This window comes from Phyllostomus hastatus, unplaced genomic scaffold, assembly GCF_019186645.2.
Source record: "Phyllostomus hastatus isolate PE091 unplaced genomic scaffold, TTU_PhHast_1.1 phas_scaffold_93, whole genome shotgun sequence".
Classification (NCBI taxonomy): domain Eukaryota; kingdom Metazoa; phylum Chordata; class Mammalia; order Chiroptera; family Phyllostomidae; genus Phyllostomus; species Phyllostomus hastatus.
Window position 1 is genome coordinate 11,508,374 of NW_025334042.1, and position 288,358 is coordinate 11,796,731.

Below are 288,358 nucleotides of genomic sequence, written 5' to 3' on the forward strand. Positions count from 1 at the left end.
CTAGTGTTCTCTTAAAGAAGTTGTGAGTATGGAATCTCATCTTAGAGAACACATTCCATTAGTTTTTCCAAGGCCTCTATTCTCACACAGTGTCCATTTCTGATCTTATTTGAAAGTACTGTCTCCCTTTTTTGGCTGTAATGTTCAATACCTCTCTTTACAATTGGGATTTGAGCTTTCTAGAGAGGCCTCCTTGAAGGAATCACAGTGCCTATGGATCAAGGTCAGAAGGCTGTATAGCCCTGGGGCTTGCTGATGAATAGATCCCGTGCTTGTAACTCTGACATGTCTTTGTTTTTTTTAATTCATTTTCTTTATTGTAGGAAATGTGGAGATAAATAAAAAGCCTCTGGTCTAAGGCAGCAGACACCTAAATGTGGAACACTCCCATACAGTACAGTAACGGAGGTGTGAAGAGAGCACTGTGGCAGATCGGAGGAGACTGTGTTTAAGAGTCTTCAAGGATCAGGAAATGTTTCCTGAACATACTGATTGTTGCAGTGGGTCTCGGAGGATGAAGAAGAATTGGTCAAGAGGAGAGGACATGCTAGCCAGGCATGTAAAACAAAGCTCAAATGAGAGAAGAACAATTAGGACAGGTGGAGACAGAAGTGAGGAAGGACTCCATAGGGCTGATAGGAAAGAAAGAATAAACAAAGGGGAAATGTAGGCAAGAGCGAAACGGGAAGTAGTAATTGTCTCCACCACTACTGGGCTGCACCCTTGTCTCAAATAACCAGGCTCACTCCTGGGGCAGCCATCATTATGACTACGCCCATCTCACCAGAAGATGCTGACGCTTCAGGAAACAAAGTGACATAGAATATTTACAATATGCCACTAAGAACATAAGGTAAATACAAAAGAAGGAGAAAATGAAAGACACAGGCATTGAAAAAGTTTGGAAGAAAATACATTAAAATAATATTTGCTGTAATTTGTTATCTACGAGTGGTAGGATTATGAATGATTTTAATTTTCTTTTTACTTATCTGGATTTTTCTGCAATGAGCATGAACATTTATGTATAAACTAATGTGCTACTAACTGAGTGATCTTTAATATAAACACATTCTAATAAGAGGGTTTCTACAGTTTAAGTTCATGATCATGGCATCTGGTCTGTATGAAGAGAAGTGAGGGTAAATACTAGGAGTATCTCATTCGTGGGCAGGTTCTGTAGAGATAACATGGATTATGTCCCGTTGTATGTATGTAAATATTGCTGCTACCACCACCGTCCCTCAACCCAAAATGACAGAGGCAAACTGTAGCCATCTTAGTATTTCCTGCCCTGAGCACAAAGCCTGGCCCAAGTAGATACATGTTTAATAAATAATATTTATTTAATGAAGGAATCCTAAGCTTTCTCACCTTAAAATCAGGACTCCTTCTACTATAAGAGTGACACTCATACTTGAACATGCATCAGAGGTATCTGGAAGGATTGTTAAAAACACAGACGTTAGTCGAGTCCAGCCTCCCCCAGAACTTCTAGTTCAGTAGGACTGGGGCAGACTTGAGAACCTGCATTTCTAACAGGTTCCCAGGTAGTACTGATGCTGCTGATCTGAGAACCACCTTACTATAGCATTCTGTTTTCAGAGCTAAAATGACCAAGAATGCTTTTAATTCAGTTCTACAGCTTATTAGTTACATTCCTGTCCAGTACTAGGACTTGTTGAAAGGATTACAAAAGACATACTGCTACTGTTTGGTATCTTTAGAGATCACAGATTAGTCCAGGTTAGCATACAGGAAATGGAAAATAATCTACACAGGCATGTACCGCATAACAACATTTTGGTCAGCAATGGACCACAAATATGACAGTAGTCCCAGAAGATTACAGTGGAGCAGAAAAATTCTTATTTTGCAGCGACATTGTTTGTCATAGTGCAACTAGCTCATCTCACGTGCCTGTGGTGACACTGGTATAAACAAACCGACTGCACTGCCGGTCATATAAATGAACAGCATGTACAATCATGTCCAGTCCATGATACTTGATAATGATCACAAGTGACTGTGTTACTGGTTTATGTATTTACTACACTCTACATTTTATCATTATTTCAGCGCACATTCCTTCTACTTAATCAGTATGCTGTGTTATGCTCGCAGCAGCCTCATACATTTCGGGTTTACTGTTTACCGAGTTTCTTAACTGCATCGTTTTCTCTTGTGCTTGACTTAATCTCATGTTGTTTTACAAATGTAGTGTAGCCTAAGTGTGTAATGTTTACAGAGTCCATAGTGGTGCACAGTAATGCCTGAGGCCTTCACATTCACTCACCATCACTCACGCACCCAGAGGAACTTCCAGTCCTCCAAGCTCCATTCACGGTAAGTGCCATTTTTTATCTTTTATAGTGTATCTTTCATATCTTCTATACTGTGTTTTTACTGTACCTTTTCCATGTTCAAATATACTTAGACACACTAATACTTACCATTGTGCTGTAACTGCCTATAGTGTTGAGCACAGTAACATGCTGTATGAGCTTACAGTCGAGGAGCAACAGGTTCTCCCATGCACCACCTGGGTCTGTGTGAGTGAGTGCACTCTGCAATGTTCACACAGGGACAAAGTCGTCTAATGACTCATTTCGCAGAACGCAGCACTGTCATGAAGGGATACATAGCTGTGGAGTTAAGTAACTGTGTGGTACCGATAAGTTCTATGGGAATTAGAAAGGGACAGAGGGAGATCAATGTCAACTAGACTAGCAAGGAAAAGCTTTATAGAAATTCTAGCTTTGGGACCTGAAAGGATAGCATTAGGATCATTATTGCTATTTAACAGACCAGCCTAAACTTAGCAGCGTAAAAGTACTATTGCTATCTCATGGTTCTATAGGCTGACTCAACTAGGTGGTCCTCTTGGGACCTCTCATGTTGCTTCAGTCAGGTGACAGCTGGGACTGGCATCACCTCAGGCCTCGAAGGGGCTGGTTGTGTAGGATGGCTTCTTCTTTCACCTTCTCTCTGTGGGCTCCCTCTCCAAAAAAGAGTTACCTGCATGCATTACTGAAGTTCAGGGCTTCAAGAGATAGGAAATGGAAAATGCCATTCCTCTTAAAGGCCCCAAATTGGCACAGTGTCACTGTCATCATATTCTGTGGGTGAAATTAGTGACAGGCCAGCTGAGATTCAAAGGCATGGAGGGACAGACCCCATCTCAGTGGGGGGTGGGGGGTGGGGGGGCAGCATGTGCATACAGAGGAGGAGAAACTGATGGCAGCTATCTTTGAAGACGAGCTACCACAGATGAGCAGAGGAAACAATCCACAGAATGACAACACGAGAACCAGGAGAGAACCAAGAAGAGTGCTAAAGGTATATACAAAAAAAAAATCAGAGTACAGCTGACCCTTGAACCATGCGGTTTTGAACTGTGCAGGTCCACTTATACATGGATTTTTCAATTGATCTGCACAGTTCTAACCCGTGTAGTTCAGAGGTCAATTGTATTTGAAACTGAAACAGAGACTAGATCTGATCTGATGAACAAAGGGAATCACTTTAAGTTCTTAGGTAGCAAAGTGGCTTTCACTCACCGAACACAGGCAGATGAATTGTTTGCCTCCCAGGACCTGGGCTAAGGGAGGGCCAACCACCGCAGGTCAGAGCTTAGTGGGAGATGCAGGTTAAGTGAACAGGCAATTACAGTTTGGTGTGATGACTGCTAACAGGTGTAAAGTGGAGGGTGTTATGAGACCATCTAACTCAAATAAGGAGGCAGGAGAGAGAGGGGTGGCTGCCAGTGTTGTTTTAAGAAGATCCCTCTGACAAAAGTCCATGGGCAAGATTAGAGGAGGAAAAGAAAGAAGCCAAGGAGACCAGTTAGAGGGCTGTAGCAATACAGGTGATTGGAGTTAGACATTTTATATCTCCTCCATCTCTAACGAACGAAGATGTAGCTCCGCCAGGGAGTATGCCCAGATCAGGACGGATGTGAAAGTTGTCATACCCTTTAAAGATTTGGTTCTGCCCAATCGATAAAGCCATGTGATAAAACCTATAAAATAACAAGAGGGGGTTGAAATGATGCCAAGACATTATTTCGCACACCCAGGAGATCACATCAAAGGCAGTGGAGTGGAACGTTCCTTCCTTGTGCACCAGAAGCACCTCCTGGACACTAAAGGAAGAACTTACTGTACTCTTCAGAGGCACAGAGGCACTGAGTAACCATTAGCGAGAAACTCTGATTTTGTTGTTCTTGTCCAAATTATATAAGCTCACATCTTTAAGACAAAACCTGCAGTAAGTTGCTTATATGCTGTATACCAAGGGAACAGCAACCGCATACCACATCCCAGAGATCCCTCTCCACCAGAAAGCAGGCTGCACTGGTCCTGCCGCTCGCTTGCTGCCACCACCCTAACAGCATCTGGTGCATTGCCAAGTACACACGAAGACTCACAGAATATATGACTAGCTTGAAGTGTATATGAAATGTTGTACAGATCACAGATGGGGATGGGGCTGAGTATACTCTGAGTACTTAACTTTGCCTCCTGACCTCTGCCGAGGGCTCTAAGTGTACAGTTAGTTAACCGTTTAGAGAAATGGAGGCGCTTCTACCCTACTACCAAGGGCACAAGAATCATTATACCCAGCCCTGGTGTGCAGTACATTGCAATTATTTTTTAAAGGAAAACAGTGACTGTTAAGTCAATCAGATGAGGTGGCAATGTCCTGTTTTCAATCCTTACTGTCTTCAGGTGCCTCTTTTCCTGTCTATTCCTTCCATTCTTTGCTAGTGCTCATTAAAGATCCTTCCCCATGAACAACGTAGGTATGGAGAAGAAGGGAGGGAATTAGGAGGAGTGTTCATTTTCTTCTTACTAGCTGGGCCGTTGCTATCTCCTGTCAGAGTAGAAGAGAAGTGGAGAGAAGACAATTGGGAAAATGGGAAAAGAGAAAAGTGAGGAAGGAGGGGATGACAGCAAGCAAAAGAAGGAGGAGGAGAAGGGGGAGGCAACGCGAGGACCCAGGCACTGAGGGAAGAGCCCTGGCGATCTAAGGCAGGGCACGGGAGAACTAGTAAGAAGGAAGTGAATGGAAACCGTCATAATGGCAGCCAGCCGGGCTGGCCCCAAGGGTTTCCTCTGCTTTCTCTTGCTTTGTCATTTTACAGGTAATACCACCTCTCTGGGAAATAGAATGAAGTTTGGCTTCATCAATTTTAGATATTTAGTTTATGGTTAAATGCTACATCAGTTTTCTATTGCTGCTGTAACAAATCATCATCAACGTCATGGCTTAAAATATCACAAGCTAATTATAGTTCTGGAGGTCGAAAACCCAAAATGGGTCTCACTGGGTTAAAATCAAGGTATCAGAAGGGGTTCCTGAAGGTTCTAGGTGAGAATGTGCTTCTTTGCCTGTTTCAGCTCCCAGAGACCGCCTGCATCCTCTGTCTCATGGCCCCTTTCATTCCTATTCAAAGCCTGTAATGGCAGGATGAGCCCTCACATGGCATCACACTAACTTCGCTTCTGAAGTTCATCTCCTCCTCTGACTCTGGCTCTCTGCCTCCCTATTCCACTGTGATTATATTGGGCCCACTGGATAATCCAGGATAATCTCCCTATCCTAAAGTCGGTTGATTGGCAATCTTATTCCATCTGCAATCTTAATTCCCCTTTGCTTTGTAACCTAATATAAGCATAGGTTCTGGGGATTGGGGTGTGGACATCATGGGAGTGAGAGGTATTCACCACAAACACTGTATAACCTTGCTGAAACTATTTTTCCTAGTATTCTTGAAAACCAAGTACTCTATGTCAGTTACTTGTTTGTTTTTCCTCTTCTGGGTTTGCTGACAACAGAAGTAACAATCCTAACCATCTGTCATTTAAAGAATGGAAGATATGTTGCTTTGACTAAAAAGGTACTTGTAACAATAGCAATACTATGCCCTTCAGCAAAGACAGCCTCTCTTGCAGGGACTACAGCATACTATGAGCACGCAACCTAGCCCTGCCCTCTTCTCACCAATGCTGCAAAGATGCTCTGGGTGGTCATGCATCTTTGCCCTGAAAGACAGCCAAGAGCATCTGACACTCTAATGAAGGGGGAAATACACAGATCCACAGTCCCAGGGAACCCAACTATTTGGGTCCATTTTATAGTTTCCATAGAACTGATGGCTGTCATGCAAAATGACTCCTGGCTATTTATTTGTCAACCCAAGTAATGTAATACAGTTGCTACTGCAATTGCAAACAAGCAAGGAAGAGTTTCCTAGTCTCACACAGGCTAGACTTCAATCAACAAGACTCAGATTGACTATTGTTTTTGACAGTGTTGATAGACAGCACAATTAGGCATGGGCGATAAAGAGTTAAAAATTACCAAAGAATTTTTTTTAAGAAAATAATCCAATTAGTGCTCGCTTTGGCAGCACATACACTAAAATTGGAACAATACAGAGAAGATTAGCATGGCCCCTGCGCGAAGATGACATGCAAATTTGTGAGGTGGTCCATATTTTTTTAAGAACAAGTTGGTATATACAGAATAGACAAAGGGCTGTTAAGAACAGTATAGGAAATAGAGAAGCCAAAGAACTTGTATGCTTGACCCATGGACACAAACTAAGAGAAGGGAGGTTTGCTGGAGGGGATGGGCAGGTACCAGGTGGAGGGGGGCAAAGGGAGAAATATTGGAACAACTGTCATAGTATAATCAATAAAATACATATAAAAAGAAAATAATACATTTATGCTTTTTATCTTTTTCTGAGCCACTTCCTGAACATTCCTTTAAAGTACCAACAGGGCCATTTCTCTGATGACTTTGCTGGGCACTTCAGCTATATTATCTGTGGTCTTCAGAACAACCCCTCATGGTAGTTGTTACAACCAAGGAAATTGAGGATAAATGAGATTAAGAAATTTACCTGAGGTCACACAGCTATTAAATAGCAGAAAAAGGAAATAACCCTCTGGCTACCCGACTCCAAACCTCTTACTTCCTCTTGCACAGAATAACTCACTACTGAATCACCTGCCTATAAGGTAAGTGGTAGCAATGGAAAGACACAGGAGTTCCACTGCCCAAGGACTCAAAGCCAACTCCAGCAACTGACCAGTACTGACTCCCCCAATCTCCTGATTGGTGGCTGGCCTGGAGTACCGTGATGAGTCGGGATAGAACTGTGAGTCCACCCTTGCTTCTGGTGCCTCATCAGTTCTCCACGAAAGATAGCAGGAAGAAATGAAGAAACTAGGCAAACAAGAAGAAACTGAGTAAAGGAGGAAAAAAAAGATAAAAATGAGAGGAATTTGTGTAGGAAGGAGCTGAATTTTGTAGAAGAAAAAGTGCCACATGTTTGCTATGGAAGGACTAGAGCGCTCACTGTGCTGTGAAATTTGGCAATTCCGATTTTCTGTTATTTACTTGCCCTCCTTAGATTTCATCCTCAGGGGAGATACATCTTTGAACTCAAATTCAGTATTTGACCAAACAATTAAAATGTTAATTAAAAACAAACACACCAAACCCTAAATTTTATGGCAATTTTCTTTTGTGAATTAAATTCATTTGTTAGTAAGTTCATTCTTAAAGTTAGATGGTTTCTTTTCTTACCAAGGCTTTACAAGCTTTTATTGGGTTGAAAAAAAAGTTGTTTAGTTTTTTGCATATGCTGGCTCTAGTACCCCACTTAGTTGTCTTCAAGTTCATTCAAAACAATTTTGTTAGATGTATTGTGACAGCTGTCATATCAGCGTGCATTTATAAAAAAACTTATCAAAATTGGTGAATTTTTGTGCAGCCATTTTCAGATTGAAGATAGAAGAAAATATGCAACATTTTTGGCATATTGTGCTTTATTAATTCAAGAAAGGTATTTCAATTGAAATGCAAAAAGATTTGTGCAGTATATGGGGAAGGTGCTGTGGCTGATTGAACGTGTCAAAGTGGCTTGTGAATTTTCTTGGTACTATTGATATTTTGGCCAAATAATTCTTTGCTGTGGGCCTGCCTTATGCATTGGAAGATGTTTAGCAGCACCCGTGGCTTCTACCCACTAGAAGCCAACAGCAGGAGAAAGCCAACATAACTCAAAATATCCAAATCAATAAAGTTATTGGTGAAAATGAAAACTATGTCTTTTATTTTATGGAAAAAACGAAATGGACTTTTTGGCCAACCCAATAGTTTATGGAAAGATGCTATTGTTCATGGAGTTGAATTTTCCTGAGAACTCAGTATTATTTTTTAATCTAAGAATGCATATGCATTGCAATAAGAGACATGCTCTAATATTATGCAAAAGCCTTCCCTAAGGTATGGCAAATCAGAGCGTTTCCCAGGTCTCACACAGTACAGTGCCAACTGTTGCCGGCACCAGTCCTTCTGAGTAAGTATTCTCCCTCATCTAGCTTGTCCCCACAGCAACAAGCATGCTGAGTCACATAGTGATAGTGATGCTGGTTAAATAAACACATGTGCAGTCATGTGCACACATGACCCTTGAACAATGTGGGGGCTAGGGGCACTCATGCCCCATGCAGTCAGAAATCACTTTTGACTCCCCCAAAACTTAAATATTAATAGCTACTACTGACCAGGAGCCCTACCAATAATATAACGATTAACTTATTTTGTATATTTACTATATACTGTATTCTTAACTAAAGCAAGCTAGGAAAAAAAGTTAAAATGATAAGAGAAAACACAATTACAGTATTTTGGGGAAAAAAATCCATGAATATGTGGACACAGTTCAAACCCATGTCATTTAAGGGTCACTGTACATGTACACATTGACTCACAGAACTCCGCAAGCACATTTATTTTCCAAGGCAAAACTACCCTCCTTCTCTAGTCCCCTTTCCTTTAGAAATCCTCCTTTTAGGTTTTCATCTTTAACATTGTTATTAATGTTAATTTTCATTAGATTAGAATCCTGGACAGATGGCCCATAACATGGTGAGGAGCCAGGACAGACTTGAGCACAGTTTTCTACACTATATTTTATCCCTTAAAATGGAACTCTTCATTAGAAAGGAACAAGACTGTCATGACTTGAGTATCAACTTAAGGGTCCTTACCCAAAATAAACTCAAGTAGCCTATAAAAGTGCTTGAAATTTCTACTTACTCCACGGGGTCAACATGAAGGTGGCTAATGCCATCACTCAAGTGAGATTTTTGTGCTAACACATGCATTATTCATACTGACTGTCTAAGCACTCTAAATTGTTTTAAAGTTAGGTAGGTAAGTTCAGAGTTTAGATGATAATAGAGCTCCAGAAGATGTCTGGAGCATATGGAGAGGCCTGGAGGAGGAGGGGGAAGGTGCTGTAGGGGGAGAGAGCCAGAGTGAGCCAGAAGTCCGCATCAGGGCACTGGATGCCGTGGGCAAAAATAATGATAAAGGAAACTAACATTTACAAAAACTACATGCCAGGCAGTGAGCATATACTAACATATGAGATTGAGGAGGAAGGAGAATTTTCCTGTTTATTTACAGTCATTGAAGCTATATTCAAATATATTTTGTCATTTTATTATGTGATTTAAAATGTCCTTTAAAAAGGAAGAAAGAAAAGCAATGGTTCCCTTTCTCTGGGAAAAAGTACTATTCTTCTTGGTTGAAAAACCTGTGGGCTAGAAACAAATTATCTGTGCCTCACATATGCCATACCCACGGAGGGGTAGAACGGGACAACCACTGTGAACTCTCGCTCACAAACGGAGGAAACCAGTCATGCAGCGGTCTCTGGTCCACAGCAAATCCGATGGGCACATGTTGTCAATTCCTTGATTAAGTTTCACTTCTACAGCCTGCAGTGACTCTCATCAACTCTTTGCTCCATCCATGGAGTTATCCTTCCTATTCCATAAAATACTCTGTATTTTAAGGTCAATAGTTTGATGAGCCTGCTTCCTGCCTGCACAGGTTTCGGGGTCTAAAAGCTTTTCATTTTGAAGCCATCTCTGTTCCTTATGGTCCAAGCTAGTAGTATTTTTACAAGTATAATTTTCTTAAAAGCTTTTAAGTTTCTTACCTTATTGATCTTATTAGACTTTACTTCATTAGACAACACAGTCACATCAACAAATCATGTCTACCTGGAGCCCGCTGTAAAGCCCCTGTGGATCAATGCCTTTATCAGCCTGAGACTCCCTTTGTTTAATGGAAAGGATCCTTGAGCTTTTGTTTGTTTGCAAGGATTCAGAAGGCACCACCCTAAATCTTTCTGGGGCCTTAGTCCTTTTATAATTACACGCTTAGCTTCGTCTTTACCCTGAGAAGTTTTTGTGACAGGGTCATGAATTTGACTTTTGTCCTGAGATCTTTTCTTACTTTGGGAATATTTTGCTGGGAGAGACTAATCATCACAAAGAGATTTTATTTTCTAACCCAGCAAGTCCTGACTCCTTTATATTTTCTATAAATTTTGCTTGAAAACAGTAATTTCTTCTAAAGCTCATCATTATTTGTATGTTATGATACATAGCTATGAGAAACCAGATGCAACTTTTACCCTTTAGCCTGAAAAATCTTCAGGCTGATCCAATAGGCATATTTTCCATTTCCACATTATCACAGGCAATAGTTTTATTAACAAGGACTTTTCCTCCAGCTTTAATAATTTCTCCTTCCCTTTACTTAAGCCCTACTGAGAACCTCATGAGCCACTGGACCTCAGCTACTAAACTCTTCAAGGCCCTTCCAACTTATGCCTATAGCTCAGTTCCAAAGACACTATCCTATGTTTTAGGTTTTGTTCTGTTAATATTCCATTTCCAGGTCCCCAAATTGGTTCTGGTTATCTATTGCTATGTAACAAATCACCCAAAGACTTTGGCTTAAAACAACCACCACCATATTATGATCTCTCACAGTTCTGAGGCTTGACTAAACTTAACTAGATGGTTCTTGCTGCGGTGTCTCATGAGTTTGTAGCCAGATGGTAGCTCATGCTGAAATCATCTGAAAGCTTACTCATTAATGCGTATGGCGCCTAGTCTGGGGCAAGGATCCAAATAGATATCTTCCCAAAGAAGACATACAGATGGCCAGGTCCATGAAAAGCTGGTCACCATCACCAATCATAAGAGAGATGCAAATTAAAACCACAGTGAGATATCACCTCATACCTTTTACAATGGCTGTTATCAAAAAGACAAGAAATAAGTTTTGGTGAGGATGTGAAGAAAAGGGAACCCTCATGTACTGTTAGTGGGAATGTAAATTGGTGCAGCCACTATTGAAAATAGTATGAAGGTTCCTCAAAAAATTAAAAATAGAACTATCATATGATTCAGCAATTTCATTTCTAGGTATTTATCTGAAGTAAACAAAAACACTAACTCAAAAAGATATATGCTCCCACCACCTGGTTCACTGTAGCACTATTTACAATAGCCAAGACATGGAAGCAACCTAAGTGTCCATTGATGGATGAATGAATAAAGAATGTGTGATACACACACACACACAGAGGAATATTAATCAGCCATAAAAAAGAATAAACTTGCCACTTACAACAACATGGATGAAACTTAAATGCATTTTGCTAAGTGAAATGTCAGACAGAGAAGGACAAATACTGTATATTCTCACTTACATGTGAAATCTAAAAAGATAAAAACAACAGAAAAACAAATTCACATATACAGAGGACAGATTGATGGCTGCATCACAAGAAAAAATTGTAACAATGTGTGGTGGTGGATGTTAACTGGATTTACTGTGGTTATCATTCTGCAATATATACATACATATATCAAACCATTATGTAGTGTACCTGAAACTAATATGTTATATTCAATTATATCCCAATAACAAAACAGTCAATGCTCCTTACTCTTGTAGGTTACTCATGATCTAGCCCATAACCATACTCCCAGCCTTTGTCTGTACCACCATTCATTCCCTTAACCCCAGATCCTATATAATACCTATGTTAGATAGACTATATGCTCCTGGAAAGTCCATGCCTTTTTGTGTACCTACACCTTCCCCCATGCTATGCTTATATCCAGAAACACCCATCGGTTCATTCGTGTCACAGTGAGAATATGCCTACTCCTCATGTGTTCTGGGCTGACCCCTTGATCATGGGCATGATGGACGCTGACTGCTCAGTAGTTTTTATCCCCATGGGATATTGCTGCACAGACAGATCTATGAAGCACCTGTTTAATTGTTTTCAATGATTTACATACATGCCTATTTCCTCAAATAGAAAAGCTCCCTTTCATCTTGATATCTAATAAATACACAAGTTAACAATTGTTTTTAAAAAATGACTGAGTGAGTGAATGATCCAAGATCTTTCATTTCCTGCCCACATTCCTCTAGGGATGCACCTCTGGCATTCGAGTTGATCTCTCCTTTTTCTACTCTTATGGCTTTTCTATTCCCAGAGCTCCTAAAATTCTGGAAGAAATCAGTCTGTATTCTTTCTAAAACATTTACGGTCCCAGTTTTGTTAAATCATTTTCTTAGCACTTTAAAACTCCATCTATCCCCAAACATGACTTTCCACTTAGCCTAGCCTGACTGCATTCATTTCCTTGTCTCACTCTTTCCAACAGTTTGCACAGTGCACAGGCCACATAAATACCTATAAGGCCACCACCTTAATTTTCTTGCTTATCTTTTCTTACATTAAAAAAATACATAAGACCTGAAATCTCATCACAACCACCTTTATACAGCCAATTGAACATGATTTTTGGAGAAGGGCATTATTTTTACCACACAGAGAAAGACATAAAATTATTCTATTAATTTAAAATAAGAAAAAAAAGACATTATAAAGGAAAAAAGATGGACACCAGATCAAAATGCCAAGAGGTCATTTTGGGACTTGCACGCTAACTTTGGGATGAGGTGTTTTTCTTGGGTGTGTGATTTCCTGGGAGTGATGGAGGACCTTTCTGCTTCTTCAATCCCTGTTTATGGTCTGACTTGCCTATTGGAGAATTCCTAACCTCAGAAATGGTGGCTTTAATTCCTTAAAATAAAATGCTAACAAGAAACTCAATTAACAAGGGAGGGGTCATACTGTAGAATCAAGAAGAGTTTAAGGAAGATTTAGTCAATTCAAGTCTAATGAACTCCATAGGGTTCATGGATAGTCACCAGAGAATACTAAAGGTACTAGTAATTGTAATGTCTACACAACAGTAATTATCTTTAATATTCCTCTAAGACAACTGAAGTCCCAGGATGAAAACAGAAGATGCTCATGTATGTGTCCTGCTAAGCATTGTGTGGTTTTATGTGGGTTGTTACTCTTTCCTTTGGTTCTCTGTCACAGGATCCTTCTTTCTCTTGTTTTGTTTGATTAGTGTTTTTGTGGGGTTTTTTTTTTTTTTTTTTAGTTTTTATCATGGAATATTCCACACAAAGGTAGAATAGTATAAAGAACACCCATATGCCCATCACCCAGGCTCAACAAGTACCAACACTGGGGCACTAGTTCATGTGCACTCCCACCCATGCACATGTCCCCTCCACCCCTATGGATTATTTTGAAGCATTTAGCAAATTCCACACACCATATCCTTTCATTAACAAATTCTTCAGTTTTTTTAAAAAAGATTTATTTATTTTTAGATAGAGGGGCAAGGAGGGAGAAAGAGAGGGAGACAAGCATCAATGTGTGGTCCCCTCTCACATGCCCCCCAACTGTGGACTTGACCTGCAACCCAGGCATGTGCCCTCACCGGGAATCGAACTGGTGACCCCTTGGTTCACAGACACATGCTCAATCCACTGAGCCACACTAGTCAGGGCCTTTAGTTGTTAAAAAAAAAAAACACAACAACAACCATAAGCTCTGATCGACGTGGCTCGGTTGGGCGTTATACTGCAAAAGGAAAGGTCGTTCATTAGGGTGCTTTGAGAGGTAACCAATCAATGTTTTTCTCTCACATCAGTGTTTCTCTCCCTCTTTCTCCCTCCCTTCCCCTTTCTCTGAATAAATAAAATCTCTTTAAAAAACCAATCACAATATCATTATCAAAAATTAACAATTCTTTAACTTCAACTATTCAGGCAGTATTTAAATTACTCCATTGGTCTCATGTATTTTTGCAGTTGGCTTTGATTAAATCAGGATTCAAACAAGTTCTGCACATGGCAATTGACTGCTAAGTTTCTTTAAGTCCATTTTAAGAAAATGAAAACACTAGCTCTAAAAGATATATGCACCCCCATACCCCCACATTCACTGCAGCATTATTTACAATAGCCAAGATACAGAAACAACCTAAGTGTCTACTGATGGATGAATGGAATATGAAATGTGTGTGTATATATATATATAAAATTAAATTTTTAGTCATAAAAATGAATCAACTATCACCATTTGTGACAGCATGGATGAACCTGAGGGCATTTATGCTAAGTGAAATAAGTCAGAGAAAAACAGGTACCCTATGATCTCAGTTATATATGGAATCTTAAACAAACAAAACACCAGAGTTCAAACATACAGACAGCAGGTCAGTGGCTGCCAGGCCGAGTTGGACTGGGGTGGATGGGAGGGAGTCAACAGGTACAAACTTACAGTTATAAATGAGTCATGGAGACTTAAGGTATAGCACAATGACTATAATTAATTAGTTAATAATACATAATACTGTATTACACATTTGAAAGTTGCTAAGAAATTCAATCTCAAAAGCTTCTAGCAAAAAAATGTTTATGCATGTTGATGGATGTTGGCTATAGACTTATTATGGTGACTTCACACTATACACAAATATCAAATCATTACGCTGCACAACTGAAATTAATATAATGGTATATGTCAATTATATCACAATTTGAAAATGAAAAGGCAAAACAGAATGGATTGATTATAGGAGGTGATACCAGAGCTAATAAGATGTAGAGACAGAAATGAGTCATAATGGGTGAGCTATTATTAAGAAAAAAGACGTGGAATAAGGCTGGAAATCTCTAGTGGTCCAATAGGTAATGATTTTAGCCCAGAACATCTCAGTTGTTTCCAAATGTATCAGTTATGGGTACAAAGGAGTCAGATGTTGACAATAGCCATCTCTTCAATATGCCCCTTAATTCACAAAGGTTTTTACTTAAACTATAAAGAAAAAAGTCTGCGTGGATATAGAGGCACTAGAAGAGAACGATTAGAGAATAAAGTACATCCTCTTCATGTTGCCTCTTTAGGCTCTTATGATTTAATGTGACATGATGTTAATAATTATGCATTTCCTCTGTTGTATATACAGTATACCCTTGGACATGGGGGTTAGAGGTGCCGACTCCTACACAGACCAAAATCAGTGTATAACTCTTGACTCGTCTCCTCAAATTTAATTGAAGTTGTTTCTTGGTATCCACAGATACCAAAAATCTGTGGATGCTGAAGTCCTCTATACTAAAATGGCAAAGATCAATGCATACAGCCAACCCTCCCATCTGAGAATTCCCAATGGTGGACAGAAAATACTGTCTTCATCCACAGTTGGTTGAATCCATGGGTGGAAACCTGGGAACAGAAGGCTGATTATATTTTGAAGAACATCATGTATAAATGTACCCCATAGTTCAACCCCATGTTCTTCAAAGGTCAGCTATATATTAGAAAGCCACAGTGAATTATTACTAGAACTATAATTAAAAAACAAAAATGTTTAATCACTATAGGCTCCCCTCTTCTTTTTTCTTGGAATTTTTAAAGATCAGGTCATTTGCCCTGTGGAATTTTCCCATGTGGATTTTGCTAATTGTACCCGGTGGTGATTTAATGTGTTCATCTGTACCCTAAATTTCTTATAAACTGGTATTAGTTCTAGAAGCTTGGAGAGTTCAATGGTTTGAACTTCATGTATGGTGTTCTATACTTCTACTGTATCACCTCAGGAGGAAGAGAATCTCTAGTGGTCCATTTTTGTGACAAATTGATTACTGGGTTCAGGTGTTGTCAGACTGACACATGCACAAAATAGCTCCCCATTGGTATTCCACCTCAGTTTTATCAGCCATTGAGGAAGCTTAGCTTGATTATTTCATTAGCTGTTATAAGATGTCAATATCCTATTTCTATCATGCTGTCTGTATTTTTAAGCTGGAATTTTTCTATGAGAAACTATCCCTCACAACTGTTGTTACCCTGAGATGTAGTTCGTGTAAAGCAGGATGAATGCTTGATCCTCTCTCCCATATTCAGTCCCAGCAAGGCTCCTAGTCAGTTCTCCATGGCTTGTACCAACACAATAATTGGACAATTCTGCTCTAGGGTGGTGCATTCTATGAAGCCAGCTCAACACCATACTTACAGGCCGTCTTCCTCCTTGAAGCTCTTACAATGTTTAGAATGTGCATCATAAAATGTGATGTTTGACTACCTTGTGAAGAAATGTAAAGATTGTGCATAATGCCACTAGTGGTTCTGGAGCAAGGGCTTTAAAGTAGATGCCTCAGTGGAACACAGGTTTGCAAACAACCTAGGTGGCTCACACATGGTGCACGATACATGTTATTATTACAGCAGACAAATTTGTTCTCATTAGAATATTTTTTTAAACTATACATACCCAAACAGCTTACAAATTCTTTTTTTTAAAGATTTTATTTATTCATTTTTAGAGAGGGAAGGGAGGGAGAAAGAGAGAGAGAGAAGTATCAATGTGCGGTTGCTGGGGGCCATGGCCTACAACCCAGGCATGTGCCGACTGGGAATCGAACCTGCGATGCTTTGGTTCGCAGCCCACACTCAATCCACTGAGCTACGCCAGCCAGGGCTAGAATATTTTCCATTAAGGGCAGAGATTTGTTCAGTTTAGTCCACTATGTAGCCCCTGGTTATATAGTAGGTACTCAATATACTTGTTAAATAAAATGGATGGATTTATCTGGAACATGTTTATTCTTTGTTTCATTCACTAAAAAAGAAATTAAAGTCAGATTCTTATTTTCACTGATAACTTACCTAATCTTATTAAATCATGTGTAATTGTTTTTTAAAACAGGAAAATGTATTTCCATTCTTCAATGTTTTTGTTTTTAGTTTAGTCAGCTTTCTGCCATCTATTTGGGTGACATTGAGTTAGTGTTATCACTAGTTAGCCCATGCTGTGTATCTATATAATGCTTTTCTGTTTAATGAGGGCTTTTAAATAGACTGTGTGTAGAATATTAATAGGAACCTTTGAATCTTAATTTTTTCATTAGTTATGTTCTAAGTGCTATGAAACACGCATAATTTAGATCATGCAATTGTGGTTGGTTACTCAACCAGAAAGTAGTTGAGATTCTTCATTCCTAACAGAAAACACAGCATTACAAATATATGACCTAAATTGCCAATGTCTGTGGACAGTTTTTGGTCCCTAATTTACTTCACTTTTCTGTGACATTTGACACTATATGGCCTTTTGAGAAACACTGACCCTCATGATAAACACCCACAATTATAATGGAGCTGATGGAATTTGAAATCTGACTAAAAGCAAATGGTGTTATTTTCAGTGTTGAGTTTGCATAAGGAGAACTAGAAACTCATCCTTTAAAACATCATTGACACATCAACTCATCAACACAGAACATCTTAGGTTTGTTCATAATTTAATACAATTATAAGATAAAATTTGTACTGTTGGGTGTCAGTGGTGCAGCTTAAAAGGATCCTGTTCACTTCAGCAGCCAGAAATCTGTGTAGGAACAATTCCATTACATCTCAGCAAAACAGCTCTTTTAAAGAAAGGTAGCTAAAATGGAAACTTAACCAAATACATATATATGTGTGTATATATATACAACTCTCAACTTAAGATATAAAAGCATACTATCTATATTCCATGTGGAAGTAGTCGTACTTCTGTTGAATTCAGATACCACCCCAGCATATTAGTAGCATATAAAGCAAATTTAAAATGTAAGCTACCCAGAGTATCACTATCAAGTACAATTGTATTGCTCATCTCCAAGATCTCAATTCCACTTTTAGAATGACTCCTGGAGGTTACAAACATCAAGATAGCTCTCCAAGCTCCATGTCTAAGTGCTCCAAACGTCTCTCCCCTCAGCTTTCACCCACTTTTCCTGCCAGGTTTCAAAGGTGAAGTAGGTCACTGCTTTCTTTATCAGCCCACATTATGCTTCTTAAGCACTTCATGTTATACCGTTTGTGTGTTCCTGTGGGGCAGTAACCTAACTATACAATTATTGCTTTTCCCATGGTACCTAACGGTAATAATGCAACAAAAACACCTAATGAACTGCATTAATCGTTTGGATGATTTTAACATTTTTGCCACAATTACCTACATATCAATGGCACCTATGGCTGTTTAGGTTTTATGATAATGGAAACAATTCTTCTCTTGGGTATTACCGATCTGTCCTAACTCACTTTTGAAGACAACTGTCCTATTTTCCTTTTGTTGCAGAAAATTATAGAGAAGTATTCACTGGGGGAAGTAAAGTAACATTACCTCTTGTGTCAGATTTCTGTACTATGGAGGGGTGAGGTGTACTAAACAATAGGTGGAGAGAATGCAGTTATGAAGAAATCTCACAGCTTTCTTGGCTCTGCTGTCATGTTCCTCTGGCAAGAATTCTTTGGGGGCTACTCTGTAAGACACAGTACACATATGTCCTGCATACATCCTTTCTGGTCCGTCTTGCCTACCTGCCAAAAGGTAATTTTATTTTTAAAACAGTGTACATGTATGTACACATATGTAATTAACAATTAGGAACCCTCACTTTGAGGCATGAACAAAACTGTTCCCTAAGAATATTCTACAGGTGGCCCGTACAGAGTAACATCTATATTTCCAATAATTGCGGGTGACATTCATTAAAATGTCATTAGCATAACCCAGTTTCCCTTTGGTCTGGTATTTATTGAGAAGGGGATCCAAAATCCTGCAGTATTCTTTCCCATTAATGGCCTTTTGCTAATATAAATTACTTAAATGCTTGACAACAGTTCTTTAACACAGAAAGTTAACTGTGCCAAATCAATGTCAAAAATACCAAGATTGGAAAGTTGTACTTTTGGGACCAATTCATCTTATAGCAAATTGTCAATGGTAAAAATGTTCAGTAGGTAATTTTCACTAGTGTGTAATGTAAAAGTGAAAGGCTGATACATTTTCAGATTGGAGATTAAAGCAGAAATAGAATTACAGTACCAAAAACAAGCTGGCAGTAGCAGTGATTTTTTATAACTCAGGAAACAGTAACATGGAAGTACCTTACATCTAACAACTCAAAAGTGTTCCTACTACGTGGGCAATACAGTTTTGGGTAATTTTTACTTTAAAAGCCAAGTGTAAAATTATGCATACTTTATCTGTATAGTAGTTTCCTATCTACTGATCCATTAATGTAGGTTTATTGGCATAATCTATAATACTCTGAGGTACAGAATAACAACTGTTGATCCTCTCTAAAATGTTAAACTGTAGTGGGAAAGATGATAATCTCTGTTGGATGAGGATTACCTTAACTGGCCAAATATTTTGGAAGACAAAAGTTATTAGAGTTCAATTAAAATTTGAGGATTATTTCTCCATAAATCTTCTTGCCAAAAAGATCTGAAATACCACCCTGAGATTTTCATCATTTGTAAGAACTGGCACTTAATAAAGTCCTGAATCTACTTTGCTCTTTTATATCCATAAACGCAAGCGCACAGAGCCAACATTCAAGTATTTCCTACATTTTAAGATTCAACATAAGGGTCTTCTTCCCTGTCCTTCCCACAATAAGGCAGCTCCATCCAGATGAGACAGAGTAAGATAATGGCTCAAAGCTCAACTAAACCAAACCAAATCAAGGCACACTTATTAGATCACTTTTGAGTTACAAAAGTGTCAGACTCCTATTGAAGGGGATGGAAAGGATTCAGTTAGTTTTTAAAGTTACTGAGTGATAGCTTTTCTTATAGTTATAGTTGAAAGTTTTTCTTTTTATAATATATGTGCCTTCTTAGTAGAGGACTGCCTTTTTCAATTAGGCATCAAAAATTAAACCATGTAAAGTTATTTGTGAGTACATTACATTTAAAGCTATATAGTCTACCCAAATCAAAACCGGGTCAGTTCCAGTACTAAAATTTACAACCAATGTATCTCAATGAAATTAAAATTTAAGAAATACAATTTTCTTCTTCTCCACCCAGACTCCAGAGTATTTAAAACATCAAGTAATTTAATTAGGTCTCCAAATTAAATTTTCTTTATAAAAATTGTATCTTCCTATTTGGAGTAGTGGTACCCCAGGAATCAAAATGGGCATTAATTGGATTTTAAGCCCCAATATCCAGAAACCATACTTTTTAACTCTTAGCTAGATTCTTTCCGCCCATAAAGTGCAATGCAAAAATAAAATGATATAAAAATTTATTATGTAACATGAGAATCAAAGGTCAAAAAAACCCCCACCCCACACCATGATTTTGTGCCCCCAAAGTTAAACTAAAAAATAAAATACCACTCACAGCACAGTGTAGAAAGAATTTATTTGCTTCATTAAAAAAATCTCAATAGTGCATTTAACTATAAATGCAATCTTCTCATTCAAGGAGTTGCAAAGTTTAAATAGAAACTTTTAATTGCTTCAGGTTTATATTTTTAAAACTCAAATTTTCCGAGGGAACACATCAAAAAGCCAGATTTAAAATGTAATAAGGCATAAACTTTATAATTAATGGGTCTACAATTCTCCCAATGCCAGCTCTGGACGAGGGCAGTTCTCCCTACTCTGACCTATAGCTAAAGCATGAAGTAAATAGGTGCAAACTAAATCCTGCATCAACTGCTAAAAGAAGCGCTGAAATTAGGTTGGAAAAGTTTGTGTCATGATCTTGCACAATTTCACTCCTACTAGAGTAAAAAGCGAACCCCAAGGCTTGGCTCTTACACACGCTTTAAAAAGGTCCCCGTCCACCCCCCTCCCTGCAATTCCTTCCCACCTCCACGAAAACGTACAACTAACGGTGTCCGAGGTGGCCGAGTCGGCCTGGCCTCCGGGGGGCTGTTCCTGAGCCCCGGAAAACAAAGGGGATTCCCAGCCATTGTCCTCCGCCGCGCTGAGCATCACCAGCACTAGCAAGGCAGTAGCTTGCGCAGTTATCTCCACAGCGGGCAATGTCACAACCCGACCAACAGCACAAACTACTACCTCAGCCAGGGCCATGGTGTCGGGGAAGCACCAGACCACGCTGAGGGCGAGCGAAGCGGCTCCAGCGCTGCTCGGTCCTTCCTCCGCTGCCGACGTCGGCTGGCACCCCGGTCCTTCCCCGCCACCCGCCGAAGACTCCGCCCTGCGCCCAGTCACGGGAGCGCCCTGAGAGCTCCGGGGATCACAAGCGGCGCCGGGAACGGACTTCTCTATGTAACCGACCTCTGTCGAAACAGAGAAAGTGTACCCGGGTCGTGGCGGAGGCAGTCGCTCCCTCCGCTGCCGAAGGGAGCTCGTTCCCCGGCCACTCAAAAGCAGGAAATGGGCGGCCAAAGCGCAGCTAGATGCCACCTGGGTCCGACGGTCTCCGTGAGGCGGTGAGCAGCAGCGTTCCCGCGCTCCGTCCTCCCGGAGCTTCGGATTGTCCCCGCCGCGCTCCCGCCACGTCTCCGGGCAGCGCCGCCCGCGTCCCTCCACGCCCCAAGCCCACAGTGGGGGCTGGGCGGCGGCCGGGGCCCCACCGGTGCCACGCTCCCCACATCCGCCGCCAGGCCGGCTCTCCGCACGGGTGAACGCCCAGGGCGCTTCCCGCAGAGGTGGACACCGACTCCGGCGCCGCGACTAGAAACCAAGGCACAGCGTGAAGTCCCCAGCCACACGTTCCCTACGACCCTTAAGGGGTTATCCCGTACACCTGTGCAGGAGGCGAGAAAAAAAAACAAAAACGCCGAAAAACTGAAACCGAGCCAGATGGCGGATGATGGTGTAGGCGGCGGCGCAGCACGCGCGGACACTAGACCGCCTCGCGCTCCGCCGCTCCAGTGCGCTGGGACGAACCATAGAGATCCCTTAAGGAGGCGCGCGCGCTACTCCCCAACACGTGACCACCCCAACACTGCCCCCCTCCCCTCCTGCGCCGCCATCTTACATCCGGGACAGAAGCAGCGTCCCCTTCCCTGCCTTGGCAAGCTTCGACGTGTCACTAGAAATCAGCCCCGAAAGGGGGAACCCCAATTCCACGTCACCAAAGTGCTGAGGCGGCGGGCCATGCACCCCAGTCCCCTTAACTGGGCAAAGGGAGATCCCTAACTTCTCCCAGTCTTTGCCCGCAAAGAAAATGGCGGCACTTACCGCCGTCTAAGTGGACACGTTGTACTCTGACGGGGTTTAAAGTTTCCGGCACCTCCTTTCCGATCCGGCTGGGACACAACCCTCTGCGCTCCACCCCGCGGCGTGGCCACAGTGCTACATTCCGCAGAAAACCGGCGGGAAAGCTGCTGCACAGCTCGCTTTAATGCGCAGGCTCCAGGGACTTGTGAATTGCCTTTTTTCTTAAAGGCCAAGATTGGGAGAAGGCCGACTTCCATGAGCTAGATTTGCTGTAGTCCCAGACAAATTACTATTGCCTCCTAAATAGGGATTTTTGGCGTAAATCATCTAAAAGAAAAAGCAAGCAGGGGTTGTCATATAAAAACAGAACGTCCGATTAAGTTCAAGTTTCAGATAAGCGAATACTTCAGTATATGTGTGTCCCCTATATTTTAAAAATATATATCTTAGCTTCAGATCTAACTGGGCGTCCTGTATTTTTATCTGCTAAATCTGGCAATCCCAGTCGTCATGCTCCAGAAAACCTAGACTACCCTTAACAGGACAGAGGAATTGGAGAGTTCAGATTGGGATTCATTGTGCGCAGAGACTTTGATCTCATGGATGTTGGAGGGCTAAGATCCAGATCACAAAATCTGGCAACAACGCATAAAGGGGCATCCATGTGAAACTCCTCTTTGGAAAAATAAGATTTTTTCCCCCTTCAACCAGCACAACATAATGCTTAATAACAGATCATCTCCGCCAAGAGACTTGACAATTAAAGATTACCTAATACTGTGTTTGCTTTGCCTCTCTATTCTATATGGTATTAGTGATGGAACGGTTTCTTGAAGAACAAGTTTTCAAATTGAAAGCATCCTGCCTAACATGTTTTAAAAAAATGTAATATGCAAATTAAGAAAAAATACGTGCCCACTGACACATCTCAATGTTATGCTTATTGATATTTTAAAGCAACTGCTGAAGGTAGTTTGCTTGGGACGTCCATTATGAACTATTTCCAGTTAACAATATTTATGTATTTATTTTTGTGTGTATATAGGAAACACCTGCAATTAAATGCTTAATTAAATGCATAAACAAGACTGTGCGTCACAACGATGCTTACCACTAAGTCTATAGAAACTTCACCAGTAGTTTCATTATGATTCACACCACCTAGTCCTGATAAGCAATGACTGGACCACCAAAATATCACCTCTCACTGTTTCTCTCACTGCACCGTGGACCACATTATCCTGCACCATAGCAAATGTCATTTAGCATAATGGTACAGATTTTCAAATGGCCCTTAAACAGTTGCTTGGTTGACACTATACAGATATATTACAGCAATGAAGTTTCCAACTAAATGTAGTCATTACCCTACTTTAATTGTATAAGATTCATTTCCACAATTAACCTGTTTTTGACAGTGCTAACACCAATGCACTCATCATCCAGACACAATGAGCTACTAGCAACTCTTTTTCTCCACCCCTAATATCCAGAATCTAAGCATCCTTTCCAAATGTGACTACCTGCAGCTAATCAATCCTTCATCATGGCCTCACAGAAGGAAAATTGCAACAGCCTCTATCTTAGCTTTCCCTACTTATAGTCCCTCCACTCTATCTTGCTCATAACTGCAAGTTTATCTTCCTTAGTTTTATTTATTTCTAAAAATAATCCCTCAAAATTCCTGCCATCTCAAATCTAAACTATTTTGCTTGGATTTCTAGGAATTTTATGAATGGACCTCAATTCTTCACCAGCATCCTTGCTTCACACAACATGAGGACATGTACTATCAGTTTTCTCATAGCTCAGATATGCCTTGCTCACATTATTTGTCTTTACCTGAGATATCCTGCAATATCCTTTGGAACCATCCAAAATCGCCCTTGCCATCAGGACCCATTTTAAGTTATATCTCCACCCCTGAACCTTTTCATTTCTTGATTGATTTTCCTTCTTAATACTAACAATAACCTGAACCACAGAGGACTAGGCAGAGGTTCACTATTTTATGACTCCTTATTAACCTGTACAGTACTTGTTTTCCACAGTACTTTGAATGCTTGTTTAAGGTCTTACATTCCCTGTAAAACTGTAAACTCTATGAGAGCAGAGAGTAAATCAATGAGTAACACATGATAGGAATTAAAGTATTAATGACAGGAGTACTGAATTATATACAATCTTGTATTTAGTATTATTTTATGTATGTGGTTTCCTCAACTAGCTATAAGCGCCTGAGCGAACCTAAGGACTTCCATTGCATAGAGCAAGGACACAGTTATGAGCATATAGTAGATTTTTAACATGCAGTGCTTGTCCCAGTAAAAGGCAAGAAATTGGTCCATTTATGAGAAAGTATAGGTGTTCTGCCCATCTTTAAGTGATATGTACCAAAAGTGTATTTTACTTATGTGACACCCACCTAGCAATTACCATGTGCTAGGGACAGTGCTTCATAACACTCCTTTTAAAATCCTAATAAAGAACTCTGAGTTAAACACTACTATTAACTCCATTTTACATGAATAAACAAAACAGGTTAACTAACTTGCTCTGGGTCACACATCTAGGAAATGCCAGAGCTAGGATTTGAACTTAGGAAGTCTGTCCCCAGACTACAGTCTTAGCCACAATGCTTGTAATATAACAAACAAATCAGTAAGCTATTTAAACCTGTCCTGGACCAATAATAAAAACTCAGTGCAGCTCCGGAGATCACAGTCATTAGATAATTTTTTCTCTTCACAGTATTTGCAGTTCTTTGTTATGTTCAAGTGTGTTTGTTACAACACCCATTCATAGAAATAGTAGATGTATAAAAAAATTTTAGCTTTATTCTAGTAAGACTTAGATTTTAATGGAGTGAGACTAGCATGTAGTGGAGAGAACTGCTTCTGAGGCAAGACATGCTACTCTACACAGACTTTAGCTGTGTGACTCCAGGCAAGTTATCTCAGCCTCGAAACCCTGACTTCCCTCTCACCCTGACTTCCCTCTCTGTAAACTAAGTATAGTAATACCTACTTTGCAGGATTTCTGTGAGGATTATCATTCCTTATAGGACTAATATAGGTAAAGCCCTGGCTCATACATTTCCACCTGACTGCTGGAAATATTTTGTAGAAATTTTTCAGCATCATACATTTATTACACAATTCAGATTCTCAGAAAAAGAAAATTTAAAACAAATGATTTTTTTTTGCAAGGTGGAGGGATGGTCTAGCATTGCTAAACAGGCAATAGTAAAATTAGCTTCTCTAAATTAAAAATAAATAGGAATGCTTGTAAAGCAAAAGAAATAATTATAAGAGTCTAATCCACTAGAGGATTATGTTTTTGACCTGACCTAGAATTTTTTTTAAGTTCAACGTTTTTTGGCCTGGAATGTTAATATAAAACTCTATATCTGCTTTCTTTCCTAACTAATGATAGAGATATTTCATAATGTCCTTCTGTGTATTCTTTTATTTTTTCATTTTATATACTAATAATTTCAACAAAGCTCTCAAAAACACACCTTTCTTATTCTATTTTATAAAACTTCTCTCCAAATTAACAGCATATGTAACCCATCTTAAACATATTTAAATCATTACTTACTAAGTCTTGTTAAGCAGACTCAGTGATGTGGGGTATTACTAATGTGTTGAACTTAGTGAGGATGAGAAAGCAAACACAAAGTATATTAAAGAAAAAGTGAATCATTTATCATATCTGAAAGTAAATTCTCAAAGTGGTTACAATATTGAGTTATACTGAGAAAACTAGCACTGCTAGACCATAATTAAAAATCTAGAGTCATGCTGAGTGGTAACTGTAAAGCAAATTAAGGATCTATACAATCACAGCTATAACTATGAAGTTTTTGTGGAAAAACTATCCTTGGCCAGAAAGAAAATCTGTGTTTGAGGCCAAGAGACTTTCATCATTATAATACATAATGGATACATCTCAACCACATAAAAATTGCAGGGAAAGTGTAACAACAGCAGTATTACTTTCAAGAACTGCGTTAGGAGCTAAAAAAGAAACTCACAAAATTAGATAAATATATCCAGTCTGACATAAACACCATATGGGTAACTGCATTAACAGACAGGAGTTGTATGTTTTATGTTAAAATTATGACACAGAAGTAGTAAAGGGTGGAAAGCAAGTGCAATTTGCACAGTTGGGTCTGAAGTCTAATATTTTATTTTATTTTTCTAGATAAAAAGAATAAGTTTGTAATATTATAGCTTTGGAATTTTTCTCATATGTTGTAAACTTCATAGAAAGCAGAGTTGTTATATTGTAATAGTTTCCCAAGTAATGGCATGATTTTTATCTTTCCTGCTTGTACTATTTATTGAATGTTAGTTTAAAATAAAACAATGTAACTAAATTTACAGCAACTGAAAATGGTATCAAAATTCAAGGGTACAGTAATTTTCTTTTTCTTATCTGAGAGGCTAGAATCAATCAATCCCACAGTGTAATTAGAAATGTTTCAACTGACCATATCTCTATCACTGTAAGCACCAAGTGCATGGACACCAAAGGTATCCTAGAAAAACCTGGAGTGGAGTACTATAACATTCTAGGTCTTCTGTCAGAAGAATACTGCTCTGTAACAGAAAAACTGAGACAGCTGAAAGACATGGGCAATATGCTGCATCAAATCCTCCTATTTACAAAACACAAGTCTAAAATAGCTCATAGCATCTGTCTCCAAAAACAAACAAAAGACAAAAAAAATAACCCGAATGTAAACTGATTTTAAAGGCTCCCCTTTTGAGAAAATTGCTATGATCTATCCACATAACAGACAAGACATGATTATTCCAAGTTTATCTGCTGAATTAATCATATTCAGAGCAATCCCATTCTGTGTGTGTCCTTGGTGCTGAATCCTATGGCTTCGAAAGATAGTAGGAGCTCTAGTCACAAATTTAAGTTGTTCAATTATTTTATGATGTCAGGGAGACCTCACCTTTGGAAAAAAAAAAAAGCAACAGTGGCTAAAGCAGAAGGTATTACCAGAGTCTCATTCAATAGACAGTGGCAGTGGTTCTACCGCTAACACATGGTATCTCTTGAATAAAGTATAGGTGAAATTAGAGGAAGAGCTTGAAGAAAAGAGGCAAAGAATGTGGGAGATGAATGAAAGGAGAAAATGAGAAAAATAGGTAAATGTATAAAAAAGAAGGTAAGATAAACATAAAAATTTTTTTGAAGAAGGGAAAGATCTCATCAGTATGGGATAAAAAGGGAGAAAAATATATAGTCAAAGGTCTTAATTAGGATATAGTATTACAGGGATCAAAAACAACTTGACCCACTACGCTCCTAGAACAGGACTCTTCTTCTCTGGTTGTCCACACGCCTCCTGCACCTACCATGGCCACCATTCAGCTACCGGTAGGAAGATGGCGCTTAGTGGAGAGCAAAGACTTCGATGAGTACATGAAGGAACTAGGTGTGGGAATGGCTCTGTGGAAAATGGGTGCCTTGGCCAAACCACACTATCATTACTTTTGACGGCAAAATCCTCACTGTAAAAAATGAGAGCACATTGAAAATGTCAGTTCTCATGTAACCTGGGAGAGAAATTTGAAGAAACCACAGCTGATGGCAGAAAAACTCAGACCATCTGCAATTTTGTAAATGGTGCACTGGTTCAACATCAGGAGTGGGATGGGAGGGAAAGCCAGAGGCACACTGGGAGGAACTGAAGTGTCTGGCAACAAAGAGAGAGCTGGGGGACAGCTTTCTCACATACAGAAAGGCAGGCAGAGACCATTGTCCCTTTTCCAAACCCTCCCCCAACAGAGCCACAGAGCTGACAGTGGGTGCTATATCTGAGACTCCATCAACCTGGCTAATACTGTTTGCCCACCCTGGAGACCCCCTGAGACTCTGTCCCATCTAATTTACCAGCCCACTCAAGCTGTTAACAGTTATCTTTCCATATGGATGGCTGGTCTCGGCTCATGCTTCACAACTTTCTAATCCTCTCAAAGAAGCAACAGCTGGCCTCAGTGAGTCCCCAGCCCCTGTACCTCTTGCTAAATGGTCCCAGGCCAGGAACTAGGAGCCACTAGATGAGTTTTACAGTTTGACTTCACCTGGGAAACTCCAAGCCCAGAACAAGTAGCAGCCATCTCAGATTGCTTTATAGCCCAGGCAGGATGACCCCGGACAAAACACAGGTGGGGGCTGACCTTGCCCTGCACCACTCGGGAAACCTCAGAGCCTGTGAATCCAGTGGAGAGCTACAGACCACATCAGAGCACCACCACCCTGCTCCTGCACAACTGATTCTCCACAGAATTCGAAGGTTGATGGTCAGAGGTCACAGCCAGTCCTTGCAGCTGACTGGCCTGGGTAAACCCCTCCCAATGATCTGCCAAAAGCAAGCAAGACTCAACTATAAGAGGAGGGTGTACTCAGCCCACACGAAGGATGCACCCTGAATACCCAGCTTGGATGATAGGGGAAGCTGTGCCACTGGACCCTACAGGACACCTACTACATTAGGCCACGCTACCAAGACAGAGATTCATAGCAGCTCTACGTAACTGGTAGAAACAAACACAGGGAGGCTGCCAAAATGAGGAGTCAAAGAAAAAAAAACAGATCAAAACTCCAGAGAAAGAACTAAACAAAATGGAGATAAGCAATCTATCAGATGCATAATTTAAAACAGTTATAAGGATGCTCAAGGAAATTAGTGAGGACCTCAACAGCATAAAACAGATCCAGTCAGAAATGAAGGATTCACTAACTGAAATAAAGAACTTACAGGGAAACAACAGTAGAGTGGATGAAGCTGAGAATCAAATCAATGATTTGGAACATAAGGAAGTAAAAAACAACCAATCAGAACAAGAAGAAGAAAAAAGAATCCAAAAAAACGAGGACAGTGTAAGCAGCCTCTGGGACAACTTCAAGCGTTCCAACATCCACATCATAGGGGTGCCAGAAGGAGAAGAGAAAGAGCAAAAAACTGGAAATCTACATGAAAAAATAATGAAAGAAAACTTCCCTAATTTCGTGAAGGAAATAGACATGTAAGTCTAGGAAGTACAGAGTCTCCCAAACAAGACAGATTTAAGAGGCCCACTCTGAGACACATCATAATTAAAATGCCAAAAGTTAAAGAATTTTAAAAACAGGGTGAGAAATGTGGAGAGTTACCTACAAAGGAGTTCCCATAAGACTTTCAGCTAATTTCTCAAAAGAAACTTTGCAGGCAAGAAGAGATTGGAAAGAAGTATTCGAAGTGATGAAAAGCAAGGACCTACAACCAAGATTACTCTATCCAGCAAAACTATCATTTAGAATGGAAGGGCAGATAAAGTGCTTCCCAGACAAGGTAAAGCTAAAGGAGTTCATCACACCATTATTATACAAAATGCCAAAGGGACTCATTTAAGAAAAAGATCAAAACTATGAACATTAAAATGGCAATAAATACATAACTATCAACAATTGAATCTAAGAAATAAACAAAGCGAACAAGCAGAAGAGAAACAGAATCACAAATATGGAGAACATTGGGATGGTGCCCAGTGGGGAGGGGCAGTCTGGGGCAATGAGGGAAATGGTGAAGAGATTAAAAATACAGATTGACAGTTACAGAATAGCCAGGGGAGTATGCTAAGAGTAAGTATAGAAAATGGAGTTGTCAAACGACTTACATGCATGAACCAGGGACAGGAACCAAGGAAGGGGTATCACTGGAGGGAGTGGGGGCTGCTGGGTGGAGGGGGGCAAAGGGGAAAATTGGGACAAGCAGAATAGCATACTCAATAAAAATAAAAAAATAAAATAAAATACTTGAGAAAAAACAACTTGAACACTTACCTTAAGTATGTCATGAAATCAACTCTAAAATCAAACTGTCTTTTTTTCTCCAAGAATTTTGTGAGAACTCACTGATTATCATGTTTTAAAGATTAGAAAACAAAGCCTCTGAAAAGTTAACATGCCTGAAGTTAAATAAGACGCAGAGCCTCTGCTCCTCACTGTCTCACAATCACTTAAGATTAATAAGAATAATTATATTCACAAAAGGACAGACTTCATGCTCCTTTAAAAAAAGCCAATATTGCCAGTGCATTCAAAATGACTAAATATATAATGAATTGATATTTCACTCCCCTGGAATACTTTTTATATAAATTAAGATACAAAAACATTATAAGCTTTTTTTCCCAATCTATACTTTTCATTCAAATTTAGCACCAGTGTACTTGCCAGAGATACAGAAATTTTAATTCAAGTGCTTCTGAAGTATTAACCATTTTCCCATAATATATAAATTGGTAATACACCATGTGCTATGAACTCCCCTTCATTCATTCTATGAATGGTAACTTTTTTAAAAAAGCAAAAGTCACTATAATAATGTAGATAAATGCAACTCAGAAACACTAAGTATACACAAAAGGTGGCACTTTACACAAGATCAGCATATCTGCTAAAATGTCAAACCTATTTAAACAGAAATCTAAAGAACATACAAGGTAATGCTTTCAGGAGACCATTTTTGTCCACGTCTGCAGTAGTTTTCTATTAAAAAAAACAACACAGAAATTCACAATATTCTTGGTCTGGACATTGATTCATTCCAGGGGCTTCTAAATCTCCACTATTAATTTCTTTAGCAATCACAGGTAGGTAGGTCCCTGAAAGTATTCTGCCTTCGCCAGACTTCACCTACAACAGTCCATTTTTGAGAATCTGGTTGCCCATTTAAATTATTCTACATTTAATAAGAATATATTAGTCATTATATAATAACTATACTGTCTTTCATTAACACGAGTGTAATTAATACTTTTGAGTTGTTTGTTTTCTAACATTATTCAATAATTTACACTGTTTCATTCTTAGTTTCTCAACTAACACTAGCCAAATGTTTACCTGGGACCAGTGGTACCAAATTGTGACCATGAACAAAATACTCTAAATTTATAAGGAAGGACAAATAACTGTTTTGTTACCAGCTTTTTACAGAATTATGTATATGCTATTCCTTCTTTTGAACATTTTATTTATTTATTTTTAGAGAGAGGGGAAAGGAGGGAAAGAGGGAGAGTAACATGATTATTTCTCACACGCCTCCAACCAGGCACATGGCCCACAAGCCAGTCATCTGCCCTGACCAGGTATCGAACCAGTGACCCTTAGCTTTGCCAGATGACGCCCAACCCACTGAGCCAAGCTGGTCAGGGCAAGTACACATATGCTATTCTTCAGAATAAAATATATATGCTTAATTGTTCACCTTTCCCTTCTGTGTAACATATAATTTAAGAAATATAGGAAGAGTTGAATCAATAATCATATAGGGGAAAAACAGGTAAGAAACAATACAGCTGTTAATACAATAAAGTAAAAAATGAAAGCAAGGTAACATTGGTTCTCTCTAAAGCAGACTTTTATGCATTTTCTTTTGCTTTTGGCACCTAAACAGGTTCCTAATAAGTAAATGTTACAAATGTAATACAGTTAAACTAACAAAATGTTAACACTGATTACAAAGAAGTACTAAATAAGACACTACAAAATGACCTATTCTTTTCTTTTTTGGCAGTGGTAGCATTAAAAAAAAAAAAAAACCCTTAAAAGTAAGCTGTTCTTCCCTGGCTGGGTAGCTCACTTGGTGAAAGCATCATCCTGATATGCCAAGGTTGCAGGTTTGATCCCCATGAGGGAACATAAAACAATCAACCAATGAATGCATAAATAAGTGGAACAACAAATTTCTCTCCTCTCCCTTTCCCTCTCTAAATTTAAAACATGTTTTTAAAACAAAGAATAAAAACTAAGCTATTCCAAGTCAAAATTTTTAGTTTGTTTCCTTTGTAATTCAAGAAATAGTCAGAAAAGGAGTTTAATTGTTAGCAGATGTCTGTTGTCTAGCAATCTATATACCAGAAGGGACCCCCAAAACCTATATTTTATAAAAAAATATGCATTTAGTCTTACATGCTTAAACTTCAGTCACCTTCAAAGTACTCTCCATTTGATGCGATATACCTACCAAGATTTTTCCACTGCTCAAAAGTTTTTGAATTCGTTGACTTTGATGCCTTCAGTGCTTCTGCCATTTTTTTTTTTTGTTTCACCTCTTCCACAATGGCAAAACATTTCCCTTTAAGGGGAAACAATAGAAAAGTCACCAGGGTGAGACTGGGTGAGTAGGGAGGGTGGGGCATGGGGGTCATGACATTTTTGGTCAAAAACTGCCCAACACTCAGCACATTGTGGACAGGTGTGCTCATAATAACCCACCATGAATGAGCAAACATGTTGTGTCTTCAAAAAAAAATTCACTGAAGCCGAACACAGCCTCTCATAACAGTGGCAGCTGGTACACTGATACAGAGGGGTTTCTAGAACACTCACCTAGGGGGGGAAGCCTGTACTACAAGGGGCCCAGCTCCAGATTATTCTGTTGTTGTTTTTTTTGTGGGGTGGCCCTCCTTCATATAAGATAGGCACTGTCAGTGACAAAAGGTATTATGTGGAGGTTTAAAAGTTATGCCTAATGGACATTACTACTACTGTTTCGTGAACTAATCAGAGTCTCAATCGTCCTGCAAAATGATCCTAGCTTGGGCAGCTTTGTTTATGAATCTCCTACTATGTGGTAATCTCTCAGAGCCCAGTTCTTCTAGTCACTAAAGAACTCAATTCATATCAACAAGACAAGGGCAACGTGTTAACCTCCCAGGTATCAGGATATTTTAGAAGACATAGCCTAGAGGACTGCTTGACTCAAGGGAATAAATTACCAGTTGTGAGAGAGATTCTAGGAGGAAAAACTTGTCAAATTATACCAAGTGTGTGGTCCACTTTGCTTGTCATTAAGACTGCCACTGATTACTGTATTATATGGTATTTATACATTCATCAAATTTATATATTGAGCTATAGGGTATGGTCCTGGTATTAAAAGCTAATACAATATTAGTAAACCACTCCGTTTATATAAATATATGTACACACCTTTGACTCACACTCAACTTCCACTAGAGTATAATACTAATTGCAATTGATCTGTTATTTCTCAAGAATGGACATATTTTTACTTCATCTAAATTCTTGGCAGTATTTTTAACATGTTACTGAACTGGTATACTGCCCTTGTTATTCTAGTTCAATGCTTTATCAGTGATATGCATATTATTCTAATTTCTAATTTAACATAACCAAATATAGAATATAAACTAAATACACAGTTTGAGCAACTATTCTTTACAACTTTAAGGAAAATGCTGAAGACAGAATCTAGGAAATCACATATTTTACATGAAATTATAAAATAGAAATTCATTAATTCATGTAAAAAAATACTATCCCCTCAAAAAAAAGATCCAACCATGTGTTTACAGATAATAGAGAAAATTATTACACAACTATGATAGCCTCAAAGTTTTACCTCATTCATTATTTAATTCTAATATCTTCTCATAGTTTTATAAATATGCTGGAGAGGACTTATTATTAAAATCAAAGCCCTCCCAGCACACTAAAATGATGAGACCATTATGATTTTTATGAAAAATAATTTAAATGTCCTTGAGTCTTACATAAATGGTTATGAAAATTTAACTCAGAAAAAAATATAATAGCATAATCCATAAAACAGAAAACACAGTAAGCTAGGTCAGTTTTTTATAAGGACCAGTTAAGTCAATGTACTCAGGAGCACTTTTCTTCTCCACTAGGGTAGGAAAGTGAAACGAAATTATCATTTTCTTCCATAACAGAAAGTTTACTGTACTTCTAAATGCTTCTCTATCTCCAAAAATACAGTTCTCGTTATTTTAGAATACATACACATTTTATATTTGTGGGTTAGCATAGTTATTTTTCTTCTTGAGAAAACACTACAAAATGAAGCACTGAAATGAACAAAACCTTACAAGTAAAATTTTAGGAAATCTGAAATCATTTTGCTTGATTCATAATTCAAAGGCAGTGATAAATGTTATTAGTCAGTGGGGAAAATCAGTAGAAATATAAAATATGAAAGTCTTAAAATCCAGACAGTAAATATAAAAACAGACAGACTTATGTAAAAGCTGGGGAAGATATTTAAAGAAATGAGGTATGATGGAATCATAGTGCTACAATATATCTCAGTGTATTAAGTTAACCACCTGTACTTCAAAGTTGCAAAATCAGCAAATCATAAATTATTTGCTGCTATATTCACATGGCCTTTCTGGTCAGATGTAGTCACTAGCAACTACGTTTGAAATACTCATTAAGCTAACTGCATGATCATATGGTGAGCATATGTGCCGCTGAAGAAGGCAAATTATAAGTAAAAATGTAAGCAAACAATTTTATATTAATAATAAATACAGCATTAAGCATTTAACATTATCAGTGTTTTAAAATTTTAAATAATAAATGCAACTATGTTATACAGAACTGTACCATTTATTATACACACATCAGTTCCTCTTGTTTACAAAGGCTGGTTATAGATAATATGGAATGTTACAGTACCATCTTGCATAAAATTTTATTACACTTTTGTATTTGAAAAAGGGCACAAAAACACCAGCCTAATAAATCTGACTGAATGAAATATCTTTTCTTTCTTTTTAAAAAGTACATCATTAACACATACACCACAAACTGTACATAAGCTCACTTTTAAATCACCAGTTGAAGATACAGTAGCAGGTATGTTGTAGTAGTAACTATCCCTCTCATCAGTTCAATTTATTAAAGGCTTACAATGATACTCATTCAGAAACCTTTGTTGATAAGCTTGCAATATGAATTACTGAACTCAGGTAAGTACAGTTTAAAGGAGGCCAACAACAGCTGCCATGAATTATTTGTAGTAAGAAATGTCTTCTCACAGAAGACTCACTGAGGAGCAAACATTCGTTAGGTATCTTCTTTAAATTTATTGTAGCTGGTCAAGATTCTCCATTTTGAACTTTGGATGCTGGTGGCTGCATGAAATCCTTAAAAGGAACTAATGCCTCTTTAAGTGCAGAGCAGACTTCTGAAGATGAGCAGGTGATGCATTCTACTAGAGTTGGGTATAAGGCAATTACTTGTGCCCAAGTATTTCCATCAACTGTAATGCAAAAAGTATAAAAACCTTAAAAAGGTGGATTAAATATCAAAGGTAATCCAATTAACATAAACACAACCCTTTAAATTCAATGTAAAGAAAAAGATTCTAAATTATATGGAGATTCCACAATCTCTTTTAATCTCTGGAAGATTTACTGCAATGTTTGATAAAATATGGTCAGTGGGCAGATACATCAATACCAACAAATTTGTTACATTTTAAATGACACGGCAATTTTTAAAAAAGATTTTATTTATTTATTTTTAGAGAGGGAAGGGAGAGAGAGAGAGAGAGAGAGAGAGAGAGAGAGAGAGAGAGAGAGAGAGAGAAAAACATCAATGTGTGGTTGCTGGGGGTTGTGGCCTGCAACCCAAGCATGTACCCTGACTGGGAATCGAACCTGTGACACTTTGGTTCGAAGCCCATGCTCAATCCACTGAGCTATGCCAGCCAGGGCTGACACTGCAATTTTTGAAGACCTTGGAAGCTAACTCAGGTAACTTAGATAATTCAAACCTTAGTCATTTTCAATATAACTGCCAGAGAATATAGTGTACATTTCAAGAACAATTAGAAAACTGTTAATTTTTATGTAGTTATGTGATAAATATAAGCATATTAAATGATTTTCCCTGTAATGTCCTTGATATTGATTTTAATTTAAATGACCACACAAAGATTCATTCTTGTGCTGTTTGATAATCTTTGATGTATATCATTAGACTTAAACTGTAGTGGGGAGGGACTATCATGAACAACTAGTACAGCTGAATGATATTTAGAGAATGGACAAAATTGTTATATCCCAATTAGTTTGTAATTTCCTAATATTCTGAGATCACATATTACACTTCTATTTTCTTATAAGTATGTGCATACTATTGAGAGTGTAATAATAAAACATGATAATACATTTTTCTTACTTATGTATATGACACTGTGGAACAACTCTAAGTTTGGGACACAATATAGTATGAAAGCAAGAACACTATACTGTGCTTAAGGAGCTTTGATTTTATTTTTCACTCCAGCTTACTGAGTGCCTAAAAACCTTTCTGAAATAAGGCAGTGCTGGATATCCCTAATCAAGCCATATAGTTTCTCTTTATCTCAACTTCTGCTGTAGAATAAAGGAATGTAAACCAAGTGTTCTTAAAGTGACTTCTTAAAAAACTTATGGTCAAGTAAGTTTGGCAAATATCTATATTGGGGATTCATAATTCACATGAATTTATTAAAGGCTTATAGTAAAAGAATAGCTTTAATTTTATCTAATCCAGGATTTCCAAAGTTAATTTGATTATGAAATTTTTTTCATTCAGTACCTACTGACATAATTCATCACCATTAATATTCATTCCTTGGTACATATCCTGGGAAATGCTAACCTGTTAATTTCATCCCTTCTCCACCCAAACAGGAGCTCCCTTGGAGTAGGGGTGGGAAGAAGAAAAGGGGAGTGGGACTGATGGGTATTAATGAGGGAGGGGATATCAGGCAAAAGCTGTTCTGATTTTACCTGTTTTATATGTTGGGAATCCATATCAGATTTCACTTATAAAAACAATTTTGCTGCTTAATAGAAAACAAACAAAACATTTAATAACTACTGGTCAAAAAAATTTTAAACAGTCTGCTCTAGCTGCCTTCTGTGAAACTTTCCATTACTAATATAACAAAAGATTGCATAAAGAGAGATTCTGGGGAAGTAACAGAAATCTGTCACTGGCAGGATCTGTTTGATGCCACTATTATGAATGGAACTCTGAAGTCTACTGAGGGCTTGCAAGTTCCAGAGAAAAGACTTGACCAGTTTACTGCAGTTAATTTTGGTCAGTGTCAGTTCTTAGCTCAGTAGCCGCTACCCAGCCCTCACCCCAGCCATGTGGTAGGCAGCTGTGCACATGTGCCCGAAGCACCTTGCCCACAGTAGCAGAAGCAGGAGGCCAATGTAGATGAAAAGGAATGTCCCTGTACCATCCTCCAAACACCATGATTTCTGTGCTCTGACTGCTGCTTCTGATCACAGAGATACAGACACAGAAACTTCAACAACAAAAAAACAAGTAACTCAATTAAAAAATGGACTTGAACTGACATCTCTCCAAAGGAGATACATAAATGGTCAATAAAGCACAGAAACAGATGCTCAACATTACTAACCATCAAGGAAATCAAAACTACAATGATACACCACCTCATACTCATTAGAATTGCTATAAAAAACAGAAAAGAACAAGTGTTGGTAAGAATATGAAGAATCTGGACCCTTGTTCATTGTTGGTGGAAATATCAAATGGCATAGCCACTGTGGAAAATGGTATCGTGGTTCCTCAAAAAATAAAAAAATAGAATATCATATAATCTAGCAATTCCACTTCTGGATATATATATATATACCCAAAAGCATCAAAAGCAGGGTCTTGAAGAGATATCTGTGCACACATGTTCATAGCAACATTATTCACAATAGCTAAAGCATGGAAGCAACCCAAGTGTCCACCAATGGATGAATGGATAAGGAAAATGCAGGGGGGTGGGTGTGTACATGCACACAATGTAATATTATTTAGCCTTAAAAGGAAGGAAATTCTGCAATATGCTACAATATAGATGAACCTTCATGACATTATACTAAGTGAAGTCAGTCAGTCACAAAAAAAACTAATAATGTATGACTCAACTTATATGAGATACTCAAGAGTAGTTAAAATCTTTGAGACAGAAAGTAAACTGGTCACTGCCAGATGGGAAGAATAGGGAATGGAGAGTTACTGTTTAATAAGTATAGAGTTTCAGTTACAAGATAAAAAGAGTTACAGAGATGGATAGTGCTGATGGTTGCACAACATTATAAATGTATTTAATACCACTAAACACTACACTTAATAATGGTTAAGATGATAAACTTTATGTTTATCTTACACAATAGAAAATTGAAAAGAAAAAAGATTGCACAGATTGAAACCTATCTAGATTGCCCCGACCGTTCATTACAGGAAAATACAGATATACATCATTTAAGATAACATCTTAAACTCTGGAGAAGCTACTCAAAATTTTTAAATTAAAATATTTTTTAAAAACTCACCCTAGATATTGGCGGGCACTTTGGACTTAACTGAAAAATGAAAAAGCGATATGCATTGATATGAAAGCTTCTTTGTGATATTTTATGAAGTGAGAAAAAAGTTCTGAACAGTAGGTATAATATGGGGCACATTCATATGTGTTAAAAACTAGGGGCATATTGAAGTATGTATTTTGTATTTATATAATAAATTTATGGAAAGATCCCAAAACTAATAAAAATGGTTGCCTACAGTGACGTAAGAACTGAACAGGTATAGAACGGAGAAAAGATCTTAAGACTTTAAAAAATTTTTCCTTCTATATCTTTTCATATTTTTGAACCATGTGTATGTTTACTCCCTATATTCAAATTTTTAAATAAAGATCAACTAAAAATAAGTCCAACAAGTGCCTCCTCTTCCAGTAGAAAACCCTAAAATAAATAACCAAAGTGCTAAACAGATGTTGGTTATACACTGGTTCCAAATCTGTAGCCATCCTCCTGAATTCATTTTGAGCTGGTTATGAGCAGTCCAACATATTTTTGCTGAGAAGGCCTGGCTTTGCCTAAGTTATCTTCTTTTTATTCTGTTTCTTAATGAAGCTTATCATACCTTTTTATATGTTATTATATCATCTTCATCATTTATGGTTACATTTAAATTAAAGTTTCACTTCATATGCCTAGAGGCATAATTCAAACTATTTTTTTATATTTTAAGATTTTTAAAAAGATTTTATTTATTTATTTTTAGAGAGGGAAGGGAGGGAGAAAGAGAGAGAGAAAAACATCAATGTGCGGTTGCTGGAAACCGTGGCCTGCAACCCAGGCATGTGCCTTGACTGGGAATCAAACCTGTGATGCTTTGGTTCGCAGCCCGCGCTCAATCCACTGAGCTATGCCAGCCAGGGCTTCAAACTCTCTTAAACAATTTTTAGCATTAATAATTACAGCGCCATATCCATGGCCATTGAATTTGTTAAAAAAAAAATAAAATGGTTGCTGAGTCTTCTTTCCTTCCCTTTTCTTTCTTCTTCTTTTTTACGGTTTTATTTATTTATTTTTAGAGAGGGAAGTGAGGGGGAGAGAGAGAGAGAGAGAAACATCAATGTGCAGTTGTTGGGGGCCATGGCCTGCAACCCAGGCATGTGCCCTGACTGGGAATGGAACCTGCGACACTTTGGTTCGCAGGCTGCGCTCAATCCACTGAGCTACGCCAGCTAGGGCTCCTTTTCTTCCTTTATACAAATTCTCGTTAAATTCTTGACAGCTGTCTAAAGAGCATACAAAACAGTGAAAGTACTATTTACTGAAATATACTGGTTATATTTAATATATATATAGCAATAACATGGGAAATAAAGAATTTCCTGTTTATGGAAATTAAGTATAATATATTTTAAATAATCAAACTGTATCTTATAATCTAATAAAGATTTTACTGACTGATCTCTAGAAAGTCAATGCGACTTCCGGCAAGATGGAGGCATAGGTGGACGCACCGTACCTCCACGCACAACCAAGATTAGATCAACAACAATTTAGAGCTAGAATAACACCCAGAACTGACAGAGAATTTATCTGAATGGAAGTTGGACAGCCAAGAAGTTGAAGTAGACCCGTTCATCCAGACCTGTAGGAGGGGCTGAGAGAAGGAGCGGGTGCAGGTCGTGGCACAAGGAGATCGGGGAGAACTGGGCGCATAAGGCAACCCGGAGTGTGTTAGCCTTCCGGGACGCAGCGGTGGACCCTGAGTACGCAATTGGCGGCTGGCGGACCCAGTGAGGCGGCATTGTGGACCAGGGCAGAGCGCGCAGACCAGGGCAGAGCTCGCAGCCCAGGATCCCAAAGAAAGGAACTGAGATCCCAGGAGAATGGAGCTACCGCCATTGTTCCCTCCCGCCCCCGCACCCGCCCGGCACATACAACGTCACAATCTAGCAACTGGGGTGCCCAGCCCAGGTGAACACCTAAGGCTCCGCCCCTCACCGTAACAAGAGCGACCAGACCCCAAGAAAAAAAAAAAGGGAGAGAGAGAGAGAGACATGTCTCCAACAGAAGAACAGATCAGTCCCCCAGGACTCATACCTTTTGAGTGACCAAGAAATAGCCGATCTATCAGATGCACAGTTCAAAACACTGGTGATCAGGAAGCTCACGGAATTGGTTGATTTTGGGCGCAAATTAGATGAAAAAATGCAGGTTACCATAAAAGAGATGAAGGAAGATGCACAGAGAACCAATAGTGAAGGGGAGGAAACTGGGACTCAAAACAATAGATGGACCAGAAGGAAGAAAAAAACAACCAAGCAGGAAAGAATGAAGAAATAAGAATTAAAAAAAACGAGGAGAAGCTTAGGAACCTCCAGGACATCTTTAAACGTTCCAACATCTGAATTAAAGGGGTACCAGAAGGGGAAGAGGAAAAGCAACAGATTGAGCACATATTTGAACAAATAATAAAGGAGAATTTCCTCACTCTGGCAAAGGAAATAGACTTCCAAGAAATCCAGGAAGCTCAGAGAGCCCCAAAGAAGTTGGACCCAAGAAGAAACACACCGAAGCACATCATAATTACATTAGCCAAGGTAAAAATGAAGGAGAGAATCTTAGAAGCAGCAAGAGATAAGGGGACAGTAACCTACAAAGGAGTTCCCATCAGACTGTCAGCTGATTTCTCAAAAGAGACCTTACAGGCAAGAAGGGGCTGGAAAGAAATATTCCAAGTCATGAAAGACAAGGACCTACATCCCAGATTGCTCTATCCAGCAAAGCTCTCATTTAGAATGGAAGGGCAGATCAAGTGCTTCTCAGATAAGGTCAAGTTAAAGAAGTTTATCATCACCAAGCCCTTATTTTATGAAATGTTAAAGGGACTTATCTAAGAAAAGAAGATAAAGAAAAACCATGTATAGTAAAAGGACAGCAAACTCACAATTATTAACAACCACACCTAAAGCAAAACCAAAAGAAGCTAAGCAAACAGCTAGAACAGGAACAGAACCACAGAAATGGAGATCACATGGAGAGTTAGCAACAGGGGAATGGGAAGAGGAGAGAGGGGGAAAAGGTACAGAGAATAAGTAGCATAGAATGTAGGTTGAAAATAGACAGGGGGAGGGTAAGAATAGTATGGGAAATGTAGAAGCTAAAGAAATTATAAGTATGACACATGGACATGACTAAAGGGGGGGATATGGGTGGGAGAGGGTGTACAGGGTGCAGGGGAGTGAAGGGGGGAAAATGGGACAACTGTAATAGCATAATCAATAAAATATATTAAAAAAAAAAGAAAGTCAATGCATGGTTGGTCTCCTTCTCTGAAAAATCAGCCAGAATATTTTTTTATAAGAATTCAAATTTGAAATTGATGTGATGAATTCAGGACATTGCTCCAGGATTTTTCTTAGAAATTCCACCCTTCCCTTTGTATTGAATAAATATAAGTCTATTGCCTCTTAAGATTTCATATCACACTCACCATTTCTAGGCCAAAGCTACAAATGAGTAGATTTTGAAAATAGAAGTATATTTATTTTAATTATATAAAAACTGACAGAAACAAATATCTTGTGACTCACTTAGTAGGAACTTCCTTTTTTCTTGGGTATTAAAAGTAATGCTGCTTAAAGTACCATTGAACTAAGGTGTCAAAATGTATATCAATACACTTCCTTCTTTAACAAAGTCTGGTCGTATTAAAAAGTCAGCTGAACCAGTGTGTTTAACGACACAACTGGCTTATATTTTGGTGCTAGCTCTTTACCTTGTCCTGGATCAGTACCAAACTCTTAGAATCAGTGGCTGGTCCAACAAACCAGTTGTAGAGGATTTAAAATACTAGAACAATACATGGTCCAAAAAGCCTCTTAAAAACTTTTCAATTTAAGTGTAGTGAATCATGTACAACTATACTACAAATAGGATGCTTTAAGACAAAGGTACATATAAAAGAGCTAGGAATTCAACAAAAAGAGAACTCATTTACCTTTAAGGATTAAAAATAGGCTCAAAAGTGGAGTAATATTTGAATTGGGTGGATGGAGGCAGAAGAATGAAATAAGCAAAGGGTTGGGAATACCTGGGCATTCAGAATTTCCCACTAGTCCTTATGTACCCTATTGGGAGAGTAGGGCACATGAGGTCTGGTGGGAAATCAAGTATTAATTAAGAATGGACTCAGACAGTACTCTTCACACATTTGGTAGGTAATGGTAAGTAAAAACATATATTTTTGTTTTGTTTTACAAGAATGAGAAAATGAATGGTCAGATATACCTTTGGAAAAATCATTTCTGGCAATAATGTAAAGAATAGATTGGATAGGAATGAGTAACAAAAAGGAAAAATAAATGAGAAAGGGCTGTAAAAATGATTCATAGTTAGTTATACAGTTTATCACTATACAGTAAATCAGTACAAATATGAAACCTCCCCCTACCTTAAAAAATAAATTGTCCATGCAACACCCTGAATTCAGACCAATTTATTAAAAAAAAAGAAAAAACATTACAAGTTAATTTTACTTAATTTACTTTTTTTTTTTAGATTTTATTTACTTTTAGAGAAGGGGGAAAGGAGGAAGAAATAGAGGGAGAGAACAGCAATGTGTGAGAGATACATTGATAGGTTGCCTCTCGCAGGCCCCCAGCTGAGGACCTGGCTGGCAACCCAGGCATGTGCCCTGAATAGAAACCGAACCAGCATCTTTTTGGTTTGCAGGCCTGCACTCAATTCACTGAGCCACACCGGCCAGGGCACTTAATTGACATCTTAATGGACTTGATTCTTAGCTGTCATAAAGACTAGAAAAAAAAGAAGCCTAAAAGCTGAGGAGAATTTTATTCTCCTAAGATTCAGTTAACTTAATAATACAAAAGTACCTCACAAATTGAACGTAAATGTTATAAGTTCAGAATAACGGAGTTTCTAAACACTTACCATTCTCAGGCTGAGTTTTCTTAAGCGAGTCAATGAGAGTACTGACTGCTTTTAAAACAAATATGATTTCAGTTACTTGTTGCCTAAAAAAGAAATAGAAAATTATTCCCATTAAGATATTAAGGTATGCCATGTGTGTTCTTTACTGTGTTTGTACAAATAGGAATATACTTTGGGAAAAACAGAGTGTAATGCAAACTTAATGTTAGTTTTAAATTCTTACAAAAGAAAAATAATTTAATATATACTTTAATATACTGTATAAGATATACAGTTATTCTAACCATTAATTATCAATTTTAAAAAGGGGAGAGGCATTCCACCCATGTAAATCTAAATTTATTTGTAAGACATTTCATGTAACTACTTAAAATTAAAGCATTTTTATAGTATATGCTTTTAAAATTTTACCGCAAAAGGTTTTTTTTAATATTTTTAGCTAATTAGTACTAGAAAGGATTTCCCAAAGAGTAAATGGAAATAAAGGCTACTATTACTTCCTAGCACATATTTTCATCTCCCTGTTTAAAAGTATGTTTAAAGTTACAATAGTGTTTTTATTTCACATTCTAATACAAGTAACATACTCAAAATCAGTTCTAAGGTGGCACTATTGGGAGACATTAGCAATAAAGAATGAACTTACACTAAAGTATGAATGAGAGTAGTTTGAGTCCCTTGTTTCTTCCTATAGAAATAAAGTTCTTCTGCTATAGTATAAAGAGAGCCCCAACCCTATTCCTGGTATACATCAGTGTTTTAATTCTACAAATAAGATTTTCCTAATGCTATAAAAGGGTACAATTTCAAGCCACTCTTTGTAAGCACTGAAGTATTTTATCCTGTTGCAATGTAGCTTTTTAGAAAATAATGTAATGGTAACTGCATCATAGTATGATACAATATAACACTTCATAGCACAACTATAAATAAGAGTCAATTAAAAAATGATGGAATACAAAACATTTAAAAATGAAGAAAAAAGTTATTTTTGAAATATAAGCTAATAAATATAAATATTCCAGGCAAAGCAACTTTATTACTGTTTATGCAAGTATACTTCAGATCAATTTTGATAAATCAATTTTCAATCACAACTATAACCAAGTTACTAATCTTCGGAATGCTTTTGTATATAAATCTGAATATGAGGTATAATTTTTATGCCCTAGAAATTCAAAATACAATGAATCCTAAAAAATACAATGACTAATAAACACTGATAATTAAAGAACAAAGTACAGCATGTTACTATTTTTTCATTCGTCAAATTTGAAAATGTAAATAAATGATAAACTGGCAAATAATTTTAAAATGCTAAAAACTGAAGAAAGGGACATTCATACACTCCTTGGAGAATTTAAATTGGTAGAAATCTCTGGCAGCCAATTTGTAATACACATCAAAAGCTTCTATAATATTTATATCTTTTGATAAGTTGATTCCAACCCCAGAAATTTATTGTAAGTAAATAAGAATGTATACCAAAGATTTAGGGATAGTGATTTACCTCTCTAGTACTACTTTAGGAAATCAGACCCACAGTGATTTTCCTCCTTCCTGATTTTAATAACTTTGTCTTCCAATATTATTTTGGTTGTTTCATTTGTTTTCCCTTAAAGTCTAGCTTACAAATTAAAAAGTAGATTAGCAATATAACCCTAATTTATGAATGCATTTTTTTGATGACTCTTATTTTATATCCCAACTTTGATTAGCTTTGGTTTAGAAGAAAGGCCTAAAGCCTCTTCCACCATTATAGTTCAGCTAAATGAGAAGCAGATCAGTTTAGGTGCAAGGACATAGGCAAATTAGATAAAAGACGATCTATGATATGACTAGCTAACTTACAAAGAAACCTCGAAATGAGTGTTAAACAAACTAGGAAGTTCCTAAAGTATAATTTATTAGTTTCTGTCCAGAGATATATACAATCGTGCACTCACACAAATCCATAAGCCCTTATCCAGAAATCCTTGTGAAAATAGTATATTTTAGAATTATAAATAGCCTCAGGTAAAGTTCAGTTCACTTATGAAAACACTTGGTTTTCACAGCGTTTTTTTATTATTAATAACTGTAGTAGTATATTTTATTCTTTACTAAAATAAAATATATACCTTGGAAGGGGGCATTTACCACTTAATCTTTCGTCCTCTATATAGCGATGTAGTACATCTTGTGACCTCTTTAAAAGCACTGAGAGTGCCATTCGTGAAATGTAGCCTTCTTGAGGTGTTGTGACTTTATTACTGAAGGAAAACTGGAGCAATGTTTCAAAACACATTTTAGAAAATTCTTCTCTTAAACGGATATCAATCTCAGCTTCTGTAAAATAATTTTTGACGGTTAATAACAGTTAAATTAATATACCTTAATGATAACTCTTAGAATATGTGTATGTGCATATGTATATGTACACACATACACACTTCCCCCTAGGCAGGATAAAAAACAAGGCAAGACCATCCACTCTCATCTCTTCTACTCAACATTTTTCTTGTCATGGCCTTTTTATACCCTTCTACAGCACAGTAGAATACCTATCAGTAATATTCTACATGGTAAAACTTGCAATGACCTGTTTCTTTCTATCTTATTTTTTCTTCAGCAGCATCATTCCTGGAGCCTGAATTCTGCTCCAGTCTGAACTAGTTGCTCTGGAGACATGCTGCACACCAGCTATATCCTGGAGCTAGTCTTTGCCCTCACCCTGTGAGTTGTTTTTATTCTCTCTTGTGCTATATCCTACTTCCTAGCTCTCATGCCTTCCCATTTCTTGGTTTACCCTTTTGTTTTCATGGAGCATATTCTGTAGTAGTTAAGAAAGAGTAAATGGGAAGTAAAATTTTTGAGACCTTGCATTTCTGAAAATATTATTTTACTGTGATACTCAAAGTGTGGTTTCTAGCAGCATCCACATCACGAGAGAACTTGTTAGAAATGTAGGTTCTTGTGTTCCATACCAGACCTACTGAATCAGAAACTCCAGAGGTATAACCCAGCAACTACTCACCCTCCACTTGATTATAAAGCATTTTGACATTTGAGAATTACTGTTCTACACTCATACTTGGCCAACAGTAGGCCAAAGAATAAAATTCTATATTAAAAATCCTTTCTATTTATAATGGAAACCACTGCCTCAATGTCTTTTAGCATCCAATGTGGCTACTGAGAATTCCAATATTATTTTGATACAACTCGTCTGTGTGGAACTTTTTTCTTTTCTTTCTGAAATCTTTTAGGATCTTTTATTCCTGATGTTTTGATATTTCACGATGACATGCTTTATTCTGGGTCCTTTTTCTTTTCCTGTTCAGGGTCCTGACTGACCATTTTTAATCTGAAGATTTATTTTTTCACCTTGTTTCTTTGAGAATTTCCTCTCTTAGCTTTTTTCTGTTCTCTTTATGGAAGACCTAGTGTCCGATGTTATACCCCCTTTTTCATTTTATTTGTTTCTTCCCCTATTGTCCACATTTTTGTCTTTGCTGTACTTTCTGGGTTATTTCATTAATGTTTTCTTACAACCCTTCATTGAACTTGTTATTTCATCTATTATATTTTTAGTTTCTATGACCTATTTTAATGTTCTAATTATTCCCTTTTAATAACATTTTTCTTGTTTCATGGATGTAAAGTTTTCTTTTTTTCTCTTTGAGCATCCTAATTATACCAATTGTGCTTTTCTTTTTAAAAATGTTTTCTATGACTGCATTATCTCTTCCCTCCCAGCTTCTTTCACCCCGCTTCATTTGTTTTGGTCTTTGGCTTTCATGTTGGAGGAATTCCTCAAATGTCTGTAAGTTTTGGCTGTCAGATCATACTCAAGAGCATGATTCATAAGAAAACAAAACGATCACTGGAACCTCTGTGTTTATAGATTGATCTTATTGGCTCTCTACATATATGTTTAAAGAACACTTAAAGTCAAAGTCACTGGAAGAATGTCCATGTACCTTCCTCATCAGGGTACATTTAATAGTATAAATGGCAAGAGACATCATCAGCATACTACTGAAGAAGTATGCATGGTAACTCAGTAGTCCATATTTAGCCTATAATATTTTTACATGTAGTAATGATAAATATTGTTCTTAATGTGTATTTTATAAAAATGATATCTAAAATTTATCATATACTCAATAATAAAAAGTTGACTATGTTAAGATAAATGGACTTTAAGATCTTTTTCTCTGAGGTTCTCATGTGTGTTAAATCCACAGTTTTAAAAACTGTCTGGGCTAGGAAAAAAAAACTAGTTTGTGAAGTAAGCAATAGGAGAGACATCTAGTGGTCAAGCTGTGCATGTATATGCTCTTTAAAGGGTTGAGCACAGACCTGAGTGGTGTGGCTCAGTGGACTGAGTGTCAAACTGTGAACTGAAAGGCCACCAGTTCAATTCCTAGTCAGGGCACTTGCCTGGGTTGCAGGCCGCTCCCCAGCTGGGGGCGTGCAAAAAGCAACCAATCAATGTATCTCACACATGGATGTTTCTCTCCTTCTTTCTCCCTTGCTTCCTCCTACTAAAAGTAAATAAATATTTTTTTAAAAGGAAAAGTGTTCAGCACAGCTTAGTAGAAGTCAGTCATGGCTCTGATAAATTCTGGAGATTCAAGATAGGTACTGATGGCACATATTAATAATTTTTAATCATCTAACAGAAAAATTGTGTTATGATGTCACAGTTACATTAAACACTTAGGAACGGGTTTAGACAAAGAAATAACAGCAAAAAGTAATTTATATATTATTTCTCAATAAAGCAGCATGATATAATTAGAAGAAGTATGTAGTTCTTTTTAAGGATGAACTTCGGTTTCCAGCCTTAAGATTGTGGGCAGTTTTCTCAAGCTTTTTAAACCCATTTCCCCTTTTGTAATATGGTGAAACCTATCTTCACAGAAGGATTGCAAGCAATGAGATTAATATTCTGGCACAAAACCCTACACATAGTAAGTATTCACTAAGTGTTAAGTTTCTCTAACTAATGTCAAGGTATCTTTTTTGTTTAAAGGAACTAACTCTGTATTTATAGTCCAGAAAGGTTGGTATTAATATCTTCATCTTACAGATGACAAAACTCAGCAAAGTTAAACCAACTACTAAGTGGTAGAATACACACGTATTACCTCCCAATAATCCATGACTTCACAAAACTGGTAACTTGTGTCACCCTGCAAGACTTAACTTGTGTCACCCTGCAAGACTTAAGTGGATTCCTTAAGTGTTTTGCAATTTAATTCACTGCATATAATTCACAGAATATTTACCACATTCTCCTCTTGTAAAGCTTAGTGTTCTAAATCACATTCTTAAACATTACCTCACTGTTCTCCCACATACATTTACCACAATCATAGGAGTAAACATTTTTACATTTAGTGTCTTCAAAAGTATTTCAATACTTAGTAACATCTTAAAAAAGTCATTGAAATAACATACCTGTAAATGAAGACGACTGAGAGTGTATGGAGCCCTTATTAAGCATGGTCATTATCTGACCGACAAATTCCTTAGGAATAAAATTGGCATAAGGTAGTATCTCAGTGCTGATAAGCTGAACTACCTAAAAACAAAAGAGGCAAATTCAAATGCATTTTTTTCTTGAAAAAGACTTACTCAAATGATCATTTCTAAAAATCAGTTAAAGAATCTTCCTTAATAGAACTACACCAACATTTTAATGTTAATATAGAGGATGACTAGTCTGCTTCCCCCACCAGTCTTAGTAAATAACTATCACAAAGTAGTCAATACTATAAACTGTTTACTATGCAAGAATTTTAGTAAATGTTGATCTTCAACATGGTATATGCAAATAGTGTTCTAGAGAAAGAATCAGCATATGGAATTTATCCATGCTAGAATAAAATATCCAAAACAGGATTAAAAATAAGATTTGTATCACCTTTTAAAACCATAAAAATGAGCTTTAAGAAAATGTAGAAGTTATATTCACTTTTGTTCAATAGCTTATTTCTAATATATAATGTACTATTTTTTCCTTTTAAAGAAAAACAAGGAAATTTTGAAAAGTTTACAAGCGTTTTAATATAGTAACTGGATAAAAGGCAGTATTTTGTATTTATAGGAACATGCTTATGCTTCTTATGTACACTTTAAAGTATTTGATTTGATTTACTTAAAAGTTCCCCTATCCCCACTTAAAGGAAAAACAAAACAAAACAATGATTTCCTCAAAAAAAAAAATCCACAATCAAAAACTAACTCTTTAAACTCCATTTATATTCAACAAAATGTATTCTTTAAAACTCATTTGCTTCAAGAATTCTAGCGGTGCTCTGGCTGGTGTGGCTCAGTGGTTGAGTGCCAGCCTATGAACCAAAGGTTGCCAGTTCAATTCCCAGTCAGGGCACATGCCTGGGTTGTCGGCCAGGTCCCCAGTGGAGGGGCATGAGAGGCAACCACACATTGATAAAAATAAATAAATAAAATCTTCTAAAAAAAAAAAAAGAAGAATTCCAGAGGTCATGTTTATGGCTGGTTAAAAACAAGAACAAAAAAAAATCTGCCCTGGCTGGCGTAGCTCAGTGGATTGAGCGTGGGCTGGGAAACAAAGTGTCCCAGATTCGATTCCCAGCCAGGGTACATGCCTGGGTTGCAGGCCATAACCCCCAGCAACCGCACAATGAAGTTTCTCTGTCTCTCTCTATCTCCCTCCCTTCCCTCTCTAAAAATAAATAAATAAAATCTTAAAAAAAAATTAAAAAAAAATCTAAGCAATTCATGGATTAATTTGAACTACAGACATCTGATTTATTAAACTGTAGAGTAAGCTCTTAAATATAGTACATGCTTGCTGACTAATGGATTTATTTTACTGAATCAACTGCTATTTAAAATTATTAAATGGACACAACTAAGTACCTAGAAAACATACACACAGCATAAGCTAACAAATATAAGGAAGTATTTAAAATTTTTCAGTGCTTTACAATTAACCATTAACTTTTATGAGAGTTTTAATACTTTTGGTTCAAGCTTAACCTATTACTTCATTTTATTCTTTTAGCAATTTTATAGTTTCAACATTCCACTATGTGGTTTTCACAAATGGTCAAAGGAAAATGTTTTAAATAGCTTCCTCACCTCAACATCAATACTTTCATTTCTCTGAAATTCTTGAATAGAGAGGTTATCTGGAGGTATGCTAAAAAAAATAATAAAACACTTATTTTTAAAGGTAAAATATTCCCTGGAAATACAAATAGAAAATAAATAAACAGTATTCAAGTGACAAAAAAAAATTGTATTTTCACCAGATTGGAAAATTACCATTTATTTAAAAGAACAGTATTTTTAAAAATTTGTATTGTATTTTTTCCATTACCATTTTAAAAGAACAGTATTTTTAATTAAAGTCATTAGTATAAATTAATTATGGACATGAAATTCCAGCTACAAAAATACTTGATCCAGTCCTGAACTGAATAGAATCTGCAGTACTAAACTTCTTTCAGTACTACAAATGCAAAAACAAGGAAAAATAAAGATATCATCATCTGCAGGTATAGCAAAAAGTACCACTGTGACAATATCTCAATATCTCGATTCCTTCATATTTCCAGTGATTTAAGAGAGTCTTGGTCAGGTTGCTGAATTACTCACGCAGAGACTATCCATAAGTCATTAATTTTAACAGACCCAATATAGTAAAAATCTTTACAATAAAAGACAGAGACATCTTAAAAGAAGAGGACTGATTTGGCTTTCTAAAGCAGAGAATTGTTCCAGCAAGATCAGAAGAAATTGATAGTTCTGAGAGAACCAAGGCGAATTCTAGACCTTGTTGTTCATATTAAGAATGAGCACTTTTACAATCACCGTGATCAGGAAGCAGCCCAAGTATCCATCAGTAGATGAGTGAATAAAACAATTGAGACATTTACACAATGGAATACAACTGGTCCATAAAAAAGAAAATTTTACCCTTCGTGACAGCATAATGGATATGGAGAACATTATGCTAAATGAAATAAGCCAGTCAGAGAAAAGATAAATGCCATATGATTTCACTCATGTGGAATCTAACGAAGAAACTGAACTAACAAGCAAAATAATGACAAACTCATAGTTAGAAAGTAGGATGACAGCTAAGGGATTTGGGGAGATGGTAGAGGAGGGACTGAGCAAAAAGGAAAAAGGACTCACAGACATGGACAACAGTGCTGGGGGGAGGCAGGTATAAGAGGACTAAATGGTAATGGAAAAAATACAATAAAGATTAAATTTAAAAAGCACTGTTCACAACTCACAACTATCAACAACCAAACCTAAAAAAACAAAGATAGAAACAAACCAGGCAAATTCTAGAACAGGGACAGAATCACAGAAATGGAGATCACATGGAGGGGTTATCAGAGGGTAAGGAGGGGAATGGGGGAAAAGGTACAGAGAATAAGAAGCATAAATGGTAGGTACAAAATAGACAGGAGGAGGTTAAGAATAGTATAGGAAATGTAGAAGCCAAAGAACTTATACGTATGACCCATGGACAGGAACTAAGGGGGAGGAATGCAGGTGGGAGGGTGGGTGCAGAGCAGAGAGGAATCAAAGAAAAGAAGAAAATAAAATAAAATATACACACACAAATACCAATTGGCTGACTACCAATTTTTAATAAAAGCTTATTAGGATCATACACTAAAATATTAATATAATTGGGATCATATATCAGAAACACTTCATTGTATTTTTAAAATATCTTGTAATGGGCAAGAGTAGTATACAAAGCTAAAAACTGAACCATCCTCTTCTAATCTTAATGATCAATAAAATCAGGAAATTATTCAATTGTGCATAGGCTGGATTATCTAATATCAGAACCCAAACTAATGGCAATTTATTTTAACTGATAGTTAGTACCCTTACTAGATACTCTGAACATTATCAAAAACATTGGTTAAGCTTTGAAACACACTGATGATTAACAGAATTTACCTAAAAATTATAAAGGGAGGTGGTCAATATTGCAGATGCAAATGAGCCATATAAGATTTTTTATATTCTCTAAGTTTGAAGTGTACAGGAGTGATTTTTTAAAAATTCTTTTAATTAGTCTTTATCTGAAATTTTTAAAAAACCTTGAAATTGATGAAGCATTATTTATATTTTTTGTTAGTTCTTTCTGTATGGTACATTAAATTTTTTTTATTGATATATAATTCCAGCACCATAAATTCACCCCTTTAAAGTGTATAATTCAGTGCTGTTCAGTATATTCATAAAATTGTGCAATGATCATCTCTAATTCTAGTGACTTCTCATAGTAGTCCCTCCTCATTCTTCCCTCCTCCCATTTTTGGCAACCATTAATCTATTTTCTAACTCTATGGATTTGCCTATTTTGGGCATATTATATGAATGAGATTATATAATATATAGCCTTTTGTGTCTGGTTTGCTTCACTTAATGTTTTCAATATTCATCTATGTTGTAGCATGTATTAACATTCCATTGCTTTTTATGGCAGAATAGTCCTTTCACCAGGCAATGACCTTGGGGACTGTTTTCATTTTTTGGCTATCATGATAATGCTGCTCTAGACATTAGTGTACAAGTTTTTGTGTGAACATGTTTCATTTCAATTATTTGGGTTAGTACTTAGTGATCTTTTAACTTAATGGTCCACAGACTATTAATTGTATGAAGTCATACAAGTCCACATACTTTCTAGAGGACAAGTACCAAGTTTTGGTACTCAAGAGTTTGGCTAAATGAATTCCTAATGGACCTCAAATATCTACCAGATTATAGGCCTTATGTTTTACATCTTTGTGTTTCTTTTACTCATTTAAACTATTTACTTATGATAGTCCTCAATGATGTCCAAAGCCTTTCTTCTATTTGATTATGGTTTTATTTGTATTTTCTTCGTAATTGTACCACCTTGCCAAAGCAGCCTGCAGACCAAAATAGTTGGGAAACATCACAGAGAAAGGTATTCAGAGTCTCAGAGTATGTGTTGTTCAGGTTTATAAACTTAAAAATGTTTTGATATAAAAGATCCTCGAAAGTCAATAACATCTGAAAACCTAAGTCTTGCTATTCCAAGCAATATTCTGAAATTCTCTTCCTACTGTTGAAATACTCCCAGTGGACTTCCGTTGTAGAACACAGTATATACGTAGCATAAAATAAAATTTAAAATATTACAGCTTGTGATTTCCAAAGTAATCAGTTATTTGGAAAATAAAGACAAGGCCTCAGAAAACTGAAAATGTACATAGTTTTTAAGTTCTCTTAGCGAGCACTTCATTTTTAGTATCAATTAACTAATAAAAACTTTCAATTTGGGCCTTAAAGTATTTTTGGACTATGAAACAAAAACTAAACTGGCTTTATCCATATCATGTAAGCTTTTCAGTTAAAAACATTGATTAAAACATTAAAGCAAAGTATATACAATTGTGAACTTTTACGATTAGTCTAATCAATTATTTCTTCTTACAATTAAAGAAAATGACGCCTAGTGAGGGAAATGACCAGTTCAAGGTCAACAGAAAGTACGTGGCAGAGTCAAGAGTAGCCCACAGGTTCCTTCTCAATACGGGGTTTGTTTCTGCCACTCCATGTTGTAGAAGGCTTAAATTTGTCATTAGGGTAACCACAACTTACAATATGATTCTGTGTTACAGGAGAGCAGAACTTCAAACCCTTATTTTTTCTAGCCAAATTTAGAGGTAAATTTCCTAATCCAAAATATTTAGAGTTTTGGTCTTTAAATTTTTAGTTTAAAACATGGCTGTTTCATGAAAAAAGACATGGACAATGTCAGTTTGTCTTAAGGAAAAGAAATGATCATAAAGAGGGTAACAGTGGTAGAAAGCACTTAAAAAGCATTTCTGTTCCAGGCACTATTCTGAGCATTCATTTACTTTAAGTGATTTAACTCTCACAATAACCCTATGAGATAGGTAGCATTATTGTTTCTACTTAACAGATGAGGGAAGTGAATCACTGAGAGGTAAAAATAACCTGTCCAAAACATCCCAGTTACAAAGTACGGCTAAGATTTGAGTCCAGGTCGTCTGGTTCCTGAGTCAGTGCTTTTACCCACTATGCTAGCTGCTTCTTAGCCAATGTGATTTTTCAACATATCCAATATACTCAAACCTTTTTTTAATGTAAGTAGGGCCTCAGGCAAAAGATTGTAATAAAATTAAACTACAACTGCATTAATACATATTACAGTAATGTAAATTCTCTATTATGGGGTCTTTGATTTCCACTGTCTACTTTTCTGTACAAAAAGTACTTCAGAAAACTAAATATAATAAAATGAAAACATAGTTTGGAAAATAAAGAATGTTCCACAGGAAACTTGAAAATAAGGAAGATGGTGGAAAGACAGAAAAGAAAGTCTTAAGTAGCTTCTAATTTCAGTCCCTTGTGGTCAGAGAAAATGCTTGGTATGATTTCAGTTGTCTTGAATTTGTTGAGGCTTGTTTTGTGTCTTATCATGTGGTCTATCTTTGGAAATGTTCCATGTGCATTTGAAAAGAATGTGTATTTAGTTTCTTTGGGACAAGGGGAGGGAATTTCAGGGGAATTACAGGGGGAAATGGGAAGGGTCTACAGGAACAAGTATAAAGGACACATGGACAAAAACTGGGGGGGGGCGTGGAAATGGGAGGGAGGTGGGAGGGCTGGGTGGGTGGGCTGGGATGGGAATAAAAGACACACAACAATTAAAATAAAATTTAAAAAATTCTTAAGTTGTACTTTGCAAAAATACAAAAAACAAAACTTATCTAAAAGATTATACAGAGGTGAAATCAGCATTATGAAGAAGTAAAACATTCTCTTTTTCTCTCCCCTTTTATCTACAATTAGAGGGACATCTGTAACCAGCAAAGATTCCTGTGCTCAATGCACTAGGATACGTAAAAGACCCACATGTCTGTACATCTGAAGGTGGTGGATTGGAATGCATAGGACAGGCAAAAAGGAAGGAATGGTAGGGATAGTGCCTGTAACCTGGGTCCCCACCAAGTGGTGGCGGAGACCACAGCCCTATTGAGCGCTGCAGAAGTGGTAGAGATAAGGCTGCAACTCCAGCACCTCTCAGCAGTGAAAGTGCCTCGCAGGCCCACTGTGCATGGAGCTAACAGCAGCAGAGGTAATGCACACAACTCTGACTACCCAGTCCAAGCATGGCCATCCCTGTGACCCTGACAGTGTTACCTGAAACAGCAAGGAAACTTACAACCTCAGCCTCAAGGCACCAGCAAGCCTAGAGTCACAAAAAGCAAGGAAGACTGCACATCTGACACTTCTGGCAGAGAATGTTGAAACTACTTACTCTCAGGTATTACTAGAATCAGCTCGGGTATGAGAAACCAAAAACTTGTGCTGTAGTGCCACCTACTGGTAAACTAAAGAAAGGACTCTAATTATCGACCTGTTGAATTGTTAAATTAAAGCTGTACCTAAATAAGAAAGGTGATTGCTTCCTCAAATGCACCAGCAGAAGAACAATCCATAAGGCACCATGAATAATCATAGTAACACAATACAATAAAAAGAAAATGACAATTCTCCATAAACCAAGTGCAAAGTCACAGAATACTGTGATCTAAATGACAGAAAATTCAAAATAGTTGTCATGGAGAAACTAAACAAGATACAAAAAAACTCAGAAAAGCAGTTCAATGGGCTCAGGAATACAATGAACAGAAGAAGTATTTTACCAAAGAGAATGAAACTCTAAAAAAAGAACCAAACAGAAATTCTGGAGCTAAAGAACTCAATAAATGAGATAAAGAATGCATTGGAATCTTGACGGGTATGGCTCAGTTGATTGGCCATCATCCCTCAAAGTGAAAGGTTGCTGGTTCAATTCCCAGTCGTGGCACATGCCTGGGTCATGGGTTCAGAACCCGGCTGGGGCACATGTGATAGGCAACCAATCAATGTTTCTTTCTGTTTCTTTCTCCCTCCCTTCCTTTCTCTCTAAAAATAAAATTAAAAAGTCTTTTAAAAAGTACATTAGAAAGCACTGAAAATAGAACAGACCATATAGAGAGAATTAGTGAGCTTGAAGGTAGAAACCTATAAATGATTCAGGTGGAAGAGAAGAGAGAACTAAGATTTTTTAAAAATGAAAGAACTCTACAAGAACTACCTGAGTCCATTAGAAAGGGCAACATAGGATTATGGGTACCTCAGGAGGAGAAATGAAGGAGAAGGAAACAGAGAGACATTTAAGGAAATAATAGATGAGAACTTCTCAATCCTGGAAAAATGAACTGGACATACAAGCACGAGAAACTAATATAATACCTAATTATCTCAATGTAAAAGACCTTCTCCAAAACATGTTATATTAAAACTGTCTAAAGCTGATGATTAAAAACAACAAAAAAAGAATTCTTAAAGCAGCCAGGGTAGAAAAGACAGTAACCTACAAATGAACCCCAACAGGCTATCATCAGATTGACCAGCAGAAACACAGCAGGTCAGAGAGAGTGGAAGGACATATTCAAAATAATGAAAGATAAAAACTGCCAGACAAGAATATATTCAGCCAAGTTATCTTTCAGATATGAAGGAGAGATAAGGGCTCTCCTAGATAAAGAAAAGCTGAAGTTCAACTCCTTCTTGCCTTACAAGAAATGTTGAAGGCAGCTGTTCTATTGTAAATGAAAAAAACAAAAAGCATATAAAACTTCAAGTAAGGTGATAGAATCAGAAAATTCCATTAGAAACTAGAGTCTCAGATACTTAATTATAGCATGTAGGTTAAAGGGAAAAACAAGCATTAAAAATAAGAATAGCTACTTCAATTTGGTAGCAAACATATATCATAAAAAAGGGATAATTTGTGACAACAGAAACATAAAAGGGAAGGAGGAAAAGAGCAGAACTTGTACAGGCAAGTGAAAATAACATGCTATCAGAAGAAAAAAGACTCTTTTATCTACAAGATACTTTATACCAATCTCATGGTAACCACAAAACAAAAATCACACCATGATCAAGTACAGTTTATTCCAGAGAAACAAAGACAGTTCAATATCCACAAATCAATCAACATGATAAACCACATTAACAAAATGAAAGATAAAAATCATTATTATCTCAATAGATGCAGAAAAAGCATCTTATAAGATTCAACATCCATTTGTGATAAAAAAAACTTTCAATAAAATGGGTATAGAAGGAAAAGTATAATAGCTCAACATAACAAAGGCTAAATATTACAAAAACCACGGCTAGCATCATGGCAATGATGAAAAACTGAAAGCTTTTCCTTTGAGATCAAGAACAAGACAAAGATGCCCACCCTTGCAGTTTTGTTGAACACAATATATTGAAAGGTCTAGCCAGAGCAATTAGATAATAAAAGAAATAAAAGACATCCAAATTTGAAAGGAAGAAGTGAAACTGTCACTATTTGTGGATGGCATGATTTATATACAGAAAACCCTAAAGACTCTACCAACAACAACCAAAAAAAAAACTATTAGGAATACTAAATGAATATAATAACGATGAAGGGTACAAAATCAATTTGTGAAAATCTGTTGTGTTTCTATACACTAACAACACTCTATCAGAAAGAGAAATCAATAAAATAATCTCATTTACAATCACAACAAAAAGAATAAAATACAAAAGAGTATATTTAATATAGGAGGTAAAGACTTGTAACCTGAAAATGTAAGATATGAATGAAAGAAATTGAAGATGACACAAAGAAATGGATCCATGGTCAGGAACTGGAAGAATTAACATGTTAAAATGTTCATGTTACGCAAAGCAATCTATAGACTCAATAAAATCCCTATCAAAATCCCTGTGGCATTTTTGCAGTTACAGAACAAAAAAATCCTCAAATTTGTATACAACCACAAAAGACCCCAAATAATCCTAGGAGTCCTGAGAAAAAAGAACAAAGCCAGAGGTATCATACTCCCTGCTTTCAAACTATTCTACAAGTGATAGTAATCAAAACAGCACGGCAGTGGCAGAAAAACAGACATACAGACCAAGGGAACAGAAATGAGAGCCCAGAAATAAACCCACATGTACAGATAGCTAAATATAACAAAGGAGCCAAGAACATAGAATGGAGAAAGTCTCTTCATTAAATGGTGTTGGGAAAATTGAACAATCACATGTAAAAGAATGAAACTAGACCGCTGACTATCATACACAAAAATTAACTCAAAATGGATTAAAAACTGATGTAAGATCCAAAACCATACACTACACAGAAGACAACAGAGGTCCTAAGCTCCTAGACATCAGTTAGCAACATTTTTGTGGATCTGACCTCAAAAGCAACAGAAACAAAAACAAAAATAAACAAACAAAACTACATCAAATTAAAAGCTTCTGTATAGCAAAGGAAACCATCAATAAAAAGCAAAGGCAACCAACTGAGTAAGAGAAGATATTTTCAAATGATATTTCTGATAAGGGGTTAATATACAAAAATATGTATGAACTCATATAATGCAACAACAAATAAACAAAAAACAACCTGGTTAAAAAATAGGCAAAGGATTTGAATAGACATTTTTCCAAGAAAGGAAATGGACCCCTTTGGCTTCATGCAGTTAAAACCATGGTTCTTTAATTATGATGCATTTGTGTAGTCTTATATAGAGAGTCTTATCTTACAACCAAAACCACTGTAAACAGCACAGTCTCCACTGCTCACAGATAATGTACCAAATGGTTAAATGCCTAATCCAGTTGTGCCCTGTATACAACCTAGGATTCCCAATATAGCATAACTCTGTTAATGAATAATGAGAAATACTGTTTTTAGAGCAATTACAGGTGCAATGTATACTTCTTGAAAGATCGTCCCAATTGCAAAAATAAATGAGCTGACCTTTTAGTAAAGAGAAAGTCTTCAAAGGTGCTGGCTAGTTCTGGCCACATACTGTCAAATTTTCCTGAAGAAGCATGTTGCCGGGCAACAGGTAGCCCAATAGAAAGAACTTTGAGGAGAGAAGATACTGCTAGTTTCCATGTGCTTTCAGAAGGGCAGGAATACTTCAAACTGAGAGGAACCCTAAGGGTCTGTGAAAATAAAGACAATTTAACATAAGTATTCATTAAAACATGTATACAACTTTAATTATTTTTTAAAATGATAGCAGACAGAAAAAATAATAGCATAGGCATTTTCATTTAAAGAAGGATGCTATTTTCTAGAAAGATTAATTCTCAGTCATGGTCCTCAAATCCTACTGTCTCCACTTTATAACCAATGACCCTAAAAAAGTAACCTTGTTGGACCTCAGTTTCTCATCATAAAAAATACAGACGTTATCTGAAAAGTTAACAGTAGGAGTAGGAAACTTTAAACTTTGCAGCTTCCCTCAGCTTAATATTGTAGAACTAGAATATTCTGCCACAGTTCTCCTATCAAAAAAAATAACCTGACAGTCAGGACTCTCCCGTCAAAGAAAGATCAATACTGCATATGCTTTCCCACTAATACTTAGGGGGGAATAAACATAGCCTAAAGTATCAATAACTTGAAGTCATGTTTTAGCTCTAAAATTCTATGGATTTTATATTATACTTTAACATTTTAATGTACTTTTTTCTTTTCTAAAAATTTTAGTAAAACTGGTCATTTAAGAAGATGGTTTATTTTGTTTAATCCTTGAGGATACAGGAGTAGAGCATCTGTGCTATATATAATGACTAAGATGTTAAGGCTTACTTTTTAATTGATCAACTTTGAGACAGGTTACTGTTAACCATGGAAGAACTAATTTGGTTGATTCAGAATGGACTTCTCTGGTCACAGGTCTATTATGCAACTAGAAGACTAGACTGACCTAACTACTGGAGTGAGTTATCCCAGAGCAGTACCAATTAATAGTGTTAGCATACTGTCAGCTAAATTGCATTAGAGTGAAAATTCTGCTTTTATAAAACAATTCTAGTCAGAGAAAGATAAAGAGCAAAGAGATAAATTTTCATACGTCAATGTTATGGCATGAATATAAAACCCTATTTCATCATCCTCCACAACAAATATTACTGAGTGCACATGTGAACCACTATATATTAGCATGAAATGGGCCTCCTCTACTAACAGATAACTAGCTTGTCCAGGATATATTTATCCCTTGCCTTGCCCCCTGCACTTCAGGGGAAGCACACTCCACTTCCAGTTGGGAATTAGGGTAAGGAGATGATTAGGTTATTAAACTAATCTACTCCACTTCCCTGGCACAAGCACCAGTTTAAGAATAGACATGAGACTAACACTGGCCCACTTAAGGTTAATTTAAGAAACTTACAAATAATAATGTTATGGAAGCACACACACATTCCTCCTACTGGACACATAATACCATTTTTAGCCTACCACCAAGAGGAAGAACACAGTTAATATATAGTCAACCCTTAGTAAGCAGAATAGAGAGAAAAAATTGGTTCTTGGTGATACTGATGAATCCCTGAATCAACCGATTCTAAAGCAACATTGCCCCCATCTCTGAATTTTCCAACTAAGCATGCCAATAAATCTTCTTTATAGTTGAAAGTAGTTACAGCCTATGTATGTCATTTGCAAACAAGAATACTACATTATATAAGGGACACATTCTGAATTAACATTTTATAACTCAAGGTTAGATAAAAGAAAAGTATGGTTTATTACTACAATTACTATTTTACTGAAATCAAAGGAACGTTAAACATTGCAGATCTACTCAATTTATACATTTTTTAAGAAATAAAGCAACTAATACAAGGATTGGAATATAGTGCATACTCAGCAAATGGATGTGGGACTGGGAAATTCAGTGCCTGCTGCCATAAAGCTCATACTTTTTGGGAAAGACAGAGCCTTGTGCAATTAACCACAATACAATGTAGTAAGTGGCATCAACAAAGTGAGTACAGAAAGGAATTATTTAAATCTTTTAAATATGTCAAGCTGATTCATGTCACTCTGAAAAGTTCAACACTTCAATGGTTAAGGAATAAAATCTGATTCCTTATGATGGGTTATAAAACCCCAAAGCAGCTTTTCAGACTTATTCCAGGCCTTGTCATCTCCCAAAACTGAATTTCTCAACATTTCTTTAAAATATATCATGATCTTTTACACTGTTTAGTTTACCTACAAAACCTACCTTTCCCTTTTTATCTACCAAACTCTACTACTCCTTCTTCAAGAGTCCCTTCCATTAATCCTCGGCAAAATCCCCTAGCCTGTTTAGTTACTTCTTTGTCTATGGTGGGAACTAACTTTTTATTCTATACCGACTACCTGGCAAATACCATTAAATGCTGTATCTCAACTGATTCCCTTTTTATTTAAGACATATAAGTAGTATTGGTATTATCTTTCTTTTACAGATGAGAAGCACCCTTGGGCTGGTCCATTTGTCCAAAATCATAGAGCAGCAAGTGCGCTAATCTAAACCAGGTCTATCTGAATGCAGAACTGCCCCCACTTAGCACTTAACACATGACATTGTTATTTGTTACCTTTCTATATTCCTTATATTAAATTATTAAATGTAAGAACTATATTATTCATTTTTAATCTTTACTAATTAATTAGTACCTGGCAACAAAGGTGCTTAAAAAATATTCTCAACAAATGAGGAGAGAGGGACAGTTGTGATGAGGTAAGTGGTGAAGGACAAAAAGAAGTACAACAAAAATAAAGGCAAGAAAGAATTTTTTACGAGATAAGGGCAGTACCATGTTACAGGGAAGATAAAGAATTAGAAAAGGATTTAGGATGTGAAGAAATGATGTTCTGTAACTTTGAATAAGTAGTTTCTGCAGCACAATATGGAAGTAAGCCAGCATGCAATAGGTTGAAAGTGACTGGTGGCTAGGTGAAGGCCACAAGCTGTTTAATAGAGTTTAGAAGTAAAGGAGAGCTGAAAGAGGATGGCAATTTGAATAGGAAGTAAATTGAAAGTTCTTATTAGGCTTCATCATCTTTCCAGGATAAAGTATAAAAGGCCAAAAGGAAAATGAAAGAAAGAATTACCAACAACAAAAAAAAAGGATGGCAAAAGGACTGAACACAAAGAGAGGGAGGAACCCTGAAACTGAGAAAGGCCTTCTTCTTTGAGGGAGGACTGTTTATACTGGCCTGTATTTGTTCAGTCAATAGATGACACATCCTTGCTCTAGGGAAAGAGCAAGTTTAAGTCTGTCCTTCAAAACAGAGGAAAAAAACAAAAAATACACTTTTGGAGGAATGTAACACAGTCAACAAGAGCTGAATTTTAAAATAATTGTCAATACTGGAAACTAACGTAATAGTGTATGTCTACTGTATTTGAAGAATAAAATTAATTGTTAAAAGCATGCATGATCAGTTGAACCAACGTGCTGCACTTTGAATTTCTCACTGAATGCTCATCACCTTCAAAGTATGAGAAGTACTATCCCAAGAAACAGGATCATTAACTCATTGTCTTATGTGGCAAAATTTAAGGATTGTAAAAAATCTAATGCATACTGACTTTAAAATATTTCTCATTAAAAAAACTTTCTCATACTTTACAAAAAACAGATTCCTAAGTACTACTCATGAACACTGAAGAAAAGCCACTATAAATAATAATATAAATTATATTTTCAATTTATCTCAGTATATGATAAAATATTATCTAAAGAGTAATTTCAACAATACTGTCATCATCAAATAAAAGTATAAATTTTTTTTTAAAAAGAAATACCTTAATAATATTCTGGAGTACTTTCTCATTCACCACTGCTTTGTGACAGGCTGTTTTTTGGTATAAATCCACAACTACTTCTAAAGATCTTTCAGCAAATGGTACATAATTCAAGGCTACCCATTCCGCCTAAAAAGTAATATTTTCACAAAGAGTTAAAAGTAAATAAGATTAAATGAAATTGTATTGTTTTCAAAGAAAAAGATTCTTTGTCTTAAAGTTCAGGCCTTGGTATTAGGTAAGACTATATTACATGCAAAGTTTTCAAAGATATATGTACTTCATGAAATAATAATTTTCAGCCAGGCAAAAATTAAAACTATCAGAAAAAGCACATAGAGCATTCTATCAAGAACTGGAAAAGATATACTTTGCTGCTATAAGTTAGGACAATTTTAGGAAATTTAACTCACCGGTGCAAATAGTTGGATCTATTGTGATTCCATTGTGTTGCAAGACAAATAGAATGAAAAACGTTAATACACATTAAAACTACTTTTCGGACCATGTAAAATTATAATTTTATGTTGTTTGAACAAAATCGGCATGTGCATGCATTCAGAAATTTACTTTTTTTGTAAGCCAAAACAAAGTTAAAATTTGCCAATTATGGCTATAAGAATCTTTTATGTAAAATCCAACTAAATTTCACACCAGTAGTAGACTTCTAATTTAATACACACAGATATCTTCATTTTGCATTTCAGGAATCTACTTTATGTAAGATTAGGGTTAGGGACTGAGAATCCATTCTGTAGTGCGATGGGCAGTCAAGAATGGAACTTCGAAGAAAGTGTACTACAGAGTAACACGAAGGCCAAACTTCCTGGACAACCACTTGGGAAATGGAAATCATAAACAAGAAAAAAAGAAACACAGAAAAGATTTTCCAAATAGTATTTCTTTCTCAGCAAAAACTGTTACAGACATATGAAAGTTTATTTGTGAATGAAAAGTTTCTGAGATAATCAGAGTCCACTGTAAGTGGAAGTGACTTGTATTTATTTATAAGCCATGAAGTATTACAGAATAAATATAATTTAAAATAAATTACCTGATTATATTTTGCATTCGCAATGTGCTTTGTTTCCAGCTGTCCATATTGTGGAGGTTTACAGGAAAATTCTACAAATGCCAGTAACTGGTCAAATATAGCTGGATACATTATCTGCATGTTCTCTGGTCCTACACAGATGGCCTATAATAACAAAATATGAACAGTAAAATGCATAATCTTAACTCCATTAAGTTCTTTACAGTTGTATGCTCTTGTTTAACCAAATAATCTTAAATACTGTCCTATTTTATGTATCATACAATATTTTATAAGTCCAGAAGGGCATGTAAGCTATTTTAAACTATTATTGAATAAGGTATGTGCTAAGTGTATTAATCAACTAAAAATAACTTTTTTAACAAAAAGTGTGATATTTTACTTAACAGAATGGAAAAAGGTCAAGCAATTAAAGAGAAGTCCCAGGCAGTCTTGAGGTTTTACAATCTGATCATTTGTTCAGTAATATAGGCATTGGACTATTAAGAATGCTTCACAGATCAAGATGATATTGACTTCTATTTAAGTGATGAGATGAGTTCATTGAAATGACAGAGGAATTCTGCACCATGCCTGGTCCACTGACTTTAACAAATAATCATGTGCATTACATTTGGGAAAATAACTCATGTGAAAATTGTTTCTAAAAGAAATCTATGTATCATTTTTTAAAATTATTTTTTATTTCTTTTAATAGCTACTTTTTTTGAGCACCTACTGTGTGCCAGGCTTATTCCCATTTATTAACTTTTTTAAAAAGATTTTATTTATTTTCAGAGAGGAAAGGGAGGGAGAAAAAGAGAGAGAGAGAGAAACATCAATGTGTGGTTGCTGGGGGTCATGGCCTGCAACCCAGGCATGTAACCCTGGGAATCGAACTATGTATCATTTTTCATGGAATACTATATATGTAATAATATCTAATGTACCTGAATATATAGATTTGATTTTTAAATTTTAAAATATTTTAACAGAATTAAACTTATTGCTACAAATAATTTGATAAAACAGAATAAAATGCACATCTTCACACTGCAGCTTTTTTTTTTAATATTTTTTTAAAAGATTTTATTTATTATTTATTTTTAGAGAGGGAAGGGAGAGAGGGAGAAAGAGAGAGAGAGAAACATTAATGTGCGGTTGCTGGGGGCTGTGGCCTGCATCCCAGGCATGTACCCTGGCTGGGAATCAAACCTGCGACACTTTGGTTCGCAGCCCTCGCTCAATCCACTGAGCTACGCCAGCCAGGGCCACACTGCAGCTTTTAATTACCAATTCAAGTATGTCAAAAGTACTTAAAATAAATCTTATGTTTTTCATTTTTTTCTAGCTACCATGGTGTTTTCTCCTTTCACCCTTCCAAATTTCCCTGTTTTAGTGTTTGTTTTTCTCTGTGGGAAAAATATTTAATGATATTATTTATAGAATGTCTGAAGTATATCTGTGCTCTACAATACAAAACACATGGTCACTACACTTAAGGTAACCTCAAAATACTAAGTCAAAATTCAAACCATTCAAATTTTTAAGGAATTTCTTTAAAAAGATATTTACAACATTTATATTTTCATGTAATCTGTGGCTTTTTAACCTGTTAGATAACAAATTAGTTTTATTTGCTCTCACAGAAAATGTAGCAATTTAGCTGTAACTTAAGTTGAGGTAAAACTGTCCTGAGATAGAAAACAGTATTAGGCATAGTGCTGCCCATACCTTAGATCATCTTATAATTTTACAATGTAACAAAAAAATGACACCATCTCTCAATATTTAGCTGTTTTTACCAGAAACAGTGAATGGTGAACCTGAATGGTAAAAAAAAAAAAAAATCTGTCTACTGACTGCTTCTAATAGTTTCATTTTTAAAAATTTTTTTATCCTTACCTGAGAACATTTTTTCATTGCTTTTTTTAAAGAGAGAAAGAAGAGAGAGAAACATTGATGCAAGAGAGAAGCACTCTGGTTGCCCGACATGTGCCAGGATTGGGAATCTAATCTGTATTCTAGGTGTGTGCCCTGACCAGAATCAAACCCACAACCTTTCAGTAATGGGACAACCCTCCAACCAACTGAGCCATACTGGCCAGGGCTCACCTTCTTCTTTATTAACTTCTTGCTCAGTCTGTAAACAAGCAGTAATTACTATGAAATAAGACAATTATCCTAAGTCAATCACTTTCTTTTCAATGACTGAAAAAAAATAACCGAAAAGCCTTTATGGATACCTTAGAAAACTAAGTATCACAACAACTCTGGAATTATCTTAGCAGCAAATAATGACTTTGACTATATGTTGTGATTTTCTGTGGGGTTTTTTTGGTAAAAAGAAAACATATAAATAGTGTTATAGATTATAAAGCTATTCTGGGATCTTAAACTACACAATATGGAGTTGACTTTTTTTTAACAAACTCCATCTAAGAAAAATTTATTATTGGCTTTTCTCCTTCAGTATTCTGAAGTCTGTATACCACAAAAACCTACCATATAAACCTGATAACAGATTTTAGTCCAAAAGCTGAGAATAAATAAGCAATCTACACAGTATTTCCTATTAGTCCTTGAAAACTGTATATGTGAAAACAAGAAAAAAAACTGGACATCTAACCTTTGGATGGTTCAAGGTTTCTCTCATTGAGTCATGTACAGTATTTCATTCAGTACCTACCATGTACTACGACCTTTGCTAAAGAACTAGATAGTGCCTGGCTGGCATAGCTCAGTGGATTGAGCGAAGGCTGCGAACTAAAGTGTTGCAGGTTCAATTCCCAGTCAGGGTACATGCCTAGGATGTAGGCCATGACCCCCAGCAACCGCACATTGATGTTTCTCTATGTCTCTCTTTCTCCCTCTCTTCCCTCTCTAAAAAATAAATAAAATCTAGAACTAGATAGTAACAACTAAAGTCACATTTTCTGAATGTTTAACTGTGCCAGGCACTAACTATCTTACAAATATTATCTCATTTAATTGGGGAAAAAAGTTGATTGATTATTTTCATTTATAGATAAGGAATCTGAAGTATAGAGATTCAGAAACTTGAAACTTGTCCCTGAAGTAGAAGACTCGACTTCATTGCAAACTCCAATGACACCACTTCACACGCAATGTGACGGTGTCTCCTGGAGTGCCACTCAGCAACTGTGATGATGGTGGTGGATAGGGTATCTAGCTGTCTAACTTTAGGGAGTTTGGCAATAAATAAAACAGATGTAGTCTCCTCCTCTCAGATAAGAAAAGCAGATAATCAAATTATTGGGTCCCCCATGTATGTCAAAATATCTTGGCAAAAAAACTAAGTCAATTTGGTTGGGAACTAGTGATTTGAGAACTAAGAGAAGACTGTGACCCTGAATATAAGGGTAAACATGAAATCAAAAGTGAGTTTTTCCTTTAGGAAGGAAAATAGCATTTCATCAATAACATGCTTTGCTGAATAGCTTATTAGTTTAAAGTCCCAAAGCAAAAACACTTTCCAATACCCTTGGAGGAAAAATATAAAAGCACTCTTAAAGATAATAAAATGTGTTAATTTTTCTCTGTTAGGAAATTAAAGACCCCATGTTGTATTACTTTCAAGTATTATGCAACATCATTTAGATAACCTCATAAGTAATAAATGATGCATACAGTGAAAATTATTAATGCAAAATATTAATGGATATAAATGGAAAACAATAAAGCTTCTTAAGTTTCAGGTTGAAAGTAAATGCTGTTTTGAAAGCCATTAAAAGCTCAGGACAAATTCCTAGTAATTGGGATGAAAGATTCCACTTATTGTCTTATTGCTAAAGCAGATGGTTTAAAAAAAAATTATATGCTTTTTTCCCTTGAAAAGAATTTTTGGCATTTGATGTTTCTTCTTTATCATACTCTACTTATATATAAAAGTTGGAATCCAACATCTTAATGAGAGTTGTAAATTATAGGCTTCCCACAAGACCTGTGGCTTTGCTTTTCTTTCCTGATGGAACAACTTTTCCATTCCCTCTAGGCATTCTACAAGCAATTTATGAGCATGATCAATCAAGAGGAAAAAACTATTGAGAAGCTACTTCCCCCCCCCCACTGCAATTAAAAACAACTATTTTGATTTCAATTGTGAAAAACTGATATCCCTACAATACACATTTTTAATGCTAGATTCTCTTAAATTTTAAGTTTCTACACAATTTATTTTTTCTGTATAATAGGGCTAAAGAGATTAAAGAATTACTGCTCAGCTAGATTTCCTCTAGAGGCAATTAAGAGGTATTATCATGTAGCAGAAATCACTATTCTTACTGCGAAAGTTTCCATCATTCCAGCTGGATACATGCAATCGGTTTGTAGAAAACCTGATCACATCTGTGTATCAGGTTCTAGTTCCATTCTAATATTGTTAGAATGACATAGCTACTTTGTTGGAATCACTGGCTCTTCAGCTGGCTTTTTATTTTCCTTTAGTATGTTGGTTGTTGTGAATTACATTAACAATTACCTTAAAGTTAAAGAATTCTTTGATTTTGATCTGGAGTCATTTGCTAATTGGAATTTACTCAATGATTTTCAGGTCTGTTCTAGTCATTCTTTTTGTTTAAATATTATTTGTTTATGTTTCAAGGGAGGACAAGGGAAAGAGAAAGGGAAAGAAACCTCAGTTTGTGGTTGCTTCTTGTGCTCCCCCACCGGGGACCTGGCCCACAACCCAGGCATGTGCCCTGACTGGGGATCGAACCAGCAACCCATTGGTTCACAGGCTGGTGCTCAAGCCACTAAGCCACACCAGCCAGGGCTGTTTTAATACTGCTTTATAGTAACAAAACACATACAGGTAAAAATATGGCTTTATAAAATTTCTCTGAAATACTCTAAGTTTATCCTTACTTTTTAAAAAACAAGCTTCCAACAATTCCAGAGCTAAATTTAAGTGCAGATTTAAAAAAACAGCAAAGTATAATACCACTGCTTATTAATTTTCTAATTATATAAGTACGTTACTGAAGTTGTTATTCCAAAAAGTACTATCCTCTTATGAAGACATGCATGAACAAATAAAAAATGCTGGTGAATAAAAACAGGATGCAGGCAGTTTCTTAAAGACTCTCAAAACAAACCTGAATTACCTTTTAAAAATACAACAGAAAACCACATGTTTTTAATATAGCTAGATCTTTACAATACTGAATTTATCCCAAAGTATACATACACAACAGTCTTGATGATCCAGAATTCATCCCCTCAAAATATATAGCAAAGTAAAAAATTCCAGAGAACCAAATGCATTATTGTTCAGAGAGCCACTAGAATTCCATTACCTTTTGGAGAACATCTAAAGCTGTAAGTACAGCTTCCTGTAAACTTGTCAAAACTGCTTCAGTATAAGATGGAAGAATGAAGGGGGATGCATCTGAACTTATTGGGACTGAAACAGCACTGTGCAATATTACCCCCAATTTTTGCAAGTCATCCATGTTGAAACCAGTTTTTATGTGTTGGTAAAGAGCTGGAAATATTTGAATTAAAGCTGTAAGGAAAGGCTGGCTGGGAATAAAAGTCAGTTTATCAAAAGTAATAGGAGGCTTAGTGCTTTCAGATCCAATTCTATACCAGGTATTCCACGCAGCCCACCAGAGATTCAAATCTTCAAGCTCATCAGTAACTATGGGTGGCTCAGAGCTACTACATTTTCCAAGTCTTTCTCCAATGGAATCTGTTCTTACAAATGGCCTGTTCAGGCCAGGGCCTGATATGGACCCTATAAGGACAGGCACAGGAACATTAACTGCAGGTGGTGTCTCAGGTTTATCTGAGTCCCTGACAGGAGACACAATCTGTAAAATTTCCTGAAAGCTTTTCAATGCAGCCAGAGATACTTCATTGTTTTTGCTGAGTGCTGCTGACTGTATGTGGTCAAGAAGAACATCCCATGCTCGTGAAAAGTCTCCTATATTAGGACGAAAAAATATATATATATCACAAAAGTGATCAAATTTTTTCTATTAGACATTTTAAATTCTATTTGCTTCATTTTACTGCTTAAACTCCTATGGAAGTAGAAAAAAACTGCTTAAGTACTAGGGTATTAACAATGTGAATTAGAATCATTACAACCTGAAAATCCAGAAAACTTTTTTTCAGATACAGGAACAAAGGGCACCACAAAGAGATTACATAATAAGGTATATCAATGTTTTGGTCTTAAAAACAAAACCAGAAAAGTAAGTATACATGTTTATACTATTTCCTAGTAGTTCTGCCAAAAGACAACAGAAAAAACACTTAAGAGGGTGAAAACAAAAGCTTTTCTGTCACATCTTCAGTCTATTTATCTAACCTTTATTAATGATTAAGTAAAATGTTATTCTTAAACAAATTGGAAAATTACAAGTTATAACAGCATAATACACGTTTTTATAGGTCTAAATGTTTAAAATAAATTATGTCATGTTCCATTAAACCTTATCTTTACACTTAAGTTTTCATATTTAAATAATTCATAGTTGTATAACTTTCTTAAACATTTTTACATGTAACAGTTATTTAGGTACCAAGACAAAATGCACCACAAAGAAGAGACTGTCCTTTTACAATGAGTGTAAATTTGTTTCCTTCAAGTAAAACTGAGTCTGCTGATCCATGAGCAGCAGAGCCTGGGCTGAATGGTAGTTGCTGGTTTCCACTGATCAATTCAATCTCTTGCTCTACTTCTGGAACTAACTAAACACATTTATAATAAATCTCTCTATGGCCAGGTGTAATTTGTTCCTATGAAGCCCAACAAAAGTGACTGTATTCCTAAGCAATCTAGACTAATGGTTTTGTTAATAGCCATTTTTATTTTAAGAGCTGCTTTAATGCCTACATACTTGCATTTAAAAAGTGCAAAAATCACAGGAATTGATATTTTCCAAAGCAGGATAACATAAGTAGGTTATGAAATATATAAACAATCGAGGTTTAAAGTCTTCCACTTTGCAAAGGCTACAAACGACTTATTTATTTATTTCTTTATAATTACTGCTTTTAAAATTGTTCAATTACAGGTGACATTCCATATTATTTATAAAGTTTCAGGTGTACAACACAATGGTTAGACACATAATTTACAAAGTGATCTCCCCAATAAATCTAGCACCTACCTGGCACCATACTTGATTTTTTTTTTTAAACAGATGAACCCATATACCCAGGGAAGCATTCAGTTAATAAGAAAAGCTAGAAGTAAGTCTGGTATGAAACAATAAGTATGACTCTGCCTATATAAGACAAATCATAACACCTTCCCAGATATGCACTACTTCTTCTCTATACTCATTTCTTTTATTAAAAATTAAGATATAAATTTCTAGTCTTCAAGTTATAAAAAATTATCAAAGCAACACAAACTACTTAATGTCTTCATTTCTAAAAATCTAAATCTATACCTATTAGTTCTTAGCTTTTAAAATAATTTAACTATTATGGAGGTATTAAAATAATGCTTATTTTGTCAAAATTCAGCAAGTGTACAGTTAAAATTGGTACATTTCATTGTACATACATTTTATATAAGATTTAAAGATATATATGCATGCATATACGTATATGTGTGTACATATACATATATGCATGTACACACACACACACACACACATACATGGTCGGGCACAAATAACACCCCCTTTTTTATTAGAAAATCATAAGCATGTAATTCTATACCACAGCAATATCACACTCAAGCACACCATATGACATTTTAAGTGAAATGTTCAAATTAAAACTATAAAATATTACACCAATATTATTACCCTACCAAGCACATTCAAACAGGCATTACTTCTGTCAGACTATATATATCTCCTGTGTGTAGATAGAGAGATAGATAGATAAATAGATCCTTAAAGTGCAAGAGAAATCAACCACTATTATAATAAATAGTGCTTATAAAAATAAGTTATTTTTGGAAAAAAGGAAAACTATACATGTGAAGAACACACAAAAAAGCCTAAGGAAAGAGTAAATATGCTTTTGCTTTAACATAAACAAAAAAAGAAGCCAAACATAAACTAATAAACTAAAAAATAAAATAATATGTATAACATACTCACAATTATGTACAAAAGTATTTCTGTTCACTTTTTTCTATTACCCTTATCACTACCAGAATTGACGGTACTATAGTCTCCATCAGGGTTTCTCAATCTCAGTACTTCAGACATTTTGGGTTGGATAATTCTTTGCTGTGGGGGCTATCCTATGCATTGTAAGATGTGTAACAGCATCCCATGCCTCTAGTCCCCAGGTGCCAGCAGCGCCTGTCCTTCCTCAGTTGTGACAATGGAAAACCCCCCACATCTCTAAACATTGCCAAATGTCTTGAGGGGAAGAGGGGCAGGAGAAATCTGGCCCTGGCTGCAAACCACTGATTTACACCAGCAGCTTTCTAACTAGTCTAATAGGGTCCTGCCGTCCTTGCCTGCTGTTATTTCATACCATACAAAGTGATCTTTTAGAACTGCCTATCTGATCGTGTACCATTATGAATAAAATCTTTTAGTGGACCTTCACTGTTCTTTGGATGAAGTCCCAACTTATGAATATGACCTCCAAAGTTTGGCATGGTTGGCCTCTCTCTAACTTTACAATCTGGAATCCCACTTTCTCTTGTTCTCTTCATTCCAGACCTTCAAACATACTAGGGTCCTCAACGTCCCCTTCTCAATCTCCTCTTTTACATGTTATTTTCTGCCTATCTGCTCTTCACTTTTCATTTTACCTTAGCCTAATGAGCTACTACATACCCTTCAGATCTCAGGTAAAATACTGCTTTCATAGGGAAGCCTATCTGGACCTCACTGACCTGGTTAAATACCTATTATAAGCTTACCATATATTACTCCTTTGTAGCATTTATAATTGTAGCAATTTTGCATTTTTAATGTAGTTATACTTTTTTCTTCATGCCCATGACAGCAAGGATGACATGTATTTTGCTCATCACTGTATCCCCCTAGAGGCTAGCCCATAGTACGTACGTACCCAATACATATTTTCTCAAATGAAAATGTGCATTCTTATGCACGCACCACACATCAACACAAAGACTGGCAGTTAAGATTATTCTTGGGAAGTAGCATTGTATATGAAATTCAAAAAAAAATCTGTATTTTTCAAATTTCATTTAACATCAATTAATTACTTGTATCGCCAGAAAAAAAATACATACATACCTAAAGGTTGCAGTAAATATCTTCTAGTGTTGAAGATTCTTGCTACTCCGGCCAATGTTAAAACCCATGTCTCAGCCCATTGCTTCTCTGCTGTGTCCCTTGAATGATGAATGAGAATATTGCCACCTCCAGATTCAATCTTTTCTTTGTCTGCAGTGGTAGAAGATTCTCGAACTCGGTCCAATAGATGAAAGAGAACCTAAATATTTATAAAAATACATAGAGAAAATAACTGATAACACAGCATGGGAAATTAGGAATTGTTACAAAAATTATACTTGACAATCTGATCAATCCCCATATATTACAAGAAACTGAACAACTGAGGTATTCTTATATTCTTAAGTTTATCCTTAAGGTCATGGAAAATGAAAAATTAAAATAAATTGGATAGAACATTGTCTAAGGCTGTTGAAGTGTCAGTGGAGCATCTACCAGGTAATGTATAAAAAAGGAACAAAACTAATGAGAAAGGTCTAGGCAAAAAATACAATTATGAGAGACATTTAGATAGAAGTTATAACTCACACTTCGGTATTAGATGAAGATATTTGGAAAAATTAAACAGGAAGTACTTACAACTTGGAGAATGTTTACATTTAAAGGGTAGATTCAGAGCAAGGAATAGGAACAAAACAAAAAGTAAATAGAGAAGCAGAAGCATGCTATGAAACAAACCAAAGAAAGAAATTTCAAGGAGAAACTCATCAGCAGTGTTAAATGTTACAAAAAAGATGAGTATGCTAAAAACTTGGCAGTTAGAAGACCACCTGTAACCTATGAAAAATTTGTGTGGTTCTCAAATATGGCCTCAGAATCAACAGCATTAGCATCATCCAAGAAGTTCATAAATATGCAAATTATCAGGCCCCACACTAAGGAGAAAAAAAACAGAAACTCAAGAAGATAGGGGGTGGTGGCTCAGCAATCTGTGCTTTAACAAGTCCTCTAGGTGATTCTGCTATTCGCTCATAGGGTTTAAGAAACTCTGAAGTAGAATAATAAGGAAATCAAATTATAAGGGATAAAGGAGTGCAGGGGAAGTGAGGAAGAAGTAAATCACTGAGAATTAGGCAGCAAGATTAACAATGAAGTTGTTTGAAAGGAAAACGGAATCAGAAAAAATATCAGTTTGCCTTAAACAGTAACAGAAACTTAAGCATGTTTGTGATCTGAGGAGCCGGGGATAAAGTTGAGACAAAAGACACAGGAGGGAGCAGGACTTTCATTTATTTTTATTGGGGAAGATACATTACTAATTTTAAGGAGACATTTAGAAGATGACATTTTAAAAAACTTCATAGAATTATATAAATTTTATTCATAAAAAAATTCTATGATTTTATTAAAATGGAACAGATGGAACAAAAAACGAGAGCCTTTTATAAAGAGGAAATGCTCACTAATTGGCTGTTGACTCTGTAATGAAGTTTTAAAGAGAGGATAAAAGAGAAAAACAAAAAAATTGTATATTTTATGAACAGACATGTAGAACTAATCAATTGAAAGCTACTTTTGTTTGGTGATTCTCCAAGTAAATTTCACTGTTGTTGATATTCTTTTATTCATAAAATTCTTATTTGATTATATTATACTATTTGGATTATGAGTAGTGGTTTAGCAACTCCTATTTTTACTTGGGAAAAAAGGTAACGGCAAAGGCAGAAATCAGAGACAGATAAGCAATGAAGACAGAAAAGAGAGATGAGGTTTTAAATATTTAATGTTCTGTGTAAGGTGCAATTTAAAATATGACAAAGCTAACATTTTCTCTTTTGTAAAGTGCACAAATGCATGGAAATTCATCTTAAAAAATAATAGGAACAAGTTTAATTGAAAAAGTATATGTGTATTCCAATTAAAAGCTGGTAATTCAAGCTATTTTACAATACCTTCCAAATAACAGTGTGCCATGTTGAATGCTGTAATAAGGTTCCATGTGCACCGATTGTTGAAAACAGAGTTTGCCCTGCACTCTTCCTGACGGCAGGACGGGGGTCCACACACAGTTCACCCAGTTTTGCATACAGACACAACCACAGGCAATCAAACGGTGGTGCAGGGTGGAACGGCCGGTTTAAAACCACTCCTTTCTCTTCTGCCTGCTTTTGCTGTGCTGCCTCTTCTTTATTTAATTCTTTTTCAATAGTTTCCCCTCTTTGGAAAAAGTAATCTGAAATATTCCACTAAAAAGCAAAGTAGGAAAATATAACTTTATTCAAGGTTTTATTTTAAAGAGATAAACAAATATGCAACCTATGGTTGTTTTACCTTTCAGAATAAAACATCTAAAAATTACTTTAGAAGTCTAGTAGAAGGGATTTAATGAAGACATCTCTTCCTCTGCCAAGTGTCTCTATCTAATTTCAGAAGACTATAGGGGACAAATCTTTTGCTAACATTAATATTTTAACAAATTTTATTATGAAAAATTTCAAGAACACAAAAATGTAGGGAGAATATATTGATATGTTGATATTCCCACCACCTAGATATAAAAATTGTTAATATTTTGTCATATTTACTTTATGCCTATTTTATAATCTCCATGAGAAAGGGGCTTTAAAAAACATTATTACCCTGTTAGGGTGATAAGACATTATCACCCTAACAAAATTATTACCAATTCCTTAATATCACTGAATATTTTGTAATTTCATACAAGAGCAATTAGTATCCCCAGACATATCATATGACTTCATTCTCAACCCAGCAAGTTATGCAATTAATGAGAATTATATCAATGGTAAAAATGTGAAGTCCAAAAACTACAAACATGAACATAAAATAAAGGAGGCAATATCTAACAGAAATCAAGAATGAATAAATAACCACTGTTTGGGAGCAATTATCTACATATATAACATGCCTACATTATTTCCCCATGTTATATTTTTCATAGTATAGTATTAAGTTATCTATCTTGTGAGGGGATTTAAGTTTGACTTTCAAAACTTCTGAGTTATGATATACATTCAGAAGTGTCTAAAATAGCTTTTAAATAAATTTATATTGACAACTCTACATGTTTGTGTAATATTTAACAATACTCTTAGATTTTATTACTTTTATATTCAAAATAAGTAAAAAGAGGCTCAGAAGGTCAATAATTTAGTAAGAAGCAGACAAAATTAAAATACATATACAAAGTCTATCTGGAAAAAGTCCAGCCATTGGTAAGATAATAAGAACAGTTCGTGTAACACTGATGTAACCTGGCAGTCAAGGAGAGTAGACTGGAATGAGCATGTGCGAACAATGACGACTCCACTGTACTAGTCAGTGTGGGTGGTAGATGCCATTGAGTGAGTGTGTGTACTGTGTGGCCACTACATTCAAAATGAATGAGTGAGTAGAACAACAAATCTACATCAAATTTTGTACTAAGCTTGAACATTCATTCCTACGTGGAAACTATTTGGGTGACTCAGGAGGGCACACCCAGGGGAAACTGGTGATTGGCAGCTTCATTGCAACAATGTACCTGCTTATGCATCATGTCTTGTGCAGAGTTTTTTGGTGAAACATCAAATCATCCAGGTGACTCAGCCCCCTACAGCCCAGATTTAGAGCCCTGTGACTTCTGGCTTTTCTCAAAACTAAAACAACCTTTCAAAGGGAAGAGATTTCAGACTGTTGATGATGACAGAACAGTTGACAGCAATTGGGAGAAACTGTGTGAGGTCCCAAGGTGCCTGCTTTGAAGGGGACTGAGGCATCACTGTCCTATGTACAATGTTTCTCATATCTTGTATCTTCTTCAATAAATGTCCCTAGTTTTTATATTACATGGCTGGATACCTTCTGGACAGACCTCATATATCTGTTTCTACAGTCTAGGCTCTTCATCATCACATGCTGTCTTCTTACAGCTAACAAAGCAGTGTTGGCAAACTATAGGACTCTGTAAATGTTAAAACCTTTTATGGAAGCTTTATTTATATATAAGTAGTATATGAAAACTTCCAAAATAATATTGAAAATCCATTAACTTTTATACTAGAGTCAACTGACTCTCTTGAATGTATTATTATTTGTTTACTAAATCCCCCCAAACCTCATAAAAGTTAAATTTCATTTCAATATATCAAAATTATTCCAAATAGTCTACTATTAATGAATTACTTTTTTCCATTTCTTTTTTTTTAAAGATCCCATTCATTCAGTTTCAGAGAGAGGGGAAAAGAGGGAGAAAGACAAGCAAAGAAACATCAGTGTGTGAGAGATCAAATGCCCCTAAGTGGGGACCTGGCCCGCAACCCAGGCACGTGCTCTGACTGGGAATTGAACCAGTGACCTTCAGGTTTGCAGGTCAGCACTCAATCTACTGAGCCACACCAGCCAGGGGTAATGAATTATTTCTTAAGTGATGTCATTTAATCCTTTATGAAAGATATGTTTGGTATTTCAGAGTCATTTAAATGACTCCTATAGAGCCCAAAGCAAATTTACTTAGCATTCACTCTCAACTGCAAATAGTACTCTCTAGGTTATACATATTAGAAGATAAGCAGTGGTACTTACCAATAAACCTATGGAAGTTAAACTAATATTAAGTTCTTGGTTATGAAGTCCAAAGCTACCTGCAACATCTACAACTATCTGCAGGCAAGTGCAAGGCATGGTTGGTAGAAAATCTGTCACAACCAACTGAAGACACTGAAATGCCGTTCGTATCAAGGATTCTCTGAAAACACAAAAGAAATCTATACCCATGTATTTAAAAGAAATGTAAGGGAAAATACATATCTTACAGTAATCTGTACCATGCAAAATTCTGTGTTAAAATTTGAACAAAATCTTCTCTAATATACATTACATAGTACAGTATTTCAACATTTACATAGATTTTAGAAAGACATACTTATTTAAAATAATTTAAAACTTTGCAAGAAATAAAAATAGTAGACTAGAAAAAGGAAAGGAAAATGTATATTAATGCCATATTATTTTTATTTGTATTTTGTGTCAATTAGCCCTAAAAAACTTAAGACATTGAATGAGAAAGAAAATTGCCCCCCAGCTACATTCTTTTTTTTTTAAGATTTTATTTATTTATTTTTAGAGAGGGAAGGGAGGGAGATAGAGAGAGAGAGAAACATCAATGTGTGATTGCTGGGGGTTATGGCCTGCAGCCCAGGCACGTACCCTGACTGGGAATCGAACCTGCAACATTTTGGTTTGCAGCCCTTGCTCAATCCACTGGGCTACGCCGGCCAGGGCTCCTAGCTACATTCTTATCACTGTATCCCCAATATCTAGCATCCCTAGCACATGTAATACACACAATGAAATAGTCACTGAATGAAAGGTAGTTCCTTATTCTTTTATATCTATACTATATCTTATTATAAAATTCTAGTCTATAAAAGAAAAGAGTAACTGAATTTCATATAAAAAGAATAAGAAGTATTTTGTTTTTAAGATAAATTCTGGTGGTGAAAAATAATGATGAAAACAAATTATAATAGCTAACATATTGAGTGTTTACTATGTCAAGCACTTTCTAAGAGTTTTACATATACTAATTTCATCCTAACAACAACATCCTATCTTATAACTGCACTGTAGGTTGGGAGAAGAAACTTCAGCTTCATTTAAGTTATAGCTGATCTTTTTGCTTTAATCATCTCAATATTTTGTAGGATTTAAGGAAATTTATTAGTACAAATAAATTTTAAAAATTAGATTTCCACAATAGTCTTGAGTAACTTAATCATGTAAAAATTCCTAAATTAGCCATCAAAACAAGATATTGTGAATCCTGCAGAATTACACACAAATGCGTCATCCAAATGTCAGCTAACTCCACTGTAATGGTCAATCTTAAAATTACAAATCCATACATTTAGTCCAAATGTGCATTCCCTATTTAGTTAGTGATACTATCATCCACTGAGCTAAGTCAGAATTCTGGGAATCACTACTAATTCTATTTCCTATTTCCCACTTTTCCCCTACAGTTAATCTGTTTAGTAGCTCCTCCTCTCTGTTTCTAGAGCGCACTGCAGGCTTTCCCATCCACCCTTCCATGCTGCTTGACACAGTGACAGGTTTCAAATGCATATCAGATTACATCACTCCTCTGATTAAAATCCTAAAATGCCTCACAAATGTATTGAGAGTGAGTTCAAATAGTTTATAAAAGCATATAGCATCCTTCATAATTTTGGATCTGTACTTCTCCAGGGGCACAGTCCCTCCCACTGGAGTCCTATTCTTCTGCGACATAAGGGATTACTCTCTCGCTACAATATCCTACTTACAAGGCTTGTTCCTTTTCCATAGGGTTCTACTTTCACAGCAGGAACTACTTACTGTGTAATCAGAATAACTAGCAAGCATAGTATTTAGAATATACTAGGCACAGAATAAATGTTTAATAAATTAACAAATCAATGAAAAAAGTCACTTCAAAGCAATTTCTTAGACTATTTAATATATGCAAAGAGGTTAAGCCTTAAATGCAAATATTTAACGAAAAATACCCAATCTTTGAATGTTATAAAGTTTGTTAGATTGATACATTTATCAAGAACCTTGTATTCTTGTATAAATATCAAATAAACAGCTATCTTTCCATCCTTCCAAAACAAAGGTGAGCCCTAATAATTCAATGTAGTCACTTGAGGGTCGAGCTAAGAATAACTATAAATCTTGAACTTAAGCAGGAAGTGTATACATAAAAAATTACCACTACTACAAGAATCTAGAATAGTTTCCCCTTTTATATTACTTTTTGGATGTTAATTTTAAACACTTACCCTTGATCATTTCTGATTGCTCCCATGACTCCAAGCACTAATGGCCATCCAGGCCCAAGATTATCTCCCTGACTTTGAAGAATCTGCAACACACATTCTAGTTGCTTGAGTCGAATATCTGGATGGTTAATACTGGACATCTCCTTTAATGGGTTCAGTAAAAGCAACTGCAGCCTCTGAAAAGGGGAAAGACACTAATTAGGAAAAGATGCCCCCAAAAACAGAAAAGACTCTGCTGTTGCTTTTTAAGTTTAAAATCACCTTCATTCAGACTGCATTGGTAAATAGAAATTTTTTTAGTAAAATACACATTGATTATAATTTCTCTAACACTAATCATTAGACGTTATTTTGTCATCTATATCTTTTTTAAATAAATGAAAATAAAATCAATCTTTAAGATGTTAAAAGATACTAATTACAGACCCATATAGAAATGAATCTCAAAAAACGAAATATATCTAAGCAATATCTAGCTGTATTTGGAGAAAGGAAAACAATTTCCTATTTCTAAAATTGCCTTTCATTTATTCTATGAATATATACCATATGTATTTAAATTTAAAATTCTCAATACTCCTAAAAAATAAATAACTGGTAAACAAAGATGACAGATAAGCAAAAAATCTGCTGGAGAGTTAGAAAGAGGAGAAGGCAGGCATGCACTCCATTCTAACTTTCAGCATATGAAAGCACATGTTTCATTTTTTTTTATCCTCACCCCAGGACTTTTTTTTTCATTGCTTTTAGAGAGAGGAAGGGAGAGAGAGAAACATTGATTGGTTGCCTCCTATACATGCCCAGCACGGGGATGGAACCCACAATTCAGGCATGTGCCCTGGCTGGGAATAAAACTCACAACTGTTCGGTACAGGATGACACTCTAACTAAATGAGCCACACCAGCCAATGTGCACTTTCAACTTTCTTCTCTCCAAAGAATCATTTATTTAGTTCATTGAATGTCACTTGATCATGGTATATGATCTTTTTGATGTATTGCTGGATCTGGATTGCTAATATTTTGTTGAGGATTTTAGCCTCTATGTTCATCAGAGATACTGGCCTGTAGTTTTCTTTCTTTGTTATATCTTTACCTGGTTTTGGAATTAGGATTATACTGACCTCGTAAAAAGAGTTTAGGAGTCTTCCCTAAACAAGGGTTTTCTTTTCAAAAAAATTAAATTTCAGTAGGCAAAAAAATGTGAAATCACTAAAATAAAACCTCTATAAAAATATAGAACTTTTCTGTTTTGTTCATCATTTTATTCCAAAAGCTAAACTATTACCTGGCATATAGTATATATTCAATAAGTATTTGATGAGTAAAGTGGTAGAATGCAATTACAATACAGTAAGCTAATGAGGGCAATGGGAATAGTTATTAAATGCCTCATTCCTAATCAATCTTCAAACAACAAAACTTTGGTGTATTTTTGAAAAGCTGTGTAAGATATATGTGAATGATTAGGTAAGTCAGGACAAAGGACTCAAGACTAATGTAAATGCTGAAAGTATAAAATAACTTTTCTGGAATTACTGAAAAATAAAGATCTATTTCACTGTGTTTGCCTCCTTTGCCACTTGTTTTCTCCCCATGCAAGAGTAATGAGAAAGAAAAAAAATCAGAGACAGGTAATGAACAAAGGAAAAGAATAATAATGTAGGGCACCAAAATGAGGCCTGAGCACTGGAACTTCTAGACTAGGAGACCAGTATAGGTAGCTTATTAACTTAGTTCAATATCATAAACAAGAAAGTTTTTACAGTTTTAGAAAACTGTAACCCCCCTGCCAAATTAGACATATTAACCTTCCACAAGGGCTGCATAGCTTACATATAATAATAGATTATTAAGTAACAAAGCCTACTTTTAGAATATCAGCCATTTGATAAAGAAAAAAATTACATATGGAAAAAGATGATTTCACATTATATATTCTTTTTAAAAAAGATTTTTTCTACCTGGTTTTGTGAAAGTGGAGGTTCATGGTTAAATGTTAATCCTGCTTTAATAAGTGAAGTTAAAGCTTCTGCTCCCCATTCTCTCATTCGAGAATTTGGATGCTGGCAGACCTAAAGGTAAATACATTGACCAAAAAATTAAATATATAATATGTATATTTAAGCTCCCACATTAATTTGTGAAAAGAAAAGTGAAAACAATATATTTTTTATTCCTTCACATTTAAAACATTACATCAAATATTCACCAATAACAGTTGAAGAAAATATTATATCCAGAATATAAGTAAGCTTACCTTCTGAATAATAGGCAAGAGGAAGCAATAGAGAGACAGAAGATAAAAGATGAAACTAAACAAGTCACAAAAAATAGAAGAATTCATAAAAGTAAATGATGTCATCAGAGTAAACAAAAGAAGCAGATACTTATATCCCTAATTAGGACCACCCTCATAAATAATGTGCTACAATTTGAAAAACATATTTTTTTGCCTATTGAGAATGTCCATAATAAAGAAATATGCATATGTCCTTTAATAGCTCATAAAAGTAATCCCAATAAAATGGAAAAAAAGGAAAAGCATGGGTACATTTGTTTTTCTTATTAAGAATAATACCTTTCTTTGGTTAGTAAACTAATATAAAATGATCACAGCATCCTAAACCTAAACTGCACATACACATGTATACTGACAGAAGGAGATGTTATTAAGCAGCTAATTATTAAGAATCACCCTAACCTGAATACAAGAAAATACAAATCCAGATAAAATATCCTGTTGTTATCTATCATTAGTGATACTACACAGATTTTTCCCTTTGTAGAAGATCTATCTTATAATCATATGAAAGGCTGTAAAGGAGCAGCGTTTACTACCTTGAAATTTCAGAACTAACTGATAATGAGGTTAGTGAAAGATTATAAAATAAAAGGGATCTCAAGTTAACAGCTGAAGGAGACTGCAGAGATTTCATTGCTATATGGCCCATTTTCAGACAAAAAGAAAAGGAACCTATTCCTTTACAAGGCAATGAACTTCATTTAGTCCCTGATAAAATATATAGACACAAGTACAGGAAAAAAGTTAATTCTGATTTTCGTATGGTTATCCAGACTCATTCATTGTTTATGTCTTTATTCTTAAAAAATATGTAATATTTACTTATTTATTATTTATTTATGTATTATTATTTTTTTAGAGAGAGGGGAAGGGAGGGAGAAAGAGAGGGAGAGAAACATCAGTGTGTGGTTGCCTCTTATGTGGCCCCCACTGGGGACCTGGCCTGCAACCCAGGCGTGTGCCCTGACTGGGAATCAAACCAGCAACCCTTTAGTTTTCAGCCCACGCTCAACCCACTGAGCTATACCAGCCAGGGCAATATATAATAATTTTTAAAAAGAGGTTACCTCAAGTAGATGGCCAGTTAGAGGTCTCCATAGAATTTCTATTCGGTGCATGTTAACTAGACCAGTTTCTAACAATTTAGCAACAGCAAAAAGAGATGGTTCCTAGAGAGAAAACATATTTCATTTTAACGTTAGGAGAAAAATTTGGGTAAGTAAAACTGAGAATACACTAAAGAGCATGACTATAATTAATGTATGATTAGCTAGTATGAAGTTAGCAATAAATATAACAAAACCTCAGTTATCATGAGACAAATCTTTCTATCCACCCTTAAGTATCCAGAATAGCTCCTAATTGGAAAATTTGTTGGAAAGAGGCTGCTTTAGTGAGGAAAAAGTAAATTCAAAAATTATACCAGATACAGAGAATGGCTAGTCTTCGGACTAGAAGAATTCTGCTATGGGCTGAAATCTGTGCCCCTAAAACTGCTATGTTGAAACTCTGATGCCCAATGTTATGGTATCTGGAGATAGAGCCTATAAGGAGATAATTAACATGAAGTGAGGTCATAAGAATGAAACCCTGATGCAACAGGATTAGTGTCCTTAGAAGAGATATAAAAGAGCTTGCAAGTGCATTCTCCCTCTCCCTCTCTCATTTAAAAGAATGTGTAGGTGTCTAGGCCTTATAGTCAAAGATCCTTACTCAGGAAGCCTATAATGTGGCCCTGACATTTGCATTTAAAAAAAAAAATCCCATAGCTGACTTTGATGCACACAGCAGTTACAGCCATGAGTGAAGTGGTTGAGAATGGAGCTCTGGAATGAGACATATGTGGGTTCAAATTCAGCTTCACCAATTACAAAATAGGTGATCTCAGGCAAATTACTTAAGCTACTTCATCCATAAAATACAGATACAACTACTGAACCTTACAGAGTTCAGTAAGAGAACATGATTAAGACAAGTTACAGAGTTATCTTAAACAATTAAACAACAATGTAAGTTAGTGTCTGACATATAGTAAACAAATTATTATTTTGCCTTATTATTACATATTATGCTTTATTCCTTTTGCTTTGTTATTTTTGTTACTGTTATGAGCATGGTAATATGCCTGCACAAGTATAATCAACATCACCGCCTTCTAAAAGAATTTATAGGCTTTACCATCAGCTACTTCCTCAATACATTAGCATAAATTCCTGAAATAAGGACCAAAATGAGATGACTGGTCACTTTAAAGCCACAGCTAAATATATACATCTTTACTACCCATAATATTTAACTTACTCAAACAGCTGATACTGATAAACTTTTAAAAATGTAGAAAAATGGGGAAGTTTCTATTTATTTGAGCATCTGTGTATTTATAATTTTTATAGAAAGCACAGTTGAATAGTAAATTCTCTTATGCCTCCATCAAAAAACATTTTTATAAAGTTGATACTTGAATATTTTTATTTCCATTCAATAATTAGCACTCTATTTTGCAAAACTAAAGCCTAAAATGCAGAGATGTGGACACATTCTCACAGAAGTCATCTCTATTCCAGCGTCCATTTTCTCACCATTTGTTCTCTCCAAGGATCTCTGAAATATCACACCTATTCCTACCACTCTAGGTTAACAATAAACTAATAATAATCAAATCTCATATTTTTTTCAGTACTCATTGATCTTAACTCTTTTTTAAAGGTTTTTGAAAATTGATTTCAGAGACAGAGAAAGCTGGGCCAGGTGGAGAGACTGAGTGAAAGAGAGAGTGAGAGTGAGAGAGAGAGAAAGAGAGAGAGAGAAACACCAACTGTTGTTCCACATACTTATACATTCATTGGTTGATTCTTGTGCATGCCCTGACTTGGGATCAATCTCACAATCCCGGCATATTGGGATGATGCCCCAACCAACCAAGTGACCCAGTCAGGGCTGATGTTGACTTCTTGTAACACTTTTCTGTTTTGATTTTCCATGACACTGCCCTATCCTGCCTATCTAAATCCTACCATTCTTTCAATGTCTGGCTCCAATTCATCTTAACAAATCTTAATTCATTTTAGTAGAAATGTGTACCAAAAATGTCTAAAATGGTAATAAGGATTCAGAGAATTAGTGCTACATCACTTAATACTATACTATTTATTTGGACTGTTGTACCACCTTAACTGCCACTTAAGCATGAGCCAAGTAATTCACATGCTCTTTGAAAGTAGAAATCTTATATTTTCTAGCAGTGTCATGTACATAGTAAGCACTGTACTTGTTGAGTGAATGCATAAATTCTTAAGACATCATCATATAAACTGGCTAAGATTTCATTAAAATAGTTTAAGATATTAAAAATATTTTACTTTTGTTTTAAGAATTAATCTTAAAGATACGGAATTATTAAGGATAACAAGGAACTTATTACTTCACTATATTTTATAGTATCTCTGCCTTAATCTGGAGTAAACTCTAATACATATTTTCAAACACCTGGATGTCTATATAATTCTTTAGCTGTGTGCTATAAAACACTGCCTTAATAAGACCCTATTGGCTAATCTTTAAATGAGTTACATGAGCCACAATGACAAACCATAGTATACAGAATTATAAATAAGGACTGGACAAAATTATAATTAAGAAGCACGCGAAACACAGTTTATTTTTCTATTATTACTTTCCATATGAAGAACTATAAGCCTCCTTCTGCCTCATCCTGTACATACTGGGACATATCATAAGCCAAATCATGTTCTCTTCACTACTCCCTCAACAAATAACAATCATAAATGATAAAAACTCAACAGAGTAGGGTTAGCCTACAAGGTATTATTTACTAATGTCCCACTAGTAAGGCACTGACACCATAATGAGTATACACCTTATTTATAATAAATAATGTACCATATTTAAAACAAAAAGGTAGAATATCATACCTTATTATTTCCATAGGCCATATCCATTGCTTCTAGGGATAAGGAGCAAAGTGCATTTATTAAATGATGCAATGATACATCATCAAGGTATCTGAAATAAAAAATAAAATAAGTCATTCTGATCAAAATATACACCTTAATAATGTTTCTACCAATTTAAAACCCTGATTCTTACTGTGAGCTTTCAAACAATCTTGAAAGGATGTTGGAAATCACTGGTAAATCTGTCATCACTGCTGTTGTTAGAACCTAAGAGAAGAATAAAATTAAATGTAATATATAAACATTTTGGGAAGCGCTAATTAAGTACAAATGACTAGAACTTACAGTACTGGGTCCTTCTACAGCTCTCCCAGGTTTCAAGGCACCACCACTACTAGGCTTTAATCCCAGAATCCATACAAGATGCTGAAAAAAATCAAAACAAAGTAATATATAAACACAAAAATCCTAATAACTAAAATTAAAACCCAGTAGTAACTTTTCATAACTAAAATTAAAAACAGTACTAGGCTTCTAAAAACTAAATTTAAATCAGCAATTAATATACCTATAAAATACTTATTACATCAAGCATAAGCAATAAAACTTAGGCCATTTCGAGAAGTATTCCATTATTTCATACAATATAAGCCATGTCTGCTTTCCTTTCCAACTTCTCTTTTTTCATATTTACTGCCTATTCCTTCAGCCTGTTCAAAGTACCAATGGGCACTGCTTAGTTTATTGTTAGCTCTTAGATAGAAAGAGAATACTGACCTCTGACCCAGAGATTACAACGTACCTGTAGAGTTGCCAAGACAAGTTGCCATGATGTTCCAAGAACAGCGCCATGACAGTGTGCCAAGTTAAGTAAAGTCCTCATACACTGGATATTCTTGGAAGTTAACTATATTTTAAAAAGATAGAACTGTTATGCACTCTTCAAAATTAAAAGTTTATAAAGAAGCATTAACATATTCAAACTGTTAAAAATAAAAACTAAAAATATTAAGAAAATAGGTTTAGATGGTTTTCTATAGAACAAATTCATTTACTTCAAGTTGGTTGTTATTTTTGATGGTTATGATAATGTCAATTGCACATTCATCTAATTTTTTCTAAAGATAACACCCAGGTTAAAGAAGGTAAATAAGTATAAATTTTGGCAAACATACCAAAAAAGGTACAAAAGTTTCCCTGAAAGTTAATTGGTAACCAAGAAAAGAGCAAGTACTTTACCATTACTGTTCCTTGAGGCTGGACTGCTAGGGGTTGACCCACGGCCACAACTTGCTGGTGAGATTCACTTGATGGACTTATCATCATAACATTTTGGCCCTGAATGGAATATGCTACAACAGAAAAGAATACCAAAATAATTTAAAAATACTTTTTATGTTGCATTCAAAGTAATGTTTTATTTTAAGATACTAACTTGATTAAACTAAGTTAAACTATGACACTTAATTACCTATATGCAAACATTTTTAAAACTCAGGAAGTGCAGAAACAAAGACAAATTAGGCAAATATTAAGTAATTTTCTACGTAACTTTAACAATAAAATTTTCGTAGACTTCTTTAAAAGCACTTAGAATTAGGACACTACTTTAAACATGTATTCTCAGTAAACTTTTCAGTTAGAGACCAAAATTCACACTTTCAGTATAAAAACTGAATGATCATGTTGAAATAAATTTATATTGCATGTAACAAAGTAAAAAGTATATAATGAACTTGGTCATAGACCAGTATCTGCAAATTGTAAGGGACTACTCTAAATATAACAGATAACTGTATAATATTGGCCTGATGCAAGAGAGTAGCAGTTTGGGTCAAATGTATCCTCTGTATTTTCTAATTTTCAGAGTAATTCTCAAATGTATACATTCACATCTGTATAGAAATAAATGTTAAGTGTCAACAGCTGTTTTTGTAATCTAAAGTTTTCTTTCTTTAGCTTCGAACAGAGTCTCAACATTTACCCAAATCCTGAAAATTAACAAACTAATACCATATTAACATCCCAGGGTTCTCTTCTACTCAAGCAACAAATCTTTTCATTTCAGTTCAATGCCCTGATGCCAAAATAACAATACTTATGGAAACCCCAGGAGTGTTGTGAAATAATAAATAAATACGTAAATAAATCAGGCTCCCAGGTTAAAAGCAAATTAATTTGTTGTACTTTTTATGAATTTGATTCTTCAGATTCCTAGGGAAGGCAGAACAGGGACAGGGATCCCTTTGGAATACCTGGAGAACATAGTTTCTTCACACAGCTGGCAACAAAGATCACTGGTGATTCCTAAGGCAATAACACTGCAAAGAAAAACCTCAACCCCCCTATCAATATGGCAAAGAAAAATCTCAGGGCCCCCACCCTAAAGCCCCCAACAGTGTGTAAAAACTAGGATGGTTCAGGTAGAATTGAATATGGAAAAAGAAATGTAAACCTTCATGTTCTTATTTAAAGTATTTAAAAATTGAGTTTCCTTTTCCATACAGTTAACAAAAAAACTCTATCGATAAGGTAGGAGATGGAAAACTTTCAAAACATCACACACACAATCTTACAAAAGACAGTCTTACAAACTCCAATTAGCAATCACTTTTCACACCTGATGATATTCCCATAAATTTATGTGAAGATACTATGTGGCAAAGAAGTATATGACTTTTTTCTTTCCATGAATCAATATAATCCTAAAGATATATTTTATGTGCATATAAAATGTTTATGTATATTTTATTGATATTTTTTATTTCACTCTGTTTAATATTTTCTACTAACAAGACACCTGGATCTGGGGTTTTGTTATTTAGGCAGCAGCTATACATAAAAAATAAATTAAAAATGTAAAACAAATGGTTTGAAAGTATCCCACAAGAAAAGAATTTTCTGAATATCAACTTAATCTAAGTGGCTGCAAACATTACTGTTCTACAAACCACTATTTCAAGCATATGTTATAATTTACAAAGGATTGCCAGACATCTTCTTTTATCCTCCCAATTATTTTTTTTGGAAGATTTTATTTATTTATTTTTAGAGAGAGGGGAAGGAAGGGAGAAAGAGGAGAGAAACATCAATGTGTGGCTGACTCTTGTGCACTCCCTACCAGGGACCTGGCCCACGACTCAGGCATGTGCCCTGGACTGGGAATCCATCTGGTGATCCTTTGGTTTCGCAGGCTGGCACTCAATCCACTGAGCCACACCAACCAGGGCTCCTCTCAATTATTATTTAAAATTGGTATTATTCTCCCCTACCCTCATTTCCACTATTTTAAAAAGATGGAAGAAGTTGAAGTTCAGGGACATTAACTTCTCACAGAGGTCACAGAGTCTGTGAGTAGAAAAGCAGAGGCTTGGACTCAGAATTTCTATAATTTTTTCTCTATGCTATATACCCCTCGACTAGATGAACAGGGTCTGAGAACTCAGAACTTAGAGTAAACTGAAGACTTACATTTGTTGGAAAGTGTGGCTGCAGTGGTGGTATTCAATACTGTAAGAGCATAATGGGGAGGCAGGGAACCTTTGCATATCGCAGTTATAAAGGCATCTCTTGAAGTTACTAGACCCAGTCTTCCACAAAGAGCAGCCATAGTCAGTTCAGCTTTTAAAATATTCTCAGTAGCAGCTTCATCTGTGCTGAAAAAAATAAAGTATTTTATGTAATATGATTAATATATTTTTAATTATAGGACAAGCATTATGTGGAATTAGGTATTCAGTGAAATTTCAAGAATATCTATTAATAATTGTCAAAATCAATATACTTGAAAGAAGAATTTTAACTAATATATAGGTCAAAATTAAAAATATCAAGCATTTTAAAATCAGTGAGTTCTGAGATTTTGAAGAAAAACATCAAAGAAATCGAATTACTAATTATCGTAACTATAAAGCAGCAGTAAGGCTTGAAATAATTTTAGGGTTGTATTTTCCATTAAAATAGTCACAATAGTTCTGGTAGGGAGCAGGGCAAGAATGGGATGGGAGACAAGAATAGCCCTGACTGGTGTGGCTCAGTGGGTTGGGTGTCATACAGCAAAGTGAAAGGTTGTAGGTTCAATTCCTGTCAGGGAACATGCCTGGGTTGTGGGCTGTGACCCTGGTTGTGGGCATGCGAGAGGTGACTGATAGATATTTCTCTTCCTCTCTTTCTCCCTCCCTTCCCTTCTTTTTAAAAATAAATAAGATCTTTTAAAAGAATACAAAGAAGAATAATATATACAAATAAAACACTAAAATTAGAAAATAATTCTTAGGGAAAATTTAGGTAAACCATTTTAGTGGGTTGTTTTAATTGTGACATGCAAAATAAAACTTATAAAGACTTAATACCTGGCATCAAGAAGGAGTGAGAGAGCAGCAAGTAGACCACACCAGCAAGCATTCACCATTTCTTCCCAAACAGCTCTGTTAGCTTAAAGAAAAAAAATACCACACAATATTTGATAATTACAGATGACACCTTACTTGATAATATTTCAAATTCTAAAATCTCCCTGGTCATGTGATAATATATCAAATATTCCATCAACAACTCAATTATTCAATATTAAAGCTCTTACACTTAAAATATATTTGAATAAATGAAAACTTTAAAAGCACATTATAGTTTCAGAATTTAATGTCTTAAAACGAAGTTATTTTAAAATATCAACAGTAACATCTTTTTGTATACAAGTTAACTGACATCATATATATATATATATATATATATATAAAGACAAAACCACTATTTCAAGTGTATAATTTACAAAGGATTTCCAGGCATCTTCTTTTATCCTCTCCATTGTTGTTTAAAATTGGTATTATTCTCCTCTACCCCATTACCACTATTTTCAAAAGATGGAAGAAACTGAAGTTCAGAGACATTAACTTCTCACTGAGGAAGTTTTACATTAGATCAATTCCTATTCCCTTTCCCTTAATTGGGCCAAACTTTCACCCCATGTGAACAGCTGGGAGTGAGTCAATGTAATGAGCTGGTTCAGCCAGAAGATTCATTATATACATTGGGAACTGAGCAAATAAGTAAACACATTGAGTAAAATGGGATCAAGTTTCTCACTGTGGAAGAAGGGAATTATAAATATGGAAAGTAAAATAAAAACCTTGTCATATTAAACTGTAAAGGAAAAAAATGTGATCTCTTGGTATTTAACATAAAGAAATATTTTTTAATGTAGAGAGATGTGTGCTTATGTATGTGTGTATTTTCTTTTTTTTAATGTATTTTATTGATTATGCTACTACAGTTGCCCCATTTTCCCCCCTTATTCCCCTCCACCTGTAAACCCCCTCCCACCTGCAACAACCCCCACCCTAGTTCAAGTCCATTAGTCGTACATATAAGTTCTTTGCTTCTACATTTCCTATACTATTCTTAACCTCCCCCTATCTATTTTTTACCTACCATGTATGCTACTTATTCCTTGTATCTTTTCCTCCATTTGTCCCTTCCCCCTGCCAGCTGATAATCCTCAACGTGATCTCCATTTCTGTGATTCTTTTGTTTCTGTTGTTTGCTTAGTTTTGTGTTTTTTTAGGTCCCGTTTTTAGTAGTTGTGAATTTGTTGTCATTTTACTGTTCACATTTTTTATCATCATCTTTTCCTTAGATAAGTCCCTTTAACATTTCATATAATAAGGGCTTGGTGATGATGAACTCCTTTAACTTGACCTTATCTGGGAAGCACTTTATCTTCCCTTCCATTCTAAATGAGAGCTTTGCTGGATAGAATAATCTAGGTTGCAGGTCCTTGTCTTTCCTGTCTTTGAATACTTCTTTCCAGCCCCTTCTTGCCTGTAAGGTTTCTTTTGCAAAATCAGCTGATAGACTTATGGGAATTCCTTTGTAGGTAACTCTCTGCTTTTCTCTTGCTGCTTTTAAAATTCTCTTTATCTTTAATCTTGGGTAATATAATTATGATGTGCCTTGGCGTGTGCTTCCTAGGGTCCAACTTCTTTGGGACTCTGAGCTTCCTGGACTTCCTGGAAGCCTAGTTCCTTCGCCGGACTGGGAAACTCCTCTGTTGTTATTTTTTTCAAATAAATTTTCAATTTCTTCCTCTTCCTCTTCTCCTTCTGGTACTCCTATGATTCAGATGTTGAAACATTTAAAGTTGTCCTGGAGGTTCCTAAGCCTCCCCTCATATTTTTTGAAATTTTGTTTCTTCATTCTGTTGTGGTTGAATGTTTATTTCTCCCTTCTAGTCCAAACCATTGATTTGAGTCCCAGTTTGCTTCCCTTCACTGTTGGTTCTCTTTACTTCACTTTTTATACCTTTTACTTTTTCTTCTATTCTGCAACCATACTCAACCAATTCTGTGAGCATCCTGATTACCAGTGTTTTGAACTGTGCATCTGACAGACTGGCTATTTCTTTGTTGCTTAGTTGTATTCTTTCTGGAACTTTGATCTGTTCTTTCATTTGGGCCATTTTTTTTTTGTCTTGGTACACCTGTTGTGTAGTAAGGGGTAGAGCATAGGTGTTCACCAGGGCAGGGCAACCCAGTCGCTGCATTGTGACACTGTATGTGGGGGAGAGGCCCGAGAGGGAATAATGCTACTTGCTCAGCTCTCTGCCCGCTTTCAGTCACTCTGCCACTACTCACAAGCAAATTAGGCCCTTCTAATTGGGCTAATTCTTGGGTGGGCGGGTTTCTGTACTTCTAGGACCCTGTGGGTCTCTCCAATGAACTTTCCTGTGAGGCCAGGAGTTTCTCCCATTGCCACAACCCCCACAGGTTTTTCCAGTCAGAGGTTTTGAGGCTTTATTTCCCATGCTGGAACCCTGGGTTGCGTGGTCTGCCTCGGTCCCCAGTTGTTCCTCCCGGTTTATCTGCACGCAAATGTGGGACCACCGCTCCATCAGCTGCCACCTTGTCCACCCCCATCCTCCAGCCACCACCTTGCCATGAGTCCTCTCCACCCTGGTTGCCCGTCACCATTCCTCCTGCTTGTCTGGATGAATGTTTCTTCTTCAATTCCTTGGTTGTTGAACTTCCACATGGTTCAATTTTATTTCTGTTCTGGTTGGTTTTTTGCTTTTAAATTCGTTGTTGTCCTTCTTTTGGTTGGGCGAGGAGGCACAGTATATCTACCTACGCCTCCATCTTAGCCAAAAGTCCTGTGTGTGTGTATTTTCTATGCAAATACCAAAAAGCATACCTAATGCCCATGTGTTAATTTCTAAATACTATTCTGCACTAAAAGGAACAAGGGCTCCTTGAAAAAATAACTGGACAAGAAAAATCCAAGATGAGCTTTGAACAATTTGTTGTATCAGACAATAAGAGCATGTTCAAAAATTTTTAAAAAGGGCACGAAGATAGATTAAAAGGGCACACAGGCTAGCTTGGAAAGAATCCCCACTGGCCGTGTCAAGGACAATTTGCATGTCGAGCCAAGTAATGATAATCACAAAATATAATCCTTTGAATAAAATAGGAATACAAGAATTCATACTAATATAAATAAATAATTGAAAAAAAATGAGGGAGAAGGGAAAGCTCTTTTATAGTAGAGGTCTCAAAATATTTCTCCACATAAAGTTAAAAATTATCTTTACATTGAAGAAACATGGTGGACATGTTAACCAAACAATAAAAGCTAACATCAACAATAACGTAACATACTGATACTGTATATCTCCTGATATGTGGAACACAATAGGAACAGCACAGCAACATTTCTGCCAAAAGTGATTAAATTGAATCAAATTATGAAAAAAACAGAAGACAAACCCAAACTGACTGGCCTATACTGTTAAAAAATGTCAAGGCCATATAAAACAAGAAGGAATTAAGAAACTTTTCAAGGTTAAAGGGCAGTACAGAGTTATGGGACTAAATTCAATATGTGACCCTGGGCCATAAAAATGTTACTGGGGCAAATGGGAAAATTTAAATGGGGTCTGGGATTAGATGATAATATTGGATTGATGCTTAATTTCTAATGGTGACTGTACTGTGGTTATATAGGAAACTGTCCTTATTTTTAGAAAATACACATTAAAGTATTAAGGGGCCTCACATCTCCAACTTATTCTGAAATGGTTCAGAAAAAAAAGGACAGTGACATATATATAAACAGAGAGAATGATAATGCAAATAGGGTGTTGTTGACTACTGGGAAATCAGGGTGAAGAATACATGGGAACTCTATTATTTTGCACCTCGCTGTAAATTTCAAATTATTTCAAATTAGTAATTAAAAATATAGATCATAAAAATATACCTCTTTCCTTATCCATTTGGTCTGATGTTGACTGTAATTCTGGCTGTTCCGATGACTGTGTTGGTGAAGAAGCTGCTTCACTGGTAGTCTGACATTCTGTTTCAATCTCTCCTAGCTCTCCTTCAATCATACTAGTGATTCCACGTACAAGGTCTAGCAAACAATGGAATGCTACAGACATGGCATAACCTTCTGGTATAGTTGGAGGCTCGACTTTGTCCAACATCTCTAGGCTGAAATTATGCAAAAACCAAAACACTAATTGGAAGCCTCAGTGGTGAAAATATATTAAACTATTTCTATAATCTGTAGATTACAGAAATACATTTGGTTTGCTATTAACAGAATAGCAAAAGTAAATGAACATTACTGAGTTTGTTTCCTCCTCCTGCATGGTATTCTAAGAAATTCATTAGAAAAGTTACAGCCTGATCACTGACATAACTGATTATTTTAATAATTTACTCTTTTGTCTCTCCCCAAATTGTGCCAAGATTTTCATGAATTGTTGATATTTAAAAAACCAAAATTTACATACAATGTAGAGTAAGATTTAAAGCAATTATAAAACATCCAAATACTGACTTGGAGCTTTTAAAATAAGGAGCTATCAAATCAAATCAATCCTCTAAAAAAGAAGATGCTTTCACACTGGGGAAAAAGTATTTATTATTGTGAGATATCAAGCTCACTTATCCCAGATAAAATCTGCCAACATGTTAAAAATAACACTTAGAGCATCAATGTGTCAAGTTCAAATTTTAGAGGAATTTCTACCCATGGTTAGGACAAAGCTTTAAAAAAAGACAACAAATGTTTTGTCTTAAATCATGGCAAATAGAGAATTATGGTTTTAATTTCTTTAATTTCATAATATGTTGAGATAATTCAATGTAGAAAGAACAATTCAATGAGGAAAGAATTAATGGTGCTAGAACTGGATATTCACATATAAAAGAGTGAGATTGGAGCCCTATATTAAACAAAAATGAACACAAAATGAATCAGTGATCTAAACATAAGAGGTAAAACTAAAACTTCTTAGAACACATGGGCAAAAACACTTACCTCCTGGGACGGCTACAACCAAAAGATAGACAATGACAAGCATTGTTGAGGATGTGGAGAAATCTCAACTCCCATACATTGTTGGTGGGAATGTAAAATGGTGTGGTCACTTGAGAAAATAGTTTGGCAGTTCTTCAAGAAGTTATACATACAGTAACTATATGACCCAACAGTGTCACTTCTAGGTATGTATCCAAGAGAAATGAAAACATATGTCTATGCAAAAACTTGTAGACAAATGCTCATAGCAGCATTATTTATTGCCAAAAAGTGGAAACAATCCAAATGTCTATCATTAATGAAGAGATAAACAAAATGATATATCATACATTGGAATATTATTCAGCCATAAAAAGAAGTTAAGTACCTACATGGATGAACCTTAAAAACATTATACTGAAGAAGCATGACACAAAAGAATATTTATTGTGTGACTCCATATATATGAAATAATATTCAGACCAGGCAAATCAACAGAGACAGAAAGTAGATTAGTGATTGCTTGGGGGTGGGGAAAAGGAGACTGGAGAATGAATGCTAATGAATATGGAGTTTCTTTCTGGAACAAAAAATTTCTGGACTTAGATGGTGGTTATGACTGCATAACTTTTGAATATAATAAAACCATAAATTGTATACTGTAAAAGGGTGAATTTTATGGTATATGAATTATGTATCAAAAGCAAAATTAAAATCACTAAGAAAAGTTAATAAAATTTGTTTAGTATTTCAAATTCTAAAAGTCTCTGAATCATAATCAAGAATAGATAAGGCAGAATGTTTATTAAAAATGTAAAACTTGAGATAAAAAATAAAAACACATATAAATAGCTATCATTTATTGACTCTCAACCTGGGACTCCTCAAGTCTTTTGTATATATTCTCATTTAACTGCTCACAAAAACTCTACGAGATTATGAAACTGAGGACTAAGGCAACAGTTATTAATCAGTTTTTAACCCAAGTCAGATCCTAAAGCCTATCAATTTAACTTCTAATATGTGCCAACTCTGAGCGTTTTAAAATTTAAGTAATCAATAAAAATGTATTTACATTATTATTCAAGAAATTTAAGCTCAAATGGAGAGGTAAAGTTTCTGGGTCTAATTTTTACCTGGCTAATTAGCCTTATAGAGCCACAAACAAAACTAGTAAGTGTTAAGCAACTTGTTAAACAAATCCCTCTTTTTAAAGAACATATAATCTACTGGGAAACTACATCTGTAACAGATAAAATAATCCTAAATATCAGAAACTCTAATTCCCAAATTCTATGGTATAGACTTGAAGTGCTAAAATAGTTAAGATACAAAGGTAATTTATACTTTTTATTTATACCACAAATGTAAAAGAAAGCACACACTTTCTTACCTCACTGTTTCAATGCTATTTTATTAGAATTACTACATAAATTCTGTTTTTATAAAACATAACACATTTATTTAAATATTTAAAAGTTAAGGTCAAGTTGCAAAACCTGTTACAAGCCCAACTTTGAAAGAAGCCATTGTAGAGAACTGAAAGAATATAGGACTTCTGATCAAGATGGAGGCATAGGTAGATATGCTTTCCTTCCTCACTCAACCAAAAGAAGGGCAACAACAAATTTAAAAACAAAAAAACCATATGGCCAGAAAATCAAACCATATGGAAGTTCGACAACCAAGGAGTCAAAGAAGAAACATTTATCTGGACTTGTAGGAGGGGCAGAAATGGACAGCCAAGGCAGAGTGGACATGCAGCAAGGCAGCGGTTGGAAAACAGGCAGTCCCACATGGGCATGGGGATAAACTGGGAGGAACAACCAGGGAGTGAGACAGCACAGCCCAGGGTTCCATCGCAGGAAATAAAGCCTCAAAACCTCTGGCTGTAAAAACCTGTAGGGGTTGTGTGTGTGTGTGGGGGGAGAAACTCCCTGTGTCTCTTAGCAGAGTCTGTTGGAGGGACCCATAGGGTCCTACCCACCCACCTGGGACCCACCCACCTGGGAATTAGCACTAGAAGGGGCCAATTTACTTGTGGGCAGCTGAGGAAGTGACCGAAAGCCAGTGGAGACCCAGCAAGCAAAGCAGCATTGTTCCCTCTTGGACCTCTCCACCACATACAGCAACATAAGGCAGTGACCTGGGTTGCCCCGCCCTGGTGAATATCTAAAGCTCCACCCCTTACAACAGAACAGGTGTGCTGAGACAAAGAAATATAGCCCAAATGAAAGAACAGATCAAAACTCCAGAAAAAGAACTAAGGAACAGGAGATAACCAACATATCACATGCAGAGTTCAAACCACTGGTAATCAGTATGTTCACAGAAATGATTGGGTATGGATGCAAAATAAAGGAAGAAGTGAAGGTTATACAAAGTGAAATAAAGAAAAATATACAGGGAACCAACAGTGAAGAGAAGGAAACCATGTTTAAATCAACAATATGGAACAGAAGGAAGAAATAAACATTAAACTGGAACAGAATGAAGAAACAAGAACTCAAAAAAAAAAATGAAAACAGGCTCAGAAGTCTCTGAAACAACTTGAAATGTTCCAACATCCAAATTATAAGGGTGCCAGAAGAAGAGGAAGAGCAAGAAACTGAAAACTTATTTTAAAAAACAATGAAGGAAACTTTCCCAATCTGGCAAAGGAAATAGGCATGCAAGTCCAGGAAGCTCACAGAGTCCCAAAGAAATCAGACCTAAGGAGGAACACACCAAGACACATCATAATTAAATTACCCAAGATTGAAAATAAAGAGAGAATCTTAAAAGCAGCCAGAGAAAAGCAGAGAGTTACCTACAAAGGAGTTCCCATAAGACTACTAGTTGATTTCTTAATAGAAGCCTTGCAGGCAAGAAGGAGCTGGAAAGAAGTATTTGAAGTCATGAAAGGCAAGGACCTACAACCTAGATTACTCTATCCAGCAAAGCTATCATTTAGGGAAGGGAAGATAAAGTGTTTCCCAGATAAGGTCAAGTTAAAGGAGTTCATCCTCATCAAGCCCTTACTATATGAAATGTTAAAGGGACTTATCTAAGAAAAAGAAGAAAATCAAAACTATGAACAGTAAAATGACAAAAAACTTACAACTATCTACAACTGAACCTAAAAAACAAAAATGAAAACAAACTAAGCAAGCAACTAGAACAGGAACAGATTCCCAGAAATGGAGATCACATGGAGGGTTATCAGTGGGGAGAGAGAGAATGGGGGAAAGGTACAGGGAATAAGTAGCATACATGGTAGGTAAAAAATAGACAGGGTGAGGTTAAGAATGGTAGAAGAAATGGAGAAGCCAAAGAACTTAAATGTATGACCCATGGACATGAACTAAGAGGGGAAATTCTGGAGGGAGTGGGGTGCAAGGCAGAAGGGAATAAAGGGGAAGAAAAAGAACAGGACAACTATAATAACACAATCAATAAAATATAATTTAAAAAGAATATGTTATAATACTTATGTTGAGACTACTTCTGTGTATATAGCAGTTAACTTTTTAAATTATAACACATTTAAATGTCTAAAAAAAACAGAATACACAATTAGAACAGAATAAACAATTAAATTTATATGTGAGGCTTCAAGAAAGTAATGAAAACAATTTTACACTGAACCTCACATTGAATTAATGAAATATGCCAATCAACAGGGAAGCTCCAACATGAACATGCTAATTAATCCATGTGCAAAAGAACACCCAATGTTTTCTGGCTGAAAAGTTGATATATCACTGTTCTCTTTTTATAGAAAAGGAAAATAAAATTTAAAAAGGTGAACTAATTTGCTGAAGGTAACAGTACTATTAGAAAACCTAAGTTCGCTCTGGCTGGCATAGCTCAGTGGATTGAGCTCAGGCTGCGAACCAAAGCATCGCAGGTTCGATTCCCGGTCAGGGCACATGCCTGGGTTGCAGGTCACGGCCCCCAGCAACCGCACATTGATGTTTCTCTCTCTCTCTCTTTCTCCCTCCCTTCCCTCTCTAAAAATAAATAAATAAAATCTTAAAAAAAAAAAAGAAAAAAAGAAAACCTAAGTTCACAGGATCTGAAATCAAGCCACACACTTAAATCAAAACACCATACAAAATAGCTGAATAGGTCCCTAGGTAAAAAGTCATAATTTGTTTTATAATGCTGTTAATCTCCAAATAGCACCAAAAAGAAAGAAAGAAAGAAAGAAAGAAAGAAAGCCAGTCCTACCTAAGTTTCTCAAAATGTAACACAAGAAAATCAATTCTAAAAATGTGTTAAAATACTAGGTCTAAAATTTAAAATATAACAGAGTAATATTTTAGGATACAATATCATTCCCAACAATATCATTTTTTACAAAATACTGCTATTACTACTTACTAGGTTGCTTTAGCACTGCCTTGTACTGTTATAGTCAGAATAGGTATCCAAGTTCCTCTGTATTCAAATGCTGGTAGTAACGTAACACCTCCACCAATCCCCAACATTCCTGAGTTAGCTGGTGCTGAGACAGTGCCACCTGCATTATTGTTTCCTATTATATAAGGGGAAGATAACAAAGATACCATTTCAGTACTTAATTACAAATCACTACTTGTCAAAGACCTGGTCAATTTTTAAAAACAGTGTTATAGGCATGGGCCTGTGAACCAAAGCATCACCAGTTCAATCTCCATTCAGGGCACGTGCCTGGGTTGCAGGCCATGTTCCCAGTAGGGAGTGAGCAAGAGGCAACCACACATTGATGTTTCACTCCCCCTCTTTCTCCCTCCCTTCCCCTCTGTCTAAAAATAAATAAATAAAATCTTAAAAAAAAAATAAAAACAGTGCTATAGGAATGGATATCACATAAATAAATGAAATTTAACAATCCTGCTTTAGCTATTAGAGAGTCTACAGACAAACTTTATAATATACCTTTCATCAGTCACTTTTTATTAGAGGTGGGGAATAAAAAATAAAAAGCCATGAATCAGAAAATAAAAAGTGGAAGAAAAAGTAGGTAAAGGGAAACAAAGAGACATTGATTTCCAAATTTAAATACACTTCACTTATTTTGTTAAAAGAATGACTAAAAGATCTCCTGACATAGTAACCAGACTTTTTAAAAGAAAGGCAACAAATGAGGTTTCTTCTAAAATGAAGATTAGCATCTAAACTTTTGATATTAGAAAAACTGAAAATATATCAGAAAAGAAAGCATATTCTGGAGAGAAATAAACACAGTTGCTTCAGTGAGATCAAATTATTCTTTAAATGTTAAGTCTTTATTTATACTTATATATAAAATATATAATATTATAAATAAATATAACATGTTATAAAACAGATATAATATTTAGTTAATCCAAATTTCTCAGTCACAGGATTTCTATAAAACATCTGCTAGGACTAGTGAATATTATAAATTATGACAGAAGATACAAATATGAATAAGCCTTACCAGCTTGATTTGCTGTAGCAGGATTTCCAGTAGGAGGGACAAGAAACAATGACTGGATAAAAGATCCCAGTGCATTTACAATATCACGAAAAACCTTGGTAGAATGTTGTTTCATATCATAGGACTGACAAAATGACCTGTAAAATAATTTTAAATGTTTCTGGGGAAAATATTTAGACATATCAAAAATTTTTGACTTTTTTAATATCAAGTAATGTTAATAAGTCAGTCTTAGTGCTATACTTAAAACTTCATACTTGAGTGATTTTACTAATTTAGGACAAAGGTTCAGACTGAGACTAATGTTCTAAAAAAATTATCCTGGCCACGTTAACTCAGTATATTTGGCCGATGGCTCTCATTAACCACACTTTATGCCACTTTCCAGTTCTTTCCACACCCACACCCCTACCCTCCCCAAATGTACACAATATACTTTCTTTTTAGAAATCACTAAATATTTGGGAACAAATATTTAAACTTTTCCTACTGGCATAAATATGAACCTATACATTTAACAAAGTATTGCTGTAGTTTACCTTAACAGCTGAGGCTGCACACAGAGTCGGTGTATTGATTCTACTGCAACAGCTCGGAGCCACTGTGGTTTATCTGCATCCAGAAATTTCACCAGAAGTGACAGAAATATCTCACATTCAGTTACCTAAAGAGTGTAAGATTTTTAAATAATACTTCTTTAAATTTAAGTATTATAAATTGCCTTCTTATTCTTAACTTGGTCCTATGGACAAATAAAATCTTTTAATTTTAAATAAAAATTCTGAATGGGGAGTAGAGAAAAAAAAGAAAAAAATAGTTGTATATGGAAAAACTAACAGTAAAAAAACAAAAAAAATAGTGTCTCTCTTAATACATCCCTAAAAACACACAATAGTGATCTGCTAACGTGATTAATTTATTATCCTTTTTCTTTAGAAAGTACTATGCACCATCGTGCCACCCTTATTCCTGGCTGGTAAGCTATTGATAGGATATGCTCTACCCCTTCAGTAATACCACATGGTTTTTCCATGTATTCTCTTGCTGTTTAAAAACAAACAGAAAATAAGCCAAGGCACCTTTAGTGTATGTTTTCTAGTAGGAAAACAAAAAGGAACCTTCAGTAGTTGACAGGTATAAGATACTTGAAATACCTAGAACAAAACTTAGTACATATTTATTAAACATCAGTTATCATTAACCTTTATTAATAACACAAACCATCTGTTATGCAAGCTGTTTGTATATAACTAATGTTTAAAGTCCATTTCTCAACATTATTCATTGAATGTCTGATGACTGAATGAATGAACAAAATGTAACCAATATATCAGAATTTAGAGGACTGTTTCTATTACACATTAGTTGAGGACAAACAGGACCTCTGGGAGGTGAGAATTAACCTGACATCTGTGATCACTAGGCTGAACTGAATCTTCCTTCTATTCCAAGTGTGACAAGTTTTTGGGTGTTTTAGCTATGGGTGCCCTGAAATCAGTGAGTATACAAAGTCTGTCCTGAAAAAGTCCAGCCATTCATTTGAGTATCATGGACGCAACCTGGCAGCTAAGGAGAGTGGACTGGAATGCACATGTGTGAATAATGAAGATTTCACTGTAGCAGTCAGTAGGGGCAGTAGACACTGTTGAATGAGCATGTGCACTGTGTGGCCATCACATTCAAAATAACTGAGCAAGCACAGTAACAAATCTGCATCAAATTTTGCGTTAGGTTTGAACATTCCTCCATGGAAACTATTCAGATGATTCAGAAGGTTGCAGCTACGGGCAACTGGTGACTGGCAGTTTCATGATGACAACATGTCCACACATGTATCACCTCTCCTGCAGTGTTTTGGGGAAACATCAAATTACCCAGGTGACTCAGCCCCCTAGAGCCCAGATAAGGTGCCCTGCGACTTCTTACTTTTCCCAAACTAAAATCACCTTTGAAAGGAAAGAGATTTCAACCTGTCAATGAGTCAGGAAAATATGATGGGGCAGCTGATGGTGATTGGGAGAACTGTGTGAGGTCCCAAAGTGCCTACTTTGAAGGGGACTGAGGTGTCACTGTCCTATGTACAATGTTTCTTGCATCTTGGATCTTCTTCAATAAATGTCTCTATTTTTCATATTACATGGCTGAATAACTTCCGGACAGACCTCATACCATAGGGCAAGAAATTTGAGGAATATAGCAGCCCTCAGAATTTTAGTCCAAAGTCTTAGCAGTTGGTAATCTTTTAAAAAATATTTTATTTACGGAGAGAGAAGGGAAGGGCAAGAGAAAGAATGGGAGAGAAATATCAATGCACAACAGATCGGTTGCCTCCTACAGGCCCTCTGTTGAGGACCTGGCCTGAAACCCAGGCACGTGCCCTGCCTGGGAATTGAACCAGCAACCTTTTGGTTCACAGGTTGGCACTCAATCTACTGAGCCATACCAGCCGGGGCAGCAATTGGTAATTTTTAATGCCTTTCTGTATTTTGAACTGGATGCTTAAAAGTAGGACATTATCATGAGGATAAAGAAGGAGGGATAATTAAAACCAACTTTATCCTTAGACTGCTATGACTGGGGAAGTCATAAGGCAAAGGTTTGCCACTGTCCTAAACATGATGTAGTTGGCAAGCACTGGGTTGGAAGTCAGATGGCTCAGCTTCTTTAAACACCAACTTGGTGGATTACAACAAGCTAGGTAACCTTCTTTTAAAGGACCTACACCTTCCTGAAAAATATGAGAAAAATAAACTATCTTAAACAAAGTGGCATGCAAATACAGAATGCATTATTATTATTTTTTAATGAAATTATCCTCTTTTAGTGAAGAGCTCTTAAAAGAAAGAATCATGGGCAACAGTTATATCTATAGAAGAATTTTAACATTAGTAGGTCTTTCAAATTGTGCTCTATTTGCTTTAGAGTGGAAGTAAAATAGAAACATGGTGATATAATTGATGGCTCATTGGTTAGGTTTTCAGGCCAGAAAACTAAGGATCTCAGAATCATTAAGTATATCACAGCCAAAGAAATTATTAATGTTACAAAAGTTGCCTTAAAGAGTGCATCATCTCTTCTATGACAGAGTGAATCCAATACAAATCAAACAATCACTTAATTTATGTTATAGCCACTGAAATATTGTGATTTGAGTAAAAGAGAGCCTCTCTCCTGAAGTCTGGAACTTTGGTCTCCCTTCCTCCTTGCCAAGGGTGAAAGTCTAATCAGAGAACTAGTGTTGAGGACACTGAATTGTTCTCAAGGGCATCAGTAAGAAGACCCTATTTTGGAACTCTTAAACCTTTCCCCCTAGAGGATGCAGTCATAGGGAAACAGGTATCAAGTTTAGTACCTATGGCTTAAGTCCAATTGTGGTATGAAGATACTTCACGAACTCCATTATATACTACCATGAAGGGTGTTGAATGTTTCTGAATTTTTGTAGTTCTTTGATACCGGATAACAGTCAAGAAACAATGGATATTTGAGATGAATCAAAGTCATCCTGGTGGCAATACTATTGAATGCCTAAATAAGGAATCATGTATATAAGATAACTGTTGGCTTATGAGATGTTGAAGAAAGCAGGTAGAACATTTAAAGGCAGGAGTCATGGAATTATTAGTGATAAGATCCTCTGTTAGAGAAATGTATGTGCATTAGAAAATTAGGTTGGACAAGTCAATCTAGCCCTTTTCATTCCTTTTCAGAAGCAGTTAAGTCAAATTCAGAGAAGAGATATACTAGGTGTTTTAAACTGTGCTCTATTTGCTTTAGAGTGGAAGTAAAATATAAATGTGGTGATATAATTGATGGCTGATCAGTTATAATTATATTTCATAAATTCTTTAAAGATATCTTCCTTAAAAAGATATCTGGGCATGGAGCCTAAGTGATTCAGTGGGCAAAGAAGAATCTAGCCCAGATATTAGAAAGGGGTAAGAATATGGTGCAGTTGATGTTTTATCTGTACCTAAATGACTGGGGCATTCCTCTAGATATGTTAACAGTACTAACTTTTGAAGATTAGTTATCTTCAGCTCTGAGCTACTCGACAGAACAAGATATGCTGATGAATATTGAGGGGAAACGCTGATTCTCTAGTGCAGGGGTGTCAAACTCATTTTCACTAGGGATCATATTAGCCTCAAGGTTGCCTTCAAAGGGCTGAATGTAATTTTAGGACTGTATAAATGTAACTACTCCTTAACAATTAAGCAAGAGCTTGGTGCTGCCACCGGGTAGAAACAAGGTGCCAGGCTAAATAAAACAAGGTGGAGAGCTGGATTTGACTCGGGGGCCTTGTGTTTGCCACCTGTGCTCTAGTGCACTGGTTGTCACAAGGTAGAGAGAGACAGCACAAGCTCTCCAGTGTCTCCTTTTATAAGGGAACTAATCCCATCATGAGGGTCCTACTCTTCTGATCCCATATAAACCTAATTATCTCCCAAAGACCCCATCTCCAAATACCATCATATTGGAGGGGACACAATTTAGCATCAAGTTTTAGGAAAATAAAAGATAATTTGGTAATTCTTGGTTTGGGAACAGAAATAAAATGTGAATTCTGCATTTGCTATGATGAAGATATAAACATGCTACATTATTGCTGAGAACAGAATACTTGAATGCCATGACTGACTGGTGGAAATGAAAAGGAAAATGAGGTCCTGGCAGGGTGGCTCAGCTGAGTGGAGTGTCATCACATATGCCAAAGGGTTGCGGGTTCAATTCCCAGTCAGGGCACATATCTAGGTTGTGGGTTCAATTTCCCCCCCTAGTTGGGGAGTGTATGGGAGGCAACCACTCAATGTTTCTCTCTCTCCTCTCTAAAATCAATAAACATATCCTCAGCTGAGAATTTTTTAAAAAAGGAAAAGGAGGAATGACTTCTCTTCCTATAGTCTTATGTTAATTAGTTAAAATAGCATTTTAGAGAGGGAAGAGGAAAATGTCTTCCTAAGACAACTTTGATAATATTTAAGGAATACCATATTTTGCTGTGCATAATAAACACTTTTTGCCCAAATTTTTGAGAGAAAAATAAGGAAATACCTTATACATGGGTAGTACTAATTCTGTATCTATATAAATGTTTTTAATTCTTTTATTTAGGCTTATGTTTACACATTAAAAGTATAACTCTAGAAAGCAATGATGTCCATATGCAAAATGATACCTTGGAATACAATAATCAGTTTTGTTTCTAAATATAAATTAAAAATTGAACTAAAAAATTTAAATGAAAAATACTTTCCTGGAAGTTTGAGCCAAAAACATGGGTGTGCATTATACATTGGAGCAAACTATACACAACAAATACAGTAAGTAAGGAAGTGACATATATTTGGCCTAGTCATAGGCAATAAACTCTCTTAGTTTTTGTTTATCTGGGAAAGTCTTAATTTTACTTTCACTTTAGGAGGAAAGTTTTGCTAGATACAATATTCTTAGTTGACTGCTCCCCTCCCCACCCCAGTACTCTGAATATGTCATTCCATTCTCTTCTGGCTGAAGAAATTTCTGCTGAGAAATCTTATTAGTATCTTCTGAGAGCACCCCTGCACTTGAAGAATTGCTTTTCTTTTGCTGCATTAAAGATACTTTGTGACTTCTGACAGCTTGATTATGTCTTAGAATAGACCTCTTTGGATTAATTCTAGTTTGAATTTTTTAAGCTTCATGAATTTGTATTTTTCTTCAAATTTGAGAAATCTTCAGCCATTACTTCTTCAAATAGTCTCTCTGCCCCTTTCTTAGTCTCCCATAATGCATTATGAAATTACAGGATATTATACATATAGATCTCTGCCCCAGACACAGAACTCCTAAAACCCTTTTATATAGCGTTCTAATATTTGGTCTTTGACACCTAATTCCTGACAAAGATCACCTAATGTAATTTTATAAGTGATAGGAGCATTTGGTAGAGCTCCTAAATCCCTTGGATTTCCTGGGGGATAGGAGCATCTTTTGTTCTAATGAGATAACTCTCAGTGGAAGCCAGGATAGTCAGTGTTTACCAGAAAGACCAAGCCATGATTAGAAGATTGGTACTTTCAGGACTACCCCCAATTCTCTGGAGAGAGAGGAGAGGTGGACATTGAGTTAATTGATGCCTCCATGATGAAACTTCCATAAAAATCCCAAAAGCATGAAGAAGTCTGGGGAGTTTCCAGGCTGGCAAATACATCAACATGTTAGGAGGATGGCATACCTACTTTATGGGGACAAAAGCTCCTGCTTTCAGGACCCTTCCAGACTATACCCTGTATATCTCTCCATCTGCCTGGTCATCGGTATCCTTTAAAATATCCTTTGTAATAAATCAGGAATACAGGTTACCTCCACTATCTAAAGTAGAGCATTCCTAAGAAAATATTAGTAAGCCAAAATGGGGTCAAGTTGAGTATCCCCTACTTACCAATAGTTTCTGTTACACAACTTTGCTTTTATGAAAGACCAACATTAGTACAGCAACAACATTTTTCATAAAAGCAAAAATCCTTTATATATTTCTTTTGGTTAACAAAAACAGGCACTAATGTAGGGTCTTCGAAAAGTGAAGTAACTTAACACAAACTTTCAGAAGGTAGGGGGATACCTCTAACAAGGAAAATATTTTCCTAGGTTCTGTGAACCACTCTAGAAAATTATTTAAACCAGAGTGAGTATCATGGTTTACAACCTCCCATTTGTAGCCAAGTTAGACAGAAGTTGTGGGTTACCTGGTTACCCACTTTTATGGAATTGAAATGTAGGACACCTAGCTGTCAGAGACTTGGTAAGTGCAGGAAAAAAATCTCCATATCTGGTGTCAGAGGTATTGTATGAGTAGAACAGAGTTCTTTTTTCTTAGACATGCATATATTGGTCTGCTCCCATAAGTCCCTTAGGGTCTCTTAATTATTTTTTCTTTTTGCTCCTCTGACTTGACAATTTCAAATGGCCTGTCTTTAAGTCTGTCAATTCTTTCTTCTGCTTGATCTAGTCCACTGTTGATCTCATCTGGTAAATTTTTCACAACCGTTACTGTATTCTTCAGCTTCAGAATTTTTTTCAGAATTTTTTTATAGTTTCTATGATTTTGTTAAGTCTCATTTTGTTCACATACAATTTTCCTGATTTCATTTAATTGTCTGTGTTCCTTTTAGCTCGTTGAGCATCTTTATGGTAGTTATTTTAAATCCTTTCCAGGTAACTAATGGTGCTCCCTTTCTTTAGGATCAGTTTCTAAAGATTTATTTTGTTCCTTTGGGCCATGTTTTCCCTTTTATTTGTATGCTGTATTTTCTGTTTAAATTGGGCATTTGAGAATACAGTCAACTGTATTCTTTCTGGATTAGTTTTATAAGAAAAGATCTTCACCCATCAATCCAGCTAGAGAATTTTGGGATCCTCACAAACCTTTTCTGCTAATGTGTCTCCTCTGGGCTTGTATGTGTAATTTCAGAGCTCAAGAGGTTTGCCTGTTTCTACTCAGGAGCTCCCCTGGTGTATGTCTGGAGTATTGCAATCTCTGGTAATGTAGCAAGCCTTAAGGCTTGCCTTTGTTTTCAACAGGCCCCCAGGAATTCAAGGGTGCTGCCACCTTTCCTGTCAGTGCTCCAAGAATTAGGTGAAACAAAAACCAGTCCCTTGGGTAGTACTGCAAAAAGTTAGAATGCTGGTTACACATTTCATCTTTTTTTCCCACCTGAAGGAGAAGCCATAAATTTCAAACTTTCTCTTGATCATGCCTGTGCTGTGCTATGCCAGGAGTGGGAGGAGATATAGCAGGTAAGTGCAATGGACTGTCCTACCTACTATAATGACTGTCTTCTTGCCCTTGCCCTTGCATGGGGTGCTGTATTCTCTCAACTGGTTTCTGAAGTTTTCACAAATACAATCTGGTATATATACCACTGTTAAATCAGTGTCTCCATGGGAAACAAATGCCCTCAGCTTCCTATTCCACTATCTTGCTGATGTTACTTTGGTTTACATGTTTTAAAAGTTTCTTTGTGTAATGAAACACACTATAAATAAATATAATACAGAAAATATAATAGCTGACATGTATAATAGCTGACAAAAGCTTTTAATCTTTGGAGAAACTAAGCTATTTTTTCATTTATTTTCAGCAAATTTCAACTCAACTTTAAAAGTTTCTAAAAGTTTTCAATGTAAAGACTCAGAATTTCTCCTCCATTTAAAAAATATATTTTTCAATTACATTTTACATTCAATATTATTTTATATTAGTTTCAGGTGTTACAGCATAGTGGTTAATCATATACTTTACAAAGTGTCCCCTGATATTTCAAGTATCATACATAATTATTATAATAATATTGACTGTACTCCCTATGCTGTACTTTATATCTCCGTGACTATTTTGTAACTACTAATTTGTAGTTGTTAATCTCTTCACCTTTTTCACCAAGCCCTCTAATCCCCACTCCCCTCTTGCAACCATTAAGTGTGTTCCCTGTATCTATGAGTATGATTCTATTTTGTTTATTTTGTTCTTTAGATTACACATTTAAGTGAAATCATATGTCTGACTTATTTCACTTAGCACAATACTCTTTACCCCATCCATGCTGTCACAAATGGTAAGCTTTCATTCCTTTTTATGGCCAAGTAATAGTCCATTGTATATACGTACCACCACTATAATCCACTAATCTATTGATGGCACTTGGGTTGCTTCCATATTTTGGCCATTGTAAATAACATTGCCATGAACATAAGGGTGTTTGTATTTTTTCCAATTAGTGTTTTGGGTTTCTTCTTCTTCTCCCTTTTAATTGTACATAATTATATGACAAAGTGTTGGTTTTTCAGTTCAATATAATTGTTGGGAATTATATCAAAAATCTTATATTGCAGGGAGTATTGACTGTAATTTTTAAAAAGTTAATCCTTACAGAGAAAGATGGAGCTAATGAACTAAATTCATAAACTTATGTACCTACAGTTCATTTATATATTATTAATTTTGGTAGAACGAAATTGTCCAAGCCAACAATTATGAGTATACTAAAAGACTCTTAAACCCTTGGCACCAAACCCTGATAACTTACAGTATCCCTAAATAGCAACACATTGTAAAATGATTTGATTTTCTACAGATATTTCTAAACAATGCATTATATACATCAACATGAATTACAGATATATCCTGTGTGGCCAGAAATACTATAAGTACTTATAAAGATTATTTCTGAGTTCACTTGACATAAAGGCATTAGGAATATGAAAAGAAAATTTCTAACAAGTATATTGTAAATATAGAAAAAACCTTATTTTAAAGAGCTCTCCTTAGAATTAAGTATAAAAACTACACTATCCATTAGCTTGTAATGTTGTTGCTTGTCTCTAACATTTACTACACTGACTGCTCACAGTGGGTGATAAAAATAATTATTTTTGTAAATTAAAATGAAAAATATAAATGCTAAAAAATCATACAATGCTAAATTTGACTAACCATAAAATTAAAAAAAATATAATACACCATTTTCTCTGACAAATATTTTTTAAATGTTTAAGAGTAAGCCATTACATTGATACAACGATGATCAGCAATATCACAACATATTCTGCATCCATAAATTTATGTGAAACAGATACAATATGAACTGGAAGTCAAAACTGATGTCTAATCCTGGAGTTCACCAAATTTTTAACTTCTTAATTTATAGTGTAACTGAAAACAGAATAAGTTGAAGATACTGTATTTTAATTTTCATCAAATTATCTGCTTTCAGACAATAGGCCATGATGCTCCTTAATGTACATTAAAAATACTATGTAAATATATTGATAGAAAGATTTAAGAAAGGATGAAATGAACTTTTATACTCTCTCAGAGAATACCTATACAAGAATACTTTTATGAAGAGAATACCTCATAAAATTCTGCTTAACTGAAGTGAAACAGCTAAATACACTATAACAGATCATCTTCAAGAAGAACACTGCCTGCAATTACACACAAAAATACATATGAAAATTAGCACTTACCAAAAGACTGTAAAATTGCTTAATCAGAACAGATACAACTCTCAGCAAACGCATGCAGATAGGAAAATACGGTTTTTCAACTGGTGCTGGAGAAGATGAAGTGTTGGAACCTTGTCTGAACTTTATATTTGGAGAAAAGAGCTTTATCACAAGAGGACATACTCTTTCTTTTAAGAGGAAGCTAAATTCTTGGTGCTATTTGCAAAAATTTAAAAAAAAGGAGAAAAAAGTAATTAACTTAGTTTGTACTTAATGCTAAAACAGTTTCACTATTAAAGAAAACTTCTTAATAATCTGTATAGTTAAGCTTTATCATACACTTATTATTTTATTTTTATTGTTTACAAGCAATTCTGAAGTTAGTATTGCTGTTTAAAAGTATAAGATAAAAATGACAATCAATATTTCAATAGGATTTTTTTAAAGAATCTAAATTAAAAACAAACATTTAATGATTTTGGATCTAGTAATGCTTGTTGCTAGGAAGTTCAATTTTAGCAGAACACTAACAATTAAAAAAATAAAGAACAGAAGAAAGAAAAGAGATTACATCAACTCAGATAAAGCTTTTAAAAGAGGCAGCTGAGAGAAACCTTGATTAATAAAGTAAATATAAAAAGCTACACAATTTATTGATTCTTTTGTGCAAAAGTAATTATATTCATACATGGATACATTAATTAATATAGTACTTTATTCTACTTAGACTGCTTAAACAGAACACAATAAGCTGATAAAAAAATATAATTTTTTTAATCTAAAAAAATCTTGCAAGGACTTCATACAGTTTACTTATACTCATGGCATAGTAAGCAGAAAACCTCTCTTAACCTGTTAATTCCCTATGTAAGTAGTCCCATTTTACTGACAATACAAGGCCCAGTCAACATTTAATGTCTAACCTCAAATGCATATTATTTTGTCATTTTAATCATTCAAATGTTGTTGAGGCTAAGAACAAAAACACAATCATAAATATCATTCAATCTAATCTTTTAATCTTACAAAAAGAAGAGTAAGGCACAGAGCAGAACCACAAAATTTTTTGCTCAGAATGACAAAATTTTTGCCCTGACTGGTGTAGTTCAGTGGATTGAGTACAGGCCTGTAAACCAAAGGGTTGCCAGTAGGATTCCCAGTCAGGGCACATGCCTGGATTGCAGGCCAGGTCCCCACTAGGGGGCATGTGAGAGGTAACTACACATTGATGTTTCCCTCTTCTTCCCTTCCCCTCTCTCTAAAAATAAATAAATAAAATCTTTTTAAAAATCACAAAATTTTTAATGTATTTAAAAAAGTCAGATTCATTCAAGGCAAACAGAGGGAAAAATCAGATTCATTTGAGGAAAAAAATATGGATAAAAAGATAAAAGGCCTTGTATAATTTTACTTCCTAGAGAAAAATTAAGTTAGTCACTTTTAATTTCAAATTAATTCTTTCCAGACTTTTATATTCATTTTAATGTTCTTTCTAATTCTTTCCACCCAAAATGGAGTCTTAGTGATCCAAAATGGAGTTTAGTGATTTGAAATTCTATGCTCATATCTACAGTTAGTTTCTTTGCCAAAATTAACAGCATAATGAAGGTCATTTTCATACTTTACTAAGTAATTTGATGTATTGGTTAATTTATGAATATTACAGACAACTGTTAAAGTCTTATCTATTCACTTTTACCCTGCACCATTCAACTGATTACAATTGATTTCCTCTGTAATCACCATGAACCACCCCAACTCCATTGAAATTATTCTCATTATATTCATCATGATCAAGCAAACCTTGTCTTTTCAGACTTCATCTTACCGGATCTCTCTGAAGCACTTGACTTAACTGATTACTTGGTTCATCTTGAAGCTTTCTTTGCCTTTGTGTTTTGTATGTCCCACTGTCTCAGATGCACTCATGTCTTTCTGGCCTTAGTCTCTTTTATATTCTTATCCTTTTATGCCTAACCATTTAACATTGAGATTCCTCAGAGCTCCAGAGTAACAGGCCCTAGTTTCCTAGTTTATGCCATCAACATGGGTGATCTTATTCACTCCCATGTCTTCAATTAACTACTATAAGCCACTGACATTTAAATTTACAACATAACTTCAGCCCAAAACTTGACTCTGAGCTCAAGGTGCATAAATTCACCTAATATTGCAGTATCTCTTTCTGAAGTATCTGAGTATGTTTAAAACTGAATAATTTATTCTTTGTAATGAAAATTTCTCACAGATTTATTCCATTTTAGCAAGCAATTCACTGCTTAAGCCAGAAAGCTACAAGTCATATTTGACTCATAAAGTATAGTAAGTTATATAGTTCTCTGATTTTATCTTGAAGACAACAAAAAAACTGGCTTTTTCCTCACCTACCACATTTCATTGCTTTATTCAGCAATTACTGGTTTAGTGCTTAATATGTACCAAAAACTGTGCTAGGGAAAGGGGTTCAGGGTTAAGTTTAATTTTGTCTCTGTCCTTATTGAGCTTATTTTCTAGACACAGATCCTTTTTCAGGGTCACTGCTCTGGAGCATTCTTTTCCTGTTGAACCTATTTCTCCCAGCTAACTACTCTTCATCCTTCAGGTAAAAGCTTCATATGTTTGATTCATCACCAACTCCCCACCAGGTTTGGTACCTATATTACTCATTCCCATAGCACTTTTTATACTTTCCCCTCACAGCATTCATCATACCTTATCATTCAGTTAACACTTTCCTCCAAATTAGACTTTTAATCATCATAGGGCCAAAATTTTATCTGTCAATTAATTCGGTATCCTTGGCACGAAACACACAGACCAGCACACTCTAAGTGTTTGGTAAATTCTGGTTGAATTGGGTAAATAATGTGTGAAAGAAAATAAATATTTCTCTCTCAATGAAAATTTTACAAGAGTAAATTCTAGGATCTTACATAGAATAATTCTTTCCCCCAACCCATGCATTACAACAGGAAGAATAAAATGGAGTTAAGAATTGTGTGGGCACAATAAATCTGAACTGTAAAACAGTTTTTCAAATCTTTTCCTACAAAATCAGAAAATACAATCCCAAGTACAGAAATTTCTAGTAAGATTCATTTACCAACACATTCATTCATTCATTCATTCATTCATTCATTCACATATTTATCAAAGACCTGCCATATGCCAGGCACTGTTATAGGCATCTGTAAAACAAAGAACTAAGTTCCTGCCTCATATGGAGAAAGAGAGAAATTAAGCTAATATACAAATATATATATGTATATGTCAGGAGGTAATAGTGCTGAAAAGAAAAATAAAGAGGAGTAAGAAAGATAAGGATATTGGTGTGAATAAAAAGTTATCATTTTATACAAAGTGATTGGGGAAGTTTTGTCTGATAAGTTGACCATTGAGCAAAGACCTCAAAAAAGTAAGGGAACAAGCCATATGGGAGAAAAGCATTCCAGACCCAGAAAACAGTACAAAGGCCTGAAGCAGGAGTCTACCTGGGTCACTTAAGAAACAGCAAGAATCAGAGAGCTTTTAAAAAGTAATGGCATAGGGAAGACTAAAAAAAGATAAGATAAAAGAATTTTGGGGACTGATCATTAAAGGTTCCATACACCATTATTAGGACTTCCTCTTTTACTCTGGGCAAGAATGACATTTACAGAAACAAGTTTACAAAAGACTGAAGAGATCTGACTTGTTTTAAAAGACCATTATGGATGTAGTATGATAAGCAATTACAACAGAATGGGGATAGTACAGGTACAAAGAGACCAGTTAGTAAGCTAATGCAATAATTTAGGTAATCTGTGAAAAAATTAAAGATTAATTTTGTTGCAAGATACTACAAGTAGCTTACTTGTAAAAAGACTTGTGGAAAATCATTCAGGACCGACTCAAGTAATTCAAGGCCAAATGTTCGAGTCATTTCTGTCATGCCTACTAGCCAGTAAGGAGCATCAGCATTAACCAACTGACAAAGGTCCTGGGAAAATAAGTCAAATAATAAATAATAAATAAAGAAAACATTCATATGCTGGAATAAAAGATGCTTTTCAAAACTCATAGTTCATAAAATTTTTAAATGTTATTTCTTCTTATACAGTTGTTTTTACTCTTTAGAAACAAAGCACTGGTAATTCAAGTTTCAACAAATTGGATTATATAAGAAAACTTTTAAAGAATCACGTAACTATCAACAATATAGTACAAAGAAAAATGAATCACTTAACTATTGACAATATATAGAGTACACAGATAAATGAACTACAACTACTGACAATATAAAGTACAAAGACAAATGGTTAATCTAATGTTCATTTAATGAAAATCTACTTAACATGACCTTTGATCAAAATCAATTTCAGTACAGATGAATTTTATTTTACTTAAAAGATTTATTCATGACAAGTAATGTAAAAATCAGGTATTTGTATATCAAATTATATTAAGTAGACCACTGGTTACTTAAATTTTCCTATTAAAGAAATTATTTTTTAAGACTAGTCATCTTCAATTTACCTATTTGCTACTTGTATATTTAACTTATTTTATTTCCTTAAAGTGAAACATGTTTTATTATGTTAATTACCTATATAAATGCTCTTTAAAGTTTTAGAACTTTTTTGAAATACTACCTTTGATACTTTAAAATTTGACAATTTTAAAAATTTACACTTAAAAAAATAAATCAGACATATAAAATTCCAAAATAAAAATTCAAAATTACATTCTATAATGAAAATTATTTTTATTAACTGAAATACCTGGAAAAGCATATATGCATCTTTAGCACAAGGTTTGAGGGTACTGACAGATCTTCTGTTACTATTTGCTTGGACCAGTACTGGTTGTTCTATAACATCTGCAATCAAAGTAAGATAGGTTTTAGGGCTTTATAATGACCTTTAGTAAATCAATTACTGCATCCTATTTAAAAGGTATGTTTAAAAGAGAAATGTATACTTTAATTAAAAGTTCAAAACTATGCCTCCAAAATGAAAAAAAAAATGGTAATCTATTTTTAAACAAAATGTCATAAAAATCACTATTTACTGCCTTACATTCATTTTAATACATTTAGTATCTTTAGCCAAACATTTGATTTTCCCATTCTCCCATTATGCAGCCCCTTTATTTCACGGATTTGAAATTCACTGGATCTTTGAATGTGCCTTCAAATATCAAATATATAAAAGTTTACAACCATAGTTAACACCTATATCATCTTATCATCTTCACAAGAATTAACTGCTTGATCTGCCCCAATTACTATGGCAGTTTTAGGTATTAACTAGAGAGTCAGTTTGCTTCCCAATTCAGCATTTCTTTGAATACTAATAAAATACCATTCACTATAAATTATGACAAGTAGTTTTGAAAAATCACTGACTAAATAACTACTTGAAAGTATGTTCTATCTTATTAGAAAGCATTAAATGAGATATTCATTCATCTTTAGTGACAGATGAAACTACCAATCTAGAAATTATATTGAGATTATGAATACATATGACATTCACATTAGAGAACCGCCCTGTTTTATCCTTGAAGCTTAATTTCCTAATATTTAAAACTGCTGGAATTCCAACTGCATTTCTTGTAGTAAAAATGCAGAAAAATCAAAATATCAAAGGCAGTGGAAATATTCTAATAAACCAACAGATTGAGAATACCTGAAACTAAATGTGAAAAAATCTGACCAATGGTAATTTTAGAAGAAGTGAAGTAATTATTAGAATAGGCAGTATTACCAATACTTAACTAGTGCCTCCAACTTTACTAGTATTAACAAAAAAACATTAAATAAAATGAAATACTGAATGGTATCAAGATTTTAGGAAAAAAACAATATGTAAAGGGAAAAGTAGTTTAGTCTTTTATTTCCTGACTACATAAAGCAGAAAAACTGCTCACAATAGCAGCATCTAATGATCTTTCAAGTAATCATAAAAAAATCAGCTTTTCATCTAATAAGGATAGTAAGTGAAAAAAATCATAATTTCCATAGCTTAAAGTCACCAAATTACAAAAACTGTAATAAAGAGTTTATCTGTCAGTTCTTTGAAAAGACGTGTTTCTAAAGTTTTAAGAAATTTTTTAAATTACATAAAAAGATGATAAAAATCACAATAAAAATATTTGATGAAAATAGAACATGATTAATCTCTACATTAGGTAAATATTCTGTATTAACACATATTAATAGGCAGACAAAAATTCACATGAGGAAGCCCACTCTTGTGATTTACACTAAAAAAAATAATTCAAATGGAAAAAATATATATAAGAAGACTCTAAATACTAATATGTCAAATACAATTAAGAATACACTGGGAAACCTGTTCTTTAAATTACAGAATAACAACAAAAATAAAAGAGTAATATGAAAAATATATATAATGTAATGTTTGGCTAAAAATACATTTCATACTGTTTGGTATAAAATGTGAAATTATCTTTATTATGAAATCATGCATATACTAGAAATATAAATAAAGAGTTGATTACTGGGGTGACAAAATTGTGGGGGATTTATTTTTTGAATTTCCATTATCAATATAATAATGTTGCTAAAATAAATACTTTTTAAAGTATTCTCATTTTTAGGTAGCCTAAGTTCACAGGAAAAAAGCTGAAAATCAATAAAAGAGAAATCATGGATATAAAAATCACCTACTGTTGAAAGAAAACAACTTTTGTCACTTTACCTCTGTGCCGTTCATCTTCAGCAACCATCCTCTCAAAAACAACAGTAACAACTTGTCTCACTGTAGCAGCAGCTGTATTATTGGTAATATTATCTTTTGTGAAGTGTAGTCGAAAACAAAGAACAATTGCCTAAAAAAATTTTTCATTTAGTGTGAAATAAGACAGAAGAACATGACTACTATATTTCATCTGATGTAACTCAAAATTAGATAATTTATGTTCAGCTACTTTAGTGACAGATACTAAAAGTCCTACCCTTTCATATAATTACAAAAACCCTTCTTTTTTAAAAAAAAGATTTATTTGTTTGTTTGTTTTTAGAGAGAAGGGAAGGAAGGGAGAAAGAAAGGGAGAGAATAATCAATATGTGATCACCTCTCGCACGCCCCCAACTGGGGACTCAGCTCACAACCCAGGCACATGCCCTGACTGGGAATCGAACTGGCCACCCCTTGGTTCGCAGGCCAACGTTCAATCCACTGAGCCACACCAGCCAGGGCGGCCTTCTATTTTGAAATAGTTCAAACTCTTAATAAATACAGAGCCACATAACGTTAGCTAAAGTTATGTGAAATACACCATTTACAATTTGGTCCTTTTAACATTTATGTAATAACGTGCTGTGCTATTTTACCCCAGAATGACTTGCTTTGCAAATAACAAGTACTCAAAGTTTCTTATATCACTAAATCATCTGGAGAGATACTATACAAACTTATTAAGCATATAAACAGATAAAACTATATTTTTTAAAAGCAGTCATTCTTAATATCAACTTCGTTAAAGTATAATTTATATACAATGAACCATATATCTTGCAAAATTTACAGTTGATGAGCTATGACCATTTATTCACCCCTGAAACTACTGCCACAATTGAGATATGAGACATTTCCCTCAACCTGACACTTGCCTTGTGTCCTTTTATAGTCCATGTTTATCTCTTTTACAGGCCATTTTTCCTCTGCCCTTGGCCCCAGACAACCCACTCATCTGCTTTTTTCACTATAGATCAGCTGGCATTTTCTATAAATAGAATCATTTAATATGTAGTCCTGTGTCTGGTTTCTTTCACTTGTAATACTTGTGATATTCATACACATTGTTCTTTGTATCAGCAGTTTGTACTTTTTTCTAAAAGCTTTTTTTTTTAAGGATTTTATTTATACACTTTTAGAGAGGGAAGGGAGAGAGAAAGAGAGAGAGAGAGAAACATTAATGTGTGGTTGCTGGGGGTCAGGGCCTGCAACCCAGGCATGTACCCTGACTGGGAATCAAACCCGTGACACTTTGGTTCACAGCCCACGCTCAATCCACTGAGCTACACCAGCCAGGGCAGCAGTTTGTACTTTTCATTCTTGAGTAGTATTCCATGGCATGGGTATATCCATTCTTGCTTATCCATTCACCTGCTGATGGACACTTGAGATGTATCCACTTTATGGCTATTGTGAATAAAGCTGCTATGAACCTTCATATACAAGTCTCTGTGAAGACAAGTCTTTCTATTTACCTTGGTTAAATAAATACCTAGTCATGAAATGGCTGACCTATATCGTAAGTATAGGTTAAACATTTTTTTAATATATTTTATTGATTATGCTATTACAGTTGTCCCATTTTCCCCCCTTCACTCCCCTCCACCCTGTACACCCTCTCCCACCCATATCCCCCCTTTAGTCATGTCCATGTGTCATACTTGTAAGTTCTTTAGCTTCTACATTTCCCATACTATTCTTTTTTTTTTTTTTTGGTTAAAGATTTTATTTATTTATTTTTAGAGAGGGAAGGAAGGGAGATACAGAGAGAGAGAGAGAGAGAGAGAGAGAGGGAGAGAGAGAGAGGAAGAGATCAATGTGCAGTTGCTGGGGGTTATGGCCTGCAACCCAGGAATGTACCCTGGCTGGGAATCCCATACTATTCTTACCCTCCCCCTAGCTATTTTCAACCTACAATCTCTGCTATTTATTCTCTGTACCTTTTCCCCCTCTCTCCTCCTGCCACTCCCCTGTGGCTAACCCTCCATGTGATCTCCATTTCTGTGGTTCTGTTCCTGTTCTAGTTGTTTGCTTAGTTTCTTTTGGTTTTGCTTTAGGTGTGGTTGTTAATAACTGTGAGTTTGCTGTCCTTTTACTATACATGGTTTTTCTTTATCTTCTTTTCTTAGATAAGTCCCTTTAACATTCCATAAAATAAGGGCTTGGTGATGGTGAACTCCTTTAACTTGACCTTATCTGAGAAGCACTTTATCTGCCCTTCCATTCTAAATGAAAGCTTTGCTAGATAGAGCAATCCGAGCCCAGCTGCTTGTCTCAGCCCCTCCTACAGGTCTGGATGAACGGGTCTACTTCAACTTCTTGGCTGTCCGACTTCCATTCAGATAAATTCTCTATCAGTTCTGGGTGTTATTCTGCCTCTAAATTGTTGTTGTTCTAATCTTGGTTGTGCGTGGAGGTACGGTGCATCCACCTATGTCTCCATCTTGCCGAAAGTATAGGTTAAACTTTTAAAGAAACAGCTAGTTTTCCAAAATGGCTTTATAATTTTATATTCCCTCCAGCAGTTATGTGTGAGTTCAGAACTATTCTACATCCTGAACACTTGATATGGTCAGTCTTTTAAAATTTTAGCTATTCTAATGGATGTGTAATGATATTTCCTTATGGTTTTAATTTGCTTTTCCCTGACACATATTGCTGCTGAGCCAATTTCCATCTATTCTTTAGCCATTTGAATATCTTATATTGTGAAGTGTCTGTGAAATCATTTGTCCATTTTTATTGGTTCTACAATTGAATTGTAAGAATTTTTTATAAACTCCAGATAAAACTCTCTTATCAGACATTTTTAAATATTTTCCTCCATTCTGTGACTTCTTTTATGGATTTTTGCTCTACCTAAGAAATATCTGTCTACCCATGGTATAGTCTCCCCTATGTATTCTTCTAGATGTTTCACAGTGCTAAAAGAAATATTTTTGAACAAAACATGATAGTTTAAATTCTATACCTATATTAATTATATTAAAAGCTTTTAAGGAAGCAAATAGCCTGTCACTACCACTCTTTAAATTCCAAATGTATGGAAGCTTTCATATTACTCAATTTTGTATTATTTCTTTATCCTTCATCTTTTATTCCAAAATATTACATTTCCAAATTAACCAACATACTAAAACTAATGTCTATATTTCTTTATAAAACTATAATCAGTTCTTATTGCTTTGGTAGGTCAAATAATCTTTTATAAAATTTTTAAAAGTAACATAAATGTCAGAACAATAATCTGACAGCTAGAAATGAAGAGGAACTACATACCACAAAATTATATACAGTGTGGCAAAAGTAGGTTTACAGTTATTTGGCAAATAATACAGTAATTAATAAATAATAACACAAAAATAAACTGTTTCATATACAACTATAAACCCACTTTTGTCCAACCTTCTTTAAAAAACACATATTTTATGGAGCAGGTATGAGCTGAAAAGAATAAGCTATTCGTAATTAAATAAAATTTCATTATGACCTAGGCACATCAAAAAATAACTAGAAAAGATATACTCTCTAGTGATTGTATATATAACCTAATCTGAGAGTATGCTTTTCTACTTGGTAACCCATGCGTTCTTAAAGGCATGCTAATTATAATAGAACTATTAGTAAAAGTTCAACAAATTCCTTAAACAATAAATCATTAATTGAAGACTGTTCTTTATACTACTCTCTGTACTTTCTGTTCTTTAGACATATTTAATAATTTTCAAAAAGTTTTTAAAGAGTGAAACAAATAATAGACTAGCAAGTATATATTCCAAAGAAGGTGGGAGTAGTAAGAAATGAGAAATACCTATCATACATGCAGAGTTACGTAGTATAAATGCCAAAAGGACGCATTTCAGCTACTTAATGGACAGGTTTAAACTACCTGGCTTACATATCATATATGTGTGAAATTATTTTTAAAAGGGGTAAGGGAGACCTGACCAATGTGGTATCAGTCTGCAAAGCAGGGCACGTGCCTGGGTTGCAAGTTTGGTCCCTGGTCAGGGTGCATGCAAGAGGCAACCAATCAATGTTTCTTTCTTCCTCTCCATGTCCCTCCCTTCCCCTCTCTCTAAAAATAAATAAACTTTTTTAAAAAGGAGAAGAGGGATAAGGGAGAGCTATCAAAGAAAATACTAAGGCAGTTGTAGACGACACTGATAGCTGAAAACACATATTTTTCCCGGTTACTTTCCTCTTTCTCTATTCTTATTCCTGTTACTTTTCTTTTCCATTTCCCGCTTATAACTAACCCTGTCATTTTCACCCAAAGGGCTTTGCTTCATCACCCTACCCTGATTTCAACTCTAATCTGAGGAAAATGAGGCACTGACAGTTTTTAACCTGCAATATCCTTTATCACAATAACTATAGGGAAGTTGCCTTTGGTTCAAATCAGGCTTTTCTCTTTCAGCCAGCTTATTCAAGTACTGTCTCAAAGCACTTATGAACTTGGTCAAACAGGATTCCTACCTTAGAGAGGGCCTCATCATGAACCACTGTATTGGTTGTTAAAAGCACAAGAACTGTTTGAAGTAGCTTAAGTTCTTCAAGACTATTTTCCATTAGCTGCCAAAGCATGTTAATTATATTTCCAGCTGCAGTCTGTAAAATAATTATTTAATTACTGTCAACAAATAAAATGTAAGTGCTCAAGTCCCTAATTAGGAAAGGTATACAAATATTACCTTACCTGGAGAGAATTTCTTGATCACAATAACAAAGCCCATGTTTCTATTTATACAGATCCAAACACATGTCTCTCAACTAATTTGAGACAAACCAATTAAATTTCTTCTCAAAAAATGAATTTCTTTAAAATATAATGTACCACTTGAACATTTGCAAATAATAGAATGAAATCCTGAAATACCTAGTCAAAATCAAAGCTCATGTCTACAACAATTCACTTGTATATTAAATATGGACATATGCAAATTACCTATGTGTCTGCTATAGCTTCTTTTTATTTCATCTACAATATGTGATAAAAAACAAACTGCAACTTAATTAACAACATACTTATAATCTCAATTAAACCTAACAGTGTTTGGAATGCTACACTAAAAACAAAAGAATTTACCATTTCTATTAAAGTACTTATGAAGTACAAAGTTAAGGTTAACAGCATCACATTTAAAAACAGGATGCAGATTCATAGTGACGAAATGTTTTTCCTTGTTTTACAATCATAAGATTAGATACAACAATACACTTAATTAATGAATAGTAAATATCACTGCAGATAATCTAGGAAACATTCATGATTTTCCTTCCTACCTTTAAAATTTTTTATGCCTTGTATTCTTTGCAATGATATTGAAAATTTGCTTGTTCCAAAAATTATCATCTATATTACTGAACTGTGACTTCTTATAAATGATTTGAAAAAAATGCACTTCATCTTTTTATTTATGAGTGCTTAATAATGAAATAATTTGCTAATCTTCTAAAATGAAGCCATATCCTTCAAGCACATTGCTAGTCATAAAACTGTTTTACATTAAATATCAGGTATGTTTCATTCTTCCCTATGAAAACTCCTGATTTGATTCTTAGGTGCATAGTTGAGATAAAATCTTCACATTACCTCAGACACAACTTCATGTGACATGAGTCTTTGAATGGCGGCCAAACATAGCTGAGTGATCTTCGGTTCTTTGGTTCCACAACCCATGAGAAAAGGCTGAACAACCTCTGAGCTGTTCTCTTTCAATGCTTTATTTAGAACACATATAAAATAAATTATTAAATGTAATTCACAAGCAGCAATACATTTTTATATTACAACTAGTAAAAACAATAAAAAACACTTTATGTAAAATAAACACCAAATAAAAATCAAATATAAGAGTTAAAATATTTCAAATAGATGATACAAACTCTGTATCATCTACACTCCTTAACTACAGCTTTGCCATGCCTTTCTCCTGGCACTCTATCTTTCTGTTATTCTTCTGCTATATTCTTTAAGGTTAACTTCTCAGAAGTTCTGTGCTACCTCAGAGAAGCATACTATTTCTTCAACAATGCAGAAGAAAAACTTGATAAAAGTTCATATTATAGAGCAGAAAAAGTAATTTAAAATAGAATACGCATCATCCCACCACACTTCTGAATGTTCAGAAACTCCCCATAATTTTATTATATGCCTTGAATTTACATAACCTTAATTTCTTCAAGAAATAAGCTCATTAAAAACAATAACATGACTCCTTTTATTAATGAAACATTACTTTAAGTTAATTGGAAACACATGCTGTAATTCTAGATCTTAATTTGACTCCTTCTACCAAGCCAATTTCTTCAGAAGTTTTAAAGTAGCAACAAAAATGTAAAAGTATAGAAAACGGCATAAACTGAATTATACATTGTTACCACAGTCTGGTAACACCGGGGAGTCTTCCCCCATTGGCCAAGATGGCACAGTGGGTGGTTCTTACACGGGCACACCAAAAGCTAGAAAGATGAATGGACAGGGCCTGAGCACAACAAAAGCTAGCAGGATGACAGGATAGAGAAAGAAAGCCCTCCTCTCCCTATCTGTATAAGAATTGCAGGCTTGAGCAGGAATATGAGGTTGTCTTTGATATGGGAATCTACCATTCTCCCAGGTCAGAAATTGAATAAACCTCTTTCGTTTTGCACCAGCACCTGTCTCTGGAGTTTGATTTCTGCTGCCACAGACAGCCAAAACCACTTTTTTCAGTTTGAATATATAAGTTTATAAAATAAAATTAAATCAATACACATTGAATGGCTACACAAAGATGAATAAGAAGGTTTGTTATCCTCGGGGAGTATGAATAAATAATATGAAATTCTGAATCAAGAGCATATTAAACTTATACATTTGGTACATGTTTTCAAAGGTGCTATACCCAGCAATTATTTTTTGAGGTTAAGACTTCTGATAGACATACAAATCTGAGTTTTAACATGTTTTTCAAAAGAAATTCTGAGAATGTCATCCAGAATAGCCATTTAAAAGTATGAAAACAATGTTAACATTAATTTTATCACTTAAATCCCTATGTTTCTGTTCCCAAGCCTCCCTTTATGGCAGGGGAGTCAAACTCATTTTTACCGGGGGCCACATCAGCCTCACAATTGCCTTCTAAGGGCCAAATGTAATTTTAGGACTGTATAAATGTAAGTACTCCCTAACAGTTAAGTGAGAGCTCAGCGCTTCGAGTACAAACAAGGTGCCAGGCCAGATAAAACAAGGTGGAGGGCCAGATTCAGCCTGCTGGCCTTGTGTTTGCCACCTGTGTTTTATGGTATGGTAAATAAAGACTACAATTTCTTATACCATGCTCTGTAAAGTCCCTCAGTATGACAATATAAGTTAGTGAGTTAGAACACCTTTTAGATGGCAAATATGACTTCTAAAGAACAGTTTCCAAAAGGGCTCCTTTGCCTTATTTCCTTGCTTTCTTGTGCATAATGGTTTTGATTCAAATATGGAGATATAAATCTTCCATAACAATGTTTCAAAACATTTATGAATTATCAAAAGATGTCAATAAAGTTCTAAAGCATTAAATATCCTGCCATATTCAATCTTGCCAAAATCACTGAAATATGAAGCTAACCCTAACTCTGCTGAACATTTTTTTTTCATGCTGTGGTTTTCTTTAATTAAACAGAATCTCGTATCACATATTCCAGCATGGAGTTTGTTACTCAGACTTCACAGGCATCTCTCCCTAATGCAATCAGCCCTGCACCAAGCGCAAGACAGGAAGTGATGATGATGATGATGATGATGATGATGATGATGATGATAATAATAATATCAGGCCCATTTGGCACTATGATACAAATGGGAAAAATAAACCAGGGAATCTTCCACTGGTCCCAGCCCCAGAATATTCCCACCAAGACAGCAACTCTCTTTTTAAAGGAACTGGAGTACGAGGAGGGGTCTAGATTTAAGGAACTACAAATACTAGTTTCAGATTCAGCATATGACCCTCAGCAGAGCCCAGGCTCGAGGCCCTGCCCTGCCCAGTCCCACCCCAGCCTTCACATGGCCTTGAACTCATCCATGCCCTGTTTGGTATTGCCCCACTAATATTTGCCTCATGTTCTCATTGTGGAGTAATGGGTCCTCTTGTTCTCATCTCTGGCCTGGGACAGCTCACTGGACAGAGTCATCAGCTGCTGCTGTACATGCTCATTCTTCTCGGCCTTGGTGATCCACTTCTCCTCGTGGTGGTCATCCAGGATGCCCTCACTGGACAGCTCCATGCTGTACCCTGTGTACTCTGTGCCCTCCTGCTGCAGGTTTTCCTGGGTATGGTAGCCCACAGGCTGGTGGGGGTGAGAGGGTAGGGGATGTCGAGCAGAGGGGGCGGGGGCACTGTCATCACAAGGTGCAGCTTCTCCTTGGTCTTTACCAGGTCATCCTGAACTTCTGAGTCCAGTGTACTATGAGAGCTCTGCAGCCAGCTGCTCCCAGCTCTTTATCTGATCTGCCGCCTGCCTCTCCATCTCTTCCTTGGGACACAATGTGGTGAGGTGGTCAGCCTCCAGGCCCTCAGCCTCCTCTGATGCGCGCTTCCACTTGTCCTCCAGCTGCAGGGCCCTCTGAATCTGGTCCTGGAGCTTTTTCTCAGCCTTCTTAGTTTTCTGCTCGTAGTTCTGGAGCCTGAGCATCACCTCCTCCTTCTCCCACATCATCTGCTCTTTCTCTCTCTCCAGTGTCTCTCCTCTTCTCATTTTCCAGCTTCTGCTGCTCCACCTGTTTCTCATGCTTCTTCCCAAGCCTGGGACTTCATCTGCTGCACCTCAATGGTGTCGGGCTTCCTGCGGTGCATGTGTACAACTCATGGTTCTCCATGCAGAGCTGCAGTATTCTCTTGCTGATACGCAGGTGGGGAATGTAGAACACAAAGTCAGGTGCCTTCTTGTCAATGGGCTTAATGACAAACTTTTTGTCACTGAAAGAGATGTTCCCGATTTCACTCCATAGGAAGCCAATCTTTGGGGTCAATTTATCATCTTTCCCAAAAATATTTAGTCCAAGGGCATCCACTCCAAGCCAAAGGTCTGTTCCTCTCTCATTTTTTAATCTCAAAATAGTTGATTCTGCATGTTTCCAGGCCTTGAGTAATCTTCAGATATTCCAGCACTGCACTGTCTTTGAGCATGCTGCGGTGCTCGCCGTGCCACACCTGGATCCAGACCTCCCATTGGTCTCTGGTGAGCTTGTGCTGGTTCATGACTAGCTTTGGGATCAGCCACTCTGAGCTCAGGTACCCGGACTTGTGCATTTCTTTGCTATAGTCTCCAAACTTGGCTTGCACGGCACAGGAGCCAAGGACCACTGTGGTCTCAGGAGGGCAGTAGATCTCATGGCTAAGAATGCCCTCCTTCACTTGGAGGAAAAAGAGCTTCTGTGTGATGTCCTGGATAAGCTCCTCAGGCACATCTTCAAGGAAGAACTTGGCCCTGAACTTGAACTGGAGAGAGGATTCTCCTTCCTGACCTCCTAGGCTTACACCTTTTTATCAAGTTTCAACCAGGTAGGAAATCCTTTATTATCTACACACTGGAGGCCAAAGAACCACACTTTATGCAGGCCTATAGTCTTAACCACCTGATGAGAAAGTTGTTTTCCTGTTGTATTTGGCTGGATGACGAACTCCAGCTCCGCATCCATGATGGTAACTTGGGCACTGATTGGTTTCAGCATTTTCAGTTCCTGGTGGTTTTTCCTCAGTCCTCTGCAAACACAAGTTGCCAGCGGCAGCTGAAGCAGTTCAGCTCTCAGGACCTGCGGAGCCTGCAGGGGACTGCTGGACTCCTGACTATCAGTGTGTTGGTGCTGTGTGCCTGCCTGAACATTTTTAATTATTAAATGTTGTTCAGGCAAATAAAGTTTTCAATAGTAACAAGTTACATTTATACTTTTTATGATGTTAACATGTGTTTCTCATATAAGTAACACAATAATGAAATAAAGTTAATAGGGCATGACTTGACCAACAAATAAGTATGTGGTATGACTAGAATTTGAAACTATGTCTTCTAACTTCTGGTTCACTATTTTCCCCAAAACATTTTGATGCCACTCCCTAAAGGAAATAGTACTTGATACAAATTAAAATAACAAAGTTAAAATATCTAAGAAGAACCAGTGATGTGCACTTTAAAGTTGTCTGCATTAAGTCTCAGATAAATGAATGAAAGGGCTCCTGTCTTTATAGAAGGAAAACAACGTACTTCCATTGAGTCACTAATGACAATATTTGTAAGGCACATCCATAATATAAACACAAGAAAGAAAATCAGTGCCAATTAAACTACATTACAATGCTTACTAATCACTTAAAATTTTCATTTTAATTTCATTGTCTAGACTAGGGGTCCCCAACCCCCAAGTGTGTACCAGTAAGAGTCCATGGCCTGTTAGGAACCGGGACATACAGCAAGAGGTGAGCAGCGGCAAGTGAGTGAAACTTCACTCACATTACAGCCTGGGCTCTGCATCCTGTCTGCTCCCCTCCCCACCCTCACTAAATGTGGAAAAACTGTCGTTCACAAACTGGTCTCTGGTACCAAAAAGGCTGGGCTGCTACTCTAGGCCATCAAGAGCATTGATGATGCCTCATTTCGAGAAAGAGTACTTCACTACTGTCTCTGAGATCTTCTAAACCAATGACACCCATGTTTTGAGGTTGGTGCTCTTTTTTACTTATAAGACATTAACAGAAAGTTTTGTGCAACAACTAAGATAACATTTTAAATAGCAAACTTAGCTGATATCGACCATGCACACAACAGATGCGCTGATATGAACAACTATAAAGAAGTTCACATGTGCACTGACAAAAACAACTACAACACTACTTGGCCCACAGTGATTCTTAGATGCTTCAATTATATAATGCATACCAATTTGGGAAATATTAAAATGTGAAAAAACTACATCTTCAAATGAGTAGAATAAGGTGAGTAATAATGAAATGTTATATACAGGTCAGTCACAGTTATCCAGGTCTATAAAGCTGAGATAAACTTAAGATAGGAATAAAAACAATTTTTAAAAACTTTATTTTAATGTAACTCAAAGGAATCAAACATTTATCTCTCGTCTCCTTCCTACTTTTTTCCTCCTGGTTTATATAAAAATATAAAGGTCAATAGGGAAGTTACTATGTTACACAGAATAATCAACAAAAAATAAGCAAACCTATTGATCTATTCTGCCTTTTGAAGTATAGTGTGAAAAACAAAAATACATCCTCCATATCCAAATCACAATGCAGTAACATAAAGATCACCAGAAAAAAAACAACTACTGATTTTTTCTTTTTTTAAAAATGATAGCTGTTCTAAGAAGCAGACATTAATTTTACTCTTCTATATGAGAGATAGGTGTTCTACTCTTGTATACAATAATTTTAATGATACTATTGAATATTTAAATGTAGTTTTATATAAAAACCTTATGGTTTTAGACTCTAGAAATCACATGGAAGAAAAGGCTGTACAGCAATATAAAGACATCTATCTTGTTTTAACAATTGTTTTTATCATCCCAGGAAAAAAGAAAATGTCAACTCTTTTTAATCAAAAGTCTCTATTTCAATATCCATTAAAATATAAAGACAGCTTTTGGGGATTAAAAAAAGGTTATTTTCTACTTAAGTCCCTTAATAAGCAGAACTCCTTTAACAAAATAACACTAGGTGTTTGCTAAATATATTTTACTTCCAAATTTTATAACTGTGAGATTAAATGATGCACTTTCACACACCTGAAAGAGGTCCAGCAGGTCCCCATATCCTAGGGGTTTCCTTGCTCTGAGGAGTTTCACTGCATAATTGCAGTTTTTATCCTGGAAAAAAAGAATTAAACTAGGATACCCCACTATAAATCACATTTATAGGGGCTAATAAAGGTTTTATTATAATGAATTTTAATGATCATTAAATAACGAATTACGGTTCTTGTGAAAGAAATATAATGTGGAAACAACTGCTATCCTCAAAACCCTTAAAATCTACTTAGGGAAAAGACTGATATTCCCAAATCAAAAAAAAAAATTCAATGGTTCAAAAAGGTCTGAAAATGTTTTAAGTAATTCAAAAATTGAAGGACAAATAAAGTATGGGCCATCTCATGTTAAAAATATGTTACTGTTAAAGGAAGGGTTATTCAACAAATGATGTAGATAGAGTTAGTAATTTTGCAAAGGAAAAAGTCTACATACTCAAGTTTTCCTATACATTATTTAAAAAAATTGAACTGTAGAAAAACTAGAAAAAAATAAAAAATGACTATCAACTATGTGGTAGGAAATGGGCTCCCTAGGTGGAGAGCAACAAATCAGAAAATCAGATTACGCAAAAATAAAAGGGATCGAGATAAAAAATTAAAAGGTAAATGACTTTCAGAAAATACAATACACACAATGGGAATTTAAGATCTGTGCTGTATAAACAACTCAAACAATTTGATGAGATACAAAAACTCAAACAAGTGTAAAATAAAAAATAATTTAATCAGAGAAAAATGTTCAACATTAAAAAGAAATGTTGATTAAAATGAGAAGTTATCTGTCCAGTTACCAAAAAGATTTTTTAAAATAATAATCTGGCAAGGATGTTATAAAAATATACTCATATATTGTTGGTAAAAGCATAAAGGTTTATCTTTTAAGAAAGCAGAGTGATGACAAGTTCCAAGAACATGTTCATTCCCTTTAAATAAATAATCTCATTTCTAGAAATTAATCTTAAAAAATTATAAATAATGAAACAGCCTAACATAAAGGAATGATTAAATAAACTACAACTGCTTACTGAAATATTATAGAGCAACTTAAAAAGAATAGAAAACATGGCATCAAAGAAAAGTACTTATGATACAATAAAAGGCAGGATACAAATTAAGATTTTAAAAAGTAAAAAAAAAAAGACAAGGAAAAAGTAATACATAAGAACACACTATATTGTAGAGAAACTCTAGCCCATGAGGGCAAATTGTGAGCATGGCATTAGTCAATGCCCCCTGTGTTTTCTAGCCTGGGTTATAGGAATAGCCTACCAAAAGACCTCTGCCTTAGTGATGGTACACAGAAACATCTTCTGAACTGAGGTCAGAGTAATTTATATAAAAATATCAGTATGACTGTGTCACTTCCATGATGTCACACAATGGCAATACTTTAATCGTATACCCCAACAGACCAAGCTCAGGATGTTACACAATGGTAACACTTGAATAGTGTACTCCATAGACCAAACTTTCTTATACCTCATGTATTTAAGTAATCTCCTTTACTTTCCTCTACTATACCTTATTTGCCTGTCTGTCTCCTTTTCAAGCTTCAAGACTCACCTTCAGATTCTCAGGATCGATTAGGTAACTTCCTAAGTTCCCCTAACAAGCCTGTCTATATTTCCATCAGGGCATATACTACATAGTGTTAGAATTCTCTGTTTAAGGTCTGTCTCCTTCATTACTCTGTTATCTAGCTGAAATCAACTAAATAAGACAAAATTCATGCACTTAAGTAATCATAATAAAATTGAAAAGGTAGGAAAACATACTAGAGGCAGCACTAAGAGACTTGCAATTTTGGAGTGACTCAAGCTGTGCCTACATTTAATGAGGGATTACTTCTTCACAAGTAATGTTCAAACTACTAGCAATATAAAGAAGAATAAGATATTGATCCTGACCTCAGGAAACAAGTCATCTGGAAGGGAAAATTTCTGGCAAAGGATTTCAAAAAGTAGGCAAGGCAAACAGCATGAATGGCTCAAACATGCTGTTCAAGTATATTTCTTGTATTTCCATATAGATTGTAGGTGAACTATAATAACTATCTTTGTATCTCCCCTGGTGATTCTTACATAATTATTTCCTACTAAGAATATGTTGTATGATATTGTGTAAATGTCTATGAAATATCTCAAGTATATGTATTGATAAAATAGAATATACTAAATAAAATCAGCAGATAAATTACCTTTTAATGTTGGGGGAAGTTCCAAACTATATTTATACTCAAATTACTTACAGACCTTTTAGTAATAAGACCACATAAAAATGAAAAAAGTGAGGGAAACTGTGTGAGGAAAGAACACAAATCAAACATGATGATTATCTATGTAAAAATTCTGTATGTATACTGACAGTAGCCGAAAGTAGCTATAGGCAGATGTAATCTAATCGTTACGGTTTGGTAAGGGGTTAAATATACAGTTTTAAAATATATCACAACTTCATTGATTTCCTTGTTTCAAAATATCTGCTCAGAAAGCAGATTCTCTGTTTATGTAATTTGTATAGCACAAGCCTGCTCAATTTCAAGTATATTGTAACATGGTAGTCAAATATAAGATTAAGGCATTGGCCTCATATACGAAAAACTTTATGTTGCTACCTCTCACTTAACAGAGTTTTATCATTAAAGAAAAAGGAAATTTTGAGAAAATGATCTGTATATTTGAATCAATGCTGACATTACCTGGCATAGCATTCCCACTTATGTCAGCATTCATGACAGCAGTGAAAACAAAGAAAAGTAAACATTAAAGGAGAATGCTTAAAAGAAGGGGAGATGTAAAGCAAAGATTTATTCTGCAATGTAAATAACCTTCGTTTGGAAAATAAATCTAAGGAAACTAAAGTTGGCTAGAAATTTATGCTGAGTATCATTAATCAGATTGATCCTAATTAAGGGTTCTGATTTTTATAGCAACCCTCTATGTTTTCTGAATATGCAGAGATATAAGAATTCAATATCTCATCTAATTTAAGACTCCTCAATTGTATATCTTTAACATTCATTACAGCACAAAAATAGTAACCTATAGGAAATAAAAAATATCAAACTAAAATTTTTTCTCAGTATTATTAACTGTATTCTGAATTAAGTAGTTTAGAAACTATATATTGGCAAATTTAAACTGTTCTTAAAAGCCTTTAATTTTTCAACATGACAGTGGTCTAAAAATAACTAAAATTTGAGGTATCAATTGTTATAAATACTTGGTAAAAAATACCAGGAGAAAGTTTAAATGCTAAAACAGTTTATCGGATACATGGATGGCTCTGGATACTATTGATATTAAAGCATGAACAATTAATTGTATGTACATAGAAATTTGTTCTACCTTGATTTGAATAAAGCTAATTGCATAGTCTAATAAAAGCTAATAAAGCTAACAGCCTACATATATACTAAACTCATACCGACTGAGACAAAATTTTTCTTACTCATCCTTAAGATTAACTAATTAGATATTTTACTTAGTATGCAAATCTGTAATAGACAGTGATCCTCCAAAGAAACCAGCCTTTTGAAAACATCTTTCATCAACTACAGACCCAATGAAATCTTTTATTAATGGAGAATAATTAAGGACTTACCATAACATCAGCAATGATAGTAGCAAAAGTAAATATTTACAATGATATTCTAATATAATTGGCCTATCATGTCTCCAACTTAAAAATATCCAGGTCATAATTTTTCTTTAAACATTAATTTTCTCACAGTAACCAATCCACCCAACATGCATCTCCCAAAATCCACTTGCCCACCCTCCCAATCTAACAATACATGCCTTTGTCTTTACCTATCACTTTCACTATACCCCTTCTCAACATGCTCACAAAGCAATGCTCAGTGCTGTGAATAATGTTAGAAAACTATGTGGTGTTTTCACAGAATGTTCAAAATCAGAGAAGAGGCTATGAGAAACAAGTGTAACTTAGGAGAGCTAACTTTAAGGGCAAATTTCCAGCAAAGCTAGAGAGCCTAAATGAAATCCACTCTCACCTCCTACCCTTAAGCTGCCCCCAAAAGTCTTCATTTCATTTGTAATACTCCTTGAAATTCCACCAATTAGGGATTTATTGGTATCTTTTTTTTTCTTCAAAATGTAAAGAGATTTATGAGAATTAAAGAGATTCTTTACCAGTATTTAGACTTTGTGTAAATTAACTTATAGGACTACTTTTCTCCTACAACTGGCTGAGATCAATAGCACTATTGGAAATGGAAACGCAAACTGAAGGATCAGTGAAGTAAGCAATGGTTAAGTAAAAACACTGGGGGCAGGGGGTGGGAAAGTAGCTGGTGTGGAAACCTCACAATACCATGGGAGCACAATGCAGCAGGAAGAACTTAGCTCTAAAAAGCCCTGGATTTGAATCTGGTTCAACCACCTACCATGTGACCACAGGCAAATAATTTAATCTCTTTGCATCTCAACTTGCTCTACTATAAAGAATGTTTCCCCACAAGGTTGTTATATAAAAAGAGTGGTACAAATGCCTGACATATAACAAATTCTCAAAAATGCCAGTTTTCTTCTTTTCCATGTCATTATTGAGGCAAGAACAGGTGCCTCTGCACCAAAGGAAGAAGTAGGCTGTATCGAAATGGTGCCAAAGAGAAACTCTTAAAATTCCTTCTTGAACACCAAGTTCAATTAAGAAAATGTAAAAAAACACTTGTTTTCTTTTATTTACCACTCCTATTCTTTCTTCATGACTATATTGCCTTAGTCTCAGAACTCAAAACTCATATAGTAGTACTAAATTTATTATACTACTACATTATGCTTGTTTGTATTAAAGATAAAATAGATCTTAGAAGGTGGACCGAGAACCAATCTACCTTTCAATTCAATACAACAAATATTAATTCAATGTCCTATATGGGTAAGGTATGTCTTAGGTGATTGACAAAAAGATGGAGGAAAGTGAAAAGATGAGTAAGAAAAATCCTGCCTTTAAGGAGTTGGTAGTTTTACGCTTTTGATTTCAGAGAATTTCATAGCATTCATCTCTGAGAAATCCAGTTAGTTAAAAAGTTAGAAACTTTATGCTACAGAAAACTGTTTTGTTTTTTAAGACTGTACTTCTATTAGTCAAATTTTCATTAATTGTTGAATTTTTAATGCAAAAATTACCTGCCAAAATTTCGGTGTTTCGTGCAGCTATTGTTTTAACTTTTATTATTCCTGATTCAGCAGCCTGTAAGAATAAAAATAATTAGAACACAAAATTTACTATCAACATGAATTATCTAGGGAAAATAAATCATATATAATAGAAAAATCCAGAGCACAATCACTACTGTTTTTTATTTCCAAAACTCCAGACACTAAAGCCTACCAGTGATATATATATACATACATGTATATATATAGTAATAGAATATCGTTAATTTAATTGTTCACATGCAGGCTCTGCACTACAGCATGTTGCTTTTCTCTGTGTTAAGGAACATCTGGAATACCCTAATACCTCACAAATTTCAATGTTCAGAAAATAAAAACAATAAAAGCAAAGCCTAATGAAAAAAAAATTTCTCTTCCCCATTTCACACTTTCCTCCCCACCATAAAAATGGCATAACACTGCAACAGCAAATAAAAATGGTTTGGATTAGAAGTGAATGGATAACCAAGCACTTGCTATACTTTTAAATTACACTTCTTTTAAAGAGCCAGGTTTCATACGGTGTCTAAACACTTCATCATAATTATGTTTAGCTAACAGTACTCAAAAATCATATAGCATTTTATAAAATGCCACATAACTGTGATGTCCAATACAATAGCCATTGGCTACATGTGACTATTAAGCACTTTATACGTGGCCAGCCTGAAATGAGCTGTGCTTTAAGGTTGTTGTTTTTTAAAAATATTTTATTTATTTATTTTTAGAGAGACAGGAAGGGAAGGGGAAAGAGGAGGAGAGAAACATCAATGTATGAGAGAAACATCAATTGGCTACCTCTTGCATGCCCCCATCCACGGTACCGGCCCACAACCCAGGCACGAGTCCTGACCAGGAATCAAACCAGTGACCTTTCGATTTGTGGAATGATGATGCCCAACCCACTGATCCATACCAGTCAAGGATGTAAGTTCAAAATACAAACTAGATTTTTTGAAGACTCAGTATGATTTTAAAAAATGTAAACTCTTAAGTATTTATATTAAATGTTAACGTTACAATATTATAATGTATGAGGTTATATATGTTATTAAAATTATTTTTTTTTACTTTTTAAAAAGTAATTTAAAATTATATATATGGATTACACTTACGGCCCACATTATTTTTCTATTGGTCAATGTTATCATATAATATTGATATATAACTTCCATCAGAGAAACTCAGAACATTGTAACTATCAAGAAACATGCCTATTTTCTACATATACTGGTCTCTACACCTCGAAAAATAATACATAAATACTTACGAGCTATATGTCCAAGTTTCCCTATTAATTTTCTTGCTACTTGCTCATTTATTTTGTTACTTCTTATTACTTGCTAAGGGACATGTGGTAGCATGCTCTAAATGTCTAAAAACAATTGTGAAAGAACATCAGTGTCCTATGGGTTCTTAATTTAAGGACAAGTGAATTAACAGATAAAATAAATAACATATTGTTGGCTACACTATGCATGGTAGACTTTGTCATTTTTTTTTTTTTTTGGCTTCCAACCAAGCCCTTGCTTGTGTTTGGAGAATTCCCAACTTCATGAGTTTTGATGCAAGATAGAGCCTATCTTGGACTACTGAAAATTGAAAATGCCAGATATGTACTTACTTTCCCACATGCCCTGGCAGCTTACACTTTTCTAATACACGTGTCTACCATATGGAGACTAGTTTACAGAAAAGCAGAGAAAGAGAGTTCTTTCTCACAACAGCCATGGTGAAGGCAACATGCACTTTCCAAGAGCAGTGATGGCAGTAGAACCAGTGGTGGCATGAACAAGCCAGCACAACCGGTAGGGCAATCTGAGGCATCGAGTCACTGTTCAGCAGAAACAGCAGTAATGGTCTCACTGGCATGGTGTGCTGTGGTTCTAGCTGTTCAAACTCCTTTAGTTCCTGTACTTTTTCTAAGGGTGGCTCCATCCAGCCTTCTACAAATGCTGTGAGCCATTCAATTTCATTTCAGCTTCAATCAGCTAGAGTCAGCTTTCACTGCTCACAACTAAGGAGACTAAGGGATACACTTAGGACTTAGTAACTTTAAGTGGAAATATCCCAAATTAAAAGACCATATATAGTAAAAGTAAAGGGATTATTTAAAATAAATAAAAATAAAACAAATGGTCTACTGTAGGGAAAGATTACTGATTTTTCTGATTATTTGGGGGCATTGCATATTAGAAACGCTGGAAGTTTAAAAAAAAAAATCCTGATGCCCAGGTTGCAACCCATTCCAATTAAATCAGAATGACTGCCAGTAAAAGCCAGGAATAAGAATTTTTAAAATCTTCAAATGATTTCAAAAGGCAGCAATATTTAGGAGGCTATTACAATAATATAACCAAGAGATGATGATGGACAGGCCAGAGGTGATAGTGATTGAGATAGTAAAAACTGGTCAGGTTCTGGATATACTTTGACGATGTTCACAATAGCAAATTTACTACTGTAAAAACTAAAGAACACTGAAATTACTATGTATACTTTACATAATTATGTATACTCACATACCCCATCTCAAACTCCCTTGGGTAAATTTCTTACTGGGCCAGTTGAAATTAATCTGCAGTCACTGAAACTTCTTCCACCATCATTTTCAAATCTTCAACCTCTCCCCCTTCTCACCATGGCCCTATGTACGTACTCCATATATGCTCAAATTAAATGTTTCATTCTGCTTCAGTCGAAAGAACCATCAAACTGAACCATCATAAATGTCAATGTAATTTGTCCTAATTTTCTGAATTCTGTCAGTATGACCTTTGTGAATCCCCGAAGTTTCCAAAAATCAGTCCTGTAGCATGCCAGATGTCAGTAAAGGATGTCAAATTTCCCAGACACTATTTTGATTTCCTAAGACAAATAAGAGTACTCATATATGTGTCATAAATAAGTATAAATAAATCAAGTTATAAGTATACAATATGTTTGACAAATATTTTTATAGATACACATGATAAGGAAGAGGACAATGGAGCGTTTTTTTTTTTAAGTAGTTCCAAAGTAGTGTTTTTAAAGATATATAACTGGTATTTTCATTCCTAAACTCAAGAACTATCCAAAGGATTGTTTGTAGCCTTAGATACAATTAGACCTATCTCATACCTCCTCATTTTTTACACCCATATTCTGTTTGTCAAATTTGAAACTGTAACATCTTATTTTCATAGGCACCTGTGTTGCTGACAAGTTGAACTATCAATGTTTACTGACAACACCTATATATCAGGGTCCCCCTAACCACTGCAATCTAACTTCATACCTAGGCCTAGCTCACATCTATAAGGCTCTGGCAGGGTAGCTCAGTTGGTTAGAGTGTCGTCTTGATAGGCCAAGCTTGCGGGTTTAATTTCCAGTCAGGGTACATACAAGAACAACAAATGAATGCATAAATAAGTTGAGTAACAAATTGATGATGTCTCTGTCTCTACCCCCTTCTCCCTGCCCCAAATCAATTTAAAAAAAAGTAATCTGTACAAATGGAAATATTCAGATTAAGATTTCCTTGTATTTGTCAAGGACTATGTGTATGAGTCTTTTAACTTCTTGCTTTAAAAATATACCCTACTCTGATCAGATACATTGTATACCCATAGGGAAATTATGTAATTGTAAAAATAATCATTTTTTTCTGAATTGACCTTCATGGGGGGAAAAAAAAGCCACATTCTGTAGACTTGGATAGACTAAGTTAAGGTGGGTAGTTTAATATCCACCTCATCTCACAGAGGGCAATCTGTGAGTTGGGGGAGACAAAAGTCTTAAATACACTGCAGCATTTAATAGTTGTTACTCTTAAAATTAATCTCTTGACAAATATTTTTTCTTTTTCTCAATATCCTTTGCTTACCAAAATAGACACACCCACCAGGGATTCTGAATAGAGAGGCCAGAGACACAGAAAAGCAGCAAGGGGAGAGAATGCTGATTCCTCTTCCAAGACCACCTAGAATACCCCTAGTCTCATTTCTCACTAAATAAAATCTTCCTGGGCAAACTCACAATTCTGTGGTTTGAACTCTCTAGATTATGAAGACTCATAAATTATACTCCTCTTCCTTACCTGTCTACTAAACTATAGAACTTTTTAACCTAGATGTTTGAAAAACATCATAAATTCAAAATATTCAAAACAGATGTCATCACTCTTAAATACACATAGACCAACTTCACCCTCAGTACCAGAAAAAACACTGTTTTTTCTGCCCATAATCTCTATTTCTCTGAGCAGTAGCAGCAGCAGCATCCATCAGATGTCACTGACCAGGACTCTGGGGTTTCTCCCTCATCCCACAAATCTTATCAGCCAAGAAGGCCATGTAGTCAACATGTATCTTGTGTTCTTTTTCTTCTCAAATCTCATTTCTAATGCTTCAAATTTCTTTTCTCATTATCCACCTAAACTAAGAGATTTCTCTACTTATAATCTCATCTTCCATCCATCTGCTATCTCAATTCAATGATTCCCAGTACTCAGCCTTACTAGTGCTTCCCAAAATTAAGTAGTGAAAGGACATCTTTTAAAAATTAAAAAATCTCACAGGCCTATCCAGTCACTGACAAATTTAAGTATGTATAAATCAACCTTAAAATAAACTCCTTATTTTTATAGCTCTTAAGTTATAAAGCCAACAAATTCACAAAATAAATACAAATACAAATTAATACTAATTTAATGTAGAAAATAATGTTTTGCTGAAATTAAACCAATGCTAAAAATATGAAGATAGCTGTAGAGTTCTAGTGCAGGTTCTTCTGATGTCGGCACTCTTATAGAACCATAAGCAGTGACAGAAACCATTTCTTCCATCACTTTATTCTATGACTACTTCTGAAAAGACTTTACATCTTGTGGGCTTTCCATGGTTTGTCCCTATAACATTTTATCCCATTCATATTACATACCTCCTTCTCCATTCTAGCTGCAAGCCCCATGAGAATAAAAAACATATTTAATTCTTTCCTCCATATTACTAATGCCTATCACAGTGCCTATTATATAGTTGCTACAAAATAAATGTTTCTAAACAAATAAATGAAAATTTCTAAATAGAAGGAGAGACTTTACTGCCCACTAATTGAAAAATCCAGAGGAAATTTGATCCAGAAACTCCCAATGCCATCAGGCCTGCAGTTTCACTTCTCTGCCCTTCTCTTGCTTCTCTTGATTCCACGGGTAGGTTCATCCTCAGGCTGCTTCCAATCTTGGCAATAAAATTAGCTGTAGCTATTCTACACCTCACAATTTAACATGACACTATCTAGTAGGAAAGAAAGTATCTCTTGCAGTAGTTCTTAGAGAAGAAAAATGAAACTTTCCTTTCCCAGGAGTGCTTACTGGCTATATGTGACTTGGTCAGAAATTAAGGTGAGAAATGAAGTATTTAAATTAAATCAAACTAATTAAGGTGTCCTGAAGCAAGAAAAGAGATTAATGCATTTAAATCCAAAGGTTTGAAAATGAAGGGAGAGTACAGCCTACCACTGAAGGAAACGAGAGGGAATGAAGCCTAGGCAGGGAATTTGTACTAGAAAACTATGTACAAATTTACTCATATAAAAAAATTAAATGCTGTTTCCCTTTACCAAAGTTCCTATGTTATATTTTTAAAAAATACATACATACTTTTAAATACTCACATCTATGAGACTAGAGCCTCAAAATTAGAACAAATTTGCCAAAGGGCCAAATTAATTGTTCAGAGGAATAGGATGAAAAAGGAGCTAATGAAGAAATGTAAATTTCAATTTAATAACAATTTGGATAGAAAAATGTACTCATGTGGTACCAGGGAGGTATAATGCTGCCTGAAGACTTATGATTTTAGATGACAGGTAAAATCAAAAGACCCAGTCAAGCTCACACTTGGGAATACTTAACAGAGCTAGAACACTCTCTAGAGGACAATATACTCATAAAACAATTACTACATTGAAACCACTAAGATTTTTTACTGTAAAATGCAATTAGTTTATAATCCCAAAGCTTTGAAAAATATTTACCTAATGATAGCTGACAAAATAGAAAAAAAGGATAGGTATGTTAGAAATTACAGAGCTGAAAGGGACAGTTGACAGTGAATAAAGGAGAGCTGAGGAGAGAAGATAGCCAAATATGACTAAGGTAAGCAACAGTAATAAATACCATTTAACAGAACAAGTAAAATGGGAGGAAAGGACACATTTTAAGAAATAATTACAAAAAGTTCTACCTGAAGTATGTGAGAGATATTGGAAATAAAGGTTTACAGTTAGTGAAGTGGATATAGGAGTCAACAGCACTGTGGTAAGGCCAAAAGCAATGGAAGTAGATGATAGGGCAAAGGGGATGAGCATGGAGAAAGTAGAGGTCTGAGGACAGAACATGGGATACACTTATATGTAAAGAAAAGAAGAAGGAATACTGAGAGAAGAAATAGGGAAGTAGAGTGTTCCAAAAGTCAAAATGGAAGAATTCCAAGATGGAAAGAATGGCTCTTTGTCTTCAAATAATGAAGCAAGACATATAAATGGGAACAATGATAAAAACAAGCTAAGCATGTTTTAAAGGCATGTGCAGCATGATATAATGGAAAAAGGAGAGGAGTTAGAGATGGGTGGGCGCACATGAATTCACATTCCAGTTTTACCATCTTCTAGCTTTACTTACTAACTCATGCAAATTACTGAAACTCTCTAAACCATAGTTTCCTCACATGTGAAATTGAAATGGCATGTTGCAATAGAGTCAAGGATGCAAAGTCCCTAGCTTAATGGAAAGACAATGTTATACTCAACTTTGAGTTACCTTCATGAAGATAAAGGCATTTTCTCATTCATTTCTGTATTTCCTGCCATGCCTTGTACTTAGGAAACTAGTAAATTTTTATTAAATTATAAAAAGTCTCTTCAAAAAGGACAGCTGATAAAATCTGTGTTCCAAACCTTCCTCTCTTGCTGGCAACGAGGTGAAGTTACACACAACCATATTTCAAGGAGGTAAATACTGCTTCACAGATTCCAGTAGTTATTTTCAAAATGCACAAGGGCTTTTTTTTTTTCCCCTTTGAGAGTCAATAACTCATAAGGGAAAAAAAGAGCTGTGTATAGAGGTTAATCAGCAACATTATCGATATCAGCAAGAGGAAATTGGAAACAAGCATTCTGAATGATGTTAAGTAAATTATTGTGCATGAACTATGATAAAAGATATTGCATCCATTGAAATAGTAATTAGAAAAACTTATATACATGGAAAAGGTTTAAGCTAAACTATCAAGTGAGAGAAAAGTTACCAAATGTATGGACATGGTGATTACAGGTCTATCAATATAACTGGATAGGTGGATGCCAACTGGAAGAGGAGGGAAAAATGAAAATAATAGCTGCACAGAATCAGTTGGATTAAAGCAAGGGTCATAAGAAGACCATCTTGGAATATACCTCGTGGGAAGAGACCAAAGAGTTTTTCTGAACTGATAGCCTAGGAGCAAGCAGGACATCAGAAGTTGGCTTAAGGGAACCCATAAATTGTCCTAACTGGAGTCACATAATTTGACTACGATTTTTTCCCTTGTTCAACATAATTTCAACCTGAAGAGGCAGCATGAAGGAACAGAAATAGGGTAGAAATCTGGGTTTAATCTCTGGGTTTAAACTCTGCTTTAATCCCTGCTCTGTCATTTATAAACTGAGTGAATTCAATTTTGTCATAGGTAAAATGGGCTTATCCTGGGATTTGAACAGGTCACTAACTAATGATTTTCTCCTCCTCCAAATAAGAATGTGAATAAAATTGAAATAGATGTAAAACAACAACAAAAAAAAACACCCATTACCCAGCTCTCATTCTTCACTGTCATAAGGTCCTGAAAATGAGATCTTCTCCCTACCAGAAGAGCCAACTGACTTGGGCCTCAGTCCCCAAAATAGCTGGCTTAAGGGAGAATCCTGTCATAGTAAGTAGAAGGCATCTTTTTCACCAAACATCCCCCTCAGCTAGTTAGCACTGGATGCTCTAGCACAGGACCTTTTTTTAAGGTAAAACTCCCTGCCAACCAACTTTTATCAGGACTGAATGGGCAAGAGGAAAATTAGAGCACACAGCCTAGGAAGACTACTTGCACCTTTTTATTATTTACACTCTTACCAAGTCCACTTCATTAAAAGAAAAAAAAAACATTTAAAAGCCTATTTCTGACCACCTCAAGTCAAATGACCTTCATTCCCTTTGCTCTTCTACCACCCACTCGCTGGACTTCATCATCCTCTAGGACAGTAAGAACTACTTGGTATTCTAAGAAAACCCAATATCCTCACTACTGTCCCAACTCCTATCCTTTGGCTCTCTCCCCAGCTCCACTGATCTTTGAATTAATTTGTGCTGCTAGTCCTTCAACCCTTCCATCTTCTTCCAGTCAATCAAAGTTCTGATGGATTTCCTTCTTTAGGAATCTAACCTATATTTTATGACCCCATCATCACTCAACCATTTTCCCTGCCAACACTCTTAAGTATTCCAATCAATTTCTTCTCTAAAGTGATCCACTGCACCTCTCAAACTTCCTATCACTTCTTTCATCACTAATTAATCACAGCAACAAGCTTATTTCCCAATCTTACCAAGAAAACAGAGGTCACAGGTCAAACTGCCCACAACTTCCTCTCTCTGCTATGCCCCTTACACAAATTTATCACATTCAAACCCATTCTTTTCTTTTCCCCTTCCTCTAGCAGAAGAGAATGTGTCCTGTCTCAACTTGAAAGCCAGTTCATACATTTATGCTCCTACAACTCCAGCTTACTCATGGACCTTGCTGCAGCAAGTTTTCCCTGTCTCTCCCATATCTTTAACCTTAGTCTACCCAGCTCTGTCCCTTTAATGCTTCTGTTTCCCAAAGTTCTTTTTTCAGCCCATCTCTCCCTTATACACTCTACCTGGCCCATCTTATTTATTCCCATCACTTCTACTATCATGTATAAACTGATACTCCTAAATCTGAAATTCTAGACCCTCCTCTTCAGTACCAAGCCATCATTTTCAAATACCTACTGGTCAGTTCCCCTTAGAAGTCACACATAAATCTTAAACTTAATATATTCGTGGCCACTTATTCTCCCCCAATATTCTCTTCTATATTCTTTCTCTTCGTGATCCACCCAGTTTCCCAAGCCAGAAACCAGAGAGGTATCATAGATTTCTCTCTCCACATATACGAAAGGTCACTATGCCCTGGCAATTATACCTGACAAATCTCTAATCCATACTCTTCCACCCCCATCTACCATAATGCAAGCAACTTCCTGTCTACCTCAACTGCTACCTCATTGCAGGCAATCAACACTTTTTAAAATCTGCTCTCTCTGCCTCATTCTCAATCCCCTCTAACTGTTCCACCAATACTGTTGCAGTCATGTTACCAAATGTGAATTTGATCATACACTCCCTCTTAAAAAGCAAAAAAAGAAAAGACTAATGGTTCCTAATCACCTTAAGCATCACATTTATTTTACATGGAAGACAAACATGTGATGTTTTCTCTGCCTAGAATGATCCATCACCACCACCTTCTTCTGTTGGCTATCTTCTACTCATGCTATAAAGACTCAGCTCAAGCCCTGACTGGTGTGGTTCAGTGGTTTGGGTGTCTGTTGGCTAGTGGCATGTGAGAGGCAACCAATAGATGTTTCTCTCCCTCCTTTTCTCCCTCACTTCCCTTCTTTCTAAAACAAACAAATAGTTGTAAAAATAAAGAGACCCAGCTCAAGATTTACAAACTCTGACCAAGCTTCCACACTCAGTTAGATCCCCCTCATCTGTTTCCACAGAGTTGTGCCTGCAAATAAGAAATGACCAAAAAGTTTTTATTCATTAAATACATCAACATAAAGAGGTTATTGCTTCTGAATGTCACTGAATATCAATTACATAGAAGTGATTTTACAAAGATTTAAAGTGATTTTTAAGACAAAAAATTTTCATGCAAATAGTCCAAAACAAATTAGTATATCTGTGGAATAAAAAAAAAAAAAGAAAGAAAGTTACACTGCTGAAGTATAAAGATTTACATTTAAGAAGTAAGGTAAATAAGCAGGGCAAAAAAGAGGAAGGAATATATTACTGTTACTATTAACTCCTCCCCTTATATAAAATCAAAATCACAGAATAGAAACAATTTAATATGCAAAGGACAGATTTACAAATGAAAACATTTAAGACAGAGAAAACTATGTAGAAAATCCAAAGATAAGTAATATCAGTAAATAAGACACTATCCTTCATCAATACCCTTTTTCCTGTTTTTCCATCAGATTTGAAATTTTAAAAATATCCAGCTTATCATTAATTTAAAAATATATATAGGCAAGCACTGTGGCCAAAAAAAATAGAAATTACTAAAAACTCAAAATGAAGACTAAATATAGAATGCATTATGCATTTCATTCTACCTTGTTTAAACAGCATTGGAGAAGGATATATCCCTTCCAAAGCACATATGTGATTAGCATACTAAATTTGTGAGCAGCCTAATAAGTAATCACAACAAGTATTTTCAGGTAATACTTGTGAAGATACTGGGAGAGTATAAACTAGCAAACTAGTATGCATATGGAAATGTTTCTTATATGAAGAAAGGCTTTGGTTTAGAGTCTGTCAAGTACCACTAACACACCCCCTAAAACAAATAAAACTAGAAACTTATCAGTTCCTTAAAGAACAAAAGCCAAAAATTGGCATTGCTATTAAATTTCAGGAAAAATTTAATTCAACCAAATTTGTATAGTGTCTTGAAAGTTAAGGCTCACTCCTAAAAAATCATCACTACCAAGCTAAGTACGTCATTCTTGTTTTAAACTTGTGACACAAAGTCATTTTTCAATTCCTAAAGTAGAGCCCTAAGCGTATTGGAAACGCCATTGGTTAATGAGTCAAAGTTCTTACATTCAATAAATTCTTACAGAGCATGTACTGTTTATGAAATTATGTATCAGATAATCACATTTACTTTTTGCCATTACCTCAACACTAGGTGCAATTACTAACAATCTCTTTAGCCAATGTTGAAGTGAAAAAGCTAATGAGCTTTTTTGAAAGTTCCTAGATTAGAAATGAACAGAGTTCTGGAACCTGGTAAGTTACCTGCCTGGAAATCTGAATGCTTTGTCCAGTAAAAATAATGTAATAAATGGCAAAAAAAAATTCCCAAACTAGAGGCCTACAATATAGAGGAAGCACGCAGTTTTTATATTAGTTATATGAAGAGTCAGTTCTATAAATTATTGTTAAAATTCTAAAATAGGACTTGACATTTTCTAAACAAGAGCATTTCTCTTATAACTGGAACAGCCTAATTTTAAAAATTACTTGTTATTACTTTCAACAGAAGATGATACGGAGAAAATGAAAAGCAATATCAAAATGAACTACTGAATATCTGAAATAAAATCTATCATAATGGTCATCTTTCCAAAAGTGGTACATCTGGTTCCCATCATTAAGTACTATTTGCTTACTTTAGTAAAGAAATACTAGATGGTGTTTGTTAAAAACTGATGAGACCAAAGCTCTTACCAAAAAGTTAAGGTTCCTTGGAAGCCTAAAATCCAAACTTTTGGGGGTAAGTTCTAACTTCAGACTCTTTATAATAATAAAGACAAAACACTTAAATAATTTTTAAACTATTACACAATTCCTTGGTGAACGTTTAGGACAATTAGTAAATGAAATTGCAGGTATACCAGACCACATTAAACAGACATAAAAATAATTGCTTTAACAAAAATATCACTGAACTATTTTATTTCAGAAACGAGGAAAGGTATTGAACAGCATTTTTCTTTTAAAGTTTAAGAGAAATTAAATGGAAGCTTAAGAGAAAGACCCAACAATGACTAAATGTTAAAAATTTCAATTCAGGAAATATTTGCAGAATTTAATTCGTAGACAGTAATTTGAGCCTCTTTAATAATAACATTTTTGCTCTGACATCTTTCCCATCATAATCTAATAAATCCACCCTTTAGTCCTATTTTGCGTCTGAAATAAAACTGAAGCTCAAAGAGGATGTATTCCCAGCACAAGCTTCCCACCACAGTATTGCTCATAACAAGGTTTAACATGGTTCTGTGGGTTATCAATACATGTTGTAAGTTAGGTGTCTCTGGATAACTTATTAATACTTTATGAATTGATACGGAGTTAAACCTCATGACAAGATCACAGGGAAAGCTAGTTCCAATTGACACACGATAAAGGTGAGGAGCATAGATTTCACCACACGATGAATATTAGCTTTTAGAAGCAACAAACATAAAATTTTCAGTCCTGGCTTGGCTTTTCCGAGTTTGAAAACGGCCAGAAAAGGAGAGGCCAGAAAGGGCTGAACCGGCTCACACAGCGAACTTCATTCCTAACTCCGGAGAACAGGAGAGTATAGAAAATCAAAGTGCCTCCCTCAGACCTCTCCAAAGAAAACCATAAAAGGCGTTTGTGGAACAATCCACTGACTTGCAAACCTGGACAGGTGAAAGCCAAATGAAACTTAGGGCTGGAGGATGGCTGTGAAGGACTGGACTGGGTCTAACAGGAACCGGCAAGTTCACCGTGCCTTCTCCAGACGTCGCCCGAAGCTTACCTCCTTGACAGGTGGAAATTTCTTTTTGCACTCCAGGGACAAGGCCCTTAAGTCGCTCTGCATATTCTCCAGCAGCTTCTTCACTGCCTCGGGGCTGTTGGTGCCGGACATGATCCACCACGCTCCGAGACAATTTCAGAGCGGCGCAAACTCCGGCACTGTCAGGTCGTTGGGGCGTCAGGCAGCTCCCTCCACGCACCACCGGACCTTCCGCAGCCGCTTCTGGGGCTCCGCGGGGACTCCGCTGGGCCTGGGATACCAACCCGAGCGAAAGCAGCGCCCCCCGCAGCCTCCCGGCAAATCCCCCGATTCCTCTCCGCGGCGCCCCCGCAGTCTTCTCGCACTGCTAGGCCGCGCCAGCTCCGGCCGAGGAGCCTACTATGCGGCAGGTCCCTCCCGCTGCCGCGGGGCCCAGCCACACCGGCTGTCACAAGCCAGCCCGGCCAGAAGCCTCAGCGCTGGCTCCTCAAACCCCACAGAATCGCCAACGCCATTAGCCCAGTCGCCCACAATTCCGAGCGCTGCCGGGACACGTCAGCAGCACTTCCGGGCACCGCGGCCCCCGCCCCCGCCGCGGCCAACCCTGGCGGGCGAGCTACAGGCAGGGCGTGGCCAGGGGCGTGGACACGCTCGGGGCAGGCTTGGTTCCGGAAGGGGGCGACAGCATAGGAGAGGGCTTAGTACTCTGCCTCAGCAAAACTTGCTTCTTTTTCGGTGAAAAGTGTCTGAGCGGAGCACCGGGTATTCCTTGGCGTTTCTCTTTGCGTGTGTTTGTGTTAAATTACATCTCGGCGTAAACAGTTTCCTTCCTTTTGGATTTATCATTTGTCGTGTCCTTCGTTTATGCCCTCGAATCTCCGGGTTAGTGGCCCCAAATCAACATCTACCCTGCTTTAATTTGTGGTTTTATTTGTTTTTGTTTGTTTTTTTTTTTTTGGTCTTTTACCTCCGTAAGCACCTAAATTGTAATTCCTCCATAGAGGTGAACTTACTGCAGAATAGCCCCACATATTTCTCTGAACTTGCAGACTGTCGCTGGCTTTACTTTTCACCCAGAGTAAAGGCGAAAATCCTTGAGTTTACAGACTGGGCGCTACGCGATCTGCCCCTCCCACTTCACCGCCTATCCGCCTCCCTGCTGAAATGAAAGTTTCAGAAGCGTCCGGATTGTTTGTTTCCTGCTGTATTTAGAGTGCCTTGGCACATAGTAGATGATCAATAAATGTGTTTAATGAATGACTACCCTACTAAAAACAGAATTTTGATGCTCAAATAAGGTATGATATAAGTCTGAAGTGCCAAGTACACGTGAGGCAAAGGTAAACATGAAGTCGTCTGTGCTGCTCCGAAGATCCAGGTCAGTATGCTTTTGTCCAAGACATTTGAGTAGGAACTAGAGAGAGGTAGTGTGAAAACCTGAACCAAGATAAAGGTAGGACATGAAGAAATAAACACCTTTATACAACTGAGTTGTTGACACCTTTACAGAATGGAAGACAGATTGTCAGTGTGTGGCAATGTTCAGCTGTAAAATAAGGACTTGCACCACAATTACTTTGTAAACAAAATATTTTCTTCCTGAGAAGCAGCGAAGTAAAAATGAATGAAGGTGGCACATGAGTAAGAGTAGTAAGCTCCTAGAAGAGGAATGTGGATCATTTGTGCCTATTACACAATTCCTGTATTTTATGTAGCAAAAACTGGATTTAGAAAAAAAAAGTTTAGGTGGAATATGTGGAAGGCATTATTCTTGAGGCCTCAAGGAGCTTTTTAAAAAAGATGTTATGTATTTATTTTTAGAGATACAGAGGGAGAAAAAGAGGGAAAGAAACATCAGTGTGTGGTTCCTTCTCATGGCCCCTGACTGGGGGCCTGGCCTGCAACCCAGGCATGTGCCCTGACTGGGAATGGAACCAGCAACTCTGGTTCGCAGGCCAGCAATCAGTACACTTAAGACCCACCAGCCAGCGCTCAAGGAGCTTTTTAAAACGATTTTCTAGTCCTGGCCGTTGTGGCACATTCTCACAAAGACAGGATGTTCTTCCCAATCAGGGCATCTACCCAGGACTGTGGTTCAATCCACAGTCAGGGTGCCTATGAGAGGGCAACTAAGCAATGCTTCTCTCTCTCCCTCTCTCTCTCTCCCTTTCTCTCTAAAAGCAATGAAAAATGTCCTCAGGTGAGGATTTAAATTTTTAAAAACTAAAAAATAATTTTTTAATTATCTAATAATTGGCCCAGTAGTCTAGGATCAAGTGTTTGCCCAGTGTCTTTCCCTATGTAACCACTTTTTCTTTTAAAATTTAATGTTGTTATTATTAGTAACTTTGGCATTATTGACTCAAAATCAGCTTCCTTAGAGTCTTTTACATTTCTGTTATATATAGTTGAGGGAATGCAATTGGAATTCATTCATTAAAAAACAATATTTTCAATGATTGAAAAAACAATTTTATTTAAGGTGAAACTATTACCTGTATCTAGTATTCTGTAAACTTCTTTTTAAAAATAGTTGTCTACATATATATGCCCAGAGAGATGGTCCTACCCCAGAAACAATGCATGATTTTACACCAAAACCAAGCAAATTAGCAAAGGTAAAAACAGTTTTTGGTTTTATGAAATGAGCTAAATTCAGTAGTTAGCATTCTAAAAACAATCATTTCTCTTTTAGTAGCAAAAACAAAATTCAAATACATAGTGTTCTTAAGTATTTCAAGAAGTACTTTCTTTTTTAATTTAATCTTTATTATATTTTCCCCATTACCCCACCCTCCCAATAGTCTCCACACTGTTGTCCATATCCATGAGTCCTTTTTCGCTCCATCCTTCCACCCCCTAACCTCCCCGCCAACAGCTGTTGTCTGCTCTCCATCTATGAGTCTGTCTCTGTTTTGCTTGTTAGTTCAGTTTGTTCATTAGATTCCATGTATGAGTGAAATCACATGGTATTTGTCTTTCCCTGACTGGCTGACTTCACTTAGCATAATATTCTCTAGGTCCATCCATACTGTCGCAAAAGAAGTACTTTCAAAATCATAATACACTTATAAATGTTGGTATGAGTGTAGAATGGTCTTCTGTGACTACAAAATCTCTTCATTGAAAATTACATTAATAAATGCCTAATAAATTTAATCTTGTGTTACCATAAGTAATGCTTTCATGGCATTATCAAGTACTAGTTAAGCCTCAGGCCCTGAAGTCACAAACCCTCAGTTTGAATCTCAGCCCTGTTAGTACCTGAGTGATTCTAGCAATTTATTTAACCTCTCTAATCTTCAGTTTCTGCATCATTAAAAGAAGACAATACAGGTGCTTTCCTCTGAATGAGATATTGCTGGTACAGTACAATGACCGGCACACATTAAGTATTCCGTCAATGTTTTAAGTAGGTAGTAGAAAAAGATAACTTGTTGCAATCATCAATCACTGTCTTTTATTAACTTCTAACTAGACTTAATTATCAGCAAAATTTAACCTTCTAGTTGAAAATTAGGAAACCGATATATATTTCTGAACCTTTGTTATGAATCTTTTAGAAAATTACTTTAGCCCTGGCTGGTGTGGCTCAGTGGATTAATTGTGAGCCTGCAAACCAAAAGGTTCCTGGTTCAATTCACCATCAGAGCACATGCCTGGGTTGCGGGCCAGGTCCCTGGTGGGAGACACATGAGGGGCAACCACACATTGATGTTTCTCTCCCTCTATCCCTCTCTTCCCCCCTCTAAAAAAATAATAAAAATACAATCTTAAAAAAAGAAAATTAATCTATTTTACCATGAGCAAGTGTTCATGTGTAACAAGAAAATTTGTCTAATATCTATCTCAGTTCAATGATGAAATACAAATGTTACCCAGTGTACCTTTCTAATTGTTCAGTCCTTCAGTTTTCACCATCATTCATTTATTCTCCTCTTGTGTTTTTCTTTCTTCTACCTACTCCTTAGATATTAGTATTTCCTAGAATTCTATTCTCTGCTTTCTTCTCTTCATTTATCATCCCAGAGTAATCTTATGTATGCTAGTGGCTTGATTACTACCAATCTACTGATAGCACCCTGTATAACCTCTATATTGGCAAATACCAATAGAATGTTCAGATTAACAGAAATACCACAAGAGACACGACTTGGGTTTACTTATCTAAGGGATACAGAGAGGAATGTAGGTGCAATATCTACTAAGAGATAAAAATGAAAGCTTCCAAACCTTCCGAATATTCAGACTTTCTGCAATATGAAACATCAGACCTGGAAACTTCTCTTCCCTTCTGGTCCTAGTTTTACATACACAAAGATAGCTTGGCACTATATGTAGCTTTCTCTAGAGATCACCTCATCTAGGCAAAGTAGCTCATCAGTCTTACATTATATAATGCCCAACATGATAGCTAAGTTGCAGTACAGAGGGTATTCAGACATAAACAAATCCTTTATTCTCAGCTTCCCTAGACTAACACAGCCTAGTCCAATTATGTTTCTGAATTTAGGACTATGGGAATAAAACAAGAAACTGTTGCCAGATACCTAAAAAATCATAATATTACTGCCCTGGCTAGTGTAGCTCAGTGGATTAAGTGCAGGCCTGCAAGTCAAAGTGTTTGCCAGTTCAATTCCTAGTCAGGGCACATGCCTGGGCACATACCAGGTCCCCAGTAGGGAGCACGTGAAAGGCAACCACACACTGATGTTTCACTCCCCCTCTCCCTTCCTTCCCCTCTATCTAAAAATAAATAAATAAAATCTTTTAAATTAAAAAAAATAATCATGATATCAAGCTCTTATACACAAACTTACAACTCCAGAGCTCTTATGTGAGATACAGACATTGCCTTACTCTACATCTTCACCTGAAAGTCTCATTGGCACCTAACACTCTTCCCAGCAAATGGAGTTAGTCCTCTCCATACATTACCAATCAAAGGTATCATCATCCACTGGTTGCCCAAACCAGGAACCTAAGAATCAAATCTGACTTTTCCAGTTCCCTCATCCACTGCATCTAAGGGGAATCGATTTTCTCCATTTTCAACTAGCTTGATTCAGGTTGTCATCATCATCTCTGGTTTGAAACAAGTTTCCAAAGTATAATTCCTAAAAGAATCTAAAAGTTAGATTTTTTTAGCAGTAGGGGTTTAAAGAAATAATACATGAGAAAACAAAGGAAAGGAATTTCAGGCCCTATGCAAACACAGAAAACCTTAGCATTCCTAACTGCTTAATTAATCTCAGCAGTAGATATGTTTTTGCTTGCTTTCTTCTCCCTTCTCTAGTACTTAAGTACTGCCAAGACACATCCACTCTGTGTCTCTGCTAATATTTCTCCTACTTCTGATAACCAATTGCCTCACTCTTAATTTTATATGTATGGAGATTCTGCTTTCTCATAGCTTCTGCTTTTTCATGTCTTTGGCTACCTCATGGCCTCTGCTATTTTTCTTCTTTTTCTGTGTCTTATTTAACTTGTATCTCACTACCCTACCAACTATATACTTTGTCTTTATGTATCACATTCAAGTTTCTAAAAAAAAAATCTAAATAATTCAGAAAATAAAATATAGATAGTGTACTCTGCTTTGCTATGCTGTTTACCAGACTACCTCCTAAGTCACTGACAAGAACACAGATTAACTATCCTTGAAATATGGGACACCATGGTTCAAACCAATGTGGGAAGGTCAATTGGTTTATGTGGTCAGGATAAGGGGTTCACATAGTACAGAACACGAGCATCTATAGTGAAGAAAATGTAACAGATCTGTAATTGAATGAATTAATAAGAAATATCAAATGTGTTTATAGATGCTTTCTTACCCACTTTTTTGAGTAATTATATTTTAAATATTATTCAGTTTTTATGATTGAAGCTTAAAACTGTTAAACTCATAATTAATAGCTACTATGAATTTAAGTTTAGATTTACTTTGGTTAGTCTCACTCTATTATTTTTTTCTTTGTCATCATTCATTCTCTCTCTGATTTACCTTTCTTGAAATTAACTCATTTTTATGGTTTTCTTTTTCAAAGAATTTTACTTAGTGCAGAAATGATTAGTGTTTAATACCTCTTGGTACGTGCTGTCCATGTACTTCTTAAAATTTGTTCTCAGAGAATCCCTAAAGCTTTATATTCAGAATTAGAAGTTATAACTTACTGACTGGTTTAAATTACATACTGACTGGAGATTTCTTTACAGAATAAAGAAATGATAACACAAGACAAATTAGGAGAACCTAAAATTTACTATTTCAGACTCTGTGTTCCTAGACGTAAGAATAAGTTGTTTATATGTTTCTTATGGCTACTCTCCAAAATTATTCTGTAAACATTTTATTTTCTGTCTTTATTATAAATGCTTTCAGGACATAAAAATGATTCTTGTGTGTGGTACATCAAAGTTTGTTTTGAATTGTGTGGAATGGCAGTAACAGTGAGGTAACAAAGAAGGAACAGGTTTATACTGCCTCCCTGTCTAGCTTTCTTCCTATGGCCTCCATTTAATCTGTTCTCTGACTGGTTCTTCCCACTTCTCAGCCTATTGCTTTTTCACCAAATGGGCACATACAGTTTCATACTCTTACCCTTCCTAGTTAGACCTGTCTTAATGCAGTTAACACACCTATGTCCAGCTGCTTGACTAGACACCTCAAAATGTGATTTCGAGTTCAAAGACATCCCATAAAGGCACTTACAAGAGGCAGGAAGTCATGTTGTGTTAGCTCAGTATTTCCTAACTGGCAAAATCAGAAGAGAGGTCTATGTAAAGCAGCCTAAGTCCTCCTCTAAGTCTGAAGAGAGTTGCCATTTATGGAGCAACTGAGAAGTTCTCTACAAAATGCATTTACTATCTCATTTAATTTAATCTTTGCAAAAAGTTCTGTGAATTAAGAATCACTGTCTGTTTTACAGATGAGGAAACACAGGCTCAGAGAGATTAATTCACTTACTAAAGGTCCTGTAGCTAGGGAGTGTGAGTCAGAGTTCCACCTCAGGATTTTGACTCTAACTCGTATTCTCCTAATTCTGCATTTTAGAAGTGACAAGTTGTCCCATGAAAAATCTGGTGAAGCTTGAGGCCTGTCTCCTTCATGAATCTATTTCCTGATTATCTTATTGATTGGAATCTAACTTTCAGGTTGATTATTTGTTTAGGAAGAAAGAATTTTAGGTTTTTCATAAAATTCAATACATTTCTCTATGTGGAATAACATATCCTATTTAACTGTAAGCTTATTTTTCCGTCTTCAGTAGAAAGGCCCTTGTTATTTATAGCTATATTCCTGGCAACTGGCATGTATATTCTAGGCTCCAGTAAATATTTGTTTTAGTTTTATAGGTTCTCATCCTCAATCATAGAGGAATAAAGGTACTGAGAAGTTATTCAGACAAGAATGCAAGTAAAGGAAAACAAAATAAAGGACTAGGGTATACACATTGGGCAACCTGCTCCCACAAAGAAGACCAGGATAAGTCTGGTGGAGTGAAGTCTGCCATGTACCTCCCACCATACACCTTTCCCAAATTAGCTGCTTTTTTTCCTCAAGAAGCATTGGTTAAGTGATTGAGTGAGTGAATGAGCGATTGAGTAAGTAAATGAATGCTGTGACTGGAATGAGTTTTCTTTATTCAAATCTTCAGACCTCAACCGTCAAAATACCTGGCCATTGTAAAAACAACTGTACGTCACATATGGTGTGTGCCAGAAGTAAATGTCTCAAGTCTTTGGAATAAAACCTGAGTAACAACCCAGAATTCTTCTGTGTTCAATGAAAATATTGTAGATTCTTGACCAAGACTTGGTGACTTTACATGCAGTAATAGATGGCTTTTGTTATCTACCTCCCCTCTCCTTCTAACTTCTCCCCATTCCCCCACCTGCAGTCCTCGATACCCCAGGACATGCTATCTGCTCTGCAAAGCAAAAGGAAAGAAAAGGAATTAAAAGCAGGAATTTAATGGGGTGTGGGTTTTTTTGGTCCCCTTTTCCCAGCAGTCCTGCTTCTCTGTTGCCTGCCTTTTCAGCCTGCCCCAACCATTAGCCAGACCTACATCTTCAGAGTCATCCGTGTTGAAACAGGTGCAGCACTGCATTTGTTTCTCCCTGATTGATCTTTTCTTTTTTTTTTCTTTTCATTGGTAAATGTACTCTGGTTCTTTTCAAGAAACAGTACAAGATCTTTTTAGAGTTATAAGGCATTAGAGGTAAAAGGATGTTAGAGATCATCTAACCCACTTGTTGTACAGAAATGCCCAAGGCCGCTGATGATCCAAGCTGCTCAGTGGTGTTATCATAAGTGTAAAATTCCTAGCACACTGCTTGCCATATGACTGGTGCTCAAAAACCCAGAACTCTGTGTCCTATTAATACATAGCCAAGAATAACCACTGACTGTTTTCCCTAATTACATGTATGCACCGAATCGCACATTTTTATTGTAAGACATTTGTGGGCAGCAGGTTTTATTTTTAAAAAATTATTAGCGAGGCCAAGCAGGGAGCTCCCAGGGCCTATGCCTTCACAGAAACACCAAAAAAAAAAAAAAGAAAGAAAGCGAATAAAACTCTCAGAATCAACTTTGTGAGAACTCTAGTAAATAGTCAAAGACTTATAGCAACCAACAGAACACTGAAGAAAAAAGTGACTTAAACCAGTAGGAGAGTTGTGCGATATTTTAGTTTAGCCTTGTCCCACCCACTTCCCCAGTTTAGCTGGGAGTCTTCTAGATGACAGTTACTGTGCCTGGTGCCAGCAAGAGGGGAGTGGACCTTGTTCCCAGGGAGTTGTGTTTGTCTGCTCTGATCTGTCTGGGAGGACAGACCAACACAATTGCCTTTGTTTCACCTGACTCAGAACTCTTTCAGGGTGCAAAAACCATTAAGCGAGGACATTCTTTGAAAACATTGAAAGGCAAATGAACAAACTTAGGAATGTCTCTCTTGAATATTTAATATGGTCTAAGTATTTATATATCTACACATGTAAATATGTGTATATAAATCATAGATATTTAGACAATATAAAGATAGAAAATATATAAATATAATTTACATATATATTTAGACTATATTTACATATATATGAACATACATATATTTAGGCCATGAACTGCCAGCTGCTTTACAGGGTGGGTGGAGGAATCTGATCTTTCACCAGCAGCACAAGTGTTCCTGTTATCTCCACCTTTCTACTAACACTTCACGTTATTGGACTTTTTAGCAGTTTGATGGATTTAAAGTCATGTCTCACAGTTTTAGTTTATATTTATCTACTTAGTAATGATTTTTGTACATCTCTTTGTACACTTATTGGATTTGTCCATGTTTCTATTGGTTTTCCTCATTGTTGACTTGGAGACCTTTCTCATATATTCTAGATGTTAAGCATCTCACCAGTACTGGACAGTATAAAGGAGATCTTCAAATTTGCCATATGTGTGTTCACTTTGTTCACAAGTTTTTTTGGTGAAAATAAATCCTTAATTTTGATAAAGTCCAACTTTATCCAGGCCCTGGCTGAGGGGTCTTCATTGTTTTTTGTCATTTCTTTAACTTAAGGTTTGTCCTCTCCGATGGTCCATTCCAACCTTCTATTTTATTCAAATTACTTAAGTTGAAGAGCCATGAGCTTGCATTATGTGGATTTAAATGTATCGGCCCATGCATGGATTTCAGAAAAAGGGGCATTCTACCAATTAATATTGACATTTCAGAATAGCTTTTCAAAGTTCTGCAAAGCTCATTAACAAAGCTGGTGACTAAAGTGGGCAGTATGCAGTCATCAGGATTAGGCCGGGGTAATCCTCCCAGATGTTTTCTCATAATATAATAGATGCACCTATAATTAGAAACTGACTTCTCTCTTTATTATCTGTACTCTTGAGTCCTTGACCAGTCCATTTTAAATGGGAAGGCCGTAGGGATGATATCTAAGAGTTATTCTTCACTCTCCCTAACTGTATGATTAACCTAGGTTTTATTTTGATTTAATGAGGAGTCTTTGTTGATCTTTTCAAACCATAAGGAGGCATCTGCAGGACCACCAAAACATTCAACTAATTCATAAAGGTCAGAAAGTCCTGGAGAATATGCCTCTAAACCTAATCTGAACTGTGTAAATTATTGTTTGTTTCTTCATGGTTCAGGAAAGTCCTTTATCATATAAGGCAGACTGAGACTAATACATAAGACGACTTGTTGAGGAGGGACAATTGGGGCCCTTAACTTTCCTTCCGTCAGGTCCAAGTACCAGAGAAGGAGGCCCAGGGTCTTGAGTAACTATAGAAAACTGGGAAATCAGCAAACTAGGAACAGGTTTGGGGAAGGGTGCAGATATACAAGGAGGGGTAGGATATGGTAGAATGGGAGACAGGAAGGACATGCAGATAGATGAGGAGAGGAAAAGGAGGCAGGTATGAATGCCTTTGAGGCTGGAATAGATAAGGGAATGACGGTTGAGGAGGACAAGTGGATCCTCGAGGGATTAAATAGCTAAAGGTAAAGCAAATTGAGATTGTCAAATGGCATGATAAAAGACTGAGAAAGCCACTTTTTAGTTTCTTCATATCAAGAGAAATAAGTAGATCATCATTAAGAGGGGGGTTCGGATACTTAGGATACAAGGGCTTCCCATAAATGAACCTACCTCGGGAGAGCCCAAGAACCCCAGAAAGAGGACACAGTAGCTCCAAACTATCCTTTGTAACATTTTGACTTTTTTGGACATATTAGACTGTGTTGGTGCCATAGTGATGGAACATATAGTCAGGAGGATAAGAACCCGGTGGAGGGAGAATTCCTCATGGAATTAGGCTGGTAATCAAATAAAGAAGAGACCTCACAAAAGATCTAGGAGGGTTCCCACTTAACAGGAAAAGGCCAGGAAGAATTCCATTCAACAGAAAGAGCCAGGGATTGGATCCACACTTCAAAAACAAAAACAAAAAAACCCCAAACCAAAACAAAGCAAAAAACACAAAAACCCAAGATGACTTTGATTCAGGAAAATTCTCAAACAGAGAAGAGCCAGGAAGAATTTCTCTCCAGGATTAAATCCCTACTCAAAAAGTGCTGAGATGTTTCTAAGGAAAAGTATAGCAGTTCCTCAAAAAATTAAAAATAGAATTACCATATAACCCAGCAATTCCACTTCTGGGCATATATCCAAAAGTACTGAAAGCAGGGTTTCAAAGAGATATTTATACATATATATTCATAGCAACATTATTCATAATAGCCAAAAATGTGGAAGAAACCCACATGTTTATTGACAGATGAATGGATAAACAAAATGTGGTTTATTGTATATATATACAATGGAATATTATTAGCCTTAAAAAAAAGGAAATTCTGACACATGAATGCTATAACATGGATGAACCTTTTGAGGACATTATGCTAAGGAAACTAAGGCACTCAAAAACAACAAATACCATGCGACTCCACTTATATGAGGTATCTAGAGTAGTCAAACTCACAGGAGCATAAAGTAGAATGGTAGTTGCCAGAGGCTGGGGGCCAGGGGTAGAGGGTCTGGAGAGCTATTGTTTAATTGGTATGAGTTTCAGTGTTTCAGGATGAAAAACTTCTCAAGATTGGTGGCACAACAATGTGAATATACTTAATAGTTAAGTAGGTTAAGTATATTAACCAATACTTAAAATGGTTCAATGGTAAATTTTATGTTATGCACATTTTACCACAATTAATTTTCTTTTAAAATTCCTATAAAAAGCCAAAATGACTTTTATCCAGGAAGATTCTTGATCAAACAGAAAAGAATCAAGAAGAGCCCTATTTAATAGAATGGAAGTAATTCATTATTGTGTTACAAGAGACAAATGTCTGAATGACTGAATTAGGAGCTGTGATTTGCCACTGTGTTATTGGGCTACATTTTTTCCCCTTCAAAATTCATATGTTGAAGTTCTAACTCTCTGTATTTCAGACCATGATGATAGGGAGATAAAGCCTTTAAAGAGATAATTAAGGAAAAATAAAGTCACATGGGCGTGCCCCAATCCAGTAAGACTGGCAGCCTTATAAAAGAACAGATTAAGACACTTACACAACCGAAGAACAACCATCTTGTAGGACCCAGTGAGGAGGTGACCATCTTGTAGGCCTAGGATAGCAGTCTCAGAAGAAACCAGACACCTTGATCTTGAACTTCCCAGCCTCCATTGAGAAAATAAATTTCTGTTGTTTAAGCACCCAGTTTGTGTTATTTTGTTATGGCAGCCCTAGCTGACTGAGGATCTCAATATCCTCAATAATTCATTGTGAATCTCAAGTTCCCCAACCTAGAAGGAAACAAATGATTTGAGGATCCAGCATAAATACCTGGTAAGAATAATTCTTCAAAGTCTCATTCACAGTGTTATACTTTTATTTTTTTACTTATTGATCCACCTTCTCATTCGACATTGCATTCCCCCCGCCCTTTTTCACTATAATCTTTTACTTCATTAAGAGAAGTATCAGTTTCCAACTAAATAACAATTATGCCCACAATTAATGCACTGGAAGAATGTTGAAAATTAGTAGCTGCATCTTTTATACTTGCCATAACTTGGTAACCTTTTGGTTTGAGGGGTGGGAGGGATGACTATGCCCCCTGAAGAACTTGCAGACTGGTATGTGATCATTTTTTGCAATCTGGTTTTACACGTAGCTTTGCAATCTGGGTTTGTATGTAGTTGTTGTTCACTACTTTAAGACCACTATGTCTACTTGTCACTGTACAAACAATTCTGAGGGCTAATATAAATTTTATTAATATAAAAATAGGAGTACAGCCCTGGCTGGCGTAGCTCAGTGGATTGAGCTCAGACTGGGAACCAAAGTGTTGCAGGTTCAATTCCCAGTCAGGGTACATGCCTGGGTTGCAGGCCATGACCCCCAGCAACCACACATTGATGTTTCTCTCTCTCTCTCTCTCTCTCTCCCTCTCTTTCTCCCTCCCTTCCCTCTCTAAAAATAAGTAAAATAAAATCTTTAAAAAAATAAAAAAATAGGAGTACAGTGAGAACTCAGTCACTGGAGAAATAAAACCAAACTGACAAAATGCATTGTCTATCAAATGTAAACCAAACTGTCAACCAGTTATTTTATCTTTTATGGAAAAAATGTCTTACAGCCAAGTTTGTGCAGCAAAAATACTTAGAGCAAAGATGTTTAAGGTGAAATTACCTAGAACCCCAGCTAACAACCCTTCTGGGGTTGACCCCTACCACTGTTCTATTTGACAGCTGTTTGACAAGAGATGCCTGCAGAATCCCATAATCACTCACTGCTCTGTCCTCTTCTGTCTCATTTTCTTCCTTTCTCATTCCACTCTTATTTCACAATGGCCTCTGCCCTTACGTCTTGGCTTTCATGTCCACGGCAAGCCTTAATGCTACTTTTAGCAGCCCCTCTGACCCTGGCCCCATATTCACACTCCCATCAATGGTCTTATTTCCTCTGCCTTAAAGGTATCTCTTGCCATGTAGCTCTGTTCATTTTCCACTTATATTGTCTTCTCTACCAGTTCTGATCTTTGCCACTAGAGTCCTCTCTGTCATTAGACCCTGAGTCCCTCCATTTCTCTCTTTTCTCTTTCTTAAATCTGGGCTTCTCTCTGACACCTGAGCATTTGTCGCCTCTGGACCTGACAATGCTCCCACTTTCTTTTATCCTTAACTCTGGGAACTACTCTTACAGCAGAAGTGGTTGTTTTGTTTTGTTTCGTTTTTTGGCCTAGATTCTACATTTGTAATAGACTTTCACTTACCTTCACAGCCTGCCTTTTCCCCTCTCCCATGAAAGCACACTCAGATTTTGGGCCCCTTCCCTCCTGAGACCTCACTTTGTAAACTACATCTTCCCACCTGCTGGAACCCTCTCTCAGAACATGGTCCAACCTATGAATCCCAGTCATGGTCCAACCTATGAATCCTGGTGATTCATTGATCTTTTTCTTCCCCATCCACTGATTCTTTCTACCCCATCACCAGCAGCCTCTACTTTCACTGTGGCTCAGTCTGAGTTAATCCTCCCTGTTACATGATAGTCAGCTCCACCAGCCCTGCCGACCGGCCTCTTCTCTCCCAACCATCTCAGGCATTGCGTGTTCAAGCCTGCCCTTCCCAGCCCCACAAAGAAGGGAAGCATTCCCTCTGACCTCAGTTTTCATGTCTGGAAGAAGTTGGTGGAGATAGCTTTAGATACTCTATCATGATCAAAGTGTCTGGGGAAAAGCTGGGGAAAAGACCCTCTTGTTTCTCAGCCACAACCATAGGGATCCCAAGCTGATGAGCTGGAAAACTCAAAGAAGAAAGGAAAGGAGGAGAAGAAGAGAAAGCAGAAGGAACAGAGGAAGAAGAAGTAGTTCTGAGTATATATGATGAGGTCTGTCTGGAAAGAGTCCAGCCATTGTTAATATAACAAGAATGGTTTGCACAACATTAATGTAACCAGGCAGACAAGGAGAGTGGACTGGAATGCACATAGGTGAACAATGATGACTTCACTGTACTAATCAGTGGGGGTGGTAGGTGCTGTTGAGTGAGCATGTGTACTGTGTGGCTGTTGCATTCAAAATGACTGAGTAGAGCAACAAATCTGCATCAAATTTTTTGTCAATCTTGAACATTCCACTGTGGAAACTATTTGGATGATTCAGGAGGCCATAGCTATGGGCAACTGGTGACTGGCAGCTTCATCATGACAACATGCCTGCTCATGTGTCATATCTCCTACAGACTTTTTAAGGGAAACATCAAATCACCTAGGTGACTCAGTTGCCCTACAGCCCAGATTTGGTGCCCTGAGACTTACAGATTTTCCAAAAACTAAAATCACCTTTGTAAGGGAAGAAATTTCAGACTCTTGATGAGAGCCAGGAAAACATGATGGAGCAGCTGATGGCAATTGGTAGAACTGTGTGAGGTCCCAAGGTACTACCTTGAAGGGGACTGAGGCATCATTGTCATATATATAATGTTTCTTGTATCTTGTATCTTGTTCAATAAATGTCTCTATTTTCCTTAATACCTGGCTGGGTACTTTCTAGACAGACCTTGTATATAGAGTTCAGAAACTAAGGACTTCTCCTCACCTCGAAGATTGTTCACTTACCTTCATCCAGAACAGCCATGTCACCACACAGTTTTTTCTTTAGGGATGAAAATGTTAGCAAGAAAATTAGGGATTTCAGGGGGTTAAAGTGACCCAGGAAATAAATAGCCCTGGCTGGTGTGGTTCAGTGGACTGCGTGCTGGCCTGCAAGCCAGAACTGATTCCCAGTCTAGGGCACTGCCTGGGTTGCAGGCCAGGTCCTCAGTAGGGGGTGTGCAAGAGGCAACCACACATTGATGTTTCTCTCCCTATCTTGCTCCCTCCCTTTCTCTCCCCTCTCTAAAACTAAATAAATAAATTAAAAAATCTTTTTTAAAAAAACAGAGAGACCCAGGAAATAGTCAAGTCCAAATAGCCCCTTGCTTCTTAACAACTCTAAGGAGACTGTAAAAACTAGTGACCTGGGAAATAATTATATGGTAGATAGACATCTATGTGGTCCAGGGGCTTCAGTAAGCAAGGAATTCCCCACACCACTAAGCACTTTGATTGCCCAAGATCGGCATTCAGGATAGCCCTGCTTTAAAGAGCAGCTTCCTGGTGACACTGGACACAGAGCTGGAGAACCAGTCCAGGCTGAAGCAGCCCAGGTCTGTTTGCATTTCCTCTAGTTTCAGACAGTTTGACTTCTGGGTCTCTGAATGTCATCTCAGAGTGGGGCCAGTAGAGCGGCCATTAGAGACTCAGAAGCTTCCCAGGTGCTTGCTATTGATGGGGAGGCCAGAGAGAGCAACCTGTGCTTGTGGGAACATACTCAACTTCAGGCTGCAAGAAAGAGCCAGAAAAACAATGCAATCCCGATGGTGGAGGAGGGCGTGTCAGGGACAGAAAGGATTGAAGGATTACCCAAGTCAGAGGGAAGAAGCAATCTGCCTAAGCCAGATACCTCCAGTTCTGCCATAGAATAGACAGGGCCCTTCCAAAGGAAAATGGGAAAATAACAAGCTATTTTCAGTGACTTTGGTTCCATAAAAAAAGGCAAGGGGCAAGAAGGCCTACTGCAAAAAAGCCCAGTCAGTACCAGCCTCTATGCAGAGCCCAAGTTCAGATGAAAGTAGAGCTGACATTATGGGCTTTCAAGATCCTGAAGCTCAAGAGGCACATGCAAAGTCTTGGGGTTAAATCATGGAAAGAAACAGGGTCTTAGGTAGAACTTTACAGCATTTGAGAAAAGTCAGAACATTGAGGAATTCCAGTTGCAGGCATAGTTTTCACATGGGAAATCCTGTGTGTACAAGGCCCTTATCCAGATCAAAGGAAAAGGGACAAGAGCCATATCAAGCAGGCTCTGAGGATGGGAGTAGTCCTAGCAGGGACAAGGGTGACGATAACCCTGAGAGTCATTCTGTTTCAATGATCAAATGAAGGGAGAAAAGGTAAGTTTCCCGGAAAAACAAAAAATCCAACTTTTTAACATAGTTGCGCTGGATCTGATTTCTGGGAGGGTATGGCCCTTTGTTATAATGGTTGTGAGTGCAGAAAGCCAGGAGGTCAAAGAGCAAGGTGATACCCTTGCTTAGCCCTTCAGTGTAAACTAGTGATGTACTCATAATGTCCACGGTTCTTGAAGGGTGTGGTTCCCTGGGTAGTCCTATATTGCCTTTATCCAGACTTTTCAAACTTCTTAAGCAAAAACTCAGGGAAGCTAAATATCAAGCCCAAGTTTGTCCGGCTGGTGAAGCCTGCTGCCTTGAGAGTATATGGTTCTCCTTCCAACTCCATCCTCAGTTGAGAATATATGCTGAATGTCGAGGTAGAAAATTTTGTTCTTTGGAGTTCTAATGAGAAGCCAAATCTTTGTTTTGGAGAAAACAAAATTGACAGTCATAGCAGTAGGAACTTATTCCAATTTACCAGTTTTAACATAACAATAGGAATATTCATTTTTGCTACGCATCAATTATACTGCTTAAAAAGTAAAAGATTTCACATGTCTAATTAGAATCACTTCTTTAATGTAGGTCTTGGAAAAATCAGAATAAATGCAGTAATTTATACAGCTGGACACTCCTGCCCTCTGCTGGCTAGAATTGACTGCAACCAGACTATCTCAGTTTAATTGTACTAACATAGTAATTCTTAAATTCTTGATACCTGTCAACTTCTCTAAGAGAAGATAGCCAGTTCTTCCTCCATGTTGACTGGGAAATTTCTTAGTTTATTTCCTTTAAGAGCCATACACCGAGACAGAAAGAGAAATATAGAATTGATAGATACGGAATAACTGGCATTTCTGCCTTCCCCTTCCATCTCTCCACCTTATTGCATTGTAATAGGCTGCCCAAGTACTGATTTGTTTCATTATATTTTAATAAGACAGAAACAATGCTTTTTTGATTCAAAATATAATAGGCCTGAAATAGTACCTGGTACATAAGAAGGTGCACAGTAAATTTATGTTGAATAAATGAGTGGCAGCCAGAGAGAAAACTGGAGAGAGGCTGAGAGAAAGGAAGAAAAGAGACAGGCAGGACCTATTATTTCAAGGACTCTTCTCACCTATCTTTGAGAGAAGGGTTTATTTCAGAAATACTAATATCGCACTTAGTATGTTCTAGGCATAGGACATAGAAACCCAATTAAGTTGGGGCACATACCCATTTGAAAAATATTCTTATATGGTCCCTATTATAACCCTATAAAATAAACACTATTATATTCATTTTACAGATGAGGAGACTCAAGGGGGAAGAGGTGAAGGTAAATTTCCCAAGCTAAATAGCTACTAAATGATGTGGCTGGGACTTGAACCCAGGAAGTTTGGATCCACAGCTCACACTTTCAACCAGCAGCATGGTGCCTCTCTAAAGGATGTGACAAAGAAGGGAGAGTGAGACAAAGAAGAAAAATAGCTTCAACAGTACGGTACCAATCTTTCCATGTAACTCATGCAGCCTGTTGGCTGCAACATATTCATATCAGAGATGGCATCACTATAGAGAGAATCAAGTTAATCAATTCAGTGCTTGTCATACTTGATCACAAAAGGGGCATTAATCACATAGGTGGGTAAAGCATCCATGGACTGGAGGCTTAGAGAATCCAAGACAGTCTAATGGGAGACATTTCTTATTAGTTTTTTTTATTATAACTTGAAAACTTACTAAATCTTTTCACTTCTAACAATGGATAGATCACCCAGACAGAAAATCAGTAAAGAAACACTGGACTTAATCAGAAGGCCCTAACACACATTTACTGTACATTTCACGCAATAGCAGCAGAGTACACATTCTTCTCAAGTGCACAGAAATACTCTCCAGGATAGATCTTAGGCCACAAAAGAAGTCTTAATATATCTAAGATTGAAATCATATCAAGTATCTTTTCTGACTACAGTGATACAAAACTAGAAATTTAATGTAAGTGGAAAACTGAAAAATTCACAAATATGCAGAGATTAAACAATATGCTTCTGAATAACCAATGGTCAAAAAAGAAATAAAAAGAAAAGTCACAAATATGAATGAAAATGGGACAAATGAAAATGGAAACACAGCACACTAAACTTACGGGATTTAGCAAAAGCAGTCCTGAGAAGGAAGATCATGTAACAAATGCCTTCGTTAGAGAAAAAAAAATCCCAATGAACAACCTAAGTTTACACCTCACGGAAAAACAATAAACTAAGCCCAAAGTTAATACAATGAAGGAAATAAAATCAGAGTAGATATAAATGAAACTTAAAAAGTTTGTATACAATTATTATTATTTCTTCCTTAAGTGTGTGACAAATAATTTAACAGTCAAACTTCGTTCTGGTCTTAGCACCATGGCTTAGATGTCTCCACACCATGAGAACCAAATGGAAGAAGCAAATGCACAGGCTGAAGCACTAAAGAAAGATGAGGCAGAGGTCCAAGTAAACTGCTAGCTTGCGTACCCATGGAAGCCACAGGAGTAGACATAAGGGAAGCCAGAGGACAGGGACACTGGTACAAACTGTGGACTGCATGCCTGCTGTCTAGAACTTCTCGATGAATCTAGAACATACATGCCACCTGATCAATGTGACCACCTTTTGAGAGACCCACCTACTCTTACAAAAACAGTCCCTCCTGGTCCTTTGCCCTGCACCTGTGACATTCTAGACTGGATCTGTTCTCAATTGTGGCTGAATGTAGTGCATATAATAAATAACCTCTTCTGTCTTAGCTGAAGGAAAAAACAGTGAAACTTCTTCAAAGCCGTTTGTTTGTTGGGGGGCAGGAGATTTAAAAAAATTAGGTATTACATACAGTAAAATTAACAATATGTTGGTATACAGTACTATAAATTCAGTGAACCAATAAATTAATTATGATTTCATTTCTTTCAGGTAAATACCCAGAAGTGGGATTACTGGGTGGCATGGTTAATATATGTTTAACTTAAAAAAACAAACTGCCAAGCTCTTTGCTGAAGTAATGTATGAGAGTTCCAGTTGCTCCACATCCTCACTGAAACTTGGCTTTTTTTATCTTTTTAATTTTAGCCATTTCGGTAGGTGTATAGTGGTATTACTTTGTGGTTTTAATTTGCATTTCTCTAATGACAAGATGTTGAGCATCTTTTCACCTGTTTATATTCCATCCATATATTTTATTTGGTGAAATGCCTGTTCAAATCTTTCCTATTTTTATTTTTAATTTATTTTTGACTTAAACATTTTTATTGTATTTTTTTCTATTACCATTTAGCCCCTTTATACCTCCCTATCCCCACAATCACCACACTCTTGTCCATGTCCATGAGTCCTTTTTTCTTTTTGCTCAATCCCTCTACCCCTAACCTCCCTCACCTCCCATAGCATCATCCTGCTCTCCATCTATGAGTCTGTCTCTATTTTACTTGTTAGTTCAATTTATCAGATTCCACATATGAATGAAATCATATGGTATTTTCCTTTCTGACAGGCTTATTTCACTTAGCATAATGTTCTCCAGGTCACTCCATGCTGCGGCAAAGGGTACAATTTTCTTCTTTTTTGTGATTGAGTAGTATGCCATGGTGTAAATGTCCCATAGTAGTTTTAGCCACTCATCTCCTGATGGACACTTGGGCTGCTTCCATATTGCGGCAATTATAAATAATGCTGCTAATGTTATTTGGAATTAGTGTTTTCGGTTTCTTTGGATATATTGTCAGAAGTGGGATCCCATGGTCAAAAGGCAGATCCACTTTTAATATTTTGAAATATCTCCATACTGCTTTCCACAGTAGCTGCAGTCTGCACTTCCATTGAGAGTATAAAAGGCTTCCCCTTTCTCCACATCCTCAGTAGCACTTGATGTTTGCAGATTTATTGATGATAGCCACTCTGATAGGTGTGAGATGGTATCTCATTGTGGTTTTAATTTGGAGTTCTCTGGTGATCAGTGACATTGAGCATCTTTTCATATATCTATTGGCCATCTGTGTGACCCCTTGGAAGAAATGTGTATTCAGGTCCTTTGACCGTTTTTTCATTGGGCTGTTTGTTTGGTTTGCTGTGTGTATTGAGTTTTGTAAGTTCTTTATAAATTTAGGATACTGACCTCTTATCAGATGTATTGGTGAATATGTTCTTCCATTTTGTGGGTTTTCTTTTTATTTTGTTGACGGTTTCCTTTGCAAAAACATTTTAGTTTAATGTAGTCCCATTTGTTTATTTTTCTTTTGCTGTCCTTGTCTTGGGAGGAATATCAGATAAAATATTGCTATGAGCAATGTTTGAGGTTTTACTGCCTATATTTTCTTCTAGGAATTTTATGGTTTGGGGTCTAACATTTAAGTCTTTATTTTAAAATTATATTTGTGTGTGGTATAAAGTGGTCTGGTTTTATTTTTCTGTACATATCTGTCCAATTTTCCCAACACCATGTATTGAATAAATTATCTTTAGCTCATTGTATTCTGTGCTTGCTTCTTCTGTTGAATACTAACTGGTGATAAAGTTGTGAGTTTACTTCTGCACTTTCTTTTCTGTTCCATTGATCTGTGTGTCTGTTTTTATGCCAGTACCATGCTGTTTTGATTAATTGCTTCAAAGGTATTAAATACCTAGGAAATAATCTAACCAGGGATAAATGGCAGCACATACCGTGTTCATGGATAGGAAGAATCAACATCATTAAAATGTTCATACTACCCAGAGCAATCTATAGTTTCAATGAAATTCCTGTTAAGATTCCAATGACATATGTCACATAACTAGAATAAATATTTCAGAAATTTATATGGAACCACAGAAGGCCCTGCATAGAAACAGTGATCCTGAGAAAGAACAAAGCTGGAGAAATCACACTACCTAATAACAAACTATACTATAAGGTCATCATTTTAAAGGACTAAGGTGTTTCCTCTTTGTTAAATATTGAGAGTTCTTTTTCTATTTTTGGGTACAAGTCCTTTACCAGATATATCAGTTGCAAAGATTTTTCTCCCAGCCTGTCACTTGCCTTTTAATTCTTTCACAGTTTTTTTTTTTTTTGCAAAAAAGTCTTGCAATCTTTATAAAGTCTAAAGTGATATATTTTTATATCATGCTTTTGGTGTCATAACTATGATTATTTTTGCCTAATTCATAGCAACAAAGATTTTCTCTTTTTTTTTGCTAGAAATTTATAGAGTCTAATCAGAATTATTTCTTTGGTAAGTGTTTGATAAAACTCACCAGTGGAACTATTTGGATATAAGGTTTTCTCTTTTGGAAGACTTGCTACTAATTCAATTCTTCAAGTAGTTATAGGACTGTTCAAGTTATCTATTTTGTCTCAAGGCTTTTTAGTTGTCCTTGCTCAGGTATTTGTTATTTTCATTGAACTTGTCAAATTTAAAGTTGTCTGTAGTATTCCTTTATTCTTGCAATAACTGTATATTTGTAGTGATGTCTCCCCTCAATTCTATATTGGTCATTATTGTCTTCTCTTTTTCTTCATCACTGTGGTTAGAGGTTTATCAGTTATTGATCTTTTCAAAGAATCAGCTTTTGTTTTTATTTTCTCAGTTGTTTTTATTTTTCATTTTACTAATCTCTGCTCTTATTTGTTTCCTTCTGCTTCCTTTGAGTTCAATTGTTCTTTTTAAACATTTTTTATCTTATTGTTTTTTCATCCTCACCCAAGGATATGTTTATTGATTTAGAAAGAGAGTAATGGAGGGAGGGAAGAAGGAAGGAGGAGAAGGAAAGAGACAGAGATATAGTAATAGATAGAGAGAAATATTGATGTGAAATAATTGATTGGTTGTCTCCCATACATACTCTGACCAAGGACTGCACCCACAAACTTTTGGTGTACCAGAAGATGCTCCAACCAACTGAGCCACCCACCCAGGGCAACTCAACTCTATTTTATAAAATAGTCTTTTAAAGTAGAATCTTAGATGACTTGGCACTGCTCTTCTTTTACAAGCACTTAATGTTATAAACTTCCCCTAAGCCCTGCTTTAGGTATATCACTCATATTTTGGTATGCTGTGCATTTTAATTTTCTTTCAATCTAATATATTCTCTAATTTTTTAAATGATCCTGTTTCTGTTTTTTTTTAAGAATCAATTGTTGACAGATATGTATTTACCATTGTATTAATATTTTTATCTTTTTCTTAAAGAAGACCCTTTAACATTTCATATAATACTGGTTTGGTGGTGATGAACTCCTTTAGCTTTCTATTATCTGGGAAGTTCTTTATCTGTCCTTCAATTCTAAATGATAGTTTTGTTGGGCAATCTTGGTTAGACCTACAGGTCCTTGGTTTTCATCACTTTGAATATTTCTTTTTTTTTAAATTTTATTTTAATCATTGACTTTGAATATTGCTTCCCAATCCTTCCAGCCTGCAAAGTTTCTTGAGAAATCAGCTGACAATCTTATGGGAGCTCCCTTGTAAGTAACTAACTGCTTTCTCTTGCTGCTTTTAAGATTCTCCCTTTAGCTTTAAAATTTGGCACTTTAATTAAGACGTGTCTTGTGTGGGCCTCTTTGAGTTCATCTTGTTTGGGACTCTCTGTGCTTCCTGGATTTGTGTGTCTGTTTCCTTCACCAAGTGAGGGAAGTTTTCTGTCATTTTTTGAAATAGGTTTCCAATTTCATGCTCTCTTCTTCCAACACCCCCATAATGTGGATATTAGTACACTTGAAGTTGTCCCAGAGCCTTACTTTGTCCTCATTAAAAAAATGTTTTTCTTCTTCTTGCTCTTCTAATTAGTTGTTTTTGCTTTCTTATATTTCAAATCAGTGATTTGGTTATTGGTTTTATCTAATTGTTCTTTATTTCAATTAATGTATCCTTTGTTTCAGACCAGACTTTTTATGTGTGCTGTTGAGGACCTCACTAAATTCCTTGAGCATGCTTATAACCTGTGTTTTGAACTTTGCACCTGGTAGATTGCTTGTCTGTTTAGTTTAGTTCTTTTTCTGGAGCTTTGTTCTGTTCTTTCATTTGGGCCATGTCTTTGTCTCCTCATCTTGGCAGCTTCCCTGTGTTTATTTCTATGTGTTAGGTAGAGCTACTACGTCTCCCAGGCTTGGTAGAGTGGCCTATGTAGTAGATGTCCTAAAGGGTCCAATGGCGCAGCCTCCCAGTTTACTCAAGCTGGGTAGTGAAGGTATGCCCCTGTGTGGGCTATAAGAATATATCCTCCTTTTGTAGTTGAGCCTTGATTGTTGTTGGTACATCCAAGGTCAGCCACTGACTGTGCTGTTTGGTGTCACTCAGCATAAGCTACAAAGTGATCTGCAGATGACTGTTACTTGTGCTGGGCTTAGAGGTGCCCAAATAAGGTCAAGCTCTGGACCAAGGCTGGCTGCTGGTAGTGCTGGACCTGGAGCGACTTAGCAAGAGGTATGGGGCTCGCTGAAGCCAGATGCTGCTTGTTTGAAAAAAATTAGGAAAACCTGAAGCATGAGCCAAGACAAGCTATTTGTGTGAAAAAGCACTGGAAACAGTTTGGGTGGGCTCAAAAGTCGAGGGGGAGGACAGTCCTCAGGGAATCACCAGGGTGGAACAACAGTGTGAGCCAGGTTGATGGAGTCTCAGATATGGTGCTGCCTGCCAACTCTGTGGCTCTGTACAGGGAGGGCTCAGAAAACAAACAATGGCCTCTGCCAGCTCTTCTACCTGGTAGAAAACTGCCCCCTAGCTCTTGCCCTGATGTTGGATGATTCAGTTCCTCCCCATAAGTCTATGATGCCTTTCAATCTGCTGCTCCCATGCTGGACTCAGAGGGAATGAGTCCAAGTAAGTCTGTGCATAAGCCCTTTAAAAGGAACTGACTGAGACTCCAGCAGTTTGTCTTCCACAGCCTCAATCCTTGCTGGTTTTTCACAGCCAGAACTTATGGGGACTTATCATTCTGGTACTGGAGCCCTGGGCTCAGGAGCCTAGTGTGGGGCTGGGATGCCTTGCTCCTGAAATATCCTTCCCTGATTTTTATCTGCTATCAGTGGGAGCAGTACCACCCTGTTCTGTGTCTCTACCCTTCCTACCAGTCTCAATATAGTTTCTTCTTTAATTCTGTAGTATAGGATTTCCATTCAGCTCCATTTCTAATGTTTCTGAATGATGGTTGTTCTATAGTTTAGTTGTAATTTTTTAATTAAAAAAATTTAGAGAGGGGAAGGGAGAAAGAGATGGAGAGAAACATGCACGAGAGAAACATCAATTGGTTGTCTCTCACCTGCCCCCAACTGGGGCGTGGCCTGCAACCCAGGCATGTGCCCTGACTGGGAATTGAACTGGTGACATTTCAGATCACAGTGCAGTGGTCAACCCACTAAACCACATCAGCCAAGACTAGTTGTAATTTTGATGTGGTTGTGTAAGGAGGTGAGTCATACTTACCTATCCCTTAAGTCTATTTTCTAATTTCCTTTGTTACTACCTCTTGGACCCTTAGGTTATTTAAAAGTGTGTTATAAAATTTCTAACATTTTAAAGTATTTTAATGATTTTAAACATTGATTTCTAGGTTCTTTTAAAAATTTTATTTTGTTGTTCAAGTACAATTTTCTATCTTTTACTCCCATCCCAGCCCACCCGCCCAGCCCTCTTCACCTCCCTCCCATTTCCTCCCACCCCTAGTTTTTGTAGTTTAATTCTATTATGTTTAGAAAACATACCTGGTATGATTTAAATTTCAGAAAGTCCCTTAAGGTTGTTTTAGAGACCAATATATGGATTATCTTGGTGAATATTCTATGTGCACTTGAGAAGAATGTGTACTTGAATGTTAGGTGGAATATTCTAAAACTATGAATTAAGTTGGTTGATAGTGTTACATCTATATGCTTACTGATATTCAGTGTACTTGTTCTATCAGTTACGAGAGAGGCATCATGGTAACTCTAATTATAGATTTGTGCACTTTTGATATAACTATAGTCACCCTGGTTATAGTTACCCTGTCTTGTTTCAAACAGTTATTTGCACAGTATATTTTTCTTTTATATTTTACCTATTTTAAAAAATATTTTATTTATTTTCAGAGAGGTGGGCAGGGAGAAGAAAGGGAGAGAAGTATCAGTCAGTTGCCTCTTGCAACCCAGGCATGTGCCCTGACTGGGAATCAAACTGGTGACCTCTTGGTTTGCAGGCTAGCACTCAATCCACTGAACCACACCAGTCAGGGCTCACCCATTTGTGTGTGTATATTTAAGGCCAGTTTCTCATCGGAAACTCACATGGTTAGGACTTGATTTATTATCTATGATTTTGTCCTTAATGGGTTAAATTGTGACCCCCCCCCCAAATTCATGTTGGTATCCTAACTAGTACCTCAGAATGTTACCATATCTGAAAATAGGGTCATTGCAGATGTAATTGGTTAAAATAAGGTCAAACTTCATACATAATACTGAATTTAGAATGTTTTGATATTTTAAGCTTATATTTGTTTAATGTCCCATCAGAAGTCAAATAGACTTTTAAGTCTTTAAAAATATGTACTCAGTGATATATCTGGGATAAAACAAAATCATAGTAAACACAGGGTGGGGTCAAAGTAGGTTTATAGTTGTTTATATGTTAAATAATACAATAATAAATAATACAAGAACAAATTGTTTCACATACTCACAATTATAAACCAGCTTTTGCCCCACCCACCCTGCAGAGGGATGTTTCAGATACTGAGCAAATTTCTTCATTTAATAACGAGCACATACTATGCCCATCTTAACATCTACAAACAAGATGTTCCCACTGTATCATTTAGTCTAGAGGGGGGAAAACAGCTGCATAAATTATATCCCAAAGTGGCAACTGGTGTCAGGAAGACCGAGAAAGTGTGTGTTGAAATAGGTCTTGAAGAATGTGTACAGGAGTTTGGCAAGTGAGATTAAGACAGGTCATAAAAACTGAATACCATGAGAGAAAACCGAGCTGTTGAACTGTATGGTACAGGAAGTTTGAGGGAAGGTGAGGAGTTGGGTAAGTGAGCACCAGCTGAACAGGCAATCTGGGTGAACTGTTAGCGTACTCTTGGCTCTCTTGCTCAAGAAAGCTTATTAGAACCTGAGTGTGAATGATACTGAATAGCAATCATTGCTGTCATTTGTAAAGAGAACAACTATTCCCACACTTGGGTACTTCTTTATTCATAATAATACCTGCTGCATTCTTCATAATGCTCCAGACATACTTTAAAACTCTCATTTTGAAAGGTAGGTAATACTCAATGCCAGGAGTGGGTGGCTCAGGTGGATGGGGTGTTTGTTAACAACCCTCTACAATTTAACTGTTCATTCTGAGAAAAATCATGTGCTTGCTAAGCAAATACACAGCTGCAAGAGTCTCACACTTCCTCCTAATCAGACAGTTCATTCCAAGCCCTCCTAGAAGGAAATCCTGGAGATGCTCTAGTTTGTAAAACAGAAAAATGAGAGGCAGAGAGGTAACATCATGTGCAGACAAGTGGTAGACCCAGAACTCAGGTGGTTTAACTCCTGAGTCTATGAGTCAGACTGCTCTGTTTTTATTCATGGAGTGGTTACAGGAGGACTTTAAGCTAAAGAGAGGAATACAATCTATTTTTCAAAAAATGGAGATCATGCTGGCTAAAGAATAGACGATGGACTGAAGGACGAAGGTACTGGTGGCCAGAAGACACAATCCTGGTGAGTGGATCTGACTGTATATTTTTCAAAAAGGGATGCCACATCTTAGTCTGCCATGGCATGCAGACTTATTTACTACTAGTTAAATGAAAATACCTATAATTATTTCTCAACCTATCCAACCACAATAAAAGCCATAATCTCTGGAGTTTGGATTGTTTCATATAATTTTAGATGACTTATGAAATTGGGGAAAAAAGATTACAAAATCAATGTCTGCTGAAGGCAGAGAAAAGATTCTAAATGTAAAAGCAGTGAAGTTAGGTTCATAAATACCTTTTAAAATTTTATTTGTTACCATATAACTAGATTCTAGTACCCAAGAAGAAATTTCAATTTTCAAGCTTACCATCATACCAAGACTTCTGTTCCAAGTCTTTCATAGGAGCTAGGAGAAAAATGTACACAAATAAACAAATATTAATTTGACTCACACTACTGATTCTCTTGCTTTATAAATACTTTAATTTATAAACATAAATACTTTAATAATAACTTCAAAAGCTGGATCTGAGCCTTCCATTGAAGAAGTCTTTTATGGGCAATAACAGGGCTTTCCAGTTGTCCATGCTAGAAAACACTGTCTTATTTTGCAAAGCCTGGAAGTTCCCACCTCTACATTCATTAACTCACTTAATCCTCACAAAAAACTGGTGTCATGGTTGAGAAAATTCAACCATGAAATTCTGAAGCAAATGTCTTGTTTAGAGCTAGCTGTGGTGACATGGTTCTAAATATAAAATGTTTCCTACAGTATCTCACTGCCTCCCAGCAAACACTGCCCAAGTATCTATGATTACTGATGTTCACTGTTTCAATCTGCAGGATTACTTCAACTCAAATAGAAACATGGCTCAAAATTGAATGTAACTGAATTTTATAAATTGGAGAGTTTTATCTTACTAAAACCACTCAATATTTCAAAGTCCTATAGGAATTCCATTTTAAATTAAAAAATGTAATTTTTTCATATTAAACACTTTTTTTGGTTTTCCTAAATGAGAGCAATTCTAAAATAAGCCATGTTTGTAGGTTATTTTGTCTTAGTAATTTTCAGGACACTGTTAATTCACCACAGGAATTCGGAGGTTCAGGGGATGAACAAATGACCTGGGCATCTTGAGCTTCTTGCAGAAAATGAGTTAAAAGGACATGATGGGATTAATTCTGTTGAACTCATAAAACTGAAAAACTGCCCAGGTGACATAAACAAAAAGATGGTTCTCACTAGAAAGGAAATAAAATACTTTCACTACTTACAGGGAGAGGTCAAGGGCAGAAGAAAGCAGGCCTTGTGAAAGAGTGAAGGCACGCACCTAAGGCCAGACATAAGCAGAGCATGGTCTGAATTATTTAAAGCCTAGTGTCCCTAAAAGTCAATTAGGAGGATGAATAAGGAGTTACAATGTCTGTTAACCTCCAGTATTTCTTTATGGTTTAAAGGAGAAGTCCTATAAAAAAGTTTTAATGTGACTTCTGTTTAACATGTTACAAAGTTTAGGAATCCTGAAAGATTTTAAATAAGAATTAAAAAGCAAGGTAATGTTCAAGGTTTAAAACAATAGTTTGGGAAGTGTTAAGAATTTGTCACTACTGAGAAAAATGTTAAGAATAAACATGATGGGAAAAGGCTGTTGGGATGTTTCCATATTTATTGTTTTACTTTTATGTGTATAAATTCCATTCCTTCACCAAGCTATATAGAACAAGCCGAAAGTTCCCAAGGAGGGAAAATTTTGAGCAAAATGAGCACCAACTTCAACCATGATTTTCTACAGAACATAGTTAATTAGCAATACAATTGAAACATTTAAAATATTTGATTTTGTGCATATTAAAAATATGCAGTCTTCTTTTTCAGCATTTCCATTTAAAAGAACAATTTTCAAAGTTGCATTTTAGCTGCTTTGTATAGACATTTCTAGAAAAAAAAAGACATAAAATACATTTGACTGATCTTCTCTCTGTCCTTTGACAGTCTAGTCCAAAATATGTCAAATTTTGATTTTAACAGTTTATTCACTTTCTGGATTCCCTTAATAACCTGGAGTTTTACGCTTTCACAACCCTGGCAATTTCCAGGCTCCCAAAGGCAGAGCTGAGATAGAATACAATTAGACCATGTATGATGTGGGGTGAGAATGCATACATTTGTCAAAAATAATTTTTGTATTGTTTCATATTATCCATTTTAAAATTCTTTACCCCACCATTAGTGCAAATTAGGCTTGATCAGTATTTGAATTCTTACCATGTATATTTTTTCTTCCCAATTCTGATATTTAGAAAACTATTCTATGCAGCTTATAAAACTTTGAATATACTCATCCAGTTTTGTTGCCTGAGCTTTCTGGAAATTCCTTTTCTTAATACATAGTAAATATCAATTAAACACATGCAAAACATACAAACTGAATTGAAATGCTCCCCAAGCTAGAATAATGCTCACAATTATATGTATTTTTCATTAGAAAAATTTGGTAACAAAACAATATAACATAGCTCTGCAACTTAATACGTAAGTCAGCAGGATATAAAACAACTTTTTCTTTTTCTATCCCCTGGCACTTAAAAGAATTGTCAGTTATCAATAAAAATGTATTTTCAAGAGAAGTTGTTTAAAAAAAGTTTATTTTATTGTAGAGAAAAAAAGGTGAATAAAGATTTCCAGTACTCTTCCTTGGCTTTAAAAATGAAATTTTCCTTTCCTTCTCACTCTTCTGAGATTTTAGAAAGCTTACTATTCCTTCCCCTAATGTACAAGAATTCTTCACATTTCTACCTTAAAAACTAAACTGGAGAGAATGTGCTCATCTACATTGTACAAGCAAAGACCACAAGCATACCAGGTAGGGGGTGGGTGGAAAGCAGGCAATAAATGAAACACCTCATCAGTAAAGAATTTAAATAAAACAGAGTACAAGTTGGCCTGCTTTTGATGATCACAATGCACCATTAATGTACATTCCTGCGGTTAAGATTCGTACCAGAATGCCTCCCCCCACCCCTTGACTGAGACACCCCTTATCTTCTCTCAGAGTCTCCCAGCTTCTTTCTTATGTTATCACCTCAGTGAAATTAGTTGATGAAAAATCACTGTCTTCATACTGTACCAATGGCTTTAGTGCTTACTGATCTTCATGCCCAAATCAGTATTTTGTGTAGTTTTCCTATCTAGTTGCCAGGAAAGCAAAGATTAAAATATGACTATTATGCAGATTATAGGAGAAAGCAAACATCTGAACAGCTTCTTTACAGAGTTTAATTAAAACTAAAGTAGAGGTGTAGAAAAAGTCATGAAAGTCAGGGTTGCATTCGGGGAAATGTAAAGAAGGGACAGGTGAACGCTTCTTTACATTGTGATGAACCCTTAAGTTAGATGAACAAGATAAGGGAAAAAATGCCATATAACATTTAAAATTGTAATAAATGTACAGAAGTTAAATTTTAAAAGGGAAAGGTTAATCAATATTCTAGCTGGTATCTTTCTTACTCAGTACTCAAATATTGAGCTGGGGATAAAGTTATTAGACTTCAAGATGACTTTCCATTTAGACTGAAGAAATAAGTAATGAGTATACTGCATAGTTCACAAAGCACCTTCCCATAAACTACATGAGCTCATTTGAGCTGTCAACAACCCTGTGAGGCTGTTAACAGTGGAAGGTATTATATACATATGAAGACAAATTATTGGCTCCTCCACAGAGTAATCATGTGAGAACTTGAGAGTTTACTTACTGCTGTGTACCTTGGTTTCTCCATATGAAAAATGGGGATGGTGACTGTCCCTACCTCACAGTTATTGTGGCAAATGAGATAATACATATAACATTTAACATAGTACCTGGTCTGTGGTGAGTGCTCAATAAATGCTGCTTTTATTGTTATCATTATTTTACATGTAATGAGACAGACTCAGAGATTAAGTTTGAAGTCATATGACTACTAGGCAGCAAAGCTAGAAGTAGAATTCTAGATATATTCTACTGGATATACTATTACCACCCTGTATTACCAATGAATAGCTGCTTTTAGAGTATAGATTAGCCTTTTATAAGACTTTTACAGTTTATTTTTTGCAGTTGATAATGTCATTTAAGTTTGACAAATCCAATGGCATTAATACCATGTCCAATGAAAAAATACTTCTTTTAGTGGGAATAGAATTACAGGTATTAAAAAAGAATGGTCTCTATAGATAATTAGGGTGGAAATTGAAATCTAGGGCTAGAAAAAGTTAATTTTGGCTTTTCTCTAAACCTCAGAAAAATGGAAATGTAGGCTATTAGCTGGTAGACAGCAGAAGACTGCAAGCTCTGTGACTGCAGCAATAATCGTTTACTCTCAAGATGGTAAGTAGGTGCACAAACATCAGTTTAATGAATGTTTAAACTAAAAAAATAAACTTTAAAACATGTCCTTAAATGGTAGGATTCACTGCTCTGATATGCCTTCTTTTCCATTTTTAACTACATGATAACTATAAAGTCTAGCATATAGTCAGTCATCTACCCATTTTTATCAAAAGATTCAGAGTAAGAAATAAAAGACTAAATAAGGCCTTGAATAGCTTTATTGAAATCTGTATAAATAAACATGCACATTTCAAATGTAAACTCAAGTGAACTCAAGTGCAGACAAAATTTTAACCTCTGTCATGCTGGAGGTTAGTTTACATTAAAAAAAAAAAGAAAAAGAAAGAAAAAAAAAGAAAAGAAAAAAACAAAAACAAACCCAAAGCAGCTTTTAAAATACCAGGATGGAAAACCAGCTTTAATATCAAGGTATAAAGCAAAGCCATGATCAACATACCTCATTTATTTATTATCCTGGTCAAATGCATTATTTTTTAAACTTTAAATGCTAACATAAATAAATAATTTACCAAAATGTGCACTCACAGAGTGAACTTTTATTTACAATACACAATTTATAATCTATTGTATTTGATTAGTTCAAGTGAAGAACATTATACTTTTTGCTTTAATAACAGTGGGACACAAAGCAATTTCTCAGGTAGTCGATATGTGAAATGTGCCCCAGCATTTAGATTTTCTATTAAAGGCAGTATTGTATGCCAATTGACAATACATTCTTTGAACTAGATCAAAGGGAAAAAGCAGTGAATGAAAAATGTTTCAAATGTTCACACATATTTTTGGCATCCTGGATCCTTAAATGTGGTGAACTAAAATCAAATTCAAGGTTTGTATGCTTTATATACTGTACAGGTTCTAACTCTGGAACATGCAAATGCCAATTCTCTTATAGCAAGTTACCTTCTGAGAAATGCTGTAAGGCTATGGTGAATTCCATCAGGAACACACAAAGAAAGTTAACAGACCTACCTTTAAAGCCAATTGTCCATTAATGATTTAAAGGCCAGTATATGAAAAAATTTCTCATCCTAACCTTGATGTAATTATTACTATGGATACAGAATACTATTAAGTCTGTCCTTACATTACAATAATTGGGAGAGCTAAAAGTTGCCAAATTACCAAAAAAAAAAAAAAAAAATGGGGTAGAGAAAAACAGACAGCAAAAATTTTAATTGTGAACCAACACCAGATTAAAGATATGCATTTTAAAACAAGTCAAGAATTTGAATGTCTAATGAATAGATCCCAATAGCTGTGAAAAAAACTTACATTTAACTGAAAAATTACTTTAGATGGGGTATGAAATCTAGAACCTGTTTCCACAGTAAGATGATATTTAATGATACTACAAAAGGATATAACTTTTTCAAAATTGTTTCTTATCTCATGATTTGTTTTTTTCAATAGGCCCACAGTGATTACCAGGAATAGTTTGAAAATTTGGTTTTCCTAGAATACTACTGCAGTATTTATGCCACATTGGTACTGCAGTTAAATATCGTAGTAGTATATGTGGCAGCCTAATGCACATGAACTAGATTATCCAAAAACTAAGTTCAGCCATAGTTTTCTTGCAGTATTATTAGAGCAAAATAAATGACCAACATCCACAAATTTAACATTTGTCATCAATTAACTCACATCCAAAAAAATTAAAGAAAACATAATTCATCAAAACAGCAGCAAACTTAAAAGGGATTTATTTGTGATTTCCTATATATATTTAGCTTGTAAATACAAGACTGTAAATGTATTAAGAGACAATTTCTGTTAAAGTTTTCATTGTGTTTCACTTCAAGTACTGCACAAGTTAAAATCTGATAAAGGATTTACATTCGGTTATCTGAAACGCCCCATCTCAGACTTTTGTTTAATGTGGTGGATAACTTCATTTCAATAGATACCACCAGCAGGAAAGTCTCTCTTTTATGGCTTCTAGGACTTTCATTAGTTAGTGTGCATACAGTTTTCGTTTTCTATATCATTGTCATTATCATTGCTATCTTCATCACTTTCTAACGGGATGCCTGTGGCAGCTGAAGCACCTTTAGTTTCTCGATCAAGAGGGAAAAAGCCAGTTCCACTGAAAGTGTCTTGCCTCTGGTAGAAGAGTACATATGCTGCTTTGGACTGTCAAAACAAACAAAGGATGTTAAAAAGGTCATGATTCTCAAAGGTCACATTAAATATAGTAGGAATTTTTAGCCGGTACCCAATTTTGGGGATAGGGCATGAAATCAAATTAAGAAACCACACAAGGTCAGATAGAAGTTACGAACACTGATTAAATATAAGAGGACTTCTACTTATAAATGAATGAAGAATGGTCACTGGAATTTTAACATTTTTATTCTCTTCTAAGTTAGTTGGACAGATCAATAAATGCAACTATATTACAGATTAACCCAGTTACTCTATCATGGCATAGAATTCTATGCCTTCTTCCCTCCTGTCTCTAAGGAAAAGATAAGCTTTTTAAAATTCTAATTGTAACATTCTCTGTTTGCTCTCGAGTCCAACTTTCCTTCAGTCATCACTCTGTACCTTCAGTGAGTCCTTATCTTCTAGAATTAAGTCTTTCTCACAGCCCGGCTTGTAGTCTATTATTCATCATTCACTCTTCTGCACACTCCTCAATTCAATATGACCTAACTGTTGCACCAACCATTTTAATGAAATAGTTTTCACGAGGGTCAATAATCTCCTATAAACAAATTAAATAAATGCCTTTTTAAAAGTTCTTTTAGTCAATCTCTCTATAGCATTTAATGTTTTACTACTCCTCTCTCCTGCATCCAACATCCAACAATTTTTAGCTTCTGTGATACCACTTTGCCTTAGGTCTTCTATCTCTATGGTTTTGTCTAACTTCTTTGAGAGCTCATTAAATCCTGCACTTTAAAAAAAAATAATGTTCTGTCCTTAGCCCATCACTCTTTCTCACTGTGTATCTTCTTACTAGGAGACTCATTCAACCTACAGCTTCAACTGCTACCTAAAGACCCACAACTCAAACTTAATAGAATTTGGAACTCTAGTCCAACTACTTAAGGAAAATTTCCATTCACATAGCTGTCACACACATACCTCAGACTTCAACAACAAACTTTTCCTATAGTTCATATTTTTGTGAATTGTGGAGAGTTTTAACTTTTTCCTCTTTGCATCTCTATATTTGTATCTTCATTTATATCTAAAGTTAATCAAGTTCTTTAAATCCTATCTAATAAATTTCATAAGTCCAGTCTCCATTTATCTGTACACTTATTACCACTGCTTTAAACTTATCATTATTACTTAAAATGTTTTTATTTTTCAGTTACAGTTAACATACAATATTCTATTAGTTTCAGGTGTACAACATAGTAAATTTAGAAGCCCTTAACTGCTTAAATTACATGACAGTGTCCTTTCTTTGGGGACAGACTATGATGGCCTTTTTTGCCTTTCTCAGTGCCTTCCAATATATCTTCTAGTGTTCTCAGACAGATGTTAAGATGCAAATTTTTTTAAAGATCTCATTTATTTATTTTTAGAAGGAGTAAGGGACAGAGAAAGAGAAGGAGAGAAACACTGATGTGCAAGAAATACATTGATAGGTTGCCTCTGGCATTTCTACAACTGGGGACCTGGCCTGCCACCCAGGGCATGTGCCCTGACTGGGAATCAAACTGGTGACCCTTGGGTTTGCAGGCTGGTGCTCAAACCACTGAGCCTCACCAGCCTAAGATGCAAATTTAATAGTGTTCTTCCATTGCTTAACAATCTGTGCTTCTCTGACTTAAAAAAAAAAAGGGTCTAAATAACCAAGAATGTCATCTTTCTTGGTCTAAGTTCCAAATTTAGCTAATTTCTGCCCCATATCCCTAACAAGAGCCTTTCCTTTCAGTAATACCAAATTATTTGCTGTTCCCCTAAATGACATCGTCTGTCATGCCTCCTTACTTTTGTAGGTAGTTCCTTTTGTGTAGAATATTTTGCTTCTTTTGTCTAACTTACTCCTATTTGCTTCAGACTCAGGTTAAACACTACTTTCTCTATGTAAACTTCCCTGAAGTGGTCCTATCTGCTTTGACACCAAATCAAATATTTAATAGTGCGTATCATATATAATTGTTAATTTGCTTGTCTGTCATTTTTACATTATATCTCTTAAAATCAGATATTTGTCTTTTAACCTTGAAAAAGTCCTAAATGTAGAAAGTGCTCAAATACTTGTTGACTAAATGAAGAAACACTGTTATGATGGAAGTAACATATGATTCATATAGTGTATATAAACAAGATATAGTACTTATTCGAAAGCAAGTTAGGGCAGTGCTGTCAAAGAGAGAGTCTTTGAAGGAGGATAATTGGCTATTTTGCAATGTTTTGGTTGGGAGACTAAACAGGAAAACATAATTGAAAAGTGAGATATATAACTTTAAATTAGAAGTCTTAGACAAACTGGAAATGTAGTTAATTTGGGCATATGCACATTTTAAAAAATATTAAGAGTTCAAGCCTGTTCTTTGTTATAGCTATAAGGAGATAAGCAACAGTACAAAGTTTATATGTCTATACATAGATTTAAAAAATTTGTAGGGAAATAATGCAAAATTATGTAATTATTTAATCTGTTCATCCAATGACAGGTTAAAACCATGCCAATAAATGGCCTCAGAAGTTTATTAATTTATAAAGTCAAACAATTTAAGTTGAAGGATTTTAAAATATTATAAACTAAAACAAATGCTAGTCTCTGTGCTCAGGGGTTATATAATTTAAACTTAGGGAAAAAAGTAAAGCAGGTGGTACTTCCCACAATAACAGACAATAGGAAATACCACATGAGCAAATATTATACTTCTCACTCTTTGTAATACTGTGATCAATAAGTAAAATTTATAGAAAGGCAAAATTCATAGAAAAATAAACTATCAAGCAAGTCTTAACTTTGTTCTTAGAATATACTAGTCATCTTTTCATTAATCAATACTTTTTTAAAAAAAGTAGTTATTTTTTGAGACAGGGATAGGGAGGGAGAAAGAAAGGGAGAAAAACATTAATGTGAGAGAGAAAACATTGATCAGTTGCCTCTCATATGTGCCCTGACCAGGAACCAAACCTGCAACCTAGGAGTGAGCTCTGATGGGGAATTAAACTGGAAACCGAATCAACTGGGCTACATCAGCCAGGGCAATCAATATCTTATAATAAAAATCTGTTCTGATGGGAAGCAAAACAAACACTGATATTTTGGCTGTGCCTGTGGCTGATAAACTGATGCAAGTGTGAATTAATGTAACTTCCTAATTTCACTACTATTTAGAAAATATCAAAATAACAAATACACAGGGTTATTTTTTAAACATATCTGTAATCTTTTTTTTTAAGATTTTATTTATTTATTTTTGGGGGGGGAAGAGAGGGAGCAAGGGAGGGAGAAAGAGAGGGAGAGAAACATCAATGTGTGGTTGCCTCTCACGTGATCCCCACTGGGGACCTGGCCTGCAACCCAGGCATGTGCCCTGATTGGGAATTGAACCAGTGACTCTTTGGTTCACAGGCCCGTACTCAATCCACTGAGCTACATCAGCCAGGGGGAACAAATCTATAATCTTTTATATAATCATGTCATTTTGAGTTTAAGTATTTAACTGTCATAAAGGATAAGACTTTATTTTAAAAATCACATACATAGTAAGGTCCTTAAAGAATTTTTTTAAAAAATCCTCACCTGAGCATATGTTTATTGATTTATTTGGGGGGTGGTGGGAAGATAGAGGGAGGGGAGGAGGCAGAGAGAGAGAGAGAGATATCGGTTGCCCCTTGTACATATCCTGAATGAAGATCAAACCTGTAACCTAGGTATCCTAGGTATGTGCCCTGACTGGGAATCAAAACCACAACCTATTTTGGTGTATGAGATGATATTCCAATCAACTGAGTCACCCAGTCAGGGCAAAAACATTTTTTCTATTTTTGCATTCTGATTTTAAGTAGTCAATGTCTAGATATATCTGAGCCTACTCTTGGAGGAAATTTTTTATTATAAAATAATTTGTTATTTTTTGTAGAAAACCCCAGTTTTCATGTTGAAAATTACTAGGAAAATTTCCATACTGCGGTTTATACTTTTGTTAGTGGGCAAATTCAGAAAACAAATTTCCACTTAGGGGACAATTTTACATTTTTAAAAATCAGAGCAAGTGTCTCTTAGCTATTACAGTTGCTAGAATATGGACTGCAGTGTCTCTTATGGGCTCCTTTTAAAACTGGGTTCCTTGATTTTAGGAAATAAAAGACACACTTACCACAATTTGGTCTTCAGATGCAGTTGAGACACTACTGTCATCAAAGTAGTACCATTTTCCATCATCTTTATTTTTTGCAAAAGCAGTATCTAATGAAAAAATATAATCACTTCTATAACTGAAATGATTTATGGCTTCTTGGGGGGAACCCTAAAACTTTAAAATCATCTCTCTGAGGAATACCTATTAAAATCATATGAGAATCATCTATATAAGGCCTATTTATTACCCATTCAGCTGATTCCATTCATTAAAGGTTTTTAGAATAATTCCCTATAATCTACAAGCCTAAAATACTTTTCATGTAAGATAACTTATAACTTTTTTCATCCCAGTGACAAACAGAACAAATTTATTATTTTTTAATTCACAGGATAACAATATTAATGATAATAAATGGTAGTTAACACTTATCATGTACCAGACACAGTGCCATGCAATTTACATGCATTATTTATAATGAAGGTATTATTGTTATTACAATTTTAGAGATAAGGAAGTGAGGTGTCAAGAAGTTTAATTTCTCCAACACCGTAGCTGCTAGGTAGCAGAGTTAAGATTCAAACACAGGTATGTCTCTGACCCCAAAGTTAGAAACTTCAACCAAAGTTTAAAGTTTCTATGACAAATGTTTTTGCAAAAATTCTATCTCACTAATTTGTAGTGGTTTTTACACCAAAATCATTTCAGTCTTAAACAAAAGTACAGAGCAAGAGAAAGGTACAAAACGATGAATTAATCTCTACAATTTTTAAAGATCTGCTTCATCTTTAAGTTGAAAAAACAGCCCTTTTCCCATTCCATGCTTTGTATAAACTACCTAGGAACTGAGAAAACAAAGTGTCAAAATGTCTCCCAAACAATGATCTGCTGTCATAACTTTTAAAAATGACACTTTATAGGTGTCTTCTAAATTTTGTCACACACACACACACACACACACACTTATTGTTCTTCTGGGTGAATGCTATTGTGGGCCGTAAGTTTGTCAATATGAACTCATATTTGTAAGTCGCTGCTGCACTTACAAATTAAAAGAAACATATTGTTAGACTGAATAAAAAGACAAAATCTAATAGCAATATGGTTTATAGAGAACAAATCCTACAAAAAGGTTCATAGAGTTGGCAAAATAAATGATATCAAGAGAAAGCTAGACTAACATTTATAATTTTGAGAAGAACAAAAGGGAAAAACGAATGTCAACTCCTGGAAAAAGGAATAACAGAGAAAGAAGAGGTACCCATTATAAACATAAATGCCACTAATACTGCCAAAAGACTAATAAAACTGTTAAACAAAAACAGATAAATCAACACTTTCAATAGAAGTCCTGACAAATTCCCCTCAGAAATGGAATGAACGTGAAAAATGATCAGAGACAGTAATAATTTGAATTGATAAGGTTAAACTACTAGAGCAATATAGAACTCTGTTTGAATAGAAAATATATGTTTTTCAAGCACACAAACATTAAGAAACAGACCATTTATTAAGCCACATGGCAGCCTTAATAAATTTGTATGGATTAATATAATACAGACAATGCTCGCTACCAAATGAACAACAAAAGGAGAGCTGTATTAAAACCATTTAGAAAAGTGTACAATTGAAAACTAACTACATTCCAAATTTTATGGAATACAGATAAAGTAGTATTTAGAAGGAAATTTAGAACTTTTACTATAGCCTTCACTAGAGGAAAAAAAAAGCACTCAACCCCAAAAATTGGGAAAAAAACAACAGAACAAACCCAAAGTAACAATAAGAAAAAAATGCCAAAGGGAAGAGAAGAAATCAATAAAATAGAATACATACATGTAATAACAAATAGGAAAAATTAATATAATGGAAAGCTAATTCTTTGAAGAGTAATAAGACGGACCTGAGAAGATCAATTAAAAAAAAAGATACAAGGTAAAGAAAAAAAAATAGCATAAGACTATCATAAACAATTATTCTCAAATAAATTAGAAAACATAGGTATATTTTTAGAAAAAAGAAAATGGCATAAAGTGCACATTTTGGAAAAAGAACACTGGATAAGCTTCAAAAGCATGACATAAATAGAAAAGTTTAAGGCTCTAGGGCCCAAGTAGGTGAATTTTTACAGGTTAATTCTCCTAGACTTTCATGAATAGTTAATTCCTATACAATGCTCTGCTGCTTTGGGGAACATAAAGAATCCTAGCCCATTTTATTAGAGTAGACATTGCACTTACAAATTAATTGCAACAACCCTAAATAAAATTATTAACCAAATCCAACTGGGTATATACAAAATACTAAAAGATAAGTAGGATTTCCCAGGAATGCAAAGATGTTTCAATAGAAAAATCAACTGAAGAGTGTAGACTGGTATAACCAGCCTAGACAGCCATGTAGCAGTACTTAGGTACTGATGATCCAGCAATCTCACTTCTGGGAGTGTAGCTCAAAGAAATTCTCACAAAGGGGACCATAAACAATGATGTTTATCAATCTTCTGGTGGTAGAAAGTTAAAGGCAATTTAGATGTACACCTTAATTTAGTAGAGAGATAAAATATGATATATCTGAGTCATGAGTTTAGAAGCAACAGAATATATGGACACATGCTAAGTGTTAAGAGAAAAAGGTAAGATTTATAGCACAGTACCAATCATGTAATTTAACAATGATGCATGATTTATAAGAGAGATACACACATGTTAAACACATTAGCGAGAGAAGGGGAAAGAGAATGGAGAAGGACAGGAGCCCAGAATAGACATGTAATCTTCCTGTTCTTTTAAATAAGCAGTATGAAGAACTCAATCCTCTAATCCTGATGTCAAAAAACATTCAAAAGCAGATTCATTCATTAATCAACATTTACTGAACTACTACATGAAAGACATATCTCATGTTTCCCTTTAAGAAGTAATAGACACGTTAAGGAAAAAGTTTGGAGTTATGGAAACATAATTTTAATAAAAAGAGAAACTGTCAACTTACAGTGTCCTCCTCCCATCCCTCCATAGTGGTTGGAAATGGCAATCAAATTATAGCGACAAGGACCTGCATTTGGATTAATTAGGAATTCCGACATATCCAAGTCACTGTTTTAAAAACAGATCAAGTTAGTTTTATGTTTTCTCTAAACGTAATGCATTCTGTTCCCTACTATCAGTAGTGTTTGACATATATGTAGATACGCAACATTTTTTGAAATGCAACCAGCTATTTATAATCTGTCATTCATGAAACTGGAACATGCCCATCTTCTAGCTTACGATTACTTCTGGTTATTCTTTTTGTACTTGCCCAATTAAAAAGCAGTAATGACTCTAAACTTCTAATACATCTCTAATAGGTTCTACCTTATCATTACTTCCAGTTCTTCTTGTAATTATATTGTCAAAATGTTATATTCTTGAGAACTTAGATGGCGCACAATTTTGCTAAAGAGAAAATTATCATTTTTTGGTTTCGTAACTGCAAAACAACTTCGACTTTAAATTTATAATCACCAATTAGAACAAGCAATCCACAGAATGTTTTTAATATTATAGTAATTATTCCCTTACAATTGCCTCTGTAATATATACCTGCCTTCAGCATTTGTCTATCAATGTGCTTTTAGCAACATGGGAGAGTATCGAGTTCTTGTTGCAAAATTTTGTTTGATAAAGTCCTTCCTAGACTACATAAATGAGAACATAATATTCCCTTTTGGTCCTTCTGAATTCTCAAATATGTTTAGTGAAAGCTTAAAAAAAGGACTATAAATATGTTATCTCCAGAATGCTTTATACCTTACTATGGCTATGATGTCATGCTCCCAACAATGCCATAAGAAAACTGAAGGGTGGTGACATAATAACACTGTGTTATTTTTCTAAGCAATTCTATTTTTCTGGTTTTATATATTACTTTAGTTATTTTTTAAAAAGAATACTTAGGCTCTGGCTGGTGTGGCTCAGTGAACTGAGCAACAGCCTGCAAACTGAAAAGTCACTGGTTCCATTCCCAGTGAGGGCATGTGCCTGGGTTGTGTGCCACGTCTCCAGGTGAGGGAGTGTGAGACCCAACTGATCGATGTACCTCTCACACACTGGTGTCCCTCTCCCTCTTTTTCTCCCTCCCTTCTCCTCTATAAGTAAATAAAAAAATCTTAAAAAAAAGCATATTTAGGAATGATGATTAATTCTCAGAAAAAAAAAATCACTAAGGTCCCATGAATATCTTTAGATTTATAAACAAGACCGATGAACCCACAATAACGTAATAAAGAATGAGTTTTTATTTTATTTTATTTATTTTTAGAGTGAAGGGAGTGGGGGGGGGAGAGAGAGAGAGAGAGAGAGAGAGAGAGAGAGAGAGAGAAACGTCAGTGTGTGGTTGCTGGGGGTCATGGCCTGCAACCCAGGCATGTACCCTGACTGGGAATCGAACCTGCGACACTTTGGTTTGCAACCCGCGCTCAGTCCACTGAGCTATGCCAGCCAGGGCTAAGAATGAGTTTTTTTTAAGTATGCTTTCGTTTTGTTCTTTGAAAAAAATCTCTAAGTAGAAATAAAAATTGTTACTGATCCTTACAGATTGTTAGAACTACTGAAATATCCACTCAAGAACTGAAACTGGGCCCAATGCTACCTAATGTCTACAAAAAGTTAGAGTTGTCTAATGTTTAGGAAGTATAACCAAAACTTACTTGATAGGAAAATCAACTAAGGTATCCAACTTGTCTCTCATGTATCGACTGTAAGAAAATCGCTTGAGATGTACCACAAGTACTGGAGGCAGGGACCACAAATCCAATTTTTTTGTGGCTTGCTGATGTTCTTTACAATTTGGGCAATACCTAAAGGTAAAAAGAAACATTTAAAGCTTGGTAGAGGCAATTAAAACACTATATATAAAAAAGTTTGAAAAGTTCTATATTGTTTCAGTGAGCAGTTGCTGTATGTCTAATATACACTAGATTAAAAGGAATTTCTATTATCTTCAATATGTTTTCCAAATAGATTTAACTGTTATAAACTAGTATGCAAATAAGTATTCAAATAAATGATTAGGGCTAGATTATTTACATTTCAGTATGCTAAAAAGACATGGGTGTATCACAAAGCTGTGCTGAGTTAGATACATTAGAAAAATCTCAAAGTTTCTGGGCTCTAATAGAATAATACCACAAAACATATTACAATTTCCCTAAAACAGTTTCTCTTAAAATGGCAGCACAGCTAAAAATTCTCCAGAAAAAGTAACTCAAATGACTTACTCATAGTAAAATGGATATTATGCAAAATATAGTAATGGGTTTAAAACTTAACGTTATAATACTTTTGTAAACATTCTCATCCCTCTTAATAGAGTATTATCATATACAAAATGCTTAGTAGTTAAAATATGAAAGAGAATTTAGTAATCACCTAACTCCCTGTAGCACATACCTCAGTATACATTCTTAAAAAATATTAGAAGCAATTATTTAACTTTGTTTCTTACCAAGGATCTTCAGCACCTAGCTTTTCTTTTGTTGTAAAAAGCTCAATGCAATCTTTTAATTTCACAAAGGGTTTTTTAGGCGGTTTATATTCCACACTTTCATGTTTTTCAAAATCCTAAAGAGAAGTATTTCTTGAGTTAAGAAAACAAATGAAACAAAACTCATTTTAGTGATACCATCTTACTATGAATAGTAATGAAAAACTCCTAAACTTTCTCAAAAGAAACATAAAGCTTATTTCAGCTGATTTACACTACCCTTCTAAATAACTCCTGTATGCACACCTAAAAACAATTAGAAAGTACAAAAAGAAAGCATGTTCAAACTAACACGTCTTTTCTAGTATATAACTAACCAAGTTTATACTGGCAAAATAAACACATCTGGTAGAAGGCAAAGACTGTAACAGAACAGTAGTGGATCAACACGGAAAAGATAAAGAAGTAGTCTGTGAAGACTTACCTCAGCAGCGTTTTCATCAAAGTATCTTTTTTTCAAATCAGGATCCCAATCCAAAGCAAGAAAAGATCTTTCTAAGGTGGAAAACATATTTTTTCTTTAAAATTTAATATGCCTTAATGTTAAAATCAGTGTATTTTAATGTTAAGATATATATGAGAATAAACAAATAGCAGTCATATTTACTTTTATTAGGTGATCAGGGCAATTTCCAAGCCATTAAAATAGTTTAGGAGTTAAAAAATAAAATAAAACCTAATAAACACATGTTTTAGTATACTTAGAAATTAAGGCTTTTTAAAAGAGATTTTAGATAGATATGTAAATATTAAAATTCATGTGTTGAACTTGGTGGTTTTCACCTGAAAAAAGTAACATACTTTGCTCAAATGTAGTGTTCCATCAAATCATTTTTTAAAATATATTTTATTGATTATGCTATTACAGTTGTCACATCAAGCCATTTTTCACAAACACTTACTTACCATCTAGCCTAAGCTGCCTATCATCAAATCTTATATGCCTGGTATCGTCTTTGATGTAGTTGATATCAGTATTGCCTAAATTGTTAAACTGGAATGTAAACAATCGTTTTTTGTGTCCCGTGAGTTGACCTTTGCAAGTTTCTTCAGTACATAATCCATTTTCAGAATCATTATCTCCTCCAACTGAATCTTCAGACTGACTGTTTTCATTCTCAGAGGGAAGTTCTTGATCTTGGCTAGATTCATCATCTGGTTCATCTGTTTCCATTTCACCTAATTTTAGATATTAGAAATCTTTAAATAATCTCAGTGCTACATTTAAAACTTATTAATACTAACGTTATTTTTCTCAGGCTTGCAGATATTTTTTAGTTCCTCAAACCCCAACTTCTCTCTGAGGCAATAATCCAAGTGAAGAGTTTTTACAGTTTAATAGGAAAGTCTTACTTGGTGAGCCTTCCTCATGTATGCCATTTGGGCCATTCCCATTAATATTTTGGTCCTTACAGCAGTGTAGGGATCCTTCAGTGTCTTCGGTTTCAGTAGATATTTTGACATATCGGCTTAAATAAAATTAGAAATCAAACAAGTTCAGTTTTGTAAAGGTAAGAACTTAAAAAACTTTTCTTTCAATAAAACAAAACTTTTTAATGCACCAACAGTAGTCATTTAGTAGACTCAAGGATAAGTCAGACTCAAGATAAAGTTCCATAAGTACAACTGACTAATCATTTGTTTTGATTGTCTTTATAAAAAATTAATTTGTTCTTCTTGCATTTTAACCTGTTTTTATGTGTTAAAATATGTGGCAAATATTTCCTCAGTTTAAAAAAGTATTATATAAAAATCCTTATTTAGATGAAATATATATTATTGCTAAGATCATTTATTGTTGTATGATGCAATCTTTATGGGTTATATAGGACTACAATGATTAAAATAGGTATTTAAGAATACTAACTATGTCAGCTATAAAGGATCAAGTGACATTCCTGATTAACTTAAAATTCAAATCAAGGTTTTCGGAAGACGGAAAGCAGCTGCCTTACAATACTATCAACCATGAAAGTTTATCCTTTTAGATAAATCTATTTTCATGAGTTCTTGAACGAGCAGTAGTTATAAAGAAATAAGACATCTGATACTAGGATTTCAGAGTGCATACATAACAAACTTTTACTTTCTTCCAGCTGTTAACTTTTGGTGTATAACAGCTAAAAAAATTCATGCTTTGGGAGTCTGAAATTACCTTAGTAATGTTTTACATGATCAAGAACCTGGATCAGACTATACTTGGTTTTTTTTAATTGCTATGTCTCCAAACTAAGTTAAGACAATACAGAATTATCTAATTATATTTTGACAGTACCTTCCACGTTTACTTTCTTTACCTATTTTATATTGTTAATGTAAAATCATCTGACACTTACCACATTCTCAAAAGCAGAAGATTATAAAGTTTATCTTCGGTATTGTTTCGTGGTACAGCCATAAGAAAAGGCTGACCAAAAAGTGAAGAACCAGTATGGTGGGTATAACTTGAGTGTCTAAATTTTTCTCTTAGGCAAACAGGAATAATCACATGCTCTGTATCTTCTGTCCTATTGATGTTAATTTCAAACCTACAAGGACAAAACTGACTATAAATTCTGAAAACTCTTATGTTATTCTTTTGAATTTTCCTCAAGTAATATTTTACACAATGAATTTTATACTTACACATAAATTTCATCCCGCTCTATAATACTACTAAGGTTTTCATCCATTGCGAATATTCTGTGAAATCTATGATTGAATATATCAGTAACTATCATCTAAAAAAAAACAACATATTTCTATTGAGCTGGTTTTACAACACTGCAAAACTAAACTTGAACTTATGTACTTCGAACCCAGAAACATCTTACCTTATCTGCAGGTACTCCTGATAAAGCAGACAATGCTGTACAAAGATCAAGTATGTTTCCAATTTTGGGCACAACCACTTTGTACTAAAACACAAAACAATTATAATGAATTGATTACTTTGCCAAAAAAATATTCAGTAGATGAGAATGGCCTCATGTTCTCTTCCTCACATTCACGCCTAGGCATTTGGCTCACAGTGTCTCCAATCTTGTCCACATGGGTTATTTGTGCCTTATGTTCTGTTTTCCAGTCCAACAAACTTGGCATCATCTTTGAACACTCTTCAACATTTTCATCTCCTATGTTCAACTGATTCACGCTGACACTAACCTTAATGTTAAGAGTTCAAGCCTTTGTCATTTGTCATCTGATCACTGCAAAAACATCTTGCCTGGTCTTAGCCCATCCATTCTAAGCCTTTCCAACCCAATCTTTGCACTAGCCAGTCTTCTTTCTCAAATACAAATCTGGCCACTTAGTCTCTCTACTTCATGATCTTTAATGGCTCCCTTAGTCTTTAGGGTAAAGTCCAAACTTCCCACCATGACATCAAGGTTCTTTGTGATGGAGCTTCTGCTTACCCTATTATTTACCAGTTTCTAAAAGTGGGTCATGTCCTCTCTCTTTTGCCATTAGCCCTTTGTACATGCCTCCTTCTCGGTCTATAATGCTTGTATTTCTACTTTTCATGTGCTCAAAACCTAATCATCCTTCAGGATTCAACATAGGAATCATCACCAGTTTGGGCAGGTTACTCTTTCTGTGTACTCATACAGTACCTAGTCATAGCCCTTTTACCACTCTATGAAAAACTTTTTGAGAACAAGGACTAGGAACATCTTTGTATTTAGAATACATGTTTAATACAATAAACTCTGATGACCAAAAAAGCCTTCAGTGATGGAAAAAAAACAAGTAGGTTAACTCAGCTAATTTCCCTTTCCTCTGCAACAGGTTAAAGCATAGAACCATGAGGCTGTCATTTTGTATTTGTGTTGTGACTACTTCAAAGTGGAAAAAAAAATCCCAATTCATCTGTGCTGTCCATGGCTTTAACCTCCACAAATTTATATTTTTGGTTATCAAGTGAGAAAAGAGGTAACTTAATGAAATCCACTTTGCTGAAAATATAATCCGTAAGTATAAATAAATCAAGTTACACTCACCTTACAGGCTAATGTGTAACTTGAATGCAATCTGTATAATATAGATTACTTTATATTGTTGGCATGGGAGAGTACTGCCTTTAACAAAGGTACTGTAGAGAAAGAATATCTACATTTTTTTTGGTGTTATAATAAAATTTTTACTCATTGTTTTATATTTTTCTTATTCTATTATACTCATTGGCATATATTTGTAAATTACAAATGAGAGAGGCAAGGGTGTAGTTTAGTACTGCTACAGTTTTCTTGCATTGATAAAGATGTTGACAATCTTATAAACATGTGAATAAATGAGTATCTAAGGGATATGACTTTAGAAATGTGAACATATCCCCTGGCCAAAAAGAAAAACCAGATCTCTACTGGCCCTGCTCATGGACAAGGGTAAGTACCAAGTTTCTCTTGCTCTCTACAATACTCTCAGCACTACTGGATGAAATACTGACAGGAGGGCACCAAATTCAATGAGTTCATGAAGGAAAAGCTGCAGCAAAAGAAATGGGTGAAATTTGCTTAACTGAGTAAATAAATAACTAGTCTCTACTAAACTTTAATTACTTATAATGAAAGGACCTTATTTTTATAACCATTTCATACACTGCACCCTTGTTGATAGTAAATCCAAACAGTTCTACTAAATGTATGGTAAGACCAAACCTGTCAAAGTTTAACTTTCCAATAGATTTCATGAATATTGCTATGGGCTGAATTGTGTCCCCTCAATATTTCTATGTTGCCCTTGCCAGATGGCTCAGTTGGTTGAAGCACTGAATGATATTTCTCTCTCACATAGATGTTTCTCTACCTCTGTTTCTCTCTCTCCCTCTTCCTTTCTCTCTAAAATCAATAAACATATACTCAGGGGAGGATGAAAAAATTACAAAATAACAGAGCTTAAGTATGTACTTTCTTTCTCCTTGTTGTGTGAGGACACACTGAGGAAGTGGCTGTCTGTAGATCGGGAAGAGAGTGCACTAGAAATCAACCACGCTGGCACTGTTATCTTAGTCTTCTAGTCTTCAGAACTGTGAGAAAATGAATTTCTGCTGTTTAAACTACTTAGTCTATGGTAATTTGTTATGGCATCCTGAGTACAGTAATACAATATTATGTTCTAACAAACTGTACTATCTGGCTGGAAGCCTAAACTGAGGATCTTTAGTGAACAATCTTCTGTATTAGGAACCATGTCTGCTTTGTTTACCAGAGCTTTATACTAAGCAGGTGTCCAATACATAGATGAATGAATTTTTTGAACACTACCGCTGCAATGGTACCTCCAATCATGAGGGTTGGAAATACAAAGATTTACAAAGTCCCTCCAGAGATATTTACATTATCTTCAAAGAACTCATGGTCTAGAGGAGAAAAGATCCAAGTATAAACCACAGGTCATAATGATATTTAATAAGTGCTATAATAAGAATTTAGGAGAACAGAGAGTAGAAGAAGAAACTACTTTTATAGGGTGGGTCAAGTGTCAGAAACAAATTAGTTGATAACTAAAAGAAGACAATATAGTACTTTGCTCCACAAAATGTAAAATAATCCAATTATAACACTAGGAAATGAAATCAGGCAGACAATTGATATGAAGACCTAGCACAGGGCTCTTGAATAAACAATATTTGATACTTCAAACTATTAAAAGATTAGTCAATCATTGAAGGGAGTATTTTTAGTCTATATTTTGATTTCTCTTCCAAGTTCTTAAGATACATAAAAAGTACATGTATTTAAATTTACCATTATCTTATATAATGAATCAAAACAGGAATTAGTTTTACTTCCAATAACCACTAGGAAAAATTATACATGACATGAAAGAAATTTAAAGTTGGGAAATAACACTATATTAAAAATCTTTGTAAGCTAATGTTCACCCCAACATTGTCAAATCAAACAACTTCCCATTTTTCTTTGATAAGAAAAAACCTTTGAGAATTTTGTTTGTATAGGACAAATAATGATACTTTGCACATCCTCACCCTTTCAAGTTTCTAAAAAGTTGTACTAATTTCCAAAGTGTCTAGCTTATAAAATCTTACACAAACATTATTATTCGACTGTGCTGCGGCATAAGGAATAAATACTAATTTTTTATAAAAAATAGTAAATGCAAAAAAATAATCATTACGTACCTGCATAGGTTTGGTAAGTGGGTCCATTCTAACTAAGTAAACTTCCAAGGTACGTTCTTTTTTCATGGGTAATGGAAGTGTCAAGTAACAAAAAGGATCAAATGTGACTGAAATCTTAGCACATTCAGGACAAACTAGAGTTGATTTAAAAAGGCCATGAAATATATCTACTATGATAGAATCATTTCTTTTTAAATGGTTTTCCCAGGCTTCTTCAGCAACTACCTATGAAGAACACACACACATATTACACAGAGATATCACATTATTAAAACAATGGTGACAATAATATCATTACATTTACCTTATCTGGCCTTCCATCAGCATCTTTTAGTTGTATATATGGTTTTTTCCTAATTCTATTCAAATCTTCATGTAGTCCATCTAATAGGAAAGCTAATAGTTCCTGACAGTCCTGCTGCTGGTACCCAGAGAACTGAGGTGCAAAACGTCCTACCTGTGTCTGTAAGAAAAGCAAAACTATAAAATCAGTTCCAGGGACAAGACTGATTAAAAACAAAACAAAACAAAACAAAAGAAAACATGTAGTCAATTCTCATTATTTGTGACTTCCACATTTGTGAATTACCTCCTTGCTAAAATGTATTTAAACCCTAAATCAACTAATGGCATTTTTACAGGCATTTGCAGATATGATAACTACATAAATACATATAATTGCATAACTAAAGATATTTTTAAATAACTAATATGTAAAGTAGAAATGCTGACCTGAGGAAAGAATAAGGAAAGCATATGGTAAAGTTTTTTTTTAATTAATAATTGGGAACCACTATAAGATTAAAATTCAATAATATTTCTGGGTCACTAGAAAAAAGTTACAAAGATCTCATTCAGTTTCTGTGTATAAAAAGTGGATGAATCTCATAGAGCTAACAAGAATATTCATGTTGGCATATAATGTCCCTAGTCTTTGCAGCACTATGTATATTTTTGATGAGACTAAAAAAACTGTGGAAGAAGAAAAGTCACATATCAAAAGCAAATTCACACCATTTTAAAAGATAATTATCTAGCAAAATGAAACTCATGAAACCAATCATGGGTAAGGGTTGAGAAATGGTTTGAACTAGTTTGTCCAAACTTTAGAAAGTTATACAGAAGTTTCTTTATTGCTGTTTTTTATTTTTAAAGAACTAATATAGTTAATAAAATGTTACCTAGATGTTCTATAAGAATGTTGTTTAGGATGTTTGTATAAGAATGGCTGAAAACTACTTATTTTCTTCAAAATTTTAATGATGTTAAACTACTTGAGATTTTATTGATTCTAAGAAGTAACCACTTTGAAAATTAGAATAAACTTGAAAGTTTAAGAATTATACATGACACTTCATAATTTTTCATTATTTCAGCCCTTTCCTCCCCACCCTCCAGAGACTTTAAAAGACATTTTAAAACTAATCCTCTGTCCCATACTCCAGCTAGAAATTTAATACCACAAATAATACTATTTATCTATTTATGTGTGCTACAAGGGCTGCAGAGCAAGCACTGTAATAGCTATGATTTTTTACCCTTTCCCCCCAAAGCCAATTTTGTCCTCTTGGGGGTGATACAGCCATCTCTGAAAACGTAATTTACTCTACTAACCTTAAAGGCTCTAGGTGTGACGTAGCTAAATTTTCCAGACCACATTTGCTTGATCAATTCAGCATAAGATTTAGCTATTTCACCTCTCATTCCTAAGGGATTGTCAAAATTCAGTTCTTCTTGATACTTATCATTGAGGAAATATTCAGTAAGTGGAGGTGTATTGCTCAAACACTGCAAAGAATAAAATGTATTTTCAAGTCAAAGTAACCACATATATTAAACATGTTAAAAATTAAGAAAGAAACAAACTGATTTGCCACAACATACAGAGAAAAATTTAAATGATAGCCTCTTGCACTAATAAGTAACTGGTCATATAAATGCTCAAATGATGCACTCAACTATTCATTTCCCAAATTTGAAATCAATTATTCATAGTAAATGATAATGCTGATATTTGTTGCTGTAAATTCTGCATTAATTTTAACCACAGCAAACTACCTGTTAACTGGGAAGGAAGCTCAGAGTTTTCTTTCCTTCTTTTACTTGATTGGTAGAAATTATGGATTGTGTACTCATCCCAGGCACCTGCAAATTAGCCTCAGTAGGTAAAAACTGAGATAGAGTGCAAGCACAAAATTAACTTAAAAGAGTATTTACTGCTTTCACTGTCAATTCCTTATCATAAAAGAGCAGCCTTTAAGTTTTCCATTTGGTCTACCACTTTTAGACGGAATAGTACAGATTAGATGAACCTAAGAAAATAAACTTTTGTTATATGAACTCTGGCTAAGTGTGTTCTTACTTCTTCAAGCTCTTCTTCAATATCATAATCCAATTTTCCTTTATGGCAAGATTAAAACTATAAGTTACTTCTCCAACTCTTTTCCATTCTGAATTAAATAATCTAGGATTTAAAATAAACAGCAGAAGTACAGTTTTTCCACAATATTTTATTTTTGTTTTTTAATTTAATCTTTATGGTGGTTTTTTTCCATTACTATGTAGTCCCGTTACACCACCCTCCCACCAGCAATCACCACACTGTTGCCCATGTCTATGAGTCCTTTTTCCTTTTTGCTTAGTTCCTCTACCTACTAACCGTCCCCCGCACGACCCCACTAGCTGCCATCTGTTCTATGAGTCTGTATCTGTTTTGCTTGTTAGTTTTGTTTGTTCATCAGATTCCACATATGAGTGAAATCATGTGGTATTTGTCTTTCTCTGACTGGCTTATTCCACTTAGCATAATGTTCTCCAGGTCTATCCACACTGTTGCAAAGGGTAAAATTTTCTTTTTTACAGCTAAGTAGAATTTCACTGTATTTCAAGATAGGGTAATTTAAAGTTGATAATACCACATAATATAAACCCACTATAACTTTATCATTTAGAGGTCTAGAGTCATTAAGTGGAATATATAATGAATGACATAGACATACATTCATATAGGTAATTTATAGTTTGCTGCAGGAAGACATTTGTCTTAGAGCCAGGTGGCAAAGTATTTTAAGTAAAGCTGGTTGTAGGTAAAGTAGTAGAAACCCACTCTTATGAGAGCTTGAATTTATATTAGTGGAAATCAGAGGTTTTCAAAGCTTGCTCACAACTCATTTGGATTAAGTTAAATAATCTTGATAGCTATGAAAGGTGCAGCCTGCTGAGTTCATGCTGATAACTGGGATGCTATAAGCTCTTACTATATACCACATACTGTTTGGCTAAATGTCCAAAATTAAGCATATTCAACTTTTTGAAATAAATTATTGCATTCTATTTTGTGGTTTCAATTATAAATCAGTTTATGTTTACTCAATTAACCATAATATCTATTTTGGAATTTTTTAATATAATAAAAACAACACTGTCCAAATTAGTAGTCTAGCCCCCGTGTCAAGGAAAAAGGGAAGGTTGTTTATAATATAAAATTTGTTGTATAATTCTTAAGCCATAAAAATAATATAGACAGTTAAAAATATTTGGGGTGGGCTATATAAGCTTTAAAATCATTAACATACCATTTTCAGCAGAAAAGAATTTTATGTGAGCAAGTAGAGGTAGGTTACAATACAGGAGACAATTAGGGAAAGGATACTTTTCTACCTTTCTTCTTAACTCCTTTTAAATCTCAACCTTTCATAATGTTACATACCTGAGTTTCATTTTCACTTTTCCTTTTGACTGTTCTCTTATAAACCCAGCACTACAGATAGGGCCAGACAAACAAGAATATACCAGGGATACCCAGGGCATAAATGCCATCACTTAGTAGTATTATCTGATTTAGTATAAAGAGGATCAAAACTAAATAGTCAATGAAGCAAAGAGGAGTTCAGACAGCATTTCCAACAATCACCAATTCGTTTTCAAATGCTTATATTTGATCACAGCTTAGGGTTATACTAAGAATATTCCATTACTGTCTGTAACATAGTTATACAAAAAACTCAATTTATGGCTTTATAAAACACCTTGAAGAACCTAGTTGTGCAAACGTAATTCTTGAATGTCGTTTTCACTTAATTATTCACATGTATCCTTATCTTGCAAAGAGTTTCCAAGTATAATTGAAAATTTCTTAGTTTTCTAGTAGCATCCAGAGTGATCTTTCTAAAATTTACATCTACTCATGTTCTTTGCTATAAACCCTTTAATTGCAATTTCAGATTAAAACCAAGCTCTTTAGAAGAGTCTATCTTTTCCCACCCCTGTAGCCTCATCCCTTGTCAATACTTTTGTTTTTAAAAACTCCATCCCATCCTTAGTTGATTACTTGTGGCTCCATGCATTCTCTAAGTTTGCAACATCACTCTATGTAAAATGTCTCTTCTGTGTCTTGCTTCTACTAAGCCATCAAGATTCAGGTATCCTGCCTTCCTTGACCCCCTTACAGTGTTTCCTCCTGTATGTTTCCACATTGCTTAGTGCTCACTTTCATTACATCATTTGTTTTATAATATACTGTAACTTTAGTTTTTAGTTTGTCTGTCTTGCCAAATTGACTGAGACCTTCATGAGAACAGAAATCATGACATACTTTCTATCTCCAGCACTGAGCACCCATATCCCTTGGCACTTAGTACATGCACAATAAACGTATGCTTGACAAAAATGTTTTTGCCCATATTTACTATATTTACTATGTATTTATCCTCTTGGTTTCTTTACTCTCTTCTTTCAATGTTTGGCACAGAGTACTGTAGTACTAAGCAAGGCAATAACATAGTTGCTTATAATAAATAATACCAAGTTTCTTCAAGCCCATCTATTTGAATAATATACCAAAAGAAGAACAGCATCTATTAACCCCCTTTTGTTTGACTTTCATTCAAGTCACTGTCATCTCTGCAGTGTGTCTACTTGGATTTTTAAAATGTCCCTGACACAGAGACTACAGTTTATTTTCATAGTGACACATGCCAGTTTGTAACTGAATATAATTACAAACTAAATGGCAACAAAACATAAATAGTTTTAATGATAAGTAAATTCCCATCAAGATACCATAACCAATATATTTTGAGATAAATCTTACATTTAAACTGTTAAGTCCTAAATGGCCCCCAAAAGCACACTATTTGAACATAGTGTTTTAAGAAACTCACAAGCTATATTTTCTAAAAATTTATACAAACACATATATAAATACAGAAATTCAATAGCCAGTTTAATTGTTCTAATGAAAAGATCATAATAGTTTAACAACTAAACTGATGTCAGGCTTCTCTTCCTCATCTTGAAAATACCATTCTTTTCTTCTTGAAAATAACATTATTTTGTGGTGGGCACACAATGCAATATACAGATCTTGTATCACAGAAATGTACATTTGAGACGAGTTACTACATTCTTGAAATTATATAAAGACCAATTAAAATATTAAAAATCCTCTTATAACTTCTGACATAAATTTCATGGTATAATTGGAATATAATTAAACAACTAAAATATTTTCATGCCCCAGGTGATATCAGTATTAAATACCATCACTCTGGTAGAAGAAAGAAGGCAATTTCTTACAGTTGTTCACGAAGCTTTATTTGTAATTTATGTAACTCATTATTCAATATTTTAATATGAGGCTGTCTTAGAAAAACAGCTTTGACAAGTACAGGATTATTGGATATGTAGTCTGGTGCCATTAAATATATTTAAAAGTAATTTTTATTAGTTCAATAATAAAAATCATAACCAGAGTTTGAAGCATCTCTCTCAAAGATTCTTCTACTATAAAAATATCACTTTTCTATCTGGGACTGTTTCCCAAACAATTCCTTTCTTAAGACACGCTTACATCAAAATTCATACATGTGTCAACATAGGAACTTTCCTTTTTAACTTGTGAGATATTTTGCTGAGTAATATAATATAGACTAGAAATCACATGCAATGTATTTTGCCTATGCAGATCTATCTCTTACTCTCAATGCTTCTTAAAACTGTAAAATAGAACAAAAGTCATCCATTCTTAACATATGTGGTTTTTCTTAGCAAAAACTGAGAATATATACGAATGTATCACAAAAACAAAATAAATTATGTAAACAGTATCAATATGCTATTTTTGTGGCTACTTATGAGTTTTATGACACTCCATGGGTCACTTATCATTTTGAACTTCGTCTCTGTTAATTCATTTGATTTCAACTGCCTGACATCGACAAATGCTAACACTTCAATATTATAGGGAGAACTAGCTCTTATAATTCATCATAAAAAAAAAAATCCCATCTACATATGAAGTAATGTGCCTGATCATGCAATACACTATCTTAAGTCACATTTTGTTTATATCACAGTTAGGCCTTGAGTTGGTCCTAAAATTGGGTGGAATTTTGTTAAATACCATGTTAAAAGTAAAGCAATAATCAGTTTAAAGAAAAATATTCTGTACCAGTAGTTACAAATCTAAAAGAAAAAGACAAAAATTTACATTAATAAACAGTAAAAAATACTCTTTAGGCTAAATATTTCTATATTTAAATATTTTTTATGACCCCTAGGTAAGTTAATAATGTACAAAATTGATAAGAGCATTTGAAGATCTAAGGATTAAAAAACTAAATTTCATATTTATTATATGGTAGACTTTTGGCATTCATTAATTTAGCCTTTGTGATTTAACAACTAGTTGCCTAACTGGAAGGTTCAGGACATGAGATGTGATGAAAAGTTGCTGATTCATAAGAAATGATGAAAAGGCTGGTGTATATGCAAACCAATCATTTTGTGAGCAGACATGACTACTAAGTGTTCTTCAAAGTGGCTTTGTGGTTCTCTACTTGTGTTTATACATGCATATAAAACAGAAACTCTAAGTAATGAGTACCTTGAATGTTGATTTGAATTAGGATCTTAAAACATATTCTTTGGTTTAATGTATTAAGACTGAGCCTTAGTGTATTCCTCCCCTTCTTAGAATGTACTTTTTCTTTAACACTCATCACAACACCACTTACAAATGTTACATCTTAGCACCTCAAGGAAGGACTAATATTCCTTCCTTTGGGAAAACTCTATACCTTGAACTCACACTGAATTTATCTTAAGAGCAGAGTCCATGTCTTACTCTCCTTTGTACCTCAGGATCTAGCACAGTGCCTGGCACATACCTCAATAAAATATTGAATGAATGAAAACTTGTATAGTAGGTTAGAAGCAGTCCTTACAGAGACTTAGAGCAGAAGGAAAACACTTGATTAAGAAATTTGAATTGCACCCTGTTATATAACTATAACCTATCTAAAAGTTCTACAATTCAAAATTAAAAGTCTGAATAATGCCAGAAGAGGCTTGCCTAATAAGGAAAATAACCAGTATTGTGAATACCTTCAAAACTGTCAAGATAAATGCATGTAAATAAAAGATAAGTGAAGAAGAAATAGAAATATATTTTTATGAAGACTCTTTACCCCAAACCTTCAATCTAGAACAAGACATAAGAACTCTAAGGATTCTTTTAAATGACAAATGTTTTATTGAGCAGACATTCTGCTATATAGTTCAATGCATACAGACCTTTAACCACTGCCACGAGAATTTTTTTTAAATGCATATGCCATTCCACTATTTTATAATGTTTTAATTCTCTATGAGAAACTCGCTAGTTATAAATTTTCATCTTTAACCCAACTTCTTAAAGTTAGAATATTATATAAAATAAAATTTTCTTTCATTCTTTAATTATTTGGAAAAGCTACAGTGCTCTGCACATAACCTTTCTTTATACACACATGCACAGATCCCACTGCTCTTACATTATTTTCAAAAACTGCCCCTATTAAATAATTTTCATCAACAAAACTGATGTTTCTAGAGCTCTCTGAAGTGACTTGTAGTCTTAATTTTGTATTTCACTATAAAGTTCTACATAGTTTTTAAAAAAAACTAATAAAATGAAATAAAGTTCTACTATATTGTCAAATCTCAAGTTGGTAATCAACATGTTTTAGGAAATGAATAATTAGTAGCCATCCCAATAATTTGTAATGAATCTGGAATTTCCCCAGTACCTGGAAAATAGCCAAAGTAATCCCCTTCAAAAAGAGAAAGTTGTCTTTTGTAATGCTGAATATGAACCACTCCCTTTCTGTTCAGGTGCTCCAGAAGCCCAATTTTCAAGTGATCATGTATGCTCACTATTTTAGTAAACCGGTAACTAGAACAGGAAAGAAAACAAACTTAATTTTTGATTACCTAAAGCCTTTGAGTTGCATAACTCATTCTGTAACTGATCCAAATGTAATGCCCCTCACAACTTTTTAATAAAAAGTAGCTACACCTTCAACTAAACAATACCAAAAATAAAAACCCATTCTAAAACGAGGAGAACATTTGATTATGATTTAAAAAATAAAACCTGAAGTAATCCATGGTTAAAGTAACCTCAGAATACCCCAAATTATTTTTTCTGGATTTTAAGATTAGATGAATAAAGAATTTTCATATTTGCCATGTTACTCTTTTTCAATTTGTCACGATGATAGTAAAAATGTTCTGAACAGGAACTATATGATCCTGAAGCATTCTGTTAATATGGGGATATTGACTCTAGTTCTATAATTAAATAGATGAGGCAGGAAACTGATACAGACTTTTACAATGAAGAACTACAAATTGAAGCCTGCCCCTTCTTCATGTAGAATTTAAAAATGAGTTATTTTTAAGACATCTGTTTTATCTTTTGTTACTTTTTTCCCTAGGAAAGGCAAACCTCAATATATTTATGAAATCAAGTCAGAAGCTTCACCACCAATTTTGAGAAAGCAAATACAACCACAGCCCTGGTTTTCTATTTTGCATTGCCAAATCTCTCTTCAAGTTTTCTTTAAAGAACATATTTAGGTAAATAAAATATGTGAATATAACTTTCCTTTTATTTATTTTTTAAAATATATTTTATTGATTATGCTATTACAGTTGTCCCATTTTCCTCCCCTTTATTTCCCTCCACCCTGAACCACCCCTCCGACCAGCACTCCCACCCATGAACTAAGGTTCATGTCCATGGATCATACATGTAAGTTCTTTGGCTTCTACATTTCCTATACTATTCTTAACCTCCCTTTGTTTATTTTATACCTTATTTTAACTATGTTTACCCCTCCTCCAACTAGTCAGTGAAAAGAGAACTGGCATATATTCTACTTAAAATACTGGAATTTTACATAAAGTAGTTTTAAATACAGCATTTTTGAACTGAACAGGAATGTTGTAACATTACAACATATATCATGAATATGGTCAATATGTATAAGGCATGAATAAAATTAAACTTCATTTAAAGTCCCTGCTGTCACCCTCCTCTTCAAAGTCTATAGAATTTCTTCTCTATACAAAGCTTGAATTCAATACAGAATATTATGAAAACTCTAGAAAATATGAGAACGGGAAACGTTTTGTTGGCAAGCAAAGAAATGCCAATGTTCTACCCTCCCCTTCATCTACAGAACTGAGGAAGGAGAATTCTGGGTATGTCAAAAAGACTACTCTGTTATTTGCCATGGGTACGTCATGTAACTAAAGATATTAGTGTTAAAAAGCCACATTATGTAAAGACGACTGATTTTCATTTTAAAAGTTAAATGAAGAAATTGGACAGATGAACCACATTCAATACAGAGATAAATTTGAAAGCTTCTATGATAATGATTACACCAACAACGTTATAAAGTTTCTGGTATGTGTATTTCAATAAGGTTTTAAAATTACTAAACTGTAACAGCAATTGTCTAGTTTATTTTCTTTTTTTTTAAGTAATGGGGTGTTTAATGAGGGATTTTAAGTTTAGATATTCACTTGATGGGAAGCTGCTAAAACCAAATGGTCCTAACAACATTAATAAACATCAGTGTAAGTTATATTTATTTTAAAATCTAAAGCTTATGAATTCAATTTTAATGTTTAGTATCTTATCTACTATCCCATTAATAATGCAAAACTGGCTAATAGTGAAATGAATGTCAATATTTTAGGCAGGCAAGATAGTCAAAGGGTTTAAGAAAAAACAACAGTAGTTTCCGTCAGGATGGAGGCATAGGTAGAAACCCTTTACTTCCTCGCACAACCAACAGGAGGATAACAACCAATCTAAAATCACTCTGTGCTTAGTGTTCAACAGTTTTTGAACACTAAGTGCCAGAAAATCAAACTGCATGAAACTCTGACAACCAAGGAATTAAAAAAAATCAACCAGAACAACTAGACTGGTAAGGCAGCAGACCGTGTGGACAGAGATGGCTGAAGGCAAAACTGAGACTTAGACCTGACTGTGGACTTCAACTTAGAGTTGCAAAGTGGGCTAGAGCTGAGCAGGTGAGCCACATTGATCGCTCTCTGGCCCCTTCCCCACAGGCAGTGGTGCAGCAAGGAGGGTGGCCCTGGGGGGGGAATACCTAAGGCCCTGCCCCCTTACAACTTACCAGGTGCGCCCAGGCAAAGAAATATGGCCCAAATAAAAGAACAGAGCAAAGCCTCAGAAAGAAAGGTAAGCGATGAGAACATAGCCAGTCTATCTGATGGAGAATTTAAAGCCCTGGTAATCAAAATGCTCACAGAACTGATGGAGCTTGGCCGAAAAATGAAAAAACAAATGAAGGATACCCAAAGTGAAATAAAGCAAAATATTCAGGGAACCAACAGTGACAGGAAGGACACCAGGGCTCAAAGCAGCAATTTGGAACAAAAGGATGTTGTATAAACATCCAACCAGAACAGAATAAAGAAACGAGAATCCAAATAAATGAAGAGGCTGAGGAATCTCTGGGACAACCTGAAATGCTCCAATATCTGAATTATAGGGGTGCCAGAAGGAGAAGAAGAGCAAGAAATTGAAAACTTATTTGAACAAATAATGAAGGAAAACTTCCCCAATCTGGCAAAGGAAACAGATTTTCAGGAAGTCCAGAGAGCCCAGAGAGTCCCGAAGAAACTGGACCCACAAAGGAACACACCAAGGCACATCATCATTAAGTTACCCAAGATTGAAGACAAAGAAAGAATCCTAAAAGAAGCAAGAGGAAAGGAGTTACCTACAAAGGATTTCCCATTAGACTATCAGCTGATTTCTCAAAAGAAACCTTGCAGGCAAGAAGGAACTGGAAAGAAGTATTTGAAGTCATGAAAGGCAAGGACTTACACGCAAGATTAATCTATCCAGCAAAGCTATCATTTAGAATAGAAGGGCAGATAAAGTGCTTCCCAGATAAGGTCAAGTTAAAGGAGTTCATCATCACCAAGTCATTATTATATAAAATGTTAAAGGGACTTATCTACAAGAAAGAAGATAAAAAATATGAACAGTAAAATTACAACAAACTCACAACTATCAACAAAGGAACCTAAAAGAAAAGAAAAACAACGAAAATTAAAATTAAGCAAACAACTAGAATAGGAACAGAATCAGAGAAATTACACAGAGGGATTTCAGTGAGAAGGTGGAAGGGAGGAATAAGGGGAAGAGGTACAGGGAAGAAGCAGCATAATTAGTAGGAATAAAATAGATGGGGCGAGATAAAAAAATGGTATAGGAAACAGAAGACTCAAAGAAGTTATATGTACAACCCATGGACATGAACTAAGAGGGGGGAATGCTGGAAGGCTGGGGAAGCAGGGTGGAGGGGAAATAAAGGGAGAAAAATTGGGAAAACTATAATAGCATAATCAATAAAAATACTTAAAAAATAAACAAAAAAGAAAAAAACAATAGTTCTTTATAATTTTGTTTGTGTTCAGTCTCTTGCACTTAATATTCAGTAAAATTTTTAAAAAATAAATGACTATTAAGAACTGTGTGATCTGTTGATCTTTTAGTTCTCCTGCAGAGGCATGCAGGAAGAAAAATATTTTTAAAAAATATTTTATTTATTTGTTTTTAAAGAGAGGGGAAGGGAGGAAGAAAGAGAGGGAGAGAAACATCAATCTGTGGTTGCCTCTCACATGCCCCCAAATGGGGACCTGGCCTATAACCCAGGCATGTGCCCTGACTGGGAATCAAACTGGCGACCCTTGGGTTCAAACAGGCCCATGCTCAATCCACTGAGCCACACTAGCCAGGGCAGAAAAGGATTTTTAAAAGTGTAAGTGATTTATCACATTCTTTAAGAGAAAACACCAAATCACATAGTTCTCTATCATTTCATTACCCTATACTTAAGGTGAGTTGAAAAAGAAATTTAAAAACCATGTGTATGAACAGCATGAACCATGAAGATTCCTGATTAATTTCATAATCAAAATTAACTTTAAATTTATCTAAATAATCACTCAACAAATATTTATTAAGAACAAAAGATTATTTCAAGAGTCTCAAGAAATATAGAAGTAATGTTCTTAATTTTTTTCCCATATTATTCACCGAACTCATTCAAGGAACCATTTGCATGGTTGTGGTGGGGTATGCTCTGCAAAGCTGTGATTAATGCAGCAGCCCAATCCATGTGCTACAGGTGAATAATACAGGTGAATTTTCGGTTCCACCGAAATTGTAGTATTTCCTGGACTTTATATATATTGGTAGGTCTCTGACCCTTCAGTTGCAATAAGTAAATATATATATTATGTGTTATAATTCTTTTTAGAACTAATGTGCTCCTCAGGAGTTTAAGAAAGCTCGCTCCGGAAATATCATTAATCTGGTACTGGTCAAGTTATAAACATTCCTGGCAAATTTTTCTAATGCAGTATTTCTCAAACCATCTATGTGGAAGAAGTACCTTTTTTAAAAAAAATTTCCAAATTGTCAAGACTGAGATACTTTAGTAAAAACAATAAAAATGAACCACTAGGGAAATGCAATAAAAAAATAACCCCCCCAAAGCTCCATTGTTCAAATTAGATTTAATAGATGTAAAAGTATCCTGCCAAACTGTTATAAAAGTTTTGGATCACTTATCTTAATTTCTATACTTATTTTATTGCTGACAAGCACTGTCTCATTCATAGACACGTTGTGAGAAACAATGTTCTTATGTACTTACTATTATCTGAGAGAATACCAATCATTGGAGATATAAAATAAAACCAAAGACAGTCTCTACTTTCATGATCCTAAGTAATAAATATTTGTCAGAATAAAATGAGAGAGAAAAGGGTGGTATGGGGGAAATGTAGGGAAGTAAACTAATGAAGAGGAGACACTACACACAAAGAGGCTTGAAACTTAAGGAATTCCAAAAATATTCAGTTTTGGCTAGAAGGTAGATAGCGTTCAGTTTGAATTTTATACTTTAGGTGATGGGAATGGGTTTTAAACAAGGAAGAAACATGATCATATTTTCATTTGAAAACAATGACTCAAAGCAGTCTTCTAAATGGAAGGGAAGAGGATAAGTGATGGAACAAAGAGGTGAGTTCTAGGTGTAGTTCAATAGTTCACATAAAAGATGCTCAAGTATTCAAACAGTGTACTGACAGGAGAGGAGAAAATAAATGGAAGTGATAGTTAAGAGGCGGTAGAATGAGCAGGACTTGGGCTAATAAATCTCAGATTTTTGACATGAGTTACTGGGTGGATGGTTGTACCTACAAGGGAATGTAAGAAAAGAATGAGGTCTCTGTGGAAATATGTTCAGTCTTACTGAGTTACAGTAACTAAGGAGAGAGAATTATGGTTGAGACAGATTTGTGACTTGTCAGTTCTAAGTAGACGTCAACTTCTCAAAGATAAAGAACCCAGCAAACAGTAGGTCAAAAGTAACCTTATAAAAAGCAATTTCTATGGGGTGGTATGACAGTCACAGTGATATAACATAACAGCAGTTAATAGTTATGTACTGCTTACTGTGTGCCAAGCACTTTATTCTCATTTAATATATGAAGACTAAGGAGCTTCATATCTAAGATCACACAACTAGTAAGTGAAAGAACTAGAATTTGAATTCAAGCTGTCAGTATTATACTATAGTAAGATAGTATACCTATCTTATTATCAAGAATTTCCTTCTCAACTACTAGTAACATTTTATCAAAAATTTGTTTTTAAATTTCTTTTGAAAACAGTTACTGAAATCCTTCTCCTGGCCAAGTATACAATGCTGGGAAAAGCCCTGGTCAATTACTAAATAATGATTTATAATACCTTAATTATATACCAAATCTGTAAAAGTACACAAATACCCATTCATGCATATATGATGGGGGAGCCAAAAAACACAGAATTTATGTATAAAAATTGCATATTTATTTTTACATGTTTAAACTTAAGTCACCTTCAAAGTATTCTCCATTTGATACAATATACCTATTGAGACTTTTTTTTCCACTGCTCACAACAGTTTTTGAACTTGTCAATTTGATACCTTTTAGTGCTTCTGCTGTTTATTGTTTCACCTCTTCCACATTGGCAAAACATTTCCCTTTGAGGACTTTTTTCATCGGGGAAACAAAAAGTCACTCAGAGTGAGATCAAGTGAATGGGGAGGGTAAGGCATGGGGGTCAGGTTGTTTTTGGTCAAGCACAGTATGGGTAGGTGCACTTGTAAACCATGCATCGTGAAATAGGCAAAGGCCTTGAGTCTTCAAAAAAAAAAATTCTACTGAAGTCAACACAGCCTCTCACAACAGTGCCAGCTGGTACACTGATACAGATGGGTTTCTAGAGCACTGACCTAGTGGGGGAAGCCTGTACTATAAGGGGCACACCCTTCATATACATAATGAATAGATATGTGTGTATGCATATTAGTGTGTTATGTGTCAATGATCCAGTTTAATCTCTCTAAAGGAAAGCTGGAGACATAATTATATAGAAGACATAACTATAAAACAGAGCAATTTCCCAGTCATCTTTGGTATAATTACTTTAGGAGATTATATTTGCTCCTTTGATTTATTGTGGCTTAAGATATTTTGGGTACTTCTCTTTTTTGGAGCTGATACATATATGAAAAACTATCATCTAGCACAAAGGAGGTCTCAATATATGTTTATTGAGTATATGAACACTGTATTTTGTTATGGTAAAGTAGATTTCTGTGTTGGAAAAGGCATAAGTTATGTTGTAGTTGTACCTCTGGTAGTTCATTGCTATTTTTATGAGTACATGATCACAACATAAGTCATAATGAATAATGTACTCTACCAAATAAAATCAAGACGCAATTCACATGTCACCTTCTTGGTGAAGCCCTTACTTATTTCTCAATGGCTTTCTTTGTCTCCACAACACCTGGCTGATCATGAGTATTACCATATTTATTTATATATTTATCTTATTCCCTACACCATGAATTTCTGGAGGATAAGCACTGTCTTTTTCAACTCTATATCAATAATGTCTAGAATAATACTTAGCACATAGTAGAGACTCAATGAATATTTACTGATTAGCTAAATTAGCCTAATTAAAACAAGAAAACTGGTTTAGTTGCTCTTAATTCCCTTGCCTCTTTCTCTCTCTAATCTAAAATGAACCCACTTATTTATTGTATGAACTTAGTAATCTATTTTACGCACCATGTAGCTGAACACTACTAGAGAAAATCTAAAGTGAACAAATTTATTCCATTCTAAATAAGTCTCCAACTTCAGATGAGATTGCAATGTTGCCAAGAAATTTACTCTTTCATTTTCAGCTAATATATCTGGTCTTACATTTTCAAGACAATGGAAGTCATCACAAAAATCCAGGAATTAGTGTTCTTAATTTCTTTCTTCTTTCCTGTTGCAACACCAGTATCTTTCCTGCACTGAATGTATTTGTAAGGCTTAGTCCTGGAACCTCTTTTTTATAGATGTTCTCATTTAGATGCAACATTTTCCCTGATTTAAATACAATCTACAACAGCTAGATTTCTGTTTCCAATCTAGGCTCTGGTCTGTATTTTATATACATCTGCCTATGACATATCTGCATGGATGTTTCATGGGTGTCACAAACTGTATAGGCCTAAAATTAATTCATAATCTCACCACAAATCTACTTGTCCAATTGTGTCTCTCCTCCTACCACTCCAATTTTGTTAAAAGGTTATTATGTACAAGTCAGAAAAGAGAGACACATATGTGATTTCCTTCACTTTGCATTAATTTCACTGCCTTCTACATGCCTGACACTGTTCTAGGTAATGGAGTTATAGCAATGACTAAAACAAAACCTGAGTTCATGGCGCATGTGTGTGCCTTGGAAGTAGGAGGAGGCAGATAGACAAACAGATATGAGGAAGACCCCCCCCAAGACCAGAATTATCTTTGGAGGGCAGACCTCTTGTAGCACAGGCTTCCCCTGCTGGTGAGTGTTCTAAGAACCCATCTGTATCAGTGTACCAACTGGTGTTGGTGTGAGAGGCTGTGTTTCGCCTTCAGAGGATTTTTTTTTTTGAAGACTCAAGGTGTTTGCCCATTTCATGACGGGTGATTTACAAGTACACCTGCCCACAATGTGCTTAGTGTTCAACAGTTTTTGACCAAAAATGACCTGACCCCTGTGTCCCACCTTCCCCATTCACCCGATTTCACCATTTTTTTTTGTTTTCCTGATAAAAAAAAAGTCCTCAAAGGGAAATGATTTGCCAATGTAGAAGAGGGGAAACAAAAAATGGCAGAAGCACTAAAAGGCATCAAAATCAACGAGTTCAAAAACTGTTTTGAGCAGTAAAAGAAATATCTCAGTAGGTGTATTGCATCAAATGGAGAGTACTTTGAAGGTGACTGAAGTTTAAACATGTAAAACTAAATATACAATTTTTTATAAATAAATTCTGGGTTTTTTGGGGTCTCCCCTCATGTAGGTCATGATTGATGTAAGCAATGTAGGCAGGGCAATTACTATTGTATATACAGTAGGAAAGAATCTGACTGATAATAGAAATCTAAAGGAAGTGAAAGAACAAAGATATAAAATATTTGGAGAAAAACCTTCCAGGTATAGGAAATTTAAAGATGAGAGATCCTGAGTCAAGAAACATTCTTGGCAAGAGGGCTGGTGAGGATGGAGAAAAGTGAACACCGAGTAAAGTGGTAGGAAATAAGATAGCAGGGGCTGGTTCATATAAAACCTATATTCCCTTTTAACAGCTTTAGCTTTTGTTGAATGAAATGAAAATGCATTTAGTGTTATGGACAAAGAGTAACAGGAAATGACTTTGGTTTGAAAAGAATTGCTCTGGCTACTCTTTCAAAGAGTGACCATAGGGGTTAGTGGTATAAGCAGAGAAATGAGTAAGGAGTTAACTGCAATAATCCAGATGAGATGATAATAACCTCAAACTTCTAATGCTTTTGTAATACATTAAAATCCAAATTCCTCCTACATGATCTAGCTTTTGCTTACTTCTTCAAAATACCACTCCCTTTCAAATGTTATTCCATAGGTTACTTAACTTTTGGTTCATCAAACTTTCCCATTAGGGTCTTTGCACATGTTGTTTCTCTACGTAACATCAACTCTCCCCTGCCTAACTCACACCTATTATTTGGTAATAGCTTAACTGTTACTTAAATGACTCCCAATATAAATTAGGTAATCTCCAAGTTCTTGTTATTGACTCACAGAACTCCATTTTTTCCTCATCAGGATACTAACCATAATTCATGATTTATTAAATGTTTATCTCCCCCACTAAATTGCATGGAAATAGATATTCTTTTGTTCACCATGGTATAATTAGTGCCTCTCAGAGTGAAAAGTGCTTAGTAGGCTCTCAATAAAAACTGTTGAATAAATGAATGGATACTTCACATAAGACTATCTGAAAAAAAATTACCTGGCTCAATCACCTACCATATTCTGAAGATAATGCTCTGAAAAACTTCAGTTGTTAAATATAAACTTCATCATCAAAGGAAGAGAAATATCCATCAGTGATATTCAGAATGATGAAAGCAATTCCAAAAGTTCTTGAATTGTTTAAAACTCTTACCATCAAATGAGTATTGTATATAACCTCCTATATAAACTGTTTTGAACTATACAACAGTTGCACTAGTTTATGGAAGCATCTTGTTTTATGGGGCCATATATTTGGCATAAACTTAAAAATAGTTTTTATGTTCACACGAAAATGTTATTAAACTAAATCCCAATAAACTATACACTTAAAAATGATTAAAATGGTAAATTTTTATGCACATTTAACCAAAATAAAACATTTTAGAGTATTTCTTGTAAGTTGATTAGTATAATTTTGAAGATAGATTATCTAAGAATGTTCTGAATAACAACCTAGTTTTAACTCATTAATTAACTTGCCTTAGTGAATAACATGTCACTTAAAATTCTCTTGCCTCAATTTCCTTATCAGTGAAACAAAGATACCTTATGCCCTTATTCAAACACCACTTGAAGAGAAATTAAGAAACGATATGAAAAACAATGTGCACTATGAAAAGAAGGGTACTGTTATTATCAGAGGCCACAGGTTTGTTACTGGGCTGTTAATATTTTCATGAGTTTATGAGAATTAGTAACTTATTTTAAATATTATTAATTAAAGCAATGGTTTTCAGTAACCAACTCACTGACCTGTATCTCTGCCCAGTATAGTTAATCATTTCAATAACTGTTATAAGATGTGATCACTGTAAGTAATCCTAATATATTTATATTAAATTAGTATTAATCTTTTACAGACAGAGTAATGTAAAACAATTCTGTATTAGAACCATATGCACTTATTTACAACTCCTTGAAATAACTCCTCCATTTCCCTGTATTCTATACTCACGCCATTTCCTACTATAGAATTAGGGTCAGACAAAATATTTAAAAGCCACTATTATCAGAAAAGCATTAATCCTAGAGAAATCTGTATATTAATTCAGAAGAATGTGAAGAGCTCACAAAAAAGATTGCCCCTATATCTAAGGTTAAGAAAGGCATGTTTCCATGACAACAAAAATAATTATTACCCAAGTTACACAGGTGTAAAGCATTCTTTTAGAGACACAATTTCTCCCCCAGTTATAAAAATAAATACTTACAGACTTATGCTACATAAACTCTTCCCCAAAATAATCTGCCTGAGAACTCAGATTCTCTTTTATCACTCCTATTGGTATTTGTACTGAGAAACTGAATGGTTCTAATATGAGTAAGGTAGTTTCCCTGTATTTTATCAAAATAGAAAGAAGACCTGATCAACTTGTCATTTGATTCTAATTTAACATCTATTTGATGATAGTATACCATGTAATTTTTGGCACATAATATGGAAGGAACTCAAATAACTGAGTTTAATTTCTTGCATTAGATCAAAATCTGCCTTTGGAAAAAATACTTAAAATTTTTAGTCAGCCACATTCTCAGTTTGTCAGAAGCAATTTTCTTCAAGATCCTGTTTTAAAATTCTTATGTCTCAGGGTTTAAGTGTTTCCTGTTTTGTTTTTTCCCAATGGAAACTATACTCATCTATTTAACTACAAGGTTGGTTAATTTGAAAATTAGAAAGCTTCATGTTAAACTGGGCTTCCAAGAATTTGTTCCAATAAATACAAAAATAATGTCTTAAGGTAAGAGTAGAAAAGAATTACATTAAACATAGTCAAAGCTGTGAAGTACTGGAACATAAAAATAATAGCTTCAGTAATGATTTTCTCACTGTTTTTACAATAAAATTAGAACCTAGTTTCTTAAAAGAATGTTATTTCTGTGTATTATTCATTCTCTTTAATTAAGTCTTTAAAAGAACTTCAAAACTTTCTAATTAACATTCTTCTGAATTTACTGAATAATTTTTTTTTCCTAATCATAGGAAAAAAAGTGACTTTAAAAAATGCTTGGAATCACAACTGATTTTACACTGTATGACAGGAATAATAGTTCCTTGATTACAATCATTTTTTTCCCAATGACTTTCTAGAGTCTATTTAAAGAAGCCCTATTAATTCCAAGTAAAAAAATTGAAAACAACCATCTACTTCCTTTCCAGTAAAAAAAAACCATATCACTCCCCTGCTTCAAATCCATTTGAAGAGTTGCGTCTTCCAGGAAGCCAATCATAAGCCTCCTAGGCCTTGACAATAAAAAAAACAAGGTTGGAGTGCTCCTGAACCTACTCAACTAATGCTAATTAGAATTATATCCAATTAGAAAGAACTAGACATTTTCTGAATGGAGTAATACATTTAGGGCACTAGAAAACCATTTTGTGAACTGTACCATGGGGACATGGTGGTGTGTGCCTGTAATTGTAACTACTCAGGAAGCTGAGGGCAAGGAAAACCTGAACTCAAGAATTCTGAGTTCCTTGTAGATTGAATATTCATACACAGTTCTTTGTTATTATATTTCTTGTGTATCAGTTTGTCTGGGGAGAACTAAACTAACACAGTTCAGAAAATTTACCATCTAATAAATACCATTGTTAAATAATACTAAGTGAAAAAGAATTAAAAGTACATTCAATTCTTTCTTCATTCACTAAGTCCAGCCAAAGTGGAATAAGACCCATAGGAAAGAACATATATAGGGGCTAATTTAGAATTTTTCCAGAGTCACTCTGCTTAATTCCTTGAGTTTAAAAACACAAAATAATAACAACCTAATACATACCTAATTCTTTTATGATGCGTCAGTCACTATCCTAGCACCTTCATATCTATCAACTTACTTAACGCCCACAAAACCCTTAAGGTATAGGTACTATTGTTTTCCTCATAGGAAAAATGACTCATAAAAATAACTTGTGTAGGACAACACAGCTAGCAAGTAGGAAAGACGTGTTTAATCCAGGCAGTGGAATTTCATACTCTGTGTTCCTAACCTGTTATTAATTTTTGATGTGTTCTTTTCTTTTTTCTAGCAAGAATATGGTTTCTAAACTATTCTTTAGAGAAGTGAGATCCCATGAGAATGCTTCTTGGGCCATCAAGTAAACAACAAAAAGCAGATGGGACTCTGGGCACTTCACCCAACCAAAGCAATTTCACTACTTCTGTTTAAATATAGATGATGCAAATAAACTTCTTACAGTAATAATTAATAATCTTTGTAAGATGAGAATGTATTGTCCAAGAACATTTCACATTTTTTACCTTAATATTAACTTAATAAATTGAAACTACATGACAGTACTATACTCATCAGACAAAAAATACAAATACATTTATATCAGAGAAAATCTTAAACACCAATATAATTAAACTGAATAACAACATTGAAACACACTGAGATTGATGTTTAGTGGTTAACAATGAGTGATCAAAAGATTTCATTACTTTAAGACTATTGATGGGTTAAGCATAATCTGTTGTCACATAAAAAAATAGGTTTACTTTTCATACTTGTTTATTTTTAGATATACCAATACATTCTGATGTACTAAAATGTCCACTCACATTTTTAGGATTACTAAATTAACTTAAGAAATTACATTAAAATTTAAATTATCAGTATAAATGTTATTTCATAATATTTTCTGATGTTCATTAATTGTCTTCTATTTCACAGAAGTTCTAAGAAACTTGGGAAAAAAACTACTCTATTAGTTATCTTTTATCATTTTCATCTGTTGACCTAAGAACATATGTGTTTATAAAACAGAAAAAAGTCTACTACCACCATTTTATATTCCCTCTTATTTTCATTTTTCAGCTTGAGAGCTTACATCTAAATCAATTAAAAATCATAGAAGATTTAAGAAAATAAAACTGAAGTACTAGTTTATCTAGTTCTGGATTTCGATTAAAAGTCAAAAGTAGCAAAAATAAAAACTCATATTTTCTCTTCTCCAATTGCTTGGCGAGTTTTATTTTAGAGAAATACAATTTCCAACCAAGATACAGACATAAAATATATCCACTGCTTAAAATACTTTACTGAAATTTCATTAAAATTTTTTTTACTTTATGATTATTGCCAAAAAATAACAAATTATCAACCTAACAAACCTCACCCTTATGGTGATCTGTCAGCTGAAATAGTACGTGTGAAGGTGAAACATATTGAGAGGGATGGCATTACCTCTACCAACTTATTGTAATGAAATTGCTGTGAACAGAGGCAAAGACTAATAAAATGAAGTTTGATGCCTTAAAAGATATACAAGAGGCCCTGGCTAAGTAGCTCAGCTGTCAGAGCATCATCCTAGTATGACAAAATTGTGGGTTTGATCCCTGGTCAGGGCACATATGAGATGCAACCAAAGAAAGCATAAATAAGTTCAATGACAAATTGATTTCTCTTTTTCCTCCCCTCCTTACTCTTTCTAAAATCAATAATAATAAAAAAATTAAAAAGAAAGTTAAATGCCAAACCTAGCTCAATATAGCTAATTAGATTATTTAATTTTAAAATATTTAAGATTCCATTTAATTATTTATTTAGAGAGAGGACAGGAGGGAGGAGGAGAGCGAGAGAAACATCAGGTGAGAAACATCAATTGGTGGCCTCTTACATGCGCTCAGACAGGGGCCTTAACATACACCCCAGGCACACGCGACAATCGGTAATCAGGTAATTGAACTAGTGACCTCTGGGTCTGTGGAACAATGCCCAACCAACTGAGCCATACCGGTTTGGGTGAATATTTAACTTTAATACTCATTTTTGAGAAATTACAGTTAACCATATGAAACAAACAGTATATGCACTATATCAATGGAAAACAGAATACAGTATTGCCTTAGAAGGAATGTAAGCCAGAGCCTCCCATGAATCATTAGCATGAATACTGGTTTTCTTCTGAAAGACTCAAGTATTCGTTGTTTAAGCTGTTAAAATGTTTTCTTAATCCCTATGAAAAAGCACCAACATTGGTTTTCTATACTAGAATACTAAACATAAAGTCCCTAGAACCAAAGTAACTTTGACCGTTTATATAAAACATCTTACAGAGATGGTACTGAAGATGATTTTCAGTGATCAGGCTGAGTAGTCCAACAGATAGATGTACAAGTACATCTTGTCTGACCTATCCCTATCTCTGAAGTTTCAACACCAATGCCTTTACATCATTATCTAAGTATAACTATAAGGATAATTTGCTTTGGCTTGCTCTTATCAGATGAGTTCTCTTTCTCCTCTTCCAGAAAAATAAAAATAAAAATGTAATTGTTTCATTAGTGCTAAGATCCTAGGAAAAACAATTTTGAGTAAAATAACTCACATTAAGGTATAGACAATATTACTCATCAAAGAAGGTTTAAAGAAAGAGTTTATTAATGTACACAGTATATGCTGAACAGACAGGCTATTTCCTGAGTGGTTCAACTGTAAACCAAGAAATCAGAAAATAACCAATTATGATTACATTTTTAAAAGACTGCTAATCCCTGGTCTGCAGAGTTATGACAGTTTAATTCTAATTTCCCAAGAATGCTACAAAGACAATGAATGGTTAATTGAAGGAACAACTGGATTAACAATAATGTACAAAAAGATTTATTTAGAATTCTTGATGGTGAACAGTCCTATACATTTCTCAGATAGTCAAAAAGATATGTAATAATGTCCTTATTAATCCATACTCTGCACTTTACCTTTTTTAATATATAATCTTTATCATGTATATATATTTTTTCCCATTGCCATTTAGTTCCAATATACTCTAGTCCCCCCAGGAATCAGCACACTGTTGTCTATGTCCATAAGTCCTTGTTCCTTGTAACTGCATCCCCCCACCCCTTCCACTAGCTGTCATCTGTTCTCCCCCCATGAGTCTGCCTCCTAGGCATAGGAGGTACAGTATTAAATATGAATAGAGAACAGAAAAAATGGCAGATTAAGAAATAAAAATTCAGAAAAAAAGAGAGAAAACTTACCAGAAGAAATTTAAATATCAGAAACAGTGTATCATTATTTGAGGCTTTTGAAAAAGAATTTTATTTGTGAAAGGGGTAGTAAATAGCCAGCTCTAATTTTATACATAATGACAGTGATATTAAAATACACATGGATCTTGTTACTTCCAAATCCATCAAAGACATAAATATTTAACAAGTTAAGTTGGAAGAGAATATAGACAGCAAGAAAAAAAGAGAAGTTCCACGGAGAGACAAAGGGAAAAAAAGGGCAGTGATCTCTTATACCCTCAAATTAAGGATCTTTAAGAGAAAGTGATGTGTTAAAACATGTATAGAAAAGGAGGTCCATAAAATTTTCTCATTTCTAAAATCTTAATTTCACAGTATGATTAAAAAAGATTTAAAATAATTTTATTTAGAGTTAGAGTTAAATAAATAAATTTATTTATTGGTGACCATAAAATATTTATTCTCTAACATTCCCACCAATGTCCAAAAATACCCAAGAGACTTCTATTCAATATGCAGAGATCTCACTAGCTTTCTTTTCATAGAGTCTAAGTTTTCTGCTTGGAGTTATATTTTTGCATGAATTGATATTTAGTGTTCTACTATGTGGTCATCAATCATATGCCATCTAAATGAGGAATAAGATACTGATATTCTCCTACCAGCACTAGAATGAATGAGTCAAATGTGTATGCTTAAAAATTCCATTTAAAAAGAAACTCTCAGAGCACATATAATACTCATAATGTGACATGTTAAACCCAACTCTACTCTTCTTATAACCCTGATTTCCATGAAAAACACAGGTTTCATATTGTTTGGAAATACCTACCTGAATAGCCGAGTTCATGAAACATGTGTTTCCCAAGTTACTTAGGCCACAGAGGCCTGGCTGCTCATTGTTTCTTCCAGGTTCTGAATAATCATAGTTCTTATAAGCAGTATATGATGGGAGACAATAATTTGAGTTTTTCACACTGAAAGAAAACAAAAAATATTTTTCATAATGCACCCAATTATTCAATATAGTTATAACGAACAGAGTATTTTAAACATATTGAGATAGGTGGTCAGTCATTAAACTTTTTATAAAGCACTTAACTCAAGTTCTTCCTAAGACATGAACTTAAATCAAAATACTCTATTAATTAAGATACTACTCATACAATCAACAAAATCACTGTGTCATATACCATACCAACCAAAACAAACCACTATTATATCTTTCTACCCTTGATTAACTGGAGCAGCTTCATAGCTTGCCCCATTCTTCATTGCTCCATCAAATTTAAAACATTCAGATTTTAAACACCACCCGCAGCAATAAATCATCTGATTTATGTCCCTTTTACACCCTGCTACTGTAAGAGAATAGTAGAAACATGAGGAGCTGTACTTTAGTTACAGGCAAGAGCAGAATATACAAGGCCTCTGTGACATCACTGTTCTGAAGATTCTATTTATAGTTTCTATGCTAGACTAGCAAAATCTAGTATGCAAATGTGGAAAAAAGCCAGGGAGAGCAGGAATGCAAAAATAAAATGATTCTAAGCAAGTGCATTCCAGTATTATTTGGGTTCTCTTTGTATTAGTTAGAATAATGCAGTTTATTTAACTAGATAAATAAAACCTCGGGATAATTGATACTATCAGTATAATAAATACTAATCTTAAAAAAATATACAATCTTCAATCTTAGTGAATCAAGGTAATTTTAGAAAAAAGAAAAGTCAATTAATAAGTGAAATATTTTTTCTTTTCTTTCTTAAAAATATTCTATTTATTTATTTTTAGACAGGGGAGGGGAGGGAGAGAGAGATGGAGAGAAACATCCATCAGTGGCTGGGCCTGCACCCCAGGCATATGTCCTAACCAGGAACTGAACCAGTGAGGACTTTTTGCTTTGAAGGATGATGCCCAACCAACTGAACCACACAGTTCAGGGACCCTCTTTCTTTTTACATGTAAAAAAAATAATTTCCTGAAAAAGTATGGATTCTCCCTTAATTTTTAACAGATTATTTTATAAAATATTTGTGATGGATACTTTGTATATAATTCAAAAACATAATTTCAATTTTTTTTATTTCATTAGTACAAACCTGAACAAGACTCAGTGAGGTCATTCGCTAAAAGCAAACGATGACGTAAATAAAAAGCAAAAAATATTATAAATAAACACAACAATCTCAATTTTTTACAATTTGTTTGATATTTTTTAAAGTTTTTAATTTCAAATATGTTGTATTGTAGCTTCTATACTACCACTTCATTATTTTAACAGCTTAAGTGGACTGTGCCACAGCTGTTCTAACAAAGTCTCTAATAAACACACACACAAGCTCACCCCAACAAGCTAAACAGGTAAAACACACAAAACCACATCAAGCAAAATTACATGCTCAATGCTAGCCCACTAATATTTTTGCATTTAAGAAAACATACCCCTCCATTAAAAACAAAAAGACTGAGTCCCTGACTAAAAAAACAATCTACCCTGGGATTAACAAAAAATAGCAGCATCCAGAGAAATACAATCTTGATCATCAAATTCAGAATTGCTAGTCTTGCAGCCATATGTGCGTTTAAACTTAAAAAAAAAAAAAAGGGTATGAAACAAACAGAATTCAAGCATCTGCTGGTTTTTACAGATCATTAGCCTTATAATTAATATTTAATTTTATATTTCCAGTTATTAACAAGGTACAAGGCAACTATTAGCAATTCAAAATAAGTTCACTCAATGACTGATGACTGAATACTTGAATCTAACTTCAAAGATATGCAACAAAAAATTGAATCCTATTTTTTAAAAAAGTTCTCTAAGTGCTAAAAATCAAGGACTGCTATATACTAAGAAAGAGGCAAGGCCTATATTTTGTACACATTCTATACATTAAAAACATATATTCTGGGTATTAAAATATAAAATTTAAGCAGTCTATGAGCATACAGGGAAGGTATGTCCCAGTGCATGCTCATGCCTACACCTACATACATGTACGCACACAAATGCACATACACAGATGCAAGTAAAAAGACTTAAAGCACATTTACATGCTTATTCCGTAAGTATATATATAGTTATCTGTCTCTCCCACAAATAACACAAATGGGTGCTGGAAACTATTCTTTTTTTTTTTTTTTTTAAGATTTTTAAAATTTATTTTATTTTTAGAGAGGGAAGGGAGGGAGATTGAGAGAGAGAGAGAGAAACATCAATGTGCGGTTGCTGGGGGTTATGGCCTGCAACCCAGGCATGTACCCTGGCTGGGAATCGAACCTGCAACACTTTGGTTCGCAGCCTGCACTCAATCCACTGAGCCATGCCAGCCAGGGCTGAAACTATTATTCTTTGTGGCAACAGGATGTGATTTGCTGCAATAGCTTTTCCTATTTACTGAAAAATGAACAAAAAACTTATTTACAAATGCAGTTTTTGTTTTTGTCTTTTAAAACCCGAATCCTTAAAGAATTTCTGCATTTTAGTTTAAGTGACAGGGTAAGTATAAGCAAGTTCCAAAGATTCGGATTGTCTAGATGTACAATGACAAAAATTGATGAACTTAAAATACTTTAATACTATCTCGATTGGTCACTTACAATCTACATTTTATGTGCTTTCTAAATCAGGTATTAAAGTATGTAATGGGAAATACCAAAACCAACAGTTCTTTAAATACTTTGATAAAGTACATGGAGACTTAGGCTTGAAAGACAGATTCTATTTTTTCATGACTATTTCTGCTTTTTTTCCTAAAAGAGTATACAATCCTATAAAGCCATGCTACTTCAAAAATAAATACAATTACCATTAATCTTAACAGAAATTTCAATACTATACCAGATTAATTCTCACCTTAAATATAAATTAAAAGTATAACCTTTTCTGTAAAATTGAGCCCTTATCATTCTATAAAAATTTCAGACTGATTTTTCAATTAGCACTTACATTCGACATTATAAACATTATACATCTATAATTTAATTCTCATAACTATAATTATGCTCACTTTGCAGTTAATGAAATGACACTTGCAGCAAGTAGCTTGTTAAAAGCCAGATGGCTAGCTAGTTCTGGCACTCTCCAAAATCCATGTCCTTTTCCTGGCTTAATCTCTTACAGGGAATCATTTCCATTTCAAATAAGAACTTTAAATGAATTAACAGAAAAATATAAATGTGTTCTGATGTGGAATGCTAAGAGTTGAGGCAATGAATACTTTAAGAAGATTTTTTAAAGGCAGTATTGTATCAAGGCAAATGTAGCAAGAGAGAAAAATGTAGGAAACAAAAAAAGAATGAATTTGGTATATTAAAGATGTTCTTAAATTACAATTAGGGCAAGAACAAATGCTGTATGAACTAACAGGTAAAACAACTACATAGGGTAAACAAACAATAGTCCAGCAACTTGTTCTTCAGGATAAGTCCTTAGTAAAATCTTTATTAAACATAAATAATTCCAAGTTTACTTTGTTATTTCCTTTACAGCCAATATTTTTATTTCTGGAAATGAAAATGGTCCATCTGGTATTATATCAGTTTAATTCAAATCTAAAGTTTGTAAATACATTTCATATGAAATGTACATTTCATATACAATGTATTAAAACTACTGACTTTAGTATATACTTTTACTTGTAGAATATCTCCACATATATAGTTTCAAAAATGCCCACAATCTGAAAAGGTCATTACTCACTTTACATATTTTTAATGAAAGGAATGATGCCGTTTCCATTTGAAGTCTTAAGCTGCTACTTATTTCCACAAATTGAACAGAAAATTAAGAAATAAATTCTAGGTGAAATAACTGTTTAGATATTTATGATAATAACATTTTTTGAAAATGGAAAAAATGCTTTGCATATTATAAATATTTAAGTTTCACTCCTTATTTTAAAAGGCAAGCGTAACTTTTAAGCATGGTGATACCTCAGCAGCTACTTGCTTAAGGTTTCCTAATATGAAAGAACTATTTTAGTGCCTACAATAGACAAATACAAAAAGTTAAAAATATAATCTAGTCATAAGAGTAGAGTCACTAGTTAATCATGGTTTAAAAAATAGGAAAACACTCCACTTCTCTTAATATTTTCTGCAGTCAGAGTGGTTTTGAGATCAGATTTTACTGTCATATTTTTACTATGAGAGGGAAGTAAGACAAAACAGAAACACACCAGACCACATATACTAACAGTGACTCTAGTCAAAATACAGTCCTTGTTCAGTAGTCTGTATACAATGTTAAAAATCTCTCTAAAGAGTAACTAAATACATGCTATACCTGGAACTGAATTATTTTATAGTAAATATCGGAGACATCCGCAACTGTAGAAACACAAGTAATATTTTATCTCCTATATAAAATTATTTTTGATAAATTTAATCATATAAAACATAAACCAGATTAAAGGAAACTATTTCTTTTTAGTCATTTACCTGTGGATAAACATTTTTAAATAGAAAAGAACATACTATACTGCAATTCTGGATATTCATAGTGTCATATTTCATTATACTACAATATATTATTTATTATACTATGGTATACATATCTTTTTATGAATTACTGAAATAAGGGAATGAATATTTTAAATCTTAACACATACGGCAAACTCTTCTCTAGAAAAGATGAACTAGTATTTTGACCAAACAATCCTTATACAGATATTCATCACTTAATTTTTCCCAATGAGACTGAGGTGGGAGAAAGTGGATAGAGATCTCTATGGTTTTAATTTGCATATCTTTAGTTACTAGTGAATTAGAACATTTAAAATGCTTATATATTTTAATTCTTTTATTTTTATTGCCCAGCTGTATCATTTGCCCATTTTTCTAATTGTCTTAGAAAATTTCTCACTGATTTTTATGAACTTGATATATTAAGAATATTAACCCTTAGTATTTCATTTGCAGCAAGTATTTTTCCATCTATTTGCCTTTTAATTTTTCTGCATTTGATGAAGAATAATTTAATTTAAAGTTTCAAAGGAAAATTATCAATAGCGATTCAGTTTTCCTTACATTTCCTGGCTAACTTGCTTCATTCTCCATCAGTCTTAGAATGCTTTCTGATTACATTAAACTCATTTATATATAAAGGTCTATTTCTAGGCAGTGTTTTTTATTTCTGGTCTACTAATCTATAAGTGTATTAGTGGGTCAGCAGTATGCAGTTAGAGTTCTTGTATCTTTATAACAGGTTATGATATTTAGTAAGATGACTCCTTTCTCATATTTCCTTTCCAAATCATTTTGGCTATTCTTATTATATATTTATAATCCAGACGCATATTAAAATAATTTTGTCAATTATCCTCATTCTCCCCCTAAATATGAATTTTATGGGAAAACTAATTAAACCTATACATTCAATTAATGGTGTTATTATAAAGATTAGTTGTCCAATAGGTTTAGCCTTTTTGAATTTACTCTTTCGGATAATCAGATGCCATTTATGAACTGGATAAGTACTACAGATATTTAACTATGTAAACACTGTTAATACATAAACCACAATGTACTTAACCAAGAAATAAAAAGAGAACAGTCATGTCTGGATTAAAATTCTTCCCATAATTTGACTGGACTGATTAAAAAAAAGCTTCCTCCTTTTCTATAAAAGAAAAACCATGCCAATTTTCTAGGTAATACACCCATCTCAGAGGATCTGGTAAGGTCCAAGTGATTTTCAACTTTTTTTATTTCAGCAATAAAGCACACACCTTCACTAACTTTTATAAATTTCAGGATTCTGAATATTATTCAGGATGGGGCAAATAACCTGTTTCTTTAATGTTTTAAAAGAAAAAGTGATTGCCTTTATAATGAACATAAAAACTGTATGCTTTACAATTGTACATCACTGATAAACACTTTTAAAAAATACTATATATTACATATCTAGTTCTAAAATGACATCTGAAATTTATATTCCTTCTAAAAAACTGAATTCTAACAGATTTCTATATGTATTTCAGTGTTTAGAATGTAAAATTCTAAAAAGTGCTTTATTTCTTTTAGTAAATTACTGTATTAAATCAAGGAAAAGTTTATGTGTTCTTTCCTGAGAAGTTACTACTAGAAGATCTGACCAGTAATTTTTAAAAAAATCAGTTTTAATGCATTAAGACTTTTATCCTAAATTTTAGATACATGAGATTTTTTTGCAACCACAATAGGGCGATCAATTAAACAAAGAGTTCTTAAGATTCAGTGCTTACTTTCTGTTGTTGATGTTGTTATAATTATTTGATAGAGATGAAGGAGAGATCTTTGGTAAAGTTGAAAAATTGGATGCACCTGGGGACCTTTAAAAATATGAAAATGTTAAATTAGATAAAAATGCGGAATTTTAAAATTAATTATGAAATAAAGAAAAGAACCAATAGATGACAATGTATGTAGTAAATGAATGCTGGAAAACAGATTTATGAGTAAAATCACTATATAGCTTTTGGTTTTCAATTTCCAATGTATTCTTTTATATAAAAAATAATAGTACAAAGGGAAGTACTTTCAAAAGGAATTTATGATATTAAATAAACAACTTGATATAACTCCCAAAGATTTACTAACCCAATAACACTATGAGTTCAGGTAACCACAATGAATATATCGCAATCAATAATTTCCTTAAATGAATAGAATTAAAATATTAATTTTTAAGGAAACATAAATAAAATGCATTTTGTGTCTCAGTAGGTGCCATGACATTCTAGTTATATATATCGGCAGAGATACCTCTGATATACCAATTCTTTACAATGTAGGGAACAGAAAGAGAACAGCATAAGAATTCAAAACATAATCCCAGAAGTAATATTTGGCCAAAGTTATCTCTGCAAACACAGAAGAGACATAGATGTGACTGTATGTTGCATACCTCACTAATTCAAAATCTTTTTGAAGAAATTCCAGTTACTAGCCTTTATTCAACTATTGCTTTAAAGGCATTAATTTAAAATCAACAAACCCACTATAAAGTACTTAAAAGCTTACAGAAGATTTCATTTCCACTTTAACTTTATAAACAATTTAAATTTACTAGGCAACATTTAGCCATGGTCTGTAAAAAGATAACTTTCAGTCTAGTATCTCAGTCATCATAAATTCTAAATTGGCAAGGCCCAAAGTGATCAGTTTTTTAAAAATTATTTTATTTCCTCTACTCAAATGCTAATGAACAATGAAATGGCCAATGGGCAGGAAAGTACAGCTTTCAGCAAACTGGATTTCTTTAAATCTACGTGCTTAGAATACATTATGCAGAATAAATGATGGGTAATAGAATTTCTTACATATACAATTTTTAATTTAATTTTTGACATTTTATATATTATAAAATCTTGGTAAAAATTTTTCTTCATTTTAAAGGAGGTTCTTTTTGTTGATGCAGGCTGTATACAGGTAGATTACAGTGAGATTTCTATTTAGGTGCCTTTCTGAAGAGAAGACCCTTACAACCAACCAAAGTTTAATATAAAACAAGTTAGAGGATCTATTTAAAAGGTCATTTAATAATCCTAATAATTTAAGGTATGCTAGTTTTAAAATATTAATAAAAATATAGGAGTATCCAGGCATTTTTCCTTTATGTTTGGAATGCTAAATTAGGAAAAAAACCCTACATTTATCAGACATTGAGATATAATAAATTAAGGAGGTTCATTTTTCAAAATGTTTGACTATATTTTAATTTAATTCATTAAACTTTTCAGAGACATAGATATAAACCAAAATGTACCCAGGGATTTTACTTATAGCAAAAATTATGGAAATAAAGATAAATTACATCATCCAATAAAGTGGCTGAGGTACATACACAGGGCAAAAGTAGGTTTTCAGTTGTTCATATGGAAAATAATACAATAATTAATAATATAAGAATAAACCATTTTGTGTACTCAAAACTGTAAACCTACTTTTGCCTCACCCTGTATGTTATTTTTTTTTTCTGTCCATCTGTGGCCTTTTTACTGTTCATTAACTACTCTATCCAAGGATAGTATTAGAAGTTTCTATGAAATTAATTAAAACATTCAATCATTGATTAAATGGTTACCAAGACTTCACCCTTGGTAAATAGTAGGAATATAAAGACAAAAACAACAATATATTGTTCCTGACCTCAAATAGCTCACAAATTAATGAAAGAAAAGGACACATAAGCAAAATGACCATAACACAGTATAAAACCTATGACAAATTTTAAAATTATAACAGAATATAAAATTTTGTGGGCAGTAAATGCAGTAATTTTAAAATTTTGTGCACAGAGGGGTAGGGGGAACAGAGTATTTCAGGTAGCAAGAACAGCACATGCAAATGTAGCAAACTAGAGATATTATAAGGTGTTTAGGGAGTTAATAAATTTGGATTGGCTGAAAGAATAGGAAGAATGTAGTGATAGGAACACAAGTTAGTAAGGTGTGTATGATAACAAAGAATCTTTCATGTTCTGTGAAGGAATTTGGATTTTATCCAATTGTGCTAGGGGAAGTAGAAAGATTTTAATAGGGTATCAACGTAATCAGATTTGTGTTCTAGAAAGGTAACTCCTGGGGAAAAGCAAGACACTTAAGATTGGAAGATCATCTAGGAGACCATAAAAATAATAAAGGTAAGAATTAATAAAGGCTGGGGCTAAGAGAGTGGAAAGGCAAGGGCAACATGTCTTGAATGTTTAGGAAACGATTCTCAAAGTACAGTCCAGGGGGCTCTAAGATCCTTTCAGGGTACTCATATATGAGGTCAAAACTATTTTCATAACAATATCAAAATGCTATTTAAATGGTATTTGACCTTTTTCACTGGGTGAATAATTGTAATGACAGTATAAAAAAAATGCTGGGTAAAACTGCTGCCATATTAGCATGAATTAAAGCAGTAGGACCAAACTATATACTGGAACCACTGTATTCTTTACTACATCCCCACCCCTGGAGTAGAAAATATAGTTTCACTTAATAATATCCATGTTAAAAAATAAAAATTATTAATTTTATTAAATCATGACCTTTATCTTCTTTTAATATTATGTAACAAATTAGAAAGCTTTCAAAAAGCACACCTACCTACTGAAGTGACATGGTTGTCATGAAAAGTAGTGCGATTATCTGAGTTTCAAGCAAACTAGCCCTTCTTCTCATGACACCACTCTTTTCACTGTTTTACATAAAAGGCTATCTGGCAGATGTTTTCTCAAAAATACAGGAAGGGGGCCTGCAACTTCAAGGAAAACAACTTTTTGTTGCCAATGATTAAATTCAAATGTTCAACCAAAAAAACAGAACTTTGGAAAACTTGACTTGGCCACAGTGAGCTTGATAGCTTCCCACTACTCAAACTTTTCTCATAAAATTGGTGATGTTTTAACAAGTGTGATTTTGAAAATATATTGTATAATGAAATATATCATCACTTGGAATACCTGCATTTACCCAGTGAATCAACATTCTCCACTGCATGAAGATTTTAATGTAACAGTATAAAAAGTTCATTGACCTGACTTTAAATTCCACATTGTAATTAACCTTTCATCATTAAACCACCACCAGCTGAGTTCTGATGTAGTATCAATCATCTGAAAAACTTCTCCCTGTACCAGCCATATATTTCTGTGAGGCTAGATATATAACACAAACTGTACATCTCAATAAATTGAAAGCAGAAGCACTTAAGAGAATTTAGCTATCTTCTATTCAGTAAGATATTAAAGACATCTGCAAAAACATAAAGCAATTCTGTTGTCCTCAGTACATCTTTTTTGAAAATAGTTATTTTTTACAAAATATGTCAAAATATTATAGTTTTATATTATTTATAAATACATATTTAAAATTTTATTTTGAATTTCTAAAATATATGTGTCAATAGATATAATAAACCAATGACGGAAGTTCTTTGGGTCCTGAATTTTTAAGAATGTAAAAGGGTACTGCGATCAAAACATTTGAAAACTTTAGGTTTAGGAGGTAGAATCTGTAAGACTTGGTGACTAATTAAATAAGAGGAACAAAGTTAAAGGAAGAACTCAAGATGGTATGTGAAATAAAGAAGACAGGATATGGATATAGTTTAGGTTGAGGGGGTGGGAGAATGTGGGTTAAAAAGATTCTGAGTTCAATCTGACATGGTAAGTCCTATATGACATTTAGGAAAAATCTGAAATTCAGAAGAGAGCTCCACTGGAAATACAGAAAGGCACATCTGTGTCAGTGTGAGCTAAACAGGATTAGCACAGAGTCCATCCACTGATTTTGAGTGTATTATGGTATGAAAGGAGAGGTCCTCAGATGGAAATTTGTGGAGTATCAATTCACTTAAAGCATGAGAAGAGCTGCTGCATACAGTCAGTGGAATTATATAATGCACAGTGCCAAGGAAAGTCTTTTACACAGACTGCAATGCAAACAATACCCTCAAGAGCTGCGTAGTATACAATCTGTACAACCAAACATACCAGCCCAGGAAAGGAAGAGAGACAGAGAAAGGATTGATCAGAGAGGTGAAAATACTACCTGAAAAACTATGGTATAATGGATTCAAATTCTTTAGAAGATAGTTACCAAAAGGAAGTTTTAAAGAAAGGTGAAATAAACTACGTTAAAAAAAGTCTAATAAAGAATAGTTAAGTATGGCCTTTTTAAAGAAACTGGCTGTCAAAACAAAAATTTAAGAATGGAAGAATGGTATTTGAGGAAAGTTTATGGCTTTTTTTTTAAAAAGATGGAAGAGATTTGTTTGTATTTATAGGCTACGGGAAGATGACTCTGGAAAAGAAACAAGAATAAATGAACATTATTTGACTGTCTACTATATTGTAGTAGAGTGCTAAGCATTCGTATAGGTGTAAGAGAAAGGATAAAAGAAAAAGCAAAGTCTAGGAAGCACTGGATTGGGATAAATAACTGGTGGAGAGATTGTTCTTAAGTATCATGAAGATTAGAGAGAGGAGAGATGTGGTCCACAGGTCACTTTAAAATATAACACTTTTAAAATGCTGTTACAGATATTGATCACTTAGTTATTCTAGTTTTCACTTCTGACCTATCACACATAGCCCAATCTACCTAACATTTAGTTTTTTTTTTTAGAGGCTGACTAGTCAGTCTGTGGATTATAACCTGAGCCCTTTGGCTCTCTTCCTTTGATGTAATTTGGATTATATCATTAGCAATTCTGCTCTAATGTCTTTCTAAAGAGAAGAGACAAAAACGCTTAGAATATTACATATAGCTATTAAGCCAAGGATTAGATACTAAATTTAACCAACCTAGTGTTAAACTAATTTTTGCTAGTTTGAGGCAGATGTAATATAAGGCGGTGATTTATAACAAGACAGAAAAAGGTAAAACATAAATGTAGCTAAAATAATTTCATGGAGAAAATTAAACTTTATCCCTGACAACTGAATGCACTATTTCAATTTCCCTATTCTTGATTTTTCGATGAAAAGCATGCAATTCAAGACTAAGTTAAACTTCTAACTTCAATAGAAAAATACATCTTATTCCTGGTAAATTAACTGAATATTTAACATACTAGTAAATCTAATACCATGCTGAGGAACCAAGAAACAAAAAAAAAGAAAGAAAGAAAGAAAGAAAGAAAGGGAGAGAGAAAGAAAGAAAAAAGAGAGAGGTTAAGTCTGAAAGCTGACATAGCAAAAATGATTTAAAGATTTAAATAGTTTATTTAAATTACTTAAACATTTTTATAGTTACTTTCAAATCTGACATAACAACCCAACTTTGTAAAATCTAACAATTATAAATCAAAATTATCTTAAAAAAACCAAGAGCAATTTGAAACTTTCTCAGTTTTTAACAATTATGCTGATATAAATTCTTGGAGAAAAAAATTACATCTCTTGAAAAATTAAACACTTTTACTGTTGTGAGATACAGATTAATTCATTTCAATAAGCAGTTGCTACAGTTGTGTCTGCTAAGGTCAGGAAGAGTGTTAGGAACTTAAAGGTAAACAAAAGTGAGTTGAAGGGAATTTATATATAAATTGCTTCTTATAATTTTATTTTTTGTTCCTTTTTTCACTGCTAGTTAAGGCATTTTTATTTTCAACTTCTTATATAGAAATTTCCAAACATACACAAGCCCTCATATACCCTGTATCAGTCACTCAGCTTCAAAAATTAATATTCTGTCACTCTTTGTAATCTCCTCAGCCTCCCTTCCCCCATGTCTTTGCTGGAATATTTTAAAGCAAATCTCAGGCATTCATCAGTTCACCTGTAAACACTACAGTATTCAACCACAATAGGTGACAGATCTTTTTTTTTAATACCATTGTTAGTCCCAATCTAATAGCTCATGTTCAGTTTTATCCCAATTTTCTCAAAGTATCTTCTCTCCTGAAATTGGTTAGTTTGAATCAGAATCTTAAAAAAGTCCATATACTTGCAGATTAGTTATATCTTCCAAGGCCCTTACTGTTCCTGTCAACTAAATTCTTCTTTGGCTTCATCTTATTGTGACTATGTCCATTTTCCATTTGTCCTGATTTCTGTATCTATTCCTATAGTTAACTTTGACTTACACAGGTTACTGTAAATTGCTCAATTCCTTTTTGGAACAAGTCAGGGGAGAGAGGAAGAAATAACATAGCCAAGAATTGTCTGTGAGTACCTGTGAATATCAAGCATCTATGTGAGAACTGTGCACTTATATTACATTCATTTATGCATAAAATAACTGTCTAAATCTTCTAACTTCAATTAAATTTGGAAATGACCTTTTAAAAAAAGATTTTATCCATTTTATTTTTAGATAGAGGGGAAGGGAGTGAGAAAGAGAGGGAGAGAAACATTGAAGTGTGGTTGCCTCTCATGTGCCCCCCACTGGGGACCTGGCCTACAACCCAGCATTTGCCCTGATTGGGAATCAAACTGCTGACCCCTTGGTTCACAGGCCAGCACTCAATCCACTAAGCCACACTAGCCAGGGCCAAATTTAGGTACTTTCATAGAAACATTAAGAGTGTGATTTCTGTGAATTATACCTCTTTTAGTATCAACAACAGAACTGCATAACTAAATCTACTGAAGTTTCAAATAAGCAGAGGCCATCATGCTTATAAATACTTGAGATGTCTCAGCACAATTTCTGTTAAAAAGAAAATAATACATGATAGAAGTTTCCTTATATTTTAATAATTTTCAATCAAATAGGTCTATCTACTATTTCTAAATCCATTTCTACAGTTATTTAGTAATTATGTATGCAAATTGGACTTAATTAATCTCTAAAAATTCTAAAGCATACACTAAGTTTTTTCTATTTGCATTTAAACAGGTATTGTACAGTACTGAAAAAGACTGTAAAAAAACCCCCAAAACCAGAAACAGAATATTGCAGAGTCACCTGGGTGGTTATTATTTATCCTGACCAAAAGTAGTATGCAATGGTTTTATTTATAAAGTGCTCCCTCTCTCCAGGCACTCAGGGACAGAGTACTGCAAAAATACTAAATGGCACTAGATACAGTTTGTAGTTTATAGTTAGTGCTTCAGTCACCAAATTGGAATTCTGTTAATCAGGACAACACAGATGGTAGAGGGAGAATGTGTGAGTAAGACTACTGGCTTAGTTTTCCATTTGATTTTTTCAGCCTCTCATATCTTATCTGGTTGATTTGGTTTCTTCTCTGGTTGTTTTCTAGCCCATGAAAACTGCCTTTTTACAATCATCAATGACACTCTTTTTTCACTAGATACTCAATAATGTCTTTTGTCAATATTTTTGAGCAATTAATGAAGATGTCTGAATTAAATCAACTTTCTACAATACTCTCATAAGAGGAATTTTTACTTATTTCAGAAAACCAGCAACATTTGCAATTTTTCTATAATGTTAATAACTCTAAGGCATTCTTTGAAATAACTATACCTAAATGAAACAATAAGAAAAAATAGTATAATTTAGTCAAAATTTATTAAAGTTTTTACCTTAGTTAGAAGTTATAGCTAAGGAAGAAGAAGGTATTAACATTAAACAAATTTTCTGGAATTCTATTAGTAAGGGAGACTCTATTGATTAGTTTCTCCTCCGTTTAGTACCATCCAGTCTTCTACAACTATTCTAGTTTAAAATAATTATTTAGAAATACAATTTAAACTAGCTACACATCCCCAACAAGTAGGTTATCACCTGCTAACAAAATCTTTGTAAAATGGTCATACTTTAACAGAAAAGAAAAGCAACCTCAGAGGATTTATAATTTTTGTAAGGGTCATTAGAAAATACAGTGATTTTGAGAACTCTTAAGAAATTACACACTTCAAAGTAGATTAGAAATGAAAGTTTTGGAAAAAACTAATCACTTGAGTATTTTTAAAATATAATTTAAATATAAAGATAAAAATTTCAAGTAGCATTTTGTTATCTAGAGAAAAATCCAGACAGAAAACTTCGAGTTTTTTTAAGGTGGGTTTTAGATTTCTAGTAAGATTTTGAGTTTAGATTACATACATTTTTAAAAGTTCAGGACATGTTGTAAACAAAATTATAGTCACCCCTTAACATTTTAAACTATGTAGCACTTACTCTCAGTTAAGTAGTCCAAAAATTTGTGCTTCAGCTAAGGATATATGATCTCAATTCTGATCAAAATGGGCCTAGTACAACTTTAGTATCTTCAAGCACTTAAGTTTCTCTGTTTTCAGCAGTATAAAAAAGTCAGATAAGTAAGACACTGACATACTTTCTCTTATGCTTACTGTAGTGGTATTCTTACATTTTGTTGTTCATAGCAGCACCTAAAATGCAGATTCCTGGGCCCATGAAAGATTAACATTCTGCTGGTCAGGGGTGAGGACCCTGGAGGCTGCTGTCTATGGTGGTTTACATATCACACGTTAAGAAACACTGCCTACAGAACTTCTACCAAATCTGAAATTCTTGGGATGGGTCTAGAAAACTGTGTTTTAACAAACTCAACAGGTGATCCTTCTTTCACCATATTACAGCTTTTAATAACTTTCCCTCAACATTTTAAAAAGATTTTATTTATGTATTTTAGAGGGAAAGGAGTGAGAAAGAGAGGGAAACATGAATGTGCCAGAGAAATATCAGTAGGTTGCCTCTTGCATGCCCCCAGCCAGGGACCCTACCTACAACCAGGGGATGTGCCCTGACTGGGAATCAAACCAGCAACCTCTTGATTTGTGGAATGATGCCCAACCCACTGAACTACACCAGTCAGGGCAATTTTTCTTCAACTTTTGATGCTCTGTGTAGGAACTGGTTATGTGCTAGGCCATATGAGCACCCAACAGATCCCAGGTTAGGGATGTTTTATTAGAACTAGCATCTCCATACCATATTAAGGACAAGGAGCTGTCTCCTGACAGACATGATGGAAACTTTGAGTGTACAAAACAGGCTGTTCTGTATCTCAATATCTTGAAATTTCTTTCTTGAGGGCCTAAAATTAAATGCCCTATGCTGGAGCTGAATTTGTCTAAATTACATGTGTTTATAATGTGACTTCAGTAAATATACAGAATTCCACTTTTTTTTGGAAACAGGTATTCATCCAGAAAAAAACCTGCATCCTTATCTCAATTATACACATATAAATAAAAACAAGTGACAATTCCTCAACCTTTTATTTTCTTTTCTAACTGGTACTCCAATTTTTGTACACTTTAAGTGCTATTTCTATAAACATTTTTATACAATATGTTCTATTCTTTAACAATAACATACATAATGGTACTGTATTAAACTTAAATTTACAAAAATGGTACTGAATTAAAATCTCATTTTGTTTTTATTTTTTTCTCTTGATTTTATGTTTTAAAACTTATCCAGTTTTAAAGATTGCACCATTATTACTTCTACCTGCTACACTGGTATCCACAGTACACCACCATTCTTCTTTTATTGAATTAATTGGGTTGACATTGATTCACAATACCATACAGATTTCAAATGTACAACTTAACAAAACATCATTCGTATACCGCATCTTAATCACTTAATCTGTGACAGAGACTTAAGCTAAGCTACCTCCAAATTACCCCTACCACTACCACAAACAATACAGCTACAAAGACTGTGCCATCAGGGACCTGTGTAAAAATTCCACTGAGTGCTGGGTTAGAGGGATTAGGCATTCTTGATTTAACTGAACACTGACTGATTTACAGAATGGTGGGTGGTACTAGTTTATATTCCCACCATTATACAGAAGACTTCTCTCACAACGCTCTACACAGTTTGTATTGGCTATCTTTTAAATTTGTGTCATTCTGAAGACCATTAGGTTGTATTTCATGCTTTATTTTTTCTAATTACAAATGAATTTGTACATATCCTCATCTACCTGTTAGCACTTGGACTTCCCCTTATTATTGAGTACCAGCCTCCGAACCAAAGGGCCGATGGTTCATTTCCCAGTCAGGGCACATGCTTGGGTTGTGGGCCAAGTCCCCAGTATGGGGTGTGCAAGAGGCAACCACATATTGATGTTCCTCTCTCTCTCTTCCCCTCTACCTAAAAATAAATAAAATCTTAAAGACTAAATGTGAATATTCATAAAGATATTCCTAACTTCTAAAACTTCATCAAGAAATCTACATAATTCTACCATGTGCTTTTTATATTCTTCTTATAGTAAGTTCTGCCCTTGTATTATATCCAACTGAATAGAGTAAGAATAAAATGTAACTAATGTATTTAGGCACATTCTCATGAAATTTAAATTAAAAAACTTTACACAAGGTAAAAAGGATAGAGAACCATTTATTAAAGATGCATTTTAGTTTTGAAGAAAAGTAAGTTCCAGATCTTTCTTCGCTTTTATTTACTACAGCGATCTTCAACCTTTTGCATCTCATGGCACACATCAATTACTAAAATTCTGCAGCACATCAAAAAATATATTTTTTGCCAATTTGACAAAAAAAGGTATTTTGATTCATTCACACCAGAAGGCTATTGTTGTGTTGGTTGTTTTTATTTTTTTTTTATTTGGCAATCTAAGGGAAAAAAGGTCAGGGCCCCTGAGTAAATGGTCAGATATTGCATGTTTTAAAAATTCTTGTGGCAAACAGTGTGTCATGGGGCATACCAGTTGAAAACTGCTGATTTACTATATTAGCAAATAAAAATTATTATTAATTTAGTTGAGTCATTATTTTAAGTATTTCAAAATACTGGTCTACAATTTTATTAGAAAACCTGGAACTCCAAAAGCTCTAGAAACTTAACAATTTTTCCAAAGTTCATTTGAGTGTAATCTAACATGAACTAATATGAGACTATTTATAGTCCTTATTATCCTATTGAGTGTAAATGCTTGCTGAATATTAATGTGTTTGATTATGACAGGTCCCCCTGAGCTCTACTGAAATATAAAATAATAGGTGGCATATGCACCTATTTACTTCTCAAAGGCTTACTTATTTTTAAAAAGATTTTATTTATTTATTTTTAAAGAGAAGGGAAGGAGAGAGGGAGAGAAACATAGATCAGTTCCCTCACATCCCGCCGCCCAACTGCGGGGACCTCACACACAACCTAGCAAGTGCCCTGACCTGAAATCGAACCTGTTACCTTTCAGTTCTCAGACAAATGCTCAATCCACCGAGCCACACCAGCCAGGGCTCAAGGGTTTAAAGATATAACTAGCCCTAAGTGTTTTTTAATAATGGAGTATAGATCCTAGACCAAGGTCATGAAGCTCTTCCCCGAAGATTTCTTTTAGAAGTTTTATGGATATGGGCTTTATTTTTAAATCTTTAAACCACATATCTGATAAAGAATGAATATCCAAAAAATATAAGAAACTCCTACAATTCAACAGCAAAAGAAACCAAATAACCAGATTAAAAAATGGACCTATGACTTGAATAGACATTTCTCCAAAGAAGGCATTCAAATGGTCAACAGGTATATGAAAAGATGGTTAACATAAGTAATCACTGCAGAAATTCTAATTAAAACCAGGAGATATCCCCTCACATCTATTAGGGTGCTGTTATCAAAAGAACAAAAGATATGTGCTAACAAGAATGTGGAGAAATTGGAATCCTTACTGTTGATGAAAATGTAAAATAATGCAGTTGACATGAAAAACAGTAGAAAGTTACTAAAAATAAATAAAAATAGAAATACAGTATGATCCAGAAATCTCACTTCTGGGTATTTATCCAGAGAAACCAAAATCAGTATCTCATAAAGATATCTTCACTCCCATGTTCACTGCAGTACAATTTATAACAGCCAAGATATGGAAACAACCTAAATGTCCATCAACAAATGAATGGTTATAGAAAATGTGGTATATACGTAGATTGGAATATTATTCAACCTGCTGTGTGTGATAACAGGGATGAATGTGGGATATACTATGCTTGGTAAAATTAGCTTGTCACATTAGGACAAATACTGTGTGATTCTACTTATATGAAGTATCTAAACTAGTCAAACTCATAGAAACAAAGTAAAACGGAACAAAACTCATAGAAACAAAGTTACTGACAGGAGGAAGAAATGAAAATTAGTGTTCAACAGGAACAGTTTCAATTATACAAGATGAACAAATTCTAAAGATCTGCTGCACAATGATGTGCTTAGAGTTAACAGTGCTGTATTGTGAACTTAAAAATTTGTTAAGACGGTAGATTTCAAGTATTTTAAAAAAGTTAAAAAGATTTCTAATTTTTTCATCCCTCATTTACTATCAAAAGCAATCCTTATACTCTTATATCTCTACTTGTGCTTCTATATTCTGAAACATTGATTTTAATAAATAAAAATATAACTTTCATAGCAGAATCATTATGATAAAGAATGTTCTTTTAGCAGACACTTGAGAATATCACAAACTTAAAACAAAATATTAAATAAAATGTTTAACAGTGATTTAACTGTATTAGACAATATAACATAACATTTATAACCTTTATACTGTACCTCATTCTGTAAGAAATTTGAATTGGAAGCCTTTTTAGTAATAGAATATTAATTTAGGGAACAAATTTAGATAACTCCTATACTGAAAATAAAATATTATAATATAAAGAATATATGTACAGCACACAATTAGATTCTATCATTCTGGATTTCATCATCTCAAATCAAAGGCTTCTAAATCATGCAATATGCCATAAAAAATGGAAGCACTTACTTAGGAGTAGAAGGACCCCTTGGCCATGTTCCATCTTCATTTTTCTGTTCTATCACTAACACCTAAAAATACGACACAATAAAAGAGTGTTTTTCTTAACCCCAATGTTAAAAGAGTTTTAGAAGACTAGCTGGATTCACTAAGAAACTAAAGTAACCCTGTTGATTAATTAAAGGACACACCAGACAAAGTGAACAGCTATTTGCATTTTGGTTCCAAAGCTGGGCAAAGGAGACACAAATTTAAGGAGTCAATTATAAGACGCAAGGAATTGCAAACACACACAGAGACACACACACACAAGGAAGAGAGATAAGGATCACTCATTTTGGGAGGCAAACTCTTCAGTAACATATTTTTGTTTTACTCCCTAATAAGAATACTTAAAATTTTAGTAAAAAAAAAATTAAAAGTCAAGGGCAGTGTTTATTTTATTTATCATTACTCAGAAAATAACTTATAAAATCTGTAAAACTTAATGCATATTTTGGGAAATGTTCCTATTTCAAAATCTGATAAATGCATCCCTAGCAAGATGATCAAATTATTTAAATTTTCGAAGCCTCAGTTTTCTAATGTACATGATAGAAATAATAATAGCCATTACACAAAATCAATCACTGAAAAGAGTTAAAGAAATAACACTATATATTTCAAATTGTACTATGAGCTACCTCAAGGCCTGCTGAATGGTAACCAAGGAGAGAGATTTATTCTCTTGGCAGCCAAGAAAGAGAGAGTTGGCTGGCAAGAGGGGAGTGTTGACTAACCAGTAAAGTTCCAAGTTCCTCACTCCAGCTTCAGTCAGGCAACTCTCTTTTGAATTGTAAAACATATTAAATTTTTAATATTTCACTTAAGAATATAACGGCTAAAGTAAGTATGAAAATCACTGCTTTTATATCTTATTACAAGATTTGACATATAGTAAACATTTACTAAAAATTAAGTTCCTTCTGTTCCTTTGAATTTTTAACAACTTGTATCATATTACTGATGTCAATAGTAATTTTAAATAAAACAAAGCAAAACAAGAAAAAATCTTCCATATATTGGAGCACCAGGCTCTGTGTTAAGTACTAAAAATAATAAAAACAAAAATAAATACGACACAAAGTCCAATCAAAACCAACACCTCATAGTCTAGTGGGGGGCTCAATATATAAATAACTGAAGTACATAATGATACAAAAGACATACATAAATTATTATGAAAGTTAAGGGAGTAACTTTTTCTCCAAACTAGAAAAATCCTGTACCTCAAATAGATATTGATAAAAATAGATCAGAAAGGCTGAAGAGATTATTTTACATCTGAGCTGGAAATGAAGGACTAATAATCTGATCTGGTTACACTACATGACAGAACTAATGGTTAATATGAATATTTTGATGTTAAAAAACTTTTTGCTGACTGGATGCAGGGATTGGGAAGAAGGCCTTTGAAACAATATGTAGGAACGCACAAGAGGATGAACAACACAGTAATGTTTAGGGCACAAGTGGTTCAGTTTGGTTTTGTTAGAGTGTAAATCACAAAACAAGGATAATCTAAAGATGATGGAAAACTGGCAAAAGATCAAACTATACCTTACAAGCTGTGTTAAGGTGCTTGGACTTTATTCTGTAATTGTTAAGGAGCTAGGAAAGGTTTATGAAAAGAAAATAATAAGGTTTGCATTTTAGAAAGAGGATTCTAACAGAAATACGGAATATTGAAAGTGGACATGCAAAACACCGGAGGCAGAGGGATCTGTTAAGACAGGGGCTGGGAATGACATAGAGATTAATTCAAGAAACGATCAGAAGATAGAATCAGTAGGACTTGCTAATTTCTCAACACATTCATTTATTTGGATTATATTATAAAGAAAGAAGAAGAGGTTGACACCTTCGTGGGAGCTGGTAAACTACAGTTCACTTAGCTCACTGATTGCATTTGGAAATAGTTTGTTGGAATATAGCCATTTCCATGTTTACATATCCTCTCTAATGGCTATTTTCATGCTACCTCAATGGCAGAGTTGTAGTTGTGACAGAGGTCATATGGACAGTAGAGGGAAAAATATGTACTATTTGACCTTTTACAGAAAGTTTGCTGACCTATCTTATTAGCTGGTTGTTTTTTTGTTTTTTTTTTTTTATGGAACACAACTTCTTTTTTATATTCAAGTTCAAGAAGTGAAATGGAAGGTATGGCTAGTGTCCAGCAGGGGAACAGAAGAAATGAGTTAGAAAAAGGAAGCCAGAGCCAGCAGAACCCCACACAGATTACCAGGATATCCAAAAAATATTTGTGACTCCAGAAAGTTTCATGTATGGTATACTTAAGATAAATAGCACTGCTAAACAATACCTGTCCTTGGTATAAACCAGCATCCTGAATGGTGCTGTCTGGTTTATTCAGAGGTTCAAATGTATTACTCATGTATTTGTTCCACAATCTGGTTTCCTTTTCATCTGGAATATTGAAGATTTTTCTTATTTCCTTTTCAATTGTATCTAGATTTAAGGAGAAAAGATATATAAATATAACAAACCTTTAAATATATACCACACAGAGCTAAGTGTTCACCAGCATAAAAATCCTAAATTTAAAATATTGATATGATAGTAAAAACAGGTGAATATGTAAAAAAATACATAAAAACCAATAAAGAAGGTATGCTTTTTAAAGAACAAAATAGTAATTATAACTCTGACAGATGATTACTTGGGGAAACTGAGATCTCAAAAGGTATAGGAGTTCAATCATAACATCACATTTTATGTCACACAAAATAAAGTTTGAAAGCAACATAATTTTTCTGATGATATACAGGAGTTAGAAGAAAATAAAGTATGATTCAGAGATGTTACAAATGAAAAATATTTTTAATTATAACCAATTTCAGAACAATTAATATTAAATTGAATATAACTTACAGTTTAAATAGCTAACTAAAAATAGAATATATGGCCACAAAAGAAAGGGCCTTCTTTGAAGGGATGTCTGTATTGGTCAAAATTTCTTGTTTTGAAGCTAAAACCATATATTTTACTTCCTTATAAATCAACTATCTAAGTGGAAGAAGTCTTTTTTATTTTTTTTTAAACTGGAGCAGCTTAACCTACTATAAAATAAGACAGGAATATCTACAGATTTGAGAGTACAAATGCAATTAAGCTTCAGTACCATATAGTTAAATAAATTTAAAAAATTTTTAAGCATTAGAAAGAGATATTAGAAAATACTATTAAATCTATTGAATTCTGGTCAATAACTTGCTTGACTTAGACTCAAGTATACTAATTAAAATATGAAATATGAAGAAATATAAAATACCTCTAAATTTTAGAATACTTGATTAGTTTTGGAAAAAAAACACATTATTAAAAAAATACTAAGCCTACATTTTCTCTGAAGAAATACAAATACCCCTGCCTATTTCACATAATTAAATTTAGTCCAATGATACTGTTTATGTTCTACCTGGCAGCTAATGCTTTTTAATAGTCTTATAGTTAATAAGATTTTGATTAGGGCATTAAATTAGCAGTACATCTTACAGTGTAACTTAGAGCAAATTAGTCAGAACATTTAAATAATTACATAAATAAATATACTGCATGTTATTTTGGGGAAGGGGGTAACTTTTTTTTATTGAAGTATAAATGTATACAGAAAAATGCACAAAATTATCAGTATATCATGAAAAATTTCCAAAGTGGACACACAATGTAAACAGCACCTGAATCAAGGAACAGAACATTATGTAGGAAGGAGGATGGAGGAAAAAGCTGAGGAAGGGAAGTCACTGCAGTTTTTCTATAAAACCGAATACTTTTTCCTTACTGGAGAAATAATTCTTGATCATTGCAAAAATTCAGAAAATATAAATACAGTACAAGTAAAATGTCTCCCTAAAGATAAGCACTGTTAACATTTTGATATTTCTTCTTTCAAATATTTTTTTCTATTAATACACAGATATTTATACACATAACCTAAATGTGCAAACACATATTGGAATTTCTCCTTCAGGGAATTTTGCAATCTACCCATAAAGAACGTTGTAGGCAGAAGGTGTAATGCAAAGGCCCTGAGGTGGGAATGTATTTGGCATTTTTTAGAACAGCATTGTGCACAAATGTGACTTAAGCGAGAAAAGCAACGTAAAAATGTGAACATAAAGGTACTTATGTAGGTCACATAGAATCTTGTGAGTTATGAAATTATCCTACTTTATCTGAGTAGAAGGAAAGCTGCTGCAGAGCTTTGATCAAAGTAGGGAAATGTTCTGACATTTCAAATGTTCCTTTTGCCGTCAGTGAAGAACAAACTGGAGTACAGGTATGGGGGGAGAGATTAGGCTACTGCAGCAATCCAAAACAAGGTGGTAGTGGGGGGAGCAGTAGAAGCAATCTTAAGTGGTCAGACTAAGACTAGGTTCTGAAAGAACTGCTAAAGACAACATGCTCCTAAGATTACAGGCAGAGTGAAAAATAAAAAGAGTTTAATTTCGTATTTATTTGGGGATTCTTGTAAGACACAAGTGAAGATATGGAATTATGGAAAAGTTTTGGATAGAAGACATACATTTAAAAGACAACAATATGCACAAAATTATTTAAAGCCAGCAGACTGGAGGAAATTGCCAAAAAAAAAGAGGGGAGATTCAAGGACGAAGTAGGAGACAGTGATGTTTTAAGATCAGGACTATATAGAGTATATCTCACAATGGACTCTGAGAAGATGCAGCTAGTGAGAACATATGCCCTGGAAGCCATGTGAAGAGAAAGTGTTTATTGATGGAATAATTAGTATGTTAATATTCCTGGCAGATTATAAAGACATGGAAGACTTTGAAATTACCATGGCATTTATTAGTGCAGAGGTATTAAAAACTACAACAGAAACAGGATCAAGGGAGTGGTAGGCTTGAATATCTGATGTATTAGGCTCAAAAGAGAATGGCAGCAGAGGAAGTGGGAGCCAGAAAGCAGAATGCACAAATTGAGATTTGGCAAGTGAACTTTTAGATAGTGACAGTCTATGGGAATTGGTGGCTGAGTCTGGGTGCAGATCAAGATCACTGGAGGGTGAATTTCACTCATAGTTGGGATATAAAACTGAAACTGATAGACACAGACAATAGTATGCTGGTCACCAGAGGGTTCAGGGTTGGAGGAGTAGCAAAGAAAAAGGGGGCCAAATATATGGCAATGGAAGATGATTTGACTTTGGGTGGTAGGCACACAATGAGACATACAGATCATGTATCAAAGAACGCACACTTGAAACCTATAAAATCTTATTACCCAATGTCACCCAATAAATTCAATAAAAAAGAATATCAAGGCATTGAGAGCATGTGTATATTTTCCCCATATATTAATCTGATTCCATTAGGCAGTTAATAAAAAGCATACAGAGGCAGAAAAATATTAACACAGATAAGAGAAAACTGTGACAAATATTTCTAGTAAAAACATTTGATGTTAAAGTTAGGTAATTCTATTAATAAATCTTGTAAACATAAAGCATTTTTCAAGAAGTTTTATAACAAAAATTATTTTTTAGTGTTATCCTTAAAGAAAAAATAAAGCCAAAATTTATCTTTCTTATTAGAACATTCAATACACAAAAATATTAATTTAGGAAGAAAAATATTCAAAGGCAAAGTATATTGGTTCTGAGTGTAGTAAATTAATTAGTTTCTGCTTATGGCTACTATCATTTTAATTATAAATCAACATAGGTAGTACTAGCTGAAAAAGGAACACTTATTAATTTGGTAAAAACAAAAAACAGGTATTTATATTTCTTAATTCTATTTATATATTTATATAGCTATATTTTATGTACATAGCTGTTTTGATCATTTTTAATCACAATTTTTAAAAAGACTAGAAAGGAAATAATACATTCCATGTTTTCTTTCTTACTATCCAAATTCTTTATTGTTTCAAAACTTACTTCAGAAAAACAAAATCAGCCAAATTACCACTTGCATAAATGGTGTACAGCAGCAATTAAGACACAAGGTTCTGATATAAAATCCCTCATTATGGAATTAAAATACTGGCTCTATCACTTGGAACCAGGGTGAACATAGGTATGTTACATAACCTTTGGAAGCCTCAGCTTTACCACCTAAAAGATGACAATACAGCATTGAAGTTTAAATTAAAAATTCCTCTAAAGTTCCTAATATGTAGTAAGTATTCAATAACTACTAAGTAGTATAACTAAAACCATAAAATCTCTAAAATTCCTGACTTGGTTAACTTTAATAATTTTTGTAAAACTTTTTACACAGAAAGCAAAGTTGCTCTAATCTAGATTTTCAAACTTTTAAAACTAAGACCTCCAGGAAGAAATTGTGACCTAGTATTCACATACACATATTGATTATTCTATTGTAGTATTTTCTATTCCATTCTCTTTACTTCACAGTTTAATGACTATTAATAATGCAGTTTGGAACCATTGTGCTAATAAAAAAATATTTTACCTACAAAAATTTAGCTCATATACAATTTTAAGGCATATATTCAATACATGTAGTATTGAAAAGTATTAGTAAATATAAACTACACTGGGTTAAATCTATAAAAATAAACCTTTTTATTTATATATTTATCCACACCCAAGGATTATGCTTTTTGATTATAGACAGAGGGGAAAGAAAGGGAAAAGACAGGGAGAGAAACATCCATGTGAGAGAGAAACACTGACTGGCTGCCTTTTCTACACACCCCTATCAAGACCAAACTCACAACCTAGGCATGTACCCTGACTGGGGATTAAATCCATGACCTTTCAGTTTGCAGGACACCATCCAACCAAGCCACATTGGGTAGGGCCAAATCATAAACTTTTTGAAGCAGAAATTCTTTACAAATTGTGTATTTCCTTAATAAATTCTTACTTAGAACTTAATGTGAGAACTCCATGATGCTTGTTCTGAATTTAGAAATCAAACTAACTGTTAATTTTCATGTAAGTTTTAAAATATTATTCAGTAAACTAATGTTCTAAACTAAGATTCTGATGACCTCATTTTATATATAATTTTCCTATAGAAATGAGGTAGTAGAAGAAAATATTAAATTTCAAAGATAACTAAAAAACATTATGTCTATCAAGTATTTTAAGAGGTAGCTTCTCATTTATATTCCAATTGGCTGAACATTTCAGAGATTAGTCTCGGAATTAATTTTAATAGACTATCCTCCTTGGTAGACTTAGATTCTTATTGTGCACATTTTCATATCATGTTTAATGTAATTTTATATACAGTAGTCCCCCTCTTATCTACAATTTTGCTTTCTGCAGTCTCAAAATACTAAATGGAGAATTCCAAAAACATGCAATTCTTAAATTTTAGATTGCACAAGTTCTGTGTAGCATGACGAAATCTCGTGCTGTCTGCTCTGTCCTGCCTAAAACATGAATCATTCCTTGTCTGGCACATCCTACCAGGATATGTTACCTGACGTCCAGTCACTCCTCAGTGGTCTTAGTTATCAGATCGACTGCTATGGTGCTGCAGTGCTTGTGTTCAAATGACCCTTATTTTACTTAATAATGGTCCCAAAGTACAGGAGTAGTGATGCTGGAAATTTGGAATGCTAAAGAGAGCCCATAAAGTGCTTCCTTTAAGTGAAAAGGTGAATATAATACTATTAAACACTTTGAGAAAGACCACATTCACACAACTTTTATTACAGCATATTGTCACAACTATTCTATCAGTTATTACTATTATTAATAATCTCTTACTGTGCCTAATTTATAAGTTAAACTTTATCATAGGTAGGTAAGTACAGAAACCTATAAAATCTTATTACCCAATGTCAGAAGGAAACATAGTACAAGGACATATAGGGTTCAGTATTATCCCTTGTTTCAGGCTTCCACTGAGGTACTTGGAACATACGGCCCATTGATAAGGGGGTACTACTGTGTTATGTTGAAAACTTTCAGTATTTAGTATGTGGAAATGTTTTCTTTTCCTAAATATGTTCCACAAATCTAGAAGTTGAAAACTTATTTTTTTCATAATAATATGATAGTTATATATGGAATTCCTGATATTTTAAGCATTCATTTAAAAAAGATGACTGAGTTATTGAAATTACATCTCAAACTTATAAATGTCCAAGCTAAAACAAAGAGGGTGAAAATAAAAAATTCATACATAATATTTTATTTGGTAAAAACATTAGGATTAACCAAGCACTGAGTATTGAAGGATGATATTACTTTTATGAACAATATAGGTTAAAAGTATTTTCCTGCTGTGAAATAGGTAAGTGGTAAAAAATAATTTAAATGACTTATGCAATTCTTAAATATATTTATTTACTTTTAATCAAAGTGTACTTAATGACTGGTTCTAACAAGGAAAACTATACAGTGCTATAATTCATAAATGTGCTAGCCTCTCTTCCTCACTTAGGTATGCTGTGTTAAGTGTTATCACCACTGTCCATTTACATTTTCCAACAAGATGAAATTATTACCATCATCTTGTTTTCCAGTAACTACCTCTTATAATTTTTATTTTAGGATGTTTTTATCAAAAAGTAGTACAATTTTGTTATTAAATTACTAATCATTTATTTAGAAATCATTTTATTCAATATATTCTTGATCTGAAATTAAAACGTAACTTTTAAATAGAATGAAAAAATTTATGTATACTTCCATTTATATATGTAGACATATGAATATATATAGATATGTAGACACATAAATATATAAAGGGAATTAGGTACACTTATATTTGAGAGTATAATTCCCCAATGTACTCCCTATAAAAGTTCTACTTTAAGCCTGGCTGGCGTAGCTCAGTGGATTGAGCTCGAGCTGCGAACCAAAGTATCGCAGGTTTGATTCCCAGTCAGGGCACATGCCTGGGTTGCAGGCTACAGCCCCCAGCAACCGCACATTGATGTTTCTCTGTTTCTCTCTGTGTTTCTGTTTCTGTTTCTGTTTCTGTTTCTGTTTCTGTTTCTGTTTCTCTCTCTCTCTCTCTCCCCCCCGCCCTTCCTCCCTTCCCTCTCTAAAAATAAATAGAATCTTAAAAAATATATATGAACAACAGAAACCTCATGTTTTTTTTAAAAAAGTTCTACTTTAACGTATAATCCTGTTACAAGCAAAATGTACATTTCCAATGCTAAACTAAAATTATTTGATTTTTTTAAAAAAGTAAAATGGCACAAATGTTAAATTCATCGAATAATGTAAACTAGATTTAGAAACTATAAATAATTCAACTGTAAGCTAACATATATTGCATCAGGCTTGGAAATCTATAATGTTATGTATAGACCCTTAAAATCATCACCATCCTGGTAGCATATAATAAAGAGAATTATAATTAAATTTCTAATAGTAATGATTTAACAGAGAGGATCTTGCTTTACCTATTGTGTCAGCTTTGCTAAATCTTCGGGTTACAACATTGTTCATGTTTCCATTTTCACAGAGCTTCAATTCTGTGAGATATACTTCTACTTTGCAGTGCTTGACAAACATACCCTGTTCGACCACCTAAAAAATAAAACAAAACAGTGTCAGCTACAGTGCACTACAATTTCATTGTCTCTAATAGAATACATTTCTCTAAAGAGGCTATAGGAGAAAAACACAGATCTCCAACAAAAAATAGTAACTAGTAAAATATATCAATATAAGATAAAATACACTATTTGAAAAAGCAAGAAACACTTTTGGGAAATTTAACAGAATATGAATAATCATATTACACACTAATAGTTTAGAAAGGTATTCAACTGACTATGAAGATACTTAGGTACATAACGAATACATTCAGTATTTATGATGAAGAAGTCTACTCAAAAAATATATATATATAGCTCTGATTAAAGATAGAAACATAACTTAGAGCTTTTCATACTTGATTTTAAGCAAAAAAAACCTTGTAAAATTGAGTTTTATACGATTTAAGTTAGCAATAGTTGTATCACTCTTTACATTAAAATATTTTAAAATAACTCCAAATTACTGCTGCCAAAATATTCATCTGTGCCCTGAACTGATGTTAGTTTTTCATCCTAAGATGACTTTGTTCGACCTTTAAATGTATACTTAGTAGTTCTATGCAACAAATGAAAAAAAAAAAAAGCTAAGCATGCAAGCAATAAAGCAGAAATACAGACAGAAAATATGCATATATCAGGGTCACCTTTTTAGTAAGTATATTTCCTTTTGATCTTCTAAAGGTTAACTGTAGGGTTTCAGTCATGAATACTGTTGCTGAAAATAGTCATCAGCCTGATATGTGATACATTAGACAAATATGGCAAAAGGGAGGCTCCAAATGACTCTTGTACTCACAAGCTTAGCATCAATTTAGTAAGCAACTTATAAATTTCTCTTTTACTTGTAGGAAAATTGTTTAAGCTAAAAAAATTCAAATTTAGTTTATTTAGCACTTAATGTCCAAGGCAACACAATTTTTATGATACTTTGTCATATATATTCTATTTCACTTCTAAAACAGGTTAACAGCCTGCACCTCTCCTTCTATTAAGTTAATTCATTTCACAAACCAATATGTAAATCACTTCTCTTAACTAATGTAATGTTTTATCTCTTATGCTCATTTATTTTGAAGTTAAGAATGTAGCAAAAGATATTGCTTGTAGCTATATTTAAGTAGAAAAACTAGGAATCAAATATTAGCATTGATTAAAAATTTCTCCTCTAAGACTCAGTATCTGAGTAGCAATCCTAAAATAATATTATACTAAGATAGCTACTAATAGTTGCTAAAAACTACAGGCCTCATTTTTATGGGAAAAATGAAATGAACAACAACAGGTCAGGTAATGAAATAAAGAAACAGGATAAAATAACAAAAATATGGAAAATCCCACATAATAATTTATATTGAGGTATACAAAATATTTTTAAGACAATTTTCATAACACTAGTGGGTATTTTCCTGAAAAATACCTGATGATTTAACTGTCAGAAAGTCATTGTAAACAGTGGGAAAAAAAACCATCAGGATTTCAAAATCTACACTTCACTGGGATTCAGAATTTTTCCATTTTTTCCTTCTCTCTAGCAATATCTTACATTATTAAAACATTCACTATCACTACTTAGAATACTAACATATTTATTATATTACTACTTCTAAAAATAGTGTATTAAAAAGCTGTTCTTTTAAAGAAAATATCTTTGTCCTCCAACTATTTCCATTTGAAATGACCATACTATATGAATGACTGAAGCTTGAATACAATGGCACCATAGCACAGAAAATAATCATCATATTTATGTATTAGTGTTATAGTTTTATTAATTTGTTTATATATAACACCTCCCTTACTTGTTTACATCAAGTCTCCTATGTTCATTAAAAATGTTTGTACCGAAAATAATCATTTAAAAAATGGCTATGAAGACTAACAGAAAGAAACAGACTTACACAAATAGAAAATAAAGTTATATTTGCCTATTATTATAACCATTAAAATAATACACTTGAAATTCAAGACTGAAGGTGAATATTCAAATAGTTATGCTTCAGAATTAGAGGTGACAGTTAAAATTTTTTTGGTAAGTGAAATATGTTATATTCCTATAAACACAGAACAAGCACAAGATGAAGTAGCTCCCTGTCTAAAACATAAGGCTTATGGTTATATAAAAATATTTTCATTAATTCAAGGACTAAACTCCAAGTGCCTATTTCTTCTCTTTTGGAAATAGAAAGGATTTTCTAAAGAAATCTGTTACTCTACAACAATTTAATAACACTAGGCTTAATGGACACATTTACTATCTTTGAGGAATTAGCTACATTCATTTTTGCAGCACTTACGAAGCATCTATACTTAGTGCTAGGCATAACAGGTGCATTAGACCTAGGCTCTGGAGTCAGAGTGAGAGCACCTAGTGGTAAAGACAGAAAAACACAGAAGTATAACACAAAGATGAAATAATAGTTTTTAATACATAACAAATCCTACATATTATTTTCTATCCACAAATGTTACAGGATGTGTTTCATTTTTCAAAAACAAGGACTGAAACATAATCATAATAGCATTATCACAACTAAAATAATTCAATTGAATCTCATAATATCAAATATATAGTCAATGCTCAAATTGTCTCTCCTGTCTCATTTTAATATAGTGTTTCAACCAGGATCAAAATAAAACCTACACATTACAAATAACAAATAAAGCCACTTAAATAGAGAACTGAACAGTTGACCATCCATCTCTATATTCTTGCAATTTTTATTAAGGCTACTTAATCAATGGTGAAATATATTCTAAAGATGATGCGAATGTTATCTAGTTACCGCTTTTTTGTGATGGTGGTAGGCATAAATTAATCAGTGCATAGATCAAGGTGGGCAAACTATGACCCACAAACTAAATCTGACTCATCATCTATTTTTTTATAAATCTAGTTTTGACTCTTCTTTTACTAATTAATTAATTAATTAATTTATTTATTTATTTTTAGAGAGGGGAAGGGAGGGAGAAAAAGAGGGAGAGAAACATCAATGTGTGGTTGCCTCTCATGTGGCCCCATTGGGGACCTAGCCTGAAACCCAGGAATGTGCCCTGACTGGGATTCGAACCTGCAACACTTCACCCATCTATTTTTTTAAAATAACATTTTACTGGAACACAGCCACACCCATTCATTTATGTATGGTCTATGGCTGCTTTTGCACCCCAAACAGTAGAGATGAGTAGTTTCCACAGAGACTATTTTGGCCCACAAAGCTGAAAATATTTACCATTTGTGCCCTTACAGAAAAAAGTCTGGTGACTCTTCTGGCCATTAATTCATTAGGTCTTTTTAAATTCTGCTCAGTAACATTTTGTAAATTTCAGTGTAGAAAAGCTGTTTTTGTTGGTTTATTCCTAAGTGTTTTGATCTGCTATAAACATAACTTCAAAATTCAACTTTATTTGCTGGTTATATCCACCTACCTGCTAAACTTAATTCTAATTGTGTATCAGTACAATTTTTAAAAAAATTTCAACACATAAAATTATGTCTCCTAGACCAATACAATTTTATTTCTTCTTTTTCAACCTTTATTTATTTTAGTTCTTTTCCATGCATTATCATACTGGCTAAAACTTCTAATACAGTTATCCTTGTCTTGTGCCTGATCTGAGAGGGCGAGCTTTGAGTATTTTTATCAATAAGTGTATCTGCATAGTTTCTACTCCTAGTCTTTCATTTGTAAGAGTTTAAAAAAATCATACATGAATACCGAATTTTACCAAATGTTTTTCTGTATCTATTGACGTTATTTTTCTTCTTCAGCTGCTACCAAAATTATAAGTAATTTTCAAAATTGCATTTGAGCTGTGACCAGTGTGGCTCAGTGGGTTGGACATTCTCCTGAAAAATGAAAGGTTCAAGGTTGGACTCCTGGTCCGGCACATGCCTGGGCTGTGGGGCCATCCCTTATTGGGTAGCATGCAGGAGACAACCAATTAATGTTTGTCTCACACATTGATGTTTCTCTCCTTCCCTTCCCCTCTCTCATAAATAAATAAATAAATAAATAAATAAATAAATAAATAAATAAAATCTGAAAAAAATGCAGTTTAGCCATTTATTGCCCTTTTTACTTATTGTTTGATTTGGCTTGCTAAATTGTGTTTTGAAATTAAGCATCTATGTTCATGAGTAACACTAGCCTGTAATTTTTATTGTAATGCCCTTCAAGGTTTTGTGTCATATTTATGCTAGCCACAAAATAAGTTTGGAAGCTTTCTATTTTCTGAAAGAGAATAGGATCGGTATGCTTCTTCCTGAAATATTTGGTAGAATATACTAATGAAACCTTTTGGACCTGCATTTTTCTTTGTGGGAAGATTTTCATTTAACAATTTTATTTCTTTAATCACTAAGTGCCATTCAGTTTTGTATTTCTCACTGTTTCAACATTAAGTTGTATTTTTGTAGGAATTTGTCCACTTCAGCTAAAATTTCAAATTATTGCATAAAGTTGTTCAAAACATGATCTTTTAAAAAATCTTTAGGCTCTGCTATGATGTGCCCTTTTCGTTACTAATATAGGTCATCTGTATCTATTCTCTTTGTATTTTTGATCAGGCTTGATAGAAGTCATCTTTATTTTATTGGTCTCATTTCACTGTTCTAATCATGAGTAAACTTTGTTAACTTAGAGTATTTTTTTTCAATTTCATTAGTGTCTACTATACATTGTTCTTTCTTGACTAGGTTTAATTTCCTTTTCTTTACTTCTTGATTTTCAGACTTTCTTCTTTTCTAATATATGCATTTAAGCTATATAAAGTTCCTTCTAAGAATGGCTTTAATCACCCTTTTACGTTGTATTGTTATTCTTTTTCAGTTGAAAATATTAGATAATTTTAGAATAAAGAAATTTGTCTTCTGCACTAAGTGCTATGCAATCACTGGGTCATGAGAATTAACCACATTGTTCACACCAGTTTCCAAGCTCACTCATGTGGTTGCTGGCAGGCCTCAGTTCCTCTCCAGCTGTTGTCAGAGACTTCACTTTCTCATCATGTGGATCTATAGGCTGCCTCCATGGCTTGTTTCACTCAGAGTGACTGACCCAAGAGGCAGTAAAAGAGCATTCCTGAAGTTAGAACTACCGGTATAAACTAATCTCAGAATTGACATACTATCACTTCTGCCATATTTTACTAGTCACACAGACCAACCGGGGTCCAATGTGGGAGGTTACCATACAGCGTGAATACCATGTGGTGGTGATCACTGGAGAGTCTCTTTGCAGCTGGCTATCACAGTCTACCCTCATCCCATTATAACACCAAATCGGAGTTCAGAAACTTGTTATCTATATCTAATGCAGGTGTAGATAAAGATCTTTGGAGGTAGTTCCTTAAGCATCTGGAGTACAGTTCCCCTTAATCTACAGGCATGTGGACTAAGCTATAAGTTTTCTGTCCCACACATACCTTGAATAAAATGATGGGGCATACAGAAGATAATCTTTTATATATTCCCGTACAAATGGGGGAAAAGAGGAAGCACAAAGGAGCCAATGGCCTATAGCAATTCTGAAATCCACCTGGGCAAATACTGAAAAGATCCTTCAATAGGACTCACTTCATAACACTAGGTTCTGCTTTCTGGGTCATGTCTTTTTCATAAAAAACTAATACATATTTGCAGTTGAGTAAATTCTTTGTCTGATTTCTGTTTGTAGAAGTCTGGGAGGTCAAAAGCCTCTTTCATTTTACATAGTCTCTGCAGTTGAAGACGGAAGTTGTTCTTGAAAACACTGTAGGTTTCCAGTGGCTCTCATTGGAGTTCATTCCATTAGACAAAAGTCACACACACAGAAGTCCTCTCTACCTGGAGTTTATGCTGAAGAGCACAAAGTCTTTAAGCTTCTTACAAGCCTTATTGTTCTTAGAAGCCCGAATGTTGACAGAAGGATGAAATATACTCTAAAATTCTGTTTTTTTTCTTCTATCAATCATGCAGCCTAGTTATTACATAAATAAAATGCAAGATGGGAGAAGAGGTGGGAAGGAAACTGTAGATTAAAACAGACTTAAAATTAGGTATTTATATATATTTACCAATACTAAGTACCTTCATTATTAGCAATTTTTAAAAATTAAATTTATTGGGGTGACACTGGCTAATAATACTATGTAAGTTTCAAGTGTACAATTCTGTAATACCTAATCTGTATACTGCATTGTGTGCTCACCATCCACAGTTTAGTCTCCATCATCATATAGTTCACCCCCTTCTTCCCTTACTTCTCCCCCACCCCACCTCCCCTCTGGGAACCTTCATATTGTTGTATGTGCCCATAAGTTTGTTTTGTTCATTTGTTGCTTTCCTTTGTAAAAAAAAAATAAGTGAGATAAAGATTTATTCAAGAGTCTTACAAACTGAGAAAACGGCTAGACAAAAACCCAGAAGTGTTCTGAAGAAGAAAGTTAAGAGTTCTTATAGTAAAAAGTACATTCTAAAGAAATTATCATTCTTGCATTCTTAGCTCTAGGGTTGGTCCAGGATGATTATCAAGTCAGATATCGGGAGGTCTGGTCATGTCCAGTGGTCTGGATAATAGATGCCAGAGGGGTGTCAGATGGCCTGGATACCTGAGTCCTTCTGAGAGTAATCAGAAGTTTATTTGAAGGTTGGTTTATGTCCAGATGTATATCTAAGTATTGATGCAGGATAGCTGTGTGCACCATGACAAATCACTCAACCTTTGTGAGCCACAGTTGTCCCGTCCAATGACATGCTCAAAGGTGACCAGAGCAGGCCTTAACCAGGAGAACTCAGGTGAGGTGTTGTCTCTTGCTCAGTTTTATATCCCACATATGAGTGAAATCATATGTGTCTTGTTCTTTTCTGTCTGACTTATTCTGCTAAACATGATACTCCCAAGATCCATTCATGTTGTCACAAATGGCAGTATTTCATCCTTTTGTATGGCTGAGTAGTATTTCATCGAATATCTGTACCACAACTTCTTTATCTAGTTATCCATCAAAGGAGTTAGGTTGTTTCCATGTCTTGGCTACTGTGAATAATGCTGCAATGAACAGAGAGGGGTACGTATATCTTTACGAGTATGTTTTTAAATATTTCAGGTAGATATCCAGAAACGGAACTGCTGGGTTATCTGGTACCTCTATTCTTAATATTTTGAGGAGTCTTCATACTGTTTCCATAGTGGCTATATTGGTTTACAATCCCGCCAGCAGTGTGTGAGGGTCCCTTTTTCTCTATATTCTCCTTAACCCTTGTTATTTCTTGTCTTATTGATAATAGCCATTCTAACAGGTGTGAGATGGTATTACACCTTTTAAAAAAATTTTATTTACTTACTTCTATAGAGGGGGAAGGAAGGGGGAAAGAGAGGGAGAGAAACAGCAATATGTCAGAGGTGATATCTCTGACACATCAATAGGCTGGCAATCAAGAGACCTCAACTGGTTGCCTCTTGCATGCCCCCAACCAGGGACATGGCCCGGAACCCAGGCATGTATGTACCCTGCCCAGGAATCAAACCAGCCACCTTTCAGCTGGCAGGCTGATGCTCAATCCACTGAGCCACTCCAGACAGTTCCACACTATGGTTTTCATTTGCACTCCCCTTTTAGCTAGTGAAGTTTAGCATCTTCTCAACTCCACTAGATAAAGGGGAAAGGCCTTTTGTTTGAACAGAGTTGTGAGGCACCATCACCAACTTTTCTGTGTCTTTTTTTTTTTAATTTTATTAATTTACTTTTAGAGAGAGGGGAAGGAAGGGAGAGGGAGAGAAACATCACTCTCGTGCATGCCTACTGGGAACCTGGCCTGCAGCCCGGGAATGTGCCCTGACTGGGAATCCAATCAGGGACCCTTTCATTTGTGGGCCAGCACTCAATCCACTGAGTCACACCAGCCAGGGCTGACTTTTCTGAGGTCTTAACAATGAATTTTATAATCACACCTAGGCTTCAACTTTAGACCATATTTTCCTGAAAGTGACTTGAGTTTGATCTTTGCTCAGAGAACTTCTTAGTTTTAGCAGTCTGTCTTTTGAAGAAGCTAGAAATCTTCAAAACTAGGAAGTCTTTGTTCCTTTTTATTTACACTCCTTTCTTTAGCTTCTCTCTCTCTTCTGACATCTGAGTATAGCAGCAAAAGAGGAAACCAGGCAGTACTTTCAACATTTTGACAGACTGTTCAGTTCATTAGATATATTTTTCTACCTTTCAATTTACTACAATTATCATGTGGCTAAACTTTCTGCGACCTTATAACAGAGACCACTTTCTTCTAGGTTTTAATAAGACTTGCCTCACTTTCTTTTAAGTCCTCATTGGCACCTTCCTCGAAATCTGAAATTCTATTACCAATTTATTCAAGGCTCTTTAGGCTTTCATTAATACTCTTGTAAGTTCTAATGGCTTTTATCCACTGCCCAGTTCCAAAACTACCATCACATTCCAAGTTATATAGGCAGCACACTACTTCTACTTATCAAAATCTGTATTACCTATCTATTGCCACATAATAAATAATCCCCAAACTTAGTGGTTTCACAAAGCATACATGTCACATAGTTTCTCAGGTCAAGAATCTGGAGCAGCTTAGCTGGGTTGTTCTGGCTTGAGGTTTCTTGTGAGATTATTGTCAAGCTGTGTGTGGGCTGGAGCTTCAATTATTTGGAAGTTTGAATGAGATAGGAGGATTCACTTCCAAGGTCATTCATGATTGTTGGTAGTCCTCTGTTGCCTTCTTGCCCAGTGAACTCATTTCCTTACCATACAAAGCCCTCCACAAGCTGAGTATACATATTGAGAAATGAGACAGAGCATGAGGGTGTGTGCACCCAGTATGTAAGCTGAGGTATCTTTTACAATCTTTTCTTTTTCAATAAGATATAACTGACATAAAATATTGTTAATTTCAAGTATACAACATAGATTCGATATTTGTATATATTGAAAAATGATCATCGCGGTAATTCTAGTTAACATCCGTCACCATGCAGAGTTACAAAATTTTTCCTTGTGATGAGAACTTTGAAGATCTACTCTCTCAACAACTTTCAAATATGAAATATAGTATTTTTAACTACAGTTACCAAACTGTACACTACAACATCCCCATGACTTTTTTATAACTGGAAGTCTGTTTCTTTTTATCCCCTTCATTCTAAAAATCTAGTCTTGACAGTGATATGCCATAACATCCTGCTACATGCTACTGGCTACACAGACCAATATGATACCAAGACCTTGGTACAGTGTTAAAAGGGAACTACCCAGGGATGTGGATATGAGGAAGATAGGAGGTGAAGATCACTAGGGGTCATCTTGGAAACTACTATATTAGCTTATATGCTAATACTGTTATGTACTTAAACTTTATATATATATTTTCATCTCTGTAAGAAATTATTACTATTTTAAACAGGCTGCCTTAAGATTTATTCACAATATTTACTTTCATCAGTCTACATTTTTCCTGTGTCTCCAAGCTTCCATATGAAGTAGTTTTCTTTCCATTCTGCAGACTGTTTTGTATTTCCTTTAATTCAGGTCTCCTGGTAACAAATTCTACTGATTTGTCTACCTTAAAATGGCTTTTTCTAAAGGATTTTTTCTTTAGTCATAGAATTCTAGGTTACCAGTTATTTTTTCTCAGCGTGTTGAAAATTTTTTGCTTTCATCTCTCTTGAGAAATCATTTCTTTGCCATATCCTTACTTTGAAGGTAATATTCAATATATCTTTTTGCTGGCTACTATAGAAATTCTTCTCCTCCTCATTGAATTTATTGGGGTGACACCCGTTGATAAAATTATACAGGTTTCAGGTGCACAATCCTACAACATGTCATCTGTATACTGTATTGTATGTTCATCATTCCAAGTCAAGTAAGTCTCCTGTCCATCACCTTTAATCTCCCCCTCCCCTCCTCCACCTCTCCCCCTCCCCGCAGCAATCACCACACTGTTGTCCATGTCCGTGAGTTTTTTTGCCTTTCTTTTTTTTTTTTGCTCAATCTCTCCACCTCTTGCAATTCAGCCACCTTCCTGACAGAAATATCTTTTTACATTTGCTGGCTATGGCTATGTTTGTATTTACTGGCTGTGGTTTTATTATTTCAGTGGGATTCACAGAATTTGAGTCTTTAGCATGGTAATTTTCATTTGTTTGGGAAAATTCTCAGCTATCATAACCTCCAGGACTACTACCCCATTCTTCACTCTTCTTCTAAGAGTTCACTCATATATATGTTAAACTTATTCACTGTATTCCACGTGTCCCTTTGCCTTTTTAAATATTTTCCATTCTTTAGCCTCTCTAAGCTTTAGTCTGTATATTTTACACTGATATTATCATTTACTTTACAAATTGTCTTTGGTTCTGTTTAATTTAGTATTTTACCTAAACGTTGTCTTTAATTCTTAATTTTTTCATATCATTCAGTTTTAGAATTACACTTGGTTCCTAACAGTTCTGTACTTCTTTTCAACTGTCTTTTATATTTTTTAAAGTAATATACATAGTATTTTAAAGTCTCTGTCTGATAACTCCATTATCTGGATTCTTACGGGTCTGTTTCTGTGGTCTACAGTTTCTCTTGGATTTTAATTTCATTGTATTTCCTGCTCATTTGTCTTTTTTTTTAATTGAATGTATGACATTAGAAATGAAACATTTTAGAGATGATTTGAAGCCCAGAAAGATGATTAACTTGTTTCTGCATAACAGCTAGGGGTATTACCAACCCTAGATTCCAATCAGAGACTAGTAAAAGTCAAAGCTGGGCTTCAGACCCAGTCTGAAAGTCTATTCTTTAACTAGTTCCACTAGCATCAGAGTCATGAGGGGCATACTGTAAATGGAAATTCCCAGAATTATTTATTTAATTTTGGAGGAAGACACATTTTAATAAAAACTCCAGGTAATTTTATGTATACTAAAGTTTGAAAATTACTTAACAGGTTGAATAAATTTCACCTACTTTAAAAAAAAATGTATGATTTCCTAGCAGACTTGTTAGATGTTTTTCTTTCTACCTGTGTGAAGCTTTCATGATTCTCTTTCTTTTTTGCTTAACTTTGCTGATCAGGCACAGATCTCAAGAAATGCTAACAAAACCTATTTGAAAAATGTAATGCTAATGAAGTTGCGGTTGGTCTATTTACCACTAATAATAATGATTTGTTCTATAGTATGCTACATCTATTTAGGAAAAAGATATATCATTCAGGTTAAAAGTAGTACAGTTTAAAACATTTGAAGAAGATATTTCAGACACAGATTTTCCTTTACCCCAGAAATGAAGTTCTTCTAGATAGTTTTACAGCTAATTAGTTTCTTCAAATGTTTAAACACTCAATTCTCCAGAAATATAGATAAAACTATAGACCTTTTTATACACATAAGACTAGCATTCCTAATAGAGAGGAATCCTAATTTTGAAATGACTGAGTTCAAGAAAAGGCTGAGTGAAATTAAGAAAATAAACTCAAAGGCACATTCTACTTAGAAAACAACATTTGATCCTAACCTAAAGCATAAAATATACAAATAAAAAGTTAATATAGCAATTTTGTAGCAGTAGTTTCAAATAAATCCAAATATGGTTTGGTCTACCAGATAAACTTCTACCAGAAGTTTATACCTATATGTTACATAATTCATCTTTTTAATTGGTTCCATGTAGGGGGAAAACCCCAAATAACTATGCTCAGAGATTCTGGTTCTCCCTCCAACTTTTCCCTTCACCCCCCTCCTCACCCAAATACATTATCAAACACTTATGTAATGCTGGCAGATCTACTTTAAGCATTTGGTATTCTTTTACTATTGCAATACTCTCACTTTCATAAATGACTTTTTAGACCCAAAAAGTAAAGAAAATCATTCTTTTTAAAATCTTCTAGACCATAATTGTAAAGCTTTAAAATGAATGACAAAGAATGACAAAGATGTACGTATTTTCAAGTTTTTTTTTTAAATTATGCTGCCATATTTTTCTTCTAGTTTTAGTTTCTTTCTTATTTTCTAATTGTTTCATCAAAAAAGCAGTGCTGCCTTGGCCAGTATGGTTCAGTTGGTTGGAACCTTGTCCCATATACCAAAAGGCTGGGGATTAGACTCCCGGTTAGGGCGTATACCTGAGTTGCTGGTTTGATCCCTGGTAGGAGCACGTATGAGAAGCAATCAATCAATGTTTCTCTCTTACATCAATGTTGTTCACTCTCTCCCCCTTCCTCCCTCTCTAAAATCAATATATATTAAAGAAAAAAAAAGCAGTGTTGCACAGTGGTTAAGAAAAGAGACTGCCTTAATTTGTAAACTTATGTGACTATCTAAAAGGCCCTGAACCTCTCTACTTCCCTCATTTCCTCATCTATAAAATGGAGACAATAATACTAACCTCATAGGGTTTTCTGTGAGAATTAATTTAGTTAATAATGTATACAGTAGTCCCCTATTATCCAAGGGGGAAACATTCCAGGACCCCTCCATGGATGCCTGAAACCACTAATAGTACTGAATTTACATATACTATGTTTTTTCCTATACATATGTACATACCTATGATAAAGTTTATTTATAAACTATGCACAATAAGAGATTAACCATAACCGATATAAAACAGAACACAAGACAATATACTGAAATAGACACGTGAATATGGTATCTCTCTCTCTTAACCAATTTAATGACTGAAAAGGCTACTAAGTGAGTAACAGGTAGGAAGCAAATGCAGCATGGTTATGCTGAACAAAGGAATGATTCACATCCCAGGCAGAATGGAGTGAGATAATGTGAGGTTTCAACATGCTATGTAGAATGGTATGCAACTTAAAACTTATGAATTGTTTAATTCTGGAATTTTTCCATTTAATTGTTTTTTTTTAAAGATTTTGTTTATTTCTTTTTAGATAGAGCGGAAGGGAGAGAGAAAGAGTGGGAGAGAAACACCAATGTGTGGTTGCCTCTCACACACCCCCACCAGGGACCTGGCCTACAACCCAGGCATGTGCCCTGACTGGGAATCGAACCAACAACCATTTAGTTCACAGGTCGGTGCTCAATACACCGTGCCACACCAGCTAGGGCCCATTTTATATTTTTGGATCATGATTGACTGTATATAACTGAAACCATGTAAAATAAAATTGCAAATAAGGAGGGACTACTTTTATATGCTTATAATAGTGGACGGTAAATAGTAATCCCTCTATATGTGTTAGCTGTTATACAGTGTATAGTAACATTTTGATAATCTTAATCTCAAATATAATTGGCAATGCTTCAAAAGTCACTGAATTAACAATATAATGTGAATTATTAAAACATTTTTAATCAGTTAAATATGTACCTTTCTTGCTATTGGTTCCTGACCTTCCATCAATGTGTACCAGCTGACAAGTTTATTCCAGCCTTCAGTTGGCAATAGTATGTAATCCAATTCATCAATAAGATGCTCCTTAAGTGATTGGGCATCACCATCTACAAAAGAAAAAACAAATTCAATATATAAAAAGAAACAATGGTACATACCTCTAAATACTCTGGTTATAGGCATCACAAATTACCTAAACTCACAAATACTAATTTAAATATTTAAATAAATTTTGAAGAATGCACTGAAAAGATTCATATCTAACTCTATATATTCCAAAATGAACTGTTCCTTTAAAAAATTACAGTGGTTAGCAATTAGCATTAGTCAAGCAAAAGAGTTTAAAAATATAATTTTTCTTGTATTAGGCTCTTAAAAATATAATAAAGTGTAATTGTTACCCAAGCAACCTTGAAAAAGAGTGTTTCCCAAATATTTTAAGTATCAGAGAACCCTGACATGATAATAGTGGTCATTCCAGCATTAGCTGATGAAGGAAGCTCAAAACAAGTCAATATCCTATCACAGTGACTCCAAAGCACATGGAGCTGGAAACCATGATGGAAATCACAAAAGGACATCTTGTGAACCAACTCATTATTCCAGAAGGTCCATAATCTAGACTCATCCCCAGAGGTAAAGTGGAAGTAGTTTTTCAGATGTGGTTCTAATTCTATGATCCACTTTCAAAATGCTGTTTAAATTAAAAATTTAATACAGGGCAGGACAGAGACTTGAATTATACTATGTCTACATCAAAGTCCTAATCTCAGATTCATTTATTATAATCTAGTCATTTACTTCAATTTCAAAAGTACACACAGAGAAATAACTTATTAAGTTACAGAAAACATAAAGGAGGTTTTCTCATTCTGAGACAGTCTTAAATTATCCAACATGGTAAAACAAATTGTTTCTGGTAGCATTTCAATAATAAGACCACACTATTCTTATTAGATATAAAAATATAAATTAAGCAAGAAGCAAGAAAAATGCTGAAAGGGTTAAGAGAAAGTTATTCTATCTATGATTAATCTGTGATCACAGAATCACACTATACTTTGAGAAAATAGGTTTCATCTAGAGCAGAAATGGGAAATCTCTGAATTTTATCATATGCACTTCAACAATGGATGCAAATGAAGCATTGAATTTTAAGCTCAAGGACTTCAGGCCAAGATGGAGGCATAGGTAGACACACTGTGCCTCCTCGTACAACCAAAGGAAGGACAACAATAATTTAAAAACAAAAAACAACCAGAACTGACAGCAAATCGAACTGTATGGAAGTCCAACAACCAAGGAGTTAAAGAAGAAACATTCATCCAGACCAGTAGGAGAAGCGGAGAAGGGCAGCCAGGCAGAGAGGACCCACAGGAAGGCAGCAGCTGGCAGACCCGGTGAAGCAGCGGATTGTGGTGTGGTGGTCCCACATTCAAGTGCAGATAAACTGGTAGGAACGACTGGGGAATGAGACAGACCATATAACCCGGGGTTCTAGCGTGGGGAAATAAAGTCTCAAACCTCTGACTGAAAACATCGGTGGGAGCTGAGGCAGCAGGAGAAACTCCCAGCCTCACAAGAGAGTTTGTTGGAGAGACCCACAGGGTCTCAGGATGTACACAAACCCACCAACCTAGGAATCAGCACCAGAAGGGCCCAATTTGATTGTGGGTAGCAGATGAAGTGACCGAAATCCAGCAGAGAGCAGAGCAAGCACCACTGTTCCCTCTCAGAACGTTCCCGCATATACAGTGTCAACTCAGCCATGTGGGTTGCCTTGTCCTGGTGAACACCTAAAGCTCTGTCCCTTATACCTAACAGGTGCACTGAGACCGGAAAAAAAAAAAAAAGGCCCAAACGAAAGAACAGATCAAAGCTTCAGAACAAATACAACTAAGCTATAGAGATAGCCAACCTATCAGATGCACAGTTCAAAATACTGATAATCAGGATGCTGACAAAATTGGTTGAATTTGGTTGCAAATTAGATGAAAAAATGAAGGGTACAATAAGTGAAATGAAGAAAAATAAACAGGGAACCAACAGTGATGGGAAGGAAACCAGGACTCAAATCAACAGTGAACACCAGGAGGAAGAAAGAAACATTCAACCAGAAAAGAATGAAGAAACAAGAATTCAAAAAAATGAGGAGGGGCTTAGGAACCTCCAAGACATCTTTAAATGTCCCAACATCCAAATCATAGGAGTATCAGAAGGAGAAGATGAAGAGAAACAGGTGGAAAATTTATTTGAACAAATAATAAAGGAGAACTTCCCCAATCTGGCAAAGGAAATAGACTTCCAGGAAGTCCAGGAAGCTCAGCGAGTCCTAAAGAAGTTGGACCCAAGGAGGAACACACCAAGGCACATCATAATTACATTACCCAAGATTAAAATGAAGGAGAGAATCCTAGAATCAGCAAGAGAAAAGGAGGCAGTTACCTACAAGGCAGTTCCCATCAGACTGTCAGCTGATTTCTCAAAAGAGAGCTTGCAGGCAAGAAGGGTCTGGAAAGAAGTATTCCAAGTCATGAAAGACAAGGACCTACAGCCAAGATTAATCTATCCAGCAAAGCTTTCATTTAGAATGGAAGGGCAGATAAAGTACTTTTCAGATAAGGTCAAGTTAAAGGAGTTCATCACCACCAATCCCTTATTATATGAAATGTTAAAGGGATTTATCCTAGAAAAAGAAAATAAAAAATACGAACAGTAAAATGACAACAAAATCAGTTATTAACAACCACACCTAAAACAAAAACAAAAGCAAACTAAGCAAACAACTAGAATAGGAACAGAATCACAGAAATGGAGATCACATGGAGGGTTATGCGCAGGGGAGTAGGAGGGGGAGAGAGGGGGAAAAGGTACAGAGAATAAGTAGCATAAATGGTAGGTAGAAACTAGAAAGGGGGAGGTTAAGAACAGTATAGGAAATGTAGAGGCCAATGACCTTATATGTATGATCCATTGATATGAACTAAAGAGGAGGAATGTGGGTGGGAGGGGGTATGCAGGACAAAGGGGAATAAAAGGGGGGAAATGGGACAACTGTAGTAGCATAATCAATACAATATATTTAAAAATATTTAAGCTCAGTTTTTAAAAAACCTTAGTTATTATTTTTAAATTCTTGATGAAAACTGATATTTTTAGGATGTTCTGAAGGTGGAAGAAACTTAAATATTCTAAACCCCTGTATGGATAATGTACTATGAGACATGATACAACAGATAACCATGTTATCTCAGTCAATCATCAAAGTGATCCTATAAAATGGGTATCTCCATTTTAGACTAGAAAAATATATTCAGGGAAATCAAACAACTTGCCCAAGATCATACATACGAAAATTGCAGGTACAGAAAAAGATGTTGTTATAGAAAATAAACCCTGTTATCTCAATTGATTTTTAAAACTACTATGAAGTAAATATCTCCATTTTTATTAGTAAACAGATTCACGTATTGATTAACTTGCCTAAGGTTACACAGACAGACAATTATAGACTAAATTCAAACACAAATTGTTTTACTCTAACATCCATTTTTTTTCACTATAACAAAATGCCTCAAAAAATAAAATGAAGTTTAAAATTAAGACTTCTATGCTCTTTTCCACAATAAGATTTTGAGTAAGTGATTTTATTGTACACCAGAATCTAGATAGTTATTTGTATCGAGTGGACAAAATAAATTATTTTAAGGGGGAAAACACCCCTAAACTAAACACAGAATGGCTGCTATTTGTTACTTTTGTGTTTACAGATGTACAAATAAACTGCACGTATTTAACATAGTTTGATAAGTTTTGACATATTGATACCAGTGTGAAACCATCACTACTACCCAAATTATGACATATCCATCACCTGCAGAGACATCTTTGTGGTCTTTTGTAATCTCTCCTTTCTGTTCATCCAGGTCTACCACCCTATTGCCAGAAAACCACTTATCTGTGTTTTGCAACTATAGATTATTTTGCATGTTTTAGAATTTTATAAGAAAACTTTGTCTGCTTTGTTACTATAGGCAAACTGCAGTTTCCATATTCTTAGATAAAAATAGTATGTACTTTGTGTGGCTTCATTTATGCCTAATCATTATCTTGAGGTACACTCATGTTTTTATGTATCAATAGTTCATTCCTTTTAATTGGTGAGTAGGATTTCATTATATAAATATACTATAATTTGTTCATCCATTTGGCTGTTGATGGGCATTTGGGGTTGTTTCCAATTTTCTCTATGACAAATAACATTGCTATGACCACTTGTGTACAAGTTTTCATATGGATACACGCTTTCATTTTTCTTGGGTGAATGCCTAGGAGTGGAATGGCTGGCTCCTATGGTAATATGTTCAGCATTTTGGGAAACTGCCAGCGTATTTCATTTCCAGAAACAATGTATGAACGTTCTACTTGCTCCACATCCTTAACCCTTGGTATGGGTCAGTCTTTTAAATTTTAATCATTTTAATACATGTATAGTGGTACTTCATTGTGCTTTTAATCTTTATTTCTTTAATAACTAATGATATCGAGTATCTTTGCATATGCTTTTTGAAAACTTCTCAGGTGAAGTCATCTGTTTCCATTAGACTTTATTAATGCAAAGATCCAAGAATACATACCAGTGTTCCCTAATATAAATAAAAAACTTTGTATCCATCAGAAAAAACAAGGTACAACACAATATTCCCCCTAAATAATAAGACAGTGCTTTCTAATTTATATTCTCCACTTGAAGGTTTAAATAATAAACCTTTATTACATCATAAATGAAAAAAATTTGTTACAATACTGACTAACTTTGACAGAATAATCTGAGTTCACTGGGTCAAATCTATAATACAAAGAAATTTCTAATTTATTGATTTATCTACATTAACATTTTCTATATTACATATATTGACTATAACATATTGAAATGAACACATTACAACTTCACTGAAAGAATGAAATAATACCTTTGAGAAGTCCAGAGTTATCAATGGGTCCAGGATATACATTTTGATCTCCCATCTGGTATTTGTCCCAACTGTCAAAGCCAACATATTTCTTCCACTGTTTGAACCAGCGACTATCAACCAGGTACCTGAAAAAACAAAAATCGTAAAGGAAATGAGAAACTATAGAACAGCACAGTAACTATTTCTGATATTTCATTTTATATTAAAGTATGTGACTACTTCAAAGAGAATAATTTCAATGTCACAATATTTGAAAGGAAAATATTTTCACTTGTATAAAGTATTATTTCTACAAATATCTGATGCTAGAAGACAGGTAGTAACATACACATTTTAAAAAATTACTTATTACCACTTCTAAATATGCAAGTAACAGCTCTTCACTAAAATATCTGCCAACTGAACAAAAATTCCAAAGGTAATCATAAAAATCAAAACAAATTTTAAAATGCAATGTGATAAAATATAAGGAAATAAGAAAAATGGTTCTTTTGCAAAAAAGTTACAAATACAGTATATTAATTTATATTTTACTTTATCTTTTTTGGAGTAAGAAAAGCAATTATTAAAGGTTTGCAAGAGTGATTATAATAATTACCATCAAAATTTTTTTTAAATAACTTTAAAAACAATGAGCTTCCTTATCAAAAAATGTTAATAGCAATACTACTGCATCCAACTATTTCTTATACAGTAGTAAATCTACTAGGACAAGCATTTTTGATTTAAAAAGTGTTTTCATCAAGCATTTTAAGCATTAATGAAACAATATTCATATTATTTTCAAATACCTAGGTTTAGTTTTTCATCAGATGACCAGTGCCAGAAAAAGTAAAACAATGGTTCTTTAGCAAAGAGAACACTAAAAAATCATAAATGTAAAGAACTTTAGCCCTGGCTGATGTGGCTCAGTGGACTGAGCAGTGGCCTGTGGACCAAAAGGTTGCTGGCTTGATTCCGGGTCAGGGCATATACCCGGGTTGCAGACCAGGGCCCCACTTAAGGGTATGCAAGAGGCAACTGATTGATGTTTCTCTGGCACATCGATGTTTCTTTTCCTCCTTCTCCCTCCTTTCCCCTCTTACTAAAAATAAAGGTATATAAGATCTTAAAAATTTTTTTATAAATTTCTTTTATTCCAAATACACTATACCTACTATGAAATACTACTTTGTTACTAGTTCCTAATTATTTTAATTCTTTTCCAGAAATATTCCCTATATTGAACCAGGTTTAACCACAAAAATCAAAAGTAAAGGTTAATAAGATGTGTAGAGCCCATATGTACAATAACACAGGTAACCAAGGTTTTAGATCACCATTCTGATGTTTTCGTGCTCACTACATACAAGCACTATAGGAATAATGCTATAATTATGTCTGAAAGTCTCTGAGGCAAATACATCAAGCTAACAAAAACCCCGAGTTCTTATAGAATATTTATAAACTGTTTAATTCCCTAAAAGTGGACACGGCAGAATTTCTATACCTGAGTACTCCAAACCCACTATTATGGTTATGCAACTGAAAGTCCTCAAAGCATAAAATCTGGGATTTATGAGGAAAAAAAATTGAGAGACTAAGTCACAAGAAAACCCTGTTTCTAAAATAAAATAGTTTGGACTAGCAATGAGCTTACATGTTAAATTGATAATAAAGAAAATTTTATTTAGTAGTATTTCACCCACCAAAAATGTTTTCCTTTCTCCATTGCAATTTAAACTATTCAGACATTTCATTTGCTTTCTTTGCAAATAACTACCATACTAGGTAGCCTTTCCCCTATTTCATTCATCTTCTTTTCTATCAGTGTTTCAATTTCATAGTCTTAAATACTTTAACCCTGATATTTTTTAGGGCAAGTTCCCCCTGCTTGTTTGTGTTGCAAATTGTCTTAACTATCTTTGTCCATTTGTTCTTACACATGAATTTTAGAAACCATGTATCAAGTTCCACACAAACATGCACACACAAAAAACAGTTTAAGATTTTGATTGGAATTGTGTTGAATTTATAGATTAACAATATTATAATTTAAAATGCCATTTATAAAACTTACTTTAAAAACTATTAGAGGTATACTATCAAAATTCTATTTTTATTTATTTAAAAGGTATTTCTAAATGATGAGACTTTATCTCCCAAAGTATTTAATAATTCTTCACAGTTATAGTGGATATATGCACTGGGCAGTATTCATCTGATGCTGTAACATGATACTATTATCAAACTCTTCTGTTTGATGAGTATTCAGCTGCTTTCAACACTACCTTTGATTGCAAAGGGGCATCATACTTATACTACAGGCCACCTATATCTTACTTGTGAAATTTTGTAGCATGGAAATATGAGGGAAGTAGAAAAAAATAGGCACATCTATTACAGAAATAATGTTTAGTTTTCTTATATTTACTCATGAAAGACAACAATAAGTAGACAAATATAAAATTTTATTTCAAGACATTAATACATAGATATGATGTCCTATAAAAACACTACTCCTAATCTATGAATCTGCCACAATCCCAATTCTTTATTTTCTTTAATCCTCACCCAAGGATATGTTTATTGATTCTAGAGAGAGAGGAAGGGGGGCTGGGGAGGGATAGTAAGATGAAGAGGGGGAGGGAAGCAAGGAAAGAAGGAGAGAGAGGAGGAGAAAAAGGGGAAGAGAGGAAGGAGGAGGAGGGAGAGAAGAGAGAGAAACATTCATCAGTTACCTCCCAGACATGTCCTGACTAGGGATTGAACCCACAACCTTTTGGTGTATGGGAAAATGCTCCAAAAGACTGAGCCAACTGGCCAGGGTCCAATTCTTCAATTAAAACTAATAAAAGCCTAGAACAGAATCAATAGCTCACCAAGATGACAAATGATTGAACAGAGACCTGAATTTATACATTATCACCAGCACTTTTAATCTTTTGTTATGTTCCAATGGTCCAGATAAGCTCAATTTTAGCTTGAGTTTCTTTTTTTTGAAAAGTTGTAACTGTTTGTGAAGACTGATATTTCATGACTTTTATTCTTCACAAATAGTCATAATTATGACTAAGATGAAAGCTGAACTCTTAACATTGCCTATAAGTCTTACATGATCTGCTCCTCCCTACCTTTCTAGTCTCAGCTGGTACCATTTATCTTTGTGGAGAGACCTAGCTATAAGAGCCTTCTTTCAATTTCTGGACAATGTCCTGCCTCATGGCTCCTTCTGCCTGGAATATTCTTTTATTGCTCTCAACACCTAGTTAACTCCTATCTTAGGCTATCTTCTAGATAGCCTAAATGTCACTTCCTTGGGGAATCCTTCCACAAGCCTCTTCCTGTTTCCTCTCAATTTGCAGAAAACAAAACAAACAAACCAAAAAAAAAAAAAAGCAAAATGGCAATCTCAGTTTACTAGATATCAAGACTTTACTCTTGGGCCAGGCACATACTTCTAAGTACTCACCATATTGGCTCATTTACTCTATCCAATGTGATAAGCATTTTAAAAATTTCACAGGCACATAGAAATTAATTTGCCCAAGGTTACAAAGTTAGTGCCAGGCCTGTGATTAAGAAAATGTGATACTGGCATAGGGAGAAGCAAAAATACCACTGAAAACAGCACAAAGAAACAAGAACCAGGCTCATATATGTGGAACTAAGATGTACAACAAAAGCATCATTACAAACTAGCGGGGAAAGATCTATCTATGTACATGGGAAAAAATTAGAGCTCTACCTTGCACATGTAGTCAGCTCTACTCTAATGCTTGTTTCAAAAACTTGAATGTGTTAAAAGTGATTAATGTATTAGGGAGTATCAACACAAATTTCAGTGTATGCTTAACCACCATTTCATCCACAAGGAGGGCTAGGATTAAGATGAGGCAAGTAAGATAGATGCCTAGGGGTCCTAACAAGGAGTGTCTCCTTAAATTGTACACCCTAGGTGCTTTTCTTGCCATCCCTTAATCTTAACTCTGAAACAAATCTTAGGTGAATATACAAAACTACTAGGTGCACTGAGCCACACATGAATGCATAAAACACACACATTTCAATCACCTACCTAAACTCACTTGCATTATGAGCCACACATTCCACAACTGCAGTTACAACTTCTTGACAGATTTCAGATAAACTTACCTCCACCACTTCACAACTTACAAGCTGCAAACCTTCTGAATCCTACTTCCACAAACAAGCTTTACCTTTTTCAAAATAAAATATATTTTTGTGGTACTTATGCATTTCTTAACCATTTAACATATGTAAAACTGTGCTAACATTTTTAAGTATATATTTTTTAATATGTCATTGAAAAAAAATGTTGAGTGTTGTGCACCAACCCCATTTTCCCCATATGCCCTTGTGGCTTTTATTGCATGATTTTGTATATATATAGCATAGTGGTTTTTAGGAACACATGTTGTGTTATAGAAAAACTAACTATGTAAAAATAAATTATAGTAGGAATAAAAACAAATATGAAAGCAAAAGTATAATTTTTAAAAAAGGTATAGGAGAAAGTCCTTGTTACTTCAGAGTAGATGAAGAGTCAAGACAAAAAGCAAAATGCCTTAAAGATAGTTTGATAAACTTGCCAGGGTTAAAATGAAAAGATTCTTTTCAGCAAATATAACACCAAATAGAGATAAGACACAGGAAGATACTTCTATCACATGTAACCAACAAAGGATTAGAATACATGAACACCTTAATTAAAAAGAAAAGGAAGAAAAAAGGTCAATTTTTTCACAGAGCAGGGAAACAGAATGGCCTCTATACATATGAGATGTTCAATCTCATTATCAATAGGAAAAATACAAGTTAACATAATACTGTATCATTCTCATGAAATTAGTGAACAGCACATGCATGCACATGCATTAACAACAGTAAGAGTGAAAAAAATGTGTAGTAACAGAAATGCATATACTGTCAATGGGAATGTCAATTAGAACCCTCACCTGAGAGAATAATTTGGCAATATCTGTTAAAAGTGAAGATATGCATACCATATAGTCATGTATTGTCACTGCTAAGTTTTATCCTACAGAAACTCTTGCACTTATTTACATGAGTACAACTATAAGAATATATACTGCAGAATAATTTGTAAGAATAAAAAATTGAGAAAAACCTAATACTCATTATTCATACCCAGAAATACTACACAAAACTGAAATGAAAAATACAATTACATGTATTTTCTCAAATATATGTAATAAACTCTCATGTCATAAATAATATATATTATTTACAAATTCATGTATGTTAGAAGTATAAAATAAATAATAAAAATCAGTTTCAGGGTAGTGGCTTCCTCTGTCAAGGGGCTGGAAGGGGATGGGATTAGGGAAATATAAAAAGATTCAACTGTATCTTTATTGTTTCTTTTTAAACTAAGGTGTACAGAGATACTTTGTTACACTTTTCAATGTACTCTTCTGTCTTTGTGAAATATAACATTATGTTGTTTTCTTAAACTAAGGTGTACATAGGTATTTTGTCATACTTTCTTTTGTACTTTTCTGTCTTTGTGAATATGACATTAAATATGATTAATATTTTCTATTTTACACAGAATAATGGTATATATATCTTCACATACATGCACACAAAGGTATAAACTACGAATAATGTTGAGGCCAATAAAACTGATAGAGTTAAGTGACAGTGAAAAAACGAAGAGAAATCTAAAGCATAAAGATAAGTAAAATAACTATAAATACAGCTTAGGTTTTTTTAAACTGGGATAAAAGTATGTAGAGCAAAATATATAAAATGCATAGTTTTAGTTTGACTTTATTTTGAAAAATTTCATAATTTTACATTATCTCATATTTATTTTTTATAATAAATTCTCTCTTTCAAACAGAAGAATTTGCATTAAGTTTTAGTAAAAATTTACATAAGCCTTGAAGAATTTCCTTTGGAAAAGCATGACTTATTTGACTCTTTCTCAATCTATCAAATTATGATTCTGATATATACTAATATATTCATTTTCAGGGAATCATTTCCTTTTGGGAACTAGAGCAACCAGTAAGTAAGCTAGAATAGTAAAAATAACTGGACGACATATCACAAGAAAAGCAAAGCATATAAAGTACAGGAAGTAGATTATTACTCTTGATATTTGGGAATATAAGCAAAACAATCATTCAAAAAAAAATCCCAAAACTGACATACTGATTTTAGGCTGATCAACCTTGACTACCAAATACTAGATAAACTACAGACTTGCCACCATCTAAAATTCACCTAAATACTAATGTGCAAACATTTAGATGGCTCAAAGTACAGAGTAGTAATTAATTGCTTTACACAAATGGGTAATTTTTTTTGCACAAAAGAAATCTATACTTTATGGATGAGACTAAAGGTGAAATATTTCTGAATAACACTGAGCCATCTGACTATGTTCCCAGTATTAGAAAAGCTACAAAGTAAATGTACTAAAATATGATCAAGATCACTTTACGACAGGCCTCTCGGTGTGGCTTAATCAGTACCACTTCCCTTTGTTTTGGTGGTTTGCAAGATTTTATGAGGGTGCCTCACACATGATTATTACTCATGATTCCCATATAATAGTATTCAATATAAAAAGTTTTCTTATGTTAATATTATCTGGGTTCAAAAATTACTAAGGGAAATCTCATGGACATTAAAGATCTATAGTCTTCAACCTCTAAAGCCCTTCAAAGATGACCCTTTGGTATATGTCCAGTAGAGTCTTCTCTACTTTCAATAATAATTTGAAACTTTTGTCAGTCTAAATCTCTAAACCACTAGACAGAATAGACAACCATATGCCTACTTTTCAAGGAAGTCAGAAGCCTCGACTTTTTTTCTTGTTCCACACCTTAATATTACCAATCTTACCTGATTCCCTTGTATATCAGTGGAGGATATAACTCTCCTTAAATCCAAGACTAATAATTTTTGTTCCAATGCTCTGAATCTAATTTCCTTCTACCTTCTTGAAATTGGCCACAATTAACAGCCCCTACCTATTGTTTATCCCAGTATCTATTGGACGTCCCTTGCACCCTCCCTTCCTCTCTTCCCTCCTTCCTTCTCTCTTTCTCTCTATTCCACCAGCATATAAAAACAACCATCTACTTTATACTTCCTTCCAAACCACCTTCTATCTCACATACTTATTTCCCCCTCTATTTCCTCCCATTTTTCTGACTTGTCCTTGCAGCCAAGTTTATCTTTTCTCAACCCTCACTCTTCAACCTGGTATGATAGGTCTTTCTACCTCAATGGGCCCTCAAAAAGGCTCTCACAGCCCTGACTGTGTGGCTCAATTGGTTGGGCATCATTCTGCAAAGCAAAAGGTTGCAGGTTTGACTGCTAGTCAGGGCACATGCCTGGGTTGCGGGTTTGGTCTGTGCACATAGGAGAGGCAACCAATCAATGTTTCTCTCTCACGTCCAGGTTTCCCTCTCAGTCTCCCTCCCCTCCTTTCTCTCTAAGAAATAAATAAAATCTTTTTTTAAAAAGGTACTCACAAAGTCACCAACTGCCACCCTAACAAATCCAAAGGATCCATAATTTTATGTACCTTGTCAATCCTTTTTAAAAAGTGATTCCTGAACAAGACAGGGATGTCTGTTTTCACCACTCTTATTCAACATAGCACTGGAAGTCTTAGCCACAGCAATCAGACAGGGAGAAGTAAAAGGCATCCAAATTGGAAAGGAGGAAGTTACACTACCATTATTTACAGATGACATTATATTGTACATAGAAAACCCTAAAGACTACATGAAAAAGCTACTAGAATAAATGAAGAGGAAGCAAGAAAACAACCCCACTTACTATTGCAATGGCAAAAAATAAGGTACCTAGGTATAAATTTAACCAAGGAGGTAAAAAAACCTGTACTCAGAAAACTATAGGACACTGAAGAAAGAAACTGAGGAAGATACAAATAACTCAGGAAGATACAAAGAAGTGGAAGCATACACCATGTTCCTGGATTGCTAGAGGTAACATCATTTGAATGTTCATACTATCCAAAGCAATCTACAGGATTCAATTCAATTCCTATTAAAATACTAACGGTATATTTCACAGAGCTAAAACAAATATTCCAAAAATTTACATGGAACCAAAAGACCCTCAATAACCTCAGCAATCTTGACAAAGAAGAACAAAGTTGGAGGTATCACAATACTATCAAACTATACTATAAGGCCACCCTGATCAAAACAGTATGAGAACAAGGATAGACATAGTAGGAATAGAACACAGAGCCCAGAAATCAATTCATCCCTATATGGGTAATTAATATTTGACAAAGGAGACAAGAAGATACAATGGGGTAAAGACAGTCTCTTCAATAAATGATGTTGAGAAAACTGGACAAATACATGCAGAAAAATGAAACTAGATAATTAACTTGCACAATACACAAGAATAAACTAAAAAATAGATGAAAGATTTAAATGTAAGTCATGAAACCATAAAAATCCTGGAAGAAAACATAGGAAGTAAAGTCTCAGACATACCTTGGAGCAATATTTTTTCTGATAAATCTCCTAGAGCAATGGAAAAAAAACTCCACAATGGCAATACATAAAAATGAAAGGCTTCTGCATAGCAAAAGAAACCATCCACAAAATGAAAAGGGAACTCACTCTATGGGAGAACACACTCACCAATGATACATCTCATAATGGGTTAATGTCCAAAATATATAAAGAACTTCTACAACTCAGCACTAGGAAGACAAACAACCCAATTTAAACATGGGCAAAGGGCCTGAATAGACACTTCTCCAAAGAGAACACAGAGATTGCCAAAAGATATTGAAAAAATGCTCAATGTCACTAAACAGCAGAGAGATACAAATTAAAACCACAATGAGAGATCACCTCACACCCCCAAGAATAGCTACCAGAAATAAATCAACAAACTAGTGTTGGTGAGGATGTGGAAAACAGGGCACTATTGATGGGAATCACACTGTTGTAGCCACTGTGGAACACAGTATGGAATTTCCTCAAAAATTAAAAATTGAACTGCCTTTTGACCCAGTGATCCCACTGCTGGGAATATATCCTAAGAACCTGAAAACACCAATTTGAAAGAATATATACACTCTTGTGTTCCTTGCAGAGTTATTTACAATATCTAAGATCTAGAAACAGTCCAAGTGCCCATCAGCAGGTGAGTGGATAAAAGAAGCTGTGGTACATTTACACAGTGGAATACTACACAGCTATAAAAAAGAAATCTTACCTTTTGTGATAGCATGGACTGACCTGGAGATTATTATGCTAAGTGAAATAAGCCAGTCAGAGACAGACAAATACAAAATGATCTCACTGATATGTAGAATCTAACAAACAAAATAAACTGATGAACACAATAGAAACAGAGGCATGAGACCTGGAACAGATGGAAAGCTGTCAGAGGGAGGGCAGAGAGGAGGGCTGAATAAAAGAAGGTGAAGGGATTAGCCGAAGAACATATCCGTATAACTCATGGACACAGGCAATAGTGTGGTGATGGCCAGAGGGAAGGGGAAGCTAGGGCTGAGACGAGGGGGGGAATGGTGGGGGGCATAGGGACATCTGCAACATCAGTATAAAAAATAAAAATAAAGGAAAATAGTAATTTCATTTTTCTTGAGGGGAATACTTTTTAAAAAACATTCTCTTCCTGTTTAAATGTTAGTAGTTGTTCTCTAATTTCCTCTTCTCTTAATGCCTATACTCTACAATACTGCAATTCATATCGGTAATTCCAAAATCTGTGTCCCCAGGCCAGTCTCCAAGTTCCAATTTCTATTAATCCATGTCAACTTGGATTTTTCAGACATTTCAACCCTGAATCATCAGTGATCTTCCTACTTTCAAATGTACTTCTCTAGTATTCCTTTAATAAGTGGTGTCATAAGTAATTGAACATCACAAGCCAGAAACCAGAAATATTGTATATTCCTCTCTCACCCCATAACACCTAGTAACCAAATCTGTCCCTTTCCTCTTCATTCTCAGAAAATCACCTTAGTTTTTTACATGCCCTTCCCCATTATTTTTAATGGCATAAATTACTGTAACAGCTGCCCAACTTGTCTCTCTGTTTAAGTTTGCCTTCTTTCAATGGGTCCTCCATTCTGCTGCTACATTTAAATTTTTTCATCACAAGTTGCCAACAGCAGTTTTTCCTTTCAACATCCTGTTCTGCAACTTCCTTAGCTCTTTTTGCCTGGATTCCAAAGAGTCAGGCATTGGTACAGGTCATGCAGAAACTGGCTAATCAGCTTCAAGTTCTTCTCTTCCCTGATGACCCTGGCTTTCTCCTTGTAGACATTCCATAGGGTCATGACTGGTCCTGTCAGCTAGGTGGCCAACTTGAGGTCTTCGGCAGAACTATCTTCCTTGTTGGGGCCACGAACTGTGTGGGGAAGAGGATGAGTAGAGCAATACTCCGTCAGCTGCTGTGCATTGGCCTGCAGGGACTTGGGTCTTGTTCAGCCTCCTCGGATCCAAAGAGATCCCAATGGTCTGGGTCACCGTTTTGTGGATGCGAGTCACCCTTAACAGAGGTTGCAGCTCCTGCTGCTAGCACTTTGGTGTGGTACCTCAGCATCTTACTATGGGCCAGATGGGTCCTGCCCCAGGGTGCACAGGGCGATGGGTCTTGGCTTGCTGGCCTTGTGTCTGCAGACCTTCCGCACAGGCTGGTTAAACCACATGGCAATGCACCATGGCCAGTCCTTGTGGAAGTGGGGTTTCAGGATCATGCTGTTTTGGCTGGGTGCCATAGCTACTGCCTACCTGCCTTCCAGAAGGAGAACAGCCACCACCAGAAAAGCCACAGATATTTTAAAAAGAAATATCAGTCTTCTATGTAAATTAAAACTCTAATACCATATAACAATACATGGTTTATATTTATATAAAGTTTTTCTCTATAGAGTGCTTTCACATTAATTAGTTTATCATTAGAATAACTTTTACCAAGGTCACATGACACTACTGAGTGAGTATGCAGGGCCAGTTTTCAGTATGTACTCTAGTTTTCAGATTCTAAAATTCATGCTCCTTCTACCGTATTCAACTTGATTTTAAATCCCATATATTTAGCAAAGACTAGAGGTATAACAGATGCTTGGTAAAATCATACATCACATCCCCTCTTTATGAAATGCTAAGGGTCCTTTTTATAAAGTAAAATAGCAGGAAAAATACAATGTTATTACCAAGTTATAAATAAGAATGGACATACTTAATTAAAAGGAGTAGTCTAGAAATTTTTATCCATTTTACTTATGAACAAAATAAGTATTTTCAAAGAGGGCCTATCAGGAACTTAGCAGTAAAGCCTGATATGACAGTCATGTTTTCACCTCAAGACTACATGAAAAACACTATAAGAGTTTTCTTGACTTGTGGTAAACACCAAATTGCAGATCAATTTTTTCACACCTATTCTCAATTTGTGGTCATGATTATTTTTGCTTGTAAGTATCTTAACTGCTGAAATCAGACTTCAATAGATATGAACTCTAAATTTACTGTAGAAAAGTACTAGACCAAAATTCTTCCTGACATTACTTGCTGTGAGGTCTTAAAGAAGTTACTCAGCACTAAAATCTTCAGACTGAGTGTCTTAGAAATGGAAATTCATCCATTCTAAAAATATTTACTGGAGGTCTAGTATGCTATTCCATATGAATAGGTGGTTATCAAAATAGCCCAGGTCCCTATGTTCATGGAATTTAGAATCTAGTGGAGAAACAGTACGTAATTAAGATATATAGTAAAATATCATTGTAAATGCTGTGAAGAAAAGTACAAGAACTATGAAAGCATAAAAAAGAGCCCCTGTTTAGAAGGAAGGAAAGTCTCTTTGAGAAAGTAACATTTTAGCATATGAATAGAAGTTATTTCAGGAAGAGTAAGGGGGAAAAAGATGTCTATACTGACAGAACACTATGTGCTTGGGCCAGAACAACTTTGGGAATTTGGTATTTGGAGGAATTTAATAAATGAGGTTGGTGTTTATGACCAGGAGAGGAGAAATCCTAGGATGGAGAAGTAGTTTGGAGCTAGACTACATACATAGTGCCCTTTAAGGTAATGATAAGGATTTTTAATCCTAAATGTAATGAGAAAAGATTGAAGGGTTTTTAGAAGGGAAGAGATATGATTTGACTTGCATTTCACAAAGATCCCTGAGAATATTTTATGTGATTGTTGAGAGGATCAAATACATGGGAAATGATTATTAAATAAAAAACTCACATACAGTTATGTTATGAGTAGTTTAAAAGGTCTAAATTGTAGGTTCCAAATACTCTAAAGGCATCAAGAAAGACAATTTTAGTGCAGTCTGTATAGAATGATTAAATGGCTCCAGAGAGGCTAGGTCAATTTTAGTACTCCAAATAAATCTGAGTTAAGTTTTAGACAGTCTTCAAATGCAAAAAAAGCTACATTAAAAACTAAATAGGCCAGATTTGGGGGGAGGGTTGTGGGGGAGGTTGTGGGGAGGGGTAGACAAGAGAGTTTCAAAAGTTGTTTAGTGTTTTTAGATACATTAAAAGCAAATTTAAGATATATAGGGACCAATAAAATGATTCAGAAATAGTCCTTGATACAGTTTAAAAGTAGTACATGGAAATGAGTAAATCCCAATAGCAGAATTCAGGAAACCACTGTTTTATTACTATTATTTAGTATATGTTCACAGTGACAACTTTCAGATAAGAAGTCCATAATGCTTAATTACCTAATACTGACATAAAATATAACATTGTTTATTTTTAAAATATCCTACCTTCCTCTCAGCAAAGTAGGCATAAGATAGTCATTCTTTTACAACAAAAAAATCCACAAAATCAACTTAACCCAATGTACCACACTTAATCTCAGAACAATATATATCACTTTTTTGTGCAAAATTAATGACATAAACAATTCTGTATGTTATTTTGTTAATTCCCTCTGTGACTAATCTTCTCATTTAATAAAATACTGTGTAAATTAAATTTGAGTTGTAATAGCATTAAGCCATTTTTAATAAAGGAGACATCGATAATATCTAGCATTTTACCAAATATTTCACTGAATTTTCTTTAATTACCACAAACTAAAACTAAGATTTTCATTGTTTTAATAAAATTTAACCAAAGAAATCTATGAATTATTTTAAATAAGCAAATGGCTTGGTCAATCATCCCTGTATATCTTAAGTTTTAGATTTCAAGCATTTCCAACCTATTTTCTGCTCTGCACATTAAATTCATCAGTTAGCAAGAACTCATTTTTATGACCTCTTTTCTTTTTACATCTAAACTAAAACACGAATAAGGAACTCTAGAAGGAGGCCAAGTAAGATTGTAAAAGTGAAAAGAAAACCCACAGATAGGGAAGAAATTTTGCAATCATCCATTGGATAATGAACTTGGATTTAGAATCTGTAAAGAAGTTTTGAAACTCAATAATACAAAGACAAACAACCAAATTTAAAAATGGGCAAAGGATCTAGACAGACATTTTGCCAAAGATATACAAATGGCCAATAAGCACAGATGAACAGACGTGCAACATCATCAGCCATTAGGGAAATGCAATCCAAAACAGCAATGAGATACTACTACACACCCACTAAGATGGCTATAATCAAAAAGACAATAACATGCTTCCGAGGATGGGGAGAAGCCAGCAGCCTCATGCACTGCTGGTGGCAATGTAATATGCTGCAGTCTCTTTCGAAGAGTCTGTCAGCTCCTCAAAACATTAAATATAGGGACCCAGCATTTCCACTCCTAAGTATAATACCAAGAGAAATTAAAACTATGACCACACAAAAACTTGCACACAATGTTCACAGCCAAAAAATGTAAACAACCCAAAGGTCCATCAATTCATGAAGGGAAAAATTCATTGTAGTCTCTCTGTACAATGAAATGTTTGGCAATAAAAATAAATGAAATATTGATACTACAACATGGATAGACCTAAAAAACATTATGCTAAGTGAATGAAGCCAGACACAAAAATCACACGACTCCATTTACATGAAATACTCAGAATAGGTAAAGCTATAGAACAGAATGTAGATTAGTAGCTGCTTAGACTAGAGCAGGGGGAGTTGGGGAGAAGTTGGAGGACTGCTAATAAGTAGGGGTATCTTTCAGAGATGATAATATTCCAAAATTGATTGTGGTGATGCGTGCATGACTGTGAGTATATCCAAACCTGGTGAATGGTACACAAGTTGTATGATGAATTACATCATAATAAAGCTGTTATACATCTTTTTAAAGGGTAGGATTATTAAAAATGATTTTACAGAGATTAGTTTTGAGTAGGTTTTGAAGTCAGGAATTGGTAAAATGTATTTGAAATAATATGAATGATGTATAAGGCAAGAATAAGTAAATAATTTGCAGGAAATGGGACCCACCATCTGTATATAATAAACCAGAGCTATATTAGTTAGAAATGAAATTACTAAGACTAGAATGCTAACCCAAGGAGACCCAGAAAATTCTAGAGGTTCCTCATATGAGTAAATGGCAAAGCTGTCCCTTGTTGATTTCAATACTTCCAAGTATTTGTCAAAAAGCTGCTTCCGTAATATGGGTATGGCTCTATCACTCATATGCAGGCAGCACAGTTGAAAATGCAGGCTTTTAGAGTTGACTGGCTAAGTTAGAATTCCTGCTCTACCGTGTGTAGTGAAATCTGTACCCTAGTTTCTGGAACTGCAAAATGAGAATACTCACTTATTTCATATACATAAAAAGCTGTTAACATAGTAAATGAGTGGTAGCCATAGCTAAAACTATATGGTCCATATAATACTTAGCTATACTTCCCCCAAGAATCAAGTTTCCTCAGCTTGAATTCCATTCAAATTTATGAATATGTTTTCTACTTATAAAGATAAATATCTTGATTAAACTGTTTAACTTTGTCAAGCTGTTCAAGTATACTGTTAAATAATATAAAGCAATCCAAATGATCAGGTCTTTTTTTTTTTTTTTACCACAATCACTTCACTCTTATCATTCCTAATCTTTTTGTTTTCCACTAAAGGAACCTGATGCTCTTTTCACTCAAGTAATTAATTTTGTCTCTAATGCTCTCAGGTTTTGATTTAACCGACTCTCTAAAACTTAGAAATAGACTTGCCCCAAAGCCACTCTTAGACTTGCCTGTAAGTCTTTGACTTCCTTCACAAAGGAAGCCTTTCTATGGCTACTTCTGCTAAACAATTTTCCCTAACAGTAAGGAATTACCTGCTAATATCTGAATCTTCTCAGGGCTAAAAAGAAGTGGGCATTAGCATTCTTAGCTCCCCACATGGAAAAGAAAAAATAGTTACTACCCTCCTTTTCTTTTTGGAGAGCTATAAGGAAAACATGCAGAATCCCACTGATGGAAGCAGAAGTATTCTAGGCATAATGAAATACAGGTTAATCCTACAGAAGTTTTCTGCTTATGTTACAAGATGACCTCTTTACTTCTTTTTGAGGAAACGTTTTCGACATTCTCTCAGATTCATCATTTTAATCTGTATCCAAAACTGAGGTCACTTAATAAGTCTTATTATAGGTTTCTTTAGTAGTGACTTCTATGTAACCTGGGTAATAAAATGAAAGGAACTACATTCTTGTTTCAAGAATAGATGGAGAAAGAATCAGGAGAAATGGCTTCAAAGGAATAAATTTAAGGTAGAGTATGAATTACAGTGGTAATTGAGGAAATGAAAATAAAAGGCACAAACTGAACTGATATTACTCAAGGAAGGAAAAAAAAACTAGCAACTGTTGAAAATTTCTATGTGGGGACTAACAAGGAATAGGTTACTAGTTTAAAGACTTAATGAAATACTGTTTGAGTTGCATTTGAGTACTGACAAGCATTAAACATTTTTAATACTAAGAAAATGTTAATATACCCAGTGTTTTAAATCACTATAAACTGTGTACTTAAACCTAAACCAGCTCTGAAATTATCAAACAGCTACAAAGGTAAATAAGGGCACTTACTTTAAAGGCTACACAGTATAAAGCATTTAGTATAGTGGCTAGCACAGAGTACACATTCAATAAATGTTCACTAGTGGTGGTATTATCACTTGCAAACCACATGTTAAACCACCTGATTTCTCTGAGTTCAGATTCCTTATCTAAAAGAAAGGACTATAAACACATACTTGATCCTTATTTTGAGGATCAAATCAAATATTGCAAACACACTTCTCAACTATCCCCTTATCTCCCTGCCAATATAGCTAATAGTTTCAATTCACTTTTATAAAAATCATGGTTTATTAATAAAGTGATTCTCAAAATGAAAAGAAAAATCAGTAAACTCATATAATAAAATGGATATATCTAATGACTAAGATGGAAAAACTGACTGTTGTACTAGCAGTAATGCTACTCAGAATGTCAGTTTTCCAGAAATATTAAAGAGGTGTCAATAAAGTCATATACCTTCTACTGTCTTAATTCAAATGTCTTTTACTTTGAAAATTTACTCAGTTATTTCTGAAGAAATCAGTTGGTAAACATGGAACATAAAATACCAATCATTCATATTTGCATTTTCTGGCTGGGCTGTTCCTCTGGACTCATAGTCCAAAAGGAGAGGCTTAAGTATTTGTGGCTTACTATAAACTTTTAAAGTATAGGCAAAGTACCAAAGCACTATCTTACAAGTCCTTACTAACTGTTTGATATGTTATTTCTGTAAAAGTATAGGAGAAGGAGCCACAGGGTCCCTAATAAAAACTTATGATTACTGATAAACAATTAACACCCAAAATCTCAATAACAAATGATTCCAGTTATTTTAGTTTAAATGCACTTTTGGATCAAAATGACATTCATTCTACATATTCAGTTAATCACCTATTAAATCTTTTTTATAAAAGATCTTATTTATTTATTTTTAGGGAGAGGGGAAGGGAAAGAGGAGGAGAGGGAGAGAAACATCAATGTGTGGTTGCCTCTTGCGTGCCCCTCACCAGGGACCTGGCCTGCAACCCAAGGATGTGCCCTGACTGGGAATCAAACTGGTGACCCTTTGGCTCACAGGCCTGTGCTCAATCCACTGAACTATACCAGCTGGGGCTCACCTATTAATCTTTAAACATATTTTAATTTCAAGAAGCAAGATATTAAGATTCTCTCTGCATTCTGTCATACATAAAGTGAAGATTCACAAAAGATGAGCTGGAGACAGAATGGTAGAATTGTGCCACTAAATTAAAAGAGACTCCATTTAAAGAGAAAGAAATAGTGATTCTTTTCTTTTCAAAGTGAAACTATATTTTAAAATGCATCTTGAAAATAAGAGGCAGTGTAATACAGTGATTTTAGGGCCTGAATTAAAGTCCTAGACTATGTACTTGGGTTCAAATCTCAGGTATATCACTATATGAACACCTCTCTGAGCCTGGATTCCTATTCTGTCAAATGTGAATTGTGGCACATTCACATTCTAGTGCCCTAGAATTGTGGTTCTAAGTGAGTTAACGTGTAAGTACTTAAAACAGTATGTAGTATGGTGTTTTTAAATGTAATATTGTAGGTCATGGTTAGACAAACTTTTTCTTCTTATACTTACGTGCAAGCAAGATTAAATGTTACCACAAAACCATTCTGTTAAAAGACCATTTATTTAATAACTTGCATGTGCTAATGGGACATGCTATGATGTAGGAAAAAATTAAGTCTAAATGTCACTAAACAGATAAATAAAATCACTGGCTAAAGCTCTATATCATCTTGGCCACACATGGTACATCAATCTTGGATTCACTAACGATTCAGAAGTGATTTTAAAAATATATGAAAATTAAATTTTTCAAAAATGTTTTTTTCTATTTTAAAAAACTAAAATTTGAAAAAATGCTTTAATGTCACTTTTTCTGCCCTTATTTTCACCAATTTACCAACACTAAATAAGTTTTGCTTTCTGGTTTCATTTCCTGAAAATGATGTAATCATACCTTATTTTAGTGGTAAACACTTTGGCACAACTTAAAAAAAATTTTAGCAGTAACAGTAACATAAAAATTTCTTTAGGAAATATATACTAAACAAATTGAAGTTCACATTGATTAACAGTATCAATTTACATTATTAACTGATGTGATTATAGGTTGTTTTCTGTTAGTGTAAATCAAAGTTGTACAACATAGGGGACCATATAAAATAAAGCCTCAAAGATTTCTGAGTAGAAGAGTATGAATGGAAGGAAAGCTCTAAAAATGAAATCAATGTCTCCTATCTAAAAACCTCATTGATCTGATGGACTATTCCTTGGCAATTTATTGAAACAAAAATATCATATACCTTTTAAATGACTCTCAATATAAATTACAATTACTCTCTGACGTAAAATTGTTTGTAAAGTTAGCTATGTGCTACCACTGAACATACTTGCACATAAAAAGTAGTGGAAATAATTGATAAGTGACATTTAATAAAAATGGGGAAATAAAGCAGAGATTTGGATGATTTGTAGTTATTTGTTTATTTACACATAATAGATCTGTTTTACAAGATATCTCCAAAGAAACTATTCCATAACCCCCAACTTGTCTTTGAAACTCATTTAATTACCATCCCTTTAACAATGTTCCTCTATCCCCAATATACTTACATGTAATGTACTTTAAATAAATTTTCCTTTTGTCTCATCAAGAAAAACCACCATGTATCTGAAGATTAAGTTATCTTACATCCATCCTAAACTAAATAACCCTAGATCCTTTATCATTTTTCTATAGTTCTTAAATTCTAACAATCTTGTTTATGGTAGCTGAAACACAGATCAAGAAACAGCATTATGAGACTACTGCTCTACTCCTTCTAGTGGAAATAGTGTTATTTTCATACCTTACCTTTTTAAGAGGTATCAATTTTGCCTTTTTTGTCACTACAGAGTCTAGTACCAAGCATATCATAAAATTTGTTCTTCTTCATCTTAGACCCATTTAATGTATTTTCAGCTCTAGAAAGTCAGTTTGCAGATAAAAATCATTCACTATTTACAAATAAACAAACTCCCAAATCCAATAAGAATAAAATCTTTATTTACCCTTTCCCAGGTGTTAGTTTCCAGAGTACTACTAGACAGTTCTTATCTGCAAAGTGCTCACGATGTAATTAATAAAATGTATTCATTTTAATAATGTGACTATAACATCAAACATCAGTAATAAACTTTCAAGAATAAACTTACGGTAAACCTACCATTTTTTTTAACAGTCCAAATAGTCTTTCCAAAATAGTTATATACATATACCAAGACAATATTCCATTTGCGTACTGCCCATTTCAGTTTAAAAAATAACACAGCATTTGCCCAAATACCCATGAAAAACTATTCCAAAGATTGGAAAAATGTTAAAAAGAGAAATAATTTTTAATGTGTTAAAAACTAATTTTAATGAGTTCAAAAAACATAAGCCCAAGTAACAACTAAATTATAAATATCTCTACCAGTTCCGTATTTGTGGATAATTAAATTATTCACCTTAAAACTCTGAATCAAACTTCTGCTCTTAGTTTCTTTTTTTGATAGGTTTCACCTGCTAACTGCAAGTAACCTGGCTCACATGTAAACCAAACTGATTTCTGCAACTCCCCAGTAACATCTTGCTTCTCCATTTTTTT

General features: G+C 34.8%; 2 protein-coding genes, 1 non-coding gene and 1 pseudogene across 9 annotated transcripts in view; 1 reads left to right on the plus strand and 3 right to left on the minus strand.

Moving 5' to 3' along the window:
- Positions 1-6,399: 6,399 nt before the first annotated feature.
- LOC123813177 lies at positions 6,400-6,506 on the plus strand. The gene has a single exon (XR_006784672.1). It is a non-coding gene; the product is annotated as a U6 spliceosomal RNA (small nuclear RNA).
- A 28,085-nt stretch (positions 6,507-34,591) lies between these two features.
- MON2 (MON2 homolog, regulator of endosome-to-Golgi trafficking) lies at positions 34,592-147,895 on the minus strand. Of its 5 annotated transcripts, XM_045829173.1 has the most exons (36): positions 147,386-147,895; positions 134,727-134,790; positions 123,374-123,501; positions 122,257-122,388; positions 117,739-117,868; positions 115,795-115,892; positions 114,888-115,013; positions 111,056-111,250; positions 101,584-101,708; positions 101,045-101,181; positions 99,982-100,135; positions 94,570-94,802; positions 90,666-90,747; positions 89,785-89,969; positions 87,553-87,665; positions 87,116-87,220; positions 86,659-86,739; positions 86,507-86,580; positions 86,332-86,422; positions 83,467-83,568; positions 82,355-82,357; positions 82,059-82,169; positions 80,095-80,270; positions 77,855-78,017; positions 75,223-75,516; positions 73,331-73,529; positions 69,437-70,065; positions 64,140-64,283; positions 63,499-63,516; positions 63,086-63,214; positions 59,245-59,435; positions 50,487-50,547; positions 48,819-48,942; positions 45,491-45,698; positions 43,371-43,453; positions 34,592-35,356 (listed from the first exon to the last, which is right to left on the minus strand). In XM_045829173.1, exons 1-36 carry the CDS (start codon positions 147,494-147,496, stop codon positions 35,193-35,195), a joined length of 5,163 nt encoding a protein of 1,720 aa, XP_045685129.1. In that variant the 5' UTR covers positions 147,497-147,895; the 3' UTR covers positions 34,592-35,192. The 5 variants fall into 5 exon arrangements, with proteins under 5 accessions (XP_045685129.1, XP_045685130.1, XP_045685131.1 ...); XM_045829174.1 differs by lacking the exon at positions 82,355-82,357; XM_045829175.1 differs by lacking the exon at positions 63,499-63,516.
- A 32,738-nt stretch (positions 147,896-180,633) lies between these two features.
- Positions 180,634-288,358, minus strand: part of USP15 (ubiquitin specific peptidase 15) — a 110,571-nt gene continuing 2,846 nt past the window's right edge. Inside the window, exons 2-22 of one of the 3 annotated variants that reach the window (XM_045829431.1) lie at positions 268,693-268,820; positions 263,696-263,826; positions 250,226-250,352; positions 243,162-243,307; positions 240,806-240,867; positions 227,872-227,958; positions 221,472-221,616; positions 198,509-198,682; positions 197,199-197,357; positions 196,895-197,119; positions 193,587-193,670; positions 193,399-193,493; positions 193,110-193,301; positions 192,127-192,242; positions 191,680-191,952; positions 191,198-191,268; positions 190,735-190,850; positions 189,938-190,087; positions 188,239-188,342; positions 185,263-185,351; positions 180,634-181,096 (exon numbers count right to left, since the gene is read on the minus strand). In XM_045829431.1, coding sequence (XP_045685387.1) covers positions 180,914-181,096; positions 185,263-185,351; positions 188,239-188,342; positions 189,938-190,087; positions 190,735-190,850; positions 191,198-191,268; positions 191,680-191,952; positions 192,127-192,242; positions 193,110-193,301; positions 193,399-193,493; positions 193,587-193,670; positions 196,895-197,119; positions 197,199-197,357; positions 198,509-198,682; positions 221,472-221,616; positions 227,872-227,958; positions 240,806-240,867; positions 243,162-243,307; positions 250,226-250,352; positions 263,696-263,826; positions 268,693-268,820 — 2,857 coding nt within the window. In that variant the 3' untranslated portion in view covers positions 180,634-180,913. Of the gene's footprint in view, positions 181,097-185,262; positions 185,352-188,238; positions 188,343-189,937; positions 190,088-190,734; positions 190,851-191,197; positions 191,269-191,679; positions 191,953-192,126; positions 192,243-193,109; positions 193,302-193,398; positions 193,494-193,586; positions 193,671-196,894; positions 197,120-197,198; positions 197,358-198,508; positions 198,683-204,963; positions 205,100-221,471; positions 221,617-227,871; positions 227,959-240,805; positions 240,868-243,161; positions 243,308-250,225; positions 250,353-263,695; positions 263,827-268,692; positions 268,821-288,358 lie in introns of those variants that run through there. The other 2 variants (XM_045829432.1, XM_045829433.1) reach the window with 2 other exon arrangements.
- Positions 278,746-279,475, minus strand: LOC123812511 (annotated as a pseudogene).

Excerpts from the sequence above, each read along its gene's own strand:
- MON2 (XM_045829173.1), bottom strand. The coding sequence starts at position 147,496 with ATGTCCGGCACCAACAGCCCCGAGGCAGTGAAGAAGCTGCTGGAGAAT. Across the intron at positions 123,502-134,726 it reads AAACACCGAAATTTTGGCAG|CATTGAAAGAGAACAGCTCA; the intron begins GTAATTTTTGCA and ends TTCTAAATAAAG. Across the intron at positions 73,530-75,222 it reads GGCACACTGTTATTTGGAAG|GTTCTCTTTCATCTATTGGA; the intron begins GTATTGTAAAAT and ends ATAAATATTTAG.